At 47.9% G+C, this 255,981-nt stretch overlaps 7 protein-coding genes across 18 annotated transcripts; 3 read left to right on the forward strand and 4 right to left on the reverse strand.

The window, feature by feature from the left end:
• Positions 1-6,488: 6,488 nt before the first annotated feature.
• On the reverse strand, positions 6,489-16,145 carry IQCD (IQ motif containing D). Of its 8 annotated transcripts, none has more exons than XM_043529292.1 (5): positions 16,060-16,145; positions 14,491-15,245; positions 9,740-9,973; positions 8,063-8,259; positions 6,489-6,950 (listed from the first exon to the last, which is right to left on the reverse strand). In XM_043529292.1, the coding sequence occupies exons 2-5, from the start codon at positions 15,211-15,213 to the stop codon at positions 6,890-6,892; spliced, it is 1,215 nt and encodes a 404-aa protein (XP_043385227.1). In that variant the 5' UTR covers positions 15,214-15,245; positions 16,060-16,145; the 3' UTR covers positions 6,489-6,889. The 8 variants fall into 8 exon arrangements, with proteins under 8 accessions (XP_043385227.1, XP_007071956.2, XP_043385225.1 ...); XM_007071894.4 differs by having other exon boundaries at positions 8,188-8,259; positions 14,491-15,364; positions 16,060-16,133; XM_043529290.1 differs by having other exon boundaries at positions 14,491-15,364; positions 16,060-16,133.
• Positions 16,146-16,508: 363 nt separating this feature from the next.
• Positions 16,509-85,295, forward strand: TPCN1 (two pore segment channel 1). 2 transcript variants are annotated; one of them, XM_043529294.1, is made up of 29 exons: positions 16,509-16,547; positions 17,030-17,107; positions 17,532-17,818; positions 45,901-46,025; positions 49,093-49,269; positions 50,586-50,699; positions 51,249-51,379; positions 51,982-52,070; positions 53,579-53,613; positions 54,497-54,555; positions 55,397-55,496; positions 56,685-56,801; positions 57,502-57,626; positions 59,328-59,376; positions 59,598-59,661; positions 61,340-61,384; positions 62,508-62,564; positions 62,650-62,703; positions 67,349-67,421; positions 67,799-67,906; positions 70,600-70,671; positions 71,898-71,987; positions 72,528-72,643; positions 73,610-73,656; positions 75,757-75,825; positions 76,286-76,370; positions 78,539-78,675; positions 79,916-79,996; positions 82,261-85,295. In XM_043529294.1, the coding sequence occupies exons 3-29, from the start codon at positions 17,719-17,721 to the stop codon at positions 82,375-82,377; spliced, it is 2,436 nt and encodes an 811-aa protein (XP_043385229.1). In that variant the 5' UTR covers positions 16,509-16,547; positions 17,030-17,107; positions 17,532-17,718; the 3' UTR covers positions 82,378-85,295. The 2 variants fall into 2 exon arrangements, with proteins under 2 accessions (XP_043385229.1, XP_007071957.1); XM_007071895.4 differs by lacking the exon at positions 16,509-16,547 and having other exon boundaries at positions 16,555-17,107.
• A 1,025-nt stretch (positions 85,296-86,320) lies between these two features.
• Positions 86,321-105,507, reverse strand: SLC8B1 (solute carrier family 8 member B1). Of its 4 annotated transcripts, XM_037878798.2 has the most exons (15): positions 104,109-105,507; positions 97,739-97,891; positions 97,314-97,366; positions 96,541-96,598; positions 94,988-95,093; positions 94,239-94,406; positions 93,937-94,044; positions 93,761-93,823; positions 93,180-93,310; positions 92,136-92,277; positions 91,116-91,237; positions 90,517-90,670; positions 89,412-89,492; positions 87,915-87,979; positions 86,321-87,422 (listed from the first exon to the last, which is right to left on the reverse strand). In XM_037878798.2, exons 1-15 carry the CDS (start codon positions 104,307-104,309, stop codon positions 87,225-87,227), a joined length of 1,803 nt encoding a protein of 600 aa, XP_037734726.1. In that variant the 5' UTR covers positions 104,310-105,507; the 3' UTR covers positions 86,321-87,224. The 4 variants fall into 4 exon arrangements, 3 of the variants coding, with proteins under 3 accessions (XP_037734726.1, XP_037734724.1, XP_037734725.1); XM_037878796.2 differs by having other exon boundaries at positions 87,279-87,979; XR_005222383.2 differs by lacking the exon at positions 87,915-87,979 and having other exon boundaries at positions 87,286-87,422; positions 88,975-89,492.
• A 10,630-nt stretch (positions 105,508-116,137) lies between these two features.
• PLBD2 (phospholipase B domain containing 2) lies at positions 116,138-131,650 on the forward strand. The gene is made up of 12 exons (XM_037878470.2): positions 116,138-116,737; positions 121,502-121,595; positions 122,118-122,273; positions 123,010-123,110; positions 124,464-124,678; positions 125,073-125,167; positions 125,539-125,699; positions 126,920-127,015; positions 127,665-127,736; positions 128,478-128,630; positions 129,601-129,763; positions 130,098-131,650. Exons 1-12 carry the CDS (start codon positions 116,523-116,525, stop codon positions 130,263-130,265), a joined length of 1,689 nt encoding a protein of 562 aa, XP_037734398.1. The 5' UTR covers positions 116,138-116,522; the 3' UTR covers positions 130,266-131,650.
• A 3,161-nt stretch (positions 131,651-134,811) lies between these two features.
• LOC102939692 (L-serine dehydratase/L-threonine deaminase) lies at positions 134,812-148,379 on the reverse strand. Its single transcript, XM_007071896.4, has 8 exons — positions 148,016-148,379; positions 144,284-144,444; positions 143,472-143,511; positions 142,803-142,942; positions 142,506-142,597; positions 141,305-141,532; positions 140,438-140,562; positions 134,812-138,446 (listed from the first exon to the last, which is right to left on the reverse strand). The coding sequence occupies exons 2-8, from the start codon at positions 144,434-144,436 to the stop codon at positions 138,238-138,240; spliced, it is 987 nt and encodes a 328-aa protein (XP_007071958.2). The 5' UTR covers positions 144,437-144,444; positions 148,016-148,379; the 3' UTR covers positions 134,812-138,237.
• Positions 148,380-161,781: 13,402 nt separating this feature from the next.
• Positions 161,782-180,764, forward strand: LOC102939904 (serine dehydratase-like). Its single transcript, XM_007071897.4, has 8 exons — positions 161,782-162,453; positions 167,598-167,783; positions 168,262-168,301; positions 169,498-169,637; positions 172,097-172,185; positions 174,298-174,525; positions 179,152-179,276; positions 179,944-180,764. The coding sequence occupies exons 2-8, from the start codon at positions 167,616-167,618 to the stop codon at positions 180,135-180,137; spliced, it is 984 nt and encodes a 327-aa protein (XP_007071959.2). The 5' UTR covers positions 161,782-162,453; positions 167,598-167,615; the 3' UTR covers positions 180,138-180,764.
• An 18,966-nt stretch (positions 180,765-199,730) lies between these two features.
• LHX5 (LIM homeobox 5) lies at positions 199,731-214,368 on the reverse strand. The gene is made up of 5 exons (XM_007071898.4): positions 213,575-214,368; positions 210,740-210,963; positions 208,507-208,784; positions 205,552-205,717; positions 199,731-201,199 (listed from the first exon to the last, which is right to left on the reverse strand). The coding sequence occupies exons 1-5, from the start codon at positions 213,745-213,747 to the stop codon at positions 200,832-200,834; spliced, it is 1,209 nt and encodes a 402-aa protein (XP_007071960.2). The 5' UTR covers positions 213,748-214,368; the 3' UTR covers positions 199,731-200,831.
• Between the last annotated feature and the right edge of the window lie 41,613 nt (positions 214,369-255,981).

The following is a 255,981-nucleotide window of genomic DNA, read 5'->3' on the forward strand; positions in this document are numbered from 1 at the left end:
CTTTGAGCCATGACATAAAACGCTACAGACACTGCTACTGCCCTGTAGGGGTTAGACACATGCAAGAGGTGCACAGACCCTGCCATCCTGTGGTGAGTTAGGGATATAACATCACTGTCTCTGTGGAAGCGATGCTGCAGGTGGGATGGGCTGTGGGCAGTCAGTTTCTCTGGGAATAAGGCTGTGGGGGGGATCTGTTTTTTCCATAGACTCATTTATTAGAAGGCCAGAAGGGACCATTGATCACCTAATCTGAACTTCTACATAACACCAGGCCACAGAATTTCCCTGAATTAATTCCTGTTTGAGCAAGAGCATAACTTGTAGGAAAACATCCAATCTCAATTTAAAAATCAGCGATGACAGAGAATGGGATATTCTGAAGCAGGGACCCCTTAGTCTCTCCTTTTGAAGTAGTCCTCTGTGGCTAAATAATTAAAGTCGTTAGGAGGGAAAGGAGGAGAGAGAGTGAGAGTGCACAAACACAAGAATAATGTTATAGCGTGGGGGCTAGCACACTGATGTGGGACACCCAGCATCCAGTTCCCCTGCTCCATTGACTTTTTAAAAATGAGTTATTGTTGCTTTCTGGGGTGTAATACCGACCAGTGAGGAGTTGTCACTGCCTGGCCTGTAACCCTAAGTGCCTCGGAAGGCTCAGTCGCTGTAGCGGCCTTTGTCTGGATGTTCCCAGCCAGATACAAGCCTGCACTGAGTGTCTGTGAGCTAAGCAGCTCTGATTCAACAATTCTCATTCCAGTACATGCTTGTTTGTTTCCCGCCGGCCACACACTGGTTACACCTGGCAAGACGACTCCAACACACTCCGAGTCCCAGATTTTCCCCAAACCATGGACTCTGCAATGTCCAACCCTCTCCTGGACCAGAGAGAGAGATTAAGGTTTGTTTGTTCCTTTAAAGATACAGTACCCAGCAGCTTGCCACATTAACTGGAGTGAACATTCACTTTCAATCAAACAGAGCATTGGGTTGGTTTAGATTAAAAGTAAAACGAGTTTATTAACAAAAAGGATAGGATTTTAAGTGAGTTCAAATATAAAAAATAGAGTTAGAAATGGGCACAAGCAAATAAAATGCTTTCTAGAGGCTGACTTAACAAAACTACAGTCTTATGTTTCTCTTCCCCTCTCTTTATAGTCCAGTGAACCTTGAAAATGGATTCTTCTGAAGGTCACCCCCTCACACACACCCAAAGCAAAGTTCATTCAAGCTGTGAGGAAGGTGACATGAAACACAACATAGTGCACCCGCGGAGAGAGGTTCACAGTCAATGAAAACAGCCCCATCCCCTGCGTCGTTTCCAAAGGAACCAAGCCCAAGTCCACAATCCAATGAGGAACTGATGTCTCCAGAATCAAGGGAACAGTTCCAGGCTGAGCAGAAAGCAGGTAAAAGCCTCCAGTGAGCTTCGACGGCGGCATGGAGCAACCCACCGCCTCTCAGCTCTTCTAATCGATCCAGGTTTGTTGTAGAAAGAGGTCTTTTATTCAAGGAAACTCTTTCTGGTGGTCACGAGGAGGACTGGCATCCTCAAAGACAGTTGGTAGTTCCAACTAAGTACCGGGAAAAGCTCTTGAGCTTAGCTCACGATCATCCTAGTGGCCATGCTGGGGTGAACAGGACCAAAAACCATTTGGGAAAGTCATTCCACTGGGAGGGAATGGGCAAGGACATTTCTACTTATGTCTGGTCTTGTGAGGTGTGCCAAAAAGTGAAAAAAAACCCAAAACCACGTCAAAGCCCCTCTCCAGCCACTCCGCATCATTGAGGTTCCCTTTCAGCAAGTAGCTGTGGATATTCTGGGTCCTTTTCCAAAAAAGACACCCAGAGGAAAGCAGTACATACTGACTTTCATGGATTTTGCCACCCGATGGCCGGAAGCAGTAGCTCTAAGCAACACCAGGGCTAAAAGTGTGTGCCAGGCATTAACAGACATTTTTGCCAGGGTAGGTTGGCCCTCTGACATCCTTACAAATTCGGAAACTAATTTCCTGGTAGGGACCATAAAAAGCCTGTGGGAAGCTCATGGGGTGAACCACTTGGTTGCCACCCCTTACCACCATGAAATAAATGGCTTGGTGAAGAAGTTTAATGAAACTTTGGGGGCCATGATACATAAATTTGTAAATAAGCACTCCAATAATTGGGACCTAGTGTTGCAGCAGTTGCTCTTTGCCTCTTTGTACCACATCCCAGTTTAGGGTTTTCACCATTTGAACTTGTGTATGGCCGCGAGGTTAAGGGGCCATTACAGTTGGTGAAACAGCAATGTAAGGGGTTTACGCCTTCTCCAGGAACTAACATTCTGGGCTTTGTAAACAACCTACAAAACACCCTCCAAACCTCTTTAGCTCTTGCTAAAGAAAACCTAAAAAATGTTCAAAAAGAGCAAAAAGCCTGGTATGATAAACATGCCAGAAAGCGTTCCGTCAAAGTAGGGAACTAGGTCATGGTCTTGAAGGCGCTCCAGGCCCATAAAATGGAAGCGTCATGGGAAGGGCCATTCACGGTCCAAGAGCACCCGGAAGCTGTTAACTATCTCATAGCATCCCCCACCTCAAACCTAAAGCCTAAAGTGTACCATGTTAATTCTCTAAAGCCCTTTTATTCCAGAGAATTTGTTAGTTTACAGCCCAGGGAGGAGATGACGCTGAGTGGCCTGAAGGTGTCTACTACAAAGAAAAAAGTAATGGTGGCGTGGAAGAGGTAAACCTCTCCATAACCCTTGAACGTATGCAGCAACAGCAAATCATGAAGCTGTGCACTAGCTTCGTGCCGAAGTTCTCAGCCACCCCAGTTTGGACCAAACAGGCATACCACTCCATTGACACAGGTAATGCTTGCCCAATTAGAGCCAAACCTTACTGGGTGTCTCCTCAAGCCAAAACTGCTATAGAACTGGAGATCCATGACATGCTACAGATGGGTGTAATCCTCCCCTCTAACAGTGCATGGGCATCTCCAGTGGTTCTAGTTACCAACCAAATGGAGAGATACGCTTTTGTGTGGACTACTGTAAGCTAAATGCTGTAACTCACCCAAACAACTACCCAATGCCACGCACAGATGAGCTATTGGAGAAACTGGGACGTGCCCAGTTCATCTCTACCTTAAACTTAACCAAGGGGTACTGGCAAGTACTGCTGAATAAATCTGCCAAGATAAGGTCAGCCTTCATCACCCATGTAGGGCTGTGTAAATTTAATGTGCTCCCTTTTGGGCTGCAAAATGCACCCTCCACTTTCTAAAAACTGGTAAATAGTCTCCTAGCGGAATTGGAAAAATCTGCAGTTGCCTACCTTAATGATGTGGCCATCTTTTGTAATTCATGGACAAAACACCTGAAGCATCTAAAAAAAGTCTTTAAGTGCACAAGGAAGGTAGGACTAACTGTTAAGGCTAAAAAGTGCCAAATAGGCCTAAACAAAGTAACTTATCTTGAACACCAGGTGGGTCAAAAAACTATTAACCCCCCTACAGACCAAAGTAAATGCTATCCAAAAGTGGCTTGTCCCAAAGTCAAAGAAACGGGTCCAATCCTTCTTAGGCTTGGCCAAATATTACAGGTGATTTGTACCGCACTACAGTCAAATCACCACCCCACTGACAAACCTAACCAAAAAAACCCAAAAACAGCCAAATGCAGTGCAGTGGACTAAACAGTGTCAGAAGGCCTTTAACCAGCTTAAAGCAACACTCATGTCTGACCCAGTGCTAAGGGCCCCAGACTTTAACAAACCTTTTCTAGTAACCACAAATGCGTCCGAGCGTGGTATGGAAGCAGTTTTAATGCAGAAAGGACCGAATCAAGAATTCCATCCTGCTGTGTTTCTCAGCAAAAAAACTGTCTAAGAGGAAAAGCCAGTGGTCAATCAGCGAAAAGAAATGTTACGCCATTGTGTACGCGCTAAAAAAGCTACGCCCATATGTTTGGGGACGGCATTTCCACCTACAAACTGACCATGCTGTGCTAAAGTGGCTTTGTACCGTCAAGAATAATAACAAAAAACTTCTTTGGTGGAGTTTAGCTCTTCAAAATTTTAATTTTAAAATACAGCACATTTCAGAAGCTTCTAACAAAGTGGCTTAATGCCCTCTCCCGTAAAAGTTTCTCAGAATCAACTGGTTAAAATCGTCCTTAAAATGTAAAAAATATTGTTAGTTTTTATATAATCAGTAGTATATCTAAAGGTGCATGTGTTTTATTAATTCTGTTTTCTCCTAAAGCTCCAGAAAGAAATCACAGCCAATGTGGAGCAGGCTGTCCACCACTGTTTATGATTTGGGGGGGGTGTCAAAAACATACAGCTAAGGGTAGCATAAAATCCCTCCTTTACCTGTAAAGTGGTTAAGAAGCTTAAATAACCTGGTTGGCACCTAACCAAAAAAACCAATAAGGGGAGAAGATACTTTCCAATCTGTGGGGGAAGGTTTTTGTTTTGTGTTTGTTTGTGTTCTCTCCAGGTCAGTGAGGAACCAGGGCAGGAAAAATACATCTCCTAAAGCCATACCTAAACTAAGCATCTAAAATTACAAATTGTAAGTAGTAAAAAAAAAAGTGTTAAATTATCTTTTGTTTTAGCTTGTAAATTTTCCCTGTGCTAAAAGGGACATTTATCCCTGTTTTTTATAACTTTAAAGTTTTGCCAAGAGGGAAATCCTCTGTGTTTTAAATCTAATTACCCTGTAAAGTTACCTTCCATCCTAATTTTACAAACGTGCTTTTTTACTTCTTTTTCTTTATAATAAAGTTCTGTTTTTTAAAAATCTAATTGGTTTTTAGTGTCCTAAAAACCCAAGGGTCTGGTATGTGTTCACCTGGTTTACCTATTTGGTTGGTAAATTAGTCTCAAGCCTTCCCAGGAAAGAGGCTGAAGGGGCTTGCGGGGATATTTTAGGGAAACAAAAACTCCAAGTGGTCCTTTTCCTAAATCTTTGTCTAACTCACTTGGTGGTGGCAGCAGTACCCATCCAAAAACAAGGAAGGATTTGTGCCTTGGGAAAGTTTTTAACCTAAGCTGGTAAAAATAAGCTCAGGGGGGTCTTTCATGTTGGTCCCCAGATCTGTATCCCAAAGTTCAAAGTGGAGAGGGAACCCAAACAGGAGCTGGTCTGGGCTCCACTGGCCTCTGCTCCCCACCAAATAGAAGTCAAACTACTCCTATGCCCAAGGGTTCCCCCCCCCCCCGACATAGAGCCCTGAGTCTCCCTCCTCACCTGGCTGGGCCATGGAGATTTTAACAGCATGTTGGGGGATGCCTCAGAAAGAAAAAGGTTGACAGCCCCTGTGCTAGATAGCCTTGAGGCAAACTACAAGGGAGCGAGGGTGCACGTGGGGGCTGAACGGAGACTAAAATCTCCCAGTAGAGGTGCAGGGGCGCAGATACACCTATCCATAGGGACACGCATCTCGCAGAGCCATCATTACTGCAGAAAGTGAGTAACTTCCTCTTTTTCTTGTAACCATTCCTGACTTTTATGCCACATTACTTGTGTTCACTTAAAATCTCTCTTTATAGTTAATAAACTTGTTTTACTGGCTTATCCTAAACCAGTGTGCTTGGAGAATTCCACCTGTGGTAACAAGATTTGTGCATATAATTTCTGTTAATAAAATGACAGACTTTATAGGAGCTTGTATTGTCCAGGCGAGGGCTGGGCAGTATAAGACGTACAGTTCTGGGGAAAGTCTGAGACTGGGAGCATGCTGGGGTCACCCTGCAGTGCAATTCTGGCTAGTGAAAGCCTGAATGTGACTGGCAGGCTGCAATTGCACACACACATAGCTGGGAGCGACTTACATGCTAGAAGCTGTGTGTGAGCAATCCAGGAGTGCAGGCAACAATAGCAAAGCAGTGTGACACGACCCGCCGGATCGGCAGGTAGCGATTGATCCAGCGGGGATCGATTTATCGCATCTAGTCTAGACGCAATAAATCGACCCCTGACTGCTCTCCCGTCAACTCCTGTACTCCAGCGCTGCAAGAGGCAAAGGCAGAGTTGACGGGGGAGCAGCAGCAGTCGACTCACCGTAGTGAAGACATCGCGGTGAGTAGGTCTAAGTACGTCGACTTCAGCTACGTTATTCAAGTAGCTGAAGTTGCGTAACTTAGATCAATTTCCCCCCCACCCCTAGTGTAGACCAGGGCTAAAGGACACCCCAAGTTAGAGGGCAGAGGTGACACAGCTACTACCTAGTCTAGATTGTACTTTGGATATGTCACATGGGACCATTGCTGGGGTCTGTACTGGGACCGGTGCTGGGGTCAGTGAGAATTTTGCCATTAACCTCAGGAGGAACTGGAGTGGGCCCTAATTGACTTGTACAAGGTTGCACAGTGCATGTGTGGTAGAGCTGGGGATGGAACCCAGGAGTCCCAGCTCCCAGTCCAGTGCCTTAACTACAAGATCATCCTTCTTCTCTTAAATTCAGACCAAAAGCAATTAAAATATCCCACCTGGAAGTCTAACATGTTGGCTGACATTTATTTATGACAGAATCATTTTTACATGCCAGATTTGTGTATATACAAACCATAGACATCCTGGAGAGGTTGTTTGTCTGGTTGAAGTGAAGACACCCTAGATAGCTGAGGTCCAAGGGGAAATGTCTACAATGTTGGGAAGAGAGAGCAAGGGGAAAGGATGGAACTAATTTATTTCTTGCTCTTCTTGCCTTTTCCCTTCTTCTTTCTCTTTGATTTTAAGAGTGACCTGACCAAGTAGCCCTTCCAGAAGGCCTGAATGTGGATGGCAGCACGGACCATGATAGCCAGTTCCCTCTCAGCTCTTTCCTTCTTCTCTTGGGATAGCCTCCTCTCCTCCTTGATCTGGGAATACTCTTGTTCAAGCACAGCATACTTCTTCTTCAGCTCAGCGAGCTGGGCCTTCTCTTCAGTATAGACAGCATCGACTTCCTCATACTCAGTCTGGTAGGACAGCAAACACCAGATTTATAAATGACATTCATAATATCACCCTACATTTAGTATAGGTAGCATTTTTCCAGAAGGGTTCCAAAGAGCTTTACAGACTGTATACGAATAGGGATTGTTTCATCCATCATAAATGCGTGCAGGGTCACTTGCAGCCCTTATTCTTTTCATCTCTTGGGATGGAATTTTCAAAGAGGTCTAAAAGGAGGTGCCCAACTCCAGTGGGAGCTGGGTTCCCAATTCCTTTAAGCTTCTTTAAAAACTGCAGGCATGGTTCCAATTGTTACCATCCATTGCCTTGCAGGCCAGGCAACAATACTCTCAACTTATTAAGCAACTTTTTATCTATGGTATAAACACAATCATCTGGATGATGGTGGTTTATTGTCATTATAACCCATCTGTAGGGATGAAAATAAGCAGTATGGAGATAGCCTGCTTGCATGACAGGGCAAGGGGAACCAGCAACATTTGTGTGTCAGACCTACCAATCCCAATTTATCAAATTCTGCCTCTGCTCTCATGATGATGGCTTCATGAGCAGCCAGGAACCAGCAGGGCTTGGTGCCACAAGCCATCATGTTCTGAGCTCATTTCTGCTTCCGATTACAAGGTTGACAAGGCAGGGACCTACTATTAAGGCCAATCAGCAACAATTTTTCAGGTCCCTCTCCTTAGGCCCTTGCTTTGCTGTTAACCAAGCACCCTGTCTTGATCTGGATAACGAAGGAAACATCCACTAAAATGCCAGGAACATGAGAGGAAATAGTGGCTTCTGGGAGGGGTTAGGCAGTGTGGACGTGATTCTAAGACTGTTAAGCTTAATATGGAAGATAGACAATGATGGATTTGCTGTCACTCTCCAGACTCTGAACTACTTGACTAACAAGTTAGTAGAGATGTGGAAAGAGCACTTGGTTTGTACACTAGGTGGAGCCAGTAGGGCTGAGGAAACAAACATAACAATTCCATCCAGCACACTGAGGAAACAATCATCCAGTGCTAGAACAGGATAGGATTTTGCAGCTGACATGACCCTTCTCAACAATGCCTATACAGCAGAGAGCAGCTGAACGCAAAAGCAGGGCAGAAAAATGGTTACTTGCCTGATAGTAACTGTGGTTCTTCTTTGAAATGGCTTGTCTGGGTACATCACATGCACCCCTTGCGTGGGATCCACATGGACAAGCCCTCTCGAAGAAGAACCAACTGTCTTGACGACTGAGAGTACCTGTTTTTCTCCCATGTCAGCATCATATTTCTGGATCCAGTTCTCGATTTCCATCTCCACTTTGTATTTCTTCTAAAATAAATGACACAGGAAAAAATGACATTTACAGGCAGCTGAATATAGAAATATAACATGCAGTATGCTGGGATGAAAGGAGCTGTTGATTTGAATCCCAGCAGCTAGTATGCTTGTGATGCCTGCTCCTTTTGGAAAGGTGCTTCAGTCCGAGATGTCTTTGACTCTGGGCCTCTAATGGAGAGCAGACATCATTCACCTATAGAATATGGGCATGCTTGGTCTACAGCAAGTGGCTGGGATTCAGTTGCAGCACAGAGAGACTATACTGATTATAATGATGGGTGCGGTTAAAATACAGAAATATTTTGGACTGTTGGAAAATGAGCTAAAAATGACTTAACCTCACTGTGTGGTGGAATCCTAGAGAGTTACTGAATGGTTTCCTTCAAGCTGATGGTACCTGCACTCTGTAGAACCACTCAGATTTTAAGGCCAGAAGATTATCTAGTCTGACCTCCTGTATATTACAGGGCAGAGAATTTCACACAGTTAAGCTTACCCAGTCACTGTTGAGAGACCCAGTTCCCTATCTGACCACCACCTCTTCTGATGGATGGGATAAGAGCCACGTTTTTGGCAGGCCCTGATGACCAGCTCCTGCCTTCATGTGAGGTGGACTGGCCTATGACTGGTCCAAGTTCTTCACACATGAATTCCTCAATCCAATTAAAACATTGGGTCATAGGAGAATAGAGCACATAGGAAGGGAAAGGAGACTTCAGTGGTGAGAAAGTGTGTTCTTTGTCTTCCCCTATTCCCTCAGCATGTATAATTGATTGAGCTGAGCAGCTTTTAACAGAAAGCAGAGAAATGACCTGCAGTGAATTTGAGCTGGATGACAAAGCAGGCCTAATAATGGATGGGGCTGCTTGGATTTCATACTGCTTTGTAAACTTTCATTTGACACTACCCCTACACTATAAAACCTTATTCTACCTTGGACTGTACAGTGTTTTGAAAGAGCTAGAGAAGATATATAACGTAAACATCCTTTAAGTAGATGTGTTCTGCCTGCAAATTGGTCTCTCCCTATTTGGACTGAGAACTGATTAGAAAAGAAAAGGTGACATTTTTTAACGCTATAGATTTTTCCTGCACAATTCTGCCACTCTCCAGCAGGAACATTTTGGGGCTATGAATTCTGACTGCTTCATTAACCTACTAGAGCACTGTCTCATCTGTGCTATATATTGAAAGTGTTTTCAGAGGCAGCTTGGCATCCAGTATGTACATGTCTGGTGGGAGCTATAGGTAACTACGAATAAGACCCTTTGCTGGTGGGTTGCTGTGATGCTGCTTTCCAGTGAAATCAGTGGCATGTAAGACCATAGCTGATATGCTCAGCTGCACAGCAGATACATTCTGCCAGGAATGTCTGTTAGCAGTTAAGTGGTTAAGGTTAGCAAACAATATGAAGAACTCACAGCACTTTAACAGGTCTGCTTGCTTCTCTAGAACTCCCCTCCCTCGGTACCTTTCTGAGAGCCAGCTCAGAGTCTCTATTGTCTATGATGAGAACATTGAGCTGTGCTCTTAGCTGATGTATATCTTGCTGTATCTTGGCACACTTTCCCTGGGAACTTCGCAGCTCCCCTTTTTGGAGTTTCTCTGCTTCCTGCTTGGTGCGTTGGATGTGGCTTTCAGAGTACTTCTCCAGATGAAGTAAGTGGCTTTTGAGATCCTTGATTGCAGCATTCTTTTTCATAATCTAAACCCAGGAAAAAGAAGCACCATAAGGAACTGCAGGGTAGGTCAAGGGGTTTTCAGATCAAACCTACAGGAGAATTAAGGCTTAGTTACAAAGACACCAGTGTCCTAAAATAAGTAACTACATTCCAGTGACAGCGAGCACACTGCATTTGCACAGAACTCTGAAATCATTACTGGTGCAACTCCCAATGACTTCAAAGGGAGCAGAGTTAGGCCAATACTGATGCTCAGTCTACACTAGAGCTTACTACAGTCTAACTTACGTTGTTCAGGGGCGTGAACAATCCACACCCCTGAGCGATGTAAATTACAGCATCCTAAGCGCTGGTGTGGACAAGCATAACTACCACCTCTCACAGAGGTGGATTTATTTTGCCAGTTAGAGAGTTCTCTCTGGTTGGCAATGAGTGTCTTCACCAGATGTTCTGCAGCTGCGCCGCTGTAGTGCTTCTAGTGTAGACAAGCGCTGAGTGAAATCCCCACCCTCACTGACTCTTTTGTTGGTAGTTTAGCAGACAGGCCAAGGAGTGAATGGGCAGCACTGAAGAACACTGGCTGTGCATCACAGGGAAGCTGGCACAGCTGCTATCCATGCTGGACCTGATCCAAAGCCCTTTGAAGTCAGTGGAAAGACTCCTACTGAATTCAGTGAGCTTGGGATCAGGCTTATTGTGCCTGTTCTGTGGCCAGACCGGGCAACTAGTCCTATTGGCTGTCTAGAACAGACAAAAATACAGTACAGACAAGTGAAATGTATTTCCTTGCTAGCATTGGGCAAACTGCTAAACTGCACTTAAAAATCATGAGTGTATTGAATTACCAGCATGCCTGACCCGAGCTTGAAAATTAGAACCCATCCCCTGATGCCTCAGTTCCTCTGTAGATACCCCCCAAGTGCAAAAAAAGGATGATTATCTTGCCTGACCTACTGCCTTGCTAAGTACACTTTGTCCCCAATCATTCAATTGGACCTTGTGGCTTGTGCAGAGCCCCACTGAAGTTAATGGGGCTCTAAATGAACGCAGGGTCTGCCCACATGGATCCGATTGCAGGATTGTAGCCTTAAATTGTAAAAAAAAACAAAACTAGGTGCTACTCCTAATAGATCCCTATCAAAGCATCACAGAAATGTACCAATTCAAGCCCAAAAGCTACTCAGCTACGCTTCCCTGCAATGATGATAATGAAAAATCTGACCTATCACTTACCCCACAAATATATTTCTCACTCCAGATGAGTGGTTGGATAGACTTTTGCAAGGCTCTATTTACAGATTACACTGGATGTCAGATCATTGTGCTGGATTAATAGATTACGCTGGATCTTAACTGGTTTTGGTCTAATTAAAGACTACAAGAGTATTGCTATTTTTATTGTACTCTTAATTAATTTTAAAAGAAAGAGATTAAAATGACTTTTTAATTAATCCCTTCTCTGAGCAATGAGAATCATGAGTGCTGCATAATGAACATCCTCATGTCAAATGGCCTGGCTAGAATAGCTGTTCAATGTTCTTCCTCAGAGCATGTGTATTTACCTTATATTTGGAAAGTCAAGCAGAAAGAGAAGTGGTTTTGGTTGGCATGCACGTGTGTGTGTGTGTGTTGTCACCCATTGATTGGAATGCAGTAACGGACATTTAGATTGTGGTTTTAAATAGTCACTGTGGAAGTCTTTTGGACAGAAAGGAGTAATTTGGAAACTGCTCCCAGCATTAAAACAAACTTAATATACATATATGTTCCAGAAGTTTAGTAAAAATGTTGGGATTTTTCTCCGAGGCCTTTTCCACTTGGTTCCCAAGAAATTAACTCAAATCTGGACTCATCACTAAGGGTTTTTTTTAACTGACACACAGCAACACTACGCTGAAGTGATCAAGCTCAAATGCAATGGGGTAGGTATGGAGGTTTACCACAGCTCCAAAGCACATAATAATAAATCACATTATACACATATTTGAAAACAAACTAACGAATGTGCATTACATTTTACATTGCATCATGATTTATAATTGGCTTACTAATTTTTGTAACCAGCCCCTGTACAGATCCAGAACTGCTAGTAAGCAAAGCTGCAGCTGTAAACTTATCACACATCACTCTTCTTACTATGTCTTTATCTACTAACTACATGTTGTTTACAAAAAGAAAAGGAGTACTAGTAGCACCTTAGACACCAACCAATCTATCTGAGCATAAGCTGTAGCTCACGAAAGCTTATGCTCAAATAAATTGGTTAGTCTCTAAGGTGCCACAAGTCCTCCTTTTCTTTTTGCGAATACAGACTAACACGGCTGCTACTCTGAAACATGTTGTTTACAAGCCCACTTGTGAACTTATGCTTTGTCCATTGCTAATCTGTTTCCTTACTTCAGTTTTCTTTCATTGTTTATGCAAGGCCTACAAGATAGACTGGTACTTAGGGTTGCCAGGCATCCGTTTTCGACCGGAATGCCCGGTCAAAACGGGACTCTGGCGACTCCGGTCAGCACCGCTGACCAGGCTGTTAAAAGTGGTTGGTGGTGCAGTGGGGCTAAGACAGGCTCCCTCTGTCTCCCAGAAGAAGCTGGCATGTCCCTATGGCCCCTAGGTGCAGGGCTGATCAGGGAAGCTCCGTGCACTGCCCCCACTCCGAGCACTGGGTCTGCAGCATCAATTGGCCGGGAACCTGAGCCCACTCCTGCACTCCGAACCTCTCGGCTCCAAGTCTGGAGCCCCCTCCTGCATCCCAAATCCACCATCCCCGGCCCCACCCCACAGCCTGCACCCCCAGCCAGAGCCCTCACCCCCTCCCATACTCCAACCCCCTGCCCCAGCCCGGAGCCCCCTCCTGGACCCTGAACCCCACATTTCTGGCCCTACCCTGGAGCCTGCACCCCCAGCTGGAGACCTCACCCCCTCCTGCACCCCAACTCCCTGCCCCAGTCTAGTGAAAGTGAGTGAGGGTGGAGGAGAGCGAGCAACGGAGGGAGGGGAGATGGAGTGAGTGGGGGTGGGGCCTCGGAGAAGGGGTGGGGTGGGGGCAGGGCCTCTGGGGAGGGGTGGGGCAGGGCAGGGCTGGGGCAGGGACGTTCGGTTTTGTGCGATTAGAAAGTTGGCAACCCTACCAGTATCCCATATGAAAATGGAAATGACTAGTTAAATAATTAGGGAGGAAGGAATAGTTTGTGTATACGGCAACGATGGACTGGAAGTCAGGAGATCGGGGTTCTTGTCTTGGCTCTGCCCACCAACCTGTAGTGTGATCTGAGCCTCATTTTCCACAGCTGTAAAATGAAGAAACAATACTGCCTCAGAAGATTGTGAACCTTAGGGCCAGATCCTTGTAGGTATTTTGGGGAATACCCAGGGGTGAAAGTAACTTAAGGGACTTACCGGTACGCAGGACTCGGGTCCTGAGCAAGATTGGCAGGGGGAGCTCAACCGGAATGGGCAGCGGATCGGGCAGAAGGGGCGAGGCCTTTAAATCCCCGGGCCCTTTAAATCACCACCAGAGCCCTGGGTCTCCTGGCTGCCGCCGCTACCCTGAGGCTCTGGCGCTGATTTAAAGGGCTCCAGGCTCTGGCTGCGTTAGCGACAGCCGGGAGACCCGGGCCCTTTAAATCACCGCCGGAACCCCCTGGTAGTGGTAGCGGCGGCTGGGAGCCCCGGGGCTCTGGTGGCGATTTAAAGGGCCTGGGGCTCCAGCCGTTGCCAGGAACCCTGGGTCTTTAAATTGCTGCCACTACCCCAGGGCTCTGGCGGCAATTTAAAGGGCCCGGGGCTCTGGCCACTGCCGGGAGCCCAGGGCCTTTTTAAATTGCCAGCTGGGGAAGCTGCCTCCTGCCGGTACGGTTTACTTTCACCTGAATACCTTTGGGGATGTGGGCCTTAGTTCATTAATGTTCATGAGGTAAAGAGAGATACTATGATGAAGGCCATAGAAAATGCCTGTAACGAATATGTTAAATAGTGAATGTGGAGTCAGTATTAAAAATGGATTTTTTAAAACAGTTTTTTAGAACTGCCTGTCACTGTTTCACTATCCAGTTACAGGGAATGGTGCTAGTGCTTCTCAGTGAGAGCTGACATTATGGCCCTATGAGGGGCCTTTGTGACTCCTTCTTTGCCACGGTGGCCAATTAGAAGATATAGACCACATATCAGCAGGCCGCACCCTGGTTCCCTTATGGATTTGCACAATGCCCTTCCTTTAGCTATTGAATGGTTCAGACACATTGACTAACATGCTTGACTTCACTGTCACTTTAACTTCAATCACAACTGAGCTGGCCAATGAAGATGGCCTCAAAACATGCTAGAACCATGTTTGAAAGCCTCTATCTAAATATGCAGTGATTCATTTTAATTATATTTAGAATGTAACATCTATTTCTAATTCAGAAAATGTTTTAAGAAATATTTCAGCGACTTCCACTTTATGAGAGGCAACAGATTATAGTTTAGTTTACTTGCCTTTCCTTCAATGATCTTCCCCTCTAGCCTGAAATGTTTAGTCTTACTACCACTGTACCTCATCGTCTCGACTCTGGATTGCCGCTGCAAGTTCTGCCTCTAAAGCTGCGATGGTTTCAGTATTTTTCTTATCCCGGAGGGAGATTTCTTCCATGAATTGAATCTTTTCTTGTTCTTCTAAGGGACTAGTCAGGAGTTTCTCAAACAAGAATCCCCGGAACACTGAAAGGTTTTTAATAAACATTTCAGCTGATAAATCCCTAGCATAGGCCTCATCTCTCACGGCTTGAGAAGCTAGCGGGTCAGCCTGAAAGAGTCTCAGAATATTTCTGATAGAGCTTTTTACAGCTTGCTGATGCAACTGAAGACGGCGGATTTGTTCCTCAGTTCCTACAAGGTCCCCTCTTCCATCTTCCTGCTTCAGGAGACCTTCACTTTGAAGCTGGGAAAGTAGCGCTTCCATGTTGTTTGAAAGTTGCTCATGCTCCTTAAAGGTATCCATGAGCTCAGATCCCAGTATAGTGCTTAAGCCATCCAGAAATTCAGTAATGTGAGTGATCAGACTGATCAGTTCTACCTTAAAGATGGTCTCATCCAAAACAGATATGATCCTCTTCGTCTCAACAGTGGTAAGTTTTGAACGACCTGGATCCAAGAGCTTTAGGGGGCTTGTTTTGATCGCTGACTTTTTTGGAGTCTGACTGTTTCCCACGGAGGACTTGCTGCTTGAATCAGTAGACTCATATGGCAACTGAAGCATGGTAGCTACCTCTGTTGCCATGTTCTCAGCCAAATACTTACAAGTTGAGGGTTCTAAAGTGAAAGGGAGCAAAAATCTTCTATATGGGTAGAGTCACAGAGGACATCTCAATCAAACAACATCTAGATCCCCCCAGTGCTTCAACTGCATGCTCTTCTTTTGCAAAACTTACCTTTAAAAAGTTTGATTTCAGCATTAGCAACACAATATAATTTGGTAAAAATTGAGAATGTTACATTATAGTGGGGCTGTCTCTAGGTTTAAAAGCACATTCAGGATATTGGGTCCTTACACCTAAGACAGCCTGTCTCTGTGTTGGAGGTGAAACTATATGTTAAGCCTCAGTGGCACTGAGACAGAGTGATGAGCTATTTGTTCCCCATGCTGAAAGGTGGAGGGAAAGCTCCTGAGAAGAGACTGGGATGGTGGTGGGGATCCCTGGTTTCTAGGAGATGGGGGGAAGCTCTTCAGTCTCTCGGGGTCTGGATAAAGAGGCTTCCTGGTCTCTCTGAAGGTGGGTTGAACAGGGGCTGGACTTTCTGAGCACATGGCCAAGTTGGGCTGTGTGTGTGGGGGCGGGGGGGGGGTGTCCTGATCTTTTTGAAACGGGAGCAGGTTGGGAGGGGGGTGTCTGGGTCTCTCTTGGGGGGGTGCTGGCCTCTCTGGGGGTGGGATCAGACTGTGGCGAGGGGCTCCCCAGTCTCTTTGGAGGGGGAAGGGGGAGAAGGGTGAAAGGGCTTCCCTGTCCTCCTGGGGGTCCCTCAAGGATGGGGGGGGAGGCTCCCCGGTCTCGGGGGGGTCGGGCTGGGGATAAGAGGCTTCGGTCGGGGGCCGGGCTCCCCATCTCCCGGGGGAGGTTCTGCTCACATCAAAGCCGCCGCCGCCGCCGCCTCCCTTCCCATCTGTTTTCAGCGTGTCTCTGTTGCTAGGTTACCCATTCACTAACCTTTAACCCCAAACACAGAAGGCGGGGACAGAGCCTCACTGAGTCTCTCCCCCCTCCGTAACCAATCGCCGCCCTTGCTTGGCACGCTTAGTCCCGCCCCTTCCTTCTCCAGAGAAAGGCGGGGTCTCCAGTATGTGCCTAGCCTTCTGACCAATCAAAAACATCACCGCTCACCTCTACTTTGATGGGCGAGACCTCCATCCAATGGGAGGACAAAAAGGGAGAAACCCGGATCCCCTTCCGTGCACCGCGATAGTTGAAGGGCGGGGCAGAGAGGGCGCCAAGGGGCGATTGGCGGCTCTCTGGGATGGGGGAGCTACCAGAAGGCAGCCTGGCGGGAGGCGGCCAATGGGCGGTGCCGGTGGGCGGGGCTCGGCTCGGCTCGGCTCTCAGTCAGCGGCTGACGGAGGCGAGTTGCCGCGGCGGCTGGGGGTAGTTTGGCGGGTTCGGTTCTGTTGCTGGACTCGCCGGCTGAGGCTCAGGGCTCCCCGGGCGGCGGGGGCGTGAACCTTGGCTCCCGCGCGCGGGGCTCGCTTGGGCTGGGCGCGGCGTGAAAAGTCCTCGTGAAAAGTGCACAAGGGTCGCCGGGGACGCGCGGGGAGGGCGTCGCTGAGGGGGGGCTCCCGCCAGGCGTGTGTGTGTGTGACAGAGGGGGGGGCCCTGTAGGGCTCGTGCAGGGCGCGAGGGAGTTGCTGGGGCTGGTGCGGAGTCAGCTCGGTGGAGGTGATCCCTGTGACTCTCCTCGGCAAGGTGCAAAGCAGCACACCCCACCCCCCGTACCGTGCTGCTCTCTGGCTGGTGCACAGCTACCCGGAAACGCACATTTGCACTTTTTGTCCTGGGAACTTGTTACTGTTTGTGTGAGCTGACCCGGCCTTTCCTCCCCCGCAGCCCCAGCCGTCACCGTGACTTACCCGCAGCCTCAAAAAACGAAGCAAACCGCAACAACGTTGAGGGGCGGCATCATTAGTAAGGCACTTTTAGGGTAACTTCTGGATTCTTCTTAGGAATTCACAAGTGTTGTAGTAGAGGAAAAGTGTGCGTGCACACTCATCGGACTCCAGTTTTCCCATTTCCCCCCTTGGAGTCCGGAGCTTTGAGATGGAAGAACAGAATAGTTTTGGATTTGAAGCCATGTGTGACAGTGTTATGTTAACTATATATATGTAGCTCCTGCCTATTCTTTATTATTAATAAACATTGTGGGATTTGCCTAGAATTATTTTCCTTCTGTTCTAAATTAAATCATGAGTATTGCAGCTAAGATCATGAGTATTGTGGTTACAGATAAGTAGCTCAAGTTAGATAAAGTTTTTTGTTTTAATAGCCAGTGGCTGGATATAAACTTATGTTGCTAGTGCATTTACTGTTCTGCACCACTCTTTGCAAACAGCTTGACAGATTCTTTTTTGGCCTGAGATCCCCTGGAAATGGGTGTATCTTTCTACATATTTTTAAGTCTAGAAGATGCACCTGATGCAGGACTTTCTGAGGAATATTTTTGATAAAGTGTTTTTGAAAGGTGAACTACAAAAGACATTATTTAAAGTTCTTGGAAGAGGAGCCTGAAAGGAAATAGTATGGATGACGACGTTCCCCTCATTCTCACTTTGGATGAGAGTGGAAGCAACACTTCGACACCCAACGAGCAGCTGGATCGGGAGGACCTGCCCAATGAAAGTAAGACCACTTTATGTTTTTTTGGAGCACACAGTTTATTTTCAGTCAGCTGCTGTAATTGGGTTTGAGGGGTAGGTCCCTGTCCGTCCGTCCCCCCAATCCGTAGCAGTTGCTCTGTATTCTTACCAAAAAAATTAATCACTCGCAGTATTAGGAGTAGCCTCAAAAAAGCCTATTAGGAAATTTTTTATTGTTTACTCAAAACTCTCAGAACTTTAGTGAATGTCTTGGGTGATCAAGGAGTAGATTTGGTCTTTATATGAGTCTGTGTGTCATGCAGCCTCTGATACTTTCAGGTAATAAATTGGGACTTTCTTGCCCATAAATTTAAGTTTCCGTTTCCATATCTCTGCTCCAGAGTCATGCCTTTTCTTGGCACTCACACGATGTGCCATGCCATTGGACCAGGCTGACACACAGCAGTTGCAATCATGTCATTTGACGTTTGCCCAGGAACATAAGGTCCTCATCTGTAGCTGCTGTCTTTATTTTTCACTCTTCTGGTTCCAGTCAAGAAATGGATACCTCTTGATGCAATAAGGAACCTAAATAAAGGATTTAGGAAGCATCTTATCTTAAACATCTAATACACTTTTGAATAAAAATTAGCTCTCTCCCAATTAGCCACAGTTATTTGGTAGCTTAATTGGTTTATGACAGGAAGAAAGAAAAACTCACAAAGTCATCACTGTGTATTTAATTTTCTGCTATCTTTAAGCTCTCTTTCATTGTGAGGTGACATCTCGTGTTCCTACATACTTAATCACGACTAATTTTTTTCTCAAATTTCCTATCACCAAATTTATTTTAACAATCACTCCCATTAAATAAAGAAATGTCTTTTGACTTCTACATGAGTCCAGGAGACTGGACAAGTTTTGAGATGCCTCTTCTACTTCTTCTTGCAGTTCAAATAAAGAAATTAATCAGACCAAATAATCGTACTTATAGCTGGGGACCCAGTATTCTAAGCTGTAACAATTTTTTAGTCCCTGGCTTGCAGTCACATCTGTTCCCTTAATTTCCTCTTCCTTTACTCTCCTGAACTTGAACCCTCTGTTTCTGAGTGCATTTTGAGATTTCTCCTTTGGCTAGGCTGCTTGAGTTCTCTTTCTGTAAATCTTGCTTCATTCCTGCTCTGCACAGGTCTGTTGTCTCAACTTAAATTTACTTCCCTGGTTGTTTTTGTTTGGTTTTTTTTTTTGCGGGGGAGAGGGGTTGGGGTTTTATTTTATTTTTTTTAAATAGAGGAGATAATGCTGCTTCTGCCTGTTGGCTTGTTTGTATCCCTTCCTGTGACTGACTACTTTTGTTTGTTTGTTTTCTCTGCAGAAGAAAGTATGTATCTGTGGGTCTTAGTGTTAGTTTAAAACCAATAATACTGGAACAAAGCAAAAAATTGAGAATAAGCATTTTTTATTAAATAAAAAATGAAGATACCCCACATTTAATTTTTAAGTGTATAAAACTTTGGGGATGAGTTCTATGGAACCTACAGGTCCCCCAGGCCTCCTGAGAACTCATACTGTTGTGCTTTAGATGAGACCAATTTTTTTATATTAAAGAAAAACTATTTTAAATTGATTAAAAATAGATAAAATTGACCCATAATTTGCTTTAAAAGCAAACATTAATGCTCCATTCTTGTTATCTGTAGTATGTGCACGAGCTTCTGTACCCATGCAGAACCCCATGAAGTCAGTTGGACTCTGCACATCCTGATTGCAGAGTCTGCGCACTATCGCTTATAGGATCAGGACCTAAGGCATAAAGTCCATGAAGGGCTTGAAAAGTCTGTTTAACCCTGGCAAGTGGGAAGCTTAACCTGATGAGGGAAGGGACTTACATCATCATTTACTGCAGAAAATTCGGTTTTCATTAAAAAAATATTCTAGCCCCTATGACTGCAAAGAGAATTGTGAAATATGATATAGTCTTGTTTCTCTGAGTCTACAGACCACTCTAGTGCCTGCCTTTGCTGCTGCTCAGCTTTTTCCAGTGAGTAGGCGAGTGAAATCAATAACACTAGTTAGTTTCACAGCTGTTCTTCAGAACCCTGTTGATAACTCTAAAGTTGACTAGAGATGTCTGTTTCACTTTATGGATGCTTGGGGAAAGCTGTGAGTAGAAGCAATCACTATTCACAGGGAAAGAGGACCAAAAAAAGGAAAGAGGTCTTTTGTTTCCCTCCTTGTTTTCTGCTCCCTGCTTTCTTTTCAGTCTCTGTCCACCTCCATGAGTGAATTTAGTTCTAGCAACATTAGCAAAACTAATAGAATTCTGAGGAATTGCATGACAAGGCCTACTTGTCATTGATTCTGATCTCAGATTTCTAAGGGCCTGTCTGTAGTGTAAAGACAACCATGTTGGGGGGCTCAATTACTTTATAGTTTGTCTTTCAAAACAGTGGTTCTCAGCCTCTTCTAAATTGGGACTGTCCCTTACAATGTAGACAGCAGTCCTGGACGTTCCCACTAACTCAGTGGTTCTCAAATTTTTGTACTGGTGACCCCTTTCACATAGCAAGCCTCTTAGTGTGACCCCCCTGTCAAGGTTCCTTCCCTACTCTGAACTCTAGGGTACAGATGTGGGGACCTTATTTTTACCAGCTTAGGTTAAAACTTCCCCAAGGTACAAACTATTTTACCTTTTGCCCTTGGACTTTATTGCTGCCACCACCAAGCGTCTAACAAATATATAACAGGGAAAGAGCCCGCTTGGAAACGTCTTTCCCCCCAGAATCCTCCCAAACCCTACACTCCCTTTCCTGGGGAAGGTTTGATAAAAATCCTCACCAATTTGCATCGGTGAACACAGACCCAAACCCTTGGATCTTAAGAACAATGAAAAAGCAATCAGGTTCTTAAAAGAAACATTTTAATTGAATAAAAAGTAAAAGAATCACCTCTGTAAAATCAGGATGGTAAATACCTTACTGGGTAATCAGATTCAAAACATAGAGAATCCCTCTAGGCAAAACCTTAAGTTACAAAAAGACACACAAACAGGAATATACATTCCATTCAGCACAGCTTATTTTATCAGCCATTTAAACAAAACAAAATCTAACGCATATCTAGCTGGATTACTTACTAAGTTCTAAGACTCCATTCCTTTTCTGTTCCTGGCAAAAACAACACACAGACAGAGCAAACCTTTGTTTCTCCTCCCCTCCCCCTCCAGCTTTGAAAGTGTCTTATCTCCTCATTGGTCATTTTGGTCACATGCCAGGGAGGTTATCCTAGCTTCTTAACCCTTTACAGGTGAAAGGATTTTAAAGGTGTTTACCCTTCCCTTTATATTTATGACACCCCCCCCCAATAAATTAAAAATACTTTTTTATATATTTAACACCATTATAAATGCTAGAGGCAAAGCGGGGTTTGGGGTGGAGGCTGACAGCTCACGACCCCCGCATGTAATAACCTTGCGACCCCCTGAGGGGTCCCGACCCCCAGTTTGAGAACCCCTGCTCTAACTGTATGGATAGAGCAGGGTGGTTGCAACCTTCTGGCACCTAGCCACAACCTGTAGGTTGAGAATCCTTGTTACAACACTTCAGTTTTACTGTGTAGTAAATACTGTGTAGTATTACATGGGATATCTCCATGGTTTGGGAGTATGGGTTAAACCTTGTTATAGTTCTGATCTGTCCCAATGTTGTAGCATAATTCAGGTATGTAGGTGCAACACAGGTGCCATCTACTTTACAACACAGAACCATGGTTTATCTGTTTTAGGCCCTTGTTTAACTCTTTTAACTTGGGGACATGTTTAACTCCGTTGCACCTGGGCCTTCAGACGTGGGGGGTTTTTTGGTAGTGTTGATAGTCCGTAAAAACTAGACTGCAATATTTTGTAAGTAGCTACATGCCAATTTTCTCAAAACCATGGTACAAAGTAAAATCGTAACTTGAATACAGGGGTGTGTTTCTTAAAATTGTTGCAGGAGGGGTGGGCGGGAGGGACCTTTTATTAAGAAAATTAAATGAGGAGACAGAAACTAGATTTCCTTTTTCAAATAAGAATTTAAAGACAAATTGTCTCCTGGTCTATTTAATTTTTTAAACACTGAATACAGGAAGGCACTTCTGTGAGGAGTACATAAAAGGTTTATAATGACTGAGATTAAGGAAGGCAGGGTTTTATATTGTACTGAAGTATCATGTCTTCTAGGATGCTATCACTTTTCTGCCTCACCAGATTGTCAGAAGTTTGCAAAGCTGACTAGAATTTTGATCCTAATGGATGCAGTAGTGAGGTTTTCCCACAATGCAGACAGCAGTCTGAACAAAAAGAATTGCGAGGCTTGATAGTAAGTTCTTCAAAACTCCAGCAGTCAAAGGAGACTGAGAGGGAGAAAAGTGCTGTCATCACATGAGTCTGTTGCTTAAAGAAATTATGTTGCCCTTCCCTAGCACATCTTATTTGAGGATCTCAAAGCGCTGAATAAATGCTAATTAAGCTTCACAACCCCTTTGTGAGTTAAATGAGTGTTGTTACCCTCATTTTACTGTGGGGAAAACTAAGACACAGGAATTAAGTGACCTTATTCAAAGTTACACAGTCAGTCACTAACAGTGGTGGGGAAAAAATAGCCCAGGACCGCCTGACTTTTAGTTCCCTGTTTTAAACACTTGGCTGGCCTAGTGGAAAGAACAGTGGACTGGGGCTCAGAAGATATAGGTTTTAGTCCTGCCTCTGCCATTGTCCTAGTGGGTGAAATTGGGCAAGTAACTTCACTACTCTGTGCCTCAGTTTCTCCATCTGTTAAATGGGGATAATGATACTGCTCTCCTTTGTAAAGCATTTTGAGATCTACTGATGAAAAGTGCTATATAAGAGCTCAATATTATCTTAATTTTAAAAATATTCTTCCATCATATCTCAAAATCTGAGAGACCTTTTTTTATATAAAAGCCACATGTAAAGCCTTGCAGCTCAAGAGAGATGCTGTTTAATACTTGCTTGGAATTATAGGCAATAAATGATGCATACATATGATGATTTACCCCCATGTAAGTTCAGGTTCAAGATATACTCTTCTGTGTGGAAATTCCTGTTGCATCAACTAGGAATGCAGGTCCAGTGCATTCAGAGCAGGACATACAGTACAAATGTTATATAGGCAACCTTGTTGTACTATGTTACCACAGTACTTCCACACTAGTCGATTTATAGCAAATAGGAAAAGTCATTTTTATACTCTGGTTTGAACAAGAAAAACACTGATTGCTACTGAGGCAAAAATAAATTCTAGTAGACGTGTCAGCTGCCACTCTAGGTTTTGAATGAAGCTTCCTGTCTTCAGACAAATGTAATTTTGCAAAAACACTCACACCTTTGCTGAGCCTTTCTAAACTTGGGCTCTACTTAAAGGTGAATCAGAGGAAACTTTAGAAAGCGTGAGCCATTCTGTTCATTTGTAATGGGTGGAAAATAGAGAATTATTACCCAAGCTCGCTTCTAAATGTGTTCTGGGCCACCCTGAAATTTATGGCATAAGACCTGCCAAGGAGGAAGCTACAGATACTTCACTGTGGTGCACAACCCTCTTGCATGAAGATTATAACCGAGGAACTTTGGATTCATAAGAAGCTGTGCTGCAGTACGCACTTCATGAGTGTTCATCGCAGGCCTCAAAGTATTGGAGAAGGTGCTACCCTTCCATAAGTATATGGAAATAAAGGAGTTCTTTTTATCAAGTACTGTCTGGTCTTAATATTAGAAAAATCCCATCAAGGAATTAGGAGAATGTAATGAGGCTTTCAGCAAAGTTGTCAGATGTGCAGTTCACTGATGCTCTGTTCAAATAACTCAGAATGTTTTTAGCGTATAAGCATGGAAGGGCACATCATGTACAATAAACCAGTTCATTTTGAATAGTCTGTCTACGTTGCCACTTGTAGGCACGTGCCCAAAACACTGGGCTAGAATCTAGCCAAGGAATGATTGACATAGTTCTGCTGAAATACACAAGCATTCAGGGATGTGAATATCCACTTGCTGACTCCTATAATCAGCATAAAGCTTGAAGGAACACAAATTTCCTTGTATAAATTCTGGTTCAAGAACATATTTGTGTCATCAGTGAAAGAAAAAGGATTTCCCCCTCATACTTAGCAGGGATACCATATCTGGACAGCTAGTGTCTCTTTCAAAAATATCCTTATCTAATAATGTAACTTTTATAGTTCAGCCAGTGGATGAGAGTTCCCCAGGTGTGAAATTGCACCACATCCTCTGATGTTCCTAGTGGGAATGAGTAGGCAACAGCTTCTTGGCTCTTTTGGAAATACTATAATCTCCAGCAAACTATCTGTGCTTGTGTTAATACTCTGTTCATTGAGGAAACAGATTCCCTGTCAAGGAAGTCTTTGACTTTGCTGGCTTTGAAAGTAAATGGATACTAAATGTTAGTTTTGTGGAAGACTTAGAAACCTTACCAGGAAACGAAGATATTGATCCTCCAAATGGCAGTGAGAGATTTAGAAGATGACATTGCAGACTCAGCACACAGATTATGTGGAAATTGATGACTATGACTAAAGTAATGGGGAAGAAGTGAGGGCAGACAAGGTGGTTGCGTTTGACCTGGTAATTTAAGGGATCTCTGACAGCAGAACCTTAAACTTCCTACGTACCATGCAGTATATTCTCCTACAACATGCCTTCTTGTACCACTGATCTCCTCTTAAATAGCTCCGGTAGTGGTGCTTCAGCTACTTCATTTGGAGATAAATCATGGCTTGAGCACAGGACCGGGAATCAGAATTTAGGAGTGCCAACGCCAGTTCTGCCACAGATTTCTTCTTTGACCTAGGATAAGTCACTTAACCTCTCTGTGCTTCAGTTTTCTCATCAGTAAAATGTGTATTATACCTGCCTCACAGTGGGCCTGGGAAGAGTCATTAGTGTTTTATGAAGGACTTATTTTTTTTGTAGTGCTGAAGTATTTTTATTTTTCTATTTATTTAAGGCTGAGATTTTTTTTTCAAAAGTGCATTGGGAATTAGGCACCAAACTGCCCTTTGACTTTCAATGAGAGGTATCAAACTGATAAAAAATCTCTTCCCAAACTCACAACTGTACAGTCTGAATGTCTGCTAGGGTTTTTGTAATATGCATCTAGCCCAGATAACTTATAATGGAACTCTTCTTCTAGAAGAGCAAGTTGCCCCTGAAAGAAAGCTGTCTCCAGTATGGCTTCCTAAGACAGTGTCTCAGCCTGGGGTTCGTGACCGTAGTGGAGGTCGCAGTGAGGGTTTAGAGGGGTTACAAACACAGTCAGCATTAGATAGCTTTGCGGGACTTCTGGCTTTTGTGCTGCTTCCTGCCAGTTTACATGTTTCAACCCTGGGCAGCGGGGCTGAAGCCAAAGGCCGAGCTAAGATAGGGTAGAGGGTCTCAATTTTTTCAGGTAGCGGGGTTGCCAGCATTAAAAGGTTGAGAAACTCTGCTCTAGGAAATGGAAATTACAGCAAAAGAAATCAGCACACAAAACGTCAGAGTACTGATTTTTCTCTCAGCACTGTTCCCCTCTCACTGTGATTATTGGTGTGATGTGCCCGTGCCCTGTAAACTCAGATGAAGTCTGGAAAGGTTGATTTCCAACTTGCATTCCATTCAGGAGCTACTGTGTGTCCTCTGATACTGGAGAATACACAGTTGTGTGCTAGACTCCTAACACATCATCCCCTTGTCTCTGCTTTAGTGAGACAGCAGTGCTTTGGTATGGTTTGGTAATTATGCATACTTGCTGTAGTAAGAGAGAGTAATATTGTTAATCTTTTAAATATATACTCTCTCTTGAATTTACAATGGTGTCCATGCATTACAAAGGCATCCATGGCCAAAAAATAATTAAAAAAAAAAAAAAAGTAACGTATGACCACAGTGCATGGTAACTATAGAAGAGTAACTCAACTTAATCAAGTACTGTGACGGATTGTCTTGCAGTTAGCATGAACTCATTGTGCTTGTCTTGTTTTTTCAGTTGGGGGGGCTTGATCTACATTAATTCAGACATTTTGCCTTTCACAGTAGGGCACTTTGTTGAAAAAGAACATCTGCACTGTTGAATGTAGTATAATTTTCATAAGTGACTGTCTTGTCTGTCCCCCAGTGGTATTTTGAATGGTCCAATTTCCCCCTGCTCCCCAACCTACTTGTTCTGCACAGAAGTAGGATGCACAAGATAATTTCATGGTGTGTTATAAAGGGTTCCATTATTTACTCCTGGGGGAATTCTGCACCACTGCACAATGCTGAATTTTGCAGAAATTAATGTTGTGTGTGCAGAATTTCCCTTTTTTCCCCAAATAAATGTGTTGCAGAGCTGTTGGCTGCCATTAGGGGCCACTGGACCTGGCAGAGCCCAGCTCACAAATAGAAGAGAAGGTCAGAGGAAGGGAACTGGAGGGTTCCCCGCAGCTGCAGTTCCCAGCATGCCCTGAAGGAAGGAGGTGGTGACATACAGGAAATGCCGTGCTAGCCTGGGACTCTGTATCAGGCTGTTTCTTCTTCTGGATCCCTGGGCTCTGGAGGGAAGGGGCTGTGAGTAGCTGGGCCAGGGGGGCCCTGCGGCTGGGCTCTGGGGAATAGGTGGTGTGAGTGTCAGGCCCCCCAGCTGGGCTCTGAGGGGTAGGGGGAAGAGAAGCTGGAACTGGGTTGTCGTAGGGGTTTCTTTAACTCTTTACTCCTGGGGAATTTTTGTGTGTGTCTGTATTGCTAGACATACTCGCTGTCAGGTATTTTGAAATAAGTTACCAAAATAATTGAAACTGGCATGATTATATAGTGTTTTGACAAATAAAATTTGCAGCATTTGAAACTATTGTGTGCAGAATTTTTAATTTTTTGGCGCAGAATTCCCCCAGGAGTAATTATTCTAAAGTAAAACCCTTCTCTTCACCACTCCACCCCCAGAATTATAAACACGTATCCAGTTTTATACACACATAACATAAGTCATTAAGGGTATGACAAATAGGGATTGAAGAATCTGGAAGCCACTCATTTCCCCTTTTGTGTAGAAGTCGACAGTGACCTTGATGCTTTGAGAGAGCCATCTGCATCTTTCTTCAGCACATCTTTGCTCTGCGTGATACGAGAACAGAAAAACAGGCTAAGTGTTTCCTTCCCAGGCTGATGGCTTGTGTTGAGGGATGCGTAGAGACGTGCATATGTATAGTGGTGTCAGAGTATTTGAACAGGTGGTCCTGGAACTATAAAAGGTTTTAAAGAGCTAGAAAACATTCAGACTGTGGTTCTGAAATGACAACAGGAAACCCAACAACAGTTGGAAACAAATAGTTATTAGCTTTTCATGGCTTCCCAGGGAAGTCATCAGTTTGTTTTTCCTCTTTTTTTTTATGGTTCCTATGGATTTTTAGAGCATTTTAGAAGCAGGATGTTTGGTATGGCCAAGTTTGCTTACTGGCAGATTAAAATGAACAAAAGCTGAGCATGCTGAGTTAACTCATCATAACCAATATGATGCTCCTCAGAACTTCCTTTACCCTTGGTGTCTTCACCGAGGGATCCTGCCTGCTGCCCTCAGCCCCCCCGTGTTGAAATCCCATTTTATCCATCCGAATGCTTTAAGAAGCGTTGTATAAACTAAACAGCAGCATCTGTGCAGTGGTTAGAGTTGTTGTTGATTGCCTTTTCCTTATTGCCTCTGGGGTTCTAAGCTCACATTCACCAGGAGTAGAATTTATGAGCCAGAACACTCAATTTCCGATCCTCTAAACTGGGGAAAATGGAATGAGTTTGAGGGGTCTCCGTTTTCTCTGACAGGCTCTGGCTTTAGATCTGCACCTTCCAAGGGTTTCCATGTGTTTATAGCATGATTGTGCAATATGTTTTGTATTATAGGATGAACACTTCCTTTTTATTAATCTGAGTAGTTCTTTAGGTGCAACTTTATGTGAACTGTGGAGCGGCTCTGGGATTCTATTGGTACACTACTGAGCATTTGAATGAAAAGCTCAGATTCCCACATGCCATGTAGGAGACATGGGAACTCTTTCCCTTTGGAAAAAAATAAAATATATCTGGTTCAACGCCAAGTTGCTCTGCATTGATGGTGGACGACTTCACAAATGACAAGGAGGTGCTCTTACAAACCCAAGGTCAAATCCGAATTTTAAGTGGCTTGTGTCAAGGTCATTGGGGAAGAAAAAAAACACTGCTTACTACATGTGAGAGAGCTATGCTGACCTAGTGAAACCTATTGATAACAATGCTTTTATTCTTGCATAGAAGGAAATAAAAAATTATGGAACATATATCAATACAATTAGATATGAGACACTCAGATGATGATAGGTGCCTTAGAAATATAAACAAAACTAGCCCCGGGTACATGGTTATATGGTACGTGCTTCTGTTTTTTCTGTAAATCATAATCTGGTAATCTCTGCTGTCCTCTGTGAATTTTATGAGAACAAAATGCAGTTTGTGGCGTTTACTTTTACCAGCCACAAAAAAAAAAAAGCTGCATGCAGGAAGATAGCATAACCCATTAAATGTATGGCATGGAATACATAAATGCTTCTGTGCATTGGGTTAAATGAGGGCGATGCCCATAAAACTGAGACATGAGCACATAATTCCATATGTAGGAGCAATGAAAAAATCTCCAGGGCCCAGCCATTTTAGTGAGTTTGGCCTCGTCCTATTTCTAAATGCAGATTACATTGCCATTTAAGAGAGAGCCAGACATGTAACGAGGTAAAGAGAAGCATTATCTCCTCTAGAGCTAATTCCAATCCATCAGCTGCAGTCACTGGGCTTCAGAAGGCATAGGACTATGTTGCACTATTTCTAAGCGGGGGGGAATCCTCAGAAGAATGGTGGGTCTTAGCAGAATGGTATTTCCCCACACACTCCCACTTCCTTCATTGACCTGGCAACTCTGTTTGAGGGTATCCATCTTTAGTGCTTTCTTGAATAGTAACTGAAGTATTGAGCCATAGTCTAATCCTGCTTGCTTTATTCATGTAAGTCGTCCCGTTGATGTGAGTGGGATTGCTTACCTGGGTGAGGTGAGCAGCATTTGGCACCACAGTAGATAATGCCCTCACAAATGTGTATCTTGAGGAAGGCCATCCATGGCCGAAATGCTGTCCTCTTCCCTTAATGCTCCTACGAGGTGAAACTGCTAAATCGAGTTGATTATTTTATTAATTTGTCAACAGTAAGTCATCACTGAAACTTGAAAGTACTACTCGTATTGGACAGTCACACCTCTTTACTGATGCATGGGTGGGGCAGAGAAGTAGTGTGATGGTCATTCCAGAACAACTGGAAATGTGACAACAAATATTGCAAACTTGCTGAGTGTTACATGGCCATGTCACTTTATTCTTTAAAAAGAAAAGGAGTACTTGTGGCATCTTAGAGACTAACAAATTTATTTGAGCATAAGCTTTTGTGCATCCGATAAAGTGAGCTGTAGCTCACGAAAGCTTATGCTCAAATAAATTTGTTAGTCTCTAAAGTGCCACAAGTACTCCTTTTCTTTTTGCGAATACAGACTAACACGGCTGCTACTCTGAAACCTCACTTTATTCTTTGACTCTGCTTTGCAACCTGCATGTGCATTAAGTGTTCTGCTTTTGGGAAAGTAAAACCAGCTAAAAAACAAACAACATAAATGGCGGGGAAAGGGGAAAATTTCTAGTACTGAATGTAAACTAGAAGCTAGGAAACTAGAAAATTGGTAAAGCAAAAAGACACACAGAAATCCATGGCCAGCAAAGTTAAGGATAATATGGACGAGTTTAAGTATATTAGGAACAAAAGGAATGCTAACAATGGGATTAGTCCGTTATTAAATGGAAATGGTAGAATTTTCATTAATGCTGAAAAGGGAGAAGTGTTCAGTAAATATTTCTGTTCTGTATTTGGGGAAAAGCCCGATAATGTATTCAAATCATACGTTGATCTACTTTTCCATTCCAACAATAACTAAGGATGTTGAGGAGCAGCTATTAAGGGCAGACGTTTTTAAATAAGCAGGTTCAGATAACGTTCATCCAGACACTAAAAGGCTTGGATGAGAAGCTCTCCGGAATGTTAATGTTGGTGTTTGTGTGTTTGTTTTCCCACCCAATGTGTCTTGGAACACTGGGGAAGTTCCAGAGGACTGGAAGAAAGCTAATGTTGTGCCCATATTTAAAAAGAGTAAATGGGGTGGCTCAGGTAATTATAGGCCTGTAATCAGGAATGGCTGGTACAGGACTTCTTTATTAATGCCAATATACATGGATTTATGGAAAACAGATCTTGTCAAATTAACCTTATCTTTTTATGACATTACAAGCTTTGTTAATAAAGAGAATAGTGTTGATGTAATAGACTTCTGTATGGCATTTGACTTGGTAGCATTATGATATTTTGATTAAGAAACTAAAATGATATAAGATCAACATGGCATTGGCTTTTGGCCCTATGTTGTTGAACATCTTTGTCAATGACCTGGAAGGAAAACAAAATCATTACTGATAAAGTTTGCAGTGACCCAAAGATTGAGGACTGGTAAATAATGAAAAGGACAGGTCACTGATACAGAATAATCTGGGTCACTTGTTAAGCAGGGTGCAAGCAAACAGTATGGATTTCACTATAGCCATATTTAAGGTCATACATCTAGGAACAATGAATGTAGGCCATACTTACAGGATTGGGTACTGTATCCTGGGAATCTGTTATTCTAGAAAAATACTTGAGGGGCATAGTGGATAATCCGGTGAACACAAGCTCCCAAGGCAATGCTCCCAAAAAGGTGAATGTGATCCTTAGATGCCTGAACTCAGTGCTCCACTGTTCACGTTACTTCTGTATTTGACACTGATGTGACCGCTACTGGAATACTTTAGACAACAGCATTGGACAGCATTCAAGAAGGATGTTGAAACATTTGAGAGGGTTCAGAGAAAAGCCACAAGAACCACTAAAGGATTGGAAAACCTGTCTTTTATAATAAAAGATTCAAGGAGTTAAATCTGTTTACCTTATCAAAGAGAAAAGTATTTGGGTGACTTGATCACAGCTGTAAGTATTTACATATGGAACCAGAAATTTGGTAATAAAGGGCTCTTCAGACTAGCAGACAAAAGTATAAGGAGCCAATGGGTACAAGTTGAAGTTAGACAACTTCAGACTAGAAATAGTGTGAAATTTTTTTTTAACAGTGATGGCAATTAATCATTAGAACAATTTATCAAGAGCTATTGTGGATTCTCTATCACTAGCAATTTTTACATCAAGATTGGATGGTTTTTCTAAATTATATGCTTTAGCAACCACAGATAAGCAGAAGTTAATTCAGGGAAGTCCTATTACCAGAGTCACACAAGAGGTCAGATTAGATGTTTATAATGATCCCTCATGACCTAAAAACAACTTATAAATCTTGCAGTTGTGGGTGAGCCTCTGGAAGACAGAATCTTTACTCCCTGTTAAATCTTGTTGGAGCTGCTCTTATGCGGTTCCTCTTTATTTTCCTTAAGCAGCAGTTTAGTGAGACAAGAAGTCAGGGATTCTCCTTATTCCTTTGTATGCAGCCTCATGAGATATTAGCAACTTCTCTTCTCCAGTTCTGCCAGAGTAGAGAAGGAAGAGGAGGTGATAATTGCTGTGTTCCACAAGTATTCGCACTCTGGAACATATTTTTAATACCACAGAGCTTTATCACTATAATTAAGGGTTTCAGAGTAGCAGCCATGTTAGTCTGTATTGGCGAAAAGAAAAGGAGGACTTGTGGCACCTTAGAGACTAACAAATTTTATTTGAGCATAAGCTTTCGTGGGCTACAGCTCACTTCATCGGATGCGTTCAGTGGAAAATACAGTGGGGAGATTTATATACACAGAGAACATGAAACAATGGGTGTTACCATGCATACTGTAAAGAGAGTGATCACTTAAGGTGAACTATTACCAGCGGGGGTAGGGGGGGAACCTTTTGTAGTGATAATCAAGGTGGGCCATTTCCAGCAGTTGACAAGAATGTCTGAGGAACAGTGGGGGGTGGGGGAATAAACATGGGGAAGTAGTTTTACTTTGTGTAATGACCCATCCACTCCCAGTCTTTATTCAAGCCTAAGTTAATTGTATCCAGGTTGCAAATTAATTCCAATTCAGCAGTCTCTTGTTGGAGTCTGTTTTTGAAGTTTTTTGTTGAAGAATTGCAACTTTTAGGTCTGTAATCAAGTGACCAAGAGATTGAAGTGTTCTCTGACTGGTTTTTGAATGTTATAATTCTTGACATCTGATTTGTGTCCATTTATTCTTTTACGTAGAGACTGTCCAGTTTGACCAATGTACATGGCAGAGGGGCATGCTTTGTAAAATTGAGTTTCGCTAGTAAAGAGATCATTTATAAACAGGTTCTTTTGGATTCAGTTTTTACTGATTAATGCAGATTTCCCCACAAAATTTTCAAATTTCATATTTTTCCAGTCTCTATTTTTCTACATTTCTTTTTTCATTGCCAGTTTTGGATTACCTCTTTCTGATTTCATCTTAAGAAATAGTCGGTGCTGACATCTGAAAGCATTACGTTAGAAGTGAGCAACACAACTGGAGAGAATATCTAACATTTATTTTAACTTACTGTATTAAAGACATACAGTAGTTAGGGGATTCAGATATGGTCTTTCTGGATTCCTGTCTGACGCCTATTAAAAACTCTGTTCATGCATTCTTTGACTGACCCTTCTGCATTTGCACCGTTAGAGGGAGCTTGCCTTTCTCCTACTGAATTCGGTAGGTTAGCTATATGCTTAAGTAGTAGTCTTGGAAACATGGATCTTACAACTTAAGTTGGATTTTTTTTTTTTTTTTCCCCCTGTTGGAAACAAATTTGCAAACCCTGCCTTCACCTCAGGAGTTAAGATTAGTCAGTTGTAAGAATTTATGTATGTATTTATGATCTGGTATCAGAGGCCTAATAGGATTACATAAGCATACTACCATTTGAAAGAACAGACAAAATGACCGTCAAAATCACTTTGTGGAGACTAATTTATTTTTTATTGTGGTTTGAGGGTTCTCCTTTTTGCAGGATTGATTTTGATCTGTTATGGACAAAATAAAGGATCTGAAACTTACAGTAGTTTGGGATTTTAAATATATGCAAAAAGGATCTAGTTTGTGTTTTTTGTGCCCCAACATGTAGAAATAAGTGGGGCTATGTATTTTGCTAGTCAGAATCCCCTGAATTAAAACAACATGACTTCAGCAACTGGAGCAGTGCAGAAAGGAGCAGGTACTTCATCATCAGACTTTGGATGTAAGAGTATTGAAATCTGCCCCTTCTTATAGTAGTTAATAATCTCCTGTGTGATGTTACATCCAGAAAGCCTCTGTGTAGGAATTGAATGCCAAACTGGAAAAGGTACTGTGGAAAAGGGCTAGGTATGTGACTCTTCCAGTGTGGCTCTGTGAAGGCAATACAGATGGAAAGCGAGAGCTACTGGTGATAAGTAACCTATTTTTTTTTTTAAATGGGATGCAACCTTTCATGAATTGACTGCCCAGTATTGATCCCAGGAAAATCGGATCACTGTTGAATTTTCAGACACACACACACCCTAGATTCACAGGAGCCATGCGGGGCATACAGAAACGCTTTCCCTCCTTCATACTTTATATACCAACTATGAATGAACTCGGTGGCTCTCAAACTGTAATATGTGTATACCAGTGGTCCATAGAAAGCTTCTAATTGGTCCATGGAGCAGCTTCTGTCATAGTGAAGCATCAGTCAGAGTTCAGCCAATTATGCCTGGGGATAGTAGTAGTCTAGTTTAGGACTCTTCAGGATTTCCAGAGGTGTTTTGGACCAGCTAAATGAAAGAGGGAAAGCGTTTCTGTATGCCTCGCATGGCTCCTGTGAATCTAAGGGGTGTGTGTCTGAAAATTCAACAGTGATCAGATTTTCCTGGGATCAAAACTGGGTAGTCAGCAAAATTACAAGAGACAAACCACAGAGTGACTCAGAGAGAGAGTGAGGGAGCAGGCAAGAAGTTGGGATTCTGTATTTATAAGCATCAGTGCAGCATGCAAAATGAGGCAACAAACAGCACAGATGCATAAGGGGGGTGTACGTGTCTTAATGCAGTGGTTCTCAAACTTTTGTACTAGTGACCCCTTTCACACAGCAAGCCTCTAAGGGCCCCCTCCCTCTTATAAATTAAAAAAACCAAACATTTTTATCTATTTAACACCATTATAAATGCTGGATGCAAACTGGGGTTTGAGGTGGAGGCTGGCAGCTCGCAACCTCCCATGTAATAACCTCACAACCCTCTGAGGGGTCCCAAACCTCAGTTTGAGAACCCCTATCTTAATGCAATAACTGAGGTTGCTTGGTTAAGTTTTTATTTTCATCTTTGCTTTTTTATACTGTCCTTTCCGTTGTTTTTTCATGTGAAAATGCACTGTACTTGCCACAGGGAAACGGGTTTGGATAGGAGATGGTTTGTAAGAGAATCTTTCTTACATTTTTCATCATTTGAAATTGTTTACAAGTCATTAAACTGTTAATTTAATATTAAGATGTAACGTGTACATCAGATAACGTGGTATCTCCTACTGCAATAGTGCACTAGGAACACTGTTGTACCAAAAATGAGAATTGTCTTTGGTTCCCTAAACATGTTAATGTTAGCATACCAATATTTTAAGTGTGTGTAGCACAAACGTTACCACAGATACCATAGACGTATCTAGTCAAACAGCGCAGTTTCTGATTGTGTTGTGTTTGAAATGAGGAGTTAGGCAGCATGGTTTATAAAAGAGGTGATAATATATTTAAAATAGCTTTCCATGCTGGGGAGGGGGTATGTTAATCCTTCAGCATGTGTATTCAACTCCCATTTAAAATTTTCATAATCCAGTCCTTTGGATGTTAAGTTGAGATTGCCTCATGTTGAGGTAATTGTACTGTGGACTAAATACTGAGGCAGAAGGCGAGGCTGCTTTATAGTCCTGGTTACAGTTGTTAACAGGAAGTATCATCCAGTTGTTTTATGCTAAAATATCTGAAAATTTAAATATTTTTGAGACAGCTGCATTAAAAGAGACACTGAGGTGACTGTATTATTTTGTTGTCTATAGAGGGTGTGGGGAGTAGCTAATGAGAGAGCAGGGATTTGCATACTTTGTGGCTGCTAACAATTGTGATTGGCTGAAACCAACCATTCTTTTTAATGACACTGTCTGCATTTCAGGCTAACCTTTCAAGTCAACCTATTATTTCTCTTGAAACAGAGTGGCATGACAGTGACTGTCATTGGGGACACACTGTATGTTCTGGGCACTGAAATTATAATAGTAAGCTGTTTAGGCTACTCTGAAGACTTTTTTAAAAAAAAAAAAAAATCCCTGCTCCAGAGGGATGCCATGCATGCTTATTGCACTTATTATTTAAGGTGCTCAACCCATAGGATTCAGGTACCAACATATGAATTTAAAGTACATCAGGTCTTCTCACATGGCTCTCATCCCCTGCCTCCCAGTAACAAAGCCACTGGCTCAAAAAACCAAACCAATAAAAAAAAACCCCAGGTGACTTGCTTCCCACAGTGCCCAGCCATGATTGTTTCTCCGTCATCTGGTATGAGAGAGCGAGCCTGCAGGACAGTGGTATGAGAGCGCAGATATGTTCCCTGTAAGTAGCAGGGTTTGGGTTCAGCTTGATCTCTGTTGAGAGTGACTTCTACCTTCGTGGGTCTTACCTGTTTGGAGCTGGGTACCATCAACCACACGCAGCATTCCTGTCAAATACAGTTGCCACAATGAGTGGGAAAGAGGATGTGTGCAATAGGCCATTTCTGCACTATTGGGGCTCTAGTATATGCAGAGCTTTACATATGTGGTCCAAAATCTTGAAATTAGATGTAAAATTTAACTGGCAGTCAAACATGTGAAGCACTGGTGAGTTGTGCTCTCATTGGCCCACACGACCTATACGATGGTCAACTAAATGTCAAATTGGCAGTGCTTTCCAGGTGGGTTTCAGTGTTATCTCCCACAGGGTGAGACTAGTCTTGAAATGTCAGAAGTATAGACTATCATGACTCAGTCAAAATCTGAGAAGAGCGGGTGCAGTCTCTTAGCCGGAGAGTCCAGGAGCAGAGATAAGTCCATCAAGATCAATGTTGGCATTTGGAAGGTAGACTTCTTCATAATGCTGATGTGACTTCATCACTCCTGATGCTTCTTCAGGATGCTTCTTCCTTTCAACAGCCATCACCTCTGTTTTTTCCTCGATTGAACTCTTATTTTATTCAGGTCTCTACTTCAGGCTTTGGGGTAGAAGGGCATCTGTACTGTTTTGAATTTAAGAAGGATGTTAATCCACTACAGTCCCATACTTTCTTGCAGTATCCTTCCAGTGACTTCACATGTGCTTGAACAGAAGGACCAATAGTGCTGATCCCTCTACTGGTAAGGGCTTTCAGAGAAGAACTGTCTCTGACCTCTCTCTGAAGGAAATAAATGAAGCCTGCGTAATGCAACCACATCCATTCTTACCAGGCCGTCAGGGGAGGTAAGGCCACCAGTAGAGCCAACAGCATTAGCCAGGATGTCTGAACTTTGTCCTTAGCCGCAATGAGATCGCCCATCGGAACAGCCAGTGCTGTCTTTGTGCCTGACTGCAACGAATCCAAGATAGAGAAGAAAATTCAGGTGTTTCTGGAATTGTTTCCCTACTTGAGTGCCTGTCATTTAGTGCTGCTGGATGCTGCCCTCCCTCAGTGAAGCACTCCTGATCTGTCAGCAGTTGATTTAGACAATCAAATATTCCAACATGATGGAGGAATGGTGGGCCAAAGTAGATAACTGAGCACTGGTAAATGGTAACAATGCAAACACGGAAGATAAACCTCAGATTGAATGGAATTTTTAAGTGGGCATATGTACGGAAAATGGTAGGTTAGATAGCAATCAAAAGCCCTGTTAAGGCACACCTCAGTGGTGCCCCTAGGATAGGGGTCGGCAACCTGTGGCACGCAAGCCGATTTGTAATGGCACGCTGCTGCCTCTCGGGTCCCAGCAGCTGGTCCCGCCTAGCCCACTGCTGAACCTAGGCTGGCAGCGGGCTGAGCGGGGCCGTCGGCCAGGACCCTGGCAGGCAGCAGCGTGCCATTAAAAATCCTGCCTGCCCCGGCCCGCTCTTCTCTGCCCCCAGCCCCTTCCCTCAGCGTGCTGGGTTCCTGCCCCTCCTCCTCTCCTTCCCTGCTGCCAGTCAACTGATGGCCCTTGCGATGGAGGGGGAGAAGCGGAGCCCCAGCGCACTCGCTGCTCTGGGGAGGAGGTGGAGATGAGGTATGGATGGGGACTTGGGGAGCGGGGTTGGAATCAGGGCATATCCCCTCCAGCCCCCAGCCTGTGAGCTGCTCTAGGCAGGGGGCTGGGAGCACCCCACAACCCTAGCCCACACCCCCAGCCCTCTGCCCTGACCCCTGCACCCCCTTCACACACACCCCAGCCTCTTGCCTTGCACCCCTCATGACTCCAACCCTGACTCCAGCACCCACACACATACCCAGCCCCCCACACCTCATGCCCTGACTCCTGCACCCCCTCACATACCCAGCTCCCCCACCCCCCATGCTCTGACTCTTGCACCTTGCACATTCCCACCCCCATCCTGAGCACCAAACGGGAGCTCCAGCACCACCCCCACCCCCACCACATTCCCCCTTGCACCAAATGGGAGCTGCCCAGGTAAGCACTCCACACCCAAACCTCCTGCCCCAACCCTGAGCCCCCTCCCTCATTCTAGCTCCTGGCCAGACCCTACACCCCAACCCCCCAGCCTGTTCCTTCACCCCCAGCCCTGTGCTCAGTGCACTCCCACCCTCAGCTCAGTGCAGAGAGAGAGGAAGAGAATGGGCTAGAACTAGGGAGAAGGTAGGTACCTATTCTATGTGGGCAGGGCCAGGATCCCAGACCGGCAGTGGGCTGAGCCGGCGGACGGGTCTGGGATCCTGAGTGGCAGGGGCCGGCGGACGGAACCCCAGACTGGCAGCGGGCTGAGCCACTCAGCCCGCTGCCCGTCTGGGGTTCTGGCTGCCGGCCCCTTGTCAGCCGGGGTCCCGGCCGCAGGCCCCGCTCAGCCTGCTGCTGGCCTAGGTGAACAGAACCCCAGGCTGACAGCGGGCTGAGCGGGCCGGCAGCATAAGATCAGCATTTTAATTTAATTTTAAATGAAGCTTCTTAAACATTTTGAAAACCTTGTTTACTTTACATACGACGATAGTTTAGTTATATATAGACTTCTAAAAAATGTTAAAATGTATTACTGGCACGCGAAACCTTAAATTAAAGTGAATAAATTAAAACTCGGCACACCACTTCTGAAAGGTTGCTGACCCCTGCCCTAGGAGGTGGCCTTACTGAGTGGCCTTAATTCATAGCCAGGGTTTGTAGTTAGCTGGGGAGCTAACTAGAAGCAGCTAAGGCTATTTTGCTTCAACACCTTAAATGGTGTATTACACCCAGAAAAGAGAAAATCACAGGGGAAGTGGTAAGCAGAAGCCAGGCATGGAGCTCTGGGGAAATATGAGAGAGACTCTGTATGGTTTGTATTATAACTTTATATTTATCAGTTTGCTCATTGTGGGGAGGAAGGGTTTAGAGAAAAACAAACCACCCTACATCAAAGAAATGCAGTTGAAGACTTTTTTGCCAAATTGATATCAACTTGGATTGATATCCAGAATGGGGAAGGAGATTTGTCCCAACCCACAGGGGGACTTCCTTGTTCATTGCTCCACTCCTGGTTCTGTCATATGGATCCAGCATACTTACTGCTGGTTTACACATGGCCTTGTGCTGGCATTGATCCATTTCTGAAAGCAGCGTACCTCTTGCCCAAATCTCAGTGGCAGAAGTTGCTTACACTGCTGACAATAGTTTTCTTTCTCTCGTGGCAGGGAACGTTGTTTAATAAAAGGAGCTGTTTGGCATGAGGAAAGTTTTCTTATTTGTGTCCCTCCTTTCTCTCTAATTTTTTTTATTTTTAATGATGGCATATGGAAGCTATTTACACTGGAGCATGCTGTGCTCTGGTGAATGAAAATGTTGGAATCCCTGCAGTATCATTCTGGATGCCTTGTGTAAGCAGGCCAGCTGGCTTTTATTTATTTATTTATTAAGGGAACGTCTGTGATAAGTTACATCAGTGTGGAGGAAATATTACCATCTGTGTGAGAAGTTCAGCTGGTTTATTTCTTTGCCCCCTTTGTACTATGAACTTCACAAAAAAATTGCAAACGTTTTTGGTTGGGAGAGGGGGTTCTTTACATTGATCACTTTGCAGAAAGTACGCTTGTGGGGGTGAGCAGATTCTGATGTGTGCCAAGAAAAGAAGGGGAAAGTGCAAATGAGTCATTGCTTTATAATTAGAATTAATTTTAGAAACTCTTCATCCAGTGGCTAAGCCTTCTGAAAAATCAAAGCATCCTGTTTCTGGTATGGCAGGGATGAACTTTTAACTGAGGCCTTGAGCCACTTTCCACATGGGAACAAGTTGTGGTGTTTGTGGGTTTTGTTTTGCAGAAAGTAAAAGGGAATCTAGTTTGTTTAGCTTTTGTTAAAACCTTGAGTAAGCTCTGAAGGTGAAAATAAACTTTCAGACAACAGAGGGGAGAACTTAAGTTGTTTGACTCTTCTCCATCTGCCTACTTCCATCTCCAAATATCCTGCATCTGCATCCTGAGGCAAAGACTGACATGCAGTGGTGGAGGCAGCCTGCTATCCACTCGGAAAATTGCTAGAGTCCCGTGGAGAGATCCTCTTATCTTACTGAGCCTGACACGAATGGTAAATGCCGTTGGGGCTGTTCCACAGCATGATCTGAGCAGAGTGAAGAGTTGCATTAGTCTGTGTCATTGTTATCGGGGGAGCAGCTGAGGAAATAAGCTTACCTGGATGGCTGCCAAGCAAGAGTCAGAGAGTCACATTTTAAATTTATTATTATTTTAGCCAGATGATACTAGTGCCTTTGGATTCTAGATCAACCTTCTGGAACCCAATGGGAATAAACAGATAGAGTAAATGGAGTTCTGCAATGGGACACTTCACTAATCAGTTTTCCAGTCTATGTGAGACTAGCATGGAGATGTTTGTTTGGGCAGAGAGAATCCATAGCAGTCTCCAAAGTTTTTGTTTCTGACTCATAGCTCTGAGACCTGTTGTGGTATTTGCACTTGTTCCCCCAGGAACATCTCATTTGTATTTCAGCAGTGAGCATCTTGTGTATGAAATGTTGGAAAAGTTTTTGTTTACCCAAGTGCTGCCTTTTCTTTCCATTCAAAATGTTGGTGTGATTCCATTCAAGGAAAGGTTTCTCTTTCAAAAAGCATTATTTTAGAGATTAAAGGAAAAGCTTCTAATGCTGTAAACCTGTGGCTAAATTGATCTGACCTTAAGTTTTGATGCTCTTAAATGTTGTGGGTATTATCAAGTTTTGGTGGTGGTGAAATATTTTTGAAAAAGAGAAATGAAATAAATCAGTTCTGATATTTTGAAAGCCTTCCAGTCATTTTAGGACTTGCATCAAACTGAACAAGTCTGAGTGAGTGGATGAGGCACCTGGACACAAGCCCAAACTGCAGCTGGCCCACGTGTCCTGGTGATATTTCACGATGGTGGCAAATAAGAACGGTATTTTACCTGTCTTCAGAAAGTAGCCATGTCCCCTCAGCCAGTTGATACCAGCAGTTAAGAGGATTCCCGCAGCTCACCCACTACCCTCAGTTCCAGGTCAATTTTTACAGCTTCTCAGAGGTTCCTTTTTATTCCTAACATCCTGCCATAGGTAAAATGGACATTTATTGCTAATGTGTTAAGTTCATTTTTGAGTTTCCACTTCTGTTAATATTTTGTTGGCAGGATATATTTTCAGAAATTTTGTCCTCACAGGTGTTAAGCAAATTATAATAATATATTTAGCAAAGACATATATTAATGCACGGTTAGGATTATGAATTTAAACACTTAAGAAATGCAGAAGTAGTAGGTGCCAGTTACAAAACTGTGTGTAGTTAAGGTAACAAACTAGGTTTTTGTGCTGGAAATGGCCCACCTTGATTATCATACATATTGTAAGGAGAGTGGTCACTTTAGATAAGCTATTACCAGCAGGAGAGTGGAATGGGGGGAGGTATTTTTTCATGCTTTGTGTGTATAAAAAGATCTTCTACACTTTCCACAGTATGCATCCGATGAAGTGAGCTGTAGCTCACGAAAGCTTATGCTCAAATAAATTGGTTAGTCTCTAAGGTGCCACAAGTACTCCTTTTCTTTTAGGTTTCCATTATAATTCTCAAAAAGAACAGGAGTACTTGTGGCACCTTAGAGATGAACAAATTTATTTGAGCATAAGCTTTCGTGGACTAAAACCCACTTCATCGGATGCATGCAGTGGAAAATACAGTAGGAAGATATACACAGAGAACATGAAACAATGGGTGTTATCCTACGCACTATAACGAGAGTGATCAGTTAAGGTGAGCTATTACCAGCAGGAGAGGGGGGGAAAAAAACAACCTTTTTGTAGTGATAATCAAGATGGGCCATTTCCAGCAGTTGGCAAGAACATGTGAGGAAGGGGGTGGGGGTGGGAAATAAACATGGGGAAATAGTTTTACTTTGTGTAATGACACATCCACTCGGTCTTTACTCAAGCCTAATTTAATGGTGTCCAGTTTGCAGATTAATTCCAATTCAGCAGTCTCTTGCTGGAGTCTGGTTTTTGAAGTTTTTTTGTTGTAATATTGCGACTTTTAGGTCTGTAATCGAGTGACCAGGGAGATTGAAGTGTTCTCCGAGCCAGGAACCTATCCTTGCAACAAAGCCCCTTGCCAACTGTGTCCACATATCTATTCAGGGGACACCATCATAGGATCTAATCACATCAGCCACACTATCAGAGGCTCATTCACCTGCGCATCTACCAATGTGATATATGCCATCATGTGCCAGCAATGCCCCTCTGCCATGTACATTGGCCAAACTGGACAGTCTCTACATAAAAGAATAAATGGACACAAATCAGACGTCAAGAATTATAACATTCAAAAACCAGTCGGAGAACATTTCAATCTCCTGGTCACTCAATTACAGACCTAAAATTTGCAATTCTTCAACAAAAAAACTTCAAAAACAGGCTCCAGTGAGAGACTGCTGAATTGGAATTAATTTGCAAACTGGACACCATTAATTTAGGCTTGAATAAAGACTGGGAGTGGATGTGTCATGAAACATGGGGAAATAGTTTTACTTTGTGTATTTTCCCCCCCACCCACACTGTTCCTCACACATTCTTGTCAACTGCTGGAAATGGCCCATCTTGATTATCACTACAAAAGGTTTTTTTCTCTCTCCTGTTGGTAATAGCTCACTTTAACTGATCACTCTCGTTATAGTGCGTAGGATAACACCCATTATTTCATGTTCTGTGTGTGTGTGTGTGTGTGTGTGTGTGTGTGTATATATATATATATAAAAGATATGATCTTCGTACTGTATTTTCCACTGCATGCATCCGATGAAGTGGGTTTTAGTCCGCAAAAGCTTATGCTCAAATAAATTTTTTAGTCTCTAAGGTGCCACAAGTCCTCCTGTTCTTTTTGCGGATACAGACTAACACGGTTGCTACTCTGAAACCTGTCATTATAATTTTGTTTCCTTTGCATGCTAATAACTTTTCTAAACATTTCACCATTCTGGGCTTGAAATTTCCATTTTAGTCTGTGCTCCAAGAGAGAGGGGTGGGTGGGTGTAACTGGGGAAAAAACCCTTCATTCATTTGGGTCATGGGATGAAGTTTGGACCTTATGCTGGGCAGAGTTCCCAATGAGGTCTTTGCTTTGTTTGGGCTGGGGATTTGAAAATATAAAGTTTTTTATATTGACTGAAAAATGTATATGTGGTGAGAGGTGAGCATATACTGATGAAACCACGGTCCCTCTGTAATTCCACTAAACATTCTCTCTGACCAGGATACTTGGAGGCTTCTGCTGTCAGCCTAAAATTTACATAAGGGAGTTCACGTCTCCTTGAAATATGCATGCACAATCCTTTTAAAAATAATAATTAACCAGATCCCACATTTAAAGGTCTCTCCGAAATTTTTGCAGATTATAATCTTTCATTTAAAAAAATGCTGCACCTGTTATGCGGATAAATAGAAGACTTTGGGCTTCAGCATTCTGTAGCATTGCATTCATAGAGGCTTCAGTGGAGGAGAGGATTAAATAGTCACCAAATTCATCCACATCTTGAAAAAGAAAAAGAATAGACTGACTGACTGAACATTGCATGTTTAGATCACTTTGAAGTCTGGGATCCATAGCTCTTTATGGTCACTCTGCAGCTGTGTTTATGTTCATTTGATTCCGGATTAGAATGCAGTTGTCATGCTGCATTGACACAAGGGCTGTCAGTCCCTTGCATGCCATATCCTTACAGGCAGCTACTTTCAATGACTTCTCCTTGGTGTGCTCCAGAATATTTGTCAGGTCTACCCTGGTGCTTCCAGAGGGGTACTACAGGAACTGAATCTTCAGTTTATGGGGTTATTCTGGCATTTGAGAAGGACCTTGCTGCAAAGTGCCTCAGCAAATCTGCATGAACGTTATAGCAAGGAGAGAAGAAATGAAAGCACAGTCACAATTTCCCCCTACCCCCAGATAAGGTCTCATAATTCACAGTCTATTCTGGTCAATTTCATGGCCATAGGATTTGAAAATTAGTTAATTGCATGGTTTAAGATGCTTACATCTGAAATTTCAGGGTATTGTAACCATGGGGGTCCTGACCCAAAAGAGGGTCATGGGGTGGAGGGTGTCCAAAAGCTGTTGTAGGGAGGTCGCGGGATTGCCACCATCACTTCTCTGCTGCCTTCAGATGTGGAATCTCAAGGCAGCCCCCCCCCCCCCCCCCCGGAGTTTCCTGCGGCCACAGGAAGTTGCTGGAGGTTTAAGTGGGTCTGATCTCCCCCGTGCTGGAAGCACCCCAGCCAAGAGTTCCTAGCTGCTAGCCCCAGCTAGGGTGAGTTGGGACAGGACTTGCTCTTCCCCTGCATGGCCGCTCTCTGGAGGAGATCAGACCTACCTACACCTCTGGCAACCTCTTGGGCTGCTGCCTAATCCCAGAGCTTTCTGCAGCTTCAGGAAGTACCTGGGGATGGGTCTGATCTCCCTCAAAGTGTGGCCATGCTGGGGAAGAGCAAGTCCTGTCCCTTCCCAGCCCGGCTGGGATTAGCAGCTAGGAGCCCCTGGCTGGGGCACTCCCAGCAGCATTGGGAAGATCAGACCCACTTCCGGCAACTTCCTGCAGCTTGGGTAGGTATCCAGAGGTGGGTCTGATCTCCTCCCCAGAGTGGCTGTGCACGGGAAGAGTAAGTCCCATCCCTTCCCAGCCCAGAGGGGACTAGCAGCTGGAGCAGGGGGCATGGTAGGAGCCCTCACTTGGCACACACCCCAGCCCTGTCCCTCCCTTACGATAGCTAGATTTCACAGGGGAGGTCTGATTTCACGGTCCGTGACACTTTTTCCACAGCTCTGAATTTGGTAGGGCCCTACTCATAACACAGAGATTAAGAACTGCTGCATAGCAACTTTGAAACAACAGGACTGGGGCTTTTGTAGAGGAAAATCCTTCTACTTCCCATGCTGAGACTCAGCAAAACTATTTTTATGTGTACCTCTGTAAGAAAACTACCAAGGAGGAAGAACGACATTGTAGTTAAAGCATAGGACTGGAACTCGGAAGAACTGGGTTCATGTCTTTGTTTTGCCATGGCCTTCCTGTATGACCTTGGGTGTGTTATTTAGGCCTAATGTTTAAAAAAGGTGACGTGAATTTTTGGTATCTTTTGTTTTGGGTATCTAAACCTTAAAGGAATCTAATTTTCAAAAAGTATTGACTGAGTAGCCACCATTCACCTGGACATCTGCAATCACTGATTACTTTTGAAAAATTAAGTTTTAGCCTCTCTGTGCTTCCGTTCCCGTCTGTAAAACCGGGATAATGATCCTTTTGGACGTGGGGGTATTGTCTTTGTGGTAGTGCAGTTACAACCTCAATGTCAGCAAATATTTGGTTTTCACACATGCCCACTGACAATGTCACTGTCATAGGAAGTTTGCTGTGTAGTGTCCCATAACTTGTTTCCTTGCTTTTTAGGATTTGAGTTGGGGGAAAATATTGCAGTTATCCCTAATACCCTTTTTTTATACACGGATTTTTGTCTACGGAATGTTAAACAAATGATAGAGCACTCTTGTTTCTGTGGTTCTTTAGAGATTAAAAAGACCCCAAAAGTTTTAAAGTAACCTAGGACATGAAGATAGACAATTAACTTTCTCTCTTAGGCGGTAAGATGGGGATATTGATATTTACTTGTATTGCAGGAGTGTTGTGCAGATGAATTAATGACTACAGAGCACTCTGAAAATATAATGCTGTCTATAATGTTAAGTATTATGATTTAGTTTCTGTTGCTTGCTGTAACCCATTACTCTTCCTGAGTCTTCCCTAGTATTCGGTCTAAAAAGAAAGTTTTGCGGTATTTTTGTTTTGTTTTTTTTGTGGGTTGCGTGCCCCCAAAGAGGTTTTCAGAAGTTTGTCATCTCCTCTTAATTTGTTGCTCTTGATGGTAGAGGTATGAACCTGAAAGCATTAATATCATGAACCAAGAGACCTTCTTATTATGTTAAATGGGCAGGTGACTGTTTTGAGAGAATCCAGCGTGTCCTATTATAAGAGGCTCATGTTCAAACATTCAGAAGTTCTTAACTGCTGAGTTCAAGAGTGCTGATCATAACATGCTAGTTTTTGAAAGCTGCTTCTTGTGAAGAATCGATTAGCCAGTGTCTACATTGTCACTTGGTATTCAGGTGTCACTTGATGCTTGTCACTTGTTTTATTACATGATGCTTGACCTGCTTGTGTTCCAGAAAAGGCTGGTGCATTCTCCCTGATCAAACTGGGCCTACTTAATTTTACATACCTCTCTCTTTCTCTCTCTGCCCTGCCCTACGGATACAGATGGAGGCAGCTATGACCTTGTTAACGATATGTCTAGCCCAGCAACAGGGGACTACCATTCTCAGCAAAGATCTGCCAGACACAACTGGGAAATGAACTACCAAGAGGCAGCAATCTACCTCCAGGTGAGGCCTGCTATTCAGTGTTGTGGTAGAAGTATCCACCCTGTGTTTGAAATTGCTCATCAAGGGCTTGTGAACAGGGGAGTAACCCTTTGATGTCTAAATTGGTAACGTGGACTTTTAAATCATGATCATTATTAAATATAGAAAACTGCATTTGTGAAGTTTCATGGTTGCAGGGTTGATTCTCTAAATGGGAGTGTCTCCTTACCGTTAGAAAAAAAGATGAGGACTTGGGAGATTTAGGTTCTATTCCTAACTGTGCCAGACTCACTGTGTGATCTTGAGCAAATCATTCAACCTCATTCAAGTCTAATGTGAACTCATGTTTATAATGGAAGTTCACTGAGTTAATACATTGTCTGTCTGATTATGGCACATACAGTAGGCTAAGCCCTTCAGATCGAAGAATTATTCTTGTTGCTGTCTTGACCAATTGCCATGTTGATGATGTCCTTGAAGTGAAGTAGACATAACTTAAATAGCACTCAGATTGTTTATCCAAACTAGCAAACTCTAGCCTGAAGCTGCTATCTGAATAAGAGGGCTTAGCTGCCCAAGAATGTCTTGAATTGCATCCGATGAAATGAGCTGTAGCTCACGAACGCTTACGCTCAAATAAATTGGTTAGTCTCTAAGGTGCCACAAGTACTCCTTTTCTTTTTGCGAATACAGACTAACATGGCTGCTACTCTGAAACTTGAATTGGTTAGTTACCAAAAGACACAATTTGGCTCTTTTTTCATTCTGCAAGTTTGTTTTGGGTCAGGCCTAGATAAGAATGCCCTACTGATGTAAAGCTAGCTCTGTCTCTGAGTGGGAGCTTGTGTTTAATCTGGGTTAGGTTTTTTTTGTCCTGTTTGCAATGTGGATCACCGAACTGACTGTTATATATAAGTTAAACAGAACATAAGCTTGAACTTAACTATTGAGAATGGGCTCTTTCCGTGTGAGATGATTAAATGGAACGAAGTTGTTACGTAAGAACGGCCATACTGGGTCGGACCAAACGTCTGTCTAGCCCAGTATCCTGTCTTCTGACAGTGGCCAATGCCAGGTGCCCCAGAGGGAATGAACAGAACAGGTAATCATCAGGTGATCCATTCCTGTCACTTCTGGCAAACAGAGGCTAGGGACACCATCCCTGCCCATCCTGGCTAATTGCTGGACCTATCCTCCATGAGTTTGTCTATTTCTGTTTAGAACCCTGTTACAGTCTTGGCCTTCACAACATCCTCTGGCACAGAGTTCCACAGGCTGACTGTGCGTTGTGTGAAGAAATACCTCCTTTTGTTAGTTTTAAACCTGACGCCTGTTAATTTCATTTGGTGACCCCTAGTTCTTGTGTTTATGAGAAGGAGTAAATAATACTTCCTTATTTACTTTCTCCACACCAGTCATGATTATGTAGACCTCAGTCATATCCCTCCTTAGTCGTCTCTTTTCCAAGCTGAAAAGTCCCAGGCTTGTTAATCTCTCCTCATATGGCAGCTGTTCCATATCCCTAATAATTTTTGTTGCCCTTTTCTGCACCTTTTCCAATTCCATTCTATCTTTTTTGAGATGGGGCAACCACATCTGCACACAGTATTCAAGGTGTGGGCGTACCATGAATTTATATAGAGGCAATATGATATTTTCTGTCTTATTCACTATCCCTTTCTTGATGATACCCAACATTCTGTTCGCTTTTTTGACTGCCGCTGCACATTGAGTGGATGTTTTCCTGAACTATCCACAATGACTCCAAGATCTTTCTTGAGTGGTAACAGCTAATTTAGACCCCATCTTTTTATATGTATAGTTGGGATTGTTAGCTCACATTTGTAGTGTGGATCGCCTCTTAATGGAAAAACTGTCTTGTGGACCTGACCTCACTTCCCACTCCTGACCACAAGTACCAGCCTCCCATCCATAATTGCTTAATATCCTCATAGTAACTGCAGCAATTGCTTGCCTTACCTAGAAATGTAATGTTAGAGATGTATTTAATTGTCCCAGTTGGAAAAAACTAGCCAGCACCACGTGACATCTTCAGACAAACCAGCAAGTGCTCTGCAGGTCACCACTGGTCCACAGTGTGAGAACCTCTCGCTTAAACAATAGAAGTGGCTGTTTGATGGTCCTATATTGAAAGACTGAGACCTATTTAAACATAAGCTCATTGGTACCAGAGCAGTCTTTTCCTTACGGGCTAAAGTAGTAATAAAGCTACTGCTGTAAATCAGTTGCAAGCAAACTGTTGGAGTGTTGAGCATTTATGCTCAAATAAATTGGTTAGTCTCTAAGGTACCACAAGTCCTCCTTTTCTTTTTGCGAATACAGACTAACACGGCTGCTACTGTGAAACCTGAACTTTAATGTTAAGATCCTGAAGCAAGAGGGAATGACACATCAGCATATAGACTGCCTTAATTTTTCATGATCTCCAGCTTCCCACATTCCTTTCCAGAATGTACGGGACAGTATTTGTGTTCTACAAAAGGATGTTCCTTGCACAGTCATTTTGCAAGGTCAAGATAAGAAACCATGACTGTTAAGCTCAGGGCCAGCTGGTTATCTGAGTTCTTTAGAGTTCTGTCATGGAGAAGTTGATCAGTTTGATGTGGGAAGTCACAAATGTGGAAATAATTAAAAATAAACAACATCCCAGAGTTTTTCAAGTGCTAGCTAAATTTCTTTGGCTACCCTGCAAAATGACCTGGGCACTTCCTTTTCCTAAGAAACTAATAGCTTTCTAAGTGGGAAGCTCACAGCTGTTAATGTAATTTGTACTACTGAAATATACACACAGAAAAAAGTGGGTTTGCTTTGTGTATAATATATGCCATGTCACCTAGTGGTTAGAGCATTGCCTCGGGACCCAGAGCTTCTGAGTTCTAGTCCTGTCTCTGCCACTTGGAGAAGACACTTAACCACTCAATGAATCAGCTTACCAGTCTGTAAAATGGGAATAACACTACTTCCCCCACAGGGCAGTTATGAAACTAACTTGATGTATGTAAGATCAGATGGAAGGTGCTCTTGTAGTGTAAAACATTACTAATGTTGCTGCTATTATTTTCTATAGGAAGGAGAAAACAATGATAAATTCTTCACCCACCCCAAGAATGCCAAAGCGCTGGCTGCCTACCTCTTTGTACACAATCACCTTTTCTACCTAATGGAGCTGACCACGGCACTGCTGCTCCTGCTGCTGTCCCTCTGCGAGGCCCCTGCTGTCCCCATTCTTCGCCTTGGCATCTATGTATGTAGTTCAGTCACAGAATGATGATGTGAGTGGATGGGCACAGAGAAAGAAGGCAGCAGCACCAGAAATACTATCTGGTTTGTTTAAGGGCATGGGGGGAGCAGAAGCAGTGTTGTTTTCACTGGATGTGGAGAGATCAGGCTCCCTCAGGTCAACAATCAAGACATGACATATGTATGATGCTTTTAAAGGTCACCATCATCCCAGACCCATACTACCCATGATGTATTCAAACTGAATCATGAGCAGCTCTTAAAATGCAAACATTTCAGATCCTTGTCCCCTGGCATGTTTGAGAATAGTGTTCTAATCCCAGCTCTTGCTCAGATTCCTCCTGTGATGTGGACAAGTAGCTGAAGCTCTGTGCCTCAGTTTCCCAAGGTTTATAATGGATATAAAGATATTTACCTTGCTTCTCCGTGTTTGTGAGAATTAATTTTAAAGTGCTTTGAAGCTTTATGGTTAGATTTTTTTCAAAGGCCCAGCCTCCCTTTCTGTGGGTGTAGTGTGTTTGCAAAAATGAATTATGAGTGCAAATCAGAGGGTTTGTGTCACTACCTCTTTGTGGCTACAGATCAGATAGTGAGAAGTGCAAGCACTCTGATTTGTGAGTGCAGCTTGCACCTGCAAACAGTGAAGCTGACCCTAACAATTAAGTGCTAAGGGTTATTACCATGGTTGTTCAGGGTGCTATTTCTGATCATCCATTACTTTTTCATATATGCAAGCTCTTTTTCCATCCAGCTCTTATTCCCGTACTGCATTGTGGGGTATATGCAGACTTGGATCTTTCAAAAAGAGCCATTTCTGAGTTACAGATTTGCAAAAAGTGTACTGAGGTAATTACATGGAAATAAATACTTACCATACATCAGTCGCACATCAAAAATGGCAAAATCGTTTTCACTGAATGTTTTATCACACGTTGTTTCTGGGATAAAACCAAAAAAAAAAAAATTCAATCAAAAGTAAGCCTTTTTAGAGAAAGTGCTAAGTGATGTGAGGCTGGATTTTTCCAGTGCTCAGCAGCTGTTGTCAATTAATGCTGAACATTAATTTAACCCTTAGAATATTAGTGCCAGGCTAACTTTAAGAATATTTAAGAATGTTTAAAAGACAGAGGACTGTTTGTTCTGATTGTGCAGATGTTTTCAATATATATTCAGGTGTTCTATCTCTGTAGGAAAAGCCTGACTGCTACAAAGCAGAGGTTTGTTACAGAAGCCACAAGCTTCTTGAGACGGGAGAGTAAAACCCTGCTTTCTGGAACCAGTGAAAATGAGAGGTTAAATTTATTGGTGGTCTGATTGCAGATCCATGCTACCCTGGAGCTCTTTGCATTAGTGGTTGTGGTCTTTGAACTTTCCATGAAAATGAGATGGATGGGCTTCTACACCTATATCAGACACAAAAGAACCATGGTTAAGGTAAGCTGCCTGCCCCACTGCCTGTCATTTTCTTCAGTATTCTTTCTCCTTCACTGTCTTCTGTAACCACAGAACCAGAAGAAATATTGGGCTATTAAATATAGGGCATTTATTGAGTTGTCTCCCAACTTCCATCTGATATTATGTGAGCTATTGTCCATGTCTGAATGTTGGGGTTCTTTTCACTTCCTCAAAATCTTTTTCCCTGGTTATTAGTCACAAAACACTGGAACACAACTGGTATCCCTGTGTACCATCTATGAACTCGTACCACTCTGGATACACTTCCACAACTTCTGTTTCCTTCGCTCTCCGAACGCTATTCCATTGCCTGGCTGTTGGGAAATGGCATAAGAGTAATGCCAGCCATGCTTTCTATGTCTGTGCCTGAACACTACAACTCTGCTCTTTTGCTTTTCTTTATACTGTCTGTCAAACGTACAGTTCAGCCAACATTACTAATCAGGAACGGGGAGGGAAGAAGAGGAAGTTACCTTTGTAATGCTGATCACTTCCTCTTTTTTTTTTTTTCTTTTTTCCCCCTTGCAGACCTGTGTGCTGTTAGTGCAGTTTGTAGAAGCAATAGTGGTTTTGGTGCGTCAGACCTCGCACGTCAGGATAACAAGAGCTTTGCGGTGTATCTTCTTGGTGGACTGTCGCTACTGTGGAGCGGTCAGAAGGTGACTGGCTACCTGGCCGACTGGCTATCTGACCGACTGGCTGATTCCTGCAGTCATGGCTGAGAAAGAGATCAAACTAAAGCTTTGTGGTTGTCCAGGCTTTTTTCATAGAGACTTCATATTTGCCCTGGAGATTTGTAAGAATGCAGAATTGAAGCAAGGCAGTCTCAGAAACGTTACTGTACCTTAGAATTCTCATGTTTTGGCCCTATTGGGAGGCTGTATGTCTTAACCCTGCAGAAAGAAATTGACATGGTGAAACTAGTATCATGTGTTACCTGAAGGCTGACTGCAAAGAAACTAAATATGGCTTGGAAAATTACTTGATGTTCTGGGGACCATGTAGCATTGTACTGCTGCATGGGAGACCTGGGTCTAGGGAATGAGTTTGAGATTCTTATTTCTCAGAGCTAACAGAACTTCATAATGTGCTAGAAATCCTGAGCATTCCATTCCCAATCATTGAAGTGAGAGATGGAAAAAGACTGACTAGATTCTCCAGTTTATGTGCTTGCCAATGTAGAATTGAGCCATCCTCACTTTCTGGTGCACATGCACAGGTTTCAGTTTAAAGTATGGAGTAAATGTTTCCTCCTTTTCAGAAATCTGCGGCAGATCTTCCAGTCTCTCCCTCCCTTCATTGACATCCTCCTCCTCCTTCTTTTCTTCATGGTGATCTTTGCCATCCTAGGTAAGTTGCCTTTGTGAAGGGTTAAGCTGTCTGCTTTCTTGTATGGTACCTTGCAATAATTATTATCCATATGCCGCAAAAGAGCAGGGGGGAATGTAAAGCTGATTGGACGTAAGATGTTTTGACAGGCTCTTCACTTCCTTTCTGTCTGATTCATTTCATAATTAGCTGGGAGGTGAGGACAGGTGAAGAGTTGGAAAACTTAGGAATTAGGGATTTCAGCCCCGTAAGGTAACATCATGAGTGACAAGGGAAATAGGTAACTTTGCGAAAAGGAGTTCTTGTATGCTTTGTGTGTGACTTCCAAGTTCTGCTTAATCAACTTCAGTCTGCAAGTTCAATTTAAACTTCTGAAAATTACTGTCTGTACTGTGCCTTGTACAATGCCATCCTCGGAGGGTATCAGAGAATTTGCTTTCTGGAGGGGTCATTTGAAAGTATGTTAATAAGTACAAGGAGTCTACAGTATTGGAACTGGCACTGTGTAACATATACAATACCTTTTCACCTTCATGGTATTAGAAAACTTAACAGTTGCGTGACTAAGTATGCCAAGGATGGTGAACTTTTGGCATGCAATGCCTCTTCTGCAAAATAGTCACTGCCCAGCCTAAGGGCCAGCCAGCGTGTCCAAGCTTACGGCATGCCAGGTCTTCAGTCAAATCATGGGACTCTGTGAAATGAGAGAACGCTCTCTGAGTCTCTTGACCCTTTGTAGCACCAGCTGGGAAAGGATATGAAAGTAGAGGGGATCTTCAACTATGGGAGCAGGTGCCAAATCTTTGGACTGAAGAACCTCTTGCTGTTTTGGAGAAGGAGAGAGAGGAGGGGAGAAAAGGGAATAAGAAAAGCGGGAAGGAGAAGGAGAGAGGAAGCAAAAGTTTGAGAAAGGGAAGAGAGAATAAAACCAATCAAGATGGAATAAAATCACTAATGAAAGGGGACAAGAGGAAAGGAATAGTAGATCAGGAAAAAAGGATTCACAAACCCAAATCCTGCTCTCTTCTGCAGAAGCATGTTAGTGAGGCTGGAGACCGGGGCATGGGGCACCTTTTTCTCTCCCTCAACCACCTTCTTCCCTGATGTCCTCTGTCCGTCATCTTCCATGCTGCTCCTTATGTTTAGAACAGTGTTCCAGATTAATCTGGGGTGGGGACTGTGGGCCTGATTCTCACACCTTCTTGTCCTTTACAATTGTATAAAAATGTGTGTACAATGCTACCAAATCAGGATTCCCCACTCACTTGCACCCATTTAACATAGATATAAATGCTGATACAAGGTGCCTGTGCAATGGAGAATGAGATCCTATATCTTCATCCTCTCTAAAGCGCTGTGCACATGCATTATGCTGCATACAGATATTAAATAATAACAGAGTATTTAGCTGATGATCTGAAGTTTCATAGCCGTGATTTGAGGACAGGGACTCTTCGTTATTCTGTTGCTTGAAATTAATGTCCTTTTTTGTTTTTCCCCCTTCCCATTTTCACTTTCCATTTCTTTAGGTTTTTATCTGTTTTCCTCTAACCACTCAGATCCCGTAAGTAAACAACAAATACTTCAGACTTCGCTTTTTAAGACCCATTTGGTCATCTTGAAAACCAAATTCAAATAGTATATATAAGGTATAGATACAGTTTTTCTCCTGAATGGATAGTCTCTGGGGGTGCAGTTTTTAACTGGAGTTAGCAATAAGAAGGGCAGAGGGCCATGACTGACCATTTATTTTTGTAACATAGTTAACCAAGGATCAGAACCAATGGGAAATAGTAAATGATCTCCCACTCAATGTCAGGAGATCCAAAAGGGGCATTACATTTGTCACCCCTCTTCTTGATATCTCAGTCCAATCAGGGCCAGCCAAATCTCCCACTACCCACAACTGCATCTATAGTGCAGTGCACCACACCTGTGGGCTGGCATATAAATGTCCTTGATGTACTTTGCTGCCCTGCTATTAGTGCTTCTGCCTGGATAGGTAAGTGAATATACCCAATAAAGAGTTGTGATCCCAGCACAGCTGCTGGCAACCTCTTGTGATACACTTGATCACAGGTCTAAGGAAAATAGTACTGTTCCATCCCAAGTGGGAGGCAGTTGGGTCTGCAGTGAAAGAGTGGTATAAGAAATCCTATTCTCGTCCTCCCAACTTATGCTGGCCTTACTTCTCAACAGCCACAGGTTCCAGCTGCCAAGTCTGACCACAGGGTGATAAAAGTATTGGGAGTAACCTACAGGAATGTTCAGACAAGCTTTAATTTTTTAACATTTCACATGCCACACCTTTCTGTTTGCCCACAGAAGGGGCATGCAATTACATGTCAAGAACTACTAAGAAAGGTCAGGAAATTAGTTAATTAGTTAAGGAATTATAACCTTGACAGTGTCAATGTGGGGCTGGTTTGTATCTTTTTCTCTTTCAGTATTTCAGTACCTTAGAGAACAGCCTTGTGAATCTCTTCGTTCTTCTGACCACTTCAAAGTAAGTCCATGCTTCCTTTTACTGGGACTCCCTCCCTTCCCGTCATCTCTGGGGAAAAAGTCTCTCACAGCAAATCTTTTATTTGTGAAACCTCTGGGGCTGCAGATGTGACCTCTTCTTCGTAGCATGAGAGCGATGTTTCCCAGTGGGGAACCTGTACTTCATTGCAGCCTAATGTGCAATGACCTGCCCCGAAGGAACTGCTGTAGTTCACCCTTAAGTATTATGAAGCCACTAAAGGGGAAGGATGGTCTCACTGTTAAGGAACAGGTCTAAGAATACAGAGGTCTGAGTTATGCTCCTTCGTCTGGTACTAACACGTTATACAGGCATGGGGAAGTCACTTCACCTCTCTCTGCCTCTTTTTCCCATCTGTAAAATGGGGATAATGATGTTTGTGCATTTTCTAGGATGATTGTGAGGATTAATTAACTTGAAATCCTTGGAATAAGATCTGTGTAGAACTGCAAAATACTACTGTTGATTAAAACATAAATAAACCATAGATACTTTGTAAGTCCCTGTTGCCCATCAAACTTTTGGGATGTTTAGGGATACATAATCTTCACTGCATTTCAAACTCTTGCAGCTAATGTATACGCAAAAGACTAAGTCTAATATACAGACTAACACGGCTGCTACTCTGAAAGGTAATGTATAGGTTCATAATCTGTATATTGTGTATAGCTACATAGTCTGCATAACTATATGAGGATGGTGATTTGTGTATGCCTATACACAGTTCCTGTACATAGTATGATCATCTAGTCAGTGTGAAATGCTGCATGAATGAGACTATTGTGATTGCTAATAAGTTGGCTTGTATGTTTTGGGGGGGCAGTTTCCCTGATGTGATGATGCCATCTTACTCCCAGAACCCCTGGTCCTGTGTCTTCTTCATAGTATACCTCTCCATTGAGCTCTACTTCATTATGAATTTGGTAAGTTTCTTACTGCAGCTGGGACTCCCCTTCCTCTCATTTTGATATTGCAGTAGAGTTCTTCAACTGTCGCAATGGTTTGGTAATAGAGTGCCTGTTCTCTTTTGTGTTATAATGATTTCTTAACAGGGTCTATCTGATTAAAAACAATTATACCTGTAACAAGGTCTCTTTGATAATGTTCAGCCATCTTTGCAATCTCTCGTAACAACACTGCAATGACCTCTTCAGGGATTTTTGATCATTCAAGATGTGTCACATCGGTGGTTTGCTCATTGTGATAAGGCCCCTTTTGAAAGCTCTTGTCATAACGGGGGTGTCAGGATCCCTATCGGAATTATCACCTAGTAATAGCATTTTAATATCTTAACCAACCTGGAACCCTTTTAAATTGCCAATCAGAGTCTGAAATGGTTAAAACTGGTAACTCTGAAGGACTTTAATTGTAGCAGTACTAAGATTAGCTCTGCAATCCATGTATACATCCTCATATGTCACCTACACATAGTTAGATCTCCTTAGTGGGTGCTTGTTTATAGGTGTGTCTGCGTATTGAAAGATTTAAATAGGGAGCACAGCTGTAGCCATAGAATAGCATGAGTCTATTAATTCAGTCACAACTGGAGCTTTCAGGCTCACTTTGGCTTGTCCAAACTAATACAAGGCTCTGGAAATCCATCTACAGAAGCTGTATGCTGTATTACCTTGCAACACTATCTATTAATGAATACTGATGTCATTACATCTGGTGGGCCTTATAGAAGCTAGCCAGTTGAGGGTATACTTGACAAAGCTTCAGTTGAAGGTATAAAGGCAGAAAGTAGACCTCTTTCCCTCTTCTTCTGAGCTTACTGTCCTGGTATGAACAGGCATTGTACAAACTTTTTTATGTGACTCTCGTTAATGATGATAGGAGCTGTGTAGCCAAATACCTATGCACCATTTTAAAAATGTAACTGTGGGTGTGTGCTCTTGTTAATCCTTTGGTGTCCAGGTTGCTTAGAGATTCTTATTAACTCTACTATACCCTGTATTAGCACAGCATCTAGGAAAATCCATACTGCTGGCATCTATTGTGCCTCTCTGTGGTGCTTATTCATAAGTGTCCAGATGCAATGTAGCATAAGAGGCCATATGCTGTAGCGATCAAAGCCTGACTTCCTCTTTGTCTCATCTGTTTCTTTTCAGCTTCTTGCTGTGGTGTTTGACACTTTCAGTGATATTGAAAAGAGGAAGTTCAAGTCTCTGCTGCTGCACAAACGCACAGCCATACAACATGCCTACCGCCTGCTTGTCAGCAAGCAGGTAGGGAATATTCTGTGTATGTGCAAGAAATACCCAGCCTGTGTCACTGGAACTGGTTGCTGATGCCCACCAGTAGCTCATCAGAAGACACTGAGTGTTTAAAGAGGTGGTGTCCCACCAGCAGTAATTGATGACAAAGTTCAGTGTGATCAGAAACCTGAAGGATTCAATAGATAGAGGATGGCTAAGTGACAATTAGCAGGAATGTTAAGCCTATAAATATATTTTGCAGATTGTACAGACCCAGGGAGAAGAGGAATGATTTAGCATAGTGAATTGAGGGTATAACGAAGAGTCATGGAATGAAATTCAAAAGGGAAAGCCGTAGGTTAAGTATCAGTAAAAGTATCCTGGCAGTGAGCTCTGTTAGACAGTGGAACAGTTTTCCAAGGGAAGTGGTGGAAGACCTAATACTTGGCACTTAAACTGAACAGAACTTCAGTGCAAGATTGTTCTCTGTTCTTCCTCTAATCAGGAGATAAAGTAGAGGAGCTAATCCCAGGAGACTTTCCCTATAATCTAGGTTCTAGAGTAATAAGTGAGTGTGTGCCTTCTAGAGGTGGGAGTAACAGCATCTTATCCTGACATTTAAATCTTGCTTAGAAGCAGTCCTAAGACAGAGAGTTAAATACAGTGGCCTATATGTTCCTATGCTTCCTCCTACAGCATCACTTATGGCAACCCCTTTCTGTGTTTCTAGAGACCGTCTGGTATCTCCTTCAAACAGTTTGAAGGGCTCATGCGGTTTTATACGCCTCGGATGTGCGCCAGAGAGCGTTATCTCACTTTCAAAGCACTGAATCAAAGCAATACAGCTTTAGTCAGGTAGGATGCTGCTGCTGTAACCTAGAAAAGGGGTGGCATTTTAGAGGATTCATGACACTCTGGGTCCATACCATATGTCAGAGGGAATGGTGTGGCTTATGAAGGAAAATCAATCCCAGAATACAGGCTTAGATGCAGCCTGGGGTCAGGGAACACTTCTGGGATTCTTGCCTTCTTAGGCTATTGGAGGTGAACTTGGGCTTGAAAGGGGCGTCAAAGTGATAATCCCCTGCTGCTTTATGATCTGCTCCTTGATGACTGGCTTTCCCTTCTGCCCCGTTGGAGAGACAATACTGCGATGACAGCCATTAAGCAGAGGGAGATAGGTGAAATACAGAGGTCCTTGGAATAAAAGAGTGGGGAAACAGAGGACCCTATTTGGACATGAGACACCCAAAGAAAGGAGAACTTCTGCACATACAATGCAACTTTAGCTTAACACTTTCCCAGGTAACCAGCAATTGGTTATGTCCCCTGGCATTTCACTAAAGCACCACTCTCCTGGAGTTCCTAAAAAGACTGCAGAACCCTGCATTAAGATTCAGAGTAATTATTGCTGAATCATGCTGTTGGGTGAGTCCAGTTAACTTCAACCTGGGTATAAAGAGATGAGCGTGTCTTTGGGCGAGAGAGACCTAGAATGATAGGACAAGGAAACCCCGAAGGGAAACTCAGGGCATAGCTAAGCTTGGGGTGAAATCTTTGCATGATGCTAATCTGGTGGTAGATAATGGTTTTCATTTCCCAATAAAGCTAAACCCCCAGGAAGGGAATGAATCTGGATGCCAGTTCATCATCTGTGTGCTCTGTTGAGGATGGGGTAGGTACCAAGAGTCAGATTGTTCAAGATGTTTAGGTGCCTAAAGGTGCAACTAGGCACCAAGTAAGATTTTTTTCAAATCTGCATCTTTAGGCATCTAAACACCTTTAAAAATCTGGCCCAAGCTGATTGTCAGTCATTTTTATTTCATATGCTTACAGGATTCTCTTATCTCATGTCTTTGCACCAGTTTTATTGTTACTCAAAAGTTTTAAACTACCTTTTTAAAACAACCAACCAAAACCAAGCAGGAAAGGAATAGTTAGTAGTAAATGAGGAATTAAAATGTACTTCCAGGATGGTTCAAGTCCAATTATTTGTAAATGGCATTTTACAAACCGCACGACTGATCACCCAGCTATCAGCCATGAGGCTTATGTAAACCTTAATATCGGTGATATCTTACCGTATTTATTTATATGCATGTAGTACATGCAAGTAAACACTGTACCCCTAAGAGCTTACAATATAAGTGGAAATTCTGGTTCCATTGAAGTCCATAGCAAAACTCTCCTTGAGTTCAGTGGAGCCAAGATTTCACCCTAAGACTGTATCAGTCTTTGTCAGGCCTTGCTGCAGAAACGTGGTAGCCTTTACTCTCTCCTAAGGCTCACTTGCATTTAGGAAAACCTGAGACACACACAATGGAATAGCTGAACGTTGATTTTTCATATAGTTTGAACAAGGAGTTAACAAGAGAAATTAAGGGGACTTCTCCTGAAAAGAAGGTCTGGCATGGAAAACGTTCCCCCATCCCACAATCAGGGGACGCAGCTAGGCACTTGATACACTTAAATAGTGAAACATTTGGTACCCATGCTGGCAAAATCCAAATACCACAGAGATTTGATCTGATTCACCCTTTTATCTTTCTCTTACAGCCTGCAGGATTTCTACAATTTCTATGAAGTTGTTGGCTTAAAATGGAAGGCAAGTGTTAAATGGAGAAGTGTGAGGAGAGAAGGGGATGAGGACTGGAGGGAAGTTGAAGGTGAAAGAGAAAGTGGAGGAGAAATAAAGACTGTGGAACAAGACCGAAATGACACGGGGAGAAGATGGGTCTTGTTCCTTTCTCTTATGGATGTAATTTTGACCTACTTAGATAAATCTCTGCTCATACCTCCCACTGATCAGGTCTGTTCCACTTCCAGGCAAAACGAAACCGCGAGCACTGGTTTGATGACCTTCCACGGACAGCGTTTCTTATATTTAAAGGTAACTTGCTCTACAGATCACTTGATGATTACCCTGTTCTGTTCATTCCCTTTGAAGCATCTGGCATTGGCCGTTGTCTGTTGACGGGATACTGGGCTAAATGGACTATTGGTCTGACCCAGTATGGCCGTTCTTATGTTTTAAATTCTACATGTGCAGAAGCATGTACCTTCGAAAATCATCTCTTTTCCAAAAAAAAAAAAAAAAAAAGCCTTCTGAAAGAACACATTCTCTCTACAGTACCCCGAGCGTAAATACAGTAACAGTCTAAATGCTCCAGATAAACTGCTGAGATGGGCACAGTCGCTAAGTGCCGATCCACTCAAAGGGCACAGAGTAGCAGCCGTGTTAGTCTGTATCCGCAAAATGAAAAGGAGGACTTGTGGCCCTTAGAGACTAACAAATTTATTTGAGCATGAGCTTTTGTGAGCTACAGCTCACTTCATCGGATGCATTCAGTGAGCTATTAATAATAATAATAATATAATAGCTCACCTTACCTGATCACTCTCGTTACAGTGTGCATGGTAACACCCATTGTTCCATGTTCTCTGTGTATATAAATCTCCCCACTGTATTTTCCACTGAATGCATCCGATGAAGTGAGCTGTAGCTCCCGAAAGCTTATGCTCAAATAAATTTGTTAGTCTCTAAGGTGCCACAAGTCCTCCTTTTCATTTTTCAAAGGCACAGTGTTGTGGCCTGTTGGAGGACATCTGTCACACAAATATATATTCTGTGCACTGACCCGGAAACCAACTTTATAAAATAAGGAAAGCTTCTTAGCAAATACCTTGTAATAGACTAAGTCTTGAGCCCACCCATTGCTGGATTCATCTTCTGGTACAGCATGCAGGAGAGTCTGATGCAGCGCTCCAGCTTGCTGGGACTGGCCGAGTCTAGGAGATTCGTTTTTCAGTATCCAAGGCTGCAGCTCTCCTCCAACAGCAGCTGGCTGTGGAGTGGATTTGCAGTCTCCCAGGGGTTGCTGGTCTTCATAATCTCAGGTGGATGCAGCATTTGCTCAGAGCATGTGCAGCTGCTGTAAAGGAGAAAATAGAGGTTATAATGTGGCCTAGATACAGCCTTAAATGTAATATACCCTCTACATGCCACTATTGCAAATGTTCCAGTTTTTCCTTACCAGTTTGTATCCCTGGATAATTTTTTTTTTTAATATATATATATATATATGTGTGTGTGTGTGTGTGTATGTTAGTGAGGGACAACTAGCCTGAACCAAGGATAGTGCAGGCAGCTACTCGTACAAGATCCCTATGCAGCTGTGCTAATGCACTTTAGCCCCACATTAGAACACTTCCACTGTTCCAGGACTGGGTAGTGACTGACATCTCCATTTGAACTGTGCACTAGTTTCAAGATGTGGGCAAATTTGGAACTGCAGTAGGGTGAGAACTGTCACATCACTGTCACTTGAGTCGTGGGTCAGGATTTGAAGTCAAGGCATAAGAAGTGAAAGACATGTAAGTGCACTATTGCCCACTGTGCTACCTATACCCCGTGCTGAGAATGAATATGAAAAATGAGCCCAGTTAACGTCAGGGAGGTCATTGAATAGATATGGAGGAAGAAGAGGGAGTATTTGGTACACGTGAGTTTATTTTTAAGTATTTTTTATAACAAACATCTATTTGTAATATTTCCCTTCTTCATACAGGCATTAACATTCTGGTGAAGTCCCGAGCATTCCAGTATGCCATGTGTAAGTGTGAAAAACAAAATCTCATGATTTTACGTACTCAGCTTTCTTTGTTCTTCAGGGCAGGGATTCTCTCTGTGTGTTTGTACGCTGCCTAGTGCAGTGGCACCAGATCTCTGATTGGAGACACAATACACATAATAATTCCTGTGCTTGTCTGCAATCAGGGAAGGATTTCTTGTATGTGTGCGTGTGGGATTCTTATAAGGACTAGTTTATACATTACTTTAAAGTGTGTTTTATGGGACTGGTTTCTTCAGAAGCTGGCTGTTACATCCTGTTGCATTTCAGAGGGCGCATGATTACACTTCACGTGGTTTCAGTTTTGACACTGCAGCTGAGGACGTTGATGCAAGGACTGACTTGACACACAATGCTCCCGTGGTTTGCTGTACTTCAGAAAGTGCAAACAGCTTAATTCCAAGGGGTATTGCTTGGAATTTGTACTAAACAGAGCTGTCAAGTTTCTCTAGAGAGGAGGGCATGTTTGACTCCTGGTCCCATTTGTTACGCTAATCTCTAATTTTGATTGATTTTTATTCTGTAAGAAAGTGCCCTTTTTGCTGATTATGATGGTAGAATGAAGGGAGAAAAAAGGAGTGAAGGGGAGAGTTCCTACATCTTGGATCCTCTGTGTCGCAATGGCTTAATGGTGGGCGCTACAAGCAGGCCTGTAGGAGCTTTGTGATGGTGCTGTATCCTTCCTGCATTGTAACTGACCTAGGAGCTCTGTACGATCCTGGAACAATTCTGCAGAGATGGAAAAAAACTGGAATATCGAAGTAATACTAGGGCAATGTAGGGAATAATGTACCAGGAAAAATAACTGCATGTCAGACTGAGATTCAACAATACACTTTTTCTTCTGAGGATCTCAAAGCATTTTACATAGGTGGATAAATTATTATACTCATTTTATATACTGGGAAACTGAAGCATAGAATGTAGAGGGCTTTACCAGTGAATGGGATGTGTAACCTTGGGAGAGTTGGAAACAGAACTTGGCTCTTCTGATGCCTAGTCCTGTGCCCTAACCATTAGACCACACTGCCTGCCTAAAGGTTTAGAAGATTAACATCTGATTATCCACCAACTTTTGATTGCAGCAGTGTATTTTGTTTTCCAGATACTGTGGTAGCTGTGAATGGGATCTGGATTCTAATTCAAACCTTCATGCTGCAAGGTAAGATATACATGGTTCATTTCTTGACTTGTCTTCCATAAGTTTGATCAGCCCTCTGAGAAGGTGCTGTTTCTGTGCCTTGCAGGTGGGAACTTCTTCCCCAGAGATGTCCCGTGGAGTTATATCGTCTTCCTCACGAGTAAGTTGCTGTGCCAGACCAGCACTGCCTTGTTCCATTACATCTGGGAAAGGGTATATTGGGGCTTCTCAGTTGCGCATTTTAGTCATTCAAGGGATTAAAGGATCCGTTTCCTTGGAAGCCATTTTTCTCAGTGCCTGGGATCTGTAAAGATTTTATTGGCCTTGCTTGCTTGTAAGAAATGCGTCTGACTTTGGTGCTGAAGAGGGAACTTCTTGCACCCCTGCTATCTATGTAATGAGATGCATCTAAATGGGAATGTAGTTCTGACTCAGCCCCTAGTAACATTGCCCCAAAACCACACACACATCTGGTCTTCCATTTTCACCCCAACCGTAAACTGTTGGGCATTTACTGACACCCGTCCACAAACACAATTCACATTACTGTCAGTGCAGACTGGATACATTGCATAGTCCTCTTGGTAGAATTATCATATTGAAAGCATATCTCAAACCAAGACCCTCTTTATTTCCTGCTCTGTTAATTGTTATTTTGTGGAATCCTCCTCTTCCTTTATTTTCACCTGGAAGCTCCTTCCATCTTCCTCCATTGTACTGCCCTTCCCTAACTTTGACTCTGAGCTGTCCTCCTTCCATTTTGGAGGTGGTGACTCTTTTGAGCCTATCAGCACCACTTCAAAGAAATCAGAGGGGCTCTTGAGAGATCTATATACTGCTGTCCCTCCCACAGAGGCTGACTGTACTGTCTTTCTAGTACTCCTGAACAGAACAAGTCAAGAGTGAGCCTGATCATAGATCCCTACATGCCAGTATGTTGCTCTGCCATGGAATTCGTTACTTATCCAAGTTAGTTCATCCTCCCCTATAGGTCGTGGTTGTTTTTCACTGCTGCTGCTGAGCAATTCTACTGAACAGAGCTAAAGCTGACAAATGCAATAAAGGTGACTTTGGGAGAATCCAAATACATGTTTGCTAACCTCTTACTTAACTGCCTGGAGAGCTCTTTGGCTACAGTTGCCAGCAGAGGAGTTATCAGAAAAGTTGGAGTTAGAGAAAATGTCCATTATTTGTTTTATTAAGATGTGGTGACTTATTTTGTTTTCCCTGTGGCTCTCCTAATTAGTGACATCACATAAAGGCAAAAAACTAAATATTGACAAATTTTATAGGGCTTGTATGCTAATGCAAGAAGTCTAAATACTAACAGGGGTGAACTTGAGTGCCTGGTATTAAATGAGGATATTAATAGAATAGGCAAACAGAAATTTGCTGGAACAATGATAATCAATGGGGGACACAATACTAGGGTACAAAATATATAGGAATGACAGAGTAGGTTGTGCTGGGGTGAGTGGCACTGTATGTGAAAGAAAGCATGGAGTCAAATATAGTAAAAATCTTAAATGAGTCAGACAGTACCATAGAATTTTTGTGGCTGGAAATTCCATGCTTGAATAATAAGAGTATAGCAGTCGGAATATACTACTGACAATCTGACCAGGATGGTGACTCTGATTGTGAAATATTCAGGGAGGTTAGAGAGGCTACAAAAACAGAAAACCCAATAATAATGGGGGATTTCATTTATCCCCATATTGACTGGGTTCATGTCACCTCAGGATTGGGTGCAGACATAAAATTTCTAGACACTATTAATGACTGCTTCTTGGAGCAGCTAGTTCTGGAACCCACAATGGGAGAGGCAATTTTTGGTTTAGTCCTAAGTGAGCACAGCATCTGGTCCAAGAGGTGAATATACCTCAACAACTCGGTAATAATGACTATAATGTAATTAAATTTAACATCCTTCTTGGGAGGAAAATTCCAGAGAAACCCACCACAGTCGCATTTAACTTCAAAAAGGAGAACTAAACAAAAATGAGGCTAGTTAAATGGAAATTAAAAGGAACAGTAAAAAGAGTGAGCTGCCTGCAAGCTGCATGGAAGCTTTTTTAAAATACCATAATAGAGGATCAAACTAAATGCGGTTCCTCCCCCCCCACCCCAAAAAAAAGAAGGTTACAGGACCAAGAAATGCCACCGTGGCTAAAGAACATACTAAAAGAGGTGGTTAGAGACAAAAAGACATCTTTTAAAAATTGGAAGGCAAATCCTACTGAGAAAAATAAAGGAGTATAAACTCTGGCAAGTCAAGTGTAAAAGTATAATTAGGCAGGCCAAGAAAGAACTTGAAGAGCAGCTGGTTTTTGCTAACAGCAAAAAATTCTTTAAGTACATTAGAAGCAGGAAGCCTGCCAACAAGGGCCACTGGATGATTGAGGGCCACTGGACAATCTAGGTGCTAAAGGAGCAGTCAAGGAAGACAAGGCTGTTGCAGAGAAGCTAAATAAATTTCTTGCATCGGTCTTCACTGCAAAGGATGCAAGGGGGATTCCTAAACCTGAGCAGTTCTTTTTAGGTGACAGATCTGAGGAACTGTCCCAGATTGTAGTGTCTATAGAGGACATTTTGGAAGAAATTGATAAATTTAACAGTAATAAGTCACCAGGACCAGATAGGTTACATACCACGGTTAGTATTTTTGCAATTTCACATTTGAGTTCCTTCAGAACTCTTGGGTGAATCCTATCACTTAAATTAGCCTCTGTAGCAGGTGACTGGCAGATAGCTAATGTAATGCTGATTGATTTGATTTATTTTTAAGGCTCCAAAAGCAATTTCAAGCCAATGAGCCTAATTTCAGTGCTAGGCAAATTGGCTGAAACTATAGTAATAGTATAGTCAGAATGATCAGACACATAAATGAACACAATATGTTGGGGAAGAGTCCACACAACTTTTGTAAAGGGAAATCATGCTTTACCAATCTTAGAATTCTTTGAGGGTGTCAGCAAACATGGACAAGGGTGACCTAGTGGATGTAGTATACTTGGACTTTCAGAAAGCCTTTGACAAGGTCCCTCACCAAAGGCTCTTAAGCAAAATGGGCAGTAATGGGATAAGAGGTAAGGTCCTCTCATGATCAGTAACTAGCTAAAATACAGGACACAAGAGTAGGAATAAATGGTCAGTTTTCATAGTGGAGAAATAGAAATAGCAGGTTCTCCCAAGGATCTGTACTAGGACCAGCTCTGTTCAACATATCCATAAATGATCTAGAAAAAGGGGTGAACAGTGAGGTGGCAAAGTTTGCAGATGACATACAATTATTCAAGATAGTTAAGTCCAAAGCTGACTGCGAAGAGTTACAAAGGGATCTCACAAACCTGGATAATTGAGCCACAAAATGGCAGATGAAATTCAATGTTGATTAAATGCAAAGTAATGCACACTGGAAAACATAATCCCAACTACACATGAAAAATGATGGGGTCTAAATTTTCTTTTACCACTCAAGAAAGATCTTGGAGTCATTGTGGGTAATCCTCTGAAAATATCTTCTCAATGTGCAGTAGCAGTCAAAAAGCTAATGGATGTTAGGAGCCATTAGAAAAGAGCTAGGTAATAAGACAGAAAATACCATAATGCCACCATATAAATCCATAGTATGCCCACACCTTGAATACTGTATGCAATTCTGGTCACGCCCTCTTAAAAAAGATATATTGGAAATGGAAAAAGTACAGGGTAGGGGAACAAAAATGATCAGGGTTATGGAATATTTTCTGTATGAGGAGAGATTAAAAAGACTGGGACTGTTCAGTTTAGAAAAGATTTATGGGGGATATGATAGAAGTCTATAAAATCGTGAATGGTGTGGAGAAAGTCAATAAGGAAGTGTTATTTACCCTTTCACATAACACGTGACTCCGGGTCACCCAATGAAATTAATAGGCATAAAGTTTAAAACAAGTACTTCTTCACAGAATTCACAGTCAACCTGTGAAACTTGTTGCCAGGGGATGTTGTGAAAGCCAAAAGTAGAACTGGATTCAGAAAAGAATTCAATAAGCTCAGGGAGGATAGGTCCATCAGTGGCTCTTAGCCAAGATGGTTAGGTACACAACCCCTTGCTCTGGGTGTCCATAAACCTCTGACTGCCAGAAGCTGGAGATGGATCACTCGATAAATTGCCCTGTTCTGTTCATTCACTCTGAAGTATCTGGTCTGGCCATTGTTGGAAGACAGGATACTGGGCTAGATGGATCACTGGTCTGACCAAGTATGGCCATTTTTATGTTTTTATTCCCAGATATATAGAAATACTTTGATCACTGAACTGTTGTCTGATGTCCTAATGTTCTGCTAATTCAAGAACTTCACAAAGTGCCATCTTGGCAGTGTATGAAACAAGCAGCCTTCCTTCACTCTGTTTGAAAATATCTCCCATGGTCCCATGAGCTTGTATATATGATTCTTTATACATTCCATTGAGGCTAAATTGGGCAAGTAAGTGGGAGTGAGTATGTGCCCTGAAGTTCCTCCTGATGACTGACTAACCTTTCTTTAAGGCACTCACTCTTGTCCAAAGATCTGAATGTTTGGCACAGTAGCTAAGTTGAACTCCATTCAGCAGCAGTGGGGAGAGATCACCACCCAAGTACAGGGAGAAGTTGGGAAGTGGGGCCCATTTAGCATCCCCTTGAGGATAAACATGAAGGAAGGGAATGGGAGCTTATTAAACCTACAGTCAACAAACCTACATGTTCAAGCTGTACATATGGAATGGTTATGGTGTGTCTCATTTAAGGGTTGATATTAGATGCTCTCTTGTTTTGCAGTCTATGGGGTAGAGCTGCTCCTGAAAACCACTGGCCTGGGACCCATTGAGTATCTGTCTTCTGGATGGAATCTGTAAGTGTGCCGCTTGTGAACAGTGAATGGGGGCTGGAGGCATATCACCCAGAGCTGTTGTGCTATCCTGCACTGTGTCAGTGTCACTTGAGCAGTCTGAATTTGAATCAGCTGAACTTGGTGGGGATCTAGTGAGAGAGAACTCAGAATTACAGGATTTGAGGGACATGGTGATAGTTGCTGGGATATAGTTGCCTTCTTTCAAAAACAGCCTTAGGCTGATAGGTTAGAAAACTTCATTTCAATAGAGGTTCTTCAGGCAATTCCAGTACCCCTCCATCTTTCCCTTTGTCTTCTTTTGAACTAGAGTGCCAGGAGCACTCTGCCCCTCGCAAGGCTAAACCGGGCTATTTCTGCTCTCCCTCTTCCTTTTCCAGCTTTGATTTTTCAGTCACCCTGTTTGCATTTCTGGGTCTCCTGGCGCTGGCATTTAACATGGAACCATTCTACTTCATCGTTGTCCTGCGACCCCTTCAACTGCTGAGGTGAGACAGAAAAGGCATGTGGGGAATGGGAAAATAGCCAAAGCAGCAGAGCTAGGGAGACTTGTTTTTCTTCCAACCCAATCAAGAGCTCATCTCATTGGCAGGACCCAACTGGGAGGGTTGCATGGGTACATGACCATATCAGAAAGGAATTGGAAACCTCTCTGGGTAATGAGATTATCTTAAGTTATCAGAATTAATTATGACAAACTTTGGAAGGGATATTAAAGCTCATGCTTCAGGGTTTAACCCAGCCTCTGTTAGAATCCAGGGTGGGACCTGATGTGGGGGCAGATTATCTCACATCTGCTTCTGTAGGGGTTCTTATACCTGTCTCTGAAATATCTGTTGCTGGCCACTGTTGTTCAGGATCCTGGGCTAGACAGACCTGAGGTCTGATCCAGTCTTTCAGTTCCTGTGTTCCTATGTGCAGAGTGCTGTAGCTCCCAGAAATGCCAATCACTGAGGCAAATTGTTGTCCACTGGTTAGAGCAGGTTGCATGAGTTCTCTTCCCAGTTCTGTTACTTGCAGTGACTCCTTGATCAGGTAATTTATCTTCTCTGTCCCTCAGTAAAACGGGTATGATAATGTCTGCCTCAGAAGGTTTTTGTAAAGATTCATTCATCTTTGTAGAGTGCTTTGAGATCATCAAATGGAAGTTCTATAGAAGACAAAGTATTCTTTTATTAAAGATGAACTAATACCTAGTTCTCATATAGCACTTTTCATCAGTAGATCTCAAAATGCTTTACAGAGAAGGTCAGTATTGTATTATCCCCATTTTACAGATGGGCAAACTAAGGCCCAAAGAGGCGACATGACTTCCCCGAGGTCAACCAGGAAGCCTGTCAGAGCTGGGAATAGAACCTGGGTCCCAGTCCAGTTCTCTATCCACTAGGTCATACTGTCTAGGATCCCCACTTGCTAATGGAGCACACGTGATGATTTAAACAATTGGGTTAATTACTTTTTAAAAGAAACCATTTTCTCCTTTACTCATCTGCCAAAGCCTGCACTCAGAAGTCTGTTTTTCTCTTGTATTGGTTGATGTGTGAGGAATGCAGCTTTCTCCCATTGATTGTTGCAGGGGAAAAAACAGATAACTGAATTTGTGTCTTGGTAAGTGAGCGCACCTTTAAAATGTGTTTTGTAAATTCCAAGCATACAGGTGTTAATGATGTAGGAGCTCGCCATTTATAAATGTAATTTATTTATGTATGATGCTTTATAGGTAAAACACTGTCCTTATCCTGAGAAGCACAATCCTGCAAACACTTATTCATACAGCTTGTCCTTCCTCACATGAGACAGAGGGGCTTACCCACAGGAGTAAAGACTATTTGAGTAAATATGGTCTGGATCAGGAACTGGGAGTCCTTACCTCTCCACTTTTAATGTGTCTAAAGTCTAAGTATCCCAACCAAGTGAAGGGAAGCAGTGTTTGGTGGAAAATTAACCACTAATTGTTTTAGGAATCAGAATGGCCTGAGGCTTTTTATTTTATGCGAGCATATATGCAAGGAGAGTCAGCATAGCCCCACGCAGGGTGGCAAGCGGCTCTGCTTTCCATACACTTCAACGAACTTATATAGGGTTTTCAGTGGCATTTTGAACAATACACCTCTGCGTGGGTACTTTTCCAACAGACCCTACCAATTATGACTTATAAGGACAATATCCTACGTATTGCATCAATAAGCAACTTTTCTAGGTTGAGCAAGCTTTGAGGTTAAACAAGAGGCCAAGTGCAGTTGGCTGTAGGCCATGGGTTGTATATTGCAATATTGCAGTCAGGGGTTTTTTAAGCGGAACTGGTTGGATAGTCAGAGGCTTTTAGAAACTGCCCTGCTGTCATAGCATCTCTTGGCCACCCACACAGTCAGACTGGTCAAAGTTCAGCTAGCTTGACCAAAGTCCAGGCCCACCCAATTTTGCCTCCACAAGTGTAACCTAGTGGATAGAGGATTGGTACTTGGGAGATCTGTGTCTGAGTCTGTCACTGACTTACTGTGTGACCTGGGCAAGTCATTTCCTCTGCCCTGTGCCTCAGTTTCCCCATATGTTAAATAGGGATAATGATACAGACCTCCTGTGTGAAGTGCTTTGAGATCTACTGATGAAAAGAGCAGTGTCCCACTCCACCTCCGGGGAAATTATTGGTGAATAATGGAAGTGCAAAACAATTCATAGATTTGGCCACAAGGGAACATTGTGATCATCTAGTCTGACCTCCTGTATAACACAGGCCATAGAAATTCCCCCAAAATAATTCCTAGAGCAGATCTCTTAGGAAACATCCAGTCTTGATGTAAAAGTTGGCAGTGGTGGAGAATCCACCACGATCCTTGGTAAGTTGTTCCAATGATTAATTACCCTCACTGTTTTTAAAAAAAAATTATGCTGTATTTCAGATCCAAATTTGTCTAGCTTCAACTTCCAGCCATTGGATTATATCTTTTTCTTCTATCAGTACTCCCCTGTCTAAATGCAGGTGCACAGTCCCCAGATTCTCATTTAGTAGCATCACAGCGAGGAATGCCTCCATATGGACCCTGGCTGTGCCAGTATTCAAAATGCTTCTCTCGAGGCTTTGTTTTGCTGCTACATGCTACTTGTCTTTATGCGGCTATAAATAAAACAGGAAGGAATTGTCTTCATGTAAGTAACCACTGGCTTTTCGTCCCTTCTTCAGGCTCTTTAAATTGAAGAAGCGCTACAGGAATGTCCTGGACACAATGTTTGAGTTATTCCCTAGGATGGCAAGGTATTGCACAGCCCTCCTTGGAGGGGGGAAAAATGGGCAACATCCCAAAGAAGCGTCTACTAATATGACTCTGCCGTTTCCAGGGTAATGAATACCTGGGCTGGGGTCACGGTAGGAGCGATCACTTTTTTCTTTCTTTGCAGTGCAGCACAAAGAAATACATAGAGTTCTCTAGCACACTAGGCCTAGCACCTGATGCACAGTAACCCCTTTGTGCTGAGCACAGGGGCAACCCCACTTTGGCACTTGTTTGGTTTTTAAGAGATGATGGTTTTTGTGCAAAGAAAGTTTCACAAAGAAGATATATATACCCAGTGTTGCCTCATGTCCTTGGTACAATAGGGGACCAGATGGGTTACAATTATTTCAAAATGATGTGGAATGCCCGTTTAATTAGTCACTGAGATAAGTAGCCATTGTCAGTCTATGACATCACAGTATCTTATTCCCCTGCTGCAAAACTAGCTAGGTGTTCAGACATGTTAACTAACTATCCTTATTCTTGAAGCTGTTCTGACATCACTGCTGATGGTCAAGGAAACAAAGAGGATACAGCTATGTTGGCTTGTGCTTCATTAGAGAAACTGGGTGGTGGGGAGGGGGAATAAGTATGTAATGGCTTAATGGAAAGGAGCAAGTCTGTAAGGAAAGAAGGGTTATCTTCAAGTTTCTCAGAGGTTATTTCTCATCAAGGGAGTGGTACAGAACTCCATGACTTGAGACTTCTAAAACTAGACAAACACTGCACATGTTCCATAGGCAACAAAACAGAATTGCAGGGAGGTGGTCAGATGCTACACTGGGGTTTACTGTAGATGGTAGAGATGAAAAACTGCTTAGAGAACAGCCAGTCTGAGTGACTTTGCTTTTTTCTCTGTCCTACCAATTGGTGAATAACAGAATTAGGCTATGTCTACACTGCGCTCCTTACAATGGTGCAGCTGTGCTGTTACAGCCACACTGTTGTTAGGCACGCAGTTTAGTCGCTCTTTGTCACCAGGAGAGAGCTCTCCTGACGACAACATAAAATCACCCCAAACAAGGGGGGATAGCGTCATCGGCCGGAGAGCATCTCCCACCGACAAAGCGCTGTCCACACTGGTGCGTTTCATCGTTAAAACTTCTGTCGTTCAGGGGTGGTTTTTTTCACACTCTAGAGGGACAAAAGTTTTAACAATGAAGGTGCAGTGTAGACAAGGTCTTACTTTTGTTTCTCTCTCCTCCAGCCTGGGCTTAACCCTACTTATCTTCTACTACTCCTTCGCCATTGTTGGCATGGAATTCTTCTCTGGGGTTGTCTACCCAAACTGCTGCAAGTGAGTACCCAGCAACCACCTTCCTCTGAAACAGCCTTGTTAATAGCCTGGTTCAATGCCAAGGCAGGAGCATCGTGTGTCATATCTGTATTTTCCTATCAAGAAAAGGCTAGTGGATGTGTGTTTACGAAGAGTGGTTGTTCTGAATTGAGATTCACAGTAAAAGAGAGACTTACCACTTCTCTTGCTGAGACTCAGTGCAATGATCTTTACTTACAGTTTGAGAAGGGAGAGGAGTAGTATTGTGCTGCTTGGTAGTGCTGAGTATTTGAATCGCTGCCGGAAGCAGCTGGGCTGGGATGGTTGCTCTATAATGGCACCACAGCAAAGCCCCCATGTAATAGGTATGATGCTGCAGTGCCCTTGCCTGGGGTACCACTTTAGAGAATGGCATTCAAAATGTAACAAGTGTTGGCAAGAAGGAAAAATAGCCTCCCTGCCCACAGGTCTCTCAGCATGCCTGTGTCTGTCAGCACCTGTAGCGTTGCACATCTTCCAGAGCACCTCTCATTGTATGTTTGTCCTGGCTTCTCTAATCAGCACGAGTACAGTTGCAGATGCCTATCGCTTGGTGAATCACACGGTTGGAAACAAGACAGTGGTGGAAGAAGGTTACTATTATCTCAACAACTTTGACAACATTTTGAACAGCTTTGGTAAGAGGAATATTTACATCTTGGTTCTTATCCAACATAATTGTTGACCATACTCCTCGCATCTACTGCTGCTGATTGCAGAATGACCCTGTGTGAATCTGGTGCTTCTGTAGGGGTGAGACTCTTAACATAGCTTGCATAACACCTGCCCATGCTTCCTTCTAGTCCCCAGAATTCTACCTATGCGTGTCAGCCCTGGTCCTCAGTACCCCTTCCCATTCTAACCCTGCCACCTGCAAGTGGCTCTGCCAAGTGACCTGCAACACCCCTGGTCTGGATCCCTAATCCTGCTTATACTGTACACCTCAAACCTGCAGCAGTATCTTTTTGCTGTCCTGGGTTCTGCTGCTGGCTAAGAGAATCCAACTGTGTGGTGATTTTAAAAGGTAAACATATCCTGGAGACAAGCATGAAACCTGCCGACTTGTTTTGACATGTGATCTGAACCAGTTTTGAATCCATGTTTCCAGAGATGAATAAAGAGAGCAACTCCACTACCCTGCTGAGCCTCTAACACTGATCTTGTCACTGTTTTGTTTTGTTTTTTCTGACTTTAAACATGAATCTGTCCTGCAGGAGGAGGAGGATGATAGTGGTGACTTTTTTTCTTTTTTTTTCTTTGTGGATCTCTCCAGAGTCTTGCTTAGTGTGGCCTGGTATGGCAGACTGTGGTTCTATTAAGAAATATGGGCCAAACTGTGCTCTTTGTTATACCATTATAACACTAGAGTCACTCCATTGTCATCAGTAGGGTGACTTCAGATTAACTGCGGTGTGACTGAGAGTAGAATCTGTCTTCTGTCATCAGCACTCAAGTATTTCAGTCTCTGTTGGCTATCCTGAATGAGGTATCTTATGAAGAAAATGGGAGAAAGCACATAATAGGGGAAACAGAGTCAGGCTGACTTTGAAACTGGTCAGGCTGGCTAAAGCACTTCTTATTTTGTCCTTTCTGTCTCCATACAGTTACGCTGTTTGAGTTGACAGTTGTCAATGACTGGTACATCATCATGGTATGTAGATCTCGGGGTACTTAAACGTATTCTTGTGTATACCACAGTATTCTTGCCAGCAAGTTAAAGAAGTATGGGCTGGATGAATGGATTATAAGGTGGATGGAAAGCTGGCTAGATCGTCGGGCTCAACGGGTAGTGATCAATGGCTCCATGTCTAGTTGGCAGCCGGTATCAAGTGGAGTGCCCCACGGGTCTGTCCTCGGGCCAGTTTTGTTCAATATCTTCATTAATGATCTGGATGATGGTGTGGACTGCACCCTCAGATGACACTAAACTGGGAGGAGTGGTAGATACGCTGGAGGGTAGGGATAGGATACAGAGGGACCTGGACAAATTAGAGGATTGGGCCAAAAGAAATCTGATGAGGTTCAACAAGGACAAGTGCAGAGTCCTGCACTTAGGACGGAAGAATCCCATGCACCGCTACAGACTAGGGACCGAATGGCTCGGCAGCAGTTCTGCAGAAAAGGACCTAGGGGTTACAGTGGACGAGAAGCTGGATCTGAGTCAACAGTGTGCCCTTGTTGCCAAGAAGGCCAATGGCATTTTGGGATGTAGAAGTAGGGGCATTGCCAACAGATCGAGGGACGTGATCGTTCCCCTCTATTCGACATTGGTGAGGCCTCATCTGCAGTACTGTGTGCAGTTTTGGGCCCCACACTACAAGAAGGATGTGGAAAAATTGGAAAACGTCCAGCAGAGGGCAACACAAATGATTAGGGGACTGGAACACATGACTTATGAGGAGAGGCTGAGAGAACTGGGATTGTTTAGTCTGCGGAAGAGAAGAATGAGGGGGGATTTGATAGCTGCTTTCAACTACCTGAAAGGGGGTTCCAAAGAGGATGGATCTAGACTGTTCTCAGTGGTAGCAGATGACAGAACGAGGAGTAATGGTCTCAAGTTGCAGTGGGGGAGGTTTAGGTTACATATTAGGAAAAACTTTTTCACTAGGAGGGTGGTGAAACACTGGAATGCGTTACCTAGGGAGGTGGTGGAATGTCCTTCCTTAGAAGTTTTTAAGGTCAGGCTTGACAAAACCCTGTCTGGGATGATTTAGTTGGGGATTGGTCCTGCTTTGAGCAGGGGGTTGGACTAGATGACCTCCTGAGGTCCCTTCCAACCCTGATATTCTTTGATTCTATAGTCAGCACCAGGGCTTTGTCACCAATTTTTCATCACTCTGCAGGGCAAGATTCTCTTTAACACAGATCCTTTTTCATCACTCTGATGGAAAGTGGGTAACTTTTGGCTGACATGGATGGGATGAGAGGGTGGCACTGTTAGCTGCCTGCCAGAAGCTGTCCTCCCCAGTAACATCACTCGGATATTCTGACAGACAGGTTGCCACTGGCTGGCTCTGCGCTGTACCTTTTGGCTGTTATACAGCATGTGACAGCTATTGAGCAATTCTGAATGGTTTAAGGAGAAGATGGAAGGTTCTGAATGCTGCCCTTTTACCTCATGTATTTCTCAATGAGGTTTCTCATCAGTCTTCTTATTTCTTCTCTCCTCCTCCCTGTCTCCTCTTTCTCCCCCTACCCCCACCCTCCCACCTTGCTATGTATGGTTGAATGGCAGCCATTCTCTGTAATGCTACGCAGGAAATCTGCACTAGGAATAACCTAAGGATCCTTGATCTAATTAATTCTGAATGCAGCATGGCAGACCTGTTGTACCTTCGGTGTAAGGGTGTTAGTGCCCTCACTCTTCAAGCACTTCTGTACTATAGCTTGTTGTCGCAGGCACTATGCTGTATATTGGTAGCTAGATATGTAGCGAGATAGCTATCTCTACACTTTTCTGTAGCACTCATCACCATTGTGTGAATATTTACACATCAAAGTACTATATGGGAATCTGTGTTCAATCCTTTAGGGGAAGGGCTTCAGGCCCAGGGGCCAGCTGGGGCTTTGAGTATGGTAGAGGCAGTCCCTGGGGTTAGATCCACGAGGTGCACTACTTGTCCTGTATTTCATGAGGTACAGATTTATATTTGGGGTGGGGGGGCATGCTGCTTTGTCTGCTCTCAAGGGGACTAATGGCAGCTTCCCTCCTCTTTGCCTGCCACTGAACTCCTGCCTCTCTTGCCCTTAGGAAGGGGTGACCTCACAAACCTCTCACTGGAGCCGCCTCTACTTCATGATCTTCTATATTGTGACCATGGTAGGTCCTCAATACAATTTTGATGGAAAATCTCTAAATGCCAGCGGCAGTCTTGCTATGCTCTAGTGGAAGAATCCACAGCCAATTAGGGAAGTTCTCCTCTTTATGAAACGTAGCTCAGAAAGACACATGTGTCCAAATCACTTTCACTGGCTTTGGTATGGCAAGAACTACAAGTGTTGCCAGAGTAGACACATTATTATGTAGCTGGATGTGAGTTATAGTGGTGTGTAGTGATGCCTCCATCTTGTCATACCGCCCATTCCCAGTTCACTGGCAGGCTGTTACACAAACACATCACCTAGACTCATGGATTAGGATTTGTATACTCCCTCTGCTGAAAGGAGGGGTGAGGGGAAGCAGCAAGAATTCAGGTGCAGTTCAGTTAGAACCAGACTTGGAAGGATGCTGCAGTTACAAACCCTGTGACGCTGTCTACTCATTCTGGCTCCCTTCCCAGGTGGTGATGACGATCATTGTGGCCTTTATACTGGAGGCTTTTGTGTTCCGCATGAACTACACCCGAAAGAACCAAGGTTCAGAAGGTCAGTGCCAGGCCTGGCCAGCCTGCTGGTCTGTATATCTTTGCTCCCAAAGTCTGGCTTGTGTGTATGAGAGAAAACAACTGAACAGGAAAGGCCTGATTTTTATAACCTCCTCACGTGCACCCACAATTCTGTAGTTGCAAATAACTGCAGTTGCTGTATTTAAATATCAAGCTACCCGATTACACGCAGCTCAGGTAGCTGGACATCCAATGGCAGCAGTTGTAACTGCGGTTATTTGCATTCCAAATTGAGTGCGCACAAAATAGGCTATGAGGTGTAGGTCTTTTTTTTTAAAAATCAGACCTTTGGCCCCAAACATCCTCGGAACTAGAAAAACCCTCCCAATCCAACATATCTGCCATCACCTTATTGATCATTCTTTTCTAACTTGTTGGTAAGATGTGGCTCCTCTTGCCATCTCCCAGTCTGAAGAGCTTAACATAGTCTCCCACAGTATTCTTGCCAGCAAGTTAAAGAAGTATGGGCTGGATGAATGGACTATAAGGTGGACAGAAAGCTGGCTACATTGTCGGGCTCAACGAGTAGTGATCAATGGCTCCGTGTCTAGTTGGCAGCCGGTATCAAGCGGAGTGCCCCAAGGGTCAGTCCTTGGGCCAATTTTGTTCAATATTGTCGTTAATGATCTGGAGGACGTTGTGGACTGCACCCTCAGCAAGTTTGCAGAGGACACTAAACTGGGAGCAGAGGTAGATACGCTGGAGGGTAGGGATAGGATACAGAGGGACCTAGACAAATTAGAGGATTGGGCCAAAAGAAATCTGATGAGGTTCAACAAGGACAAGTGCAGAGTCCTGCACTTAGGACGGAAGAATCCCATGCACCGCTACAGACTAGGGACCGAATGGCTCGGCAGCAGTTCTGCAGAAAAGGACCTAGGGGTTACAGTGGACGAGAAGCTGGATCTGAGTCAACAGTGTGCTCTTGTTGCCAAGAAGGCCAATGGCATTTTGGGATGTATAAGTAGGGGCATTGCCAACAGATCGAGGGACGTGATCGTTCCCCTCTGTTCGACATTGGTGAGGCCTCATCTGCAGTACTGTGTGCAGTTTTGGGCCCCACACTACAAGAAGGATATGAAAAAATTGGAAAACGTCCAGCAGAGGGCAATACAAATGATTAGGGGACTGGAACACATGACTTATGAGGAGAGGCTGAGAGAACTGGGATTGTTTAGTGTGCGGAAGAGAAGAATGAGAGGGGATTTGATAGCTGCTTTCAACTACCCGAAAGGGGGTTCCAAAGAGGATGGATCTAGACTGTTCTCAGTGGTAGCAGATGACAGAACGAGGGGTTATGGTCTCAAGTTGCAGTGGAGGAGCTTTAGGTTGGATATTAGGAAAAACTTTTTCACTAGGAGGGTGGTGAAGCACTGGAATGCGTTTCCCTAGGGAGGTGGTGGAATCTCCTTCCTTAGAAGTTTTTAAGGTCAGGCTTGACAAAGCCCTGTCTGGGATGATTTAGTTGGGGATTGGTCCTGCTTTGAGCAGGGGGTTGGACTAGATGACCTCCTGAGGTCCCTTCCAACCCTGATATTCTATGATTCTATATGCCTCTAAAGGAATAAGTCAACACCTTGACTGGCCCTCTTTGTTCCTGTACAGCCAGCTTTGTGCTATGCAGCTTCAGAAGAGTCTCACAAAAATGATTAAAGGATTGGGAAGCAAGCCTTATAGTGATAGTCTCAGGGAGTTTGATCTATTTAGTGTAATAAGAGAAGGCCAAGGGTTTACTTATTATGGTTTACAAGTACCTACACGGGCAACAACAATTTGATAATGGGTTCTTCAGTCTAACAGACAAAGATATAACAAGATCCAGTGGCTGGAAACTGAAGCTAGAGAAACTTTTAACAGTGAGGGTAATTAGCCATTGGAACAATTTACCAAGGATTGTGATGGATTCTCCCTCATTGGCAGGTTTTAAATAAAGATTGGATGTTTTTTCTAAAAGATATGCTCTAGTTCCAACAAGAATTAATTCAGGGAAGTTCTCTAGCCTATGCTATATGGGTGGTCAGTCTAGATGATAACAGTGGTCCCTTCTGACTTTATAATCTCTGAAAACCCCGTTAGGATTATTGCCATTGCTGATTAAAACTGTGACTCCCAATGTCTTCTCCTTGTTTTCTCTCCCTCCCTCTGAAGAAGACAATGGCATTGTCCTGGAGAAGGAGATCTCCAAGGAGGAAATGGCAGGTGTAATTGAGCTCTTCAGACGGAATTGTGCTGCCTCTGAAACTGCTCCGCTGCAGAAGGTCGTTGCACAAATGGACAAATATGAGGTACGGAGAGAAGCTGGGATTCAGGCCACAATGCCTGCACTTCTGTGGTGCAACATCCAGGGTCACAGCTATGGGATTTAAAGGAGCTCTTCTGCTATGGTGCAGAGGGAGCCTCTTTCCACATATGCCCGTGGCTCTTGTTAGAATCTGCTCTGTTGAAAGGACTCTGGATCGGTGCCCTGCAGATTAGCACTTAAAACTCATTGCACTGAAGAAACTGCAGTTGAATTCCCAGGGCACTGGCCTGAATTCACACTGTGTTCCTGAGATTAAGACCTATCTCACCATACAGAATAAACATTGCTAAGAGGCATCCTGGCCAGCTCACCCCACTAGAAGGAGCATTCTGGTTTTTGCGAGTTCCTAATACTGCAGTTACTGTCCTATAATTCACCTGTGCTGCCCAATCTGTTTTCTACCTGACCCACTACTGTACAGCTGTCCATACAGTTCTGAAGCATTGTGCCATAATATAACTATGTCAGTTCCAAGTTTCAGGCTTACTTCTCTGAAGATGATGGCAATTACTTTTACCACTGGTATCACAAAAGGGATATTGTCAAGCCTGAAAATGAAGATACCTTGAATACTGTCCCAGGCTGTAGCTCTTCCCTTCGAGAGCTCTGTGTCTCATGATGCTGGGAGACTTTAAACTGATTTTTGTAATAGCTAGAATTTGCCCCTTCCATCCCACCCCCCGAATTGTAGACACCAAACTTGCTGTACTAGATGACAGCACGTTTGTATCAGTTGGCTTGCTGTGTCTCTCATTGCTTGGGTATTGAAATGTTGAGCAATTGTACACACAGAAAAAATTCAGAACTGGAATCTTGAAGGTTACATCTGCCAAAGAGGCAGTTTTCAACATATTAAGTCTAAAAATGGCTCTAACCTCAACCATGTCCATTTAAAAGAAAAGTTTAAATAACTGTTTAAATAAGTTAAACCAGTAACTGTAAGGATATTCTTAATACTCCTCAATTATAAATAACCCAAAATGATCCCACAGTAACTTAGGCTGTTACTCTCTGCTTGTGTGAGTTGAAACTAACAAGACCCCTTGAGTAACCTGGCGGGTATAGGTGAATGAGGAAAGTTTAGTTAGGTACAGTCTCCCTCAGGAAGCTTGGGTTCTCATCTCACCACTGACCTAGCTGTCACCTAGTGGGGTAGGGAGTTGCTGGAGGACCTGGGTTCTTTTTCCCATTTTATTAATATCTCTATACTTTTGTCTTCTCAGCAAACATCAATGCTGTTTCTGGGACGGAGATCAAGGACCAAAAGTGACTTAAGTATGAAAATGTACGAGGAGGAGATACAGGTAGGAAAACATCGAGTTGCAAACGTCCTCATAAGTTTCTGATTAGTAATGGACATTTTCCATTGGTTAGAATGTTTAATCATTCTTTAAATGTTGGGAGTCTGCCACCCAGAAGAACCAGACAGCCGGATGCTCTGCAGAATATATAGTATTTAAAGGGCATCTCACAATATTCATAACTTCTTACATTTATGTAGCCCCTTAAAGGCCAAAGTGCTTCACAAACTGGTGCATGCCACTGAAATGAAGTGCTCTCCAGGGTGAAACCCAGCACATATTTACCAGTGCCATCAACACCACCTGGCAGTTCAGGGCAGGAGGTGAAAAATAAGGATTAGAAACACCTAAACTGTGTCTACACTACGCAGCTTACAGCGCCACAGCTGCTGGTGCAGATGCTCTAAACTGATGGGAGAGAGTTCTCTCATCGACTTAATTACTCCATTATGCAATTACTTAATTACCGCAAGTGGCAGGAGAAGCTCTCCCGCCAAAACAGCACTGTCTACACCGACGCTTAGGTCGGTATAATTTATGTCACTCGAGGGTGGCTTATTCACACCTCTGAGTGACACAAATTATACCAACGTAGGCTGTAGTGTAAACATAGACCTAGATTAACTGATTAAGCAGTTCCTGCTAATATTCTTCAACCATAGGAGGTCTCTGCTGCAAAGGACAGTTGTTTTCATGCTTCTATCTTTACCAATTTCTTTCTTGTCAGTTATTAGTCTTATTTACTCCATTAAATAGCACCGTGATAGGGTACCCTTGTCCATCTCAGATGGACAGACCATGGTCTTCGTGGTTATGGAGGCTGAACTCCCCTCTTTACCCTGAGGTGCTCCTACCATGCTAATCCTAAGCATATTGGTGAAGAAACCCCCGCAGTCAGTCTGTTGAGCTGTGGGCATAGACTATTGTACCACTTGAGCAAGTGGGGGTGGCATCATCCTTCCTTCTCTTGAGCCTGCCCTCCCCCGCCCAACCACTCCTGGGTCAGTCGAAGGGGGCTCACTAATGAGCAGTGCAAACTGTAGGTGCACTTCCCCCATTTTATTTCCTTGGAGGCTTAGTGTGAAATCACCAGGGCTGACTGGAAAACAAGCATTCCATTTGATGAAAAATTAACAGTTTGAAATGGGTAACAAATGTTGATCTAAACAAAGACCTTTCAGAAACGAGAGAGCAAGAGACTGACCAAGCACTCCAAGCTAGCTAATAGCAGAGTGATTAGGGCATCTCCATGTTCAAGGTCCTGCCCTGCCTGATTTGAGCAGGGACTTGAACCTGGATCTCTCATGTCCCAGGTGAGTGCCCAAACCACCGGGCAACTAGCTGTTCCGAGGGTGTTTGGGCACTCACTCTCCCCAGTGGAAGTTTAGGTGAAACCAAAACATTTCCACAAAATTTTGGTTTTAACAAAAGCCTTTTGTTGAAAAGCTGCTGACTCGCTCTAAACATGAGGACACTTTTCAAACACTGGTAAGCTCATTAATACATAGACCAAAGGAACTGATCAGGTCACTGGAACATCCCATGCTGAGAGGAGTGCACCAGAAAAATCCCTCTCTGGAGGGAAGGGACCTTTAACCCCACAGGAATTTGTCATGACCAATTTGATGATGATGGATACCAAAGGAGTTAATCTCTGCATCTTTTTGGTGTCCCTTCTGTTGCTAGCAGTGGGGGTGACCTGTGGCTCCCACAATGAGTGTAACCCTGGAGCTGTTCTTTAATGTTGGTCAGAATCTGCTGAGACTCTTCTAGTTTATAGCGAGTGAAATGACCAGTCTGTCCTTAGCAAATGAATCTTAAATGCCTGCAAAGGAGGCATGTCACTGAAAGATTAAACATCCTCACCAGGATTTCCCAGTGCATCCTGCTGTAGCAAACTGCATATGAAGTGATGGGGTGATAGTTAATGCTTTGGACCCAGGAGCTGAGAGCTCAGTGCTTCCATCCTGCAAATGTTACAGCAGTGCTCTAGTTAACCCTTTCCTGACAGCAGCTCCAGTTGTATCCAAACTTCACAGTGGAGGAAAAACAGATGTTTATAGAAGCCTGAAAAGAGACAACTAACTAAGCCCTCCCCATTTACTACTGCCAAAGCATCTGAGATGTATCACATCCCTGGGTTCTCTTGTGTTTCACAGGGAAGGGGGAGAGGGTGGCTGTTCAGGACAACGAGAGGGGCATGGGGGAGAGTAGAATAGTATGGTGAAGAGACTTCTCTCATTGGGTATGTTCTTCCCTCTGTTCAGGAGTGGTATGAAGAGCATTCCAGAAAAGAAGAGTATCAGTGGCAAGAAGATGTCTTCCCATCCGGCAACCCCGTGCCATCCTCGGGCCTCAGGCAGCGCTCACAGACAGTTATCTAGGCCAAGCTAATGCAAACCATCTTTCTATGCAATAACCCCATAGTATTATTTTATATTGTATATAGATATATTCAGTATATCAGTCAAATTTAGAGTTTAAACATCTCTTCCCCTGGAACACATCATGAGTTGCTTTGAATAAATGAAAAGCAAAGACCCAGAGGACTCAAAATAGGACTGCTGGAACCAAAAAATAAATATATAACTCTTCAGCAAGACCCTATTGCTGCAACTGTAACTAATGAGCATCTAGTACAGAACACTCAGTTGTTCTTCCTGGCCTATGCTTCCCCGACACGGGCCTACAACTAGTCTTACCAGTCGGAAACCAATAGTGAGGGATATTTAATCCTTTGGAAGAAGGAAATAATTCTGAACCCACCTGCTAATATTGAAGTCCGGTACTTAAAATATATTTTCTTTAACCCATTAATTCTTAAGTAAAAGGATCAGGGGGCAAGTTTGTATTTCCCTCCCCATCTAGTATCCAGCAAGATGGGCTTGGATGAGAAGTTACCACTTTAATCTAAACCCATTCTGCCTCTTCCTAACTACCTAGGCTTATTGGCGGTTCTAGAGACACTCCCAAGAGCGGTTTCATTCCTGAATAGCTCATTCAACCTCTTAAATCTGTTCTTTGGAGGAAGGCTGTTGGACTGAGCTCCAGTAATTCTTTGGATCCTTACTAAAAGTTATGAGACTTAACAGAGTTCAGGAGCAATGCCCTTGCTGAAGCGATCAGAGTCCAGTACTGATGTCTGTGCTACGCAGTGTCTGTGCTATGCAGGTTGGGAGCCATTTGACAAATCCCAAAACTCCGGCGATCTGATAGTAGGTGAGATGCAAATTCCACAGGACGGTGATTCTGAGCCTTTGCCATTCCACCCTCCAGTTTATAAGCAGAAGATCTTTGCCTGGTATGAGAATGAGACGGGCTTCTGCAGCACAAGGTTGGTGACTGAGCTTCATGTGGGGCTGGATTGAGAAGTGCTGGGGAGGCATGTGCGCATATGCATGCACACCTCTGTGCAATCACCAACTGGGTAATGTTGCCTTTGCTTTCCCAGTCAGGTTGACGTGACCTAAGGTGACCAGATGTCCCTATTTTATAGGGATAGTCCCGATTTTTGGGTCTTTTTTTTATATAGGCTCCTATTACCACCCACACCCTGTCCCGATTTTTCACATTTGCTGTTTGGTCACCCTAACATGACCACAAGGGAACTTTTCTCCTTGTTTGCCTTCTCTCTGGCAAAAAGTTTGCCAGCTCTGGGAACCACTAATTTAGGAATCAGGGCCAGTTTGGGAAGTTTTTCTAATGGCAGAATTGGACTTAGAGATGTGGAAAACAACTCTTCCATCCGCCTGCCCTTCTGTATCATACATAGAGGCAGCCTCTGTTCTCTGCTCTGTCACTAACCTGTTCCGTGACCATGGGCAAGGTCACTTAATCTCTCAGTGCTTCTGTTTCCACACAATGGGAGGAACGAAGCTCGCTTGCGTAAAGCACGCCAAGGTCTGTGGATGGAAACTGCTAAGTATTATAAAAGCATGTAGTCATGGCACATGTGCATTGGCAGATCAAAGGAGAGGTTGCCATGGCATCTTACCTTTGAAATTTGCTGTCACCAGTGGGTGGGCCCCTCTAAATGAAGGTGAGAGCTTTTGGGAATCCTATTGGCAATCTGCACTCCAAAACTATTGCATAGGAGACTGCCTCCCTCCTAAAGCAGACGGCATTAATCCTAAGGTAATACCCCCTTGTCCTTGGAGTTATAGACCCACTGTGAAGGACCATATTGCACTAGAGAAGGGAAGGGAAAGAGTTTCTACGGCTGGCTGCACTGTTCATTTAGGAGCTGCTTTGTCATTCCCATTATGGCCTGTGGTGAGATTTTTCAAAAGCATCTTAGTCTTAAAAGCCCAGTTCCCGATGATTTAAGTCTCACATGCTTTTGACAGCCTCCCCCTTGATGGGAGTGGTTCAGAGAGGTCTGACTAAGTGAAGGAGATGGTAGTCACCATGCCTGCATCCACTGTATGCTACTTGTCCTCACTGCTGCATTATGGAATTCATCGGATACTCAGATGAAACTCTCTGCTTCCTTTTTGTGTGCAATGGGCTCCATAGTTATGACGTGACACCTGAGCCCTGCCGAGCTTCCCTCTTGAGAAATGGCGGCCATTTTCCAAATTGTGTATATCCCACCCACTCCCTAATGAGCAGCACTGGAAAGAGCACATCTGTTGTTGCTTCTACGCATGGAATCCTAGCTCTGGTGTTTCACTCTACACTAATCTCTAGATGCTGCAAAAGCACAACTTCTATTAGTTGCTGGCAGGATGGAAAGCCCCAGGATTGTAAGGGTTTAAAACAAATGCAGCTGTTAGGGAAGTAAAAAAAGATGATTTTCAAAGCCATCATTCAGGCCTTTTTGCACTTCTGGGGGCAGGGGGACTGTATAAAGGGGGCATGAGCCTGCAGAACATGGAGTGGAGTTTTCAAGAGGGCCCTCATGTGATGAAGGGTGCACAGGATTGCTGAAAGAGTAAAAGTCCTACTCTGCCTTCTGTGGTTTTATTGCTGAGATTTTGATCTGGCCTGAAATATGCACTGTATTTTTTTTTTTAAACTGAGGTGGTTTGTAGAGGTTACTTTTTCCAAATGACTTAACGGTCACAAGGAAAAAAAAAAAAAGTTTGAGTATGGGGCATCCCCTTCCAATTGTCCTCCCCATCCCTGTGTTAGACATTGACTTACCGTAACTACAAAGACAATCATTTTGTAGGGATAAGGGAGGAAATGCTGCAGGGTTTTGTATGCTGGTGGTTTGTTTATAAGTAACTTTATGGACATGTCTGTACAACAGCATGTAGATTTTCTGGCACATTAATAAAAACATCCTCTGCTACATAGACAGCTGCCTCAGCTGCTCCTTCCTGTGTCTGTTTCAATAACCAGTTGGTTTGTGGGTGAGCTGTTGCCAAACTGAGAGGATCCCTGTCCTCCTTAGATTGCAGTCACTAGGCCCCACTCTAAAAGCTGCCATAAACTTCTGCAGCGATACATTTGAAATGCGAAGTGACCCTAGGATTTTGTAAACTGGCTGCTCCCTTCCTCCAGCCCATGAGAGTTGTCCCTTGTGGTCTAGAGTGAAATTTTCAGAAGTGCCTAGATTCCATTTTTCTATGTGACTTAGGAGCCCAGGTCTCACTGACTTTCAGTGTGATTTAAGATCCTAAGTGCCTGTCACTTTTGAAAATGGGCTTTTTCAAATATCACTTTTAGATGGTTTTTACATCTTTTGCAGATTTGGCCCCTGAGAACAATCCCTTAGAATGGAACAGTTCACTTTTCTGGGCATTTGAAGCTGCCACAACTCCAACCCTTAAGCAGGATACTTTTATTCATGTTCCCCACTATTTCCTCTCCCCCTCGTGCTGTCTCCACTCCTTGGGCTGCCTGTGTGTTGATGGATAAGTTTATTTCACCAGGCTTCTTGCCATCCCTGTTGCACAAGACCCAGTGACTAACCCTTGTGGTCACTCAGTCCAAGCACAGTGCTGACACAGGATTAAAGAAAGCCATGACAATGCAATTTCCTAGGAAACCAGGAGGATTGTTTTCTTCTTTAATGGCAAACTAATCCACACGAGTGACTGCTGTTCAGGGGCCCTTCACTACTGAAGGGAGACTATTGCTACTTCCCATCAGCACTAGAGCAAGTTAAATGTACTCACAGCACAGCTGGGTATGGTACAAGCTTCTGACACAGCGCTGCTTCATTTGCCTTCCCTGTGTATGTCATTCCTGCTGCAGCCCCTGTAGTGATGTATTTCCCCACTGCTCCATGGACGGACAGATGAACTATAATAGCTCCTGTGAGCCCCAGTCATGGACCACGATCCCACTACGCTAGGCGCTGCACAAAGAGTCACTAGGCAGAGATCACTGAACATTTTATTTTGTAACCCTTCCATAAAGCATCTGAGCCTAACCTAGGTTTCCAGAGGCTAAAAGGGTACATCTCAAAGCCGCTGGAGCACTGAGAAGTCTTTCAAAGCTGCACTGAAACAGTCATTTCACGGAGTCGCTTTATTGTGCCATGAACAATGATCACTTGTCCTGGGGGGGGGGCTAAAAAACCTGCCCATAACCCCCCTTTCTGTGCAGCTGCAAAATGCCCCTTAAGGCAGCAGGGATTTAAACTGATCCCCATTTAAAATGCAATGCAAAGCCTTTCTTTGAAACCAATCTTTCTTTAATTAACAACCCCCCCATCCCCCATTCTAAATCTAAATAATCCCTTTCCTTAAAAAAATCAATTGGAAGTTAATACTGGCAATGGAGTCCCAGGAACGATGTCCTGGCAGCCCTGGGTTGAGCTCTCATTTGGCTGGGTAGCCCCTGGGCTAGAGGCTGTATAAACCAAGCAGCAATATAGCCTCAACTCCTGCCGCACCAGTTTCCTGGGGTGGCAGGGTCACGGGAACTTTAGCATACAGGATCCAAAGCACGCGCCCTCCAGGTGGGAAGTTCCAATTGTCCTAATGCCTTCAGCATAGAAAAATGGCCATGTTTCCAGAGGTGTGCTCACCAGGAAGGGAGCTGTCTTCCTCACCTACCAGTGGCATGTCCTTCAGTGATTCACTGGGAATAGAACTGGCCCAGCCAGCGAATGTGGAAAGTCTCAAGCCAGTTGCTTGCCTGCATCTGGCTGTCGCACCATCACCTTTTGCCCCTTCACAATCAGCAGGTTGGTCCAAGCCCTGCAGGCTCGTCAACTCGCTCCCACCATTCTCGCCAGAGGTACTAAGAGACAAGATGGCGTCCGACAGCAATGCAGTCAGAGGGTGGTGAGCCGGATCACCTTGAACTCCGTCAGCAAAGCAACCGTAAGGAAGGCCAGGTAGTAGAGGAGGAGGCAGACACCGTACCCTCGGCCCAGCTGGAAGCACTGAGCTGGCACTAATATGAAGGAAAACACCAGGCTCAGCCCCAGTGCTCCAGCCAGAATCCAGACCAGAAGACCATCCAGCTCCAGCTGAGAAGGGAAAGGCGAGAGTTAATTTTTAATGCCACATGGTTACTTCAGGGGCCAGTACATCAATACAGTGCATCAGCACTCTGGATTTCTATACCACCAGCTAACCTTGTACAGCCAGGAGCCGCCCGCCAGAAATAGGTGCCCTCATGAGACTCCAAGAACAGGGGTTCCCGAAGTAAATCCTAAAAGGGCCAGGATAATCCTTGTCTCCAATGAGGGGCCCGCCGCTCTGACTCTACATGTGGAAATGGTCTCTCCCTCCTCTCTCAGCTGTGTCTGCACCACAGCTCCCCCATAAAGCAATGGGTGTTCACCCCAGTGTACGGCTACACGGGAAAATTCAGCACGACCATTTCCCACCACAGTAGCCGAAGCTGTAGCATGGACACTGGTGGTGTGAAGCCAGTGCATCCGAGCAGGGGAGTAGAAACAAGGCAAGCCCGCTCCCGGCGCACAGGGGAGTACGGAGTCCGAGAGAGCCAGCCCTACCTGTACCACCAGCTGGCCGCTTGTCGTCTGCAGCAGACAGCCCAGTCCCACTCCCACCAGCATGTCTGTGGCTAGGCTCAGGGGAAACCCCGCAGGAAATGGAACTAGACACTAGGGGGCAAAAGTGGGCCCACAAACAGCTGGATTGTCTGGTGAGAAATGGGCCTGACCAGCCTAACCTGGCGAAGGAGGGAAGGAACAGACAGCTGAGCCCTGTCCGCACTGATTCCCTGGAGAAAGGGCTTGTTTCCCCACAGAGTCCTACAGTCCAGGGCCTGCAAATGGCTCAGAGGCCTGGCTACAGGCTGGCTGCACCCCAGCTCTCAGCTGTTACAATGATGGGGGACCCTACAACTGCTCAGTTCATCTCTCAGGTAGGAATAAAAAGGGCACCTCTAGTGCTGGGTCCGGATGGCTCCTCCTGGGGTGCACAAGTTCCTCCCCTGGGCAAATGGGCTCTGCTGAGCCTGGGTTTTCCTTTCCTAGCCAGAATCCCTGATCGCAGAGGGGGCTGCCTCATGGAAGGCTGCCAACAAAAGCAGATGCTGAATGTGTATCTTTCAGCACAGCTAGGGGAAGCAGCGTGTAGACCCATAAACTGGGGAAGCCTAGGGTCTGGGTGCCAGGAACTCCTGGGGTCTAATCCTGCCCCTGGCACTAATTTGCCATGTGGCTTGGGCCAAGTCTGTCTGTCTCTCTCTCTCTCTCCCCTCCCCCGCCCCCTCCGTTTTTCCATCTCTGCAGTATGTCCACTGCTGCCTACTGGCCATGGGTACTGCGAGGGGTTAACAGTCTGTGTGAAAACCGGAAGTTCTAAGTCCAACTTAATCTGTGATTTACGATTGGCTCGGTTTGTGACTATGTTGGGCAGGGATGGCAGGTGGGTCATTGCACTAAAAATCAAAGCTCAGCCCATGCTAACACCAGGCAGAGTTCATGTCAGTTTCCTCGGCACAGTTCTGCCAACATGCCTCAATCGTACATCCCCAAGACTCCTTCCTAACCTAGTCTTCACTGGAAACAAAGCTCGTGCATCCAGCCGCCCTACCCACAATCACACCTCCTGTGAGGGGTCCTGGACCAAGTGCAGTTGCGTGGGACTTCTATACATGTCAGCATGCAGAGCTACAAACTCCTAGGAGATGAGCGTGGGGTCTGCACCAGTCCGTGATCCTGACCCCTGTAGCTACAGAGCTAGGTGGAAAAGAAACAGGGAGTTGTAAACTGTTGTGCAGAGGAAAATCCCTGGGTACAAGTTTAATAACACCTAGCTTTTATCAGCTCTCTAAGCGCTTTGCAAAGGAGGTCAGTATTGTTATCCCTGTTTTACAGATGGGGAAAGACAGGCACAGAGACTTGCCCAAAGTCACCCAGCAGGTCAGTGACAGAGCTGTGGACAGAACCCAGGATTCCTGAGGCCCAGTCCAGAGCTCTATCCACTAGGCCATTCTGCCTGATTTAGCAATTGCCCAAAGGAGCTCAAGCTTGAAAGGATACTGAAGATGATCCCCCCAAAGCAAGCGGAGAAGGCCATGCGGGGGTATCCGTGCCGTGCCATGGTGAGGTCCGAGAAAGTGTCTGCAAGGGAAGAACAACGAACGTTGTCTGCATGTCCCAGTATTGCAGATGGCAACCTCTAAGCTCACGAGACCCAGTGCGAGGAAGGCTCAATCTCTAGAGGTGGGCTTCTCCTGAGGTGTCCCTAAGTGGGATTTGGATGCGGCATGGATGTTTTTGTGGTTAAGGACTGACCCTCCTCAGTTATGCACTTCCCAGCCGTGCTACACAGAGGTGGGTGTGTATCCAAACGTTCATTGGCAAAGTCCTGGGGGAGATGAAGCCCTCACCTCCTGGTTTAGATGCAGGTTGCACCAGCAAACCCTGACTCTCGTGCCTGAATTGACGCAGCCTGCTGGAAATGGAGCCCTAGCACCTCCGTGGAGACAAGCAGAGGACACAGGCTAACAACTATATGATCTGCAGCACTGAAAGCTGCTTCCCTGCCATAACCTCCTGCTGGAAATGCCACCATGTAGTTACCGCCATCAAGAGCAGCGAGATCAATACAATGGCAAAGTCCTGGATCTCCCAATACATGGCAGCCTTCATACCCTGCAGCACGATATGCACTACAGGGAACCAGTCGCATGCTACAGCTGTGGTTAAACAAGATTGAAAGGGCGGGAGTAACCCTAGAGTGGGGAGTGTGGCAATGAAGCCTTCCTACCTTAAACACAAGTGACCCCTCTCCTCCTGAACTGGAGCTAGGCTGTAGGGGGCAGGGCTGAAGGGGACGCCACGTGTGTGCAAATCAGCTGGCGGCTGCTCTTGGTGTAACAGTGGCAATGGAAGCCACAAAAATATTGCCACTGGGAGGCATGAATTCCAGGCTTAACCCACCACATCCTCTTGCTGGAGAATAGGGGGGCGTGCTGCCAAGGTCGCTGCACTGGGGTTTGGACACAGCTGACTACAAGTCGGACCCAGATTAAAGTTCCTGCTGCTTGGCCTGCTCCTGGCTCAGAGCCAGCAAATCCTGGCCAGGACCAGCCAGCCTGCGCTGGGAAATCCCCCTCTCTGCTGCGCATGTGGATCCACTCACCGCCAATGCTGTTCCCCCAGGCCAGCAGCGTCAGGCCCAGCACAGTGTTGCTCAGCTGGAAGACCACGCCTAAGGTCCGCAGGACATTGACCACCTCTGTGGCGACTGCGTTAATCCACAGGGCACTGACCAAGAAACCCAGGAAGGCGAATACCTGCCAGGAGAGAGAGAGCAGGGCCACAGTGTGAGATCAGTGCCTCCAGGGTGTGTAGAAGAGCCTCCGGGGCAGCTCTGTAATGCCCTCCTCACCCCAGCGCTGGGGAATAGCCTGGCTCCCTCCCTCCCTCTCAATGGGCAGTTTACCAGCTAGCACTGACTTGCAGTCAGGCTGGGGTCCAGTCCCAGCCTGGCTTTCTCCACAGGCAGCCAGAACACGAGCCCAGCCCCAGGCACGCGGCCTGTGGCTCTTCCCAGACGTGGGCTGGGTGGAGAGGGGCAGATGGGCATGGGTCGGGTCCTTGTCGACACAGAGCTGAAGGGCAGACGGGGGCCGGTGTCCCTGCAGCCACAGAGCTAAAGGGTAGGGAGGAGTCCCCCCCAGCCACAGAGCTGACGGTCAGGGAGGGGCGGATGGAGGCCGTGATGCCAGGGGTACTTACACAGTGATACTTGGGTGGTTCCTCATTCTTTGTAGTGCAGAAGACAATAGCAGCCAGGAAAGCACCAATCAGGAGTCCCAGGCCCCAGACTGGGAAGACCCCCTGGATTTTATACAGCCCATCTGCACAGGAGTGGGGAGAGAGAAAGCCACGGTGAGGATCAGCATGTCCCAGTGCTGGGAAAGCCAACTGCCCCTCAGAGACCATGGCGGGACCCACCGAGAACCCATGGAAGAAAGCGGGGTCTCAGTCCTCCGCTCAGCTCAAGGACAGGCTGCCCAGGGGTTCCACGCCTCTGGACTTGTGGCTGGTCAGAATCCTTCGTACAAGTTAAATTAGCCTAAGAGCTTATTCTGGTCCCCCAGGGGCAATTCTGCTGGCAAGGACTGCCAGAGCACAGTGCGCTTCACTCACCCTACCTGTTCCCCCCAACACCTCCTGCATGGGTGGGGGTGGTCAGAGCAGCTGCAGCAAAGCCAAATATACCAGCTGTACAGCAGGTGAGAATTTCCCCCAGCACTGAAATGCAGCCACCTCTGGCTGGGTTGGTGTGGTGGGAGGAATGGTGCTGATAGAAACAGTACACAACTATACCGGATTGGGGACATCATGGGTTAAAACCTCTCATCTTGATCTTTTTTTCTTTTTTCCCCTGCCCCGGCAAACAGCTTCTGCTCTCCTAGCAGCCCCTGGCACAATGCTCAGTTCCTCTAGCTCAGAGCCGAAAAAGACCAAGCGGCACCCGGCAGAAGCTGAGACTCGAGAGGTTCTGTAACTGATCTAACCCATCTTCCTCCTGCCCACCCCATCCCCATGAGAGGGAAGCGAGCCCAGCCTAGACTTCCTGAGCAATCATTCCAGCGGCCTTGGCCCCAGACACGTGGTACAGCTGCTGAGCTTTCTCCCTTTGATTTCAGCTGCAAAGCCAGGCGAGCTGCACCGCCTACAGCCGTGGAATGCCCACCCATGGGACCAGGGCTCTGCCATGGGGGTGCTGCTGGGAGCACGCTAGGTTCTTACAGGCTCCAGATTTCAATGTGAGGATGCAGACCAAAGGGCTGGTGATCAAGTGCAGGCAGTTGAGAGGTCTCTTCCAGTTGTGGTCCTCCTGATCGGGATCCACCACAGGCACCGTGAGCAGCATCACGAACTCCACTGGCATCTGGGAAGAGACCGCCCCCAAGGAGGCAGCTTACATGGGGTTGAACTTTCAGGTGGGCTTTAGAGAGCAGCCTTCTCCACATGGACCCCAGCCTCACAGAACTCCCGCTCTCCAAAGCCAGAGGTTTGTGGGGTGAGCTCTCATGTGGCCCCAGCAGATCCCCACAGAAACAGTGGCCAACATTTTCAAAGGCAGATCCCTGCCAGCCTAGTGCTGGCCTGTTCTTGGGGTGGAGGGGGGGCCTCCCTTTTTGAAAACAGGCCATTTTACAGAGGTGCCCAACCATGGATTTCGGCTGCCTCCCTTTAAGTACCTAAGTTTCACTGTTTTGAGCCGCGACTTCTGCACTTGGCCTTCCCCTGCCTGGAGAGTTCTCTCAGCTAAGAGTAGTTTGAAGAGCTCAGTGCAGCCCAGGCGGACCTGGCCAGGCTCCTGTCGAGTGACGTAGATACTTTGCCAGCGAATGGGGAGTGAGGCCCTAGAAAGCGACTGGTGAAGTGATGGGAGCCAGGAGCCTTTCGCTTCTATCCCCAGTTCACATCCAGGCCAGCTCCGAGAGATTTGTCTACTGGACCAGCAATCCCATGTTCATGTCCAGCAGATACAGGGTACGCTGCTCTGGGGATGCATCATAGCAGGCTCAGAACAGCTCAGCCAGATCGCTCGAGCATCCAACCTTCACAAGCTGCACTCTGAGAGGTTGGTCCCCTCACTGTGCTGAAGGGAGACCTAGGATGATTCTCTGCCCACGTTGGGAGTGGGCTGGCAGAACGAGAGAGGGGACCTGTTGTGTCCGCAGCAGGGACGTTCTGCTTCCCTGGGTGTCCCATGTCTACTGCACCCCAAGCCCAGCCTCCTGCCCCACACGCTAGTGGAGTAATGAGGGGCTACAACCAAGGCACCTTGAAAACCTTGAGGAATCTCCAGTAGCAGGATTTCCTCCTCCACTTCCTGCGATCCAGAGGGTTCACGGACTTGGTCAGGATCTGTAGCGTCCCCTCCTCGGAGGGGAGCAGGGGTCGGTATTCCTCCTCTGCAAGAGAGGCGCAAAGGCTGAGCTCGGTTGGGTTTCTTTAGCTTCAGAGACTACAGGGACCCTCTGCACTATGCTGGAGCTGCTCCCTATATCATACCCGGGTCTGTGACTGCACCAGCTCCCCTGGGAGTCTCTTCTTCTGCCCAAAGTTTGCCAATGGGAGCTGTGCGTGCTCAGCCCCTTTGAGGACACAGGTGTAGGTGCCCATTCTTCAGCCCAGCTCTAGCCTGGGACCGCTCTGGCCTGACACACAAGGACAATCCATTCTCCCTGTTCACCAAGCCGCAGGCTTCCCACTGATTGATCACAAGCATGGCCGGCCGGGGAGCCACTGAAGTCACGGAGATGCTCACGACCCACTTGGCCTTCTCATAACGATGGAGGTGAACAATGCTGAGCATGTCCCCGCTGGCCCCTGCAGCCCCAGCTAGCCAGGAAAAGACCTACCGTACTCCCCACTGTGAATGCTGGAGGAGGGGGACTCCTCATCTTCCGGGTTGGACACACGCTCTGGAGGAGACGAGAGAATAGGGAGGTGGGTATGTTTGAAGGAGCTCGAGAGCGTGAGTGGTTTGTGGGGACCCAAGAGGCCTGATGAGTCCCCTGCATGGCAGCTCCCTTACCTGGCTGTCCAGAGCCAGCAGGGGACAACCCTTCCCCACGCTGTCTCCTGTGAATCCAGGTGCAGATCACAACTGTTAGAACGTAGAAGATGTACAGCCCGAGGTAGCCTGGCCAGAGGGTGAGAGAGGGGGGGAAATAGCTTCACTTTCAGCCTCCCCTGCCCATGCAGCCCCCCTCAGCCATGAGATCTCACCCTCCACCAGCTGCCCCCTTGCACTCATCAAAAGCGCTCCCACTGGTGGTGGTGATGGCCACAGGCTCTCTGCCCGCCAGATCTGCCTGCTGCAGGCCGGTGACTTACTCAGTGCCCCCGCCAGGGTGATCCTCCGGAAATATACCATTGTGAAGGTCAGGAACACGGCTACCATGTAGAAGACAGCATCCCTGAGGAACGGCCTGGAGGCCACCGTGAAGGGCTTGAGCAGGGCGATCCCGCCGGCCACCACTGTGGTCACAAACACGCCTGCGCCTGTGAACACAAACAGGGCCAAGTCAGCACCACTGGACAGCTGGCAGGAGACCCTCTCCCACCCGGCTCCCTGGCACTAAACCGCTGGCCACCTCCTGCTGCACTGGCAAGTTTGCATGTGGGCAGCTGGAGAATGGAACACACCTGGCATCAAGCCCAGGATGGAGGGACTGGGTTGCAAAGCCACCACGGAGTTCCTGCTGCCTCGGGGGACCAGACCTGTCCGAGTGAAGAGCTGACAAGCACTCTGACCCTACAGCACCTCCTGCTGGCCACGCCCTGCATCAGCACCAACAATGACCTCAGGAGACCACCCCGCTTAGTAGAGAGTGGGGCTGGCGGGACAAAAGTAGGGACACCATGCCCAACGCATAAGGATAGTCTATGCTGAGATGCTCGGGGCGAGGGAGAGTTGGTTAGCAAGGCACCATGCAGCAGGCTGGTGCTATGAAATCATCGGGCCTGGAACGGACCCAGGGAAAATACCCCAGGAAGGAAGCTAAGCCATGGGCAGTGGAGGGTGGAGATGTGCATGGAGAGGGACTGGGGGTCCTTGGGGAGGGGGAGGTGCTGTTCCATACCAAAGAGGGCGCCGATAGCCAGCCCGGCAGTCCGGGGGTCAGAGAAAGCCACCACCGCACTGAAGACATCAGGTGCGCCATTCCCAAAGGCCAGGAAGGTGACACCATGGAGACAAGAACGTCAAGGAATCATAGAAGATTAGGGTTGGAAGAGACCTCAGGAGGTTACCTAGTCCAACCCCCTGTTCAAAGCAAGACCAACACCAACCAAATCATCCCAGCCAGGGCTTTGTCAAGCTGGGTCTTAAAAACCTCTAAGGATGGAGATTCCACCACCTCCCTAGGTGACCCATTCCAGTGCTTCACCACACTTTTAGTGGAAGTGTTTTCTAATATCCAACCTAGACCTCCCGCACTCAACTTGAGACCATTACTCCTTGTTCTGTCATCTGCCACCACTAACAGCTGAGCTCCATCCTCTTTGGAACCTCCCTTCAGGTAGCTGAAAGCTGCCATCAAATCCCCCTCACTTTTCTGCAGATTAAATAACGCCAGGAAGGGCTGTCACTTCACTGTCTCCAATCTCTTCCCCTCCCTCGCTCCCACCATGTGCAGATAAGCAGGCCCCAGGCACGCAGGGAGTTGCGTTGAGGACAGCTCTGCTGCCTGCTCCAGCAATCTGGGCCCTTCCCGAGGAATGCCCATGGGGGAAGCACAGCGGGGAGGCAGTCTGGTCTAGCATGCAGCACACTGGACTGGGAACTAGGAGCTCCAGGTTGCACGCTCCATGCTGTCACTGGCCGACTGGGTGACACTGGGCAAGTGACTTCTGTGCCTCAGTTACCCCTTCTGTAAACTGGGGATAATGCTGCAGCCCTCCTTTGGGAAACGTGTCTCTGGATGGAAGCTGCAACAGAAGTGCAGGGGACTGGAGCGTGACACTGCCACAGCGATCAGAGCTGCACAGCCCCTGGCCTGGCTCTACATGAGAGTCTGGAAAGTGCTGCCCTAGCTCTGCTTCCATGGGAGTCCCGGGCAAAACTCAACCCTGGCTTCAAAGGGAGCAGAGCTAGAGTCAGACCAGCACTGAGGCCTTTTGCAAATCCCCTGCCCCCTTACGATCTCTTGGCCGTAGATCTCTGAACTCTTTGCACAGGATGGTGAACAGCAGCAAAGACTTCATTGCACCTGGACTCCTAGAGGCCACCCACTCTTACATACCAGCTCCTGGCTTACAGGTTAGTCCTTGGGCTAGTAGCTGGCTAGCCCAGGTAATGAAGGTTAATGTTCTCATGGGCTCCCCCCAAACAATCATTTCCATGGCTTGGAAAATTTATCAAACAGCTTTTGGCTTTGGCCAGGTGGCCCCTTCCAGCACAGCCCTGGCACGAATGCCCCCCTCACCCATAACATAGCAGAGCCAGGGCTGGTCTCCCACTACCTCCCTCTCTGTCCATTCCCAGCACGTTTCACTTCCTCAGGCGCTTCCCCCACATTCGTGCGGTTGCTCTGTGGTTGAAGCTGGCCCTCACTGGTTTCCCTCCCCCCAGCCCGCAGAAAGATCAATTCTCCTAGCCTTTGTGCCCCTGGGAGAGGGGTGAGCGGAAGGATACTGCTACGTTGTGGGCCAGTCTCAGATTGGTGGAGATCGCAGATAAGTTGGGGCAAAAGCTGGAAAGAGAAGGCAAACGCAGGTACAATAGAATGATTCACAAGTCCTGGAGCCACCGTGGGGACAATCCAGTCTGTTCAGCAACGAGTGAAGGCCAAGGCTTGTCACAGGCAGGCGCTGGTTACCCTGGCTCCAGCCAGTGAGGGGTAAACAAGGTGCTGGAGAAAGCTCCTGCGCCCCAGTGCATAGACTCCCCCGCTGCTACTCCAGTACCAGCCTCCCTCCACCCCCAGCTCTGTTGATGCCCCTCAGTCCTAACCTGCAGCCCCCTGGCATTGCCGCCTTGCAGCTTAAGTACACATCAACAGGCCCGAGGGTCCTCAACAGAGCCCATCAACCTCATTTGGGCTGTGACTTAGTTTAAGGGCCCACATCTCCGTAGGTGACTGCTGACAGAGCAGGAGTCAGACACTGCCAGCAGAGCACGGATCTGAAATCCCTCTCTCAGGCAGACAGAGGTGCACCAAAGGGGGCCATGCCTGGGGAATGAGGGTTTGCGGCAGCTCTTGCCACTACCGCGTCCAGGATAGGGGTTGCAGGGAGTGTAACCACACTGCTGGCCGCTAGAACGGGTCAGTTTCTAGCCCTGCTTGGGCCTTAATGTTGGCTAGACAGAGAAGTGAAGCTCTCCGGACTGCGCGAGGCGGGGGGAGTTCTCTGCCCGCAGCACCCCGCTCCCTCTTAGGGGAGGAACCGGGCCGAGCAGCTACTCACAACTTCTCAGCTGTCACTCCGAGGATGAGAAACAGATACAGCAGCCAGAGCCCCTGCAATAAGCCAACGGCGAATTAGCAAAGGGCAGGACAGGGGCAAAGATGGAACCCAGGGACTTCTGAGTAATCCCCCCAAAACAGCAGCGGGAGAAAAGGTGGGCAGGGAGAAGCTGCTAATGTTCGACACTTAGCTGGACCCAGCCTCTCCTTGTAACTCTGCCTGCTCACCCCTGGGCGTCCATAGGACGAGGGGGCAGGTCCCCCCATGGTGTGTAATGCCCTGCCTGTCTGTAACACTCGCCACCTCCTTGCCAGTTGGTGAGTCACTTCCTCCCTCCAGGTCTCCCTTCACAACTTTCCCTCAATCCCTCCCTGCAGGGCCTCCCCCTCTCTATCCCCCCGTCCCCCCAGCGCGAAGATCCTTACGTATAAGGTCACCACCAGCGGCAGCAGCGCCGAGGGGAAGACGCAGAAGATCCCGTCCAGGTAGTTGAGGAAGCCGCTGTCCATTTGGCAGTCCGGGTTGGTCTGGATGAAGTGGCACCACTCGGAGCTGTTACGGGTCCGCACTTCCCAGCACTGACAACAGAGAAGGAGTCATGAGTCAATCGCCAGCCACATGCTCTGGAAAGCCAGCGTGCAGCTGAGGCCTACCCTCAAAAGCAGGCTGGCCGGCTGCCTGGGCACTCTGAGCTGGCAGGCAAATGGCTGCAGGATGGTGTTTGTTGCATTATGCTCATTAAGAGGCAGCATAGCCTAGTGGGTATGGTAGTGGCTTGTGGGCTCAGGAGACCTGGGTTCTATTCCTGGCTCTGACTCTAACCTGCTGGGTGACTTTGAGCAAGTCACTTCCTCTTTCTGGGCCTCAGTTTCCCCACCTGTAAAATGGGGATAATGATAGTGGCTTCTCTTGTCAAGTGCTTTGATTTCTAGGGCAGTGGGGAGTGAACCTGGGACCTCTGAATCTTAACCCATGAGCCTCTGCTGCTGGTATGACGTATTATTTGTATTATCGTAGTGCCTAGGAGCTGTCCCAGTCATGGATCAGGACTCCCTTGAGCTAGGCGCTGTACACACACAGAAAGGAAAGACAATCCCCGTAGGGGGACAGAACACCACCCTGAATGGGTGTTGGTCATACATATGCCAGAGAAAGGAACAAGGTCTGTAACTAGGCAACGGGAGCAACTGAGCTGCACTCAGGTTCCCCGACATCGTGGTATTTCTAGGGCAGACTGGTTCTGATGAGACTTTTTCACCCTCCGAGCCCCCGTCTGGGTAGACGAATTTCTTAAATTCTTCCTGCACTGGCCTCATAGGGTCATTACACACACCCACTCTCTCTCTCTCTCTCTCTCTCTCTCTCTCTCTCTCTCTCTCTCTCTCTCTCTCTCTCTCTCTCTCTGAAGGACTGTTGTGCCAGCCAGAACACACTGAGTGTCTCTGGGGCAGCCCTTTGGGAAACACCAGGTAGGGGCAGGGCATGTTCCCCGCTCTTCGCACATCAGTGGAGAATGTGAACACGGGGAATGCTGGGGTATTTTTGCCTATCCTGGAGCATGCAATGCCCCTTTGGAATACGATGAGCGACTGAGGGGAAGCCAGAACTTTGACATTGTGACATGAGTGCAGCCTGCCTGGCTCCTGGTGTTTTAACCACCCTGCCACCTAGAGACCTGCTGGGTTAGAAAGTCCTCAATGTAGACAGGATAATCCAGGCAGAGCTGTGTTTAGAGCCTGCATCCAGCCAGAAACTCCTGCACAAAGATAAAGGTGACTGGGGCATTAACTTCCCAGCCTCCTTATTCACCATTTAAATACAATTCCAGCATCCTTAATCATCTGATCCCATCTCAGAAACACCCAGCTGATGTGCGGGGTTAGGCAGGCCCAGCACTGCCTGGCCTGACTGCATTCCCACACGTGCGGGGAGCAGCCAGTCACAGATCGGTTTGATTCATTCATAAGTTACAGGGTTGCTGCAGTCCTGAGGAGTAAGGGCAGAAACCAAGCCACCTGGTTCAGTCAAAACGGGGCAGAAGGCCTAAAAGTGAGTCACCACGGCGACTGGATCTGCACTGGCAGTCTGCTATTACAGGATAATACTTCGCTCTTACCTAGCTCCTCCCATCAGTAGATCCCAAAGGTTAGTATCTTTATTCCCACTTTACAGATGGGGAAACAGACAGCTGGCCTCCACTATAAAATTAGATCGACCCAGCTCCCTCGCTTGGGGGAAGAAGGGGTTCACATCCTTGAGTGCTGTAGTTACAGTGGCCTAACCCTTGGTGTAAGCAGCGTTCAGATGGCAGAAGAATTCTTTCATTGACCTAGCTACCGCCTCCAGTGGAGGTGGATTAACTACAGCGACCGGAGCACCCCTCCCTTCTAGGCAGGGAATGTCTACACAGAAGTGCTGCAGCTGTAGCATTTCAAATGTACATAAGCCCTGAGACACAGAGGGGAACTGACTTGCCCAAGGTCACCCAGCAGGTCAGAGCCAAGAACAGAACCCAGGTCTCCCGCATCACAGCCCTCTATCCACTTTGCCACCCTGCAGCAAGGTCAGCCCCACTGGGCTTTGAACCCCTGGTTTTATCGTTTCAAACCTTACATTTGGCCCTGTAAGCCATCCTCTGTGGCTTTATAGAGCTGCATGAATCTTGGTGTCTTTGGTATGAAAATGTCATGGCAGGGGGAAGTAGGGAAGACTAAAGAAAGTACACGCCCGGTCCACTCTGCCTCATGCCCATCACCACAAAGGAAGAACTGCACTGATTTGTTTTCAGCTGCTGAGTTAAGCTGCTCTGGGGAGGGAAGGCTGCCTACAGTCAGTAAGTCCTGAGCTAGTGCTAGATGCTAATGAACTGAATCAAACTGGATAGCCCAAGGTAACTGTCAGAAGAGATCAAGCTCCTAGGAATTCCCATAAGTCTGTGGATGCTGCTGGCATCCTTTCCAAGTCTTTCCTCATCAGAGAGGCCAGGATGAATGCACAGCTCTCTCCCTCTCTGCTCCTCAAGGAATCCCTGTTGAGGTTACAGGGACAAACCATCCCGATGTGTCAAAAGAATAGTAAATATGGCAGGCGACCAGCTTGGCTTAACGGTGAAATCCTAGCGGATCTTAAACATAAAAAAGAAGCTTACAGGAAGTGGAAGGTTGGACATATGACCAGGGAAGAGTATAAAAATATTGCTCGGGCATGTAGGAATGAAATCAGGAGGGCCAAATCGCACCTGGAGCTGCAGCTAGCAAGAGATGTCAAGAATAACAAGAAGGGTTTCTTCAGGTATGTTGGCAACAAGAAGAAAGCGAAGGAAAGTGTGGGCCCCTTACTGAATGAGGGAGGCAACCTAGTGACAGAGGATGTGGAAAAAGCTAATGTACTCAATGCTTTTTTTGCCTCTGTCTTCACGAACAAGGTCAGCTCCCAGACTGCTGCACTGGGCATCACAGCATGGGGAGTAGATGGCCAGCCCTCTGTGGAGAAAGAGGTGGTTTGGGACTATTTAGAAAAGCTGGACATGCAAAAGTCCATGGGGCCGGACGCGTTGCATCCGAGAGTACTAAAGGAATTGGCGGCTGTGATTGCAGAGCCATTGGCCATTATCTTTGAAAACTCGTGGCGAACGGGGGAAGTCCCGGATGACTGGAAAAAGGCTAATGTAGTGCCAATCTTTAAAAAAGGGAAGAAGGAGGATCCTGGGAACTACAGGCCAGTCAGCCTCACCTCAGTCCCCGGAAAAATCATGGAGCAGGTCCTCAAGGAATCAATCTTGAAGCACTTACATGAGAGGAAAGTGATCACGAACAGTCAGCATGGATTCACCAAGGGAAGGTCATGCCTGACTAATCTAATCGCCTTCTATGATGAGATTACTGGTTCTGTGGATGAAGGGAAAGCAGTGGATGTATTGTTTCTTGACTTTAGCAAAGCTTTTGACACGGTCTCCCACAGTATTCTTGTCAGCAAGTTAAAGAAGTATGGGCTGGATGAATGCACTATAAGGTGGGTAGAAAGTTGGCTAGATTGTCGGGCTCAACGGGTAGTGATCAATGGCTCCATGTCTAGTTGGCAGCCGGTGTCAAGTGGAGTGCCCCAAGGGTCGGTCCTGGGGCTGGTTTTGTTCAACATCTTCATAAATGATCTGGAGGATGGTGTGGATTGCACTCTCAGCAAATTTGCGGATGATACTAAACTAGGAGGAGTGGTAGATACGCTGGAGGGCAGGGATAGGATACAGAGGGACCTAGACAAATTGGAGGATTGGGCCAAAAGAAATCTGATGAGGTTCAACAAGGATAAGTGCAGGGTCCTGCACTTGGGACGGAAGAACCCAATGCACAGCTACAGACTAGGGACCGAATGGCTAGGCAGCAGTTCAGCGGAAAAGGACCTAGGGGTGACAGTGGACGAGAAGCTGGATATGAGTCAGCAGTGTGCCCTTGTTGCCAAGAAGGCCAATGGCATTTTGGGATGTATAAGTAGGGGCATAGCAAGCAGATCGAGGGATGTGATCGTCCCCCTCTATTCGACATTGGTGAGGCCTCATCTGGAGTACTGTGTCCAGTTTTGGGCCCCACACTACAAGAAGGATGTGGATAAATTGGAGAGAGTCCAGCGAAGGGCAACAAAAATGATTAGGGGTCTGGAACACATGACTTATGAGGAGAGGCTGAGGGAACTGGGATTGTTTAGTCTGCAGAAGAGAAGAATGAGGGGGGATTTGATAGCTGCTTTCAACTACCTGAGAGGTGGTTCCAGAGAGGATGGTTCTAGACTATTCTCAGTGGTAGAAGAGGACAGGACAAGGAGTAATGGTCTCAAGTTGCAGTAGAGGAGGTTTAGGTTGGATATTAGGAAAAACTTTTTCACTAGGAGGGTGGTGAAACACTGGAATGCATTACCTAGGGAGGTGGTGGAATCTCCTTCCTTAGAAGTTTTTAAGGTCAGGCTTGACAAAGCCCTGGCTGGGATGATTTAATTGGGGAATGGTCCTGCTTTGAGCAGGGGGTTGGACTAGATGACCTCCTGAGGTCCCTTCCAACCCTGAGATTCTATGATTCTATGACAGTTTCTGCTGGGGATCTTCAAAAACCATCAGGAGCCATCAGCCATAAGGCGATGGATGGGTTTCTAGCCATGTGCTCAGCCAGCAAGACCAAGAGTTTGTCGAATGCCATCCTGCAACAGCACCGCTTTAAAAGGGGCAGTGGTCTTGCACATCCGGAGAGCTACACTCGGCTCTGTGCTTTCCAGTGGCGTAAAGCGTTTGTCTCGGGCCTGGCTCTGTCTTGAGATAAGAAACTTTAATCCCGTCAGTTTGATTACTATCTTCCTTCCATGTTAACACCCTAGGGATTACAGCAGTGGGTGTTCTAGGAACCTCCAGATATCGAAACTAATGCTCCATACCCTCCAAAAGCAGCATGTAACCCCAGCCTTTACAATTGCTTTTACTAATGCTACCCTGGATCTCCCCGAGCCGGATTGTCTTGAAAATTGCCAAGTGTGCATGTGGATTTTACCACATTTGGAAAAATCCTGTGCTTGACAGAACGCTGGTGGTAACTTTAGCTACCCCCACCCCCAATAACAGAGGAACAGCGTTCACTTCCACTCACCAGCAGTTTCAGAGCAACTTCCTGACAAAAAGCACATGGAAAGACTGTGGCAAAAGGCCTTGGCTTGCCAAACAAGCATTAAAAAAACAAAACAAAACAGGATCAGCAACTTTCTGCAACTGCTAGCCTTGGACCAGTGGGGAGGGCGGGGAACGTCCAGCCAAGGGAGGGGCTGGATATACAGCCCCTAGAGCCCTAGACTACCTGCCCCAGCACTGGCCAGCCTGAGGAATTCATAACGCTGTAATTCATGGAGATGTATTCCTATGACCAGGTCAATGATGGCTAATGCCAAAGCATTAATGTGCTGTTGGGAAGCAATTGCATTGCTCCCCAGCAGCCTGTCTCAATCATTTCCTCTCCTTAATGGCATAATATTACACCACACTCTAACAAATCGGTAAATGGAACCTCTGCTTGGCTGGCTGCTCCCTGGGTCTGACATCAATATGGTGAATCAGCAGGGAGTGCCTAAAAACACTGTGACTGAATCAAGCAGGACAGGTAAATATGTTAATGAGCTTTGACCAGAGCCAGCTTTCCTTCCCTCCAGGCCTCTCTACAGGGCGACTGTGTGCAGGGGCAGGTCACTCACCCTTCCCTTGTATCCTATCACTCATTTATTTACAAGCATGAACATTATTAATACAGATGTGATACATGCAGTGCCCAGTCAGTATCCTGCCGGCTCACTTGCCCATGACAACTTCTGGATAGGTGCAGGCACAAATGTCTTTCCTCAGTTTGTCTTGGAACTACAAATGCTGCCCTTGCTTCCAGATAATCTCTCCTGCAATCCAAGTGCAGCACGGCTGATGCACCAGGATAATAATACCAGCTCTTAGCTAGTGCTTTCCATCCGTATATCTCAGAGCACTTTACAAACAGGTCAGGTTTTAGAGACCCAGTGAAGACCTGTAACAGTCCCACCCCTATGTTTTGCTGGGGCAATTCCGTCCTCTGGAGGAGACACATTAGGTACCACAGGGAGGGATGTATTATACATGCACTAGAGGTTATTCTCAGCTGATCCCAATGTGGCTCTGCTGATTTACACCAGCTTAGAATCTGGCCCCAGATCTTTAACATCCTGAGGAAATTTTCTAACACTTTTCTAGTGCTCTGTCAATGTGAACTATCCCTGTACCCAAACATCTCAGATACTTACATCTACAGGCCTGCCCTGGTGCTGGGCATCCCAGATGCCATCAGACTCCCTCTGGATTTCCAATAGGGGGGGCATTCGGCTCCCAACACCCCATGATCGTGGTGATCCAGCGTCAGCTCCTGAAGTACCAGCACCGCAGCTCAGCATCCAAAGCACACCCCGAATGCAGAAAGCCCTCCCACTCGCAGGCCACAGGGCCATCCCGATGCAGCGTCTGGGTTCACTGCACCTCGTTCTCACCCTAAAGCCAGACCCTTGGGTTAGGACACCTCAGCTTCTCTTCCTGGATCACTTGCCGCCAACATCTGTTTCCTTGGGTGTCTCGGTTTGTTTGGTAAATTTTGCAAGCTGGGACGTTTCAGCCGTTGATGGAAATAGAGAAGTAACACAGGGGCTAATGAATGTTTTTTACGGCTGCAATGCCTGGGATTCTTTTATGCACCGCCTTCCTTGCGGAAAGAAAAAAGGCAAAGAAACTAACGTAGGCAGAGCTCCTTAACTCCACTTTCAGCATCCATGCAAGAGCCAAAGATGAATAAATACAAATACAGGGAAGTTTTTTGTTTTTTTTTTAAATACTACAGCGGAAGTAAAACAGGCAGAATGTCCTCACCATCAAACCAACACTGTCCTTCCCACAGCATGCCAGGAAAGGCGGCTGGCTCCTGTCTGAACAGCACCACGATCCTTTTGCAGGAACACAGAGCGGGCTGGGGTGGCGGAGTCACAGCCTGGCTTCCCTGCCCTGTTCCTTGTCATTTGAAGTTGGCAGCGACTGGGGCTTCGGCACCTTGCAGCACAGGGGAGTGCTGTCGGGCTGGGTGTTTATATACAGGCTGCAGAACGCCTCAGGGAGGCGAAGGGTTAAAAGGAAAAATCTGGTCCTTCCAGCTTGAAAGGTGTCATCAAAGCCTATGGGATTTTCTTCCTTTCCAGGGCTTGCCAAATCCCACCCTCAGCACGCCTGGGGGTAAACAAGGCTGGGGGGGAGGGGGGCGGCGGCGGTTGTTTCAACCATCCGTGACCCAAGTCGCCCCCACTTCAGGATAAAACTTGGATATTGCAAAAGCTGAACCGGGCCACCCCTGAGCTCACTGGCTTTGGAGCCTGAGCCGCGGCCACGGGGGAGGGCACCCGGCCCGGGGAAGCTCGGGCACGTTTAAGCCAGGCCATAAACTTTGCAAATACGAACCCCCGGGACAGGAGCGAGCCTCCCTCCTTGCAATGGACTTCGCTTCCCCCCGCAGAGGCGGCTCCCAGGGGCGCGCGTTCAATCCCTGCACGCTGGCTTCCTGCGAGGGGCCGGTGTTTGGCCTGCGGCGGCTGAGCTGGGCTAATATGTGTCCAGGCGGCTCATTCCCCGCGAGCAGACAGGCAGCCACCCCCTCCGCCTCTTTCCTCCCCAGACCCTGCCAGGGCCAGCCTCTCTTAAAGAGACAGGCTCCTTTTTTCCCTTGAACAGACTGAGATTTTCCTCTCGCTTGGTGTCTCCCCCCCCCCCCCCACCCAGATCTCCACAAGGACTTTGAACAGATATATTTGGGGGGAGTCATGCATCTGGAGTTTAATAACGTTCCTCTTTACGCCTCCCCCATTCCTCTTCTAACAATCACCTTAGCCACCTCAGCCTGCTTCACAAAGGTGGGTCAATATCAACATCCTCCTTCTCATGAGGAAACTGAGGCACAGAGAGGGGCACTGGTGACAGCAGGTAGGCAGCCAGTGACACAGCTGGGGATGGCATTTGAGCAGATTGGAGATGCACAGGGAACGGTTTTCCCATCCAGTCACATTTTTGAGATTTTGGAAATTTTTCCCATCCCAACATGGGACGAAATATCTAAATGTTGAAAATTTTCATAGACTGAAAATCCCCCCCAAAAAAGTTGGTTCAGGTCAATCCAAATGTTTTGTTTGGATTTCAACCATTTTTTTTTAAATACTATAATTAGTTTACATTTTGAATCAGAATGTTGTTTCAAACTGGAAAACTGAAAATTTTCATGTAGAAAATGTTGAAACGGGACATTCCAATGATTTTGAAGCTTTTTATTTTTCAGACATTCTTCAAGTTGAGAAATTTGTCAGGACTGACCATTGCCCACGAAAGGTTTTGGTTTTGGCAAACTGGCTTTGCCGATGAAAAATTCCCAACTGGCTCTCGCCCTGAGCTTGCAAATGGACAATGGGACTGCTCATGTGAGTAGTTAACGCACTTGCAGGATCGGGGCCTCGCCTACTATACCGGGTCATATTTTAATGAAACCTTACAGTAAACAGAACCTGCTCATAAGAGACTCATAGTGAAACTCCTTTGTTAGGAAGTTAGAATAAAAACCCAGGCTTGCTTCATTGCACTGCAAGGAGCAAATTACAGCTCTGCTTTGAGGGAAGCTGTGCAAGGAAAAGTCCTGTCAACACTACCCCTACAGATGAGCCAGGAGGGCTTGCTTACAAGATGCTTGAAAGCTACATAGCCAAGATCAAGCTGCAGTCAATCCCTTAAGAGTCCAGGCTTTATTAGCTCGATCATGGCAGTCCAGTGAGGCCCAGTCTATGCTACGGCTTTTAACTGCATTGCATCCAGGATCCGTTCTTGTTGCGTGACAGAGGAAGGGGGCCTAGGAAGACTCCACCATAGCAAATGGTAGGGCAGTTATATTGGAGTGCCTCGCCTCCAGCCTGATTGAATCCCTGAGGCCGCAGCCCATCCCAGCTTGCCCAAGCATGGTGGGTGGCTGCCTCTACATGTGTATACACCAGTATATGCAGTACATTCCCCATATTAATTACCTGTAGGAGTCCCAGTGATGGCCCAAGGCCCCATTGTGCTAGGCGCTGCACATAGCCACAGATCGATACAGCTTTATGGAGATATACAAGGGGCTGCTAAGCTGTGGAATATGTGTGGTGTTCAGAAGCCACTCCGGGCACAATGTGCTTGAACAAGATCCTCTTTCTTCAGCGATGCAGTTCCCATGCCTCTGCATAACAGAACACGGGATTCGGCAGCACCCTTCTCCCCACATTTCCCAGCTGGGAAACTAAACCACAGTTCTCAAGACCCCAGTATGAAATAGGAAGGAAGATTTGGCGTGTCTCATTGAAATGCACTCAAGAAGCCCTGGGAAGACTGCCTAAAAATGCATCCAACATGAGAGTGTCTCCGTGTAAAGGGCAGGCAGGGGGGATGGGTGGGGTAATGCCAGTTGGCAGCCAAGCACTTCCTTAATCCGCACCTTTGACAGGCCAATAAAGTTACTGAAACTGAAAACTGTAGAGCCCTTCTGTGAGTCAGCCCTGGTTCGCATCCTCATTCCCCCTTGGAGCTGTACACTCCTTTCTCCCTTGGGCCAGTTTCCTGCTCTCCCCAGTCCTTCAGCTTGTGGAATTTTCACTTGGCTTGCTTTGCACTGGTTTAAGGGCTCTCTGCTTCTGGCTCTGCTGTCTCCCTGAACTCTAGAGGGTGGGGCTGTCAATGTGCGGGGACAGCCTGTCTGAACTAGAGAGGGGTTGTGATTAGGTGTTGTTGTCGCCTGGTCATTAATTCATGCCTCTCCCTATCCCTCTCCACCCCTCACACAGTGCCCTAGTTTTCACAGGTCTGGAGCACATTGAAGAAGCCTGGAATTACTCCAGATAAAATGCAGCATAGTCTCCTAGTGCTGCAGCTCCTCACTTCTTCCTGCATCCAGGTCTGGGTTTGGCAGCCCAGTCCGTTCCTTTGCCCACTAAGGGCAGTAAAATGCTAAATGATAAGTCCCCAAACTCTACTGTGACCCCTAACCTGAGCAGTCACTTGCAGCTAGAATTCCAAATGACTTAGGGGTACAACAGTGCATACAATCTGTGGGCACGATTTACTACATGCCTAATTTGCAAGCACAATTACTGTGACCAGACGTGCAAATCAGATCATTTCACAGGATTCTGATCATTTGTGCATCCAATTTGCAAGCTGCTTAGGAACATAGGACTGGAAGGGGCCTCCCTGGGTCATCAAATTCAGTCCCCTGCTAGGGCAGGCAACCACATCATGTGCTCAGGCTTGATAGCTGCCCGTGCAAATAAGACCTGTCACGGCAGACACATTCTGCATCTGTGGTTCCATGCATTCTGTGACAGTGTGTCCGTTAAGCCTTAGGGGGATGAGAAGACCCTGCTTCAGGGAGGATGGTGTGAGCACAAGCTTAGAAAACGGCCAAAACTGGAAGAGAGGAGGTAGTCCCAGAGACTTAGCAGTGGGATGGAACATTGTCACTTTAGAGGCCAGGAATGAGGAGCCCTGTAATGCAGGGTGGGAGCAGGACTCCCCAACCTTCCAGCCAACTGGGCGAGGCTTTCAGAAGGATCGTACCATATATGCCACCTTCCCTCTGAAAAGAGTGCACAGGGATGGAGAAAGGAAGGCTGAGCCAGGAGGCTAAACTGCTGCTGAGCAGGAGAAGGGGTCCATGGAAGGCAGGAGCGTTGGTGATGGGTGTGAACTATGGTGCTGCTATGGTGGACTTCGCGTTTGGGACACTGAGGATTATTTTGAATTACTTTGGGCTACTGACCTGAGAGAGAGCCCTGCGAGAGCCTATACCGCACTCTCAGGGACCCCCGAAGAGACGGGGGGGGGGGGGGGGGGAGAGACCTGCGGAAACACCTCTGGCCACAAGGGGGTGCCTGGCAAATGGCCACTCCGTAATGCCTACGTTTGAAAATCTGGCTCTGGGTGGGCTGTCCTGGCTTCTGACAGATAGACAATGTCACCATCTATTAAACTTTAGCGATAGCTGGATAGCTTGGCTCCAAGCGTGGGGGGTGAGGGGGGTGGATCTGAGTCCACCAGTGCACATCACAGCTTACAGAGACTTTGCCTGTCTGCATGAGGGTTTGTATCAGTGTAGCTACACTGGAGTGGCTATAAATGGGATGCTCTCTGGCTGTTTGTGTGAATCATGGCTAGGGAGACCAGATGTCCTAATTTTAGAGGGATCTTTTTCTTAGATAGGCTCCTATTACCCCCACCCCCGTCCCGATTTTTCACTCTTGCTGTCTGGTCACCCTAACCATGGCCTCTTTGACTATCACACAACTAGCAATCCAAAGGCCTCCTTCCAGCTGAAATCAGGTCAGCAGCACATCCCTGCCACTTTCCACTCTTCCAACTTCCCCAACGTGCCTCCAACTTCAGCACACGTTCTGCTCTTCCAACTGCCCCGGTAACGCTGTGTCTGCAAACCTCAGAGGTGCTGAACTGAGCCTCCGTGACAGTCACATGCAGGATACACACGCACCTGGTGCAGCCACCGGATAGGGGCCTCCACCAATTGGTTAAACCTAGTGCCCCACTCAACCCATCGCGTGCAATTCTTCCCTGAGGATGGTAAGTAGAGCTTATCCAGATCCGTCCAGGACAATTTGGGATGATCCCAATGTTGGCTCTGAAGTTCTTATGAATCAAGACTGACAGAGATGCCCACACTAGGAGGAAGCATTTGCCAGCAGATAGAGCAGGGGACAGGAAGTCAGGACACTGGGTTCCATTCCTACCTCTGGGGAGCAGCAGCAACCCCAAGGGATTGGAACAAAGCTTAAGGGCACGGTGATGACAAGGGGCCATCACTGATTGTGTCTTCAGCCCCTCTATAGAGCAAATGGGTGGAGCTGGGGCAGAGGCACTATTAGCTAGATGTTAATGACTATCATTGATGTCAGGCCTATCGGCCCCAGCTACATTGTGCTAGGTGCTGTACGGACAACAGGACAAAAAGACAGCTCACATGGAAAGTCACGGGTTTCTGGGAGCTCTTTACATCAGGCTCTGAGACTTGATGGTGAGGTGCCTGGCAAGGTCTGCATTGCATCGGCATCCACACAGCAGCCACTAACGCCTTCTCCTGTCATGCACTAGGCTCAGCATAAATTCTGGGATGGTTTGAAAGGTCACAACCCAAGCCCTGGTTGCTGTTCTACTCGGGTTCATGTACTACACTCATCCCCGTGACAGCTGAACCCCGGAGACCATGCTATCAGGATATTACACATTGGGCTGCTTAGGCCATACCAAACAAACTAGAGGGCATGTGACAATGCCTGTAGAGACCTTTGCTTTAGAATGGTCCATAGCAAGTATTGGACCCAGCCATCTATCTCCTGTTCAGGGGCAGAGGCGGGGATGGGGTGTCATGTTCTTTATGAGCTGATTCACCCCAAATGGCACCTTCTTTTTCTTCCACATAACAAGGCAGAAGGTCTTCAGCCAAAGGCACCAATTCAGGGGTCTTCCAGCAAGAGGCACTGCAGTCATCTCTGGCCCTGCCCCTCCTTCCTTGGCAACCAAACCTAAACCATCTTGCATCTCCAGCCTGCCCTGCTCCCACCTCCCCAGTCTGGGAAGAAGATCGTCCATCACAATTGATTCTCCTGCGTTGCCAGCATGAGGCCAAGTCATTGTGCTTGGCTTTGATTTTGTGCTTCCTGCTTCCTCCCCCTCCCAGTGCTCATGGGACAACACTGATCAGATAAGAGACCTCTCAGCCCAGCCAAGGGAGCTGATAATGGGAAAACAGAAGCCTGACTGTTGGCGACATAAGAGCCTTAAGAGCTTAAAGGGTCAATTTCCCACCTTGTTAAACTGCCATCTAAAATCACATGCCTTTAAGGGGAAAAACTGAGCAAAGAATGAACCCAGCCACCCTGGGGCACTGGGTTTGTTGTGTTCAGGAAAGTTACACATGCCTTTGCCGTACAGCTCAAGCCTCCTTGAGAGCTCAGAACTGCAAAAATGTGCCCCGGTGCCCATCAGAGAGAGCTCACAGCAGGATCGCCAACCACTGACGTGATTTCAAAGCAACACCCCTTGCTCCATGCCACGGGCATCACAAGGCAATGTCACGAAAGCTTTCTCCATGCTGTGCAGTTCTCACCCCAGGGAAGAGGCACAGGTTCCGACTCACCCTTTTGTGCAATATTTCCTGTTCCTGGGCAGCTGGACTGAGACTCAGGACACCTGGTTCTATTGCCACTGACACAGGCAATTTGCCCCTCTCTGGGCCTGTCTGTTTCCCCTCCCACCTTCTGTCTGACTTGTCTCTTTAGACTGTAAGCGCTCCAGGGCAGGGACTGTCCGTCGCTGTATGCTAGCACAGTGGGATCTCTATTTTAAATGGGGCCTTTAGGAGCTTCTGGAATAGAAATAATGAATACTAATAAGGCTCATTAAAAATAGGCTAGCAGGCCTGAAGGGGCAGGATATGACCTAGGAGTCTGAGGATAACTGGAGTTGAACTAGAACAGTGATTCTCAATCAGGGGTACGCAGAGGTCTTCCAGGGGGTACATCAACTCATCCCGATATTTGCCTAGTTTTACAACAGGCTACAGAAAAAGCACTAGCACAGTTAGTACAAACTAAAATTTCATATGGACAATGGCTTGTTTATACGGCTCTATTATACTATACATTGAAATGTAAGGACAATACTTATATTTCAATTTTATAATTACTATTTTATACTATTTTGGTGTGCTGTCCCAGCTCTGCTGGTATTCATTTAGTAACTTAAAGCCTTTTTTATTACTTTATATTAACTTTATTTTAAAACTTTGCTATGTGGTAATAAGGAAAGCCCATGTCTCAAATATTAATTAGTGCTTAGGATAGAAGCAAAGTTTGCATTTTTGTTGCTTGGCAACCATATCTTTAAGAAAGTTAGGCGTAATTCCAGCTGTTGCATTTCTGAAGGGTTAAAATAAATGATTTATGGGATTTATTTAAAGTAAAATTTTTCCCTCGTTTTCTCTTTGTTGTTTTGTTCGGTTTTCAATTGTTTTATATTCTGGAGGTTTTTGTAAAAACTATAACTTTAAACTTTTAAAACAAAGAGAGAGAGCAGAAGTGAGGAGAGGTGGGGGAAGGGGATGAAGAGCAACCTAGGAAGGCAGGGAGACCTGAGCCAAGAGAGATTAACTGTATTAAGGTGTGTTAAAATACAGACAGCAGCTGCAAGTTTAGCAAACTGAGAAAGGATGTAAAGGAAAACTTAACCGATACGTAGAAATATTTGAGAAAGAAGGGTCTATTTGTAGCTGTGAACGTGGAGTGTGGTTCCGTGGGACAAAGCAGTTTGGAACTTGCACCCCGGGTTTTTATAGTAATAGTGTGCTGTGACACTTCTGTATTTTTATGACCGATTTTGTAAGCCAGTCGTTTTTAAGTGAGCTGAAATGTGGGGGTCTGCAAGGCAAATCAGACTCCTGAAAGGGGGACAGTCGTCTAGAAAGGCTGAGAGCCACTGGACTAGAAGGTGAGGAGAGCAAGGTCTTAAAGGGCCAGTGTACTTCCAAGGGACCTCCTGAGGCCAGGGAGAGGGGCTGAGCTCCCATGAGCCCTCTTTGGCTTCTCTAACAAAAGCCTGACATTTTTTGTTTTGCTTTCTCAAGTGCCCATACCAATGGCAGCTGCATGGGGAGGGACACAGCTCTCAGACAACCAGGTCTTTAAAACCATTCCACTTGGAAACATACTGGAACCAATGCAGATCCCAGAGCCAACGCATGCTGGCGTGGGCAGTGTTTGTACTGAGTCCATCCAGCAGGGGGCGCTGGAAACCCCATCTCAGGTGCATGTGAGTCAGAGAGCGAAGGTCACAAGTCATCAGCTGTCCTGAAGCACCAAGTGTCTCCCCGGAGTGGATACAGTCTCTGCATGTTTTTTGTTACAGTTGGCAGGGCTGGTTCAAGCAAATCTCGGGCGCTCTTCAAACCACCCAATCGCACAGCAGTGGCAGGAGCCAAGATCAAGCATGGGGTAAAAAACAGCCCTATTGAAGTCAAGGGCAAAACTCCCTCTGTTTTTTTAAATAGAGCCAGGATTTCATCTATTGTGCCACCCTCCCTGCCCAAACTGCTCTGCCAGGGCTGCTTGGAGTACTCGGTACGTATCACCTGGACCCTCACCTGGACCCTCCATGGTATCACCCCATCAGCACAAAGCCGCTTGTACGCCATGCCTTGTAGCACTGGATCTAGGTAATAAAACCACCCGTTCCCTGGTGGGTGAATCTCCCATTACCTGTGGGCCTTCTTGTGGCTGACCTGGCTCTGATCCATGCGGTTGTACTCCATCCCTGCCCAGTCTGGACCTTTCGGACCCACTCTCATTCATCCTTAACCATGCCATCATACCCATTGAGATGCTCCCTCGATTGCAGAGTTGTCTTGCTCAGGGGCTCAGAGATTGGACTGTCTTTAAATGTCACGGAATCTGCTGATCTGCAAAGAAGCCAAGAACCAACCCTGATGACAAGGAACAGCCCACCTGTACGACAGCCTTGCCCCTCGGTCCCTGGCAACTCGACTCTGCCACTGGCTTCTCCCTGCTTGGCCTGCTCTGTTGCCAACCCCAAATGTTCAATTATCACGTGTGGGGTTCACCAACAATCACAAGATTGCCTTTAAAAGCGTGAGATTATGTAAAAATACTAGATTTGCTGTTCTTTCATTTCCCCTCTGCTCTTTGAGCCAATAGGGGGCACCTGGGTCCAGGGGCGAGGTGTCCAATAAGCTGGGGAAGGCTGTGCCTCCCCAAACACCCCTGCATGACCCCACCCATGCTACTCTCTGAAGCCCCCTCCTGCTTGCCCTGCTCCTGGCGCGCTGGGACTGAGGCGGGTGGGGGGCTGGCGACCATGGGGCTGGGGGCTCCGGGCTCCAGTTGTGGAAGGGGGCAGCTGGTGGTTCACCCATCGCCCATGCTGGGGTCACATTTTGAAGCTTTCTCCACAGCCATGAGGGCTAGAAACTTACTTTTGCTTTAAGAACAAAGGCTGAAATCATCACACTTCCACTTGACTCCAGGAGCTGGGGCTTTAAGGAAAACAATAATGATCATGAGACTCGTGACAGAATCATGAGAGTTGGCAACACTGGCACCCAGTTTCCCTGCAGTTGTGCTTGGTGCAGCAGAGAGACAGGGTGAGTGAGGTCATATCTTTTATTGGACCAACCTGGGTTGATGAGGGAGACAAGCTTTGGAGCTACACAGAGCTCTTCTTCAGCTCTGGGAAACTAACTCAGAGTGTCACAGATAGTTTAGCATAAGTAGTTAATACACATTTCGAGGGACCATTCAAGATAAAGTGTCCCATTAACACCCCTGTCATAGGGAGAAAAGGAAGGGTGGGGAGAAGCAGCTGTTGGGGTTATTAGTGGGTTACAGATTGTTCTACTAAGCCATAAATCCAGTGTGTCTATTTGATCCGTGATTTGTAGTGTCTAGCAAAGTTATGAATTTAAGCTCCCAGGCTCGTCTTCTGAAGGTGTTGTGCAGGTTTCCTTTGAGGTTGAGACCGGATAGGTCAGATGTAGAGTGATTGCTTTGTGAAAAAAGTGTTCCCCCACAGGTGATAGGAGAAGATCTTGGAAAAGAGAAGACTGAGAGGGGACATAACAGTTTTCAAGTACATAAAAGGTTGTTACAAGGAGGAGAGAGTTTAACGTCTGAGAATAGGACAAGACGCAATGGGCTTCAATTGCAGCAAGGACGGTTTACGTTGGACATTAGGAAACACTTCCTGTCAGGGTGGTTAAGCACAGGAATAAATTGCCTAGGGACGCTGTGGAATCTCCATCATTGGGGATTTTTAAGAGCAGGTTAGACAAACACCTATCAGGGATGGTCTAGAAGATAATACTTAGTCCTGCCTTGAGTGCAGGGGACTGGACTAGATACCTCTCGAGCTCCCTATGAGTCTACGTGTCTGTCTTTTATCATTTCCCTTTGTGAGTTCATCTGAGAGCATCATGATTGTCTGGTATCACCAACACAGTTGTTATTGGGGCATTTAGGGCACTGGATGAGGTACACCACAGGCTGCGATCTCTTGAAAGATGTGAATGGGGATGTTGATCATCGGAGCAGTAGAAAGATGTCTGCAGGTTTTGCATCTGTTGTTCTGGCAGGGTCTGGTGCCACTTTGAGTTGGGGTGTCCTGGTCTATGGAGAGCTTGCGTCAAATGAGGTACTTCAGGGGTTGTTTGAAGGTCAGAAGACGAGGCTTTCAGGATGGGGTCCCCATGGAGGATGGGGTGCTGGTGTTTGATGACACCTGCACTGGGGCCCATGCACTGGAGGATGATGTCTGTGGGGGTGCAGTTGGAAGTGCAGCATGCAGAGACCTAACACAGCCTAACACAGCCCTGCCCGGCATTCGTTCAGCACATGGGGCTCTCCGGCCCTCATACTCCCTGGCATGTACTTCAGGAGGTGAGGGCCGCTTTACCGCCCACTGCTCGGGCCTACCTCGACCAGGTTCTGCGGGACAGCGCCCGCCGCACACCCTACACCCCAGGCCCTCCGGACTGTCTCATCAGGCCCCTGCCCCGTGGACCCACCTGGCCATCCTGCCCCTTCACCGTGAGCCGGCTGCACAAATTGCAGCTGGCTCGTTTCCGGATCGCACCAAGGAAACAGCTGTGCACACTCGTGCCCCACACCCTTCACGTCCTCACCCTCGCGTCCCACCCTGACACGAAGTGGCGGGACCTCCTGCCACCTCTGGAGGGTGAGAAATCCCAGTGGGCCAGCCTATATTCCACCCTGGTCCCAAAGCCCGCCAGGGATATCAGTTGGTGGCTCCTTCGTGGAGCTGTGAGCGTGGGCCTGTTCTTGGCGCGGTTCACCCCCGTCCCAGACACCTGCCCTTTCTGCAGCGTGAGGGAAACCCTGGCGCACGTGAACCTGGAGTGTGCCAGGTTGCAGCCCCTATTCTGGCTCCTCTTAGATAGCCTATTGCATTTTTGGCTGCACTTTTCCCCTCACCTCCTTATCTACACACTCCCTATCCGTGGCCCCACAAAGTTGTGGGACTTCCTCGTCAACCTGCTCCTAGCACTGGCCAAAGTGGCCATCTACAAGACCAGGGAGAGGAGGTTGGCCGATGGGGTCTCCTGTGTCTGTGGGGCCCGCTCCCGAGCCTCCATCTGCTCACGAATCCGGGGGAAGTTCCTCTGGGCAGCGTCCGCTGCCTCCCTTGATGCCTTGGAGGAGCAGCGGGCGCCGTCCCGGGTTCTCTGCTCGGCGTCCCCCTCCGGTTCCCTTTGTTTAGCCCGTGACCTCACTCCCCTCCCTGCTATACCTTCCGCTGTCCCCCGGCGGTTAATTGAGATCCGGACCTCGCGGCTCCGCCCCTTAGGCTGGGGGAGGGTCCTTTAGCGGGGGGCGGGCGATCCCCGGGGGCCAGCCCTGCCTGGTGTCTGCGCTCCGGGGCCTCTGCCAGCTCCTCCCCCGCTCGCCCCAGGCGCCGCGCTTGAGGGGCCGGGTGGCTTTAAGAGGGGCGCCGCAGCCCCGCCTCCAGCCGCCCGTCCCGGCTCCCGCAGAGCTGCGCGGCGGAGCAGGCCGGCGGCTGCAGCAGGGGCTGGGGCAATGGCAATGAGCGCCCGCCGCCGCCGCCCGCCCCTGGCCCTGCTGCTGCTGCTCCTCCTGGGCCTCCTGCCGCCCGCCCGGCCCCTCTCCGGGCCCGAGACGCGCCGCAGCTCGGTGCTGCTGGACGCCGCCTCGGGCCAGCTGCGGATCGTGCCGGGCTGGGACCCCGCCGCCGTCGCGTGGGCCAACCTCACCGACCGGATCCAAGACACGGGGTAGGGGGGCCCCGCGTGGGGGGGTTGGCCGGCCCCTGGGGCGGGGGGGTGTATGCAAACACTAGGTCCCGATCCTGCGCCGGGCCGGTCCCGATCCTGCGCCGGGCCAGTCCCGATCCGGCGGATCCCGGGGACGCCGGGCGAGCTCAGACCCGGCTGCTTGGAGCGAGCGAGCCTGGGCTGGCGTCTCCATTGCCGACAGGTGGGGGGCTCCCTCGCCGCTCTCGAGACTGGGGTGCGGCAGGGCGCGAGGGTCGGGTCCTGGAGCTGCCCTGCCTGGGTGAGTTTCTGCTCAGGGGCTGTTTTGGCTGATTTCTCTGGCCCTCTTCCATCTCCCCGGCCCCGCCCTGTGCTCACAAAAACATCTGTCAACAAGATCTAACTGTATCTTTTCTCCTCACCCTTTTGCTTCTGCTGTTCAGTGACGCTGGAGTGCCCCTAACCAGGGGCTCATGCCATTTCTGCCACTTCTGCAGCAGCAGGCGTGTTTGGGCCACCTTCCCGCAGTCCAGTAGCTAGGGCCTTTTGTTCCAGTCTCGATGGCCCCACACGCATATGATTTCATTTTCCATTGCGGTTATTGCATTCCACTTGTTGCAAAACCCTTTGCAAATTGCTGGCGGAGGAGAAATCCCCTCTTGCCGTTAAAGGGGAAGTAATGCGGCGTGTGTAGCATCCGTGCAGTTTCACCCTTGAGATCACTTTGTGTATGTCTACCTAGTGTAGAATCACAGAATATCAGGGTTGGAAGGGACCTCAGGAGGTCATCTAGTCCAACCCCCTGCTCAAAGCAGGACCAATCCCCAGCTAAAGCATCCCAGACAGGGCTTTTATCAAGCCTGACCTTAAAAACTTCTAAGGAAGGACATTCCACCACCTCCCTAGGTAACGCATTCCAGTGTTTCACCACCCTCCTAGTGAAAAAGTTTTTCCTAATGTCCAACCTAAATCTCCCCCACTGCAACTTGAGACCAGTACTCCTTGTTCTGTCATCTGCTACCACTGAGAACAGTCTAGAGCCATCCTCTTTGGAATCCCCTTTCAGGTAGTTGAAAGCAGCTATCAAATCCCCCCTCATTCTTCTTTTCCACAGACTAAACAATCCCAGTTCCCTCAGCCTCTCCTCATAAGGATAGTAGCTGGGATGGTGCTTTCCAGCGCAGGTAGATGCGGGCCCTTGCTGCGCCGGAGCGAATGAGCTAGCAATTGCAGTGTGGCTGGAGTGGCGCGGGCGGTGGCTTTGGCTAGCTGTCCAAATACAGTGCCTGGATCCCTTGCGACCCTCGCAGTGCATTCGCGCTCCGCTAGTCCAAGCTGCCGCCTGTTCCACACTGCTACCTTCAGTGCGCTGGCTGGAGCAGAACGAACGCCTCTGTCTACCTGCAGTGGGAAGGACCCTGCCAGCTGCAGTGTGGGTAAGGCCTTGCGGGCACTCTCCATCCACATGCATGCTTAGATGGGGATGTGCACATCCCTCTGCGTTGCTTGTGAAAGGGACACTGTCGAGTGGCTCTTCCTCCTTGTGTTTTAGACATTATTACTCCCCTTGCCCTAGCACCAAGAGGCTCCACTTAGGATTGAGCCTGTCTTAAAGCTTTATGCTGCTGCCCAACACCTGGAGCCCCACTGTGCCAGGTGCTGTACAAGCACATGTTAAGCAACAGCCCCTGCCCTGAAGAGCTTATGATCTAGAACAGTGCTTCTCAACCAGGGGTATGTGTACTCCTGGGGGTACGCAGAGGTCTTCCAGGGGGCACATCAACTCATGTAGAGATTTGCCTGGTTTTACAACAGGCTACATAAAAAGCACTAGTGAAGTCAGTACAAACTAAAATTTAATACGGACAATGACTTGTTTATACTGCTCTATGTACTATATCCAAATGTAAGTACAATATTTATAGTCCAACTGGTTTATTTTATACTATGGTAAATATGAGACAGTCAGCAATTTCTCAGTAATAGTGTGCTGCGACACTTCTGTATTTTTATGTCCAGTTTTGTAGGGAAGTAGTTTTTTAGTGAGGTGAAACGTGGGGGTCTGCAAGACCAATCAGACTCCTGAAAGGGGTACAGTCGTCTGGAAAGGTTGAGAGCCACTGGTCCGGAATAGAGTCTGAAAGGGGATGGGGTAAAGATATATAACTATTGTCATGATGATTATTTTGAAACTGAAGCTGCTTCAGCTTTTCTCCTCAATTTGAAATAACTGAGTACAGGAAAGAAGCAGCCACCTTTTTGGTACGATCATTGCTCTCAAAACTCTGGTTCTGCTTATGCTAGTATCAGACCCCTGTTGCTGCGTAGTGCCTCTTATTCAGGGAACCTCTAAAAATAAGTCTAAGGTGCCACAAGTACTCCTGTTCTAACACATTTATTTGAGCATAAGCTTTCTGAGCTACAGCTCACTTCATCGGATGCATTCAGCTGTAGCTCACGAAAGCTTATGCTCAAATAAATGTGTTAGTCTCTAAGGTGCCACAAGTACTCCTGTTCTTTTTGCGGATACAGACTAACACAGCTGCTACTAGGGAACCTCTATCATTCCAGCGCCTGGCAGGTTTTGAGTGAGCATCGCTAATTAGCCACGGGTGTTTGTCTGAAGTGCATTATGGGACATCAACTAGCTGAGCAGAGTCACAGTGCGGGTCTAGCAAAGCAGCAGGCTGCAGACGATAAATGCCCCTTCAGTGCAATTAGCACGGTTACGGAGGCAAGAGGCTACTTCTCATCTTCTGGGTTAGGCTGGACATGTTGGGCAGTCCCCTCTCCCAGGTCAAAAGCTGGCCCAGAGAGCAATAAATACCTGCATTTCACTAGCCCACCCCAAGCCTGTCATTGGTGGCATTTTCCTTCACCCCGTGTAGTAGAAATAGTTGTGATGCTTCACCATGCCCAGGTAAAGAGCAATCCCGCTGTGCCTTGGCTGAGCTGGCTTATTTCAGATTTAAGCAAAGCAATAAACACAGTCTCTTTAAATGAGAGAACAGTCCCTGTTGCTAATCCCAGGTATTCAGAAGTCATGTTAAACCGTCCAAAAAAAAATCACGAGTGGCATAAAAATCATGAGATTTAAAAAATAATAATAATAAAAAATAACTTTAGGATTCTTTTTATTTGTCTTCTGGTGTGGTAGCCCTGAGGCTGTCACATTTTCAAGCTTTTCTCTGCAACTGTGAGGCCTGGAAACTTACCTTTTAAAATAAATAAATAAAATAAAGCGGAGACTCTCATGGTCACGTGACTCCAGGAGCTTGGGCTTCACGAAGAGCACCCAGCGTTGTTGGAGTTGGCAGTACTGCATTTGTTGCTCCCTCTGGAACTGTCTGCAGCATGCAATGACCGCCGTCTCCCAGCAGCAGCCACTCTGCTGTGTTTAGATGTAATGGTGATGTACCTAGGTCAGTTGGAAGAAGGAAGTTTGGATGCTGGTTCTGGCGGAGGTGTGGCATTCAGGTCTGATTTGCTGTGTGACCTTGGTCAAGCCTCTTCTGTGTACCTAATACTGGAGGGGTTAAGGTGCGCCTAGCACTCGGAAATACTTAGCATCAGTAAGGCCTGGATGAGTATTGTGCTATCGAGTCACCAATAATGGGATCCTGCTGATTACCAAGTGGGATCCCATTTAGGGTTGACTCTAGCACCAGTAGGGGGAAGCTCACAGTGCCAGTACCCCTGCCGTACCTGTCCTAGGGCCCTCCGTCTCCAGGGCAATCCAGCTGGCACCAATGCTGTTTCTTTTATAAATCACTCTCCATTGGGCGGGGGCCCGTTAGCCAGCCGCAGTGGAGCAGTGCATTATCTCGGTGTGAATATCTGTCTGCCTGAGCCAATTGGAGTTGCTGACGCCCTCCTGCACTGACCTTCAGTATTGCTTACTGATCTCAGCAGGGCTGACTCTGGGGCGTGAGCTCCTGGCCCTGTTCTGTAGGCCGGGCTGAGAGGCAGGAGGCTCCAAAGTGATCGAATGAGCTTTGGGGGGGAGGAGGTGCTGTCCGCTCTCCAAAGTGACCCAGTAGCTCTGTGGGTACTGAACGTCCCAGGTGCTGCTGCCTGGTGGGTTTCATTTGCTGTTGGAGGCTGATCCACCCGTGACCTATCCGGGGACTGGAGAACTGTGCTGCAAAGGGGTGCCTATCAGACAGACAGATGGCCCTGAGCCAGCTGCCAAAGGCCCTGCCCCCTTGTATCTCCGCTGGCCCCTGTGGCGGGACCCCCAGAATATACAACCTCTGCCCACTGCTCATCCTGGGGGGAGGCGGAAATTAGCAAAGGTTTGTGTCCCTTCCAACCCTGATATTCGAGATTCTAAGTGCAGAGTATTGTGTGTAGCAGACCCTGCAGTGCTGGATGCCATGGAAACGCCAGTCCTATTTAAGGGACAATGGTTGTGCAGATCCTTTAAGGGAGAGCAGAAGCTTGTCTGGTCCCCCATCCTCTTCCTTTTCCCCTTGATGTCCCCCTTATGGAGGAAGACCCTGGTAAGCACCTCCCCTGGCTCCAGGGTGTCTTTAGCCCCAGCTGTGTGGTGGCAGAGGGATTCTTGGGAGCAGCTCCAGACGGCAAACAACAGAGAGGCCCAGGGAGTAGCTTGCTTTGTCTGACTGGAGCCTTTATCTGAAGGACACTTCAGATAAAGTAAGGTACAAACACAGCCCGCAGGGAGCCCGGGTGGAGGGAGTGCATTGCCATGGGCCGCATGGGGACTTTCCATTGTGTGTGATCTTTCCCGTGTTCGTTCGGTGTCCTCTTTGCTTGGTGCAGGTGGTCCTTCCTGGAGTTGGCCACCAGCGAGAAGTACAATGACAGCCTGCAGGCCTATGCTGCGGGACTGGCCGAAGCCGCTGTGTCTGAGCAGGTAAATGCTGGTGCATGGCAGGGGACAGTCAGACCTGCGGAGCCTGGAGCTCTGCTAGGGTTGGTCTGCAGAGCCCCCTTGTGTCCTAGTCCTAGGCTCCCCCCACCCTGCTATGCCACTGCACCTCAATCTAGACTCAGGCTCAGTTTAGTCCATTCCTGGGCCTCTCCGATCAGAGATGGCCAGTGGTGCTGCACGTTAATGGCTCACTTGTGCCCGGTGGAGGCGAGGCTGAGATTCTCAAGCTCATTTCACTTATGAGCTAAGCTTGGCCTAGACTGAAGCCTGTGGAAACGCCGGGTGACTGGGATTGCCTGTCTGCGCTCCCACCCCGTTCGGCTTGTCCCTAGCTCTCCAGCCATCCAATCGGAGATGCCTTAGCGAGGAAAGCCTGACTTTACCCAGAGGTGATGGAGAACCAGCCCCTCACTCAAGGACATGAAGTGGATAGAAAGGGGTGAGCAGGCTGGGTCTTCAGATTGGCCTGTCCCATTGTTACACTGTGCCCCCTTCTTCCTCCAGCTCATCTACATGCACTGGATGAACACCATGGTGGGCTATTGCGGCCCCTTTAAATACCAGACTGTCTACTGCGAGAAGCTGAAGAGCTACATAGAGACCAACCTGGCCTGGATGGAGGAGCAAATGGAGAAAGGAGATCTGGAGTACTGGTACCAGGTGGGTGTGTGCTGCTAGGGGGCAGTGCCTTGCATATATAGGGTGTGCTGGTTAAGTTAACCCAGGAGTCCTGGCCAAATTCCAGCTGGGGTGAGTAGATCCGTCTTTTGTAACTCTTTCATCTTTGGAGCGTCAGTTGGAGAAGTTCCTCCTCACTTCCCCTCCTACAGGACCTTGTCTGGGCAGCATGGTCTGGGTAGCTCTGTATGTGCATGAGGATGGATTTGGGGTCAAGCCATAGAGAGCCTGATCCGTCACTGAGTTCTCACTCACTTGGTCCAGGTTTTGGAGTGGTAGCTGTGTTAGTGTGTATGAGCAAAAACAACTAGGAGTCCTTGTGGTACCTTAGAGACTAACAAATTTATTTGAGCATAAGCTTTCGTGGGCTAAAACCCACTTCATCAGATGCATGGAGTGAAAAATACAGTAAGCAGTATATACACATAGCACATGAAAAGATGGGGGTTGCCTTACCAAGTGGGGGGGTCAGTGCTAATGAGGCCAATTCAATTAAGGTGGAAGTGGCCTATTCTCAACAGTTGACAATAAGGGGTGAATATCAAGAGAGGGAAGATTACTTTTGTAGTGCTAACAAGGCCAGTGCAGTCAAGGTGCACAGTCGGCCATTTCCAACAGTTGATAAGTCACACCATGTGGGGTGAGATCTCAGACCCTGGCCTGCTCGCCGGTCCCTGTGCATGGGGGCCTCACCATGTGCCTGTCCCTCCCCCGACAGGTGCGTCTGGCTCTGCTGCAGCTCAAGGGCCTGGAGGATGGTTATAACGGGCGAGTGGCTTTCCCGACTGGACGGTTCTCAGTCGCCCCGTTTGGCTTCCTGTAAGTCCCTTTGGGCATGAGGGCGGGAGCTGGGTGATTGGACTTAACCCTGGCAGTCCTGGCTGATGTCAGGAGCAAAGGGGAACTGGAGAGATGGGGTGGAGTGAATGGGGCAGCTCCAGCACAGTGGGGCTGGGGGAAGCAGATGGCTGTTGGCCTGGTACGTGCTCAGCAGCTGCAGTTCACTGGTGGCTGTAGGGAGGAGCTGGGGCTGCATCCCATAGGCATGGAGCAAAGGGACGCTGTAGGTTTTAGGGACCCATTATTACCCGCATTTTACGGAGGGAAACTGAGGCACAGAAAGGTGCTGTAATTTGGTCATATAGTGAGTCGGCAACAGCACTGGCAGTAGAACCAGGAGCTCTGACTCCGTGCTTCTGCTCTGAGCTCTAGATAGCTTCCCCACCACATGATCTTTAAAATACAGCGTCCTGGTTGGATATGGTGACTTGTTGCTGTACCCCCTGTCTCTGCAGAACCCTCAGCCCCCATCTGCTTAGCTTGCTGACCCCACCAGCATGCCCTGGCTCTTGTTGGCCCTGCAGAGCCAAGGTTGCTGAAGAAGCGTGAGGCCAGATTTGCTTCTGCCTCACATATTGCGTGCTGGGTTCTGAAAGCAGGCCCCCTCCTGGTCAACCTGTCTCCGTGCCTCAGTTTCCCCATCTGTAAACCAGGGAGAGGAGTTGCCTCCTCCCAAGGTGCTGAGAACTGCTTGTTAATGTTTGCATGATGCCTTGGTGACTTCTTTAGGCCGACTCCCCAGCATGGAGAGGACCTCCCGTTTTAATTAAAATATAATGCAGTCCAGCAGCTCTTGTCCAGTATCTCTGCCTGGACCCTCTTAGCCCTTCCTACCCACAGTGCATTTATACCCACACAGCAGGGCAGATTGCTCCCAAATACATATATGCTCCAGCCTTGGTCTCTAGCAGTGTACTGTTTCATTAGCCCCTGAGGCTGAGGCAAGGCCTGAGTCACTGAAGCCAAAGGTTGGAAGTTCTGCCCCCCATGCCCTGTGTCTGCAGTTGCCTCAGGCTGCAGTTTTATGACCGTCATTAGGCTTGCAGCTTATTCATGGTCAGATAAGGGAGTCCTGGCTGCAGGGAGAACCTGTGGGGACAAAGAAGGGATCATTACGGCCATCACATGCAAATGGCCAGGATCAGGAGGGTAGAGTTTCCTGCTTCCTCCAGCCTGGGGAGTGGGCATAGCTGGGGTAACCAATAGCAGGATTCCAGCCAAGGTGAGGGTAGGTGGCCCGAGGCTCTGCTCTGCTTTGGCAAATCCAGGGGCCTCTGTCTAAGCTGCCTGGGATTGTTATGAGCCCATGTGTGTCTGTTTTCCCCCCTCCAGCTTGTTCCAGCTGGGTGGAGACCTGGAGGACCTGGAATCAGCCTTGAACAGAACGGAAAGGAAGCACACGCTGGGCTCAGGGTCTTGCTCCGCGCTCATCAAACTGCTGCCGGGGAACCAGGAGCTCTTGGTCTCCCATGACACCTGGAACACTTACCAGTCCATGCTGCGCATCATCAAGAAATACATGCTGCCCTTCCGGACCTCAGCCCACAGTGCGTAATGCAGGCGGGGCCTGGGAGATAGCTGTGTGGGCTGTTGCCAGGATCGGTGCTCCTTAGCCCAGGGCAGGAGGAGGGAGGCAGGACGAGGGGGTGATAAGACAGCAGCAGTAAGCATGTATGTGCCTCCCAGGAAGCGGGATTGGCTGTCCCATGGGAAGGGCAAGAGGGGTAGCCACCAGACTGGAGCTTCCAGAGCCCACTAAGATGGTGTGTAAGCTTCCCTGCTCCTTATGCAAAGAGAGAGGGGTCCTGCTCCCCCTGCCGCTGGATCTTGCTGCCACTCCTGGGGTGGAGTTTGCTGTGGGAAGCTGGCAGGGCCCATCTCTGGAGGTGATGGGGTGTGGCGGCTGCACCCCTGATGGCTCCCTGCCATTTGCTTCTCCAGGTGACAACATGATCTCGGGGCACATCCAGACGTTCTCGTCCTATCCCGGCACCATCTTCTCGGGAGACGACTTCTACATCTTGAGCAGTGGCTTGGTGAGCAGCTGCTGCCTGGATCCTCCTCCCCTGCCTGCCTCCCTCCCCCATGGTCTAGCTGTCCCTGGGTTCTGCCGGCCAGGGGTTGAGTCTCCTATCCCATTGCTGCTTTGGGATTCAAGGGGGTTGTATGCAGCAGGGCCCTGGGTCATTGTCTACACCAGGAATCCTATCATCTCAATGCAGAACCCAAATCTTCCTCTGCCTATGTACTGCCCTAATACTGCACTCTTCATGTGGGCAATGGGGCAGGTTGCCCCTCCAGTTCTGCCTATGTCACTCTCCTGCCCCATTGCCAGGAGCCCAGGTCTGGCCTCTGTTAGGTCACACACACCCTTACCTGGATTCGCTTATGACTCTGTACCCTGCAGGTGACTTTGGAAACCACCATTGGGAACAGCAATGCTGCCTTGTGGAAGTACATCCATCCGGAAGGGAGTGTCCTGGAGTGGCTGAGAAATATAGTGGCAAACCGGCTAGCCAGGAGCGGGGCCGAGTGGGCTGCCATCTTCCAGCAGTTCAACAGTGGCACGTAAGTCAACTAGCAGTCATCCAGACCGTCCTTTGTGTCCCCCTCTCCCTTCCCTTTGGCAGCGATGCGATGGGTGAGTTCAGTCAAGCAGGAAGATCTAACCTGTCTCTGATGTCCAGTTATTGCACAAGGCACTCTGTGGTGATGGCACAATATCATGGGACATCACGTGACCTTGTGACATGCTTTGGCCATGTGGTGTCGCATGTTAGTTAATGTGTTGTGTTTTTGTCACATTGCATGATGTCAGTGGCACTGAGACCAAGCAGCAAAGTTTAGGGAGTCTCTCCTCTTATGCAGACAGAAGGGGCTTCTGGTTTTGAAGGAGGAGGACCTGAGTTCCATCTCTGTTGTTGCTTTGAAACTCAGGCTCTGTGAGGTGGTCCAGGGACAGTCGGGAGGTCCTAGGTCACCATGGATTTGTAACAATAACTGCGTCCATTGCTCCTGCCACAGGGAAGTTTGCTTGGCTCTCAGAGCCACCTGCAGGCATTGCTTATGGAACAACAACTTCTGATGTCTCTGCAGTTTGTTCTGAAACCAGCCCCAAATGATGTCCGGACCTGACATGGCGAGGGGATGAGAAGTGGGGGCGAATGAGTGGAAATTCCAGAGCAGGAGGGAATCTTTGTTTGAAACCTTGACCTGTGTTCAGTTTTGTTCCTCACTTTGGTGTCAGTTTGTCCACTGCAGTCACGTGAGAGTTGCCTACACTGTAGCCGTACAGAGATCCTTCAAACCGGAGCATAACAATGGCCATTCTGGGTCAGACCAATGGTCCATCTAGCCCAGTATCCTGTCCCTGACTGTGGCCAGTCCCAGGTGCTTCAGAGGGAATGAACAGAACAGGACAATTGAGTGATCGACTGTCATCCAGTCCCAGTTTCTGGCAGTCTGAGGTTTAGGGACACCCAGAGCAAGGGGATGCGCCCTTCACCGTCTTGGCTAACAGCCATTGATGGGTCTATCCTCCATGAACTTATTTGATTCTTTTTTGAACCCAGTTGTACTTTGAGCCTTCACAACACACCCTGGCAACGAGTTCCACAGGTTGACTCTGTACATTTATTAACAGTAAGGAAATCACACACCAAAGAGTGTAGTTACCTTGAGTAGCCACATCGTGGCAGCGTAAGTACACCAGGACTATTACTTGACATTTACTATCATGGTGCTAGGGCACTGAACTCCAGACGTTTCCCCTCTCGTCTCTTGCCCAGGTACAACAACCAGTGGATGATTGTAGATTATAACACCTTCCTGCCAGGCAAAGCTGGCCTCCAGCAGGGGGTGCTCACGGTGCTGGAGCAGATCCCGTAAGTGCCTTCAGAAGGGAACATCCAGCTGTAATGTTATCAAGCTGTGAACTCGCTCCTTCTCCCAGCCCTCCTCATGGGCTCTGGAGAGCGATAAGATGATGCCGGGTTTGTTACAGCTCCACCCGCTGATATGGAGTCTGTTGCCCCTGCTCTGGGTTTAGCTGTGACACTTGTGTTTACAGCACAGCCTTGACTGGCTGAGACCTCCCCTGTTGCTCTGAGACGAGGTCATATTCCTTGTCTTTAATGCTGAGGCTGTCGCCTGGATAGAGGGGTGGTGGGGTTTGATGGAGGTCTGGCTGCCCCTGGCCAGGCTCTCCTGCAGGGTTGTGGTTCAGTCGTTCTAGGCACTGAGTGGGTGGGTGAAATTCTGTGGCCTGCGTTGTGCAGGAGGTCAGACTAGATGATCATAATGGTCCCTTCTGACCTTAGTATCTAGGAATCAAACGCGGAAGCCCTGCTGAGCCAGAGGACCTTGGGGGAGCCAGCTGGCTGCCTGTGCTTGGGGCAGCTGCTCATTGGATCTGGCCCCCTGATTGTCTGGCTTTTTGGTTATCCAAGATGGAGGCCGCACTCCTGCTTTCCCAGCATGCAATCTGCTTCCCGTTTGTGTTCCGGTCTCTCATGCCCTCTCTCTCTCTCTCAGGGGGCTGGTGGTCGTGGCTGACAAAACAGAGGAGCTGTACCAGAAGGGGTACTGGGCCAGTTACAATGTGCCGTAAGGAGGTTCTCCTCTCTCTCCATTCCAGCCCCTTGGCTTCGGGCATCTTACTCTGGGGGGGGTGGGGTCAGCTGGGGTGAACAGGCACCCAACCCCTGGTGCCGTCTCGCCCACTGTGGGGTGCTCTTCCAACTGCAGTGAGGGCCTGATCCAAACCCCGCTGGGCTTATGAGGAGCGTTCTCCTCTGCCCGCCAGCCAGCTGGGGCTGGGATGTGATGTGCTCTCAGGGAGCTGTGCTGCCTGGTTCCAGAAGGGGCAGCACTCAGCTGTTAAGAGGGACTCCGCCTTTAATTGCTGGCTGGCGGTTGGCATGGGATGGGCTTGGCAGCTGGGTGAGAACCAGGTGGAAATTCCCCTTTAGAAAGGGCCTTGCCCTGATAGGCTGTTCTAATAACATCTCGCTGAGTGCGTCTCAGAGCACTTTACCGCCTGTGATTTCTCCTCACGACCCCCCTGAGGCAGGGTAGGGCTGTTATCCCCCTTCTATAGGTAGGAAACCGAGGCACAGAGAGGCTAAGTGACTTGCCTCCAGTCACACTGGAGGTCTGGGACAGAGCAGGGAGCTGAACCTCCAAGTCCGAGGCGAGTGCTCCTAACCACCACGCCATCCATTACCTTCCCCCATCCCTTTGGCACCTGGCCCGGCCTCTCTGGGGTGGGATTCCTTGAGGCACATGTACAAAGGCAGGAGGGGTCTCTGCTCAATCTGTGTGTTACTCCCTCCCCCACATCCCCAGGTACTTTGAGCAGATCTTCAATGCCAGTGGCCAGCTGGAGCTGGTGAAGAAATACGGCGACTGGTTCACCTACGACAAAAGCCCCCGGGCCCAGATCTTCAGGCGCAATCAGACGCTCGTCCAAGACATGGACTCCATGATCCAGCTCATGAGGTGAGGGCTTCTCTGTGGGGAGAGGGAGTTTGGTGACGTCTAGTGCCGGGAGGGTTGTATCACTCGTAGGAAGAGCGGACCTCAAGACACAAGTGCTCCATGCCCTCCGGCACCTTGGCCTGGGAAAAGGTGTGCGAGGGAGACCGGCACAGACAGGGGGAGTCAAGCTGTGTTTTTGCGTGGGGGCAGAGAGTGTTAAGGGCTCTGTTATTGTAGGGTTGCCCCTTATCCTGATGTTGACAAGGCAGCGTTCCAAGCACGCACAGCTAACTATGGGTCCTGGAGCATCCTTGGAGCTGATGCGCTGTCACTGCATCTCGACAACGTGTGGTGTCACAGCAGTGATTGTGTCATGGCATGATGAGGCACTATGGCTATTGTCTGGAAGGAGCCAGCCCGTCCTCTTTGTCAGGCTGGGGGACAGCTGGGGCAGGTGCAGTTACACAGAGAGGTGGGCTCAAAAAGCCAGATCAGGAGCACCCTTCAGCGTGGAGATGTTCAGATCCTGAGGGTTTCCTGAGGACTGTCTCTAGTTACCAGGCTAAACTCTCAGCGCTTCCCTCCGCTGGGGCTGATTGCCAGATCACCCCTGACCACAGTCTCCGCTTCCCTCTGCCCCCTAATCCAGCAAGGTCTAACCTCGGCACGAGCGAGGGCTGAGGTTAGATCCCACCTCCATAGCTCCAGGAGCCTGATCCAACGCTCACTGAAGGTAATGAAACTCTGTCCTGACAACACTGGCTTTTTGGTCAGGCTCTGAGGGCAGCTGCTACAGTGACGAGCCTGGTGTAAGAGCCTAGACAGAGCAGAATAGCTCCCCTCCATCCCTGGTTCAAACCCAGCCTAGGGTCTTCCCCCTCCCTTCCAGTGCAGAGCTGCCCCAGTGGCTCATCCAGGCGTACACTGGGTGGGGCCCAGCTCCTCACCCCGTGGGGCTGCTTCCGTTGAATGTGTTCATGCTGCTTCTCAGGTTCAACGACTTCCTGAAGGACCCACTGTCCCGGTGCCAGGGCTGCGACCCCCCCCAGAACGCCGAAAACGCCATCGCCGCCAGGTCGGATCTGAACCCCGCCAACGGGACCTACCCCTTCGCTGCACTGCGCCAGCGGTCGCACGGAGGCACGGATATGAAGGTGAGGGCCGCGGGGGGGGTGATGGGCGAATCTGATGGGTGAGCGCATGCTCCTGCAGGGGGGAAGCCTACTGCAGCTTTGGCTAACAGATCCAGAAGAGCTGCTCTGACGGTGGATCCAGAGGTTGTCGGTTCAATCCCTGCTGCTGACAACTTAGGTCTGGGGGCGTGGCATTATAATCTATATATGTGTGTGCACTCCAGCTCCGTGGACTCAGCCCAGCTCAACTGTTTCTCCCTGTCTTGTCCCCCGGAGGCCATCTGGCAGGACCTGTGCCAGAGGTGCTCCCGCTGACACTGCGGAAATCATCAGACACTGGGTTTTCTCTCCCTAGATCACATCCTATGCGATGGCCAAGGGCTACAGCCTGATTGCCGCCTGCGGGCCCACCTGGGACGATGTCCCCCCTTTTCAGTGGAGCACCTCTCCCTACAGCAACCTGCTTCACATGGGGCACCCCGACCTCTGGAAGTTCCCCCCCATCAAGATCTGGTGGGACTGAAGTGGAGACTGGATCCCCTGGCACATGTGGTCGAATGAGTTGGAGCAGGGGTGCTGATGGTGTCTCATCTCCCTCTGTCTCCGTATAGTCTGGACTCTGGTCTATCCCCTGTGGGCTGCTTCATCCCCAGCAGCAGTTCCCCTGAGAAATAAGGGAAGAATGTATCTCTTTTCACAGGGAACAGAGGGGATACCTGGGATGGGGGCAAAATGACAGAGGGGGCAGCATGATGATTTTGAGTACAGTGCAGCTACTACTAGCCCTGTCGTAAGTGGCTGGAGCTTGGTGAAGCCGATGGCCATTGCACCTGCTTCTGCCAGGCCTTGGTTTGGCCCCGTGGACGTAGCTTGTCATTTTGCTGCATTATCTTAGCTTGCAAACTGGCTTCTGGCCCTCTGAACAAACTGTGATGCTCCCCAGAAGCTAGGGGATCCCCAGCCTCTTCTCCTGCCCCCCAGCTCCCCTCCCTTTCCTGCCCCACTGGTTGTTCAGTTACTGTTACTCCCGCCTCCGAAGACCAGAGCTGCCACCAGGTCCCACCGCAAGGAGGAGCTGCCTGCTGGGAGGGTGAAGCTGGGCCCCCCCGGGCTGCCAACTCCTGTGCTGGCACCGAGCAGCAGGCAGTGACCCACGGGAAGGAGCACTATCGTTCTCTGTAGTGGAGTCGGAGCTATCACCTCTGAAGGTAACACACAGAGGCAGGTTTGCCTCTCCATCCCCAACCCTCAATGCTGGACCTTGGGGGGTGCGTTGTCCCAGCTGGTGTCTGGCAGCCCCAGGAAGATCCCTGGCAAAGTGCCCACTCCTTCGCTGCATCTCTCTGCACTGCACTCCAGTGCCTGGGGGTGACGGCCCGTGCTGCCTTTGAACCTTCCACTGCTGCGTGATGCACCTGTGGCTCAGGTGGTGCCCTTGCCCCTTGCTTTGCTGCCTCTAGCCCAAAGGAAAAGCCCCGCAGGCTGCACGCAGGGTGCAGCCTCAGTCTGAAACCTGTCTGCTTTTGTGCCTGTTGTACCTGCTGCCTCCTGAGGCCTGGACCCACAGAGTGCCACGGGCATGTGGCTTGTGCACGTGAGGAAGTTTTTGCCTGTTAAAGGGAAATGGAGCAGGGTTAGTCAGGAGGCCACCAGGGCAGACCTCACTCCCCTTGAAAAGCAACAACAAGGAAGGCTTAAAGCCAGGCTCAGATGCTGCAGATGCCCCTGGCTCCCTGGGCAGAGGTGTTCTTGCCCCCTTGGCTTAGCTGCCAGCTGGCCTCAAGTGGAGCTGCAGCACAGAGCTTGTTCTGTGGCCCCAGTGCAAACTCAGGAGTTCTGGGCTCATGTGCAAATGAGATTAAAAGAGCTGTTTGGCTTGGTTTTAGTAATAAAACTCACTGAGTTGTTTCTTGCCTGGATCTCGCCCTGAGAGGTGGCGGGTTGGGGTTTCAGCTGTCGTGAAGACTCCTAGATTGGTAAGGCCCAAAGGGACCGCTCTGACCATCCAGCCTGACCTTGTATTGCACGGGCTGGAGAACTTCACCCAGGATTCCTGCTCCAGGCCCTTAACGTCTGGCTGAGCTCGTGTATGGGGCGCAGAAGATCTCCCGTGAGGTCGCTTTTCCAGCTAGCAGCAAGGGCTCCTTGCTTCTGTCTGCTACACCTTCCTCACACCATCACAACCCCACCAGCCCCCTCTGGCGTGAGCATGAGGATGCCCCTGAATCTGCATCACTCAGCCCCTCCCCTGACCCCAAGCTCTCATGCTCTTACTGCTCACACAGTTGGGTGCATCCATGAAAGCAGCAATTCAGCACAACGGGGTCAGTGGGTCCATGCTGCTCAACTGCCGGAACATGATGGGACGGAAAAGCTGGCCAGCTGCTGGGGCCAGGGGCAAGAGATGGGGTGGGTGCATTTTGGGATAGCCATACAGTGCGATGTGGGAGGCCTGGCTAACCCATCTCAGAGACTCAGTCCCGTGGTGGCTGCAGATGAACTGTGTTAGAAGCCGACTGCTGCCCGAGGGCTGTTTTGGGGCCAGGGCCAAAGCATGAATCATAGAATATCAGGGTTGGAAGGGACCTCAGGAGGTCATCTAGTCCAACCCCCTGCTCAAAGCAGGACCAATCCCCAACTAAAGCATCCCAGCCAGGGCTTTGTCAAGCCTGACCTTAAAAACTTCCAAGGAAGGAGATTCCACCACCTCCCTAGGTAACACAGTCCAGTGCTTCACCACCCTCCTAGTGAAAAAGTTTTTCCTAATATCCAACCTAAACCTCCTCCACTGCAACTTGAGACTACTACTCCTTGTTCTGTCAAAACATGGCATGGTATGGCCATAAGGTGTGTGGGGCGGCAACTGTGTTCCAGCCTTCATGCCGACCTGTAGCATCGAGCCTCATCTGCCCAGCTGAGCTACTGGGACTACTTTGGAGAAGAGCAAGGAATGCCCCAGGGGTTGTGCACTAGCCTGCAACTTAGAGACCTGCATTCAGTTCCCTGTTCCAGCACAAACTTCCTGTGTGGCCTTGGGCAAGTGAGGAAGCTGCTCTGTGCCTCAGTTTTCTCATCTCTGTGATGGGTCTAATAGCCCTGCCCTACCTCTCAGGGGTAGTATGAAGATAAATACCTTAAAGACAAGGAGGTATTCGGTGATGGGAGACCTGTAAGTACCAGAGCTAGAGAGATGGTAACGGGCCCACTAGTGATATTTCTAGCGGTCATAAAATGATTACAAAGTCCTCTCAATCTAGGTGCCTTGATCTGCTCTGGCAGGCAGTGAGCAGTTGTGAGTAATCACTTCGTTGGTTTGGGATTAATTGGCTAATGTTTGTAAAGTGTGTTGAAGGTTTTTATAAGGGGCTCACCAAGGGCTAAGTCCATCTGGCTCTACAGAGCAACTAGATCGTAGGGGAGAGATTTCCTTTTAGGGGCTTTCAATTTTGTCTAATTAGCTGCCCCCTCTGGCTTAGATTCTTGGATTAGGACATGGGGCAAACAAGTGGCAACGTATTCACCATGCCCTTCAGAAGCCCCTCCATAAATTCAGTCCACGCTAAAGAATCCGCACCCTCTAAATGTCTCATCATTGGCATCATCTTTCTACACATGGGAACATACGGGAAGAAACGACATGAATATCTTTCATTGGACTAACTTCTGTTGCTCAAAGAGACATGTTTTATGTATCATAGTCTCTATGCTGCTAACTGTTGAGGGAGATTCTCTCAGCACAAGTGGTAGAGAATTGTCAAGTTTTGTCTTGCTGGTTTTTGCTGGAGGACTCCTTGGAGGTCTTGGGGATCAAGGCTGTGGGCCTGATTCTCCTCTTGCTTACCCTGGTGTGACTTCATTTCTCGTGACAGATGTGTGGTGAGAGGAGAATCCAGCCTTGGGAGCCTTCTCAGCCTTTGACTGAAAGGACAGGGTGCTGAGTCTTTAAGAGAAAAATCTCTTCCCCTCCGTGCCGTGAACGTGTCTGTGTTGAATAGGTGGCAACAGACAGGGAGTTTTATTCGTACTCTTCCCTTCTCACTTAGGACCTGATCCAAAGCCCCTTGAAGACTCCCATGGGCTTGGGTCCTTTTCTTGTATGGCAGCCCTTCCAACTGCTCCATAGCAAGTCACTTCACCCCCTCTACCTCGGTTTCCCCATCTGTAAAATGAGGCTAATGATGCTAACCTCCTTTGTAAAGTGCTATGAGATATTATTAAAGGCACATTCTCCAACAGCGCCTCTCAAAGAACAAACCTGGCTGGCCTGCAGTGAAATATTCCATATGTGGCCTTTTGGGGATGGTGCAGACAGCTGGAAAGGCAGCAGGCATCCGATCCCAGGTGCTGCCTAGCAGTGGGTCTCCTTGGGCTGGAACCAGCACTTCTTGCAAGGGGGTTGGTTGATTGATGGGAAGGGGAGGAGGGTCAGGGGCTCCTTGCTTGTGTGGTATGAGCACGGAAACACCTCAGGCCCCGGGACTTATCCAAGCTGTTGTGGGCCCTGCTAGTGTCAGACGACGGGTTAAGGAGTGCAGGGAAGGGACAGACTCGTTTGTTCAGCTGGGCTCAGATACCCCCTTCACCTAAACCTGTTAGGATGGAACTTACCTCCCCAGCTCTGCCTACCCCCAGCTCTCGTCTTGTCTTTTTGGAGGGGTGGGGGGATTTCAGGCCTCAGCAGATGACCCCCAAAAGAACCCCCCCCCAACCCTCCTGGATCCAGCGCAGACCCTTGTGCTAAAGCACCAGCTTCCTACCTCGAACCCCACCAAGGCCTCAGCTGTTCACCAGTGTCTTTCTGTGCAGCAGTGTGTGCTCCCAGCAGCCCTCAATGCAGAATAGCTGGGGAGGGGGGCTCTTGTTTTTCAATGCACCTTCTAGTTTTAAACAAAAACTGCTTTGTTTTTTGACTGAATAAACATTTTTAGTGAAATATTTTCATTTTGGTAAACGTTACCGCATTTTGGTGAAAAATTCGAAACTGAACGTGGAATTTCTTTTATTGTGAGGGGAGAAGTTTAGGGTTTTATGTCAAAATATCAGTTTTTCTGAAACCCAAACATTTGTACAGAAAATTGAAATGTTTTCAGGGTTTGTTTGTTTGTTTTTTTAACTGAAAAATTTGCATGGGCCCATTAAGAAAACAAGGGACTTTTTTGGTGTTTTGGCAAAATAACTTGCGTTTTCTACCCTGCTTTATTTCTCACCCTTCAATGGTCTCGCCTTGGTCAGCCCTTCAGGCTGGGTGGGGGGTGAAGGACACCCCAGCTGAGCGAGCGTTTGTTCAGACTCCCTGTCTGTCTACGTATCTATCCAGAGTATCTATACAGGGAAAAGAAACTCGACAGTAGCTAGAGGACTCCTCAGGCTAGCGGACAAAGGCGTAACAAGCTCCAATGACTGGAAGCTGAAGTTAGAGAACTTCAGGCAAGAAATGAGGGGCAGTTTTTTAACACGGAGATCAATTTACCATGTGTTGTGGTGGATTCTCCATCCCTGGAGTTTTTTTCAAATCAAGATGAGATGTTTTTTCTAAAGATTACCTTCGTTCAAACAGGAATTAATTCAAGAGCAACCCGTGGCCTGTTATACAGGAGGTCTGACTAGATGTTCACAATAATCCCGTATAATCGCTGAAGCAAAGTATAGTACTTCGCATGGTGAGGGGGGCCAGTTACTTGAGCACCTTACAATGTGTAACATATTTATCTGTACAGCCCCTCGCTGATCTGGCACTAGAAACCCCTGTTTTTGGATTCCAAAGTCACAGGTTCAACCCCCGTGCTGACAACCCACCCAATGGCATCAGCTTACACTAATGCCATGAGAGTCCATTGCTGTCCACCCAAATGGCATGTCAATACAGTTTCCTCTTCTGGAAACCCCAAGAGACCTCTGCAGAGAACTCCTTCGTGGGCCAGTCTGTGGCAGAATGGATGTAGGGTAGATGAGGAATCTCAGTGCCTGCTTTCAAATCCAGCAGCAGCTGAGCAAGAGAAGGGGGAGAGAGGTGGGGTCACAGAGAGCTCGTCAATCTCTTTCCTCTCTAGAAGGAATTCCCCCCCCTCCCCGATTCTTGAAAACATAGAATGGAAAGAGGACAGGACAATTTTCACCTTAGCCATAAGAGCCCAGCACAGGGATAGCAGTTTCAAAGACATCACCCAGCGTTCCCAGACAGACATCTCTGTTTGACTGAGCAGAATGGGTTGATTTCAAGGGGATTAAAAAGGGAAAGATCATAGGGCTCTTAAAAAACCCTCCTTTACAGATCCGTGCTAATCTTAGTATCAGTAATGCCATCAAATCAATGGGATTGCTAACATGTCTTGGCTCTTATTTATGCTGTTTGTTTCCTCCTGGTGTTTTTCTCATCAAGAATCTAGATGTGTGTGTCTTGTTCACATGCCAGCTGGAGACAGCCAGAAACCAGCCACTCCCCCTAACATTGCAGGACTTGCAAAGAGGGAAGTAGAGGAGCCAGCTACGCTGGCTCTGTGCCAATGGGGACTGTCTTACAGTGGGGGTGGGGGGGAAATTGGACTTCTCTTCCCTTTGTCCCACCGGAGCAGCACAAAAGGTGCAGATCAGGACCCAGAATTACCCCCCAAATGATAAACTATGGTCCCTTGACCTTGTGTGTCACAATATGTTCAGCCTTCAGGCTGCAAAAGTGGGGAACCACTGACTTAGAGGATAAAAACCTACTACTGCCGACAGCTAATGGAGCTACTCCCTTAACTCAAGTGGCAGGGGCCTGTGCTTTGGTACAAAAGTTTCTGGATTCAAACCCTACGGAAAAGAGTTGTTACATTTCCACAGCAGAGAGGGAGGGTGCTCCAGGGGTTAGGGTATCTGCTAGCAATCTGAGTTCCATTTCTTGCTCTGCCACAGACTTTCTGGATGACCTTGGGCAAGTCATTTATCTTTCTCTGTCTCAGAGCTTTATGTGTACAATGGGGTAACAGCCCTGCCCTGCTTCAGAGGGGTATTATGAGGCGCTCAGGTTTTCCAAGTAGTAAAGGTGAGATAAAATCACAAGATGGTGACACTGGGGCAGCCTTGCAACCAGGGCAGAAAATGGCCGTGCAGCTTCGTCTGGAAACAAACGAGAGACGCAGCCTTATAGAAATACTGAATTTTTTTTACGTGCAAAAAGTTAAATAGTGGACACTATTAGAAAAGCCAGCATGTTAGGGCGTGCTGAATTCTGGCTACAACATCCAATACTCACGCCTCCGACTAATCTCACGTTACACAAAACCTTCCCCGACGCCTGCAGCGTAGGCAGTGAAGTGACAGATCGAGCTCCAGAGAGGTTGGCCCCGCCTGCTCTCTGCCCGCGTGCGGAGAGGTCCAGGCTGGTGAGACAGGGATGCTAAACCAGAGGGCACAAGGGACCTCCCCAGAAGGCATGGGCTGTGCAACCACTAGGCGAGGAATTCCAGTGGTATTTTACACCAGCTCAAGCTTTCATCAAGGTAAGGATCAGCCCACTGATGCAGGCCAGACCAGACCAACCCAGCAGCTGTTCTAGTTTGGTAACCTGTCTCTTGGCTATGCCGAAACAGAGCTACAGTCCATCCAGGGCTAGGAGCTCACCTCTGAGAATCTCTCAGATCTATGGTGGGATGGGACCTTGAGCCCAGCCCCCTGCTCTGAGTCAGGACCAAGTAAACCTAGCCCACCCCTGAGTGGTGTTCATCCAACCTGCCTTAAAAGCCTCTACTGGAAGCCTATTCCAGAGCTTAACTGTCCTTAGAGTTAGAAAGTCTTTCCTAATATTTAACCTAAATCTCCCTTCCTGCAGATTAAGCCCAGTTCTTCTTGTCCTACTGCCAGTGGACACGAACAGTGATCACAGCCTTTTATAATGGTGCTGAACATACCTGAAGACTGCGATCAGGTCCCCGACTCCCCCCAAGTCTTCAGACTAAACATGCCCCGGTGTTGCAGAAGGTGTCAGTTACACAGCATGGCCTGGTGATCAGGGCAGTGGATAAGGAGCTAGGAGACCTGGGTTTATGCCTGACTCAGCTGTGTGACCTTGGACAACGTCACTTCCTCTCTCCGGGCCTCTTTCCCGTCCTTTGTCGGGCTAGATTGGTCTGTCTCTCGCTGCGCGTCTGTGCAGTACCTGGCACAACGGGGCCCTGATCTCAGGGCAGGCCTGAAGGGGCTGCTGGAACTGATGTTGATAATAATGCACAGCGTTGTGTGGAGGTGTGTGCCTTGGGGGAGAGCCTTCCTGCCCACTGGCTGGTGACGAACCCATGCCTGGAAGTTGTAGGCAGGTTGGGAGTCCTAGATTTAGCCTCAGCCTGTGTGATCCAGCGTTTGAGGCAACGTGACGTGACCACAAGTTAGAAATGCGCATCGTTGCTGATGTGCAGACTGTTAAAACCAGCATCCCACACTTAAAATAAGGCCCTGGATAAAACTCCAGAGCTCTTCCTCCCTTCCCCCCCCCCCCCCCCGGGTGGTGCCTTGCCAGCCTAGGCCGCCATGACGTTCTGGATGCCCAGCTGCTCCTTGAGGCGCTGCAGCTGGGCCAGCGTGATGTTGTTGCCCCCACACACGATGATCACCAGGGAGCCCAGGGCATGGCCCAGTTTCCCCTCTGTCTGCAGCTTCTGCACCACGCCGCTGTAGACGGCAGCCAGCGCCGCCCCACAGGCTGGCTCCACCAGGATCTTCTCATCGTCTGCACGGGGGGAAGGGAGGAGAGATGGGGGAGGGGCTAGCTGGTGGTCACTCGCCTATCACACATCCGCTCAGGGCAGGAGGCCTCAGCTAGCAGGGGTGGGGGGTGAAACAGAGCTGGCTGCCCCGGGTGGTGAGCTCACTGCTGGCCCATGAATAGGGAGGAGTCCCTGGTTCATGGACTCAGTCGCACTCACTATCTGTTTCAAGGCGCCGATTGGGGGGAAAAGTTGGCCTTGATCCATGACAGCTCTCTGGGGAAGGGCCAGTGAAGAGAACAAGCCACAAACGGGGCTGGAAAAACTTGTGGTGGGCTCACTCTTCCCTACCGAGGGCAAAGCTTGGAAAGAACAACCTGTTTGATCATGGTCAAAGCAGCCACTGCTCTCCCCTGCATTCAGGGACACACAGGGCCTAACTGACTACCCCCTGGGGTAATGAGAACATCAGGGGGTGCTCTCACTCGCTCTCTGTCAGATTCCCCTCCTCCGCACCATGAGAGAAACAGGCCATTTCTGAGAGAGGAAGCAGGGAGGGGATAGGGTCAGCGCATGGAGGTAGCTTTACATTAGCCTGTCAGGGACTTGGGGACAGCTGTGGCTCTAGGGAACACAGGGGTTGCAGGAGAGGAGTTCTCATTGGCAGTCACAGGATGCATTGTCCCTTTAAGAGGCAGGGGGACCAGTTCCCTGTGCAGCTTCTCAGTGGGGCCAATTTAGCCTATCTGGTGCAACTTCAATTGGTGGCATGTCCCAGCTGGGTGGGGCCAGGCGTGCTTTCTATAAAGAGGACCCAGGCTGAGAGAAGGTCTCTGCTGGCTCTCTCTGGTGTTAGAGAGACAGATGTGTCTGGAGCAAAGGCCTGGGTGGCAGTGGGCAGAAAGAATCTCAGAGGAAAGCCCCGGGGGTGGGTAATTGTTTGGGGCTCAGGATTAAAAGCCAATGCATGGGGAGGACTATTTAAAAGCTTCAATTGTCAGGGGGACTGGGAATGGGAGAATCCGGTGCTCCTGCACATCAGGAAGGGGAGTGGCCCAAGATTTAGGAAGGATCTGGAGAAGCAGTCCCATGTGAAATTTTTGTTAAGAGTATGGTTTGGGCTGGGAGAGGGCCCCTGTAACGCAACCTGGCCAGGTTCTTCCAGTGGGTTTTAAAACACCCTGTCAGCTGTGGGGGAACACTTTTCACAAAGTGATCACTCTATAGATGACCTCTCAGCACTCCTCATCAAAGGAAACCTGCACAACCCTTTCAAAAGGTGAGCTGGGGAGCTTAAATTCAGAACTTTGCTAGATACTAAAAATCATGGACTGAACAGACACACTGGATTTATGGCTTATTACAGCAATCTGTAACCCGCTAACAACGCCCCCCAGCTGCCTTCTCTCCCTTCCTCCCATGCTTGGAAGGGTGTTAATGGGCCACCTTATGTTGAATGGTCCCCTGAAATAGGTGTTAACTACTTACGCTAAACAATCTGTTCCAACTTGTATTTAGTTCTGACACTTGTTCCCCAGACCTGAAGAAGAGCTGTCTCTGTGTAGCTCAAAAGCTTGTCTCTCTCACCAACAGAAGCTGGTCCAATGAAAGCTATGACCTCACCCACATTGTCTCTCTAGTCTAGTGGGCTCTATAATGATTTGTGAGACCTGCAGGGATGTGTACCTGCCACTAGGAGGCAGCAGGAGGCCTTGACCTGTTACAGGCACAATCTGGTGCTGGGGCTGCACCTGCTTGGGGGTGGGCAGAAGGGAGATGGTCAGGGAGGTGGTCAGCCATTGTGTATGAATGAATTGGCAAATGAATGGGACACAGACAGTCCTTGCCATGCTGTATGACTAGAACCCCTGGCCATGGTCAGCGGGTCTATTTTAAATGTTTCTATTCACCTTTGGGGAGCAGCAGTGTCCTGGGAAAAAAGGACTCTCTTTTGGCATGTCGCTGTCTGTGAGTGTGGGGGGGCCTCACGCTCAGGGAGGGGACTGTTACATACCCACAAATTTTTCGATGGCCATGACTGCCTCCTGGTCCGTGACAACCTCTGAGAAGACTGGGTGCTCTCGGGCCAGCTTCAACGTCTCCGCTCCCACCGTCTTTGCCCCAAGTGTCTTTGCGACGCTGCAGCCAGGAAAGGAGAATAGGAAAGAGACACGTCAGCTGGTGATAAGGGAGTCCCCACAGCATACCCTTGTGACGTCAGCGCTCCCTATCCCTGCGAGCATGCAGGCAGCCAGTTTTTTTCAAGCAGGGCCCTGTGGGATCTTGGGGTGGAGTCCCCACTGACCCCCACATTCCCCTTGCCAGAGCAGGGATCTCTGCATTCATGCTGCATCTCTCTGTGCTGCTACCACATCTGGGTAGCACTGAGCAATCCTTTGTTCAAGCATCTTCCCTTGGCCCCTGTCTCTGATTGGACAGACAGCCCTTTCAGGTTCTCCCTTGCTGCCATCGGGTGTGCGTGGCATGAGTTACCTCCTGGTGAAGCCTGGTTCCTACCTCTCCCTAGAGCACAAAGGAGCTTAATTTTGTAGATCTGGGCCCAAGTGCTTACTCCCATCTGCACTGCCCAGAGAACTTTGCCCCCGGCTGCCCCTGTGGGGCAGCATTGTTGTGCTATGCACAGGAGGGGGCTGGGTGGAAGAACCCCATGGGAGGAGTAAGCTAAACCAAAATAGCATCCAAGACATGTAGGCTGCAGAGTAGAGAACAGGGAGGGGATTCGTGAGCCTGCCGCCTCAAGTCTCTCCTCCATCAGACCCCAAGCTGTGGTTCTGCTCAGCCCACCCCAAGCCATGGCTCCTCTCCCTTAACATCAGGTCACAGGCCGAGCGCTCCGATTCGTCGTCCTCCCCTCACTCACCTGGTGATTTCTGGCAGTGTCACCAGCTGTCCAGCAGCCATGGCAGCATTCAGGCTGTGCGCCCCTTTGGTCTCCATGGCAACAATGGGCACATCCTCCCAGCCCACCTCACGGAGACCCTGGACCACTCCGCACAGCATCCCGCCGCCTCCCACAGACAGGGCCAGCGCCCCAGGCTTGGAGTCCAAGTGTTCCTTCAGCTCCTTCACTATGGACGTGTGGCCTTCCCTACAAGGAGATAGCAAGAGAGATTGGGACCAGGGGAAGGGAAGGCCATGGCTAGAGATGACCCGAGATCAACAGTCCTGACCACGTTTCTCTATAAGAGCCTGGAAAATACAGGTCTTGATTTTTTTCAGCAACACCAGTGTCATCCCACTGAGTTCAGTGGAGTTACTCTTGGTTCACTCCAACATCAAAGAAGCTGGGTCTCCCCCAGTCTGGGATACTTTGGTTTAGCAGCCTGAGACAATTTCAGCTTTGAAAGGCTGCACTCCAGAGTCAGGCTGCATCTCGCTGCCTATGGGGATGAGTGACACCTCAGAACAGGCCCAGGCATGAGAACTAGAAGGCAAGGGGTTGTGTGGACAAGCAGGCTGAGGTCCCGCCTCTGACCAGGATAGGAGGACCCCTCTAGGTCTTCCCAGCTATAGGACTTTCTAAAGCACTTGTCATAATGGTACTGAGACACAGCTGTTGTTTTTAGGGCAGGGGTGGAGCGTATCAGTGCAGTGGTGCTGGTGAAGCCCAGGTCTGAACGAACATGGAAATGGTCATGGATTCCCTTTCTTATGTCCTTTAGCTCCCAACCCAGGTTCAATACACAGCTATCCAGGCTAGGCTGGTGGTAGCAGCTTCTGTGGATGTGCTGACTTTAGAAATTCACCATGTGGTGCATGTGGTCAATAGATGCTCACGCTCTGTCCAGCAGACTTCATGCTGGATCCCATGCCTGGTGCGCCAAGAGATGGTGGCCACACTAATGCAGTCCAAGCAGAGAGTGGACTTCTGCCACAGCACCACCTCTTGTCAGATAGTCCACCCCTTTGTGTGCAACACAGAATGCCCTTGTTGGGGCTGCATGCAGTCGGATTTAATCTTGGCCCATGGTTACTCAGGCTAGCAGGGATGTTAATAGGCAGCAATGGCTAAAACAAAGCCTTCCAGCCTCTGGTGTCCCCCTCTCCCTCAGGCCACATACCAGATGAGGGGATCATCGAAAGGGGGCACATAGACCCAGCCAGGGTTGTTCTTCACCAGCTCCTTGGCTTGTTCTATGGTCTCATCCAGCATCTGCAGAGAAGAGACGTTTTATTAGCCACTCACAGTGGCTTATGGACAGAACCATGAACCTCACAGCCCGTGGGGCAGCTCCCTCTGCAGATCTGTCCCAGTCCTGGCTCTGGGACATGGTGGGAGAAGATAGTGAGGCTCTCACCCCAGGCAGGCAGTCTGCTCTCTTTTGTATACCCCCTTACCCAGACATGCATATACCTACCTCTCCCACAATGCAGACAGTGGCCCCCTCGTCCTTCAGCCGCTCGATGGTGAAAGCTGGCGTGGACGTGGGCACGAGGATGGTGGCTGGGATGCCCAGTTTCCTGGCAGAGTAGGCAGCTGCCAGGCCAGCATTGCCACCTAAAAGCAACCACATCGGGCCTCATAGTTTCCTGCATCCCACCATGCAGTAGAAGTCACGATGCTGCCTCTGATGCCTCCCAAAGCAGTGTGTCCCTCTGCTGTCTTCTCATTCTGCCCTCCCCAAGCCTTGGGGCTGTTCAGGAATTTCAGGAGGTGTGGGAATCTTGCAGCACCCCAACAGGTAGACAGTGTCAGGGTGTGGTGGGGAGGATTGTTCCGTCCCAGGAACTCAACATTGCATTTCCCATGTGACCAAAGATGTCTAAAGCCCTGTTGCCACCCTCGCATGACCCACACCAATACCATCACTGGGGCTTCTCTTCCCTTGGCAATAGTCCCACCACTAGCAGCACCAGCCAGCAGGGGCAGCCTGGATTTGGATCCCTGGGCATCCTTGTGGGCATTATTTACATCCAGGCACAAGGAGAGGAGCCAGTGCCCGTGAGTTTCTGGAGCAGTTTGGGCTTAGGTGTGACACAGACACCAGCCACCTCAGGGAGCCAGGGCCTGGGTTGGTGTATCTCACCTGAGGAGCATACGAAGCGTTCACAGCCTCTTTCCGCCCACTGTGGAGACAAAGCAAGAGGAAGGAGTGAGTGGGAGCGAACGTGGCCACAGCCGGTAACCGCACGAGAGCGGCTCCTCTCTCGGCAGCCTAGCCCCTCCAACCCCTTTGATATTTCAGGTCATTCTCCCCGGGGGCTCCTTTTATGCCTCTCGTCGGCCTCTTCTGTAGAGTCCCTGCGTCGCCATCAAAGCCGCCATGACCACGCAAGGCCAGGCAACAGCCTCCCTTCTGCTCCCGCAGCCCCAATAATGTGGAGCCTCAGCAATTTCCATCCTCCTCTTTCGGTCTGAGAGCAGACGGTTAGGTGGGTGCATGCCCAGGATCAGGTATCCGCTATGGGACTGCTGTAGTCTGCTACTCAACGGCAGTCAGTTGGACGCACTGAAGAGACGTAGGGAGCATAGCTAGTGTCCCCTCCAGGTGGGCACAGGAATCCAGGCCAGGTTCTTCCCCTCCTAGGGGTTACACCAGAGTCCGTTCCAGGTAGGTACAGAAATCAAGGCCAGGTTATCCTCTGTCACCCCTAGTTAGAGGTCAGGCTTCCAATGAGCCAATGCTCCCTACAGTATATGGGATTGCTGCACAGAATGCCCAAACTGGATTGCTGTGCCTGCTGCAAATGGATCCCAGATTCCCAGCTACCCCCTGTCTCTCCACCTCCTCCCACCCCCACCCCCCGCCAGCAATGGCCCATTCCAGCTTGGCTCTGCAATCTTCTCCCCCCACCAGTCGAACACTCAGCCCTTGCCACTGCCGCTCAGAGTCCGTACCGTTTTACAGAGGTGGCCGATGCCCCGGATTTTAAAGGAGCCCGTGGGCTGAGCATTGTCCAGCTTCAGGTAGACATTGGTGCCAGCCACCTTGGAGAGCGGGACGCTGTCCCTCAGGGGGGTGTTCACATGCAAGCTCCTGGCAGAAGTCATGCTGGGCTCTGAGGGAATAAGGGAAATAAGACCCATCATCAGGACCTTGGGTATTCTGTGCGTTTACCGTGGAACCCACCTCTTGCTATGGATTTATGCTCCAGGGTCTCAGCTCCCATTTTATAGAGGTGTGAGCTGCCCATTCGTTTCAACGAACCGTTAACTCTGAAGGCTAATAATGGCTCAAGTGTCAGGATGGTTAACTGTTTCACTGCTGATCATTTCAGCTAATTTATTTATGCCTCACCTCCAAATTACCTCCTCCCCAGGCATAAAAAGCCTCAACTCCCCCTATCCAGCTGTTCCAGCTTCTCCCTTCTTCCAGGTGGACAATGCAAAAAAATCTGTGTCACAATGAAAGTGTGGAACCAACATCAAATAAACGGATTTAACCTAAGACAAATGGGGGGAGGGAGGTTTGCTGCGCTGAGTGGCTCATTCATTTCTCTATTTAATTAATTAAACCCCATCCATATTCTAAATGCAGTGAAGTGGCCACATAGTTACCAGGCTGACTCACAAGTGCTACAGCAATCAGGGGATCTTGGTGCAGAATCTACACTCAACTTGCCCTGGGGTACATGGGTTCCTGCCTAAAATGTCACCCTCCCAAGGCTCTCTCTGGCCACCTCTATCCAACCGTCGTGGCCTCAGGTCCATTCACTCCCTCTTCTCAGCTCTTGGTGTAGATCTGGTCCCCTCTGTGCTCCCCAGCTGCAGGCCATGCTGGACTGTGTCTGCCGGATTTGTCCGAGTCCCATTCTCTCTGTAGATTTTCACATTAAAAACTTCCTTTGCCCCTTAGCTTATGGCTCCCTTTGGCTAAGTGCTTTGTGTCCCTGTGTGTGAAAGATGTCATCCAGGATGAACTGCACTGGGGGGAATGGGATATGGAGCCTTTCAGCTTGAGGGGCCAAATCCAGACCTGGCCTGAGTGCCACTCCCATGTGACCCCAGGTCAGTCAGTAGAGTGTATCCCGAGCCCCATCATTCATTTGTGTCTTTCTTCCACTCCTGTCCTGTTTTCCACATGGCCTGCTAGGCCATGTCTGCCATGTTTCTGCCCTCACTCACCCTTCGATTCTCTCCTCAAAACACGGCGAGGCCGATAAACCCAACTTTCCCCCTCAATGATGGGTAGTAAATGATACCCCCAAAACAGACCATGGACCTAACAGGATGCCTGTGCAACATCCCCACCACAGGCCATCAGCAGGGCTGCAAACTGGGGCCTCCAGGACCATAAAAAGTCCTTGCTGCCACTTGAGTTAGAGGAGCTTAACAGCGGTAGTGGGCTTTTATCCTCTACATGGACCAGCCACTAGAGGGGGACCTGGCATACTCAAGCACTGCCCCCCATCCCTTGTCTTTCTGTATGTCTGGAAGGTACGTTCTTTAGAGGGCAAAGACCTCCCTTCATTTTTGTCTACAATCTCCGTAGAATGCACAGAATTGATATATCAGTGGAGCTGGTCAAAAAATGTTAAGTTTTTTTTCTTCCATGGTGGGGGGGGAGGTGAAATTGAAATTGTTTTCATTTTGTGCTCATTTTTTCCACAGAATTTTAGGGATTTTTATAACTATATAAAAATACTTTTGGGGTTTTCTCCCCCTTTTTGCTTTTTCCTCTCCCTGCCTCCAAAAGAAACACATAAATGTTTCTCAGTTTTCTTTGAAAAATTTCAGCCAAACAAAAAAAAATTTGATTTGGTCAAAAAGCCATTGTTTGTTGCGGGGTAGGGGGGTGAGGGGAAAGTTGTCATTTTAGAAAAATTTTTTTTACCAACTCCATGAATCATTGATTATTAGTAAAACAGTAGATCTGGCCAGCAATATGGTTTTCCTGGTCTATGAAAGCTTTTGCGATATCAAAAAATTTTCCCTTCCCAAATCAGGACAAAAAGTCAAACTTGAAAATTAACACAAATTTGAAATCTGAAACAAATTTTGGTTCTGGTCAATTTACATGTTTTGTTCCAATTTTGACCATTTTTTTACTTCTAATTAGCTTAAAAGTTGAAACAAAGTTATTCTGAGTGGGCAAACTGGGATTTTTTTATTTAGAACATGTTGAAATGAAACATTTTGGCAATTTTGAAACTTTGTTTAAAAAAACTTCAGTTGAAAAATTTCTCAAGACTGACCTTTTCCCAGAAAAAGTTTCAGATTTGACAAATCAGCATTTTCAGATGGAAAGATGTTTTGGTGAAAAATTCCCAAACAGCTGCAGTGATCCTGTGTAGCATTCCCACCTAGCTATGTGTGGAATGACGTAGGGGTTTTTGTCCCGTTCCGTCACCAGAGCCCATCACCCTAGCTGGGCCTAGTTCACATCGAGGCAGAGGACTGACCGTACCATGGTTCTCAGCTCCCGTCTCGTCCCAGAAGTGGAGGCAGAGGTACAGTGTTGGGGCATGTGTGTGTGAAACTAACCCTGCTACTGCCCGCTGCATCTGTCTTGTGACGTGAGGCCAACCGGGGGACTTCATTCTGAGCCCATGAATTGGGGCTCCATAGACATGCACAAGGCAAAGATCCTGCTAACTCAGGGACAGCCTATTTGCAGGGGGGACACAATCTCTGAGCTGAAAGAGATCCCCCCCCGCCACGCTGCTATGCTGCTGGAAACCCTTCTCTTAGCTCTGGGCCTTAACTCAGTGCCTTCCCATTTACAGCTGATCCCTCTGGAGAATCATTTGTCAGGGGAAATACACAAACAGATCATCTCTGTGAAGGCAAATGGCTTGGCACGTGTGGCTGGGACAGAGGGTGCCGGGGGGAGGAGAGAAGAGCTACACCATTGCCCCACAGCATCTGCTCTGGCCATCCAGCTGACTGTGGCTCCAAAGTGAGTCCTTGTTTAGACAGGCAATGGCAGAGATGCAGGGACTTGTGAGTTAAAAGCTGGAAAAGGAAGGGAGGAATAAGGGGAGGGGTCCCCAGAAATCCAGCAGGGAAACAGACATTCTTTGGAATCCTGTTTATTGCTGTTAAAAGTGTGCAGAGCACCATGGAGATGCTGATTCCACATAGGTTTGAGCAGCTACCTAGCATGTCACAGGAACCCGATCAGTAATTCCTGGACTTGCACTGGACAAAACAGTTAAGGGCCAGTTTTGTGCAGAAGCGGCCACTTATTCTGGCCTAAAAGACATCTCAGGTCAGGCACCAAAGAAACCGAGACAATCAAAAAATCAGTGGCCAGTTTTGAAAAGGATTGTCCTTCGTCTTCAAAGATCTTCAGCTGCTAAGATGATGAGAGCAGAATAGGTAAGTAGGAACACTTCAGAAACCTTCCCTAATTCATCTCACCAAACCTCACTTCTGAAGTTTTAATTCAGCCTTCCAACAGCCCTGCGAGCCAGGGAAATGCTGTTATCATCGATGCGTAGATGGGGAAACTGAGGCATGGAGTGATGAAGTCACTTGCCCACGACCCTGGAAGGAGTCAGTGTCAGAGCTGGGATTAGAACAGAAGTGCTCCCAGCCCTGAGCTCCGACCACTCCTTCCTATGTATTTATTAGTAACAGATAATAATCTCATTGTGTGCTGGGAAAGGAAGAAAGTGAGGCACTTACCGGTTAGCGTTAAAGCAGAGCTAATGTATGCCCTGATGGCTTATAGCTGCAGCTGTTCAGTGCAGGAGTGAGCAAGGCTGCCGGTCTCCTGTGGTCCCTTCTCAGCAGCTAGGGTAATCTGTGGAGTCACTGTCTCATTGGAGGATGCTAGTCCCTTGGCAAGTTTTATAGGCCCATGGTTTTTGCTTGGTGGCCAATTGGGGAATGGGGCACCCCCCCACACCTCCTTGCCTCTGATGTCATTCCCCTCCCCTGCTCAGCAGAGAGATTCCAGCTAAAGGGGAACCAGCAGCAACAATACCGAAAGGGAAGAGAGGTCAGGGAGGGAGAATTCTTCAGGCTCTTTGCAAAAGGAAAAGAGCCTATTTCAGGCGCTCCCATGCCAAAAGGAGGGTGACGCACACTGGGGAGGGACATTGCTCAGACAAAGGTTCCTTGAGTCAGATGTTTCTGAGCCGGCTCAAACCAGGCTGAAGAGCCAGGTCTGGAATTATGATTAGGGGGAAAGGCAGGGGGGCCCTTTTGCTTTCACAAGGCCAGCCAGTCCTCTTGCTTTCTCAGAGAAATGCACGCAAGGGACTGGAACAGATGAAGGGAGTCCATAAACGGGATCACTGTTTATCCAAACCTGGCTTAATTTTATTCTCTCTCTCCTACCCCCATCTTTCTCTCACTCCCGCTTCCCCATGAGACTTTGGAACGTTTGCATCTCTATAGTTAGCTACTTTTTAAGAGGCAGTGTCATGAAATGATTAAATGGGGTGGGGGGGAGGAGGAGGAGAGGCAGGACTCCAGGGCTCTATTTACTCTTGATTTTGTGTGATCAGGGACAAGTCAGTTAGCTTTGCTGGGCCTCCTCCCTCCATCTACCAGCACCTCTGAACTATTTCAAATTAGAAATAACAATAATAATCTCCGTTCATTCCCAGCCTGTAGAAGCAATAGCTGGATTGGTTTGGTATTCTGTTTGGGGAGGGAGGTGATCTAGACAGTGTGAGTGTGCTGAGTAGGAAGAACACACTGAGGGAAAGCTAAGTCAGAGAGAATTTTTTGAATTTAGTTCTCAAAATGCTGAGCCTGGGGTCTCTTGTGGCAGAGAGTTCCAAAGTCTATGTTCCAGTTCTTCTGAAAGTTCTGTCTCCTGCACGCCGAGCCTCCCCATATACATGCACAGTTGTGTAGTTCTGGAGGCATGTAGCTGTTCTGTGTGTTTGTGATTGTGGCATTACTCAGGTAGCTTGGGCCAGTCACAGGGAGGGCAATGAGAATGAGGACAGAAGCCTTGCCCTGGACTCGCTATTCAATGGGGACATGGTAGAGAGAGCAGACACAGGAGGGGACAGGCACATGACCTAGCCAGGGGGCTGCTGCATTTTGTTCCAGTTGGTGCTTTTTCAGGGAGTGTTGTAGATCTAGAGGGCCGGAGCCTACTCTCACTTATACCACTCTGAGCCTAGTGTCTACCAGTGACTTCCATGAAGATTCACATCTAATTGACACCGGTGTATGGGACGAGAATCTGGCCCAGTGTGTTGCAATACACATGCCTACATGTCACAAGTGTATGATTCACCGTGGGCAGGTCTCTGCCAATGGGTTGGGATGCAGTCTATGGGTCAGTGGCAGCTGGAAGTGGGTGTTTCGGGCGCTCTTTGAGTAGCTAACAGCACTGGCAAGTCCAAAGAGATCATAAGGCCGCAGAAGGATTAAGCAGTGTGAGGGCAGGTGCCCTCGATGGCGGAGAATGTTGCAGGCTATTATTATTTGCGTTACCATAGTGCCAGCCATAGACCAGTACCTCACTGTGCCAGGCGCTGTACAGGCACAGAACAGAAAGGTGATCCCTGCTCCAAGGAGGAGGCAAGTTCTTCAAAGCACTTCTCTCTTCATACCGACATCCCCTCGGTCTCGCCTGCGTTTGGCCTTAGCCAGCTGCTCTTCATCCGGGGGCTGAATTTGGCTGAGCACTGAGGGAGTGCGGAGATGGGGCCATTGATATCCAGGAGTGCCGCATACTGCCTCCTGCCAGCACTGCAGCCCTGAGCATCTCCCCCCACAGCCTCCTGCAGGTGGCGACTGGCAACGGGGCTGGGATTGGAGCCCCACAGCTGAGGGCTGTGCAGGTGGTGGACCAGTTGCCTACTTGGGCTGCGAGTCCTGAGCTGTTGATTGGTCCTTCCACTCACCGTTACGGCTTTTGGGGGGTCAGGAATATCCAGTGACTGGCAGAATCAAATGCAAATGTTATTCAACTGGATCAACCTTCTCCACCCTGCATTCTGTACACCTTAACATGTCCCATTGTGTCATTGTCCGGGCTTGAGCAGTAACAACCCCCCCAGGGGAACTGCCCCCTCGCACAGCCCGAAACCCTCTTGGACACAGTGAAAAGCCAGAAATAGAATGAGAGTCCCCCATTGCTCCTGGGCTCGGGGATTCCAGGCCGCGGGGCCACTTCAGAGTTGCGTTAGGCCTCTGCCCTATAAGCCTCTGCTGATTGGGATGCTGAACTGCATTTCAGGAGGTCTCCGCTTTATCTCGCTGTGAGCAGGAGAAGGGGTCCGCCAGCAAAGCCCTAGCTTGTGCCCCATTGGTTATCTCCATGCCGCTGCCCTGTCGGCTGATGCTGCTTTGCTCCGGGTTTGCTGTGCTGCTGTGGAGTCTGTGGTTCTCAAAGATCGCTGGGGTGCTTTGCTTTCCCCCCAAAGCTGCTGCGAATCAACCTGCAGCAGAAGAGCTGTATTATCCCCTAGGGGAGGGGAATACCCAGCTTGGGGCAACAGACAACAAGGGTGAAGTGACTTGCCAGGGGCACCTAATATCTGTGGCAGACAGAGGTAAAGAATCTGGACTTCCCGATGCCCAGCTCTGTGCTTTAACCACAAGACAATGCTTCCTCCCCTACTGTGCTCCCACACCCCCACCTACAGTAGCTCTGCCAATCTACCTCAGCCCACAGCCCCCCTGCTGCTATTCCTGTCCTGGGTCCCCCACTGCTGATGCCTCTCAAGCTCAGACTCTGCAGCATCTCCTGCAGCTCCAGTCCTAGACCCGCCAGAGCAGGATGAGAGTGCCGGTCTCCAGGACTGAAATACTCATGCCCCGGGACCCCCAAGTCTTTAATACCCGGGCCCGAATTCTCAGTGCATGAATGGATAAAGAGCAGAGCACCTGGAGAGACTGTTCCAGTGAACGGGCCTTAATTGCGCTGTAGCTTTAAACTATGAGGGGGAGGCAGTGGATCCCATGGGTGGCTGCAATGCAAGCCAAGAGTGAAACCTGGCCCGTTTCGTCAGATGCAGGGCACCTGCCATCGGCTGCTGCCCAGGGTGAGTATCTGGCTCAGTTACCGTGGGCAGCTGGCACTCTCAAGCCATATCCTTCCTGCTGATCTGTTCAGACGGGAGAAGGGGATTACGGCGCCTGCAGGGGCTGGACTGTGTGGAGGGGACTGAGGAGTTAGGAGGCAGAGGAACGAATGGGCAGTGGGGACGTTGGACGGACAAGTGGGGATGTTTCATTTCTAATTCGTCCCTCAACCCCAAGGAGGAGCACACACCCTCCTTCCCCCCGCCAGGGCCAGCTCAGAAAAGGCTGCCCTGGGGAAGTCAGGGGTTCTCACCCAGCTGATGGAGTGTGATCATTCTGGTCATGCACCATGGGGCAAAGTGTGAGCTGCTGACTGGGGGCCCCCCCTAAGGACTCGGGGTCTCTTCCCCTTTATTGCACCTCTCCCCAGCTTTCTGTTTAACAGTCAACCTCCATCTACTCTCTTCCCCTGCTTCCACACCTAACATTTCCTCCGCTCTCGCCTCTCCCTGCAGGACTGACCCCCATCCCCAGCTGGCATGGCAGAGCAGTCGAATGCCAGGTGTTGCCCTCTGACCATTGTGCCTTACAGCTGGAGTGGGGGTGGAGGGGAAGCAGGGGCTGCTGGATTTGTTTGTGCCAGCCTTGCTCTCCCTTGGCAACTGGGCTAAGAGAATAAAAGCTCAGCAGGAAACCTGCCCTGAGCCAGGGGCTGAGAGCGTGGAGCCCCCTCCGTCTGCTGGGAAATGCAGGAACAAGGAGACAAGCGATGTCATTTCCTAAGGGATCTTGCACTAAACAGCTTAGACAAATATTTGCTCCTGGCCCTGGGCTGGTCCAAAGGTTTTCCCTCGGACTTCAGCAGGAGCAGGTTGGGAGTCAGTACTCTGAGCTGTGACACACTTTTGACCTCTTAGTACCTTGGGATCTGTCCAAGCTCCGTGGGCGGGGAGGGGAAGTTAAGGTAGTCTGTGCCGCACAGAGAAATAAACCAGACAGTGGGAAGCAGCTGTGAACTTTAATGGTGATTATTAGTGTGTTATCAGGGAAACTACGAATTTTTAATGTGGGCAAAGCAACATATTTGCCCCTAGCTTCACTGGCAGAAATGACTGATCTGTTTTAGCTGAAACTTTAAAAAAAAATAAAAATCAGCTTGTGGCAAACACCTGATGTGAAAAATTTCATTAAAGTTTGGCGAGTTGTAAGCAACTGAAAACAGGGGCTTACAATGGAAAGTGCTGGGCAACCTTAACTATAGGTGGTGTTGTGCTACCTATAATGCACAAGAGCTGAAGAAGGACGTTAATGATTGTGGGGGGTCATAGGTGTATATTTTTCCCTGGGGCGCTCCGCCTTTGCTCCACCGCCTCCCCAAGGCCCTGCCCTCACTCCACCTCTTTTTGCCACTGCTCAGCCCCCTCCCTAAGGCTCCCGCCCAGCCCCCGCTCGCTGCTCTCCACCCTCCCCAAGCTCCTCCCCCTGCCGCCAAACAGCTGGGGCTGGTGGATGCTAAGCACCCACTATTTTCTTCCATGAGTGCTCCAGCCCTGGAGCACCCACGGAGTCAGCGCCCATGGTGGGAGTATTCCTGCCTGAGAGTTGGAGGATTGTGGCTGATTGTGGCGCTATCAACAGTGACAAACTGAAAAGCAAAACAAAGCCCCAATAAGGGTAGCTCAGAGGCAACAGAAAGTATTGCTGGCCTGAGAAGAGAGACAGTAAACATCGCTGTGAATAAGATGGAATGGCCCATCTACATCAGAGTGGCTTGGGTTTCTTGGATTTCTATTTACTGCCATAATGTGGCTTGGTATCCGGGTATCGGATCACGGGTTCTCCCGGAGTGGGGCTCGTGCCCAGTGGAGTAATGCTGCGGGGGAGCAGTAACTCTTTGTTGTCCATGGTGGTGGGAGTTAAAACTCAGATGGAGCTCTTCAGAAAGACAAGGGCATAACCCCTGTCATCTGACCTGATCCAGTGAAAGGGGTTCAGATCTCAAGCTGCACAGCCTGGTGGCAGTGTTTGAGTGCACAGGCATGGTCCCACTTCTGTCTACCTCATGGCTTTGAGACACCTTGGGTGCTCATACGTAGAAAAAAGATAGTCTTGTGGTTTAGGTGCCCGGCTAGATGCCAGAAAATGTGGTCCCACAGTTCTAGAGCCGTCTCGGGCAAGTTGTGTTACCTCATGGTGTCTCAGTTTCCCTATTCGTTACGTGGTGATAATGATAATCTGGAGTCTCACTGGAGTTGTTGTGAGACTTCACTTATTAATGGCTGCAAAGTGCTTTGAGTTCCTCCCGCAGGAATTGCTAAGTGTGAGCAATAAAACCACTGGCATCCACTCCAGGGAGGCTGTGGGGCTTGAACTCCTAGAAAAAACAGGGGGGAAGGCTTAGCTGTGATACAACATACAATACTTGCTGATTGAGGCCCCCTCAGCAGCACTGTCCAACTGTCTCTTTACCTGAGGACCATCTCTGGTACTGTCTCTGGCTCAGGGTTGGGTGGCTCACAGAGACCTTTGCTATTTGGGGATGGGGGTCTTCTTGGAGTCCATGGTCACCTGAATGCCTTCCAAACTGTCCACGATGTAGTACGGTGTAGTGGCCTCCCTGGCAAAAAATCCAGTGCCCTGTAGTAAGCAAATGTCCCGGGAGGTCTCATTTTGTCCCTAGTGTTTTTATAATTCTGCCTCAACTCCCCGGCTTTGGCCTGGTACAGGGTGCATCCCTGCATTTGTGCTTGTAGCTGCTCGGAGAGCTTGGCATTTCGGTGACTCCTGTTCAGAGGTAACCGTGCAGAAGCACAGGGCACGGTCACTATAATATACTCTGGGCATGTGAACCAGCCAGGAGCTGGAATCGCAAAGGTGTATGCCAGGATTTAAACCAGGAGGTGCCATCTGGTCAAGATGAGCAGAGGAGGGCACCCAGGTAAAGGAAGGGGCTGTTTCAGGTGCGAAGCAATGCAGTATGGGATAGCAGGGGGAGGCCGCCTGAAGCTGTATAGTTTATCCAAAATAGGGGTGGGTTCACAGGAACTGTAGCCTGGTACAACTCATTCTGAAATAGCATTATGCTGCCTTTCAAAGCAGATTGATTAAAGCGGGCTAAGACTCCAAATAAACTGAAAACAGTACTTTGTGTGTGGATGTGAGGCAGTTTATGCTGTGTAAACTAAAGTTACAGGGGCAAAACTTCCCCATGTAGACAAGCCCCTACACAACACTTGATTTATAACACATACATGAACACAGGTGCTGACATACATGTAGTTGCACATGTTAACATACATGTGCTGACATACACATATCCATGCACAAATGATCACACACATATATATCCACACACATGCATATAGGCCCTCATGTGCTTGCAAACATATACACATAACACAGCCATGTAAATATACATGCACACAAATGTACACATACATAGATGCACAAACACATAATGGTATAAATATATGTATACACACATGAACAAAATGCACATTCATGCACACATACAACCACCAGCTTGCACTCTGTGTATGCCCACACATGCACTACCTACATATACACATGCCCACATGTGCGCACAAGTAACATATATGCACATGCGTACAACTGCTGTCACACATGTATGCACACAAATGCACAAGCATCTTTTACTTTATAAGAAGATGGACTGTTCGTGTGCATGTCTGATCAGTCTGAAAATCTTAACGTTCTGTTTGAGGTATATGACAACCACAGGTCAAAACCATGAGTGCTCTGGCTGCAAAGATAATTACCCCTCCCGCCCTTTGCAGCTCAGGAAATCTGGATGCACGCAGCCTGATGCACTGGGCCTGATTATAAAACGCAGCTCTTGTATAATCCAAGTACACTTGTGTGTATGGTGCAGACTGAAGCATTATTGTGCAAATAAATAACCTGCACCTAGACCCTGGCTATATTGTACATTATTCCTCCCTCCCTGATTCAGCCCTGCCCCTCCAGCTGTCGGTCATACCCTGATGCAGTGTTGAGATTGTGTGGTGCTCTTGTTTTGTTCACGCTTCACAAAGCAGAGCAGAGCCTGTGTCTTTGGCTGCTGAGCTGATGCCCTCAACTTGCCTTTTGTTGGGAATGCCTGCAGCCGGGGGCCTGGAAGTGGATTTAGGGACCCTGCAGTTTGGCAGCATTCAGAGCTAAATTTCCAAAACTCAGTTCTTAAGCGGCACCAACAAATTATGCATCTGCTTGTGCATATTGCTGAGCAACTCCATGTTAGCTGGCGTGGATACGTGTGGCTTTTTCATGAATGTTTGCACAGGTGGAAGTGTGCACACGCATTTCCCTGCATTTTTGCATGTGCATACAAATGCAGGTTTTGCACACCAAGTTCTCTGGCATACGGATGCCTGTGGGGTTTGCACACATGGCTCTCCCTTTGCCCTTGTTTATGCACATGCACCACACCCCCGTTAGGGATTTTAGTTTATTTATGTGCAGCCAAACATTCCAGAGATATCGGATGGGAGGCACCTGCTGAGTTCCTGAACATATTGGGAAGTGCATCCCACTATCTAAATAGTCCCATGTATGTTAATAGAACAACAGCTGGACAGCAGGAAGGATGGAGACCCAGCCATGAAGGGGTTAAAGTTCCTAGAATTGTGGAGGAAATTCTTTGGTGCTGCATGGCTGTTTGGTGCATGCCTGGCAAAGTAGTTAGGGTTACCGTGGCATGAGGACTGGAGAATACTGTGATGCCTTGACAGGGAATGCCATCTATTTATCCATGGAGCAAAATAATATGGTTGCAATTGTCTGTCACTGCAGCACGATGCCACAACGTTTGCTTACTCATACGGCAATTTTGCATCATGATGCTGTGAAGATGACTCCTAGCTTAGTGTCACAAGCTCCAAACTAAACCCAGAGCTTTATTCACTTTCTGGCAAAGGTTGGTTTGCAGGAATTAGGCCAGACTGTGGAAATCAGGAGTGGCCCTTGGATTGCAGGGGGGACAGCTACATGGACCACACCTGGCTGCTGAGGGATTGTCAAACTGAAATCTGGTTCACTTCACAAAATTAGTTCAAAGTAGTTTCTGGTGCTACATCTGCCCCCAAAGCAATCCCTTCCTCTGTGCTAACTGTGTTTATAGCCATATTTTTCTGTTTTCCCTCTCCCCTGCTGCTGCATGAAAGACCCACACAAACAGGCGAAGAAATGGAGGGTGTCAAAAGCACCTAAGTGACTTAGGAAATGAAATCCCATTTTCAAAAGTGACTTGGGCATTTGTTTTTATAATGTATTATTTGCAATTATAGGATCCTAAGTCTCCCTGAAAGTCCTGAGGGCCAGATTTTTAAAGGTATTTAGGCATCAAAAGATCCAGATCAGTGCCTAGTGGATATTCCAAAGCAGCTGGGTGCCAAACTCCCATTGATTTAAAAGCTTTAAAAAAACTCACTTAGGAGCCTATCTGCATCTTTAAGCACCTTGTGACGCTGTATGGAATATGTGGAACGCATTATGATATTCATAGAATCGTAGAATCATAGAATATCAGGGTTGGAAGGGACCTCAGGAGGTCATCTAGTCCAAACCCCTACTCAAAGCAGGACCAATCCCCAACTAAATCATCCCAGCCAGGGCTTTCTCAAGCCTGACCTTAAAAATATCTAAGGAAGGAGATTCTACCACCTCCCTAGGTAACGCATTCCAGTGTTTCACCACCCTCCTAGTGAAGAAGTTTTTCCTAATATCCAACCTAAACCTCCCCCACTGCAACTTGAAACCATTACTCCTTGTTCTGTCATCTGCTACCACTGAGAACAGTCTAGATCCATCCTCTTTGGAACCCCCTTTCAGGTAGTTGAAAGCAGCTATCAAATCCCCCCTCATTCTTCTCTTCCGCAGACTAAACAATCCCAGTTCCCTCAGCCCCTCCTCATAAGTCATGTGTTCCAGTCCCCTAATCATTTTTGTTGCCCTCTGCTGGACTCTTTCCAATTCTTCCACATCCTTCTTGTAGTGTGGGGCCCAAAACTGGACACAGTACTCCAGATGAGGCCTCACCCATGTCAAATAGAGGGGAACGATCACATCCCTCGATCTGCTGGCTATGCCCCTACATATACATCCCAAAATGCCATTGGCCTTCTTGGCAACAAGGGCACACTGTTGACTCATATCCAACTTCTCGTCCACTGTAACCCTTAGGTCCTTTTCCGCAGAACTGCTGCCTAGTCACTCGGTCCCTAGTCTGTAGTGGTGCATGGGATTCTTCCGTCCTAAGTGCAGGACTCTGCACTTGTCCTTGTTGAACCTCATCAGATTTCTTTTGGCCCAATCCTCTAATCTGTCTAGGGCCCTCTGTATCCTATCCCTACCCTCCAGCGTATCTACCTCTCCTCCCAGTTTAGTGTCATCTGCAAACTTACTGAGGGTGCAATCCACCCCATCCTCCAGATCATTTATGAAGATATTGAACAAAATCCGCCCAAGGACCGACCCTTGGGGCATTCCACATGATACCGGCTGCCAACTAGACATGGAGCCATTGATCACTACCCATTGAGCCCGACAATCTAGCCAACTTTCTATCCACCTTATAGTCCATTCATCCAGCCCATACTTCTTTAACTTGCTGGCAAGAATACTATGGGAGACCGTGTCAAACGTTTTGCTAAAGTCAAGGAACAACATGTCCACCGCTTTCCCCTCATCCACAGAGCCAGTTATCTCGTCATAGAAGGCAATTAGATTAGTCAGGCATGACTTGCCCTTGGTGAATCCATGCTGACTGTTCCTGATCACTTTCCTCTCCTCTAAGTGCTTCAGAATTGATTCCTTGAGGACCTTCTCCATGATTTTTCCATGGACTGAGGTGAGGCTGACTGGCCTGTAGTTCCCAGGATCCTCCTTCTTCCCTTTTTTAAAGATGGGCACTACATTAGCCTTTTTCCAGTCATCCGGGACTTCCCCCGATTGCCATGAGTTTTCAAAGATAATGGCCAATGGCTCTGCAATCACATCCGCCAACTCCTTTAGCACTCTCGGATGCAGTGCATCCGGCCCCATGGACTTGTGCTCATCCAGCTTTTCTAAATAGTCCCGAACCACTTCTTTCTCCACAGAGGGCTGATCACCTCCTCCCCATGCTGTGCTGCCCAGTGCAGTAGTCTGGGAGCTGACCTTGTTCGTGAAGACAGAGGCAAAAAAAGCATTGAGTACATTAGCTTTTTCCACATCCTCTGTCACTAGGTTGCCTCCCTCATTCAGTAAGGGGCTCACACTTTCCTTGACTTTCTTCTTGTTGCTAACATACCTGAAGAAACCCTTCTTGTTACTCTTAATATCTTTTGCTAGCTGCAACTCCAGGTGTGATTTGGCCTTCCTGATTTCACTCCTGCATGCCCGAGCAATATTTTTATACTCTTCCCTGGTCATTTGTCCAATCTTCCACTTCTTGTAAGCTTCTTTTTTGTGTTTAAGATCAGCAAGGATTTCACTGTTAAGCCAAGCTGGTTGCCTGCCATATTTACTATTCTTTCTATTATTAGTACCAATATTACAAAATTCCAGTGAATTGTGCTAGATATGCCATGTAAGGTATCTATAAAGATATTATGATTTGCCAAGTATGATAATCTTGTTTGCATCACCTTTGTTATAGATATGTATGGTATATCTGTATTTCCAAACTTGTGCTGTGCATCTGGGTGACATCTCCGGACAGATTGGCATCAGCACTGCCTAGCCTGTTCGATGGCCCATCAAGGATCATGAACTATACAATTGATCCTGTGGCATTACTCCCCATATTCTTCATAGAAATATTGTTATGATCTGAATATGGCATGACTAAGATATGTTTTATGCAAGATGTGTCATGTGAGGTATCATTGGAAAGGTTATGATTTACTGATATGATTATCCTATTTGTAAGCAGGTATCATTTCTGCACATGAAGTTCTGAATATGGACTATGTATCAATTACAAAAGTGCTTGCACCTGGGGAACACCCACCAGACAACAGGCAATCAGCCTGGATGGGCCATTAGAACTCTGAAGATACTAATCTCCCACCTTCCTGAGAAGCTTCCTGGGTGCTGCTTTGACACTGCAGGGTCATGTGATCATGTCACCTGGTATAGGATACCATCTTGATCTGCTGGTATTTTTCCACTGGAAGGGGGTGAGCATCAAACTAGGAAACAAAGGATTCCCGCCATATGCAAATCCTATTTAAGACTGGGTAGTGAGTTAATTTTGGGTCTTCTCCACTGCCTCCCTGCCCAAGAAGGAAGACTGATGAAAACACCTGAAGAAACAAAGGAACTAACCTGGGGGTGGCAGGGGCTGAGCCCAGGCGAGAAAGGTCAGCCTGTGAAAGGAATCCCTGGAGAGTTAAGCTGCAGGTGGTGCAGTTTACCTTCAAGAAACTCTGCAACCTGCACAAAACAACACTTAGGGTGAGAATTTGCTACTATTGACCAGTTAATTTAGTGTATTAAGCTTAGTTTGTGTGTTTGTTTTATTTGCTCAGTGATCTGCTTTGATCTGTTGCTATCCCTTATAATCACTTAAAATGTATCCTTTGTAGTTAATAAACTTGTTTTGTTTTCTAAAACCCAGCTTGTGCGAGTCATAACGGGATGGGGGTGGGGGGAGCTGTGCATATCTTCCTCCACATTCAGGGAGGGAGAAAATTTCATGAGCTTGTGCTGTACAGATCTCTGTACAGCGCAAGACAACATAATTTGGGGTTTGCACTCCAGAGGGTGTGTGCACTGGAGTGCAGGGCAATCCCCAAGCTGAGTCTTCCCACACAGAGCTGATTGCAGACTCTGTGTGATTCTGCAGCTCGGTGTGTCCCTACCAGTGTGTGTGTAGGCAGCAGGACAGGGTGAGGGAACCCAGGCTGGCGGAGCAGGCGGGCTCAGTGGAACCCCAGTACATCAGGTGGCAAAGACCCACTGAGAGAAGGCAAGGGATGTAGGGACATGCCTATGGACACAGCTCTAAGGCTTTTCCATGCCATGTGCTGTGAAGCTTGTGTTTGGGAGGACAAGGGAAGTACAAGCGACATTGGCAAAGGATATAAAAAGGCAGCTGCATCATCTCCATTTTGTCTTCACTCCTGCTTCTTACCTCTGGAGGAACTTTTCTACAAACTGAAGCTCTCAACAAAGGAATGAATGACCCATCCCAGCTGTGGATGTGTTCCAGAGAGACTTTCAAGCCAGCAAACTCAACAATACTGCTAAGAACCTGATCTGTGGTCTTTGTAGTCTCTGTATGTATCTAAGTGCTTTATCATTTACCAGCTGTTTTCTTGTTCTTTCTTTTTTAGACACTAAAAGATTGACTGGCAGTGTGGTATTTTGGGTACGATCCAACCTAATATTGACGGCCTTTTGGGGTTCAGAAGAATACTTTGTATTCAAATAACTTCTCACTGTACTGGACCTAGGTGCTGATTGGGAACCAGAGAACTGGAATGCAATAAAGGGGGCTTTGTGATTTACATAAGAACATAAGAAGGGCCCTACTGGGTCAGACCAAAGGTCCATCAAGCTCAGTATCCTGTCCTCTGACAGTGGCCAATGGCAGGTGCCTCAAAGGGAATGAACAGAACACGTTATCATCAAGTGATCCATGCCCTGACCCCCAATCCCAGCTGCTGGCAAACAGAGGCTACGGACACCATTCCTGCCCATCCTGGCTAATAGCCATTGATGGACCTATCTTCCATGAATCTATCTAGCTCCCTTTTGAACCCCATTATAGTATTGGCCTTCACAACACCCTCTGGCAAGGAGTTCCAGATGTTGACAGTGCGTTGAATGAAAAAATACTTTCTTGTGTTTGTTTTAAACTTGCTACCTCTTAATTTCATTTGGTGGCCCCTTGTTCTTGTATTATGAGAAGGAGTAAATAACACTTCCTTATTTACTTTCTCTATACCACTCATATCTGTACCTCTATCATATCCCCCCTTAGTCGCCTCTTTTCCAAGCTGAAAAGTCCCAGTCTTGTTAATCTCTCCTCATATGGAAGCCGTTCTATACCCCTAATCATTTTTTGTTTTGCCCTTTTCTGAACCTTTTCCAATTCCAATATATCTTTTTTGAGATGGGGAGACCACATCTGCACACGCTATTCAAGGTGTGGGCGTACCATGGATTTATATAGAGGCAATATGATATTTTCTGTCTTATTCACTATCCCTTTCTTGATGATTCCCAACATTCTGTTCACTTTTTTGACTGCCGCTGCACATTGAGTGCGTGTTTTCAGAGAACTATCCACAATGACTTCAAGATCTCTTTCTTGTGTGGTAACAGCTAATTTAGACCCCATCATTGTATATGTGTAGTTGGGATTATGTTTTCCAATGTGCATTACTTTGCATTTATCAACATTAAATTTTATCTGCTATTTTGTTGCCCAGTCTCCCAGTTTTGTGAGATCCTTTTGTAGCTCTTCGCAGTCTGGCTGGGACTTAACTAACTTTCTTTTTCTTTTCTTTTCTTCTTTTCTTTTTTTTTTTTTTTTGCTTCTTGATAACCAGTGTGGGGGGATCAGAAACACAATTTGTGACATGTTGGTGAGTTTAACTTCAGTGTTAACCACCAGTTTTGGGAGAATCTGCTCTCCTTTTTTGCAGCCTGCCTTGACCTTGGCATTGGCATTTTCAGTGACGGCTGCCCCAGAGTTACACACCTAATAATTAGAAAAGCGTGGCCCCAAATCACTTGTGGAAATGGGGCTTTTGGCAGCTTAATCACTCTGGTGCTTTTGCAAATGTTACCCTGCCTAAACAGTGAAACTGACAGCATGCAAAACGCCAAGTAAATAGACTGGCGAATAGGATGTAATCTGTTGTTCTTCTCTAATCTCGTCCAGTTCTGTTTTATTCGGCGATGTTTGCAACAAGAGCCGGTGAAACATTTTCTGGGCGGAAGCGGGCTCGTCAAGATGACGATGCCTCATTAACTCCCTTTCCCCGCCTCCATTTCTTAAACTTTGCTCTGCTGTTTGCAGTTTGGAATCACCGGCTCCTCCCCATCTGTATGTGTGGGGAAGGGCATCGCCTTTCAGGCCTGGGGCAAGGAGGCAAGAGATCCCAGCCAGAAACAAGGTAAATATTCCAAATATGAAGCAGATGGCAGGCCTGTCACTATGCAACCCAACTGACAGGCAAAGCTGCTAAGGACATTGCTAAGAGGGCTGGGGAGAGGTGAGGTCAGGGAGCCAATCCTGTCCTTGCATGCAGGGGGTGTGTCTGACTCTAAAGGGATTTGCTAAGGACACAGCCTTGTTCTTTTAGGGAGATAATACTTTCAGTTTAGGCTGAGATTATCTGTTTATACCTGTTAACCCTTGAATGAGTCTGATGCACTTCCCTAAGTGCATGTAGGTCGTGCATATGTGCCAGGATCACAATCCATGTCAGTAAATAATAAATGAGCGAGTGAACTCTGTCCTCTTTCTTCAGCCCTCGGGCTGGTCAAGCCTTTGACAACTGGTCAAAGGTTCTGATCTCAAGAATTCCCCATTTCTGAAGGCCATGCTGACTGCAGCCTCCCTCGATCGCTGGGTGACGTTGGCTGAACCTGTGCGGCTAGCAATGGCCATCTTTTAGCTTTCCCACGCGTGTGCTCTCTGAAGCAAACTGCCCGGGGACTATGAAGAGCAGCTCCTGAATGGATCAGGAGAAAGGATCCAACTTGGATTCAGACGGGCCCAGATCCTCACAGATATTTAGGCATTTACCTACCTTTGAGGATTGGGGCCCAAGAATCTTCCGAAGGAAAGGGCAGGGACAGACGGGTGGGGAGTTGGTGCCCTGTTCTGCAGCAGTGCTGTCACCCTCAGTAACGTGTTTGATAACTCTGGTGATGGGCTAGATAGACAGACAGATTTCTGATTCTCAAGGTGCATCAGAGGGGCTTGCTTGGGGTCCGACTCTCAGTTATAATAATGCCCCCGGTGCCCTCTTGGCAACATAAAGGGGCAAGGAATGAAACACCCCCTTGTGCAGAGGTTCTCCTTCGTTGATGTGGAACTAGCATGAGAGCTTGCAATGACCCTACTTCCAGCTCCTGCCATAGAGGGCATGTTAGGGACAGAAAGGGAGCATGGCTGATGTGCACTGTACTACTCTCTGCTTCCATAGGAGGCAAATCCTAAATCAGAGCAACTCTGAGGCTGCTCTAACTTACACCAGGGACTGGAAAGTGTCCTGCAGAGCCCTCCAAAATATGTATGGTTAAAGGAACCACAAAGATGGTTAAAATCTCTTTTGCCCACCTCATTCCTGCCCCCAGAGTAGGCACGGACAAACTGAGCCTCAGGTCCCCAGCGTCTAACAGAGAGGCAGCTGGCTAGCTATGAACCAGATGAAAGTGAGGTGATAGGGAAAGTGCCAGTAGAAATTGCAGAGATTGTAGCAGTGCCCATGGTTGACAGGGTGCATCTATTGCTTGTCTCCGAGGTTTGGCACTTCGTTCCATCCCCAGCTGCTGCTGGATTCCCAGCTTGTGGCTGCTATATGTGTTTCCTATTATCTGCACTTAGCACAGAGGTTGAGTCCTTTCCTTTGGCCGTGGGAGCTTGCCACGCTTAGTCTTCCCTAGGTTTTGTTCCTTCCTGTCTCCATCATTGCCAGGGGTTCTTTGTGAGGCTGCACATCTGAACCACTTGGAAATTGCTGTTAGCACAGAACACAGTAGCTGTGGTTAGCAGGGCCTGGTGCAGGGAGCCCACGACACCCACCCTCTGAGATCTGCTGAGTGATTTCTGGGGCAAGCCTAAAGTGCCGGGTCTGATCCTTAAGGTCCTAAATGTCCCAGCTGTTGGAGAGATCTCCCTGGCCGGTAGTGAGGCAGTTAGTATCAGTGGAAGTAGAACTGGCACCCGGGCACGCTCTGTGCAGGATGCTCGGATCTGGAATTCACTTCCTTCCTGCGTTTGCTAAGCCTGATGCTAATGATGCTCAGGAGGCACCTGATTGTCCCCCAGCAGGGAAAGGCAAATCACTGGGATGGGTGGGCTGATGAGGAGACAGAGGCAGGAAGTGCTGTCTGTCTGTCATAGAAGATTAGGGTTGGAAGAGACCTCAGGAGGTCATCTAGTCCAATTCTGGGCTGAAAGCAGGGCCAACCCCGACTAAATCATCCCAGCCAGGGCTTTGTCAAGCCTGACCTTAAAAACCTCTAAGGAAGGAGATTCCACCACCTCCCTAGGTAATGCATTCCAGTGCTTCACCATCCTCCTCGTGAAATAGTGTTTCCTACTATCTAACCTAGACCTCCCCCACTGCAACTTGAGACCATTGCTCCTTGTTTTGTCATCTGCTACCACGGAGAACAGCCGAGCTCCATCTTCTTTGGAACCCCCCTTCAGGTAGTTGAAGGCTGCTATCAAATCCCCCCTCACTCTTCTCTTCTGTAGACTAAATAATTCCAGTTCCCTCAGCCTCTCCTTGTAAATCATGTGCCCCAGTCCCCTAATAATTTTCATTCTCCTCCGCTGGACTCTCTCCAATTTGTTCACATCCTTTCTGTAGTGGGGGGCCCAAAACTGGACACAATACTACAGGTGTGGCCTCACCAGTGCCGAATAGAGGGGAATGACCACGTCCCTCGATCTGCTGGTAATGCTCCTACTAATGCAGCCCAATATGCTGTTAGCCTTCTTGGCAACAAGGACACACTGCTGACATATTCAGCTTCTCATCCACTGTAATCCCCAAGTCCTTTTCTGCAGAACTGCTGCTTAGCCAGTCGGTCCCCAGCCTGTAGCGGTACATGGGATTCTTCTGTCCTAAGTGCAGCACTCTGCACTTGTCCTTGTTGAACCTCATCAGATTTCTTTTGGCCCAAGCCTCCAATTTGTCTAGGTCCCTCTGTATCCTATCCCTACCCTCCAGCATATCTACCACTCCTCCCAGTTTAGTGTCATCCGCGAACTTGCTGAGGGTGCAGTCCACACCATCCTTCAGATCATTAATGAAGATATTGAACAAAACCGACCCCTGGGGCACTTGTCTTGATACCAGCTGCTATGCTGGGAAAGTAGCTGGAGAGTCTCTTTTTTGTTTGTGAGATACCCAGAGTTTAAACTGGTGTGGCTGATACATTGATATTGATTTGGAAGTCTCCATTTCTTGGTTTTTTAATGTTCGGTCCCATTTCTTGTTCATGTGCTAGACAGAGCTTTTGATCTCTGGGTAAAGGGTTCAGAGCCACATTCCAGCCACCAGTGACATGAGCTGGCTGGGTCTCTGAGCAGCACAGGAATCCCGCTCCTGAAGGTCTACAAAACAAGCAGTGGTGTTTTTCTACCTCCCACCAAACCCACAGCCATGGATGAGCCCCTCCCTGCTGGAAATTAGGGGATGGGTCATCATCTATGGGAAGAACTTGCTTTAGGATGTGGTGGATTCTTTGACCCTTGAAACCTTTAAATCAGACTGGATATCGTTCTGAGAGAGATGCTGTAGCTCATACAGAAGTTATGGGCTTGATGCAAAAATTACTGCATGAGGTTCTCTGGCCTGTGCTGTGCAGGAGGTCAGATTAGATGAGCATAGTTGTGCCTTTCTGGCCTTAACAGCTATGAATTTATTAATCTGAGATTTTTCTTCTTGTTGAAAACTGAATTTGTTGAAAACCAGTTTGAAGGGAAATTTTTCAGCCAGCACTTCTCATAAATGCAACCACTGCTTCGTTTATAATTAGTATCATTTTCCCCCAGTAACTCCGAAAAGTACATAGCATGGCCAGTTTGAACAGGGAAAGGTAATATCACAGTACAGACCCATTGGTCACCTGGGCATATAACAACATTAAATAAAAAGGAAAATTTAAGAAAAATACAAGGAAAGAATACAGGCCTGATCCTCTGCTGGTGTAAATCAGCGTAGTGTAATGGAAGTCAATGGATCTCTCCTGATTTATTTTAGCCAAATGTCTGGTCCCATGTGAGTAAAGAAAGCCAAGAAATAACGTATTGACTATTGATGTCAGCACAGTTATCCAGAGTAACTGCAATAAATAATTATTAAATGTTCTTTTCCCCCCCAAAATAGAAGAATTTTATTTTACATTTTACATTGTAATAAGCAGACTAGTGTCCAGGTGTCACCACTGTCTTCTACTGCATGATATCAAAATTGCTAACGGTGTGTCATATGTCCGATACTGCTTTTGCTAAAGGAGAGTCTCCTTGAATTTTAGCTCAAGTGGGAGGAGGTTCTGCTTCTGGAGCAAGAATACCTGGGTTCTGTTAATTACTAGGCAAATGGCAGAGCATTTCTCAAGCAGTTTGTTTGTGACAGTTTCCACAATGTATTGATTTCATCCGGTTTTGTGACGCTGTAATTTTTTTTTTTTAAACAAGAATTTAGCTGCAAAAGCCACGCAAATCACCGAAGGCCATGCTGTTACAGTGATAGCAATTTGACTCAAATACAGAGGCCCTTTTTCACTCAAAATAGCTCACTCTTGGCATTTTTGCACAAAAAATAGGGGGGGGAGGGTTTCAATTTGGCAAGGAACTACACAAATGTTCCAATTTCAAGGCATTCAGATGTCCTTGAAAATAGTTTGCAAGGCATATCCTTCCCTTGGAGCCAGATCCTGCAACTCTAATCCATGCAAAGAGACCCTCTCCTAGGTCTTGACTTTTATTTTTCCCCGGGGGTGCTCCACCCCCACTCCACCCTGAGATCCTGCCCCCACAGCACCCCTTCCTCCAAGGCCCTGCCCTTGCTCCACCTCTTCCCGCCCCCACCCCTCAGTCCCCTGCCCACTGCCTCCACCCTCCCGCAAGCACCTCCTGCCAGCTGCCGAAGAGCTGATTGGCGGCCCTGCTGAACAGCTGGGGCTGGTGGGTGCAGAGCACACACTATTTTTTTTTCCATGGGTGCTTGTCCCCCGGCGTCCCCACGGAGTCAGCGCCTATGGACACTCTGAAGAATGGAACAACACCTCTGTGCAAGGACAAAGCCCTTGTCTTGTGGTACTAGTCATTTTGCACCTACCTACTTGGTTCCCTGGGCAGAGAAAGCAGATTTTGGCCTCTTAGATTTTCCCTGCACCCTTATCCATGTGTGGCATGAAAGGCTGGATTCCTTCACTTACTTCAGTGCAAATCCAGGGTTGTTCCAATAACTGCCAATCAGTGGAAATGCTCCAGGTTTAACTGAGAGTAGGATTTGGCCTCTGGTATCTTTTGCCTTATCTCATTGCCTTGGGACGTGCCTTTTCTGTACTTTAGGTGGTTCCTTTGACACCAATGGCAGCCCAGTTGGACAGAGATGGGAGAGGGTTCCACATCCTCACTCCTGTGCTGGAAAGCACGGCCCTGTCAAAGGCTGCAGGCACCAGGGTCTACATGAAGCTGGAGAATGTCCAACCTACTGGCTCGTTCAAGATTCGGGGGATTAGCTACTTCTGTCAGGAGGTGAGCCCAGCATTGGGACATTAGCCCTTGCTCTTCTGACGTTTTGAGGCACTTGGTGACTGACACAATGTGCCATGAGTATGCCCAGAAGAAGGATGTGTGCATTTTTGTGTGTGGGTAGGGTGGTGCAAAATGCATTGGTGTGGGCGTAGTGGTGCAGAATGCATTGGTGTGGGTATGTGTTGCAAAATGCACTTGTATGTGCTTGCAAAATGGTGTGGAAACATTAGTGTAGATGTGTGTGCAGTATGGGTGCAATATACATTGGTGTGTGTACATGGTGGTGCAAATAACGTGTGTATATGGCACAGAATGCATTCGAGTGTGGGTGTCTTCCAAATTGTACAACTGCCGTGGCAGTATTATAGCTGTAATTGTATCGCTAATTTTACCTCCAAACTGTCTTGGCTGATGTACAGGACCAGCCCTGAGAAGTGAGTTCAGTGAATTCCAAGCTCTACTTTCTCTTTGGTTTCAGGCTGCCAAGAAGGGCTGCAAACATTTTGTTTGTTCGACAGGTAAATTTACTTCAAACTATTCTTCTCCCTTGGGCTACTTAGCAAGACAGGGCCATTCTGCTCCATCACCTGATCCTTGGGGAGGTGACCCAGGCGTTCCCTGGGATGCCGATGCAGATGTCTTTAAAGCATAGGGGAAGTGGGACATCAGCTCTCGCCCTGCCAAGGCCCAGGTGAGGGCATCCTGCCTTTCAAATCCAGGCCAGAAGACACATTTGGGACTCAGCCAGGAACCCAAGGAGAGGGAAGCAGTGTGAAATGATGCAGTGGATCATTTCGGGTCATAATGTTTGTGTCTTGAGGCAGTCTCATGACTCAATGTTTCTAGCCTCAGCAGTAAACAGAAAGCAGCCGGTCTGGAGGTACAGAGGGAAGGAGAAACGGCTAGTCATCTGAAGGGTGGAAAGCCGGACACACCCTCTCAACTGCACTAGCCACCACGCTCCCTGCACTCGAGTTCAGTCTGACTGCAGGATATATTGGGGGTGCATGGGGGCTTGGCCTGTATCGGTGGGTCCATATTACACTGCACCTGGCATGACCTTGCTCATTCCAAAGTCCAGTGAATAGAGAGTCTGTAAATCCAAGTGGGGAAATAGCCCCAAAGAGGCTGCGGGTTATTCTATGCTGTGTGTTGGCAAACAGGTCTTACAATCCTACTCTCCCTTTGACTTCCGGCCTGGTCTCTGCCAGGGAGAGCGGGAACCTGCCACTGAAGGGGGCTGGGGCTTAAAGCCCACTCCAGGTTGGCACATCAAGGCTCTTTTATCTGAATTGCTTGGTCCAGATTCTGTCGCAGGTTGGAGCCATTGAGGCTGGTGCCGCTCACTGCGCATTTCTGTATCCGCCTGGGTGCCTGTCTCCACACGCCCGCTTCCAGCTCTGCCCCGGAAGCCAGCAGGGGCAGTGATTGATGCTGTGATCTTTGTGACAAGGGAGCAGTGTGGGCTAGCATGCTGTGATTTAGGGTCCCCTCCATGGTGGGGGGCTTCACGCAAGCCCCAGATCCAAATAGCCCTCATCTGCGGTGTGTTCCGAATCCATGCAAGGACCCAGATGTGGAGACCTGGGTCTGTTTCTGATTCATTGGGTGGGGCCCAAATCCAGAGCCTGCTGGATCATTGTTCCATTGCCACGCTGGGGAGTCCCCAAGCCCCCACTGTTGTTCACCGATCCCTGTCTCCTTGTCCCTACAGGGGGGAATGCTGGCTTCGCCACGGCCTATGCTGCCAAGAAGCTGGGGATCCCTGCTACCATCATAGTGCCAACGAACACCCCTCAGGCCACTGTGCAGAAGTTGGAAGAGCAGGGGACGGAGGTGGAGGTCTTTGGGAAGGTACCCGTTACGGATCCACAGGGTCTGTTCTGTGCCCCAGCCTATAACCAGTCCCGTGGGAGTGACCCCTTTAGCAGGCCAGACCCCAAGGACCTCAGGGCAGGTCCATGGAGTCCATGACACCGAAACTGGGCCTTCGGGCACCAGCAATCTCTGTCTTTCTCCATGGCTCCCTGCAGCTGAGCCAGACTCCGGCTGGAGGCTTGTATCGGGCCCCTTTGGGGCGCCATGCTCCCAGGGAGTATTTGCAGCGACAGCAGGCAGCCTTTCCCAGACACGGTAACAATTTCTTAGTCACCTCGCCTCCAGAATCCGAAAGTCCTTCGGTTAGCATGGAGAGGCAAAGCTTCAGGAACCATCTTGGCTCTCTCTGTCCCTTTGTCTGTCAGTGCCAGGTGAGAGCTCCTGTGTGTCTGTGGGCTCAGCTCTTACCCCAGACACCTTTCAGTCCATTGTCCTCAGCCTGCAGGTCCAGGCTGAGTTCCTATGTTCTGCCTGCTGGACCTTGCCATCGCTACCTGGCAGTGGTTCAGACATTGGGGTTCCCGTTGGCTTCCCAGATCCTCCATTGATTTGCATTGATTCTAGCCAGTTCTCAGCGACCAGATCGCATCACCCCAGAAAGCCACGTGACGCTAACCCCTTGTGTCTCCTGGTCTGCCCACCAGCAGCGTTTGAACCCCTCTGCGCTCACTGGCTCGCAATCCCAAAGTGACAGGGAGAGTCATATGGATACGTAGCGGGGTGCTCACCCGCTTCTGCCCTGAAGCCCTGGGAGAGGGCTGAGGCTGCAAGAGGACTGCTGCTAGGGAAAGCAGCCAGCCTCCGCTGATTGGGAAACAGCCACAGCTGCAGCCACGCCCTAATCAGGGCCCAGCTGGCCTTTATAAGAGGGCAGTGGGCCAGGAGGACACAGTCTCTCTCTAGATGTTGAGAGGGAGGGGCCTGACTGCTGGGAGCTGAGCAGGATACCTAAAGTGGAGCAGGGGAAAGGCCAGAGGAGCTGGGGAGCTCTGGCCTGAGAAACCCCCAGGCTGCAGGCCTTGATGAAGCCCTAGGAAAAGAGTACTGGGGTTGCAGAGGGCAGCTCAAGGGTAGGCAGAAGAAGCAGGTCCAGACCCTCCTTGCCGATGATGAGTGGCAATTATACTGCAGTCCACCACAGGGAGTGGAGGCTAGATGGTGACTGGCAGTAGCCAAAGACTGAGGTGAGGTGGGGATAGAGGGTGTGGGTTCTCTGGGGGTACTGCTAGGGGGCAGCACCCTGGCATGAAAGGGGCACTGGGGCCTGGGAGGGACTCGGGGGCCCAGCAGCAAGCGGGACACCGGCCTGCAGAGGGTGCTCTGGAGGCTGGAAACACTAATTCCCTGGATGACCAGCTGCAGGGGTGAGTCCTGCCCCACTACAGGATAGTTCATAAAAACAGTACAGAAAATTCCCACATTGATCACTTCTGTGCCCTGGGAACGGGGGAAAACAGCACCTGGCAAACCCCTGCAGAATGGCAGTGGGTAGTAAAACTGCTAGAGGCCAGCAATGTGCACCACTGGGGTTCTGGGATAGCTCTGTCTGGATCAGAACCTCCCCAAGGGTTCATCTCCAGCTCCTTGTTTTTACTCTGCCTGGTGTTTCACTTGCCATATATTACTAATGGGTGGCTAGTAAAAATGTATATCCTGGTGAATTCCACTGATCTGAATGGCCTGGGGGAGATCTGACACCCTTGGATAACAGGGGACATTCGGACCAACAGAAGTGCATGCCCGGCAACTCTCTCCTGCGGTTGCTCCCCCTCTCCCTGCTTTCCCTTCCAACCTGCAGCTCTGCTGCCTTAATGCTCATTACTCACCAGGGCTGCGTTGTGGGGAGGACACAGGCTGTTAGAAGAACTGAAATTCAGATAAACAGACATTACCTGTGTACTGAGGTGACAAAAGGAGCTGAATTCCAGCCTCATTCACCCTCTGGCACATAACCCAGTGCAGGTCACTGGGGAACAGGGCTGAATGCAAGATTTGGCCGGGTGTGTCATTTCTTGTACCTGCAAGGTCCAATGCACATAAACAAGCTCACAGAGCTGGAGGCGTCATTCTCCTCGCACACACAGACACAAACACACACTAGAACAAACATACAGATGCACACACTAAAAATCACTGGGCCTGATTCTCTTCTTCCCCCAGTTTTCCATCAGTGTAACTCCATTGCACTGGATGGGCTCCTGTCTCACCCTGACAGGAGAGGGTAACCAGGACCTGATGCGTAGCCTCCCCTGACCAGCCAGGCCCCATTGTGCTTGGCACTGCACATACATATAAAGGCAAGACGATCTGTCCCACAGAGCATGCAGTCTAAGTGGTGGGCAGGCCATTCCTAGCCAGCCAGGGTAGCGAGGGCTGGCTGAAGCTGGCAGTGGCAGGCAGGTCACGTATCCTTCCCTGCATCATTTTGTCAGTAGGTCTGGGATGATGCCTACGTAAAAGCCCTGGCGTTAGCGGAGACTGAAGGCTGGGTCAATGTCCATCCCTTCGACCATCCTTTGATCTGGTGAGAGATTGGAGCTTTGGCCCTTATACTGTTTTGTCTCTTCAGGCCTGGGGCCTCACCACACCCACCCCTGCCCCTGCTCCCTGAGGCCCACGCCTGGGGCCTTGTCGGGATCCCCCCCCAGGGGCCCGAACCTGGGGCCTTGCCACCCCTCCACCCCCAATTTCTGTGTCTCCCTCTTTCTTCCTTTTACAAAGCCAATGCCCTGCTCATGGCTGGGGCCGCTGTTTGTGCAATCAGGCTGCAGAGAGTTTACCCTGTGCTGCTTTGGGGTGTGTGTGTCTCCCCTCTCCCACTGCACGGTTTCTCCGTCAGCTTCCAGGGGGTTATTGCCGATCGGCCCCCCTTTGACTGACCTCAGGCTGCGGCAGGATCCATGTGGTGAGATGAGCAAGGAGCCAGGCAGGGTGCAGAAGAGATGGCACTGGGGGGAGAGAACTGCACAAGGTTGCTGGGTTCTCCAGGTTCCAGCTGCTCCCGGTGGACTCTGTGCAGTGGGAGTGTGGGTGGGTCAAGCCCTTTTGTCCTCCCTTTGGGCTGAGCTGGCAAGCGTACGGTCGCAGCCCAGCTCCAGAGCACGGAGCTGCTCATCAGACCAGATCGCTGCTCTCTGGGGCCGCTGTCGGGCCAGGCAGGGCTGGATTAACCTTTTGTGGGCCCAATGCCCAAGATATTTGTGCGCCCCTATAGGGGCAATGGAGCCTAGCGTGAGGGGGTTGATCCCTGGAGCGAGGGGCTGGCCGGGGCAACGGCATAGCACGGGTGGCCCCTCTCCGCCCAGCCCAGTGCGAGGGCACTATTTACAAACCAGCAGTTGCCAGACACACAACGGTCCGCCCGGCCCTGTGCTGCCAGCATGCCCCATGCCGTGCCAAACATCCCCCAACACCGGAACCCCCCCACCCCGATGCCCTGTGGCCAGAGCTCCCCCGGACCTGGTGTGCCCAGCACCCCACCAGATCCTGCCACAAATGCACAGCGCCCTGCACAACACCACCCCTGCCCACAGCCCCACGACAACTGCCCAGCACCCCCCACAGAACCCTCACTCCCTAGTGCCCCAACACACACAGATCTTCCCCACCCCCTCACAGCCCAGCACCCCACACAGAACCCCCACTCCCTAGTGCCCCAACACACAGATCTTCCCCACTCCCTCACAGCCCAGCACCCCTCTCCCCAGGCCCTCCAGAGACCCACTCCCCCAAGGTCTGCTGCCCGGTTACACTCTGGGAGGCAACTGTATCTGCTGGGCTGAGCTGGCGGCTGAGCTGGTCCCAGGGTGGGGAATCGCCTCGGCCCCTCGGGAGTGGTGCAATCAGCCAGGCCAGTGCCTGCCCCGGCCAGGCTCTGTCAGGACCCACTTGCCTTAAGGGGCCCAGGCAACCCCCCCACCCCACTGTTCCCCTCCCCAAACTGACCGAGGCTGGCCAGGCTTCTGCACCAGTCCCAGGTGGCTCAGCTCCAGGGAGACAGGTGGGGCCCCACAGGTGGTGGGAAGCAGAGACTGCCCGGAGCCGGAGATGCCCTGGGGTCCAGTCAGGGGGCAGAGAGAAGCCGGAGGGGAGGCCAGGAGATGGAGAGGAGCCCTCGGCCGTTCCAGTGTCTCTCTGTGCCTGAGCAGTGGGAGAACGTGACCTGGCTGTCCGTGCAGCGGGTGTTCCACGCATGGCTGGCATGGCAGAGCGGAGGCGGGCAGCGCTGTAGTGATGTCAGACTTGATAGGCAGGGTGTGGCTAAGCCCTGAAATCCTGCAACTGCTCTGATGGGGAGCCTCAGGAGAAGAGACATTTGGGGAGCCCCTCATCCCCTCCACCCCCAGGTTGTGCCTGTGCATCTATCCATCCCTCCTCTCATGGTCCCAGACCCCCTCCTCACTTCTCTGCTACCTCCAAGATTCTTGCCACCGCATGGCCCACCTTACAGCCTGTGTCCTGACCAGCCTCCCTGTGGAACTGCAGCTAGGTCTGCCTGGGACTAGAGGGCTGGGACTAAAGCTGCCCAGCCATGTGCCCATTGTCAGACCCTGGCATGGCAGGGATGCGTCATACTGAAGTGCCCGCTGATTAGTTTCTCACAGCCGGTTTGCTGTCCCCACTCCCATTCCCATAGGCAAGGCCATGCCAGCATGGTTAGGGAGCTGAAGGATTTGCTCGACCACAAGCCAGGAGCCATCGTCCTGGCGGTGGGCGGTGGAGGGCTGCTGGCTGGAGTGGTGGCCGGCCTGCAGGACGTGGGCTGGCAGGATGTACCCATCATTGCTGTGGAAACCAAAGGAGCTGATAGCTTCAATGCAGCGCTCAGGGCTGGGAGATTGGTCACCCTGCCGGAGATAACCAGGTGAGTGTGGCAGAGACATGGGGAATTGATTGCAAAGGGGGCTCTGCAGGGGGTAGCGGCAGGGGAGGGGGGGATTTTCAGGGGGTGCGGGTAGGGGAGGGGCTCAGGGGGTGTGTGGGCGGGGGGATCTGTAAGGGGTGCGGGTAGGGGAGGGGCTCAGAGGGGGTGCGGGCAGGGGAGTGGGGATCTGAGGATATTATTATTATTTAATTGCCTTGCAACAGCACGTCGAGGCCTTGGCCAGGTGGAGCCCCGTTGCGCTAGGTGCTGTACAAACTCATTACAATGACAGGGAAGGGAAATGGCAGGCGCATGCGACGTACAAGCGGGTGGGTGGGGAAGTGAGGAAGTGGGACCAATAATAGTCGAGCTAGTGCTTTAGAAGAGGCGCGGCCCTAACCCAATGGCCCATGCCCCTCACTCACTCTCCTGTGGGGAGTTTCCAGCTGGTATCAGCTGCTGGACTGACCACTCTGGAGGCTGGAATCCTCTGCTTGGCTTTCAAATAGGAAATTCAAGGCCAGGCTTCCCTTCCCCACCTCCGACTGATGCAGCACACCCTTGCTTTGGAGGAACCCGCTCTAGGGGTGCGAACTTTTGCTGAATCACAGGCCTGGTTTCATTGGGAACCTGCCTGGTTCCCTGCCAGCTTGCCTGGCTGGATGCTGCGGTGCCCTGCCACGCAGGCTGCCCTGGGGCTGGAGAGACCCTGGGATTTCAGGATCTGCAGTTCTGGGGCAGCCCTGCCATGCTAGGCTACCCTATTCCCACCCTCCCTCTGTCAATGATATTCCCACCCTGAACTCCCTTGATTTATGAATGCCAGCAGCCAGCCAGGGACCTGTGCCCCCTGTCTGGCAGTTCAAGCCAGAAAAAGCTAGAAATCAGGACGGATCCTATCTCTGTCCAGGGCCCAACTTAAGAAGTGAGGGCGGTCCTGCTTTCAGACAGCAGTGACCTCCTCATTCTCTGGGCCTGGCGTGGCCTCTCAGGTACTGAGCTGGCCAGAAACCTGCTAAGATGATTTGGAAGCAGGGTGTTTTCCCAGGGATCTGGGGAGCTAATACCGTGTCCTCAGCTGAAATGAGCAAAGGAGATACCGAAACATAGGAACCCTCCGAAGCTTCGCTGGAGGCTGTTTCCTGAACTCCTCTAAGAGTTTCTCTGCCATGAATTTTGTCCATGAGGATCTGATCGAGCTGACCAGTTAGGGCTGGGGTTTCCAGAGCAGGGTAAGCCTGTTAGGAGAGGAAGGATGGGCCAGTGGTTTGGGTGTAGCCTCAGGCTGGGGAGACAGAGGGTCTGTTCCCTCCTTTGCTGCAGACTTTGTGTGACCACGAGCAAGTCTCTTATCCTCTGTGTGCCTCAGTTCCCCACCTGGACAATGGGGAGAAGTTTCAGAGTAACAGCCATGTTAGTCTGTATTTGCAAAAAGAAAAGGAGTACTTGTGGCACCTTAGAGACCAACCAATTTATTTGAGCATAAGCTTTCGTGAGCTACAGCTCACTTCATCAGGTGCATACTGTGGAAAGTACAGAAGATCTTTTTATACACACAAACCATGAAAAAATGGGTGTTTACCACTACAAAAGGCTTTCTCTCCCCCCACCCCACTCTCCTGCTGGTAATAGCTTATCTAAAGTGATCACTCTCCTTATAACGTGTATGATAATCAAGGTGGGCCATTTCCAGCACAAATCCAGGGTTTAACAAGAACGTCTGGGGGGAGGAAAAAACAAGGGGAAATAGGTTACCTTGCATAATGACTTAGCCACTCCCAGTCTCTATTCAAGCCTAAGTTAATTGTATCCAATTTGCAAATGAATTCCAATTCAACAGTCTGGAGTCTGGTTTTGAAGTTTTTCTGTTGTAATATCGCAACTTTCATGTCTGTAATGTGTGGCCAGAGAGATTGAAGTGTTCTCCGACTGGTTTATGAATGTTATAATTCTTGACATCTGATTTGTGTCCATTTATTCTTTTATGTAGAGACTGTCCAGTTTGACCAATGTACATGGCAGAGGGGCATTGCTGGCACATGATGGCATATATCACATTGGTGGATGTGCAGGTGAACGAGCCTCTGATAGTGTGGCTGATGTTATTAGGCCCTGTGATGGTGTCCCCTGAATAGATATGTGGGCACAGTTGGCAATGGGCTTTGTTGCAAGGAAAGGTTCCTGGGTTAGTGGTTCTGTTGTGTGGTATGTGGTTGCTGGTGAGTATTTGCTTCAGGTTGGGGGCTGTCTGTAGGCAAGGACTGGCCTGTCTCCCAAGATTTGTGAGAGTGTTGGGTCATCCTTCAGGATAGGTTGTAGATCCTTAATAATGCATTGGAGGGGTTTTAGTTGGGGGCTGAAGGTGACGGCTAGTGGCGTTCTGTTATTTTCTTTGTTAGGCCTGTCCTGTAGTAGGTGACTTCTGGGTACTCTTCTGGCTCTGTCAATCTGTTTCTTCACTTCAGCAGGTGGGCATTGTAGTTGTAAGAATGCTTGATAGAGATCTTGTAGGTGTTTGTCTCTGTCTGAGAGGTTGGAGCAAATGTGGTTGTATCGCAGAGCTTGGCTGTAGACGATGGATCGTGTGGTGTGGTCAGGGTGAAAGCTGGAGGCATGTAGGTAGGAATAGCAGTCAGTAGGTTTCCGGTATAGGGTGGTGTTTATGTGACCATCGTTTATTAGCACTGTAGTGTCCAGGAAGTGGATTTCTTGTGTGGACTGGACCAGGCTGAGGTTGATGGTGGGATGGAAATTGTTGAAATCATGGTGGAATTCCTCAAGTGCTTCTTTTCCATGGGTCCAGATGATGAAGATGTCATCAATATAGCGCAAGTAGAGTTGGGGCGTTAGGGGACGAGAGCTGAGGAAGCGTTGTTCTAAGTCAGCCATAAAAATGTTGGCATAGTGTGGGGCCATGCAGGTACCCATAGTAGTGCCGCTGATTTGAAGGTATACATTGTCCCCAAATGTAAAATAGTTATGGGTAAGGACAAAGTCACAAAGTTCAGCCACCAGGTTAGCCGTGACTTTATCGGGGATAGTGTTCTTGACGGCGTGTAGTCCATCTTTGTGTGGAATGTTGGTGTAGAGGGCTTCTACATCCATAGTGGCCAGGATGGTGTTATCAGGAAGATCACCGATGGATTGTAGTTTCCTCAGGAAGTCAGTGGTGTCTCGAAGGTAGCTGGGAGTGCTGGTAGCGTAGGGCCTGAGGAGGGAGTCTACATAGCCAGACAATCCTGCTGTCAGGGTGCCAATGCCTGAGATGATGGGGCACCCAGGATTTCCAGGTTTATGGATCTTGGGTAGCAGATAGAATACCCCTGGTTGGGGTTCCAGGGGTGTGTCTGTGCGGATTTGATCTTGTGCTTTTTCAGGGAGTTTCTTGAGCAAATGCTGTAGTTTCTTTTGGTACTCTCAGTGGGATCAGAGGGTAATGGCTTGTAGAAAGTGGTGTTGGAGAGCTGCCGAGCAGCCTCTTGTTCATATTCCGACCTATTCATGATGACAACACCACCTCCTTTGTCAGCCTTTTTGATTATGTTGTCAGAGTTGTTTCTGAGGCTGTGGATGGCATTGTGTTCCGCACGGCTGAGGTTATGGGGCAAGTGATGCTGCTTTTCCACAATTTCAGCCCGTGCACGTCGGCAGAAGCACTCTATGTAGAAGTCCAGTCTGCTGTCTCGACCTTCAGGAGGAGTCCACCTAGAATCCTTCTTTTTGTAGTGTTGGTAGGGAGGTCTCTGTGGATTAGTATGTTGTTCAGAGGTGGGGAGAAGAGTATTGCCCAGGGCTGGTGTAAAGACAGATCCATTGAAGCTCATGAGGTGCTCGGACACTACAGTAGAGGGACTGTGGAAATATCTTTGATAGCTAGGAGCCCAACTCTGTAGGCTCCTTTGGGAATCCCAGCCTTGGACTTGAAAGGCCACCTGTGACCATCCCTTTGCTCTGGATGAAATGATCGGACAATGCTCTAGTTTGCTGCAGTCAGGGCGATACAGTCAGGTCCTGTCTAGGGTGCAAGCTCTGCAAGCTCTTTTAACAAGCTCTGGAGAACACCATATTGAAAGGTTTTTATAGGTGGGACATAGATTGGGCTGCTGCTCATGCTCTGGGTCTGCAGCAGCATAGCAATCATTGCAGAGTTCCAGCGCCTTCCACCTCTAGGGGCACTGGATTTGAATCCAGCCTGAGTCACTAATGACTGCAATTTCTTACTGTATCTGTTGACCCTTTGGTGGCCCTTGTGTGCAATGAGTTGGCAGGCCTCAGTCCAGGGCTCCATATCACCAAAACCCAGCAACACTGTTGGCCACCTTGGGGGCAATCCCAGCAGAGAGGCAAAAGACTGGATGGGCCATGGAGACCAAACTCCCACCTTGTAACCTTGTGATGGTTTCCTCCTACTCAAGGCTGAGGCTCATTGGTGGGGCTCACAGCTGTCCCGTGCTGTGTCTGGTCAATGTTGTTCCTCATCGGCTGCCCGCCTAGAACCCTGCACCACCACGAAGTCCTAGCTGCAGAGATCAAGGGGTGAATTTCTCCCCACCCTCTGGCCTGGGGTGGATTTCCCAGCTCAGAGTGCTAATGGGAGCTCTCTCTCTTTTGCTCTCCATTTCCCAGCGTGGCCAAATGCTTAGGAGCCAAGACGGTGTCTGCCCGGGCACTGGAATGTGCCAGCGAATGCCAGGTCATCTCACAGCTGGTGGAGGATGTGGAAGCAGTCCAAGCTGTAGAGCTGTTCCTGGGTAAGTCCTGCAGACGCTGGGTGCTGATGCTGCTCTGTGGCTGACTGCAGTGAGCCAACAGCACCACCCAACGCCTATCAGAGGTGCTTCGTGCTCCAACTTCTCTCTTTTTGATAAGGAAATTGTTGACCCTTGATTCTACCAGTTCTCTGCGAAATAGGAACTAAGGTTTAGTTAGCATTTTTCTGTCAGACAGGGACTGGGGAAATCAGCTCTAGGGATCAGAGGTACTGACAGACCCATCTGTGTTACAGTTACAGCCGTGCCATGCAATTACAGCCCAGCTGTGTTCCAAATGTATCCTAATAATGTATATTTGGTTTCACCTGAGAAGAAGGGTCCAAACTACAGCCAATAAAGGACTTGTGCCATAGGCCTGAAGAAATTAGGTGTAGAGACGGGCTTCCTCAACTGGCTTGGAGCACAATTTAATGGGAGGGAATTTAATGGGTCGCATATGCAGTATACCAGCTTAGGCTGAAAGCACAAGGGCTAGTCTCCAATTAGTGCCTACAGTCATTCCTCCCTCTAGTGGCTTCCCCCTGTGAGGATAACAGCCTACTGCCAGTGCATAGCGGAGTTCCTCCTTTAGCTCGTGTGATGGAAGTTTCTGCTTTTGAGCATGAAGGATCTTTCTTTCTTTCTCCTTCCTGCCGGCATTGCCCAGATGATGAGCGGCTGCTGGTCCAGCCCGCCTGTGGAGCCCCTCTGGCCTTACTCTACACGGGTCGGGTTCAACAGCTGCAGCGGGAAGGGCTCTTGAGCTCGGACCTGGACTCCATTGTTGTCATCGTGTGCGGAGGAAGCAGCATCCAAATGGCTGGGCTCCAGGCCCTGAAAATCCAGCTGGGCATGAAATGACTGCGGATGCCGACCCCAGGATGGCGCATGGGGCAGGGGTGCATGGGATCCCATGGAGACACTAATAATTCATATCACTGGGTTTTTGTTAGTGGCATCTAATGGAATTCAAACCAGTTTGTAGAATAAATATCAAGCTACTCTTATGGCTTGGATCCTGCGCTTACCACTGACTGCGTTAATGCTGCTGGGCATGGCTGCCGTGTCCTGGGTAAGAATGAAGGAGGAGTCAGCTGAGCAACGTTGGTTCTCTGAGCTGTGGCAGTCTGTGCCATTTGGGAAGGTACTTTAGGACACTCATTGGAGCTAGGCAAGTTAGGGATTGTGACTATCCATCACTGTGGTTTTAACCTATCTTTCTCAGTGTGACTCGTTCACGACTGACCCTGATTTCTGTTATTCACGGCGGTTTATTTGCTGAATAATTCTCAGACAATGGGGCAAAATGTTCATGTCAGCTCTTCGTTATTTGTGGTTGGTCACCAGTCATAATAGAGTTGTTTCTGCTTCCTGATTGGATGACTGAAACTTGTTTAGCTAGCAAATAAAGGAAAGTGAATGACGGATTCTGCATAGCGCTCTTCCCAGGCCAAACGCTCAGATGAATAAATATTTGTGCTAAAAATCTGTGAAACCCTTCTGGCTTCATGATCATTTTCATGAATACTCAACAGCACACTAGGGAGAAAGGAAGTCTTTGTTAAAGCTCTAACATCCCTTCCTGCTCAACTAAGGTGTCAGATCTGACAATACCCATCTCTGAGACCATCCAAGGAGTTCTCCAGCAAAACAGGCCTAGCTATTCCAGGTACTGTGTTGCCCATTCTGATGATTTTATTGTAAGTCTCATGATATTTGGTGCTTTTCTTTAGAGCTTTCAATTAATCACAGTTAACTCACACGATTAACTCAAAAAAATTAATCGTGATTAAAAAAATTAATCATACTGTTAAACAATAGAATAACAATTGAAATTTATTAAATATTTTGGACGCTTTTCTACATTTTCAAATATAGTGATTTCAGTTACAACACAGAATACAAAGTGTACCGTGCTCACTTTATATTATTATTTTTATTACAAATATTTGCACTGTAAAAATGATAAAGAAATAGTGGTTTTCAATTCACCTCATACACGTACTATAATGCAATATCTTTATCATGAAAGTGCAACTTACAAATTTTGGAGTTTGCAACACTGCTTATATTTCTAAGCTAGAAAAAAATCCTTTAAAAACAAAAGCCTTTCAGGGCTGAGAAAGGAGCAAAAGGAGCAGGACTCAAACAAATTTAAACAGAATCCTTTGTGGGTCTCCTGTATTATTAAAATCCACCAAAACTTTGGAATGTCCCCTAGACACGTCGTCGTCTTCCGCCAAACTCCCCTAAATGGCCTTCTCTCTTAAGCCACACCCACTCTGTATCCTCCAAGGTACTCCTTGATCTCCTGTTCCTTGCTACTGTTCTCTCAACCCTCCGCATAGATGCACATGGCCTGATTTTTCAGAGGTGCTTAGTGTTCGCAGCTCCCACTGTCTTTAACTAGAGGAGTGGGAGCTCAGCATCTCTGAAAATCAGACCTGTAGGGTTTTCCCACTGCTACACTGGGTCCCCGCAGCCTGCTGGGCCCAGATCCCAAGGAATCTGCCTTATACACTCCCCTGAGGTCACAGCAGGTACTGGAGAGAAGAAACAAGCATCTGATGCAAGGAAATTACATGATTTCAGTCCACAAGGGGGCAGCAGAGTCTCTCCGACCTGGAAGTTCCATACCTGCAGAGCACACAGCTGAGCTCCGCTCAGCAGTTCAAAGAGCAGAAATTTGCCCTGAGTATGAAAAAGTAAATGAGGGAATTAAAGGTAACTGGGGCGGGTGGCCAGTTCAGATCCACTTTTTATATTTGCCTTGGGAATAATTAAAAGAGAGACAAGGTGGGTGCGGCAATATCCTTTATTGAACCAGCTTCTGTTTGAGCTTCTCTCTCTTCCCATCTTGTCTCCACATCCTGGGACCGACCTGGCTACAACACCACTGCAAACAATGGGGAATAATCAGACGTGCTTTTAACATATTTCCGGCCCATTTTAATTTCCAAACTCAATCATCATAATAATGCTTTGCACCTTTGTTGCTTTTGCATGAACTTCGCAAACACTGATTAAGGCATCCAGCCATCTGCTAGGTGGGCAAGTCTCACTGTCCCTTCTTAAAGAGGAAATGGAGGCACAGCAGGGTTACAGGAAGACTGTGGTAGAGTGAAGAATCAGACCCAAGAGTCCTGACTCCTGGGGTCTGTCTACACAGCAATGTGCGCCCAGGCTCGAGCCTAACCCCCGTTGAAGCCACACACCAATTGTGTTAACGTAGCACTCAGACCCAGGGTCCCAGGGCCCTGAAGGGATGGAGGATCTGGGCCTGTGTTAAAGTGGGACCTAGGGTCCAAGCCCTGTTGCTTTCCTGTATGCACGTGGTCTCAGCTTGACGGGTCGCACCAGTCCTCCGGATGTATCCCTGAGTTCCTTGGGGGCAATTTCCTTAGTTCTCTCTATGCCAACAATTTGGGGTGCAGTTTGTTGCACTCTATTGCAGATGGCAGCAGCTCTGATCAGCGTTAACGACCTACCTTCTGCTGAAAGCCAGACTGCAGGCAGGTTACCTGCCACATTTGCAATGGAGACTGATCAGAGACTCTTTGCAAAGAGAGCTGCTTCCCGGTCACAAGAGCACTGCACGTGGCCTGGGTGCCCCTGCACAGGCAGTCCCATGGAGGGCAGGGCAGGGGGGAAGTGGAGTGGGGACCAAGCAGCTGCCCTGCTGGGAGGGGGAGCGGCTGAGCTCCCAACTCAGCATGGATGTGGAGGCTGATCCCCAACACCCCAGCCACTGCCCATCCCTGAGACTGTGTGTGCAGGGGTGCTGGGGTAGCAAGCACTGTAAGGGCGATGAGTGGGAATCAGCCCCCAAACCTCCCAGCAGCCTCCCACAGGATCAGCTGCTGCTGTGCAGAGCTTGCCCAGCAGGGATCAAAGCTGGCCAGTGGGAGGTGGCTCATGGCTGCCAGGATGTGGGGGGTCATCCATCCCCTGGCTGTGCTGAGCTGGGGGCTCTGCTGCTGTCTCTCCCTGCAGGGCAGCCAGTTGGTCCTGGGCCCCGTATCCTCCTGGGGGCTGTGTGTGCTGAGGCAGCTTGCGCTGTCAGGCTGGTGAGTGCGTGCCAGCCCCAAACTCCCCCGCACCTCCCATGGATCCCTTAGCCCTGTCTCTCAGGCTGTGGTAGGGGCAGGGAGAAGGGATCCTGGAGGGTGGGGCTGGAGCACACTGCACCCCAAGCCCTGGGGATGCACTTCACTCTGCAGCCAGCAGCAGCCAGCATGTGTTTTCCTTTGAAACCTGCATTTTATGGCAAACTTCAAAACAAATTAATAAATTAAAAAAATTACATTAAATAAATAAACAAAAATAAATTAAAAAAACCCAACCACCCAAACCCCCTTCACTGACCAGCCTATGTTAAAACTCAGAATTGCACAGTTTAATTTTACTAGTTTCCCAGCCCTGGAGCCTGATGAGCTAATTATTCTCAGGCCAAGCTCACCCGGGCATTGTTCAGCCAGCGTGACTCCACCTAGGCTGCAGAGCCCAGTTCTCAGGTTAGATGGGAGTTCAGTATAAAGCCTTCTCATGACTGCGACAGCCATCAAAGGAGCTCATTATGTGGCGTACGGACTCATGGGCTCCTCAGGGGGCACCCGTGTCCCATCAATAGCACCACCGCAGTTAGGAACCAGGGCGAGCAGTAGAGTTTTCACACCGTGCAACACATTCCTACGGCTAGAGTGTCAGCGCTTGGGGCAGGGGCGCCAGGCACTCGGGGGTAGGGTTACTTTGACTCGGGTCTGTGCACTGCAGTGTGGATGCTGGAGCCTTAGCTTTGAGCATGAATTAGCAAATCCTTAACCTAGGGTTACAATGCAGTGTAGACGCTCAAGCCCAGGGTTCCCTGACCCTGGTCAGCTGACCTGACTCCCACTAACTCTAGGCTTACACTGCTGTGTAGACATACCCCACATCTTCCCTAATGGCTATCCCACCCTTTCAAAAATGTTGATATAGGTATATCTACCTCTCTAGCATACAGACAGTCGCAAATGCTCGTTCCTGCGCTGGGTCAAGCGAAGCCTGCTGTGATATTGACCTCCTGGTGACGTGCGTTGAGACCAGCTGATGAAAAGCACTATACAGGAGCTAGGTGCTAGTGTGACACTTATTTCATCTGGCCCTCTCTCGAAGCAGCATTGAAAACATGAGCACGGCAGCCCTAGATCGACAGCGTGAACAAGACAGATTTGAGACGGTGCCGTGCTGGCACCGCCAAAACAAGTCAACATGATAGCGTGGGTAAAATGACAGCCGCTGCCTGACCGCTTTCAACCCTAGCCCGTCCTCCAGGTGGGGCAAAGTACCAGTGAGGGCACTGATGGCAGTGAGTCTCGGAGCCTGGGTCAACTGACTCAGGCTTGTGGGGCTCGCATGACGGGGTAAAAATAGCAGTGTAGAGGTAGTCTATAGGCAGATTGCGGGCCACATCTGGGCCACCGGACGCTTTTGAATGGATCATATATTATTGTTATTATTTTTGCTGGAGTCTAGCCCTTGGCTGTACCTTGACTAAGAAATTTGGACCTTGACAAAAAATAGTTGCTTACCCCTGTGTGGATGTTCCTGCTGGGGCTCTGAGCCCCACCTCCTTCACCGGGTTTCAGAGCTCAGGCTCCAGCCAGAGCAGGAACATCTACACTGCTAGTCAGTTGACCCAGGCTCTGAGACTTGCTGTTGTGGGGTCTCTCTGTGCTTGATAGCCCTGCCTTACTGCACAGGGGATGGTGAGGATAAATACACTGAAGCTAAGGAGACATTCAGAGATTATGGCAGTGTAGACAAGGACACAGAGGTTGTCCTTCCACGGCAGGGTTGAGGCATGCTGGGGAGGGGGACAAGCCTGCACAACTGTTTTCCCTGGACTCTCTTTGCTAGAGGCCCTCAGCCTTCAGGCCTGTCAATAGGGGTGGGGTTCAAATCCCGACTAGGCGTGGTACAGAGTTTAAATTCTATTGCTCCTTTGATTTAACCCCTTCTCGTTTCCTCATTTTGACCCTCTGATCTGCACCTGTTTGTTCATTCCTCCGCCCCCATACTCAGCTGAGTCTGTGGCCCCCGCCCCCATAGCGTCAGTGGGCTTCACTCACCATTCCTAGTCACCAAGTCGGCTGGCACTTGCCACCAGCACTAGTGGCTTTGTGGCCTGGTCGGTACAGCACTGGAGATTTGGCCTGCATCCCCGACGAAAGGGCCTGGTGCTCACAAACCATCCAGCTCCCCTTCCACAACTGACTTTAAAGCCACCTCTGATTTCTGTGGAAATAGGCCAGCCTAGCAGAACCAACCTCCTGGTTAAGCAGTGCCTGGCACAATGGGCAAACCTGGCACGTGTCCGTCTGAGGGTCGCACAGTTAGCGGCTGTTGCCAGGACGGCTTGTTGTTCCAAGGTAAAAAAATAACTAATCCCTGCTCCCCTCTGCGAGTTCTCGTCTCCTGGATCTTTGCCTTTGCCGGATGAGTCATGCCGCAGCTCCTCTCACCTGTTCGCTAGGCCTTCAGTCCCCCATTGTTTGCTGTGTGAAAGCCTGGGCCCTGCAACAGCTGTTCTCAGCTGTCTTCTGTTTATGGAGCTCACGTACAGGAGCACGGGGAGCCCCGTCTTTATTGCCTCTCCCGTCCACCTGAGACAACAGATGCCGTTTTCACATGACAGAAAGAGCGGGGGAGCGGGGCATGGGGCTTCTGGAGGAGGTAGGTTGGTGGGAGACCAACTTTCCCATTCTCAGGCTGGGGGGGGGGGTGAATCAGCAAAGCTCTGCAGAGGGTGGACTCTTTTGAAAACAAGGCTGGTGCAAGAGACTTGTATGGGATGCTGCTGGCTCACCCTTCCCAGCATCCTTTGCCTTCTCCTGAAGAACTTGGCCTATTGGTTTGTTCTAGCCATCATCTCTTTCACGTTTTAACTGGCATTTCTATTGGTAATTTTCATTGGCTGCCGGTAATTACCAAGGATCCAGCGCTGCATAACTGGTGAGTGGTGTGTGAGCCTGTTGCCTAGAAATAGGGGAGATGTTCAGATGCCTGCTAAACCTCTCCCTTAAAACTCATATAGAGATACATGAATAATTAGCAAGGCCAATTTTCCTCAGTAACTTTCCACAGCTCGACTTACTCCCTCTCCCTCTCCCTCTCCCCATTCACCTATTGGCCTTTAAGATCATGGAGGACGTCCATGTGTCCATGCTTCTCCTGGTAAGTGATTTGACGTAACTAAATATACGGGGCCACATGCTCAGCTGGTGTAAACTGGCATCACACCACTGGCTGCAGTGAGTCTGTTGGGGCTCTGGCGCGTTGTTGGGTGAATTAATACGGTGTTATGGTTACACATTTCATCCAGGTGTATCCCGCACACTTTATGGTTTTGATGCAACATATAACTTGTCAATTAGTGCATGGTCGAGGGGTTAGAGTAGGAGACTTGCGTTCCATTCCTGACTCGGCCACTGACCTGCTGTGTCATTTCCAAGCTCAGCCTTTCTCTATCTTGTCTATTTCGACTGTGAGTTCTTCGGGGCGTGGACTGACTCACGATGTGTATGTACAGCTCCTAGCTCAGTGGGCACTGATCTCAGCTGGGGGCCTCTAAGCACTACCATCGTATAAATACTATGTTTTACAGCCTGTCTGTCTGTCTAGCTAATGTATATGCATGGAAATCATAGAATCATAGGACTGGAAGGGACCTTGAGAAGTCATCTAGTCCAGTCCCCTGCATTCATGGCAGGACTAAGTATTATCTAGACCATTCCCTTGTTCTATGTATAGCTCACCGAGCCACTCACTGAAAAGCAGCTACCTCTGGGGTGGATTGTATAAGCTGTTTAATAGCACAGCGCAATGGTGTGGAACTGTTTAGGACAAGAACACAGCATTTCACATCTGTCAATGAGTGAAGCCTCCTGTTAGCTCGTTGAACAAAGTAAGTATCATTAGTCTCATTTTAGAGGTGAGGAAACTGAGGTACGGGAAGACGTTACTTTTGCCCATGATCACACCGCGAGTCAGTGGTGCAGCCAAGAGCAGGCCTCAGCTCTCCTGGGAGTTAGCCAAACACTCTCCCCCCCAGCTGCTGACTTCCCATGGTAGGAACAGGCAGTGTGCCGGCTTGCCTGACCAGGGTTTTTCCATTGAGTCTGACTCCCACTGGGAGATGTTTCTGGGCCCTTTTTGGAGCTATCAGCTCTCCAGCCCTAGCATAATTCCAACTGAATACAACTCTACGGCCTCACCTAGGCCTGCGGCAGGGGAGACCTTTAGGTGGTATTTCTACGCTGCAGCTGGAAGTGTGATTTCCAGCTCGCAGAGCCATACATGCGCTAGGCTGAATCAAGCGAGGGCGTTAAAAATAGCACCATGGTGGCGGCATGGGCAGTGGCTCAGGCTAGTTGCCCAAATACTATGCCAGCCCAGATCTATGCGTGGGCGACTAGCCTGTGCCATGGTGGTCACATGCGAGCTTGCTCAGAACTAGTGTGTATACGTCTACCCAAGCTGGGAATTGCACCTCCCAGCTGCTGTGTAGCTGTATTGTGGGAGAGGCCTGCAGCCCCTTATAGACATAGTGCTCTGCATCATAGGCCCAGAACCTCAAGCAAAGACCCCAAGGCAGGCTCTTAGAGGCTTGTTTTTTCCTTCAAATAGTCCCTCAGGCCCCCCAGCTCCCCACCGAGCCCCACTGAACTCAGTGGAGTTCCCAATGTAGCACACCAGTCAAAGCAATGTCATCCCATGTACAGCCAGTAACTATGGTGCTGGCTTGAGTGCCACAGTGAGTATTATTGTTTATTACTCTTAATATTTCTCCTCAGTCAGATTGTTTAGACTGCAGCTCCGTGCATTCATTAGCCGGCGCTCCTTCTCACTTTAATTACTTGGCTACTGTCTTTCTGCATTTTTATTATAATTATTATTAATTATTACACTCTTCTCCCATTCTTTCTGTGCAGTCTCTGGTCAGAAGAGAACAACACATAGAGACCTGCTTGTTACAGTGATTTATTGGCTGAATTCATGAGCTGTATTTAAAACACGGCCATATTTCAAACACACCCGTATTCTCCCCTGCATCACACGGACACCCACCTGTCACCATGCAGCAGACACCCAGACCCCCTCTGACCATATGCACACCAACACATACTCACTAATCACACACACACACACTCTTTTCTCTCTCATCATGCAGACACACAAACATACAGCCAACCGTCTATCCATATTTGCACATACAGATTCACAGACACGCGGTACAAACTATGCATACGCACACAGAGACATGCCCATTTGCTACGCCGATGTGCGCACACACACACCCTCTAACCATGTACACAAGCATACACACAGTAAAACATTCTAAACACACACAGCTGCTGATCACACACACTCTGACACATCTGTGTACACAAACACGCACCATGCACACAAACATATGCACTCACACACAGAAACATTCTCAACAACGCCCATCACTCTCTCTCACACACACTCACAAACACCTCCCCCCTCCAATCACACACTCATACTGACACACCTTCTATGCACACAAACAGATACAGTCTAAACACACACACACACATACAGAGCCAACCCCTCTACCCAGGCATGCACACAGCCTCCTCTCTACCCAGGCCTGGACCATCTGCCCGACCCCAGGTTTGGCTCAGTCCCGTTAAGCTGCAGTGTGACAATCCCTAGACTGTTTAAGCAAAGGCCACACCTCAAAGAGCCATCGAGGTGCTGCCAAGTGTGGCCTGTTTTCCAGGAGTCCTGCCTATATCAGGATTCCGGGGGCCAGTCGGCTTGTCCTGCAGTGGGGAGCACAGTCGATTCCTGGTATTGGGGCTGGCTGGCACATGACAGCAGCGTGCATGCTCCCTGGCTGGGGGACAAACCCTGCCCCTCTGTCAGCCTGTGGCCTTCTCCCTGGCACTTTGGCTGGCTGCAATTCCTATGCCCCTGGGTGATATTGTGCCAGGTCGTGACAGTCGATTGCCCTGCTGCTTGAGCAGCCTCTTTCTGCTTGGTTACACCTGCTGGCCGTAGCCCCTCTGGGCCCAGCCCTGAAAGGAGTGAGTTCCTTCAACTGCCACTGAAATCAGGGGGCCAAATCCTGAGTCCTTTATTGGGACCTGACGCCCATCGGAGTTTGCTGAGCCCCTTTGGGTTTGGCCACTTAGTATTTCAGGGCCCTCTGCACTAGGCATGTTTGGGCCCAATGAGAGGATTTGTTTGGGGGCACTGGTTATTTAATAAAGTACTTGTGGTAGCACTGGTCACGTGGCAAACTCCCACCCATTATAACCCCCTCATTCCCCTTTCTCTGTCTTTCTGTCACTTTTCCTTCTTCAGTTTTTCTCAGCAGCTGGAATCCACCATTTTCCTATCATAGTTCATATAATCCTTTCCCCCACTCCTTTTCTGATTTGGCCTTTCTCTACTTTGTCTCTGCTGGCTGCTCTCACCCATGGTCTCCTTTCATCATTATCTTTCCTCTCCCTCCTTCGTTCCCTTCATTTCCCCCTCTGCTAAGAGCCATATGCCCCAGATCGTATATTTGGGTCAATCTACTGAAGACATTGAGCTTCAGTGAAGCTAGACCTATTTACAATGGTTGAGATCCTGGCCTACAGCTCCAAACCCTACTTTGGTACCTCAAAGACCTTTTGACTCAAACAATTAACCAGAATCCAGGGTCCTGTGGATTGTGTCTGTTAGGAGGGGAAATTGATGTTGAGTCAGCTATTTCGTTGATGCAGTCCTGTTTAGAGAATGTACAAAGTTCTGTTTCCATGAACGCCAGAGGAATCAGACAACAGGAGACAGTTTCTTTGCTCGAGTTCCAGGCCTCTTTTAGCCAGCACTTTGCCCAAAAGTTCACTCCCTTAGCTTTTTCTCAGTGTCACACTGCCAGTGCTTCTTTGGCTGTGTCTGAAACTTCCTGGATGCCTTCTCTTTCTCTTCCTGTAGGGTTTCTGGCCCTCTGTTACTCACATACCATGCATGTGTCTGCTAAGGACTCTTATACCAGTCATAGTGGCCACAGGTGATGGTTTTGCACCAGGCGTCATGTAGCAAAGTTCCCGGCTCTGGCTCTTTATTGACAAACAAGCCTGCACAAAACAATACCCAGTGAAAACCCTCCGCTCACATGTGCCTTGCATGTGCCTTCGCTTTGGGTGGTGACGTGCTTGCATTTTGGGTAGATACTTCTATTGTTTCACCTGCTTTGTTCCATAAAGGAGCTTAATGGCTTCTTGCAACTGTCTTAAGAGAAGGGGAGTGGTTAAATCCAGCCTGTAACAACATCTTCTCCATCTCTTCCACATACTCACCCTGTGTGCCTCGGTGCATAGATCTTGCAGATACTCTAACGGTGGGTGATAAGGTGTATCCAAAAGGGCAGTGAGCGACGGAGTGAATCCACAGGTGTCACGCTCCACGTGCAGGCTAATTAACAGCAGCAGTTTGGGTGCTCTGATATCCTCCACCCTCAAAGGAGGTTTTAGTGGGGCTGTATGCATGTAATTGTGACATGCATTTAATGCTAAGTGAGGAGGATATTAAAGCTGCTAAGTGCTTATATACTCTAGGCATGATAGGAAACCTAAGTTAGATACCAGCTAGGTTAGATATTCTACCATTATTGTTTTTTGCTGTTATTGTTAGGACTGTCCCTCTGCATTAGTGCAAATAGAGAGAGGACAGATGGTCTTGTATCTAAGGCACAGGACTCGGAATACCTGACATCTATATTTGTCTCTGCCAAAGACTTCCTATGTGACCCTGGTCATGCTGCTTACCCTCTTTCTGTCACAGTTCCCATCTGTAAAATGGGGATCATAATATTTCCTTGTCTGTCTTGACTATTTCGATTGTAAGGTTTCCAGGGCAGGAATGTCACAGTGGATTCTCCATCACTCACAGTCTTTATGTCAAGACTGGGTGTCCTTCTAAAAGAGATTCTATAGAACAAAAGTTATGGGCTTGATGGAAAAAAACCATCAGGTGGGGTTCTCTGGCCCATATTGTACAGGAGGTCAGACTAAATGGTCTTCATCGTCCTTCTGGCCCTGAAATCTATGACTCTCTTGTTATGTTTATGCCCAGCGCCTACCACAATGGAGGCCTCAGTCTCAGTCAGCACCTCCAGCCTGTAGTAATACAAATAATAAACAGCAACAACAGCTGTAGATTCCAGGCTGTTGTCCATGAGAGATGAGAGAGCTGCTGTCAGAGCTGGAGGTGAAAGATCACAAGAGGTGGCTGTCCAGGGCAGACCTCTCAGAGCTGAATAACAAGAGGAGCAATCTACTATGTCTTTTTTTGAATGATGCTGATTTTGTTGGGGGCCTAGTTTGCAACCCCCACTAAAGGATCTTTTCTACTTTATTTCCTTTCTTCCCCACCCTGATAAATGTTACTGGTCAGGCAACCCCAGGAGATGTTTTCTGGAGGATGAAACCCCATAAATCAAAACTCTGCTGCTCCATGGTGGGCAATATCTTATGTAAAAAGGTGTTTCCATGGAGCGCCAAAGGCTGGAGAATCCTATTACAAGGCGTGCCATTAATTATAAGAAGTCAACCCAACTTACTCTGGCAATTTTTTATCTTAAGTCCAAAAACTGATTATTTTCTACCTTCCACAATCCTTCCCCTTCCAAAAAAGCAGAAAACAACATAAATGTTTCAGAACAAATGTAAAAACTTTCTCTTAAAAACAACATTGCGAACTCTCATCTGGATCAGTTGATGGCATGGGTTTACCATACGTCACTTTTTATTGGGTAGGATCCTACACCTCAGGTCGTTAGCACTTTTAATTGCTAGCAGTGGAATGATGTCATAACAATGAGGCTCATTTGAAATTTTCAAAGGCCTTTGCTTTCAAGAGACATAATGGGGCCATGCCTAAAAAACTGGTTATCGCTCAGAAGACCTGGAGTCTAGCCTCAGTTCTGTCACTGCTGTGCTGTATGACTTGGGCAATTCATTTCACCAGGCTGTTTCTCCTCCGACTCTTGGGTATTCAATTTGCAAGCTCTTCAGGGCAGGAAGTGTCTCTAACGATCTGGAACAATGGGCCCTGATCTCAACCCTTGTTGCTAGATTCTGCTATAAGGTAGCAATGTTTCCCATTGAAACCACACACCTATTTAAAGTTAAGCACATGCAGAAGTGTCTGTAGGATGGGGCACAATGCTCTATTTTGCAGCTGGGGAAACTGACGCAGAGAGGTCAAGTGATTTACACAAAATCATCCGCCAATCCAACAGAAATTCTGTGCTTAGAACCAAGGAGTCTTGACTCCCACTGTGCACGAGGGAAGGCAAGCTGGGGCATGCTCCCTCTCCCCCATCCCCAATTAGTTCAGGCAGAGAAATCCTCTGGCTGGGGCAGGAGATGACAGCGGCTCCAGCCCTGGGGCTGCGGGTCGAGATCCAGCTCCTCCAGCTGCTGGGGTGAGAGCCACCGCCACCGGCGCCGGGACCACCAGCTGTTGGGGGGACAGCCAGCTCCTCCGCCCCGGGGGACACAGAAAGTGCCCCTCCAAAAGCACCCAAATTTTTATTCCTGTGCATGCCCCTGCTTCCTACTCTACTCTAACCACTAGTCCGCACCCTCGCTTCAGAAACTGACATCAGCATTATTGATTGGCAGGTCGTTTTCAATGATCCTCTGACGAAGTACCCAGAGCCCTTCAGGGTGGGCTGCAAACTATGCTGGAAGGCTTGACACACTCCGATTCAAGTTGAAGTCCAATGGAATTGAGGGTGTTTGGCCCCTTGCTAGATCAGGCCCTATATTAATTATTACCTGTGTAACCCTTCTGCCCATCAGAGTTGTCAGCAACAAGGGCAGGGTTCAATATCTAGGGGATTCATTCCAATAACACAATGCAAACCGGCTCGAGCCCCCACCCAGTGACCTGGGACAAATATATACCACCCCCGCTGGGCGCCTCCAAGAGGCAATAAGGGGCAATACTTCCCCTCTCGCAAGCACATAGTCTGAGTGTAGCAAAAAGCCTTTTAATAACAGAGAGAAACAATGTGGCATTATGCTGGGGAAACACCACCAACAGGATTCATAACACAACCCATGAGCAAAAAAACCCACCCCAAGCAAATTGGGGCATGCCCTTTCCCTTTGGTTCTTGAGTCCAGCAACCCCAAATCACCCAGAGTCCCAAAAGTCCAATGACCCAAAAGTCTCTGTCCCTGGTCAGGGCAGCCCCAGAGTTCAAAAGTTTATCTGCAGAGCTTTACCTCCCAACCTGGGTAGAGATGGGGCGGGGGGGGAGGTAAGGGGCACCTTACATGATCTGAAGCTGACCGCCCCACAGCTCCATAGGCCTTCGCTCCGCTCCGCCAGCCGCCCCACGAACTGCTTCGCTCGGCTCCGCAGCCCACAAGCAGCTCCCGCCGTCCCACAAACTGCTCCACCAGCCAGTCCAAAAAACTGCTCCACGTCCCACAAGCAGCTCCCACCATCCTATGAACTGCTCCACCAGCCTGTCCACAAAGCACTCCAGCCATCCCACAAACTACTCCACAATATATCTTCAGGCTCCCCCACTACTTAACACAAGGCTCAGTGATTTCAGCTCTTAGTCAGTTCAGCTTTTTGGTGAATTCAGCTTGTAGCAGGGGAGCCTCAGTGCTAGTGCACCATTAGCCCAAAGTGAGCTCAGCAGCCTGTAACTAGACTCCTAATGGAATCAAAATTAGCTCTGATAATCCACAGTGGAGAGAAGAGGAAGTGCAATTAGCATGTAAGGCCATCACCCACAGGCCCATGCCACTAAGTATTAATACTTGCCCCCTAATCTCTTTCAATTGAGAGTTTTGGAACCCATGACCCTTGCCTAGCCAGTGCTACTTAGTTGATGGTGAGTCCCTCCAGCATAACAAAAGGCCAAGTACAGTTCCAAGCACAGTTCCCATAATCAGGGTAATAACAATTTATTCTTCCTGCCCCAATAACAGAGACACTGGGGATCCCACAGCAGCCAAAGTGACCATTTGGGCAGCTATGGCCTCATTCTAGGCGGGGTGGGTGTGCCTATGCAAATGAGATCGGCCCCTGAAGTTCTTTTCCACAACTTGCCACACCTCACCACCAGATGTCAGGGTGGAGCTCATCCTGACACTGCTTACACCTGTTATTATTATTGTTGTTGTTGTGCCAGGGTGCCATATGTGGACGTATTCTGTAGGTTCTGTTTGCAGCATACACACAGAGAAGTTAGATAAAAACATCAGCACTCTTGCTGGAAGGCTACAGCGTAATGCTACTTTATTTCTTTACATGCAGAACAAGAACCCCAAAACAGAGACAGCCAAGCAGGCTATGCTGTAAAAAATAGAGACATTCTCCTCACCACACTTTACCCTGACTGCAAACTGACTGCTGTTAGTGCTAGGCCAGATCGCATCCTTCCCTGCAGAGCCTCTTGCCTGCAAGCAGGACCAGGAGACCCCCTGAGAATTTAAAGCGGTAGAGCACAATTTTAACAGAGTTCTCAGTACACCACACTGTGTCAACAGGAAATGCAGTGGTACGTGCAACCCTGTGTTGTGGGTGTCCCTAGACCTCTGACTGCCAGAAGCTGGGACTGGATGACACGGGATGGATCACTCTATAACTGCCCTGTTCTGGTCATTCCCTCTGAAGCATCTGGCACTGGCCACTGTCGGAAGACAGGATTCTGGGCTAGGTGGACCATTCGTCTGACCCAGTATGGCTGTTCTTATGGTGTGAAACATGGCTGCCACTGCCTGCAGTTTTCCATGCGGGGCTAGTAGCTGGGAGTCTGCAACAATCCATTCCTCCCCTTTCTCTGACAGGATGGCAAAACCCCTGTTTGCAATCTGAGGCCAACCTGGGATGCTAAGGCAAAAAGATCTGGTGCAGCCTATCTGATTTACTACAGCAAATTCTTTCCCAGGTGTCTGGCTAAGCACGACCTTATGTGTGTTCATGAACTGGAGCCCTACTGATTCTCTAGCTGGAGTATGGAGTGGGCCAGGGAAAGGCGTGAGGCTGGAGATGGGGACTGCCACAGAGGTGCAAATAAGCAGCTCCAGTAATTGCAATGAAGCTGGTGTCAATTTCCCATTTTGCTTAAAAATCACTTGCAATCGGGAAGCTCGTCTTGGTTCCCTAGAATAAAAATAAATAAATAAAAATTTTAAAATAACAAAATAAAAATCCGACGTCCTGTCACAAGCTAATAACCCAGGAAGGGACCTTGATCCTCTGCTTTATAATCACCATATGAGTGCTCTGAAAAAGTTATTAACAACTTCTTAAACTTGCCTCAGTCCCCTTATAAAAATTCCTATTACCTGAATAAAACAAACAACATTAAAAAAGGGAACAAGCTCAATTTAACCCTGAGCCAAGACTGGTGCAGTCCAATGAGTAAGATCCTCAGTGGGTGTAAATTGGTGTAGCTCCAGAGATGTCAATAGGGTGATGCAGACACGCTAGCTGAGGATCTGGTTCTACAATGTTTATCCTGCTAGCAAGAGTGGCTTGCTTCCCTGGCATGGACTGCTGAGGGCATGTGTGGTTGGGTACCCCATAGCTATGCCATGGTATAGGAGTCAGGCGCACCTGGAAACTTTTTCAGGTGTAAGGCCATAGTTACACTAGCATAAAACTGGGGGTAGGCCACGGGGAAATTAGGCCACTGGGTTCTACTCTCAGGTCTCCTACTGACCCACCCAATCATGTCTCCATCTTGTGCCTCAGTTTCCCTATCTGTAAAACGGGGATAATGCCACTCACCCAGCTGAGAATCTAGAATAGACCAGTACTGCCTAAAAGCAAAGCATTAGCCAAACTAGGAGTGAGAACACAATCTCATTCCTCAGGAATCCCGTAGGTTTCAGTTCATCATTAGAATGGCTCATTTACAATGATAGGTAACCCAGTTGTTAAAAATCTTTAATGGTATAGGAAGGATAAATTCCATCACTTGGCTGAACAGAGAAAATATGCAGAGAAGTGACTGGGTTTTCATAAATCACTAGTGCATGGTGGTACAATCGAGTTAGGACTTAAAATTCAGGTCAGGAGATAGGTAGTCTCATAATCCACCAAGGGAAGGTAATTTATTCTGTTTATATCTTTTTACTGCAAGCCAAGGGGAAAAAAAAACTCCACAATGATTTTGCATTTTAAATATTAGTTCAGAGCTGCCGCCTTCCTTGGACTTTATTTATTTATATCTCTGGGAAGAAAAAAAAAGAGGTGAGAATCTTTAGCTGTTTGGCAGCAGGGCTGTGTGAGTGATACAGGCTGGAATCAATATAGTTTAACTGCCACATCTTATTAAGAATTACAGCTCTGTGCAAGGCAGGATAAATAAAACGCACAGATTCTGGGCTTTAAAGGCTTGCACCTAGGCCAGCTGTCTTAGAACTGTCCTTGTTTTGTTAAAGAAGTGACCCCCGGCTTTGCAGGCCTCTGAAGTCATCTGACAGATTAGAGGGGGAAATGGGAGGATGAAAGTAAAGAGGTAGGTGGGAAGGTATATGGGTGGAGTGGGTGGAGCAAGAGATAGATAATAATGAAAGAGCAGGAAAGAAGAGAAGAGAAGAAGACAATATGAGAAAAAGAAAGAAAGAAAGAAAGAAAGAAAGAAAGAAAGAAAGAAAGAAAGAAAGAAAGAAAGAAAGAAAGAGAGAAAGAAAGAAAGGTCATAGCGGGTCAGACCAAAGGTCCATCTAGCCCAGTATCCTGTCTTCCGACAGTGGCCAATGCCAGGTGCTCCAGAAGGAATGAACAGAACAGGAAATCATCAAGTGATCCATCTCCTGTTGCCCATTCCCGGCTTCTGGCAAAGAGAGGCTGGGGACACCATCCCTGCCCATCCTGGCTAATAGCCATTGATGGACCAAAACTAAACTCGATGACGACAGCCACAGTCAGATGCCTGGTTCGTGCCCCGAACCTCCAGCTCCAGAATAGTGTGGATGGGAAATGGTGACCCTGGCTCTGCGTTGCGGCAAAGCTCTGGTCTCCTCTCCTTGATCTGGGGGTCTCTTTTCAAGTCAGGATAGCGGACCCCAGAGAGTCTTCTGGGCCCTGCTGAGCCGGGGAGACTTTCCACTGATTTCAGTGGGCACTGGGTCAGGCCCTAAGGGAAGTCACCAGTTTGGGGTTCCTGTGAGAAAGCCAGCCCATCATAAAACGGGGAGAAGGCCCCAGCGAAGGGACTGAGGGGCCAGAGAGGCCTTGTGGTCGGCAGTTGCCATGTTGGGCCTAGGCTAGGAGACAGACAAGGCGGGTAAGGCTGTATCTTTTACTGGACCAACTGCTGCTGGTGAGAGATGTGGGCCCAAGGAAAGATGTCACCTCACCCAGCGGGTCCCGTGATTATCTCACAGTGGCAGGGGCTATTTCCAGAGTGAGCGGCAGCTGGGCTGCCCTGAAGAGAAGGAACCTTTTACAGCACTGGATACACAAGAACCACACACCCTCAGACGTTGGGCAGGGGAGGATCAGGGACGGTTCCTGGCTACTGCAAGTTAGCTACACCTCAACACAAGGCCTCCTGCCCCAACTGCCCCATCATCACCTTCCCTGCCTGCACCCCAGACAACGAGCAGCACACAACAGCAGCACCACTCGGTTTCTCCAGCAATGACGGGGCTGCTGACTATACCACCTCCCCCGACACCCACAGAGGGGGAGCTGCGCTTTCTTGAGCAATCCCACAGCAGCATGGGCCATCACTAGTCCTGGGCCCCCTGCTCCAGCCCGGAGAAGGTATTTTTCACCCACACTGAAAGGGAGCATGAGCCATGTAAAAAGGTCTCAGTCTCTGCCCTTTTTCCCTGCCCCTTTTCCTTGGCACAATGGGTTTAGCTCAGGGGGGTTAACAAACAACTGCAAGAAAGATCCAGCAGCATCAACAAGCTAAGCGCTGGTTCTGGGGCTTTCACCTGTTGTTTCCCAGGTGACCCCCGTCTTCTCCCACCGTCTTGGGCTGAGAGGCTAACGTCAGCAGCCTTTGGAGCCAGCACCAGCCTTTCCCATAACTCTGCACTGACGACGCACCCATGACACGCAGCGACCGTTAGTTTGAAATCAACGTGTCTCACAGCCCCCATTCTACCCCCAAAAGCCTCACTCCTAACACCCCCATGGGCAGCACTAGCTTCTTCGCAGAGAGAGGCCTTGTTTGCATTGGGGTGATTACAAAAAAAACAGGGCAATTCTTTCCAGAATTGTAAAGTAGCATCGAAAAGAAAACAGGGGTGTGTGTGTGCTGTGTGTCTAGTTGTGCATCTGTGTCAGTCGCCTTTGTACGTGTGTGTGACGAGATTATGTGTATAAAACAACTGAATTACATCCTTCAGCTAGTCATGCTGAGAAACTGAGGTCTGTCTCTCTCTCACACACACACACAAACACACTTTTAAGCCAATCATTGCAGACAATGTTATTTTAACAAAACTGACCACCTAGCTAGTTATAGCGATAAGGCCACTCTGATCGCCTCAGCCCTGAGCAGTTACTGACTCCCACAGCTGCTGGTCTACTGAGTCCGCCCTTGCTGGCTGGGCTGCACCGTGTACAATTCCGCCCTCTCCGAGCGGGCTTTCTGCTTCTCTCGGGCTGCTGCTGCAGGAGGAGGAGAGAAATGTGGCTGCCTAATTAAAATTGTCTCACTCCGTCTCTTTTCTTGGGCTATTGTGACAAGTGCGGCGCTCGCTTGGTAAATCATTCCTCTCGAGCTCCAATTTCCGGGTGGGGTTGGAGACTTGTTTGGGGGGTGGGGGTGGTTTGCAGAGAAGATGAAAAGATAATCAAAACACCCATTATCACTCTTTGCCTGTGTTGTGTATGCATTGACCTCAAGCTAATATGAATCTCAAGAGGCAAAAACAAACTGAAAGCAACCCCTCCTTGAATCTCACGGCGGCTCGATCCAAAGCCCACTGACGAAGCCGATGAAAGTCTTTCGGTCCCTTGGCTCGGATGGGCTTGGCCGTTTGAAGAAAGCCTGGCAAACGTCTCTGAGGGAAGATGACTTGGCATTGGAGCCTGGCATTGGAGCTCTCCTGACTCACAAGGGTTTTAATGGGCCTGCAGAAATTGGGTACTTCCGTGAGTAAGGGCTACTCAGCTGAGTCAGGACTGCAGGATGAACCCCCTGATGTCCTAGACACTTCTTGCCCAATGCTGGAGGGGGGCTATAATGACACTAACTACTAAATACCTCTGACACCGGGCAGCGCCATTGCAGTACATTGTAAAGAAGAGCGCTCGCTGCACAATATTTCAGCTGCACTGTCTCCTGCCAGAGCTTTTCCAACAATGTCAAGAAGCTAAAGCTATTGTGGCAGAATTTTTTAAACCCCAGTTGCTACTTTCCTTTTCTTAAAAAAAGGGACCAGGTGAATGAGGATTAGTTAACGAACAGGCCTTGTATTCACACTGAACGACACGAGCTAGTCAAGCTGCCGCCAGCTGCAAGAGGCAGTGGTGAAAGGAAATCCACAAGGCTTTTGAAAAACAATTTCTTTTCTTTTTAAAAAGTATTAGCCTTTTAAATATTTTTTAGGCAAACCTCTTTCCTGTCACTCCCCCTCACCCCCCCCCTTAAGAATATAAAAATGTTGGAGCATTAGTTGACTAAAGTACAATAAATAACCAGTAAACACAAAAACATACTTTATTTGTTTCTTCTTTATACAAAATAAAGAAACTAGAAGCAAAAACTATAATACATCCTTCAATCCGTGTGGCCTCCAATAAACTTTTGGGTTTGAAGTGGTGTTTGCCAGAGACATTCAGACTTGGATCGCTTTTTTATTGGTAGTTTTAGTTATATTTCTGCCCAGTGGAAAACAAAACAAACCCCAAGTCTCTCCAAACATTAAAGTTCCACAGTCCTGGAAAGCTAAACCAGAACTAACCACGAGGGGGCGCCTTGTCATCAGTGAAGGTTTTCTTTTGCAAGACACACCAGTTCCCATTCCCACCTCCATCACCACAAAACGAACCTTCTAATTAAAAAAAAAGTGGATTATGAGGGGGTTCCCCCCTTTCCAGATTAAGATTAAAAAGATGCAATTCTGGATTGAAGAAAGAAAGAAAGAAAGAAAGAAAGAAAGAAAGAAAGAAAGAAAGAAAGAAAGAAAAGCCCCCCCGCCCCCGAAAAGTAGGCAGTCCAGTCAATCAGGAAATCTGTGATCCAGTCCAGTTCAGCTTTGGTCCAAGAGATGCTGCTTCAGATCCTTGCAGAGGTTAGTCAGCACTGGCACGTTTCGGCAGCCGTGCCTGCTCACACGTGGCGAGGAAGAAAGACACTGAGTGCGGGGCCCCCCGCGGCCTGTGGTCCTGTGGCTTGGGGTGGGGGTGGGACTCCGGAGAATTTTGGCATCAGTGTCAGGCGGCCGGTTTTGGTTCCTGGTGTCTTAGCCGGGGCTGGGACGAGGAGGCTGGATCTGCCTGGGGCAGAGGGAGCCGGGGGTCCCCAGCACCCCCACACCCCCTGGCTGGGTCAGCCCTACCACACCGCTGCCTCGTTCAGCTCCTGGTTTGGATGCGAGAGGGGGCCGCTGTACCCGCTGTTGCTGGACATGGAGAAAGGGGGGCTGGGGCCGCCGCTGAAGACCTCGCCGGGAATGGGGTGCAGCGAGCCGGTCAGGCCCGGCTCGGGGCTCGGGGTGTCGGGGTGCGAGATCATGTCGGTGTACCTTTGGTTTTCGGAGGAGTGGTGTCCGGGGAGCGGGGGCTCCAGGGGCCCCAGGGGCGTGGAGCCGGGCCCTGAGGTCGGAAGGTAGCTGGAGTCTGCTGGGGACTGGGCTTGCGAGGGAGGCCCGTGGGGGAAAAAATCGTAGTTCCCGCCTGGCCCGTAGTAGTCTCCTTGGTAATCTGGAGCAGGGGAGAGAGAGGAGGGTGAGGCGGGGCCGGGGCGCTCCAGAGCCTCCCCGGCCCAGCTGAAACCAGACTCCCCAGCCCAGAGCCCGAGGGTTTTCCGGGACTGGCCGGAGCTAGCGCCTCCCACCCCCAGGAGCGGCTGCGAACTGTCTGCGCGCAGGGCCACACCGCCCCGAGGGCCAGGTGCGCACCTCTCTCCCCGCAGCCGGTACCCAGCACACGCGCAAAGGCGGTCAGGGGCCCGGTACAGCAACGCGGAGAGGGGCGGGCCTTTGCCGCCGCCTGGCCCGTCGCTTCTGCTCCACCACAGAAGAGCAGCTCATGGAAGTGAGCTTTCAGGGTCCGGCATTTATTTGCTGGCTGCTTCTTTCACTGCCTGTCCCCACCCTAAGCCGAGCGACACCCATTTCCAGATCCTGTGACAAAAACCAGGGAGGGCTTGGTTCAAACGCGTTACTGGGGCCCCACGATTATCCAGCTCAATTGTCCAACGGGCGAGCAAGGTCTAGGATCAGAAGCCGGGACATTTTTATCAGCTACAGAGATTTGTATCTGACACTTGCGCGCTTTTTTCGGAAGCCACCAAGCTGCAGAATATCCCACCTTCATCACGTGCAAAAGAACAGAATAAACAGATTCCTAACCGTGCACTAGTGACTGTAACCGTTAATAGCCCCAACGTCTTCCACTAACCAGATAAAGCGGAAATGCTTTCAGAGGAGATAGAATTATAACAACACGTCTAATAAATATTTTCCCGAGGGAAATGGGAAAGGGGGTTAGGTTGTAATTTTTAAAAGGTTTTGCTTCAAATAAGTAGGAGCGGATGGGGAAAAAACAGTGTATTTAAGTCGATGAACCCCCCTAAGTAATATCGACATTGATTGCGCTTTCATCCTGACAAGCAACCCCCCCAGCACCCCCCAGAACAACAGCATCACAGTGGGAATCTTTGAAAATAGCGGAAGTCTCTGGAAAGCCGCGAAATCCGGGACATGATTAGAAACCTCTGGGGGGGGGGGGGGGGGGGGAGTGTATCTGAACGCGCTGAATTTCTTCCCAAACGTAAAAACAAAATAGTCTCCATAATTGTAACTGACCAAAAATTAATAAAAAGAACTAGAAAAGGTGTCACTGTCTATAGCGCTCTGTAAAAAAAAAAAAATCTACCCTCACAACTCCAGGGAGATCTTTCTCTCTAGATACAGGAGGATGGGAGAGAGAGAGAGAGAGAGAGAGAGAGAGAGAGAGAGAGAGAGAGACTGTGTAAATGGCTGGATGGAAAAAAATCTGTTATTTAGCTGGCACAGAAGGAAAGAACAGGAGGATTTTCCCCCCGCTCAGCAATGGCAGGGTTGCAAGGGAGGGGTCATTTTTCTAAGCCCCCAGCTCACGCAGCAGCCAGGCAGGCTGGCAACCCCCAGCTAGGGCTAGCTCCAGCTTTCAGCGCCCCCTCCCCACATCCCAAGCTGCCTTCAGTGGCGGGGCAATGACCCCCCTCCCCCGCCCGCACCCCAACAGGCACCGCTAGGGAGAGATCGGCCCCTGCGTGTCGTGAAGGGGCCGAATTTCGAGGGGCCACATGGCCCGAGCGGGGAGGGGAAGGAGCCGACAAGGGGGAGAAAACAACTAGCAAACACGCAGGGCCCGGCCCCTGTGATAGTGACCTTCCATATGCTCCGGGAGCTCGGAGGTAATTGGAACAAATGCCGTCTGAAAGAGGTACAAAAGGGGGCAGCTGGAGCTTTGTTCCCGGGCACACACGCGGGGGGGCGGGGGCTGAGTGGGAGCGGGGCTCTGTTCATTCAGACAGCTTCATCACAATGCCCCTTTCTTACTTGCTGCAGGGGTGCAAACTTGGCCAAGGACCGGACGGAATCTCTAACAGGGGGATTAGAGGAGATCTCGACAAGCTGAGCTCGCATTCAGGGCGAGGGAGGGCGGGGGGATGTGGGCGGCTGCGGGGGGAGTGGGGGGGGGGGGCGACGACCCTTCAAACAGATGCCACAGGAAGGGTGGCAAAGTCATGGCAACCGGCCCTCACCTTCCCTCCTACCCGCTGCCTTGGCCAGTTGGGTCCTTAGCTCGTTGGTTTCTGGGCGAGAATGATCCGTGATCGGTACCTCCGGGCCAATGAGCAGCGGGGGCGAGAGAGAGAGAGAGAGGTGGAAAGAAAGTGAAGGAAAGATGAAGGGTTGGAGGGATGGAAAGAAGGAAAGAGGAAGGGATGGAAAGAAGGAAAGAGAAAAGGACGGAGGAACGGAAAGAAAGAAAAAAGGATGGAGGGATGGAAAGAAGGAGAGAGGAAGGGACGGAGGGATGGAAAGAAGGAGAGAGGAAGGGATGGAGGGATGGAAAGAAGGAGAGAGGAAGGGATGGAGGGATGGGAAGAGACAAGGACGGAGGGATGGGAAGAAGGAGAGAGGAAGGGATGGAGGGATGGAAAGAAGGAGAGAGGAAGGGATGGAGGGATGGAAAGAAGGAGAGAGGAAGGGATGGAGGGATGGGAAGAGACAAGGACGGAGGGATGGGAAGAAGGAAAGTTTGGGAATAGGTTGTATTCAAACTCCTCGAATCCAGCGAGATTCCATTACAGCCTGGGGCTGGGGCTGCCGGGCCGCTCTGGGCTCCGAGCGCCTTGGGCGGGTTTGCGGAGGGGCTAGTCGAGCCCCGCGGCCATGAACTCACAGCATCCCCGGGTTTCGCTGCTGGGGAGCAGCGGCAGAGACAGGGCAGCCCCCTGCCTTTCGCGTGTTACTTTCTGTACGAATGATGCTTCCTTTAAAAGACCCACCCAGTCTCTGTCACGCCAGGAGCGCGCTCCATCTGCCATGCGATGTATTTCTAAGGGCGGGACTGGGAGACGAGGGAATCCCCTTCTGCCTCAAAAGCCGAATCGACACAACCACAACCCCCACCCCCCACCGCGCCGCTCCTCTGGCCAGGAAACAGCCCCCAAGCCGCAGGGAAGGTATCTTTCGCCTCCTGTCTGTGAGGTGGGTTTCATGATCATTTGCCAGCTGTGCGTCTAAATCCGGAGCGTTTACTCCTGGGAGTAAACTTTATTCAGGCGACGAGTCCTACAGAGCCAGAATCTGGGGTCGGTTACACCGGTGTGAATCCGGATTCACACCAGGGGTAACTGAGGTCAGAATCCGGCCCCTGGCTGTGGACAGGACAGGAGTAAGGTAACCGGGCAGGACCTCGCACCGGAGCAGTAAATTTACCCCCAGTAGTAAAGTCTGGAGGATCGAGCCCTACAGCATCACAGCGGGAGCTTCTCTATGGCGCCCCGCGCAGCTCCCGTGAAATCCGGAACCCTTCACGTACGGGACGGAGAGGGACTTTAACTGGAGATTAACTCTTTCCTTTCTCTCGGGAATCCCAGATTGCATCAGCAGCGCATGGGTGCGATCTAACCCCTAGGGGCACGAGAGGCGGCAAAGCCCCCCAAAGACCGCATCTCTTCCTGTCTATGTACAATCGCCGAGTAGAAGGAGACACACCCGGCAACCACGGCTCCCCCACTTCTCCCGGCTGCGGAGCTCCCGGAAATAGGACAAAGGCCTACGCGCCGGGGTTTGCTCCACTCAGGCGATGTTCAGGGCACAGAAGGTAACAGTTTTACCAGACCCACAAATTCCTTCCCCCTCCCGCACCCAGCCAGGAAAGGCGGTAACAATGAAGAGAATCCGGAGCTAACACTTTGGAAGGAAGTGGCGTGAACCGGATTGGGAGAAAGCACCAAGACCTTCCCTTAAGGACAAACTCCAGAGTCTTACGGCCAGTTAATACAGAACGCAAGCAGCGGGCTCTCTCCTTTAAAAGACACAATGAAATGCTATAAAATGTAATAGACTTCAGAGCCTTAATTTCTTAAGGTGGCAAAAGAAAGAATAAAAAGAAACGAGAAAGAAAGAACAAATGAACAAACCAAAGAAAGAACAGTGATCAAATAGAAAAGAACGAACAAATAAATCGATTAACAGGAGAGAAAAATGAAAGAATGAACAATGATCAAATAAAAATGAACAAATGAATGGACAAGAAAGAAAAATGAAGAAGAACAATAATCAAATACAAATGAACAAATGAATGGACGAACAAGAAAGAAAAGAAAGAAAGAACCAGGATCAAATAAAAATGAATGAAAGAAAGAAAGACAAAGAAAAGTGAAAGAATGAAAAATGATCAAGAAGAAAGAAAGAATGAAAGAAAGAAAAAGAAGGATTCCTCCAGCCTTAATTTGTTTGCTCTGGGATCTGTGTTTGTTTTGTTTTTACAATGTTTGAATACAAGGAGTGTTAGGAGGTCATCCAGGAAGTGATCCATAAAATGCTCATTACCTCCATAATAAGAGTAAGGGGTAGAACCCAACATTTCAGATTCATCCAGCCTGCCTCCCAGAGGGCGCATGCGCCGAGGACTCCTGAAGAAGGCATGCCTCCTGGCCCCCAGCGCGCTCAGCTGTTTCATTCTCCTCTCTTTGGACCTTCGATTCTGGAACCAAACCTGCGGGCAGATTAAACAACATCAGCAACGTGGTGACAACATCCCCCCCCCCCCAGCTCCCGCCAGCTGCCTCCCAAGGCCCCGTCAAGCCACACGGGCGCTTTGGAGGGGCCGGCACAACAGTTCTGATCTGCCTGCTTTTAACTGGCCTGGCCTGTCTCCTGCACTACGTGTCTGCCCCAGGACGGCCGCGGTCTCCAGACTAATCGACTAACGCACGGACTGGTCTCTGCGATGTAGGGGCGCATAGATCTGCTGCTGTACACACGTATACAGCCAGACCGGGAAGCTGGTGGTGTTAATAGGATGCCAGCTAAGAGGCGGGTTCCCTTCACATGATCGCCTCAAGATGTTCCAAGTTTCTCCTGCAGGATTTGCCAGATGAAGGCAGCAGCAAGTCACATCCTCCCCCCGCCAACTCCCAGCTGACAGGCTCCCCGAAGATCCACTTTCCCATTCTTTGGACAAGCTGAATACTTTCTGGACCCTTTACAAGAGGCAGGCGAAGAGGCTCTGAAGAAAAATGAAGAGAAACTTCCAACCGGGGGATTAAACTCTGCAGTTTAGCCAGTGGAGCAGATTGGCTTTGAATTAAAAAGAAGAGGAAAGTTGCGAGTGAACTCTGAGAACCATCCAAGAGTGAAGGATTTTTGCACACCCTTGGAGAGGTTTATAATGAAGTGTGCTTCCTACCCCCCCTCCTCTAAAGCCGAGAAGACATAAAGGCAATTAAAGGGACTTTTCAAACTGCAAACAGTTGTGGGGGTGCCTGCTTTCCTAATCTAGCTATCCACTCATCGACAGAAACGTAGAGCAATACAGAGTGTATGGAGACAGATAGAAATGTATAGCAATAAATGAGAACACTGAGAATATGTACAGCGCCCGATGCTAAAGCGGGAGGTGGGGGGGGGGGGGGGCAAGACAGGAATTCTTGGACATTTTCCCATCTTGCAGATTTCAGAGGTGAAATACAGAACACTCCATCCCTCCTTTTGTTTGGTCTGGAACAATTTTTTTTCACACGCTCTACACTATATATTTGCCAACAGTACAGCAAAAACGCCTTTGAATGTATTACTTTAGCAGTAGCAAGAGACCCGAACATACTTCTCTGGTTTACCTCAATCTATGTCTCTGTTTTGGAAATTGTTTTGATTCCTCCCCAATTTCCTCTTTAATATAAATGTGCAGATTCTCTTAACCAACAGTGTGAATAAATCTTGTTGCAAAATGTCAAGACAGACAGCTCTCGGGTTGACCCAGTTTAAAGGACTGAAGTTAATTTCTTCTCTAGACCCCCTTTGCTTTACAGCTTTTTTTATGATTTTCACTTTTAATTTATGGTTAATGGATTTTTGGGCGGGGACCGCTCTGAACTCTTTTCCGCTGACTGGCTTAGCCTGAAAGTCCCACCAGGCAAGTACAGGATAAAGAGATTTTAATGAAGAACTGACATTGCTTCAAATAAGTAAGCAGGGAACTGAACGAAGGTTGAGGCATCTGGTTGACATCGTGTTTGGAAGAACTTGCCATCAGGTATTGGATGGAGATGTAATAATCCGGCCTGCTGGATTTTGCATCCAGCACCAGATATAGCCTATAGACCCGGAGTCTACTGGGGACTGCTTGGTCGTTTTTTTGTTTTTGGCTAACATGGCCTCCATTTGGATTGGCATCATCTCCCACTGATGTCAACCGGAGCCTTTTCATTGACCTCGTTGGGAGCTGAGTCAGTTCTTTAGGGAACTTGGATCTGATCCGAAACTCACTGAAATCAATGGGAGTCGATCCACTTTGGATAACTCCCTCAAAGCGCTGCCCAGAGTGCGTGGGGGGCTCAAACCCGCACGGGAAAGGCTGAGTCCCAAACTCCAGGCCTGGGTTGGTCAGCAAGTCTGCAGATCCACGTCTGGCGTAAGGGCCAGATCCAAAGGACTGGAGCCTTTCCATCGAGTTCAGAGGGCTCTGGAGGGGGCGCTAAGCACACCAATGCTTGAGACTGAGTGCTGGCTTTCGCCTGAGGACTCTCCAGACGAAGAAAACAATTATATAACTAGAGAGCTTTCAAAACAAAATCTCTGATCATCATCGCTAGTACTAACAACAGTGGCCAATTATTAGAACTGTTATCATAATATTGACGAGGAAATTGTCCTCTTGGTTAGGCGAGAGGAAGCGTTCAGAATCTAGAGAACACCACAAGAGGGACAGTAAGAATTGAGCAGTGGCGTGGGAGTGAGGGGTCCTAGGTTCGGGTTCCAGCTTTGCCACATGGATGAATCTTTGCAAATCACTTAGCTGCCTTGTGCCTCAGTTTCCCCATCTATAAAGTGGGGGCTTACCTCATTCGTAAAGCCTCTTAAAGGGGTATGTATAATTATTACCAAGGGGAGATATTCATGGCAAAGATCTACTTGGCCTCGCCTTTGTTAACATATGCCAATTTCCTCCGACACTTTGGCATCTTGCCAGAACCCTTTTCTTTAAATATCAGAATTTTCTCTCCCCTCCTCCCCCTCCCACTTCTCACAGCCCTGAAGTGGGACTGCTGAGTTTGGGACGTCACAGTCATCTCCATGGCGACAGGCTGTGATGTAACAAAAGTAGGTGGCTGGGAGCTGGACCCCAAGGGATCCAAAGAGAGGGAAGCAAGAATGACTCGGATACGTGCTCGCCCCACCTGGTTAAGCAGATGGCGATGCTATGGGCGGTCACTCTAGTCCCTGTTTTTGATCCTTTCTCCTATGCTCTGCTATGGCACCCCTCGTAGCTGCGCTTGTCTGTACCTGGATCACTCTCATGTTGAGCCCTGTCTCCTGGGCCAGCTGTTCCCGGATGTGCCTGGTAGGTTTGGGGGTAGCAGCAAAGGCAGCCTTGAGAGTCTCCAGTTGCTTGGCTTTAATTGTAGTCCGAGGTCCCCTCCTCTTGGTGCCCGAGTTCTGTTCCTCGTTCTCGTTGTTGGTGGTCTCTTTGTCCGAGGAGGTGGAGTTGTCTGTTTCCTTTGTATCATCCTGCATGGGGTCCTGGAGATCCGGGGACAAACTTCTGTCTGTGCAGGAGGACACTGCAAGGGAGAGGCAGAGGGAGATGGATGACTCTGGGCAGAGACGGGACCTTCACCCCCACGGTCCCTCCCGGGGAGGGGGGGGGTTGAACTTCTTTGGAGGCCAGATCCTCCTAACTCTCTGCGCTAATTTAACACGAATCAATCACTCCCCCGTGAACACCACGAAGAGTTAATGAGGGTCTGAATCAGCAGCAACATGGGCTCATCGGGCTATGTGGCAACAGGGAAGCGCAACACCCCCGGCCTTTTCTGCCACTGGAGCAGGCAGAGGGTGTGACTCCGGTGTGAAACCTCTGGCTTCGGTGGCGTCGCATCGGATTTACGACAGGGTGACTGGATCCGGATGGCAGATTTGCAACCCATTGGCATAGAAGGAGCTGTCCAAGGCTCCCACACTGGGGAAGGAAGCGCTTTCGTTTGGACCAGCTGAGCGTTTTCCTTTAAGACACAAATCGAGCCGCAGCTGGGGAACAAGAACCCATGCCACAAAGCCCTGGCTGTAACCACCGGGGCTCGGGGATTTCCTTCACCGCCTTGGCCCTGGCTCATCCCCCCACGCTTCGGAGCCAGCGAAACCCCGACCCTGGGATCGGAAATAGGCCAGCTGCCCGCCTCCCCCGCTCCCAAACAGGCCCCTAAGGTGAAGACCGCCGGGCAGCCTCTGCTCGCCTGGCTCCGAGCAGCGCCCAAGGGAGCCGCCTGGCAAGATCCAGCCGCAGGTACCGAAAGGACCCCAGGGGAAGGGGGGAGCACAGGCCACAGGCATAGACCGCTGTGCCAGTGAGGGCCCGATCCCGCTGCCCTGATGCCGAGACAGCTTCCAAGGAAGTCAAACGGGAGTTCTGCCTCTGCCTCAAGAGAGGAGGATCGGGCCCACAACGCGTGCTCCTGTGAATGCGAACAGCCTGCACTGTACACACACGCCGCAATGAGACACAGACACAGCAGACTAGCAGAGCTGGGGATCTGGGGCATTCAATCCATTGCGTTTTATGAGGGGCTCTGACAGACAGAAAGGAAGGAAAATCTGAGGATCTCTGTGTGATTCTAGGGGAAAGGAAGGCAGTTTATCAGTAGAGGGAGAAAGTGGAAGGCCTCAGGAGCTGTTAGCCCCATGGCAGTGAAGGGATCGCTCCCGAGTGAGGGTTGGGAGCTTGGGGCCTTGTCTGGATTCTCTTCACACATAAGGAAGCCGGGAAAATATCCCAGGCCATGGGGATGTTTTAAAGATCGCAGAGCGTGGATGGCGTTTAGGGGAAGGTAATGTTCGTAGCCCAAATCAAACAGGAACCCGGAAAAACAGCTGTCTCCCCAAACTGCCACATCCCCCTTCCCGGGTCTGGTCACATGTTCCCCAGCTGGGTCTGTAAATGTAATTGACAGCGGCCGCTTTTCCCCAGCGCCTGCTGAATGTGCCCCCTGGATTTTTTTAAATGGAAATATCTCTTCGCTCTTCACTTCCAACCCTGGCTTTACCCTGCATCCTCCTCCCACTCCAGCCCCTTCCCCCCAGCCCCTCATCCAGGTTTTAGTCCACTTTTCTGCTCTCCCTCCACCACCCTCTCCGAACCGTCAGTATTTTGAGAAATAGGAAAAAAAGAAAAAAAGGGGGGGGGGACACCCAGGTATATGTATAAAGATCAAAAATAATAAATCGGTAAAGGATCCCCCCCAAATACACCCATACTTGTGGGTATAGGACAGCGATAACTCAGGTTGTATCTGGTGCCAGTGTGTGTGTGTGTATGTGTGTGTGTGTGTGTGTGTGTGTGTGTGTGTATGAGAGAGAGAGAGGCCCAGCCAATACAAAAAAGACTTCAAGACCCGCAGTTTTCTAGAATTTGCTGTTGGAATAAGAAACTAAAATCCCCTCCCGGATGCGTTTTAAATTCACACCTATGCTAGGCCTCTACGGTCCCACCCCCGGTTAGAGGCTGGCGGACGCTCCATACCTGAGTTGAGGCTCCCTTCCTTTAAGCTGGGCGAGTTCAAATAGTCCTCTTTGCAAACAAATTTGTTTTCGTCTATGATATAAAGTTCCTCTCCGGTGGAGAGCTGTTTGTTGCAAACCATGCACGTGAAACAGTTCAGGTGAAAGACTTTGTTTCGGGCTTTCCTGACGAGGTCGCTTGGAGAGATGCCTTGGGAGCAGCCTGCGCATTTGGTACCGAACCGCCTAAAAACGGAGCGAGAGAGAGAGAGACAGGAGGAAAGTAAATACCCGGGTGCTTAGCGGCCCGGCCTCCCAGTCCCCTATAAGTGCATCCCCCCAACTGCAGGCGCGTGGGTGGAGAGGGGTGGGGAGATGAGGCCATGAAAGCAATTGCCTGGATTCCGACAATGAAAGGAAAGCGGATTTGGTCGCCAACAAAATGCGTGCGCAAAATGATTCCTCTCGCGGCGAGCAAAACGCGCCTCAAGTAGCCCAAGAGAGGACTCGCGTTTACTTGTGAATGATCGCCCAGCACCGAGTGCCCTTGTTTGACTCCATACTAATGGACACCCCCCCTCACCCCCACTTTAATAGTTCCGTCTCCATGGGAAATATTCTGGGGAGTCTGTTTTGTTTGATCCCTCCCTTATCTCCGGCAGGTAGAAAGTGTCCTCGGCATTACAGCATTTGCTCAATTCGGTTTTGCTCAGACACGGCGCGGAGGAAGGGAAAAATCCTTCTCTTTGGGGCGCCCAAGTTGGGAGGCGAAGGGGCAATTTTCGGAGCTGTATTTTGGGGCAGACATGCATTGGTAGCTAGATCGCAGCTCAGAATAAGGCGAGGGAAGTGGACAAGGTTTTTATAGATGCGCGTGAATGCCTGTGATGCAGATGGGCCGCTTTAAGGAACGGCCACGGTTCGGTGTAAAAAATAACGATCCGCTTTGGTTTTGCGGGATTTATGGAGCAATTTTTACCCCCCACTGTATCCACCAGAAATCTGCAGAGCGTTTGCATTCTTTTTCAGGCTGCATTTCGCGAGGACATAGGAGGTAACCAATGGATCTTCCCTCACAGTCATAATTCCTATGAATATTCCTGTTCTCTTCCATGAGGTCACATTTCAGTTAGTAAATATCTAACCGGGACACTTTGGTTGTTAGAGGGGTGGTTAGTTCCAAAAGAGAAACACAGAGGGCTGCTTATTTAACTCAAAATACAAGTGGGGAGAGGGGATGTGAGGATCCTAAAAATGGTCTCCCCCTTCCCCAATAAAACAACCCACACACCAGTGCTGAAAATGGGTCTAGTTTTGATCTCCTTTTATTCTGCATTCTAGCCCCCTCCCCGATTGATTGAATGAATGATTGATTATTATTACTATTATGCATTGCAGAAAGGGAATATTTTTCCTAGGGAAGCAATAGAATCGTATCTGTTTTTCAAAGCAGGAAATTTAGTTTCCACTTTGGGGTGTTGATTCGGGCTCCCTAGAGGTTTGAGGGCTAGTGGAAGTGGGGTGGACGATGGGGGAGAACGTGAGGAATAAAACTGTTTTTTCCCCTCCCTTGTTTAAACACAACTTCTAACAGCTTCACTTTCCATGACGTTGATTTAGTGAAAGCATTAGAAGTCATAAGTCATTTTTTTGTCTTATCCTGGAGCATAATTGGCTCATCTGCACCTTATCAAAAATCATTAAAGGCATTTAAGGAGTTGCAGCGTGAGGGGTGCTGAATGCAAAGGGGCCGTTAAAGGTAGTTTACATGTGTAAAGGCGAGTGTGACACTTAACCTATTCAAATTCACCTTCATTAGGGCCTACTGGACTAGGAAAACTGCCGTCTCCCTCCACTCTGTATTAATCATCCCCTGAGCTTTTCACCCTTTAGCTAAACAAATGCCCACATTTACCTCAATTACAGCCAGAAACAAAAGGCCAGGCGATATTTAGGGCGATTTTACATTTTCAATGAGTTCATTTGTTGATTTAAAAGAAAAGGGGGGGGGGGAGGGGACGGCACAGGACAAGTTTGCTCTGTGCACGTATAGCCAATTAGACCACAAAGCCTTGCTCCTAACCCTTGCTAGGAACTTTAGTGTGCTTTTGAGAATTCCCAGTTCAGGCAGGAATGTTGGGGCAAAGGAGTTTGGGGATGTCCCCCCATATTCCGCTCTCTGGCCTCTCTGCACTTGAGTTCTGATTTACGCTCTGCCTCTCCGCAATACAAGTAGCTTTGTTTTTAAAGCCCCCGGGCATTCGAAAATCAGTTTTCTGCTGAGAGAAGTTTTATTCTTCTGTACTCCGGAATAATTTTTTTCAAGTAACCTACGAACCCGTACTCTCTCGCCTGGCGTGCGATCCGCTCGGATCGGGGTCAACCGTGTGCATATACCTACATTAAAAGCATTCGAATGGGGTTACAGAGCGAACAAGGAGCTTGGAGCCCCCCCCCCCCCCCCCGGTTCTAGGATCTTCCCTTCTGTACAGAAAACTCTGAGGAATATCGCAAAAGGAGGAAATTGACAATAGGGACAACAAGACGCCTGCGGATTTTAAAAAATCACTGAAACCGACCTGGCGTGCGGCTAATAAATGGATCCCCCCCCCCATAGGCACATATAGGGTTCCTTTGGGGAATTGGAGTGGCATATAGATCTGACACCTTTTGCAGCATCGGGAGTCCACAGCGACCGATGGAGGAGACGCCAACAAGGTGCCAATTACAGAACGCGCTCAGCTCAGTGGCTAGGACGCTAGGCAAGGCGCAGAAGCAGGGTATCGCTCTGTAACCTTGCCCCGCTATGCTAGCCAAGCAGGCGGGGAAGGGTTCGCCTCCTCCTTGCGGGACTTACCTGAAAAAGTCATTTTTGCAATAAAGCTTGCCTTCCCTGGAGAAGCATTTCTCCGTCAGGTTGCACTTGCATTCGCAGCACTGGACACATTTAATGTGCCATGCCCTGTCCAACACGTTCAGCAGAAACCTGTCCAGGATGGGCCGCTCGCAGCCTGCACAATGCACCATCATGACCTCCGCAGAGGAAGGCGAGACCAGCAAAATAAAGCAGAATGCAACCCCCACCGCGCCGCCGAAAGCGATCGCAAAGGGGGGAAACGGAGAACAACACTGTCAGCTTCTTGCCTTCTTCTCCTGGGCGTCCTGAGGGCAGGCAAAAAGTGTCGCGTGGACTTCCCAGACCCCCCCCCCCCCACTCTTCCCCCACGCCCCCCACACCTCTCCCAGCAGGTTCAATGTGGGGAAGCCAAGCAAAGATATCCTGGTGGGGTGACTTGCCCGGTGCTTTTCAATTTAGCAGCATCTCGGCCTGGAGCAGCATCAGCGCCTCTGTGGAAGCAGCCGGTCCACGAAAGGGATTAATAATAACACAGAACAATCATAATCATCATAAAAAGCCAGGAGCCCGGTGTTCCTACGTGTAGATGGCTGGTTGGGACTTTTCTCCACTTTCACGCTGTTCCCATCTTCAGCTTTGTCTCCCAGTTTAGTAATTCGCGCATCCTTATTCAGATTTGGTGACGTCTCGCGGAACGTAGAGAGGCCGAGGGCCAATGAGAAGGCGGTGGCCATGGCAACCTCTTAATTTATAGCATATCTAAATTGGCTCCAGCCTTGTGCTTGGCACAGAGGGAAAAAAACAAGGCACCACTATTGTTGAGTAGTAGGTTTTACCTGGTGCGGGGGCTAAGTAAGTATTTACCTTTATTTTGTTTGCAGGGGTGGGTGGGTGCAGATTTACTTTTTGCGGTGGAGGGGGGGGGGTTAATATTTTATCTTTCTCTTCTTGGGGCGCTGGGGGGAATGAGACCTCAGAGAGGTCACTGCACCTGCAAAACCAGCTCTGTTTCGCCTCCGTGTCAACAGAAAGCCAGTGAAAGCAGCTAATGGCCTCTTTGCATAAGCAGAAAAGGTGGAAATTCTGGCTCTTTTGTCAAGTGATCTCCATGAATCCAAATTTAAAAAAGAGAAAAGCCAAAGGACCCCGATCTAGGGGGTGTTTAGGCCACTGGCATGCTGAGGGAGTGCCCCCCAGGAGAAGGCAGGTTCAGACAATGTCTTGGGATGAAAAGTTATCTGTCTTGTACTTCTCAGATATTAAGGTAATTGACCCCCCGGCGAGCTAGTTGGCCTTTGTTATACAGATGGGCGGGGGGAGTATTTTAAAAAAAAGGTTTTACTTTGAGTAATTTACAACATCTTTAAAGCCAGAGTCAACATGAGAATGAAGGGAGGAGAACCAGGAAAGCAAACCCCCCCTGGAAAGAGAGAGCCTTGCTGTTCTTGTGCTGTTGTGTATGATTTCTCTCTTTAATTGCAGGTCCTGCGGACTTTTAAATGACCCAGTCACCTTGTGCGCAAGGTGATGGCTCGAACGAATTTACCTTTTTAAAGAAATGTTCTAGAGCTGAAAATATGTCCGAGTTAAAATAAAAGTTGTTGTCTTAAACTGCTACTCTGGGAGAGATAGATAGATGGATAGATGGATGGAAAGACGGATGGATAAGAAGTTATAGCAATAGATAGATGATAAGATGTTGATAGCTCATCTATCTAGCAATTAGATAAATGAGAGGGTATAGCAATGGATAAAATAGATTAGATGATAAAATGTTACTGATAGATGATCTAGCTAGCAACAGATAGATTAGAAGGTGTAGCTCCAGATTAACTGGGTAGACAGATAGACAGAAAATTAAATAGATAAGAATGTATAACAACAGTGAAGAATGTATATAGCTGGTTAGGTAGATTGGAACGTATGGGGAGGACATATGGGAAGGTACAGCAATCGATATATGATAGATAAGAATAAATGGCAATAGATTAGTGGGTGTAGCCATAGATGGATAGATAGAAATACAGTTAAACAGATACAAATGCATAACAATAGTGAAGAACCTCAAAATGGGATTTTCTCGAAAAGCTCTGCTCTGGGAACTATTTTGCGGGAAGTTCTCGGGCCTGTTACACAGGAAGTCAAACTAGATGTTCACAGTGGTCCCTTCTGGCCTTGGAATCTATGAATCTATCCGTGTGCAGGGATAGAGAGATAGAGAGATAGATCGGGCGCCCTAGAGATAGGTGAATCTGTATAGCTATAGATAGATCAGTACATTTCACTTAGCATCGTTGGATTAATGTACTTGTTGAACCTAATAAATCTAATATTTGCAAATGTTTCAGCAAGAGCGCTTTTCAAGTGTGTAAATCCGAGTTTTGGAGACAGGTATTTCAATTAATCCATCCACAATGCCTTAGTGAGCGAGGCCGTCTGCAGCTGGCCTGCTAAACAAGGGGGGACGGTTTGTTTGCAGGATGTGGTTGTTGTTGTTACTTAGGTGTGGGGGTGTGTGTGTGGCGGGGGGGGGGGGGGTTGGGAAGGCCGATCCCCGGCTTCCTCCTCCTTTTGTCATGTGAGGGACAAATGACAACGCTGGCACAATAGATTAAGTTATAAGGTTCTCTTGCTCTGTCCCCCCCGCCCCCATTCCCACCCCTCTAGAAGGGGAGGGCTGGACAAGTGTTCCACAAAGCGTTTGTTAATGGGAAAGTACCCAAATGTTTAGTTAGTCATTTCATTAAGTCTGGTAACGAAGAGAACACTTAGACACCAATGCGGAGAGCTACATTTTTTCCGGAGCCGTGTGGGGTGAGGAGAGGGTGAGGGGCGCCGCTTAAAAGCAGCTCCGAGCAATCCTGCTATAAATTAAATAACCTCTCTCCCAAGCGCCGGAACCCCACCAGCAAACGGGGGCCGCTAGAAATCCAGGTAGATGTGCGGAGAGAAGCCCTTCTTCCGTCAGCGGCATCGCTGGCTCAAGGATCTAAGAGACATAGATTCCCTGTCACACTTACTAAAAATCTTTCTTCGAGAGAAAAGTAATTGACTTGAAGTTTAGTGATACCCTCCCTCTTTCACAAAAAGGAAAGGGGGAATTAAAGAACCCTGAGAGTCTTTCCAGCCTTCTTCTATGACAGCAGCCTGCGAACTATTTGTACGCACAGAGGTTTCTTGTTGTTCGCTGATTTTCTTGTATGCATTTTTTTTTAAGTCGGGAGACCAAAAGCGTTTTTGGTTCCTTCTTGGGGCTTTAAAAACCTGGATTTCATGAATTTTTTGCACTAGTTAATATGTCAATAGGGAAATTCCCCATTGTAGCGGAGAGGTACCCCTGGTAGGATAAATAAAAGTCAATATCCATTAATGGTCTCCGTTTCATACATAAACAAACTGATCATTCACTAGAGCAAACAGCAGAGTCTGAAATTCACAAAAAGGGTGACATTCTCTGGAGGGAGGAGGAGAGAAAAATCTGAGGAAATACTTTTACAACGGTTAGGTCAAAATATTATATCTCAGGGCAACACGAAAATTACTGTGGTTTTTTGGTTTTGGTTTTGGTTTTTGGTTTGGAATGGAATAGTTCTTTCCGGAATATGAGTCAAACGTGTGAATATATAAAACATACATACACACACACATACATACATACACACACCTTGGTCTGTTTGCTTCATTGTCTATGTACATATACAATATTTACTAATATATAATTTATAGACATATGTAGTCTAAACCCACCGCTATTACATATTTATACACACTATACTATATACACAGTCACACACATTTTCTATCTTACCTAATATAACAATTATACCAATTCTTCATGTTTATTTGCCCCCGGGTAATATTCGAACGCTTATATCTGCGCACGCCTCCCTCCCACACCAGTTGTGATCACACAACATAGTCACCACATTTCACACATCAGCCAGCTCCTGGAAAGCTACTCCACGTTCTAGCCATGTATCCACCCCGAGAATTTATTTTACCATCGTTTGCACATAAACGCGAGCAGGAGAGAACACTGAAGCGAAGCCAGCGGCTACTTTGCAAGGTCCGAGATATGCTCAGGGTCTGGGAGTGCGTTCATTTACCACGATATAATTCAAACTGATTTTCTTATGATCGGACCCCTTCCCCCACCAACCCCCTCAAGGAAACACACTCGGGGAAGAATCGTAATTGTGGTCTTTGGTATGCTGCAGGTGACCCCTTCACTCAGAGAATTTTAACTCCCATGGACACATCCAGGGACATTAAAAACATAAATGAAAGGAGGCGGATTGATTTCGGTTTCTCATGAACACGGGCCACAAACGAACTAGGCTGAAAAATTCCCCCCGAGCAGCGCGTCCGGAACACGGCGTGTGGCTGGCATGGCCCCACCCGGCGTTCCTGCGAAAGGGGAGCCGCTGGTGCGGGGAGTTTCATAGGGTCTGAACCAAAGAAAGTGGGGGCCGGTCTGCATTCGGCACTACAGAGACTGTGGAAGAATAACTGACCCGTGTTTAAATTGCCAGTGTATAAAAGGAGAAGTTCCATTATACAGCTCGGTCTTAGCTACAGCTAGAAGGTACACAAGTATAATACACATCTGTAACCGTCTAGTCACACATCCGAGGTTCATTTCAGCCTGTATTCATCAGACTGCATATATTATAATTCTCTCTCTATAATTTTAATATATTATATATATTTTCTGATGAACACAGGGCAGAAATGAACAGCAGAGATGTGTGTATAGACGGGTATGTATGTACATTTGCATTTCAGATTATATATGTTCTGTGTTCTTGCACCTATTATATACAAACACATGCCTACATCCTTGTATGCACACTATGTTGACCTGTGTTGAATTCCTTTGTATCTTTGCGTGTGTAGGTGTCTATGTATCAATATAGAGGAAGACTCAAATAACAGAACTACGGGCCTAGAATAGCGCAAATAGGGTTTTGTCTCTGTAAAGACCACATGCTATATACAGATTGATACAACCAATATGACACCCCCACACGGTATCTTCTCTCTCTCTCTCTCTCTCACACACACACACACACACGTTCTTTCGTGTCTCCTTTCAGAGCAGTAAACATGTCCTCTACAGGTCCCGGGTCCATTTCCTGTATGTCACCTGGTATTTATTTTGACTGGTAATGTGGAGAATAAATATGCAGTCACTCTAGCCTGGGCAATCAGCACCTGCAACTAGCAGATAACAACCGTCATTTGGCTCTGTGGCTTTCCACCAGCCTCCCCACCCCCACCCCAAATGCTTTCCTCAGCAAACCCTTCTTCCCCATTAGCTTTGGGGAAAGGGGGTTGCTTTCTCTTTCTTAAATCTCCCAAGTTCTACTACAAACCAAAACACCAGCAAGAACTATTAGGCACATTACCCCTATGCTAACCGTGGTGACAGATGGTTATTCAGGCAACATAATGTCCTCCTATATGTAACTAATAAACCTATTGTGTCTTAACAGGGTAATGCATGGAGAAGCAGTGTCACTTATACAAGATGGTGATGGAATTTACTATATAAAAAAATCCCCTTTCAAGAGTAAAGTGTATCAACATTACAACACAACAGACGGCAGAGGGATAAGTAAAACAGACAAAAGACAAACAAGATAATAATCTGTTTCCAATCAGTTAAGCCCTGTAGAATTTGTAATATGCAGTTTGCATATTCCCCCTTGTGTTTGTAATTAATTATCTATCTGTTAGGATGCTCCGCAGACGAGTTTGTTGATATTTCATAGTTTTGTTTTGTTTTTTTTGGTCGTGGTTCATCATCATCGTTGGTCTATCTTCGCCGTGTTACTTGAAACAGCTGGGGGTTGATTGTGTCCGGGGGAGTGTTATTCTGAAGACATCTCCCCTTGAACAAATGGAAGGTTTAAAATACTATTTTAAAAAAAACGAGAGACGGATTCCCCCATTTTGCATTGAAATTTCATTCGCTCTTTCTTGCAAAAGTGGCTTCCGTTCAAGCACTGGGATAGTGGCCCGGAAGAGGGTGATGAGAAAGCGACTCGAAATCGCTGGTTCTGTGCTAGCCCCCCCGCCCCCCCCTTGCGTCACGAGAGATGCAAGACATTTTTCTGCATGATTTTCATCATTAAAATCTCCTCCTTTCCCCTGGTAAAGGGACGGTGCAGTTTTTAACATTAAACAAACCCAGCAAGAATCTCGTGGCTGGGCTATAGGCGCTTTCTGAGTGGCTGCGTTACAAATTGTAAATTTAAATTGCTCACAGGATTCATTACCTCCTGCGTTTGATTTCAGCCAGCCGTGAAAAATTGTACTGGTCTACCACTGAGAAAGGGTTTGCTGCAAAGAGCCGGAGTCTAATCACCAGCGCTCTCTCTCCAACAAAAGTGTAATTATTTTGTTTTGGGTGTAAATATAACCCACGGTACAAAAAAGATAAACCTCCAACAGCGTCTGAATGCATTACAGGAGCGTTTAAAGAGATCTGCCCTCAATTAATACCAAGGTTAAAGGAAAGGCAGCTGGGGAATTTGGAACTTCAGTGCACCCCCCTATATACATATATACACCCCCCCAACAAAACACTGCACAATGTCAAAATAACAGAGCGCACTCACTTCCACACACACTCAGAGTAATAACACTGCTTGCCTCCCTCCCCAAATATCCGTGCATACAAAACAACATGGCATGCCCAATCTCACACACGTACATGCCCGCACAAAACATACAGATATGCACACACGCAAAATAAAACAATTCCACTGCGCATACAAACATACTAACGTTACTACACTACACCACAGAAAGTAATACTAATGTGCAACCCCCTGCGTGCACCCGGAAAAATCAATTACACCACACTCACAAACAGAGCAAGAGAACACATCTTCACAAACACACAAATAATAACTGCACACACACCACTCATGCACAAACATAACAAAATGACACCACACACCCACAAGAAAATAACCCACCTTAAATGCATACTTATGCAAAACAAAATAATTGCACTACCCCCCCCCCCAATTATTGCAACACACACATGTGCAAACATAAAACAAGATAATTATACTGCATGCAACACACCCGTGTTTTTGCACAGGGTGGGGCATATGTATGAATAAATGTGTAGGTCTAAAGGTAGCGTTTAGATTACTAATTTACAGCAAAATATTATAACAGATATTTGCAATTAAACATCTGTACAGAGTGACCGCTTTCTCCCTGGGTGTGTACATACACACGTTGGTAAGATCTCTCTGTCCAACCCAGGGCATGTGTGTTTCCTATGGTCTCTCTCTATAGACTAAATGCAAATACAACCAGGGCTAATATTTGATAAGAATCTGGAAGCCCATTAGCCATTTGGAGCTGGGCAGGTCTGCAATGCTAGGAGACTTTCTCCTGCAACCTCCGAATGCCAATCCGATTTTCTTTCTTGGCATCTTCCGTTCTGGTTTTTTTTAATTTCACTAGTGCCAGGAAAAAGGGTGCGCGGGGGGGAGACGGGGACCAAATCAAGTACATTAAATCCTGGTAATTAATTGTCTCATTAAATGGGCATTTCTTTCACCTACAGAATGAATGTGCTACCGAGACAAAAAGGAGGGGGGCTCATTTTCCCTGTCCTTTATCTTTCTCTCTCTCCGAGCGGCAGCGGGCTCTCCCGCAGAGTGTCTCGGAGGAAGTTATGGAAAATGAAGGTAACCAACTAAGCCCCAAACAGGACTTTGAAAGGCGCAGGGCTGAATTACTAGCGCGAGGGAGAGACAGACCAAAGCCAATCAACGCCGTTTAAAGAAGAAAACCAGAAGGGCGAGGCACGGAGCCTCAGCGCGCCATGGCTTTCCCGGTGTTTTATCACCGGTGTAAAAATCACCTGCACATTAATGCTGGGCTCCTTTTCAAATAAACAGCTCGCCTGGATCTGTGAGAGACGCTGCTCCCCGGCACGCTTCGTTTGCTCCTCCGGGGTGGCTGGGTTCGGATTTAAGCAGCGGGTGTATCCGGAGGCTCGGGGGGGGGGGAGGTGGAGGGGGAGGGGGAAGGAACACAAGCGGTATTTTAGGGTGATTTTCAGTTACTTACTTTGAAGCTGTCACACACACACACACAGACAGAGGAGTAATACATGTACTCGGTGGGCCAGATCTTTCAGCCTTCCCTCTCTCCCCAAATCCGCCCCACAGTGGTTGGACCGATGTAAACATAGCGCTGTTGCCCAGATATATTCTATAGGGCATGTCACCGAGAGGAAAAACGTATAGATCCCTTAATACGGATCCTATTGTAATGATATTCGATATTGTGTATCCGTCTATAACCAGGCGTGTGTAGAACATGCATGTGTGTTATACAGAGTAGTGTATAGGTGTATACACAAACAAAACTATACACAGTTGTCATTCGATTCGATTTAGTGACAACTCCTCATAGCAATCAGGGCACAACACGCCTGTTTCTCCTAAAGGCCCCGCTTTGGAGGTGTTTAAAAGGGCGGAGGCCCCCTGGATTGGCTTTCCCAAGGAACTAGGCCGGGTTCCTGGAGCACTGGCTTCCTTTGACCCGGAGCTGCCTTGCCCTGCCAGCCCCAAGAAGCGAGGTTTGGGAGTATGTTATTCTCCCCTGTCCGTCCCCGTGCGCTGCACAACGCGCTCCTGACACATTTACCTGAGCCCCCCCTCGCAGCGAGCCCCGGGCTTTGCTTCCAGGCTGCGGGCTGGGAGAGTGGAGACAGCGCCTTCCCCAAGCCTGCGTCTGGGAGACCTGGCAGCGCCAATGGCCCGATCCAAAGCCTAGTCAAGGGGAATCTTTCAGCTGACTTCAATGGATCAGGCCCTGAGGTCGGAGCAGGGAGCCAAAGGAGGCCCTGGACTGGGAAACTGTCTGGGATCCCCAGCCTCCAGCCAGTGCGCGTTTTCTTATAGGAAGGGTATTTTGAACAGTTGATTTTGAATTGTATTTTTGCATGGCACTTCGCCGCACCTTCCCCACACCCAGCACTTACGGAGCCTAGTGTCCGGGTTATTTTCCAATGCAGCCCGATTAAACAGTCGCCCGCAAAACACGCCTGCTAGTGCAGTTTCTGATGCCCAAATTCTTTCCCTTCCCCGCCTCTTGTCAAGGGCTCACAGCACAGAGGAGAGCAGTACTGCTCCCTGCTCCAGTGTGGCCGCGCGTGGGCTGCTCTGCCGTTGAAAGCGAACCGCCCGCAGGCTGGACCTTGTTTCGATGCGTGGACCTGAACAAAGATTTGCGCTTGAGTTTTCTGGTGTGTGCGAGTGTGAGTGAGTGTCCTTTGCATAAAGCTAACAAAGGCACACGAACACTTACCATCCTGCATTATTATTATTATTAATTATTATTATTATTATTATTTTATTTTAGCATTTGTGTTACAGTGAAATAAAAGATCGCGATGCTGGTATAAAAAGCGTGGCTGGGAAGAAAGACAGAAGCCCTTGAAAACTTCAACAGCAGGAGGAAAACAGCCCAGGGCATAACTGTTCTGTCTCTGCTAACATGGGGGAGGGTTTGCAGAGTTTGTTGATCCAAATTTTGGTTGCAGCCCTCTTCTCTTATATCCCCTTGTTAGTTTAATTGCCCTTTTGAATGACTCGTACTTTGGTGGAGAAATTCTCTCTGTGTGTGTCTCTCTGTATTTGCGGCTAATGATTGCCTGTTGATATAGCGAGCAATGCCCTCATTTGCCTTTGTTTAGAAAGTGTTAAAAGGGAAATCTGCATTAGAAAGCTCGCTGCATCCACAGCTCAGCGCAAGGCGGGGAAGCCCCACACCTGGGAGCTGGGCCCGCAGGGGGAGAGAAGGAAAAGCAGGGATCCGGGGTAGCGGGTTTTTAAAAGTAATTTCCAGTATCTTTGGAAGTGACCTGAGCCGATGGGGACGGAGGACGGTGTGTATGTGTGGGGGTGTCTTGTGAAACTTTACTTAATCTCCTGCCTCCTAGATTTACCCCAGGGGCTTGAGAGGGCAACACTCTGGTCCCGTTATTGAAAGGGTGGGGCCAATCAAAGTGCGTGTGTGTGGGGGGCCCTCGCGGAGAACAAAACGCTCTTGTTGTCAGGTCCAGATTCCGTCTGCGGAATCTAAAGCCGGTCCTTTGCCAACGCGGCCCAGGACAGACGGGAAAGGAAACAAATCCTGACTCTGCTCTTCGCTACGTTCCGCTGCCGGGGTTGGAGACTGTTGTGGGGACAAAGGCTGAGTTGTCACAGTCACACACACTCCTGCGCCGGTGGAGAGGTCAGGTGTCTGGGGTTAATTTCTACGGGGATGAAATGATATGGCTCGAAGGGTTCACGACAGCCTGGCGGGGAAACTTGTGTCAGCCAAGAAAATGCGCACACCTCTCTCCTCCTAAACTTTATTTTAGATCGTTGTTTTTTTAAATAGTCTTTCTACTCAGTTACGGAAAGTCCCACTTTTCTCCTTTGGATACGATTCAGGAGCAGTCGATAGTGTTGGGTTTTATTTTAAAAGATGCACGTTTCCTTCGTTATTTATCTCCACACCTCACTCCTCAATCCGATTTGCACGGGGGGGGGGGGGAGGGAAATGAAAGCTATTTTTTGGAAGGCCGTCCAGCTTTTTGGTGCTAAAAATTAAACGCACTTTAAAACCAAAAAGTGTGAACCTCCTTCTTAGTTGGCTCACACAGCTGTTAAATACACGGGCGTCTCTCTCCAGCGCACGGTTTTAGTTTGGAAATGCTGTTAAAAGATTTAACTTAAGATCTTAGAAAAATATTTTATATTTTCCCCCAATAGGGTGACTTAAAGGAAAATAAAATTTAAAATTACGTGTTTTCATTGTTTAGATTTGGGTTTTTTAAACCCTCACGTTAAGCTAAGAAGGTTTATATAGCTGTTCCGGGGGGCGAAGGAACTGGCAAGAAGAAAAAAAGCAGAAACATAAAATAACATTTACAGAGATCTATAATTTAAATATCTGGTTTGTCTTGAAGCCTGAATCTGAAAGAGATCTAATAATTATTTCTTTCATCCCGGCTAACCTGGTGAAGATGCTCATTGTGGAATACCTGTGCTTCCTATGCCTGGCGGACAGTGCACCTTAAAGGAAAGAAATAATCTGATTTCTCTCGGCCCTCCCTCTCTCTCCCCCTAAAAAGAGGTTGGCGAAGGGGGTGGAGAGTCCCACATCTTCCCCAGAGAGCAGCGCGCACAGTACGGTCTCTTCACATCGCTTTGTGCTCTCTGCAATCCTGGCGCAAGAAGACAATGCAGAGTTCGCTGCACCGAAGCGCCCGGGAGCTGGCCAGGGTGCTGAAAGCGCGATGCGTCTAGAATGGGTTACTCATCGTTACAAACTTCCTTCCTCTCTTCCCCAGAACCAAACACTCATCCCGCGCAGATCTTCCCCGTCTTTCTCACTCCTCTCGCAAAAAGCTAGATTTGCAGTAACATAGTGCAGAGCAACCACAAATATGATAATATCATTATAAGTCGCAGCACTCAGATAGGACTTTATATCTTCCACGCGCTGTATAAACATTAACTAATTAATTACAATGAGCGAACTCGCTGCTTTTCTACTATAAATTGTCAGTTGCAGGCACCGGCTCTATTTCTCGGTGCAGAAAAGGTTTGATCGTTATGCTATTTTTCTCACCAGCTGTGATTAAAAATAATAAACAAGCTCTACGTAATATAGCTAAAACCGCTAAACACAGCATATCAATTTCCAAGGGTTATTTTTTCAGAGATTTCTAATGGACACAAGAAACCTTCTCTCCCCGCCAAAACAAGGTTGTATCTGAGACCTAAGAAGGAGAAGCACCGCTGTCTTTATTGGATGAAACAGTTAAAAATAATCCACGTGTTTCGAGTTGGATTGTTACATACAAAGAAATTGCAAGCCTGGTTTATTTAACTCTTTCTGGAGACGGTTGCGGTGTTGGTTTAATGAGAAAGAAAGAAAGAAAGAAAGAAAGAAAGAAAGAAAGAAAGAAAGAAAGAAAGAAAGAAAGATATTCTTTCTTTCTTTCTAACTCAACTATCACACACACAAAAATGTAGTTAAACGATTTTTCTCTCTCCTTTTCTCTCTCTCTCTCTCTGTCTGTCTTTCAGACCCCACCGACCTAACAACCCAGCTTACCCTTTCACACACAAGCACACGTTCATCAATGCACTCTGATTTTAAAGCAACATAATTAAACAACTAGCTCAAGTGGGCAGGCTGGACTCGTTTGCATCGTGGGGGCAGAACTAACGAGAGAAAAAAACAAGCTTAGATTAATTTTAAATTTCACATTCCTTTCTGATCTCGAATTGAAGCCCTAACCTCGGGGAAAGACAGGGAGATCAGAAGTCCCAGCAAACGTTAACGATTTGCAATAGAGCTTGTCTGGAAAGCAAGGCAAGGGTCATCCTGATCCAGTCAGATCTAGCCGCCGAGGGGCTAGCCAGTGATCTGGCTATTGCAAGCCGGACAGTCAGGAGACAACACAATCGGTGTCATATACACACTTAGCTTCAAGGATATCAATTTGCATAGCCTGCTGCCCTTTGCTGGAGTTGTGCCATTTACACCTCTTCGTACAGCTTTGGTGTGACAGTCAGAGATGAGAGAGAAACCAGGCGGCCATATCCCACTGGGATAAATATCACATTTCTGTTAAAAAAGAGCGAGCGAGCGAGCTCCCACCCGCGGAAGCGACTATCAAACAATGCTTTGAACAGAAGTGAAGTTCAGCGACAGCCTGAGCAAAGCGGGAGACTTCAAAGTTCCCAGACTTTCCACGAGATTAAAGAACTCTGATAATTTCTCTGCAGAAGACTCCCAGTTTGGCCTGGATTTGGTGTCTCTCATTCATCCCGCCCCCCCGCTCACAGACACACTTTTCTCTCAACCCCACCAGTCCAGGCGACCTGCCTTCTGAAATGAGTCCCCGTAGAGCCCATCCTCCGCTGCCGGCGCCTTGTCTGCCCCTGTTTGTAAGACAGGCGTTTTCCTCTGAAGAATCACCCCAAACCTCTCCATCTTTCAGCGCTCCCAGAGCTGGAGGGAACGGAGAGATCCCTCCCTGAATTCAGACTGAACGGTGCTTTCGGTCATTTCGTTCAGGAGAGCGCGGCGCGGTGTGTGCGCTGGAAGCGAATTGCGCCGGGAAAGTCACCCTGGGGTGGCCCCCGTTGCTACCAGTGCCCAGTGCGATCGAATCGGATCCGAACAAAATACCAGCAGCCACTTTTCCTATGCATGCGAAGGCTCTCCCCTCCCCCAACTTTTATCTCGCTTATTCATTAGCTGGTATGAGCGGGGAACACCTGCCCGAGCGCGGATTCCCCACGACACACGTTTGGCTTGGTTTCCTGCCTCTTCCCCAGCCCCCAAGAAATGAATGTCTACAGAGTTCTCTCCCTAGCTGAAACTGTACCGCTGATGTCTGCACTTATGGCAGGCCTTCTCTCTATACACCTGCCATTGCATGGAGGGGCCATGTAGTGAGGAGGCCGAGTTAACTATCCATCCTCATATGTGCCCTCTCTCTCCTTTGCCATATGTACCTTGCCTTCCTCCTGCCATGTTCATTCCTATGATCGCTTCTGCGGTGAACGGCAGGGTAGAAGTCCCCCTTAGAAACATGCAACATTGCGGAAGGTAATCAAATCCAAACACGTAGGCAAACCTGCTCCTCTCGGCTTATAGCTTCCAGTCCCTGTGCATCTATATTTAAGGGCATACCTCTCTAGCTGCTCTTTTTGAGCACTGGAGTGTGGCCCGAACGATTCCTGATGGGCGTCTGTGCTCCTCTCCTGCACTAATTCACCCAGCAGCTGGTGAATAAATGTTTGCTAAGATAGTTTTGCCTTTCCCATTTCCAAGGGAGGTTTTAGCAACATTTGCTCCGTTAGAGAATCAAGACTAAAAATCAAGGAGTAATAGGCTGTAAAAAACAATCCCCTGTCTCCCACAGGCTCTCGGTTCCCTTGCTGGGAGCCTTCTAATCTTGCTCCAACCTCAGCTAAACATCCCCTCTTCCCTGACACCTTAACTGGGGTTCAGAGAGGTAGTGGGATTCTGGGGCCACCTACTATGCTAGTTATAAGCCAAGCAAGAGGTAACATTTCAAATCAGGTTCTGATCTCAGTTACAATGAGGAATAATAAAGCTACTCCAGATTTACACCAGATTTAAATGAGCTCAGAACTGGTCCCTATATGTTGAAAGCAGAATTTACACAGTATCTTATTGTGCTGAAGATAGAGGAATTTTCACATTTTGGAAGGGAGGGGACTAGCTCCCCCCTAGGGTAAGTGGGTTCAGCATCAATAGATTCATAGATTTCAATAGAGATGAACTTATTAAGACCAGATGTGAATTTGGCCCAATCAAAGACACTACGGGCTTGACCTCAAAGCCCACTGACATCAATGGGTTAGGGTTAGGGTTAAGACTTTCATTAACCTCAGAGAGGTTTGGATCCAGTCTTATATGAAGTTATGGGCCCAATCCTGCAAACCCATATTTACACAAGTGGTCCTTCCCTGTGCAAGTAGTTCCAATGAAATGGCTAGGACTACTCACTTAAGTAAGATAATTTAGGTGAGTCAGAATTAGCAGGATTGGGCCCTTAAGGTGTGTTTTAGTGTAATGTTATAAAATACGGTATTTTCAGTGCAATGATGAGTAGACACACACACATCAGGCCATCATAGCATGTTAACAGTACAAGGCAGATAACTAGATGGGCCCTTACAGGTTGCATGGCCTCCTTCAGTCCTGAAATATTATGATGGGCCAGATCCTTCAAACCCATGTTCATATGAGTGGTTCTGATTCTCACAATAAAAGAGTGCTTTAATGGCAAAATTTAGTTATCACCATGTCTTTACTATATAACAGTAGGACAGTATTCAAAGGGATGAGCAAAAGAAATAAAGACTATTAAAATGAGTAAGGGCTTGTAGGACCAGCTCCTGTGTTGTTACATTACTGTTAGCAAAGGACATTGTGGTCAGCTTCCTATAGGGGCTCATATAAGCCTGATGACTAGATTTACATAGAAAACCTGACCCTAAACCGGAACCCTCTCTTAGTATCAAAAGACTTTACAGACACACAGGAGTCTCAATCCAAAATAAAGTGTGAGACAAACTTTTCCACAAGTAAACCAGCATGAGAAAACAAAAAAGAGCCCTCTAAATCCTGGGTCTGAACTTGCCCCTTTAAAGTCAATTGGATCTGCAGTCCCAATCTTTTCAATCTCTCTCTATGAGGAGCCTTTTCCGTGCCTCTAATTATTCTGGTCGACTGTCTCTGAACCCAGGATCTGTCTAATTGTGCCTGTCTGTCTGCAGACTCAGGAAAACAGCACCCGATTGGGTTGTATTCAGAATTTATTTTTTTCAGAGCCATAAGGGATAAAAACTGATTGTTTTAGGGAAATGAAAGCTCTGCTGCTACAGAAACCAGTGGGGCTAGCAGAGAAATCCTGGTCTGGTGTGCGGAACAGGTGTATCGTTGAGTCTGATTCAAACTGACATCTGGCTGTCTCCAAAGCATTGCTCTGTGTGCTGCAAATGTATATGAACATTAGTATGCATTGGCACAATATGGATCTATTATACCAAATGCTTATGAGAAGTAGGTGCTGCACAGGATCAGCTGCTGCTTTTTAAACCCCAGAAAGTCAGTAGATTAATAGATTCCAAGGCCAGAAGGGACCATTCTGATCACCTAGTTTGGCATCCTGCATAATGCAGTCCACAGAACCTCACCCAGTAATTTCTGTATCAAGCCCATAACTTCTACATGAGCTATAGTTATATTTTAGAAAGATATCCAGTGTTGACTTAAAGATTGCATGTGATGGAGAATCCACCATTCCTAGGTAAATTGTTCCAATGGTTACCCTCACTCTTTTAAAAACACTGTACTTTATTTCTAGCCTAAATTTGTCTAGCTTCTGCTTCCAACCATTCTGCTTTTTTTCTTCCTAGATTAAAGAGTTGTCTACTCTCAGACAAATGTTTAAACCATCCTTTTAAAGAAGAGATTATGAAAAAGAAAGGGAAGAATCTATATTATGGAATCATGCAGTCCAAATGTTATTGCATAAAAAAGTTAGATAAAAAAATTATTTGTAAATTACAGCGGTGGGTGCAAATATCTAGAACTCATTGTTTTGAGCATCCTTTGACAATAGCTTTACAGTATAGGTAAGGTATTTGTTTCAGAAAATTGGTAACTATTTTTGTAGCAAGGGCTGAGAATTCATAAAGAAGTAATTTGGTTTATAAAAAGTTTCTTTCAAAACAGGACAAAATATTTCATTTGTTAAAACACAGAAATAAAAGTACAAAAAACCAAACACATTTCGTAAAAGTTTCTAAGAGCAACCAAATAAACATGTTCAGCAGATAGAGGAGAAACATAAAACCGGTCATGCCCACCGTTGCTCCTAATGATGTAAATGACAAAAGTCCTGCTGACTAATGGTCTGGGATCAGGCCCAGAATTTCCCCAGAGAAAGTTTTTTTTAATTCCAATCTACAAGTGGAAATAAAGTTTGTCTCTCAATAAAGTTTGTCTTTCATCCGGCACTGGTAAATACATAGAACCAGACATATCCCCACCTCACTGCATTCTTTTAGCAAGGAGAAGTGGTACAGAAAGGTTGCCTTAATCAGAAAGATGGTTATGTCTGATCCACAATTCATGGTGAAATCAATAGGTCTTTTAAGTGTAGATTTATGACAGGATTAAGCTCTGGGTAAAAAACTGTACCTACTTACTCAACATACCTGCTCCCTGGGTATCTTTGAGCCTATCTAGACATGGCTTCCATCAGCATAGTATTTGACACCATCACAATTTTCCTATCAGGCAGAGTAACTCCATTGCACAGCTTAGGGAATGGAGGCAGAGAGAGAGAGAGAGAGAGAGAGAGAGATATCAAGTGACTTGTAGGTGGGGCACATAGGTAGCCTGTTGCAGAGAGGAACTGAGCCCCACTCTGCAGCCCCCTCTAATACCACAACCTCTTTCCTTAGCTGACATTGCTGGTGAAAACCAATTTTTACTTGATCTTTTTGAATAATACAGCAAGTGATTCATGAATAAGAGCAGCGAGTTCGTTTTGCTGCTATTGGTGGGGTTGCATTAGTTTGAGCATGCAGAGGGCCACTGAGTGTTCATGAAATTGCTCCTGGATCCCCAAAGTTTCCAAATTTTTTAGCACAAACGACCAGAATATTCATCTGAACTTTCCTCCCACAAAGTGTGATATTTGTCATTTGCCACTTATTCATTAATCCCTTGCTTAGAAAGTTTCTGTCATCCAGCGATGAAATGATATCCTATGACTTAGGTGACCTCTCATGCAACACAAATAGTGAACAGAGAAGAGTGGAAGTGAACACTGTGCAAGCAATCTATACACTGACATCTGTCTGTGTGAAGAACACTGAGGACAAATCAATTATTAGCAAAATTTAGGGTTGGTCTGTGAGTGATTCGCAAACAGAAGAAAGGTCAATAATCAAAAATGTTATTTGTAAGGAATAATATGATGAGCCAACAACACAGTGATAGGAGAGTGAGTGGGGGGCCTATCCCACCTCATGACAAACACACAGAAGAACCTGCTCTGCCATTCATCAACAAAAATCACAGATAATTGCAATACCTTTATTATTACTGATGGCAAAAAGAGCAGGAAAAATAAGGGAAGCAGGAATCAGCCCAATAAGGACTCAGATTCCCCCCAAAACTTAGGGCCTGGTCTTGCTCCCTTTGAAATCAGGAGCAAAACGTCGAGGAATGGAAAGAAGGAATGAACCAGGGAGTGGCTGATGCAGATGCCGCTATGTCAGTGCAAGGATGCTTCTGTTGACCAAGCTCCCCGCGCTCAGGGAGGTGGTGTTCCTACACGGACGGGAAAATCCGACGGGGTTAGTGCGGCATAGCTACAGCAGTGAGGCTTTGCCAGGCTAGTCCCTTTTTAGCTCGCTTGCACAGAGCCCAGTTGCAAGAGACCCCCTGAGCCAATGAGTTTATGATCTAAATTGACAGGGGAAGTACTATTGTCCCCATTTTACAGATGGGAACTGAGGTCTAGAGAGATGGAGGCCGAGGTTACACAGAACTGTGGTAGAGCCAGGTGCTGAACCTCACTTTCTGGGTCACTCAGCTTGCGTTTCAGTCACAAGACTGTTCTTCCTGAGCACAGGACGTAGAATGAGTAACATGCCCACAACTGCCTGCTGGTGAATCTCCGGCATGACCTGCCAGCGCCCCCTATTTGTGTCCCTCCATGCCTGGTCTGTCCCCTTGGTATCAAAATACCTTCTCCTGGGCCGAGATGAGACTGTAATAGGGGACTCTCTGAGAGTGTCCCCAGCGTACACTATGCTATCCCCACCTGGAGTGAATAGCCTCTTCTTTTTCTGCTGTTATGCTGAATCCCTGGCTGCCTTTCTATTCCATTGCTTTGCTAATGTCATGGCAGAAATACCCCTCAGCTCTCATCATCTCTGACAATGAGGAGAGGAAATGAAAAAAGATGATTTAGTATCATTCTTTCCCTGTGCTAGACACGCCATGTATGAAATGCTTTCAAATAAGGGGGATGAAGCACAGAACCACAGAAATTAGAGACGGAAACGACCTGTTAGGTCAGCTAGTCCATTTCTCTGCCAATGCAGGATAGCTTCTGAGTACAGTATATTCTCTAGGACTCTGTCCAGTCAAACAACTTCAGGAAAAGGGTTTCAATGAAGTCCTTTGTGGGACAATTGTATTCTGCAAGGGCAGAGTATGTCATCATTACTCACCCTGGTGAGGAGTTACTTATTGGAGTAGCCCTTCTGACGTCACTGTAACTAGTCATGTGAGCAAGTGCTCATCAAGGTGCATAAAGATTGCACAATCTGACCCTCAGGGACACCACTGTTAGCAAGTGTTTCTTGATATGCAGCATTAGGTTAAACGCTGCCCTTGATGTCAGTTGACTGAAGCCAGCGGAGTTGCGTCTTGCTTGCACAGGAACCATTGTGCTTAATTTCATATCATTCGCCCTAGCTATAGTCGCCCCCTTTGGACCACTCTAAACAGTTCCTCTCCTACTGTAGTGTTTATGGACCTGATCCAAAGCCCATAGAAGACAATAGCATCAAGCTTTGGCTCAGGGCCTGTATCCTTGTACCATTGGCTCTTCCACTATAAAAGACCATTCCCCAAATTGCCTTTTAAAACGTTTCCAAATGTGGAGGGGGATAAGAAGAGACAGAACAAAACGCACAAATTTCCAAGCTTGGTTCCTAAAGTTAAACATCTAATTCCAGATTTAGGCATTTGAACAATCAGCCTGTTTTTCAGAGGAGCTGAGCAATTGCAGTGCCCACTGAAAGCCAAATGTGACAGAGTAACCTGTATTCACACCCCATACACTATTGTAGTAATGTTTGTACAACATATGCCTTGGGAGGCACCATTTAAAACTCATAATTTGCTGATCAATAACATCACAGCACAATGCACGTAACAGCATTATAGGGGAAGTTATAAACAAGCTGAAATCAGTATGCTTTCCAGGGAAGTCTGGGGAGTGACCAAAACAGCTCCTCAGAGACAAAGGGCAAGCTGACACCGCAGCCAGGTGTAAACAAGGCTGACGGACTATTACCTACTAAGTGGCCATTCTTTGGGAGATAAAGAGGCAGGGGCAAAAAAACCCCAAACTCCAAGGCTTTGTCTAGACTAGCATTTTTATTGGTAAAACTTTTGTAGGGCAGGGGAGTGAAAATATACACCCCCCCGACTGACATAAGTTTCACTGACAAAAGTGTCCGTGTGGACAGTGACATGTCAGTGAGAGATGCTCTCCTGCTGACATAGCTACTGCCGCTCATTGGGGGTAGTTTAATTATGCTGGCAGGAGAGTTCCCTCCCGCTGGCATAAAGTGGCTATACAAGAGACCTTACAGCGCTACAGCTGTGCCGCCGTAAGGTTCATAGTGTAGACGTAGCCAAAGGAAGCAGCCATTTAACTCTGGGGAGGGAGTCTTGACCAAAAGAATATGACCAGTAAAACTGCTGAAAGCATGTGGTGAGAAAACTTTGCTTTGAATCTAATGTGGTTTGTTAAGTTAGGCACCAGTTGCATTTTATCTTTATTTTTTGCGTAACCATTTCTGACTTTTCTGCCTCATGACTTGTACTCACTTGAAATTTCTTTGTAGCTTTATTGTTTTATCTAATCCAGTGTGTTCAATTGAACTGTCTGGGTAACTCCATTTGGGGTAACAAGTTGTGTGCATATTATTCCCTTAAAGGAATAACAGACTCAATGTATTTGTCTTGTCCAGGAGAGGGCTGGGCAGCACAGGACATACATTTCAGGGGGAAGAAGGAGAAATCTGGGACTGGGAGTGTGTTGGGGTCACTGTATGGTAATCTTTAAGGCTGGTAAGAACCAAGGTGTGGCTGGACATACACACACAGCTGGGAATGATCTTCATGCAGGAGACTGTGAGCAGACCTGGTTGGAGGCTACAGCAGCAAGCCATTGTAAAGGGCACCCTGGCTTAGAGGGCAGGGGTGACACAGCTACTCATTGGCCTGGATTGTACCCTGGTATGTCACACCAGGACATGGGTTTAGATGCTTAGTGCTCAATCCTGCAAGGTGCTGAGTACTCTGATCCCAATGCAGCAATGCATGTGCTTCAGGTACATGACTAATCCCATTGAATTCACGGGGGGCTCCTCATCCACTTACAGGAAAGTACAGCATTTGGCAGGATTGGTCTCTTCATGGAAAAAAACCAACCAACTTTGAAAATGGTGGTTTCCATGCATCATTGTTATATGGTCCATCAGGGTGTCAGACACTAGAATGGAACTCAGGAGCCCTGGGACCTGTCATCTGCTTGGCCACCGACCTCCTGGGTAACCTTCAGCCAGTCTCTTCCCCTCTCTATGCCTGTATCCCCTTTCACCCGTTATCGACCTTTTCTATTCAGCCTGTAAGTTCTTCGGGGCAAGGACTGTCTCTCACTATGTGTTTGCACAGCTCCTAGCATGGTCTCATTTGGGGCTTTTAGGCAAATACCAAATAATTAATTATAACTAAATTATTAATTAAACATTTAGAGCCAGGCCCTCAGCTGACGTAAGCCATTCACTGAACTCAGTGGAGGTATGTCCCACTCCCTCAACTGAACACCCCAGCCCCAGGCAATCTGAGAAAAATAAAAATGCACTCAACTATTTCACCCACAAAACAGTGAGTTCCCTTGAAAACTGCCTCTAGGGCCTTTTGTTCTGTATGGAAAATTTAATTGCATATTGCAAAGTAAAGCTAGTTCGAAGGATCTGAGGAGGGGGCACGTGAAGAAGGGCAAACCAGCAATGCTTGTCCCATAGAAAATTCCTCCTCTCACCTCCACTCAACCATCAGAGAGTTAGTGAAGAGGATGAAGAAGTGGGGGGGGGGGGGGAAGGAAAGGGAGGAGGACAAGATAACGTCTGTTCAAGAGAGGACACATACAAGCCAGTCAATGTTCAAAGGAACCTCACAGATGAATACAGAGTCACAGCGATCTTAACTTTCTCCCTGCGAGTTTCTGTGAAACCTCTTTTTTTGGGTCAGACATCGAGAACTAGAGAAAGTTGCTTAGTGTGGGAGGCAGCCAAGACGGGCGTTTCTAATTCACAGGCAGGCAGGGAGAATGCCCCTCTCTCCCAGATCCAGCACTGCTGGCAATTAAATATCTGCTGACGCTCGGCTAGAAATGGCGGGTCAAAAATACCAAAACCAACCCCCCAACCAAAACCAACCACACTAGAGGTGGCTATTTTAAAGAGACAGCGTCACAAAGTTCAACCCCTACCTGCAAACCTCTCACCTGCCCGCTTAAGTCGGAGGTGTAGTTATAACATCCAAGGTTCAATCCAACCCATTCCTCTTGAAGTCAATGGCAAGACTCTCATTGACTTTGACTGAAGCAGGATTGGCCCCCTCTGACTTTAGTCCTTCTGTAGGATCGAGATTCTACCTTGCTCTCATTCTACTAGGCGATATCAGAGAAGGGAGGAGGCATATTTGGCAGAAGGGCTTAGCTAGAGAAGGGGAGGATTGGGGGAAAGGGAGAGAGAGAAGAGCAAACACAGGTCCATTAATCTGCAGTTAGTCTGCCTTTTCTGTTAGGAAGATGAACTTGATGAGTTAATTAAGCCACAGCCTGTAAAACCAGTTTATTTGCATAGCAAACTCCTGGGCCAGTGTGCTGCGAGCAAGCCTGTACGTGCAGACAATTCTAGGGAAATTAGAGCCTCATTAATATGCTAATCTGGTTGCAGGCCTGGAACGAGTTTTGGGTTTGTGGTGCTTGGGGGTGGTGGGTGTTTGGTTGCCTAGCAACCCTCTTCTCCAGGTAACCCTTCTCTGGCTTGCCCTTGATATCCCCAAAGGATTGCGAGGTGGAAAAGAGGTACGCAGGAAAAGAAGCATTCTGTTGTCACAGTACAGTGAGCAAAGTGAAAGGCAAACACACAGAGGCCAGGGTGCATGAACGCATGAGCACGCACACGGAGCATTCTGCACACACAAGAATGCATCAAACATGTCAGTATATACAGTGTCCACCTCTCTGTCATGCACATACAACTAATATACACCCCCCCGCTCGCCCGGGATAGACAAGTGTTCATCATGCCTTTACACAAAACATGCCCCAGGCACACGCCAGTTTGCATATGCTGGTTATATCCACAGGCCCCAATGAGGTAATTTGTGTTCACATAGGAGGCAAATTCCCAGAGTCATCCACCCCACCGCACCTCGGCTGGTAAATCTGTGGGAATGGGTCCTATGCTATGCTTGCCTGTAGCTGCAAACACACATCTCTGTCTCTGCCAGCCACTCACCCTGAACAACCAAGGCTCCAAGGGTCTCCATCCTACCTCCCTATTAACCCAGTTGCACCATATTTTATAGTTGCTTCCTCTGCACTCATTTGCAGTTGCCCTGTTTCGCCATCCTTGCTCCTCCCCTGGGAGACGTAATTGTCCTTCTCCCCAACTCCTGCTGTTTCCCCATCATTCCTGCACACACGCGTCTCGGCTCAGCTCTGCCATCCTACTTGGATCACACTGCACCATACTGAAGGCCATCCTCTCTTCTGTCTCTCCCACAGTCCTCCTGCAACCCACTGGTCCTGATCCACCAAGGATATGAATGCGTTACAGCTCCAGCTACAGAGCCTTAGATCTTTTCCCACTTATGTGATGGCTACACTACTGGGACTTGAACCAGAGGACCTCCTGAGATAAGAGCTTAAGCAGCTACAGCTTTAGTTAAACAACCAGGCTTCCCGTGAACGGGCTGAAACAGATTCATGCCATGTGCTGATGAGGCCCAAAGCTGGACCTGTAACACTCACTCAGCAGTGGGTTATACTAGCACTTTACCATAGCAGTCCAGCTCCCACCTATTTTTGTCCTAACTCTTGTTAATAGTTCTCACATAGACGGTCTCCGTGACCTAGAACTAGAGGGAACCATGACACATCTCTCATGTACAAAGGCTTCCTTTCTCAAAAGGTCATCTTGCTTTCCTGAGCATTAAGAACACAAGAACATAAGGTCCTCCACTCTCCCCCTCCTAACAGGGGACACTCTTTATGGGGAATCCAACTTCCCGTCTCATACAGCTCTGTCCCCCAAGGTCATTCAAACCTTTCTTGGGACACCTGATTTAATAGCAGTGCTGTGTGTGAGCAGATGGAGACTTTTACTCTGGAGCCATTGTCGGAGCCTCCGTAATGAGGTGAGGTGCGTGTCGTTATGTTCAGATCACACACACAGAACAGTCAGGTAAAGATAAACATTCTGGTGGAAAGCTTGCAATGTAACACTACTGTGTTTCCTGGGGTTCAGAATGAGAACACACAAGAATCCAAAACCAGAGAAAACAGCCTGTTCCCTAAGGCAGAGACACACAATGCACCGAGCTTTGCTTTAAACTGAGTTTTTCAAGACTGACTTTGCTACAGCGCCCCCTAGCCTGCAAGCAGGACCTGGAAGCCCCCCTCCCCCCCTTGCTCTTACAGTGATAGCGTTAAATTCCAGCACCGTCCTCAGTACACCACATATGAACGCTTCTATTCACTCCAGTGAAGATTTTTTAAAAGCTGGGCCTTTTCGCACTCAGTTTTAATTGCATCTGCCATTTTCCTCCTGCAACTATTTGTGAGTGCAACCCAGGTCACGGGGAGGTCTAAATGGGTGCACTCTGGTAGTTATTATAGGTCTAAATTACCCCAGCTGCACCGATGAAAAACAGGGGAAGCACAAAAGCAGGATATGTTGAGGGCCAGGCTGAAAATGAGACTCTGAGTACAGACTGAGTAAAGACTTCAGGATTGGGTCTCTCTCTCGCAGTCTCCATAGCTAATCTCTAAACTCTTGCTAATTCTTATAGTTGCCTCTCAAAGAAGGATGATGATCTTGTGGTTAAGATGTTCAGCTTGGACTCAGCAGAGCTGAGTTCAATTCCTAGTTTTGCCACAACCTTGCTGGATGACCTTGGGCAAGTCCCTTAATTTCTCTGTGCCTCAGCTCCCCCTCTGCAAAATGGGGATAATAACCCTGCTTTGTTTATTTCAATTTTAAGCTCCTTGGGATGGGGACTCACACACTAGGTGATTGTCCAGTGCCTAGTAGAGTGGGGCTTATAAATGCTATTGTAGTATGAAGAAATATGAATCATCTCAACTGATTATGTTACAATGCAATACAAATGCCCTGATAGTCTCATGTTTTAAACAAGCAGCAAGTTCTCATGATTAACATCGAATCACAGAAATGTAGGGCTGGAAGGCCCCTCGAGATGTCATCATGTCCAGCCCTCTGCACTGAGGCAGGAAGTACACCTAGACCATCCCTGACAGGAGTTTGCCCAACCGTTCTTTAACACCTCCAGTGATGGGGATTCCACACCCTCCCTTGGAAGCCCACTCCAGAGCTTATCTCCTTGCTGACAAGAATCTCGACTGATCTGAAGTCAGCCCGGTGAGGCCTACTTTAAAGAAGGCAGGCTGTCCAGATCCGAGCCGAGCACCCTGACACTTCAACATGAGACGGGCATAGCTTGTGAGACAGCTACTTACACTGGCTTTCTCATAAATAGGGGACGTTCATCTTCAGCACTGTCAATCCGTTAACCTTCATGAGCTCAAATATTTATTATTCATATTACCCCAAAACGTGTTAAAAGGATGAAAAAGAGGAGTTAATGTGCCAGCTCTTGCATCCACCTTTTAGCTTATTACAGTGCTAAAGCAGTATTAACATTTAGCGTATATGAGCTCTGCTTCTCTCATGCCTGAGGCCATGGGGTTTAAGCCAGTGCTGAAGTTAATAGTGAATGCTGGTTAGGAAAAGCCTATTATCTCATAAAGTTGGAATTTCACTTGGATAGTAGCCATTGGCTCTCTCTCTGATCCAGATGCAGTTCCATTCTCTCAACCCATTTATCTTTTCATCGCTCTCCCTCTCTTTCATTCAGACTCACTCTCTCTCACGCACACATATATTCAAATGGGAAACAGCAATAGAGGGAAAAAGTAGTGTTTTCCTTCTAAATATGAATGAATTAAAGAGCATCATTTTCACCAGAAGATAATTGGCTCAATCTGTGGCCAAGAAACCTCATACCAGTGACATCTTGGTATGATTCTAGGAGTGCTGCTGTAAATATTTCATAAGCTGGGACATGTTCCATCTGCCATCAACCCACCGTAGTGTTGGAGGTACTCAGCTTCTAGAGGTATCATCATTTACAACCTGGGCATACTGAGTGACCCAGCATCCTTGTGTTGATTAAGGTTGTATCCTCATAACCTGAGCATCTTCTGTCTACTGAGGGGAATGACTTGAGTGTAAAGTACTGTTAAGGGGATTGGTTTTTTTGCCCTGAACTTGCTCTAGCATCAGTTCAGGAGGCTTTATATACATAGAGGTTCTGCCCTTCATACCATATATATATATATATATATATGCTCCACTCATCCATACTCCTTCAACTAACCATTGTAACAGGAGATGCTCTTCCAGTCACAAGCTTTGCTATCTATCTATGTTGTCCAAATCATTTTGATATCTAGGCACCATTCAGCTGCCCTAGACTACAACGGGCTCTCAGAGACTATGTGGAATTGACAGGGATATTCTCCACAATCTATACATACAGCATGACTGTCCATGGTGTTTCCTATTGTCTAAATCTAATATATTAGCGCCCCAGGGAATCTTATGAGGCTGTTTGTTTCCTTTTCAGGAAGATGGCTATGTTATTCCTGGGGCCCTGTGGCAAAGACCTCTTCACCTCAGAAGAAATGCTGCCTTTCAGTCCTCTTTATATTGACAATTGACTTGGTTCTGCAGTGTACGAAATTCTGTAACCAAGCTGGTCGGAAACAAGCTACCTAATTAGTTAAGTCTATACAGCACCCTTTATGTGCACTCATCAAGACTGGTGGACAGATGTTGGACATTATAAATGATCTGCTTTCTGAAGACAATGGATTTCCCGTTTTGGAGGGGAAATACCCACTAATTCTGGGACTATATAGTAAGAAATTCAAAGAAGAGACACAAAAAGGATTGAGGGGTTGGAAGGACTGATGTAAGAAGGCAAATTACAAGCTCTAAAAACATTGGGCCAGGTCTTTGACTGGTATAAATTAGTGTGGCTTGGTTGAAGTCCATGGAGCTATACCAGTTGAGGATCTGGCCGCAACAATTAGTTAAGAGTTGACTAAAGGGGGCATGATAATCACCTAACAAACATTTGTAGGGTGTAAACCCAAAGGAGAGAGAGGAATTTGTTTGGGACAGTTCAAGGAATAATGAGCTAAACTGAGCAAAGGGAAATTTTAGATTTTTTTTTCAGCGGGGTTTGGGAGGGGACGGCAGGGGAAGGCTTTCTCAGCAGGTGGGCCGTGACTGTAGAATTTGCACCTACCAGAGAGCTGAAGCCCAATCTTCTCACCCTTGGAGAGGCTGCAAGACTCACCTGTGTAGGTATTCCCTTAAAAGAGTTAGGGAGTCACCAGGACAATGTCCCCTTCGTTACCACCTGGATCTGATACCTCCTTACTGTGCCACTACTCACACTAAGTAAGACCTCACTTCTAGACTACTGCCGTCAGCTTCAGTAAGCCTACTCCTGTGAGCAAGTGCAAGTAGCAGGCTCACAGCCTAGCCCACTATTAACATCAGGACAACCTTAGTAGCAGTGAGATGTACTGGGGCACGGCATATTGTCCCAGGGGAAGGGGTGGAAGCATCATTGCTTAAGACAGCCTGGAGAAAACATTGCATGAAAGCCATTGTAGGGAACAGACCTTTTCCAGCAGAGAAATAGACTAGATGGGAATGCATAGATCTTTCCCATTTTCGATTCCAGGCATTCTGTAACTTGTTTTGAGACAGCTAAAGAAAAAATTAAAATCTTTGTTGCTTTTACAATTCACCCCTTACCACAGACACCACAGCAACTTTAGCAGCTCCTGGGTGGAGCTGGGGAAATGACTAGACAGGGAAAGAAACGTTATCCTTTAAGAAATATTTCATCTGTTTTTTGTCCTCTGACTTGTCAGCAGCGAGATGGAGATATTGATGGTGAAGCAGGGTGATTGACAGACTTAGGTATTGATGAATGGATTGCTGTAGGTTTTTTTAAAAATCTGACAGCTGTTTCACAGCATGACCAGAGGCAGGGGCCGTGGAGAGGGACAAACGGCTATCCAGCTGCTCAGATAGTTTGGTGCTGGGACCTGTATCTCTAGAGGGAGGGAGGGGCAGTGTTGTATAGTGTGTAGCATGCGAGCCTCAGCCTTAGCACACCTGGGTTCTGTTCCTGGCTCTATTCCACTGTGTGACATGAGGCAAGTCATCTCCCCTCCGCCCTTTGTTGATGTAGATTGTAAGCTCTTTGGGGCAGGGACCATCTTTTGCTACGTGCTTGTACAGTGCCAAGTACTATGGGGCCCTGATCTCGGTTAGCACCTGGAGGTGCGACCATCATATAAATAACTGTCTAGAAGGGTTCTGGATCATATAACTATCCTTGTTTTAAGAGATTAGTGTTCATGTTGCAATGGCATCACATAGTGAGTCATTTCTATTCTGGCTATGACAGGCTGTGGGGATCCCAAGAGTGCTGGATTTGTAGTTTTTGGGTCACAGGCCTTTAGATTATCCCACTCCCTGGGGATCACTACAAGGGACAATGGCTTCTGCTGTAAGGGTGTCACTCCCTCCCTGTGCAGGGATGAAGCCCATGCATCACTTAAGTCCGATTTATGCCCTGTTTTGATGGTCTTGTGCTGGCCCTCCATACAGAGGTGAATTTCACTTTCAATGAGGACACTCAGGAGAGAATGCCAGGAGGAACGAAAACAGGATTGCCGCCCCTGCTCTGCATCATCTCAGAGCTCTCGCTGTTTATTTTCTCATGCATTTTTATTTGTTAACATTTGCTCTCCCTATGCACAGAAGGAGCAATTGCAGATCCTACCTGGTTACCATCTCTTTCCTAACCAGGTAACTCATCAGTAACAACCAATATCAGTAGCCAACTTATGCCCACCCAGGAACCGGTCTTCTTCTGCAAGGGTTGGGAGAACCGGTAGGTCTTGCAGGTGCCCTGAAAATTAACAGACTCTGGCTGTTGATCTAGCGAAGGGGAAGCAAATTCTAGATTCAAGGCCCACACACTAAAAGGGTTCTTCCACCTGGCCCTTCCCGGTTTAAATCAGGGGACTGATAGCACAAGTGGCTCAGCTGGTCTCCACTGCAGTGGAAACACATGGCACCACTACAGGTACCATAACATGGCCTATCATTGCATATGCATGGAGGGGCACCACTAAGGAAGCTCAGGTCACATACTCATCTCTCTCCCAAGCTGAGATATTTTAGGATGGAAACAGGCTGAGGAGACATCTATGGGTCTGCTCCATCTACAGAGCCAGCACAGTCATGCCCCGTAGTGTTTTCAGTGACGGTGTGGAAGGCCTTAGATCGGCACTGATTCTGAGTGGGGATGCAGCCCGGACACAGCAGGGGAAGCTTCTCCCTCCTGCTGTCCCAGGCAACAGGCCTAAACCTGACCAGGAAAGGCCACATCTAGTAGGAGAGGGGACTTCAGCGGTGATGGCCTAATCAATTCTTCCAACAGTGAGGCCAATCTATGGCATTGGCTTTGTGATGTGGAGAACTCGCTGTTAGGAACAGCGCTGAGAGCACTGGCTTCATTTCACCTAGGCCATCAGATGGCAGCGACTTCCAGTCACTACCAAGAAGACCTTGATTTGGCCTGATGACCCAGAGATAAAAGTCTGTAAATCTCATTCACCAATCCCCGGAAGCCCCATTGTAAGCATATGTTAAAGATTTTCATACCATTTGGCCTTATAGCTGTATTTAGTAGTTTGTGTCCAATGGAGTTCAACCTTGTGAACTAGGCCGACATTAGGGCCTATGTATCACTTAAGTCCTCCAAAGAGGACTTAAAGCAACATGTAGGCCATGTGCTGTCTTCTCTGCACAAGATGAATTTCACCCTCCGTGAAAACAATTTGTCTCTCAACTCCATCTGTCCCCAGTCCTTCCTCTGGGTCATTTGGTGCCTCTTGGAATGTTGTGTTTTGACTGCCAGGTGAGCACCTGGCTAAGGGGATAGGGCAAAAATGTTATTTAAAAAGATATAAGCCACCCTCACTACATTTGCTGAAGCTTGGATTTGGCGTGGTGGTAAATTCCTTCAGGGATCTTCCCCCAATGCAATGGTGTGTCTCCAGGCTTGCCCAAGAGAACACAATGCTTATGAGAGAGGAAGGAATTGAACCCTCGTCACCTAACACTCTTCCTTTCCTGGAGCTCTCATTTCCCAGTGGCCATAGGCAACCGCCCCCTTCCCCACGGACACAGGTATATAGATTGCCAGCTGTGGTCTAATGTTGGATCCTGGGGCATGTGACATAGCAGGAGTCAGAGCTGAAGGGCAGAAAGGGCCACCAGATTGTCTATCTAATTTCCTGCCTATCATAGGCCCTCACCTGGTTACCTCTGCTTTGAGCCCAATGTCCTGGTTTAGACTAACACAGCATTGCACCCCTCTTGACCACATGAGGTTTCCCTTCATAAAAATGCGTGCTGGAGCTAGAGGAAGGTCCAGTGGCCTCATTATAAAGCCGATCTAGATTTTTCCTGAGGATTAAAGGCCTTTGTATAGGAGGCAGGATTCCCCTGGAGAAAGAGCAATATTAACTGGCAGGCAAACAAACTGAGAACTCCAGGCATTTTGTGGATGATGTTCATATTTCCCAAACAGTTGGCTGTAACACCACCGGCTAGCCCCTTAAATCCATTCACGTCGTGGAGGGGACTTTGTGAATCACTCTGTCTATGGCTGCTGCCGTCGCCCTCCCAGTCTGTGCAGATATTTCAATACTGAGCCAATCACCCTTCCCCCTCCTCTCTGCTTAATCTATGGGAAGACGACCAAGGCGGAAAAGCCAGCCTCGCTTTGGCAAGCACCTCTCCCACCATTGCCAAGCCGCGAACCCCGAATCCAAGGCTGCTTGGCTCGGAGGCTCAGTGGCGCGCCTCACCCTTTGACGAATCCTGGCGTTTGCAAAGTTATTATATCTCATTATGAATTGGATTTTAATCTACTGTAAATAGTCCTATCATTATAGTGTCATAAGAAGCAATTAGCCCCCCTCCCTTGCTTCTATGCATGAGGGGCAGGCTTTAATATCACTGAACTGCAAGGGCTTGCTGTGGCTTCAGCACACGTATGTGTAATAAGAAGCAGCGCTATTGGATTAACCCTTTCAGTGCTGGCAAAATTCACCCCCATTCTAAAACTTCCCTAGAATGTCACCAAAGCAATGTGAATATTTGGGGCCGACTCAGGGATCTGTTGGGCAGTGCACTTCAGCATTGCGGGCAGTCTTCTTCCCTAGGGTGGATGCAGTTCAAGCAGTTGATAAATTGTGGCTTCTCCAGCATTGCCTTTAACCTGGTCACAAAGGGGATTATCGGCTGCAGGGTTGAGAGGCATCTGGAGGCCAGTCCCTTGCTTGCTGCTTAAGGCCTCGGGGCAATTATTTCCAATCTCAGCGAAGCTTTCCTCCTTTGTGACCTGGAGGAAATTCCTGGGTGGAGCTGGTGTGCTTCACATGGTTATAAATGAATCCGACCCTGTCTCGGGGACTGTGTCAGCTGAAGCTTGGGAGGGGGAGCTGGTGGGGGTGCATCAGGAATGTTCCCATTGTGTAATGCCGCATTATTAATAGCAACCCACGCTGATGGGGTTTGACTGCCCCTCAAGCAGCTGAGAAATAGAATTCTTTCCCCCTCTCCAAACCGCTGCTGCAGAGAGCCAAGATTGCTCTTTCCCCCATTAATTTGCATTAGGGTGGAGACTAGAGGCCCGTTGTGCTAGGAGCTGTGCACACCCACTGACAAACAGTCCCTGCCTCAAGAGCTTGTAATCCACATGGACTAAGTGCGCATCGATGCTTTGAACTGGGGGCGTGATTCCCGGCTCGAGCAGACAGGGCTGTGCCAGCTCTGATCGAGCCAGTGTTCTAGAACCAGAGCGTAGCTGCAAGGGGGGAGCCACTCCAGGACCATCCTGTCTGAGACACTAGGTGTGTACTAAGGGCAGCTAGCCCCTCCCACTGCGTGTGCCACCCTGGCTTCGCTGCTGTTATTTGCTCACTAGCTTGAGCAGAACTTGCCTGTATATATCTCCTCCAGCTGGAATTGACAACTCTACCTCAACCTGTAAACCAGGGGTTCTCAAACTGCGGGTCAGGAGCCTTCAGGGGGTCATGAGGTTATTATATGGGGGGTTGAAAGCGGTCAGCCTTCACCCCAAACCCCGCTTTGCCTCCAGCATTTATAATGGTGTTAAATATATTAAAAAGTGTTTTTAATTTATAAGGGGGGGTGCACGCAGAGGATTGCTATGTGAAAGGGGTCACCAGTACAAAAGTTTGAGAATCACTGCTGTAGAGGTGCCCTAAGAGGGGGAAGGGAATGACTCACCCAAGGTCACACAGTAGAGCCAACAATGGACCCAGATCTGCCAGTGCCTACACCACTAACCCCGTCTTCCCAGCGCCTGCTTTCTTTCTACAAAAGTGAATTTTAACGCCAGTGACTAGACACGACTTGTGCCCACAATGGCAGGAGCATAACACATACGTAGTCACATTGCTTAAGGCACTACAGGAAGATGCTCAGATACTGCAAGATGAGCATCCTAGAAGAACCTATCTAGGACAGGTTTCAGAGTAGCAGCTGTGTTAGTCTGTATCCGCAAAAAAGAAAAGGAGGACTTGTGGACTTTCGAGACTAACAAATTTATTTGAGCATAAGCTTTTGTGAGCTACAGCTCACTTCATTGGGTGCATTCAGTGGAAAATACAGTGGGGAGATTTATATACACAGAGAACATGAAACAATGGGTGTTTCCATACACACTGTAACAAGAGTGATCAGGTAAGGTGAGCTATTACCAGCAGGAGAGCGGGGGGGGGGGGGGGAGGGTAGGGGTGGGAACCTTTTGTAGTGATAATCAAGGTTGGCCATTTCCAGCCGTTGACAAGAAAGTCTCAGGAACAGTTGGGGGGGGAGGGAATAAACATGGGGAAATAGTTTTACTTTGTGTAATGATCCATCCACTCCCAATCTTTATTCAAGCCTAAATTAATTGTATCCAGTTTGCAAATTAATTCCAATTCAGCAGTCTCTCATTGGAGTCTGGTTTTGAAGTTTTTTTGTTGAAGAATTGCAACTTTTAGGTCTGTAAGCAAGTGACCAAAGAGATTGAAGTGTTCTCCGACTGTTTTTTGAATGTTATAATTCTTGATGTCTGATTTGTGTCCATTTATTCTTTTACGTAGAGATTGTCCAGTTTGACCAATGTACATGGCAGAGGGGCAGTGCTGGCACATGATGGCATATATCACATTGGTAGATGTGCAGGTGAACGAGCCTCTGATAGTGTGGCTGATGTGATTAGGCCCTATGATGGTGTCCCCTGAATAGATATGTGGGCACAGTTGGCAGCGGGCTTTGTTGCAAGGATAGGTTCCTGGGTTAGTGGTTCTGTTGTGTGGTGTGTGGTTGATGGTGAGTATTTGCTTCAGGTTGGGGGGCTGTCTGTAGGCAAGGACTGGCCTGTCTCCCAAGATCTATGAGAGTGATGGGTCATCCTTCAGGATAGGTTGTAGATCTTTGATGATGCATTGGAGAGGTTTTAGTTGGGGGCTGAAGGTGATGGCTAGTGGCGTTCTGTTATTTTCTTTGTTGGGCCTGTCCTGTAGTAGGTAATTTCTGGGTACTCTTCTGGCTCTGTCAATCTGTTTCTTCACTTCAGCAGGTCGGTATTGTAGTTGTAAGAATGCTTGATAGAGATCTTGTAGGTGTTTGTCTCTGTCTGAGGGGTTGGAGCAAATGCGGTTGTATCGTAGAGCTTGGCTGTAGACAATGGATCGTGTGGTGTGGTTTGGATGAAAGCTGGAGGCATGTAGGTAGGTATAGCGGTCAGTAGGTTTCCGGTATAGGGTGGTGTTTATATGCATCACTCTGCTGGATATGTCTCAAGCTTCAGCTTTATGCGTCACATAAACACCACCCTATACCGGAAAACTACTGACCGCTATTCCTACCTACATGCCTCCAGCTTTCATCCAGACCACACCACACGATCCATTGTCTACAGCCAAGCTCTTCGATACAACCACATTTGCTCCACCCCCTCAGACAGAGACAAACACCTACAAGATCTCTATCAAGCATTCTTACACTACAATACCCATCTCTCCGGCTAGTAATAGCTCACCTTACCTGATCACTCTCGTTACAGCGTGTATGGTAACACCCACTGTTTCATGTGTATATAAATCTCCCCACTGTATTTTCCACTGAATGCATCCGATGAAGTGAGCTGTAGCTCACAAAAGCTCATGCTCAAATAAATTTGTTAGTCTCTAAGGTGCCCCAAGTCCTCCTTTTCTGTCTAGGACAGAATGCAAGCCTCTCGCTGCACCAACACTGCCAGTGCTTCTCCAGCCTGCCCTGGAAGTGAAAGGCCAGTTCAGTGTCTATGATCATTTCATTCTTGGGATTCGCTAGATGCAAATTACTACCAATAGGGGCGGGTAGCTTTTTTTTCCTCTTTGGGCCATGCAATCTCTACCCATGTGAATAGCAGCCCCATTGAAATCAACTTGCAAAGGATCAGGCCCCAATACCTTCCCAATCCTTTCTCTCACACATCAAAGACAAACAGGCTGCCTTTTAATTATCTGAAACTTCTCCTGGGCGATTGTGCCAGCTGTTTTCACACTGCCTGCAGGGGTTTTGGTGACTTATGCTTGGAGGTAACTGAAAAGTAGCCAAATCCTGCAACAAAGCCTCAGGGTTCCTCTACACTCTGTAGCGCTTAGTGAAGACATTACCTACGCCGATAGCGTAAGTACTCCATTTCCCCGAGAGGCGGTGGCCATTTTGATGGAAGAAGCCCTTCCATTGACATAGCACTGTCTACACTGGGGGTTAGGTTGATACAACTACGTCGCTCAGTGAGGTGGAAAATCCACCCCCCTGAGCAATGTAGTTATACCAACATAAATGGGAAGCATAGACCAAGCCTTAGTCCCTGGTTGTGTGCACCTGTATCCAGGGCTCTGTTAATCCAAGAGGTCACGAGAGGCTGTAACATTTGTACGCCAGCTCCATATTCTTAACCCTTTGTTCCCAAAGCACATGACTCACCTCTGTGCCCAGAGCAGTCCATAGACCAACAGGGTCACAGTGATCCCTCTGTTTCTTTACACATAGGCTCCCCTCCTGAGTCCCTACCCTGCCTGTCCTACATCCCCCATTCCCACTAGTGCTTCTTCAAATTCCACCCACACAGTGCAGTCTGTTGCTCTTGCAACATGCATGGTCCTTAGCATGCAGCACCTCCCCTAGGCCAGCTGGTGCAACTAGAGCTGCCAAGGGTGTGTGATCTCGCAAGGTGCACCTCCAGGTATTCCTGCCCACTCAGGCACCCTTATTACATTGTTTGCTTGCTTCCAGAGCTACAGCATCCAAAATCACCTGGCTCACAGCTTGAGGGCCCTGATTGGTTAGGCTCTGACTGACAAAGAAACAAACCCTGAAAGGCTATATGGGTTAACACACAAGTTTCTGACTGCAACATATGTTTAAGTGACACCTGAAATGAATTCAGAGGCCTCCTTCTATTCTTCCGTGGACATTTGTCCACGTAACTTGGATGACTGACAGTGGATGGCAAGGTGGAGGAAGGGAACAGAATGCTGGGAGCGACAGGACTGACGGGCACCAGCAGAGCGGTGTGTGGGCAACCCAGGGCTGGGAAAGTGGGGAAGATGCAGATGTTTAATAAACACGGATGTTTATTAAAGAGCAGTGTGGGGACTCAGCATTGGAAGAGGGCTGTGTGGGAAGCTTGCATCATGCCTGCCTGTGCTATGCCACGTGCTTGGCGGGCTAGGATTTAGATATTTGCCAGTAGCTCTGTCTACAGCTGGTTGAACAGTCTGGTGCAGTGATCCCAACCTGCCCTTATAATAGTAACAATAATACCTAGCTCTTATATAGCACTTTTCATCAGTACCTGTCGAAGGGCGCTACAAAGGGAGGCCAGTATCATTATCTGCATCATACAGATGGGGAATCTAAGGCATGGATGGGGCGCTGTGACTTGCTCAGAGTCACTCTGTAGGCCAGTGGCAGAACTGGGAACAGAACCCAGGTTTCCTGAGTGCCACTCCACGAGGCAACACTGCCTCCCTAATGGATTTGGGTATCCCAGTAGAGATGACCCCACCATGCCACACGACATTGGTGAGGCCTCATCTGGAGTACTGCGTCCAGTTTTGGGCCCCACACTACAAGAAGGATGTGGAAAAATTGGAAAATGTCCAGTGGAAGGCAACAAAAATGATTAGGGGACTGGAACACATGACTTATGAGGAGAGGCTGAGGGAACTGGGATTGTTTAGTCTGCAGAAGAGAAGAATGAGGGGGGATTTGATAGCTACTTTCAACTACCCGAAACAGGGTTCCAAAGAGGATGGCTCTAGACTGTTCTCAGTGGTAGCAGATGACAGAACGAGGAGTAATGGTCTCAAGTTGCAGTGGGGGAGGTTTAGGTTGGATATTAGGAAAAACTTCTTCACTAGGAGGGTGGTGAAACACTGGAATGCGTTACCTAGGGAGGTGGTGGAATCTCCTTCCTTAGAAGTTTTTAAGGTCAGGCTTGACAAAGCCCTGGCTGGGATGATTTAGTTGGGGATTAGGTCCTGCTTTGAGCAGGGGGTTGGACTAGATGACCTCCTGAGGTTCCTTCCAACCCTGATATTCTATGATTCTATGACCCAGAACAGCTTAGAGCCCAGGGCTCACTTTGTTAAACTTTGAGGAGAGCATCAGGTGATCTCAGTGGAAGGAAGTGGGGGCGGGGAGGGTCAGAACTCAAGTCCCAAGCTCCTTGGACACAGTGGCTGGGAGTGCTGTGAAGACTGTCCCTTGGGGAAGGGGAAAGAGCAGGGCTCACCAGCAGCGCACCCATAGCAGATGGAGTGGGAGCTGTGTCTACAGGAAGGGTTGCTGGGACACATGAGAAGGTGCGTGGTGGAGGCAGGAAGGAGTAAAAGGCCCTGGTGAACAGCACACTCCTACTGTGGGGTCAGCAGCACCAGGCTATGTAAAACCGATGCCCTCTCAAAGGGAAGTAATTTCCAACCCAGATGTGTGGAACCAATGCAGCACCATCTCTCCTCACAAGAGGCACAGCGGTGCTGGTTGCTTGATACTATGGTGCCCCTGGCAACGATATCCCAGTCCCAACTCTGGGCCTGCCTCGCTGCTGCCTAGCCTCTACTGCAGCCACTTGTGTAGTTTGCGTGTAAACACCTTGCTCTGATTTGGTGGCATTTTACCTCCACTTTGCACAGTTGTGAATGGCAGCAGGAGATTGTGGAGGGTCTCATGGAGAGCTAGGCAACTTCTCCCTTCCCACCCCACACAGAAAAGGGAGCATGAGCTAGTAGCGCACGGCACTGGGAGTCAGGACTTCTGGGTTCTACTCCTGACTGGCTGGTAACCTTGGGCAAAACCACTTCCATGCCTCAGTTTCCCCCTTTGCAAAATGTGGGTGACATGCTTCAGAGGAGGGGTGTGTAAAGAGCTATATGGTTCTTGCATTACAGGGATTATAGAAAGATGGGACTTACAAAGCTGCCTAGAGTTGGCTTCTCAAATCTCATTAATTTTACATGGGACCTGGGTATCCAAATCCTTCAGGCAGCTTTGAAAAAAATCTCAGCCAGAAGGCATTATTGTCCCTGGGAACGCCAACATCCACAGGGAGCCAGACCCCTGGCGGTAGCATAGAGTGCACATGAGCAGACAGAAATGGATCAGCCTGGGCCTGATTCTCCTCTCATTTATACTAGCTTTACTCCATTGGCTTCAATGGAGTTGCTTCTGACTTACACAGGATTCAGGCTCTGGGCTGGGGCTGGGGGCTCCTGGACCCCAGAGTTTGACTCTATGGGGCGGAGATCTCAACACAAAAGCGTACCAGGCAGGGCTGCTATGGGTCCTGGGGTATGTGGGTAAAACAGAATACAAAATCCTGGGTCAGCATCTTTTAAAGCCACAGCAAAATTGTTCCAGGCATTTGTGTATGAGACAAATGGTAGAAGGGAGCCCACACATTTCTTGCATCAGGCTAGGAGGAAGGGTGGGGGCTAGAACGAAGAAAGGGCTTTAAAAAAAAAAAGGAGCAGCTTTGTAATTATAGAGTAAGAGGCAGTGATAAAATGATAATGGGAGAGTTTTGACCCAGGTTAACCAGTTCTGCAGAGCTGTGAAATAAATTTAGCAAGAGAGAGAGGACAGGGGGCTCCCAGACTGGGTTACAGCTGAAATGCTGGTTTCACAAACAAGACGTAAATTGGATGCAAACATCTAATTAACCTCCTTGCTTATTTTCATTCAGGAAGGAGACAGATCCCAGTCAGAGCCAATACTATTGCAGTGTCTTGCTTCACTCAAAGAATGGAAGGTGCTGGGCTTTAAATACAATTTGGTTTTTTTTTTCTCTCCATATTCTCTCTCTCGTCTCTACCTGGCTAACTATGCATTTATACTGCACGTAACACTATGACATCTGTGCTCCTCTCTTCAGCCCGTCCATCCTTCCTACCTAACCATCCAACTTTCAACTCTGTAGGTTCTGAGAGCATCTTTCTTTCTTACAAGATCTTGGGAAACCAGGATGCTAAAGGCAGGGGGATCTTTCTTTTTAAAACCCCTTCTCTCTCCCCACCATGTTGGTGGGGGCTGCGTGTAGCATTTAGCTGGGCTGTACCTCTGTCCTGGAACAGGGGAGAGCATTGGGGTTTTTCTCCAAGTTCCTCTTGTGTTTAGTTTTAGCAGAGAGTTATTGGCTTGAGTTTCAGTGAGGGGTAGGAGAAGCAATACACATGTTCAAGATAAGATTCCCCACCCGGTCAGATCCTCAGCTGGTGTAAATGGATGGCACACCAATGCTACACCAGCTGAGAATCTGGCTCAATATTTTTGAGAAAACAGCAAACCTGGAAAATGACTCTTCCCACCCCCAGGCTAAAGGCTGCTGTTATTATACCACAAGGCTATTTATCAGCTTGAGGTCTAGTGTTCCACATGGATTTTGGAGGTGACCCCCCTATGGCTGTGTTCCCCCCCCACACCTCTGCCTTCCCCTCACCCAACCTCTTGTCTTTTTCACCCCACCTCCCTTAAGGGCATTCAGCCAGTGAAAATGGTCCCCAGGCAGCAATGATGAAGATGGATGCATGATTGATTCTCTCAACTCTACCTCCCCCCAGCCCTCCCCGCTTTCCATGCCCTTCTGGCAGAAAATTAAAAGGCTATTTGTTAAAGGGTGAAAGCCCTCAGGTGCGGCCCCCGGCTGGACAATTTGTCTCCATGAAAAGGATACTATTATGAGAAAGGCTGGCTGCAGGAGGAGGGCTGGGGGAGTCTGCCAGGATTGAGAGGAGAGGGAGAAAAGGCTGCCACAGGAGACAATGGCCTTGGCGTGGGGAGGGGGGCAGCAAGCCTGTGATTGCAGGGGCTTGCCATCTCTCTTGGAGGGTCTGTCATCTGGCAGGGGGGAGGTGCATTGTGGGGAGGGAGGGAAGGGAGAGCCATGTGCTCAGACAAGTGGGGCCAGTTCTCTTTTTAGGAGGCCTGCCGCGGAGCAGAAGTGTGTCCTGCCAATCCCTGCCTCTCCCCAGCGGAAATGTTGAAAACCTCCCTCGTAAAAGAATGAGCTCGCTGTGTGGACAGGCTGCAGCGGGAGGGTGGGTGGGCAAGGGGGAAAGCAGTCTCGCCTTGCCCGTCCTGGCACCCCCCCACTTGGGGTTCAGTCAATGAGAACACAAAGGGCCGAGGAGCACCAGGGATGTGCCATTCAAACAAATGAAGCTGTTCTCTAGCATCCATTCCCTGAATGAGCTGCCTCAGGGCTCCAGGTCATTCTTTCTATTTCCAGGTGGCTAAGCATTCATGTGCTGAGTCAGCATCTCTTGGGCTATTGCCCTGCCACCCCCATCCCCTCTGCATCATGAGCACTGCCCCACCAATCTCAAACACCCTCTCTTCACACTTTGCCAACCCTTCTGCTGCTCTGTGCATGGAGACATCCTTTTGCTGGGGCTTTCAAGCCTCCTGCATATTACCCTTGTCCCACAGCCTTAGTTCGTCTCCAGGCCTTTGGGGCTTCTCCTGTCTCCAAAGGGAAAGGATGCCTTTCCTTCCAACACACATCTATCTATCCCTCCCTCCCCAAATCTCTCCATCCATCTACCTTAGCGTTTTATCCCTCCACCCATCACCATCCTAGCTGGGCAGCTTCCCTGTAAAATAGCAAAGGCCCCAGTGGACATTATGGAGTCTCTGGCATGTCACCTTTTTCAGGCTTGAAAGGGCTGGAGGTAGGGTTTGATTTTTCAGCTGACTGGTTGATTTCAGAGTTAGTTTTGATCGAGGAGGTGGCTTGCATGCAGGAGGCGGTCCATGGCGTGTTGGTCATATGGTGGACAGGCCTTTTCAAAGATGGTAGCTGTGCAGTGTTTACTAAGGACAGCCTGATGCTGGATTGGCCCAGTCTCCTCTGGAATATTGTTCCATTGCTGGATCCTTCTGGAGAATGTTTTGTCTCCAGCTCTCACCTGCTTCATCCTCGACTTAGTCCCAGGGGTAAGGCCCTTCAGGGCTCCACCTCTTTTTCAAGGATCTAAACCAAATCACCTTCCCCCTATGTGAGATTGGCTATTTTCTGTGGTTTTCTAATGATTTTCCTCTTCTGTATTTGAAGAAACACAACATTAAGTCTCAGGGGATTTTCTGGATGACCAGGCATGGAGCTCTGAGCTGGGCCAATTCTACGAGTCTGTTGATTTGGAAGTAGGGACCCCAGTGTGAGACAAACCCAGTGGAGAATCACTGCTAAGTTATACAGCTCTGGCCTTTTAATACACTGTCTCAGCTGGTGTAAATTAGCAAAATTCCACTGACTTCAGCAGAACTATGCTGATTTACATCAGCGGAGGATCTGGCCCCCTCACAGAAGGAAACCATTTACCAGTGAATCTCCTGCCCCTCAGCTCCATTTACTGCTCTAAAGCAGCTGGGTGGCTGCTGCTTTCCCAGAAGAGAGCTTATGTCGGTCAGCCCCATGATCCTGATTGAGCTACCCTTCCTGTTTTGGGAAGGGTTCTCCAAGTTAGACAGAAGACCCCATGATGAGAACAGCGGTTCCTGCCAGCCTTGCTTACACTACACTCTCCCCCTAAAAGTGTCCCACCATTGCTATCACTGGCCTTCATCCGTTCTTTATCCCCATGCCTTTCCAGCTCACGTAGACAGGGTTTGGGTTCCATCTGACCTGAGCTGGCTTTGAAGTGGTGACCATCTCCTGAACCTATGGGCCAGCTCTTTAGTGACTTGTTCATGCTTCGAGGGCTGCTGACAGCAGCAGCACCAGAAAATGTGCAGGCTGCGACAAAAACTGCCCAAGTTACAGCTCCCTATATCTCCTCCAGAAATACAGTGAGCAATGTAATCATCACGGGAACTCAAAGTTGGCAACACTGCTTAGGGAAGCCTGAGTGTATCTGTTCTGTTTATCCTGGCTTGAAGATGCCACCCATGTGATCTATGCCCAGTGCTAGAAGGTACTGAGCAAATCCCAGCTGCGCTGACTCCTTCAATTGCTTTTGGCTTCTGATGGGGGATCAGCAACTCTGAAAGTTCTCCGCACATGGCAGGATCAAGCCCTTTCATTCTAGCCTGAGCCCAATGGCTTCCAACTCCAGATAGAAAATCAAGGGGTAAAGGTCATGGTGTACCCAGAAAGAGGAGGTTCAAGCTGAACTTCGTAGATCCCAGTGCATTAGAGAGCACTACTCATAGGCCAAGCTTACACTACAGAGGAGCATCCAGCTACCAGAAGTGTGGTTTTAACCAGACACATGTTCTCATTGTTATAAGTGGTGGATGTATGAATATACACTCCATGCTTCTGTTTGCCTTTCTTGTATCACTAGCAAGGGAAAAGAAAACAGGAGCTCTAAAAGGAGTACCTCCTCACTCTGCTATAAGAATAGCTATTGTGTAAGAGCTCCCTGTATGTCCCCATGGGGATACTCTACCCTGCCTGGAGTAATTATTTTGAAATAAAAAGTCATTTTTATTCTGGAGTGGAGTGTCCACACGGGGTACTATTCCAGAATATCTTATTCTGCAATAAATATGCTGGTCAATTTCCCCATGCAGACAAGGTCTCTATGGATCCTCCCACAGATAGCAAGGAGGTCGGTGTGCACTTCTGCAAATGGAGGAGTAGCCTCAGCAAGGGGATGACAGGTGTCATGGGGTTAGGCGAGTGTTTGTGGCTGCATCTTGCTTGCCCTGAGAAAAACCCACTTGCTATCTCCCTTTCCATCTCTTCCCCCTGGAAGGGGACTGGTGTTTACTTGCTAAAGCCTTGAAGCATCTGGCAAGCCAGTCCAGAGAGAATCCCCCTGAACTCAGCTATGCATTCTAGGAGGGTTTTTTTTAAACCAATCTAATTAAAAATGTTGGGAGAACATAGAATCATAGAATCTCAGGGTTGGAAGGGACCTCAGGAGGTCATCTAGTCCAACCCCCTGCTCAAAGCAGGACCAAGCCCCAACTAAATCATCCCAGCCAGGGCTTTGTCAAGACTGACCTTAAAAAACTCTAAGG

Source organism: Chelonia mydas, chromosome 15, assembly GCF_015237465.2.
Source record: "Chelonia mydas isolate rCheMyd1 chromosome 15, rCheMyd1.pri.v2, whole genome shotgun sequence".
NCBI classification, from domain to species: domain Eukaryota; kingdom Metazoa; phylum Chordata; order Testudines; family Cheloniidae; genus Chelonia; species Chelonia mydas.

What these genes read in the sequence shown, in the direction of transcription:
- IQCD (XM_007071894.4), bottom strand. Translation starts at nt 15,213, where the DNA reads ATGGCAACAGAGGTAGCTACCATGCTTCAGTTGCCATATGAGTCTACT. An exon ending in CTGAGCTGGCTCTCAGAAAG is followed by an intron (nt 8,260 to 9,739) that starts GTACCGAGGGAG and finishes CATTTATTTTAG; the next exon opens with AAGAAATACAAAGTGGAGAT. An exon ending in CTGACATGGGAGAAAAACAG is followed by an intron (nt 6,951 to 8,187) that starts GTACTCTCAGTC and finishes CTGTCCTACCAG; the next exon opens with ACTGAGTATGAGGAAGTCGA.
- TPCN1 (XM_043529294.1), top strand. Translation starts at nt 17,719, where the DNA reads ATGGATGACGACGTTCCCCTCATTCTCACTTTGGATGAGAGTGGAAGC. An exon ending in GGTGATCTTTGCCATCCTAG is followed by an intron (nt 52,071 to 53,578) that starts GTAAGTTGCCTT and finishes CCATTTCTTTAG; the next exon opens with GTTTTTATCTGTTTTCCTCT. An exon ending in CACAAATGGACAAATATGAG is followed by an intron (nt 78,676 to 79,915) that starts GTACGGAGAGAA and finishes TTGTCTTCTCAG; the next exon opens with CAAACATCAATGCTGTTTCT.
- SLC8B1 (XM_037878796.2), bottom strand. Translation starts at nt 104,309, where the DNA reads ATGGCCCTGTGGCCTGCGAGTGGGAGGGCTTTCTGCATTCGGGGTGTG. An exon ending in GGAGTGACAGCTGAGAAGTT is followed by an intron (nt 96,599 to 97,313) that starts GTGAGTAGCTGC and finishes TTCTCTTTCCAG; the next exon opens with CTTTTGCCCCAACTTATCTG. An exon ending in TGCTGGCTCTGGACAGCCAG is followed by an intron (nt 93,824 to 93,936) that starts GTAAGGGAGCTG and finishes CGTCTCCTCCAG; the next exon opens with AGCGTGTGTCCAACCCGGAA.
- PLBD2 (XM_037878470.2), top strand. Translation starts at nt 116,523, where the DNA reads ATGGCAATGAGCGCCCGCCGCCGCCGCCCGCCCCTGGCCCTGCTGCTG. An exon ending in ATCTGGAGTACTGGTACCAG is followed by an intron (nt 122,274 to 123,009) that starts GTGGGTGTGTGC and finishes CTCCCCCGACAG; the next exon opens with GTGCGTCTGGCTCTGCTGCA. An exon ending in ACGGAGGCACGGATATGAAG is followed by an intron (nt 129,764 to 130,097) that starts GTGAGGGCCGCG and finishes TTCTCTCCCTAG; the next exon opens with ATCACATCCTATGCGATGGC.
- LOC102939692 (XM_007071896.4), bottom strand. Translation starts at nt 144,436, where the DNA reads ATGACTTCTGCCAGGAGCTTGCATGTGAACACCCCCCTGAGGGACAGC. An exon ending in TCGGCCACCTCTGTAAAACG is followed by an intron (nt 143,512 to 144,283) that starts GTACGGACTCTG and finishes TTGTCTCCACAG; the next exon opens with TGGGCGGAAAGAGGCTGTGA. An exon ending in ACACTGCCAGAAATCACCAG is followed by an intron (nt 140,563 to 141,304) that starts GTGAGTGAGGGG and finishes TCCTGGCTGCAG; the next exon opens with CGTCGCAAAGACACTTGGGG.
- LOC102939904 (XM_007071897.4), top strand. Translation starts at nt 167,616, where the DNA reads ATGGCAGCCCAGTTGGACAGAGATGGGAGAGGGTTCCACATCCTCACT. An exon ending in AGGTGGAGGTCTTTGGGAAG is followed by an intron (nt 169,638 to 172,096) that starts GTACCCGTTACG and finishes TTTTGTCAGTAG; the next exon opens with GTCTGGGATGATGCCTACGT. An exon ending in TTCGACCATCCTTTGATCTG is followed by an intron (nt 172,186 to 174,297) that starts GTGAGAGATTGG and finishes CCATTCCCATAG; the next exon opens with GCAAGGCCATGCCAGCATGG.
- LHX5 (XM_007071898.4), bottom strand. Translation starts at nt 213,747, where the DNA reads ATGATGGTGCATTGTGCAGGCTGCGAGCGGCCCATCCTGGACAGGTTT. An exon ending in TGCAAAAATGACTTTTTCAG is followed by an intron (nt 210,964 to 213,574) that starts GTAAGTCCCGCA and finishes CTCCGTTTTTAG; the next exon opens with GCGGTTCGGTACCAAATGCG. An exon ending in CCCTTACTCTTATTATGGAG is followed by an intron (nt 201,200 to 205,551) that starts GTAATGAGCATT and finishes CCCCTGCTCCAG; the next exon opens with ATTACCAAGGAGACTACTAC.